The following is a 278488-nucleotide window of genomic DNA, read 5'->3' as shown; positions in this document are numbered from 1 at the left end:
AGTCTGTCTTGGCCATTTCAGTTGTATTGTTGAGCAAGACAAATGATTTCCATTTAATTTATTTTCGCTGTGTATTCTTTTGCTGTACTTTACTTTACTTGGCTGGCGCATAAAGGATTTTGTTTGAATAAATTATAGGTTGAATTCTTCTATCTTTCGTGGGGAGAATGTGAAAAATGGTGACGCCTTGGGCGGTGGACAATGAGTGATATTGTTTCAAGCAAACTTGTTAAATATGTTCAAGTAATATTGGGGAATTCGAATCGCAAATGCCAACTCCAGCAGCCCGTCTATATGAATATGGAGAACTGTTACGCTTCTCAATTCTAATTTCTACTTACCTCTTATTTCTTATTTGGTGAATACAGGGCGGATGGAGTATGTATACGCATTTTACTACTTCAACTTTTTAATAGGGCTGTAAGCATTTCATAAAGTTGTCTTTCAATAGGAATGTTTAGTGTCCAGTCTAGGCTTTTCCACAACCTGGAAAGAACTCTAAGCCAATATGCAACCATTTTCTTAAAACGAAACTTTTCGAGAATGGAACCGGGATAAAATGGAGGACAACTATTTAATTAATAATTTTACTAAATCAATATTTTATAGCAGCCCTTGTAAGTCCCTAATACCATATTAAATAGATAAATTTGTGTATTCTGTGGTGACTATGTGTTTTTTTGCCGCCGATTAAAATCGAAGACGCAAACGTTGCACTCAAACCACTCCACTTTGATGCTGCAAATCCCAAAGTAAACAAGCCATGGTGCAAAATATTGCCAACATGAGCTGAGATGCTGATGCTGCGATGCTGCAATGCTTTGTGCGAAAGCCGCACGTGTTGCCCTGTCCATCAGTTTCTTCTGACAGAGCCACGACTGTGCCGCTGCCAATGTGGCACACACGCAACGACTGTAAATGACTAAAGGCGCTAGGCTGGGGGGACTGGGGACTGGTGACTGGGGGACAGAAGGGGGTTACGTGCGCGCGCTGAAATTTCACACTTTGTCGCTTTGCATATGCGCACGTAAGTGCGTCGAGGCGGCATTGCCGCGATTACAAACGCGCCGACTTGTAAATGGAGGCAGCAAGGAACGGAGGCTTTGGCAGCACTCTCCGCTGGCGCGCCGCGCCGTGTCGGCCAATGAGATAATGAAACTGAAACGGAAAGAAGGCTGCATCAGGGAGACGAACCAAAGCAACCGAAGGCCGGAGCCAAAACGCGTTCTCAGCACAGCACTCGAAGTTGGCAATCGCTATTGCTATTGCTTTTGCTTTTGGGTTTGCTTCGGCTTTTACTTTTGGCCAAATCAACTGCGAATCTAGCGTGGCTAGCGATGCGTGTAACTTTTTCAATTAATTTGGCTTACGTTCTCGCCGCTCTCTGTATAGTAGTGGAGCTTAGCTGTACTGAGCTTGTTCGACTGCTGCACCCGCTCCGCGACTCGACGCCCATTTGCCAACCGCTTACGGTTGAGTTATTTCAAAAATGTTTTGCATATCAGATTGAGCGGCCCCCTGCAATGCTTGGGGCGCACTTAAACGCCTTCGTTTTAATTTAATAAAAGCGCCTGCCAACATCTCGCAGTGTGCACTGCATTTCAATGAATGGACTGCCCGTGGAGATAGTTGGCATATCATAATGAACTGGTTCAATGAAAATCGCAGCATATTGACACCAACTACAAATTATTTTCTACAATAATGAGCAATCTTTGAACAACCTGTTGAAATGGATTTCTTTCTAATTCCAAATTGAGTCAAAATATGACAAATGGAATTTGGTTAATTAGATGCGAAGTTTGGTTCAATTACAGTGAACGATTGAATTTCAAAAGTAGAATTTCAATGAATGGACTGCCCGTAGAGATAGTTGGCATATCATAATGAACTGGTTCAATGAAAATCGCAGCATATTGACACCAACTACAAATTATTTTCTATAATAATGAGCAATCTTTGAACAACCTGTTGAAATGGATTTGTTTCTACATCCAAATTGAATCAAAATATGACAAATGGAATTTGGTCAATTAGATGCGAAGTTTGGTTCAATTACAGTGAACGATTGAATTTCCAAAGTAGAAATCCCCTTCTAGTGGCAACTGGTTCCAACAGAAAACTTTTGAGTTTCAGTATTGGTGTCAATACCCCACTTACCCCTTTGTATTCTATAATATTAAATCAATTTCGGAAACGAAAACATGCCTAAATACTGAAAACTATTATATCAGCCAGGTTAAGCTGTCAAAAATAATCTAAAGTATGTAAAAGAACTGATTTGTATAAAATAGAAATACATTTAATATTTTCAATTTCATTTCATGACTGATATTTAGTTTTTAACAGACAGTTTATAAGAAATCAATAGAAATAGAAAGGATTGGTTCACCAGACCCATGAGCAATGTGTGGCCAGCAAACAATAAAAAAAGTGTATAGAAAGTCTTTAGTTGCGAATATATTCTATTTGTTTCTTAGAAACTGGGCTAGCTCCAGCAATTGAGAATTCAAAGACTTGAGCAGTGTGAAAATAAACTATTTCGAACGGTTTCAGACACATTCGCATCTAATATTGTGATGCCAATGTTGATATTAGAACTAGATCATGAACGCGCAACTCTACCTCGCATTAATATCAGCAGTAGCTAAAAAGCGAAACTGGCTGCTGGAGTAGTCGAGACTGCGACTGTAACTATAGTAGTATGTCTGTGACTCCTACTCTGCGTCTGACTCCGACTGCTCCGGCCGCCGGGTCGTCGCATGGCATGTCAAATTTGAATTTAGCTGCATTTTTACAACCGTTGCTATGAGTGCCTTGCTGTGTGTGTGTGTGCAGCGAGCTGCATCTGAGAAGACAGTTGGCAATTTGCATAAATTTAGATTAGTGACATCTGACGTGAGTCTGTGATATGAGTATGGCAGAGGCAGCAGCATCAGAAGGAGCGGAAATATTAAGTAGGCGGTTATACGGGGCTCGTATTGCCACCTCCTAATTCTCAGCCAAGATTAGGAACTGGCAATGACAATGCATATGATTTATGAACTAACTCCATGCAGCAGCGACGCTAGTTGGTTGTTTGCCGTCTTACTCGTAAGTACTTGTATGTGGGGGCTGCGGCGTTGCATGAATTCCAGCAGCTCATGTGGAAAATTAATCGCATGCTATCTCATTATGCGCCCCACTGAGAAGTTTTGGCTAATTGCCAAACAAGTGATAGCTTGTTGTGCTCCATACCTGGGCGCCTTTTATTCATTTTTGGCACAGAGTCAAAGTCGAACCATTATTGAGAAAACTTTCGCCTTTCAGGTCGAGCCCACAATTGTGCAACTCATTTCAAATCCAGTTTTGTGTCCATATTTTTGAAAATTAATAAGCATCCTTTCATCATTGATAGGTTGCAAAAAGGGAAAAAGGGGTCAAATAGTCAGAATTCTCTACAGAAATGAATGTGAAAGATGAGTTCCCTCTGGGGCGCTTTTGAGCTATTTATTGATTCGCCCTCACTGTGTATAATTGGTTTTCCACATTAGATTACATTATCTATCACGATTATGCTTTTAAGCTCAAGTGGCAATTTAACTAACTTGTATTACATTTTTCGCATAAGCTAATTTTACTCAAGGACATATTGATATTATTCTCGGAATGTAACCTAAAGTGTATTTGAATTTCTTATAACATGTCCACTGAAGCTCATTAATGAACGAAATCCAATTTAAATATGCAATTGCAATTAGAAATGTGATTTAATAATTAAGTTTACCTTGGCTTCTGAAGCTGTCGTTTGGAAACATTAAAAGTATTTAATTGAAAGCAAATACTGACCTATTACCAAATAGTTTTCCCCCATCCGCCTACATCAAATGTTAATGTTAATGTTAATGTTGGGGCCTAGGTTGGTTGGTGGGCTGGTTGGTGGGAGGAGCGCTCCTTAAACAGCATCAGTGAAATCAAGCATTCAAGTGTCATTAATTAGTCAACGAACATGGCAAACACACTGTAGCCACCGCCACAGCCACCATTACCGCTGCAGCCAACCGTTGGGTGGCGCAGGCGGTTGTCCTCGTCTGTGGACCCCATTGCGCTTTGGTGGTCAGTAAAAACAACGCACGACGCCAACAAAAACAACAGCGGCGGCACTAACAACAACGAAAACAAAGTACGCCAATGTGCAGGAGCGCGTGGATGGCCGCGACCACGACCACGCCCTCGCTTTTACGCTTAATTTGTAAGCCAAAAAAGTAACGGAAGAAACAAAGCACAGTGCTTCCAAATTAGCATCGATTTTAATTCGAATCCAATATACTCGTATAAGTGAAAAACTGTTACAATAAATATAAACTCTTTATTGTTCTAAACTTATGTGAAATTCATACTGTAGGTAGTTCATTTTAAGGACTTTAGTTATTACGTTAAAAGTTTAAGCATAGCTTCAAATTTTTGGTCGCCAATTCTGCCGTCTGTGCTATTCATCTACCGTCGGCGTTTCACTCCACTCAAATGTAGTTCCTGTCCTCGACCTACCGATGTCTTAAGGTTCAGTTGAGCTGAATAGAGAGCAGGCTGACTGACCCATTCCCACATACACATAAGTACGATATTACGTTCCAAAGAACCAATTAACTACAAGTTTAGGAAATACTATATTATTTTGTTTATATATATAATATATATATAGGTACAAACTAATCAAATTAGACAGCAGGTGAAAATTTGTATTGCAATTTAAGGATAAAACTCGAAAAGGATTGTGCAATGCATACTAAGTTGTACACCTATCAAGCAAAAGAAGAAAATTTCTTGTAGTTCTGCAAAGAACTGAGAAATGAGGATGACCTAAAAGGGATGGTGAATTGAAACTACCAACAATGAATTTGTGGAGGACGGTCAGCAGGATTAGCCAGTAAAGGACAATTTATGAACAGACGTCAATCATTAAAATCCTTGGCCCAACGAATGAATGAATCCAAGAACGTCCTGAGCCTTGTTTACTTCATTTACTTCAAGATCTGTGAATAGCCGAGTAATAATTATTTCAGTTTTGGGAGCGACCCTAATTTCTCAGGTAACTGCATAGAAATATTCTTTTTATACCCTGTACTCGTAGGGTAAAAAGGGTATATTAGGTTTGTGCAAAGTATGTAACATGCAGAAGGAAGCATCTCCGACCCCATAAAGTATATATATTCTGAATCAGCATGACGAGAGAAATCGATCTAGACATGTCCGTCCGTCCGTCTGTCCGTCCGTCCGTCTGGATGAACGCAAGGATCTCAGAAACTATAAAAGCTAGAATAACCAAAGTTGGCACCCAGATTCTCCTAGGTCCGATGCTGATGCTATGGGCGCATATAACTCAGTGACGGAAGCTTACCTGAGTACAGGGTATTACACTGTCGGGTTTGCTCGACTCTAGCGTTCTCTCTTGTTTGATACTTATAAGAAAGTTCTTAATTAATTGGCTGTCGAATATAGAAAATAATTGTATGTATGTGCAAAATAACAAAATACCTACAAATATGTACACAAATAGTACGCCCCACAGATCCTCTATAGGATTATAATTCTTCTACAGGGGTATTTGTTAGTATTTCTTGTTTGTGAAATTAGAGAAAGTAATCAAATATAATATACATACGAGTGCAATGAAAAGTAAATTAGAAATTTGTCAAATAAAACTGTGATTATGTGTGTGATTAATTATAATTTGTAGCAGCGGTCCTTTAATTCAGATATCTGCATTGCACTCTATTCACAAATAACCTAAGTTAATAATTACTTTTAAATTATCATCTCCAATACCAATAATAATTGAAACATTGCATGAACATTTGACGTAATTGCTGATTACTCACAATTTAGCAGCAACATTAAAGTAATCAAGATGCCTCCAAGGTGTTAAGTGAATTTGTTTCGACAATTATATTTCCACTGTGCTTCGGAGTCGAGTTGGTTAATGGACGTGGGTAGTTCGTTGCATTTGCGTTTAATTACGAAATAATCTGCTGCACAGTTCTAGCCGAAAATCGATTGGTGGCTCTGCACGTCATCGCCAATGATCCGCTCCTGCATGGTCGCAGCGGCCATTGACGTTGCTAACCCAATTAAGCCATCGTTCCACTGCTCCGTTACATGCTTGCCTAGTGCCCTGTTGCTCGGAGTCGGTTGCCCGGTTGCCTGGGCTCTGTCTGTCTGATAGTCTGTCTGTCGATGCGCAACAATGCAGGGTAGCCGGCTAGTGGGCCGGCCTCTGCAACTTTGTGGAAAGGAACCTGAATGGCAATTTTTGGAAATTCCTTCAACTTCACAGTCTGCGCTCCGATGCGGCTTTAAATTGCTCGAAAATTAAATTGAATGTTATTGTTAGTTTTTGGAGGTGGGCTTTTCGGTGTAAGGCATTTTCAATGCCATAAACACGCAAATTTAATTACGCCCCAACCATTGTAGGTTTTAGACATAATTAAAATTGCATGAATTTGGAATTTGGAAGGCGCCTGTGGCTCATAGATATGTGCTATATAGACAACACAAATTTCGTTGGCTGTCTGGCGCAAAACAGATTTCATCTGTTGCCGGTGACGAGGCGTATATTTTGAGCTGTTTAGCGACAGCTTGACAAGGATGGTGTAGACGGCTGGGCGGTATGGCGGTCGGGCTGTCAGAATCTCATGTCAGAGGCAGCTCGAAAAAGTATCTTTAGCGCTTTATGTTAATTGTTTTTGTTGGCCTTAAGACGTGGGCGCCATTTCGGCTGCTTTTGGCAGCGGAAACGGAAATGCTGTCGTTCAAACACACACGCCCATACGTACACACACACGCAAACTCACAAGCTCACATATACAAGTATGTATATATACACAGAGAGGGAAACAATGTCTTATACACACACATGAAAAGTTAGGCTGCCGCTTTTCTAGGGCAACTTTGTAACTGCTCATGAAAATTGCTTGACAGCTTCCCACCCCCTCCCTCTTACGATCTTTAATTGCCAACGTCCCGCCTACTTGGGCACATAATCCTTGTGCTTTATGTGCAAACACGTCACGCGACTTTGTAGCGCCTGTAAATATACGAATTTAAACCCGAAAAAACGGATTCTTTTGTGTCCTAATATATACAAGTATTTTTTTTCATTTGATTCCCATGTTGACGTTTGTTTTGTTTGATGGCTGATCTTTTCTTGTAATTACTCGCCATTCAATACATTAAGGTTCTTTTCAATGCAATAGACGCTTTTTGAAAACACAATTGTTATTGTTATCCATTTATATACGAAGTCCGCAACGTTTTAATATTTTGCTTATTTGTTTGTTTAGTTGCAGTATTGTGTTTGTGTTTGCTTATTTTTTTGTTTTCCGTTTGTTAGGTTTGTTTTTAATTAATTTCTCGGTAACTTTTTTTCATAAATCAATGGTAAATAATTGTGAAATGTGTATCAATATTTTGATTTCATTATTACACGGCTCATTTGCACTGAAAAAAGGGCTTTAATGTAATGAACTGGCATCGGAATGCGACAATTGTATGATCTTAAATAGTTGGAGTATGTTATGTCTGACAAAATGGAATTCAAATCCTTATTTTTAAAATAAAAACCATTTATCATACTGGCTGAATGTTTCATAAATTCATGTTGCTAATAAATAAGTTCATTATGAATAAATTTTTTTTTTTTTTGCGATTCGATATATATGTGTATTAAAAAGATTATATATATAGTCGGAAAATGAAAATGTGGAATATTGAACGTTTCCGAAGCTTTGTAAGCAAATTAATGATAAAATAACTTAATTAAGAAGTATTTAACTAAGTGGTTAAGCAAAGGAAAACAGTGACTAATTTACTAAAATAAAAATAACAAAAAACCGTATGCTAATTTTGTCATCTAAATATATAAATACATACATAATTGCCAATAATACATAAATGAGAAATAAAACTTGACCCATACTCGAAAGGCATACTGGTATTTCGAACTAATTCTCATTTTATTTGAAATTCAGAATAAGAATCAACCTTAAGTATGAAAACATAAGGGATATTTTAGTAAGATTTAAGTAAAATATATATCCAACAGTAATCCAATAAATTTGTTGCAGACTCCATACAAGTATTATCCAAAATACCGATTCTATTAGCTGAGTCGATTTATTCGTCATTGGAATTCGCAAATGGCTGTCATTTTTAGTTGTCATAAGGCGATTAATTTGAAATGCATATTAAAATAAAGAGCTGAATTAGTTAGGCGTAAAATTAAATATAAATCGAATTCCACTTGTTTTCTGTTGGTTTTTTGTGGCGCTTGTAATGTGGCAAGCAATAAAAACATAAGGGAAAACTATTTCCGTAGTCATTAAGACTCGGGGCCCGAAAACGCTGCAGGCGGCAACATCAGAACATGAGCATTAATTTGAACACCGCTAAGCGCTGTTGAGGCCGCAAACATACAAGTACATATGTATATAGTAGTACATAAGTACATACATACATGCTCGCATATGGCAGCTAGAGGCAAATACAAATTCTAAACTTTAAGACCGACAACGTGTTGTTGTAGCGACCGAAGCCTTGTTGGCTGAGCGGGGTGGGGGGGTGGAGGCAATGTGGCAATGGCAGCCATGATGCCACACAGCATCCTTTGTTTGTAATTAATTTCAATATAGCGCAGCATTACATGCGGAGCTCAGTAAATTTCAAAGTATGCTGCGAAGCCAATAAACTCAAAGGCGAGCGGTTTGTCTCGACAGGAATCGGAGATTGGGGCGCGGTGTAGTTATTGGGGGAGGCTGACTCGTAGCACACAAAATACATTCTGGCATTGTACACACGAGACGCGTGAGATGAAAGGAAATGTTCGAATTTAAACCTGCACACATATGTATGTAGTAGAGCTCGGAATAAGAGTCGAGAAGTGCGACTCGGCACTGCAGTGGCTTTCGAAATGGGTGGCTTGGACCGATTCGTGGGCCATACCGGGTATTACTTTACCCATAAAAGTGTGTACTAGCAAAATTATGTTGCCTAGAAGAGCAGCGCAATAGCGACGCTTGCCAACAGCTACGCCCACTCGCGAAGCTGGCAAATGCCATGGATTGGGGCTGGAAGAGCGACTGAGAGATGAGAGGATATGGCGAATGGGCCAAGGGAGCGCGTTCCCTCGCAAATACTCGTTCTTATTTGCAGCAGATAAAAGTAACTTGCTTGCGTTTTAGTTAAAATATTTGCACACTCGTATGGCTTTATCTCTACATACTATACATGTGTAGCTTGCAGATGCAGATACTTGCTCGAGCTGCTGTTCTTTTCATTGAATTATACACTCGTGAGGGAAATTTTCTTTTTTGGCATTTCGTGCTTTTGTTGGCATGAATGCAAACAATTGTATAAAATGCATGTAAATATCGTAATTTCAATTTGTTCTTCAAGACCCAAAAACGAGTCAGCATATACCATGGGCCGTATGAGTGATATTATACGCGTTTTTGTTCAATGTGATGAGTGTATTATTCAAACAGTGTCGCTTCCATTACAAGTCCAACTCATAGATCAAGTTTGGCAACGGGGTTGCAGGCTAAACAGCACGAAATGTGAATATTTCTGAATATTTCTATCGAAAATACAAAAGGCAAAAATAAATAAAACTGTATTGTGTTATTTTAAGGCATTCATTTTTATAACAAATTAGATTAAATTGCAACACATCAAATCGGAGAGGGAGATTCTCCAACACCTTTCTCAGACTGTGCAAGAAACAAGAATCAAATCACCATTTATATATAGTACTCGTATATGTATTCTGTAAATTTCTAAACTACCCGAGGCTGAAATTTATTCATATTTATTTGTTTATTTATTTTCTTTTGCTTTGGAAAAAATTTATAACTGGAGCTGATACATAAATACAAGGGAAGATTCCAAATATCATTTACCAGTAATACTTATTTATTTTATTTGGCTACTTATTATTTTTTTTTAAATTAAAAAACCTTTGTGATTTGGCAATCGGATGATTGAGACAAATCGAAAACGTGCTAGACATCTCATGCAAATCCATCTCGAAGCTAACAAATATTCACAAACAAATTTAATTCGCCCTCTTTCCAACATACTAAGTCCATCTTGATTACCCTCAAGCTTTGGGTATTCATTCGTTTGGGAATCACTCAGAAATGAATTTAGGAAGAGCGTACCAGATTTGAGGGCTAAGACAAAATGGTCGAAAAAAGGTCAAGCAATCTTTAGCATAATTAAAAATTAATAAGCGGATGGCAGGATAAAATAAAAACGTATATACTTATAGGAAGGGAGCAGCTGCGGGATGCGCCGAACCGTGCCACAATTCGTAATTACAGAGAAGCGGAACCGTTGCGAGGACGGGGATGCGAGCTGAAGGGGATGTGAGTCACACCACATGGCGGTAGATGCCTTTTTGGATAACAATGTTGCTAGCAACTGGCTGGCATACTCTGGCATTGCCGGTCCGCTATTTACTTGCAGCAGCTAAAAGCGCAAATGAGCATTAAAAATCGTTCCGACTAAATATTTAAACATTTTATTATGCTGGCAGTTAGTTACCTTCATGTGTGTGCGGGGAGAGATTTTGACGCTGACACTAAAAGCCGCATATGATTATCGGGAATTGCATCTGTGCCGCCGCTGCCAGCACCTGGTACCCAACGCTCTTTCTTCCCCATCCGGCATGAAAACCACAGCAAAACGTACATCTCCAACAGACCGCCCGCTGCCCGTCTGTCTGTCTGTCTGTCTGTCTGGGTGCTGTGTAAAATGGCGCGTGTTGCGCGCCAAAGAAAATTTAAATTTGAATTAATTATGATGGTGGCCCCTGTGCCCCCTTCAGTCACTCGTTGCAGCATGTGCCTCCAAACAAGACCGGCACGAATGCAAACGCGGCTTCAACAGAGCGACGCAATTTGCTGTATGTGCAACATTCATAAGTTTAGTTCAACCATCGCCATGACTACGAGTATGAGCTTGTGTGTGTTCGCAGAGTTGGGTGTTAAATTTACCAAATGTGCAACAGACAATACCATACACGTATGCTGCTTTCAAGTGTGAAAGTTTTAATATTTGTTTGAAGAGCGGCATGCCTGAAAGTTAGCTCCTGCTTTTGTCATTGGACGACTAACCAATGAGTGGGCAGGAATTTTAGAATTAGGTTTGGTAAAGGTATGAAAAGCGGGAATTTTAGAATTATGTTTGATAAAGGAATGAAGAGCGGGAGTTTTAGAATTAGGTTAGGTAAAGGTACGAAAAGCACTGATCCATATTGCGCATGGCAAAGAGTTTCGGTTTCAGATCATTTTACAAGATTCGTATACTGTTTAATTTAATAGATAAACCTGCTCACCAGCTTTCACCCGCGCTTTATTCTCACCTACCATGTAGCGGTCTCCATGATTTAGGGATGAAGTTCATGACTGTCTGGGCTGGCTCTGTTCCTTTCCTTTTCCCTCAATGCCCCGGTGGATGGAAATGCATTGAATAAGCACTATTTTATCGGCGCTTAGCATATCTTCGGTCTTTTTGCTCGGATGGATTCTGCATGAATTTTATAGCTAGTTGACTGTCAACGAATATTTTAATGAGCACTTCTGTGTTTTGTCCATTCCTTTGCAACAATCGTCTAGCCCTGGGATTGTTGTGCGTTTCAAGTTCAATTGTGGAGGAGTGTATGGTACTATTTAGCTCCCTGTCCGCTTATAAAAAAATCCAAAACCAAACGAATCATCACAAAAACAAAGCTAAATGAAAATCTATAAATTTAATTAAAAATCCCATTCTTAAATGAAATGTTAGTCGTATCAATTCAATGGGGATATATTTTGAATAAATTCATACTTTTTATTTTTGAAATGAAAGTGGCACAGACAGACAGATAGGCCAGGCACCTTAATCTCGCTTAGCACTTGATGTTCACTTTCCAATTGCTGAAGCAGAAAAACAGACAATATTTAAGAGATTCGCAGCTAAGTGTGAAATGCATGCAATGATATACATACGAGTACACTGGCTTTTTTGCAATTTTGAAAATTGTCAGCAGCTGGATGGGTTACTAAAGGCGGAAGAAGGACTCAAGCAGTGCGTGAGCATATATACTCGTATTAAGTCTGGTTACATTTGCTGATTGCGTGTATAACGAAGTACTCCCCACATTCTGAGCATCAGTAACAACCGCTGCCGCCCCGTACTCCTGAGGAGGTGCCTAAACTCGCACGCATTGCATGAGCTGTCAAAGAGTGACATACATACACGTCTACACCACAGCACATTACACTTCATTACAGTGCAACGTGTTTGTCGTTTATGATTGTTTAATACGTACGGGTAATTGTGGAAAAATGTGATGGCTGCGAAAAGTTTTTCGTAGCCCTTCGGCAAATAATCCAATAGATGAAAAGAGTGTGGCAAATAAAGCTGAAACTGCCACGAGCAATCAAAACTAATTACTTTATTTTAAAATAAAATAGAAAAAGGCAAAGCGCGCTTGCACTATTTCGCACACTATTGCTCCACATAACGACCACATGGCGTATGAGTGATTCAAAAAGCTATGCACAGCACACACTGCCAAGGGCCATTTTGCTTAGGTGTGAAAATTCATGGTTCGAGGGTTGCGAGTTGAAATATGTACGTATGTATGTATGTAGTTATTGCTTTGCGCAAACATTCTAAAGTGGTTGTTGGCTATGCTGGTAAAGTTTGTGCAAACAACCGCCAATCAGTCAGAGCCATCAGTCGGACAGCCGGCAACGGCAAAAGCCGCAACTTCTCGCTTCCACTGTCTGCTCGTCTGTTAAATGCATTTCAGTCGAGCTGCATCCATCCTGGCCATCCTTATTTAACTGTGTCAGCGGGCTGGCCTCGCTCGCCTCCTTGCCCGTTTACAGAAAGAAGAGTAAAAATATTTTCGGTTTCACAAATGACGCGTGTGTGGCAGTCATTGTTCGTTGTTGCCGTTGGCAGGCCTTGCGAAGCCAAAAACTGCAATTTCAGTTTGAACAAAACTGACAGCTAGCACCCTAATTGAAATGCCGTTGCAGGATCTGCTTGTTGCCCCAAAACTATATCTACCTGAGCGATGATTTTGTTCAATGTAATTCATTGCTAGCATTTATAGAATTCTGCTGGAAAGTAATATTTTGTCGTTTTACATTTGCTTTAATTAGTCAAATTTAAAATTAGTAATAATGCATTAATCTTGAAACTATAAAAACGAACTAAATATCCAATTTAAAATGCAAGAGAATTTTTAAAATAATTATACTTTAGCAGATTTACGATGTACAGATGGATTCCATGAAATTGTCTAAGCTACTCTCCTTGGTGATGTCTTCATAGATGGACCAATTGACTTCCCCATTATGGTGTTTCCTTTGTTTCTTGCATTTAATAACGAACCGATTAGAAGGCAATAATGTTAAGGCTCCTGGATATTCTATGAAAACAGTCAGACGCAAAGCTACGCACAAATCGATGATACGTGGAAAATATTTCTGGCAGACCCATTGCTACGATAAAAACAAGCAAATATAATAGGCAACTAAATCCGAACACAAAAGGACCTTACCGAAGAATTCGTTCTTTCATGATTCATAAAGAAGGCAGTCAAATAATTCATGGTTATAAACTGGCTCAACTATTGGGACATCAAAGTAACAAGCAGCACTTAAGGACAATTAATTTCACACTTACACCATCCAAATTGCTGAGGAAAGTCACCGACTGTTTGGCACAACATGAGAGACCCAATTGGAATGCTATTAACAGAATATCTTTAATGCTGTGGTTAGCATTGTTCCAAAAAAAGCAACATGAACTATGCACCGATTTAATGGTGGTGCACACAGAACTGAGGTCGAAGTCCTCCAAAGTCTGTGGGTAGAAGATTGGACATTAAGTCTGGCATGATTGCCTGGCACGGTCATGACGCACTTACCACATTCTCCATTGAATCGAATCGCATGAGTCGTGGCACGTAGAACCACACAGTATACTCATTAATGGTGACATACTCGAACATGCGGCGTACATCATTAAAAAGGTTCATAACAAAACGCCGCTCGGCTAAATCAGAGAGCTTGTTGGATATCAGGCACTTGGTCGTCAGTTTGCCCAAAAAGCCAGTCGGAGGGACAACGGTGCGAGCAAAAAGCTTACTGAATGTTTCAAAAGGATTGTCATCGCCCCTGCTGGTAACATAGAAAGGTTATTATCTGTTTGTTTACGGAAATCGTTTTACTTACAAGATGCTACTGCAGTCTCCCGCATTGCTCTGAAAAAGGCGCAACCAGTTTCCTGCACAGCTCTGGTGCAGATTTCGTAGAAAAGCATTGGAGTGCAACTCCGCAACGAAAAACAAGTTGTGGAACTCGGCAATAGTTACTTGTTGTATCAGACCATTATCGATTTGAAATGTGACCTGGTTAAGCTCATTCACGTTCTCAAAACTGCGTGTCACGGTCACCGTAAAAATCTTCTGGCAGCGCATAGTTTTTCTTCTTTGTCGACGCTCTTCGCGCTCCCGTGCCTGCTGCGAGGTACATGGATCCATATCCAGCTCATCCTCCCCCACATCGCAGACGGCACCCTCCGGAACCGAGCGTCCATCCTTGTCAGTACCCCGCATGGCGTTAAATGTTAATCTTACGCTTCCTCTGCCAAACTGGAGCATCGGCACGGAATTCAAACTGGCCTCATCGGGGTAGGCGTTTGTACACAGCAGCTGAAGAGCTTGCAAAATGGGTGTCCTAACACTGTTGGTCGGCTTTGCTTCTTTGGTTGGTGAGAGAAATGGATCAGCATAAGAGTACAGAATCAAATGAACGCTTTGCGACGGAGGAAATCGAAGCTTGACGTCTTTGCAGCCAAGACAGTCCTTGATATCAAGCTGAAGACAGCGCGCGAGAACATGCACGTAAACGCATACAACTCCAGTACAATTAATATGTTTAAATTAGCTATAACTTTTAAATACATACCTTTAAAAATTGCAAATTATATTGTTGGTCCATTTTGTGTACGGGGTTTACTTGATTTCCAGTGTACTGCCGAATTGTGCTGGAAAATAGTCAAACGGACACCCATTCAACCATATTGCGAGCGCGGAACCAACAAATTAGAGATGGACTATTCTCCCGCTTCAGCCCTGTATGTCGATTCAGTATATTTGATGATAAAATAAAAAATCAATTCGTATTTTAGCTATAAAGATTAATTTTTGAATAGTATCAAAAGTTCTGCATGTTCTTATCGATAAGCAGTGTGCACAAATTCAACATTGTATGGAAAACAGAAAGCTTCAACAATCGATCTTTCCCGACAATTTTGCTTTTCTCATACAAATTCAATCAGTTTACCGTTTAATGAAAAACGTTAAATTTTAATTATATTTTTCGATGGTAATGATTTGCTATTTCAAGCATGCATTTGACTTTATGCAATTAGTCGATTTTCCAAAAACAAATCGATTCTTATCAAAAATGTCTTATATCGATTAAGTCGATTTTATTTGCAGCTCCAGTGCTAATCAGTTTATAAAATACCAATGAGGACCAATTTATTCTTACTTAAAAAATCGTATATCAAAATTTAATCCCACCAAACAAACCTTTTCGCATTTGTTACAAAGCACTGGTAGTCCTGCAATAAATTTGCTTTGGATAAGTAGCTCTCTAGATATGTTCCTTAAAAATTATACAACAGTTACTTCTGTAATAATCAGAGATGCTGTCAGTATAATATGAGATTATTGGGTCTGCTTTTGAATAATACATATGTTATATTATATTCTCTGACGAGCTCAGCCGCTGGAGATTACTTAATTTGTCGTATACTGTTTCATAATTTTATTCACCTTATTACTGATGTTCCTTCAGTTCAGCCCCAATCCTGCGGTCTAACACAAATTTATGAATCTACAAGGAATCAACATTATGATGGTTGGCCCTTTCATCGTTGACGGAAGCACACAAAGAAGTGAGCCGTAAAATTGGTGCAACCCACGGAGTACATAAAATTAGGATTAACGGCTTTCTAAGTGCCATCAAATCTCAATGCACAAAGCAACAATTAGTCCAACGTGGCGTATTAAAATCGCTATAAAACGACAGCAACAGCCAGATGTCATAAAGAAAGAGACGGAGCTAGACAGTGCACCGGCCGCCTTGGCCATACGACCGCAAGATTCTAACTTTTTAATTCACCGCCCGGCGCTGCCACCGCGTCGTAAAATGCGAACAAAGTAATATTTATTTTAAACAAATAAAAGCAAAATTGTGATTTTCTTTTAATTTTTACGGCACAGCGCACAACCAAAAGAATTTCCTGCCGTTTTTTATGGCCTGCCGCTGCCATCGTTGTCGTTGTTTTCTTCATTTTAGCATTTGCTTTGATGCCCGAAGAAGTGGAAAACGCTGCCAACAACAGTCCAAAATCATTTATACAAACATACATACATACGAATACATACAGATGTAGACAAGTATGTATGTACATATGTACGAATATGTACATACATAAATGTATGTATGATTATTTCTGTTTCTTTGCAATTTTTATGCGCTTTTGAAATTTTAATGATGATTGCGATTTTGATGATGCCTGCGTCTGCGCGCCGCAGTGCGTGGCGGTGTTATAAGAGATTGTTGTTGTTATGCGTCTGGAGGCTGGACAACTGAGTGCAGCGCATCGCTTGATTTACGATCTCGGCGTGCTGCATGGGCTGAGGCTGGTCTGGACATAACGTCCAGCCAAGTGTGGCAGCAGCTGATGCGCTACGGTCTGTGTGTTCATTTTACTTAGCGGTAATTTGTTGATGGTTTGGCTTTAGTCTCTCAGTTCTGGCCATTTCAACGTCATCTGTTTATTTAGTTGTTGTTGTTTTACATGTTTTTGCTGTTGCAGACCACACGCGCAACTTTTTTAATTAATGTTCGTCACTCATTCTTTATTTTAAGCGCAATTGATGGCCGAAGATGTCAAAGGTGGCATAACTGCAAGCATGCTATAAGCTCTGGTCTCTTACAACTAAATCAGTATTACAAATTAAAGATAATGCATATATTCTTTGATTTTATCTTAATATCAAAATTTGTCATGTTTTTGGTACATTTTTAAAGAAATAATTTATCGACTAACAATAGAGCAGCATACTTTCAGGGTGCACTTCGAATCTAGATGTAACAAGGCACAGCATATTCCCCTTTTTATTATTACGCTAAACTACTATATTTTATTGTCTACTAATTTGCTATTTGGATCCCACCATTTAAACACACCATTGCTACTGTTTGGCTCTTCAGTGCTTTCTCTTCAATCGTCTCAATTTGTACCGCACAGCACGCAAATTAATAGCTTGTAGCGTTGAAGCGCTCACATTAATTCAATAAATACACAAACTGCACACAACTTATCCTATAAAATATTTGCCGTCATTTTTGCATGCCAAAACACTTAAGCTCACCTGCGGCCCAATTGAACGATAATGGCCTAAAATATTGAAAGCATAAACAGTCCAGACAGTCGCAATAGAGCTGTGGCCACCTAATAAGCCGACCGTCCGACCAATCGAACCGAGTGGAGAGAGCACCTCAACGACGGACCCGGCAACAGCTCGTAAACCAAAAGAAATTATGGCAATTTGACGGGGATTGCGATCGGCCAGCCGCCTTCTACAGAGCGGACCGCAAGTTGCTCGCAATTAGACGTTGCCTGGGGCAATGAAATCCACAAGTTGTTGTAAATGTTGTTGTTATTGTTACTGCTATTGACCAACATGACGGGGCGCTTCAGTCGGTAGTCGTTCAGATTTTATCGCTTACATAAATTTAGTTCGATAAAAGCGCGAAAATGCTGGTTATGTGGCTCCATGTCCACAAACAGACACAGAAATCCACACTCCCATACTCAGCTACATTGGCGAACCAATGGCCCTCTGAGAGGCACATATTCGCTACATAGTTTTCGATCATTGGTAAAGAAATTATAGTAATTTGCTTGTCAAATTGTTACAGGCTTTGGCCATAAATCGAACGCTTTACGAGCCTCCCTCCCGACCAATCGCGATAGAGTTGTTTTAGAAATAAATTATCATGGCGCAGATTCCATTGAATGTCAGCGAATGCTCCAGCATTGGAGTGGTAATGGCTCGTCTAGTCATGGGCTCGCAGCGGGCGTCCGCAGTTTAGTGCCCGTAAAATGTGTAATTTGGTCGTAGCCTTTTACTTAAGCCGACCAATCTTTCCACTCCTTCCACTCAATGGTGCCTTACCATCATCGGTATGTAGACTTCGGATACCAGAACGGTCAGCAAGCGGCTGGATTGAAATATTGGTAGCTTGATTTATTGAATGTTCGAGAGATATCAGACTCTGAATGGATTCAAATGAAGTACCAAATTGAGGGTTCCACAAGATATAGCTTCAGGGAAGATGCATGAAAATAGCACATAGCACAAAAAAGGCAACATGTTCTTAATCAATATTTCAAATCAATAATTAGATATTAAAAAAATATATATATTCTTGTTGGGTGTTGCTTTTTGCCGTACCATTCCTGCCATTCCGGTCAAATCTGCTTACTCGTCTAAGCAGCTATTAGCAGATTAGGCTGCGTGCACATCCATTTTTATGCTCCAACTTTATGTGTGATAGTGTTTATTGTAAAAAACATAAAAACACTGCCACAACAAAGCCATATTCCTCCATGTTCTTATAATCATCAGATATTGCGAAAGCTTTCTGAATATTTACTTTGGTTTCCACATCCTTAGAAATGAGATAGTTTTTATATGTAGTAAATGCAATTTTTAAATCATATTGCAGGGAGTGCTCTGACATGAATAAAGATATCTATACCATATGTTTTTCCAGACTGTTGCAAACTAAAACATAAAAAACAATTGAGCCCTAAATTTGTTTGTTGTGGCAATACAAAAAGGGGAAAACAATACCACAACCAATCAATTTAAATTTGTTTCAAATTTTACTTTACAACTTTCGCTTGACTTAAGAGATTAAAATCAAATTTGTGCCCATGTCGACCTATGAGAGCTGCTTCTAGTTCACTTGCCCAGTTTCCAAAATCCAATCCTAGTCAGCCTTTTGCCATTTGGAGTCAGAGTTAATTCCCTGCACTTGGTGTAGACTAGCCTGGACCTAGCCAGTTACGGCAATTTTTATTGTGTCTGTTGTGGATGTTGCACCTGTTTCAACATCGGGCACATGCGCATGCCATCGCCGCAATTTGAAATGTTTACGGTACATTTAATTTCATTTGGATTATTACAATATGTATGTATGTAGTATGTATGCATACTTTAGGAGGCGGAAGCTAGCTCGAATATTCGGCAACAATGCCACAAGCAGTTCAAAATTGCTACTGCTCTGCGTTAAAGGAGGAGGAGGAGGAGGTGGAGGCTGTCTCTGGCATGCTCCATTTGCTGTGCCAAACAATGAGCCATGAAGTAGGAAGTAGGGGTAGCGGCGTGAAGAGGTGGTCCTAGAACCATGGCAGGTGGAACATGTTGGCATATTTCATTGTTGTTGCCAAAGTGTAATTGCGAATTCCAGACAAATGTGAAATTTGAATTTACAAGTTTAACTTTTCTTGTAAAATCATTTGTTTTGGTTACACAACGACAAACACGCAGACATTCACAAACACACAGAGCGATGTTCGTGTGTGTGTGCAGTTGGCAATTCTCAAGTTAGTTCATTTGTTCCATTTCAACGCTCGCAAGTGCACAGTGGGCTCAAATAAATACAAGAAAATAGTGATCGTTTAATTTCAACCATTTCTCCACACGTAAAGTAATTCCCGGCAATTTATTTTGATTACGGAAAGAGACTTTTGCAGGCACAATTCCAGTTTCAGAATTGTGTCTTGCCAACAGCGTTCAATTATTCAAGCGATTATACATGATTAAATTATTAGTTCCATCATATTTGGAATTTTGGCAAGGAAGTAAAAAGAAAGTGGCAATTTTTTAAGAATATGCAAAATCCAAAGATAATCATACATACAAAGTTTGTTTCTGGTCAAAAGCCTTAATATCAGGAAGGGTGTATTCTTTTAGAATTATTATTATTTAGAATTATTATTCTTCAACTTCTTGGTAGGAGGCTTATATAAATACGTGCTGGAATTTTCAGTGAGTTTATTTAATGACCAACTGTCGTTGCAGACGAAAGTAATATAGAATTTTTCCACACTAGTTAATCGACTGTGCTTGAAGTGCGAGATCTTTTTCAGTGTACGTGAAGGCGTATGTTGGTGAATTGTTCAAATATGTGTATCTCGTACATACATATGTACTTGTACATCTTGCCACTCGCATAAACAAATGTAGTTGCCATCGTCGTCAGCGACCGCAGCTCCGTCGATCTCTTGTGCGCTGCGTTTTTCAATCTCAACACTTACGCAACCGTGGTTGAAGACCATCATAGACCAACAATGGCAACCGTTGCCATATTTCCGGCTTTTTGTATTGTAGGTTTTGCGCTTTGTGCCCAAGCAAGAGCTCTTGTTGGTTTTGTACATTTCCTCGGTGCCGTTGCCGCTGTCGCTGCCCGTGCTCCTGCCGCTCATGTTGCTCAAGAACAAGTCAGTGAGGGCCATGGGGGAGCTTTTGTATTGGAGCGTCATACCGAAAAAGTTGCATTTCACGTATTGTTGCCTGACGTTGCCTGATGACTGCTCTTGCTGTTGGTCCTTCTGCTTCTACCGTTGCTGCTGCTGCTGCTGCTTCGGGTGGTGCTACTGCTACTGCTACTGCTACTGCTACTGCTGCTATTGCTGCTACTGCTGCTATTGCTCCATTGTCGTCTCGTCGCTTCTGTTTGCTTCTTCATATTTTCTTATTGTAATACTCGTACTTCAGCTGCAGCTTTTTGCTTGCTAAAGTGGTGCGTTCCGGTCTGCCGCATAAAACACAGCCGTAACACCCCCCCCCCCCCACCCCCTTCTCCTCACCCCCACACACACACACACATACGCAGGAGTGCTCGCACATGTATGTGCAGAAGCAAACTGACTTACATGCATAAATACAATTAGAGACTTGGTTGTTGGTTCAACTTGTTTGCTTCCACATTTCAACTTGCTTCACTTTTGGTTGTTGCCCCCTAAGCCCCAACCCAAAATCCGAAACCCAAAATCCGAAACCCGAAACCCCAAACCTTTGCCTATTTGCCAACTTGAGTTAAGTTTTGCCAACTTCATTCGTCAGATTGCAGTGCCTTTACTTAATTTTGTGGATTTCTATGAACTTCACTGTGCTCTCTGTTTGTTTAAATGTTCTATAATTCACAGATTTCCTGTGGCTTTTGTTGCTTTTGTGGCAGCGCAGTGATTAACTTTGGCACAAAGCACACACTGCGTATGAGGAATTTGTTTGCATTTCTATGTCTGGGTGATTGTGAAAAACTCAGTATTGTAGAATCCTTAATGAACATAGTTGAGACTGCACAAAGACGCCAGCAAGCACTAACACTTTATTTCAAATATATCGCTTCGTTATACTTGAATGCGGCAAAAATTCGAAATTCCTTCTATAGATTCAAACACAATTACATTTGTTGTTAAAGCAAACAATTTCTATTTAATTGAATGAAATTTAGACACGGAAGTTGCCCATCTCCTTGTGAGCAAATGAAAAGAGTTTCTATGATTTCGGTGAATGTGAATAGCTTACAAGTAGTTTCCGGTTTTCCGGCCAGAAAATTTAAGAATTTCATTTTGTAAAATATACCTTAAAAGTTATTTCTAATTGCTTTTTTGAAAACTTTTTGAGCTACTTCTTATTATTCTTAATGAGTTGGGAAAGATATTCTAAAACTCCTGCCTTATTCGTTAATTTCCTTAAGACTTTCCAACATAAACTAATCACAATCATATATATACCAAATGCTATTTGGTTAGCTAGTATATAGTATAACAAGTTTTTCAGAAATCTCTATCTTTAAAAGACAAAGAACTTACTTCAAATTGCATTAATTGGCTCAAATCCAATAGAAAATAAAACATTTAATAAGCCAAGTTATAGTCATAGCAACTTCAATTAAAATTTAGCAAATTCTTCCAACTTAAATTCTTCACTGTAGCACAGCTTGAATATGTGCTACTACATAGGTTTATTTTTGATTCCATTGACGTGCTTGCCACACCAACTTGCGGGTATTTTCAACCAAAGTCGGGCTATCGCATTTACTGGCTGCTTTAAAGCTTATGCTTTTACATTCAAATATACTATACTATATATGTATATGTTTACGATTTTTTCTGACTAGCTCTGCCTGCTTTGCCAGAGTTGGGAATGCAACGAGAATTGCAGCTGCATGCTGGCAACCTTGTCATAGCCACTGTGTGTGCCTGTCTGACTGTCGCCTGGTGGCTTGGTTGTCCTGTCGCTGTTATTGACACATGTAGCACATGTTCAACACACACTTACCCACAAACACAACGGCAAGGCTTCGGTGTACATTGTAAACTTTGCTTCTTGTTTAGAATTTGCAGTCTGCTTTTTTGATTGCCACCCGCTCCTGCCTCAATCCATGCCCTGTCCACTGCTGTGTCAACTTTTTGAAACTGTGCCAACTTTCGGTTGTTTTTGCTGATAACTTCATCATCGAGGCATGCATATTTGTTCGAAAGCAAAAAGAAAAATACGAAACGAAAATTCGTTGGCCAAATGTTTTGTCATGATTTTTGTGTGAAGTTTTGCATTGGTTTTTTTTTTCGTCCTTTTTGTCAGTTCCCTTTATGGACCTACTCTTGTTCCGTTGCCAGTCAATGAAAAACGCAAAGACACACTGGATCTCTGTGTGTGTGTGTGTGTGTACATCACTTGGCCCGATTATAGAGCATTTGCCATGGAAATTACTCTGAGAAAGCGAATGAATTGACCGACTGGACAGCTGCTCGCAAATACCTCTGCTGACCTCCGCCCACAAATCTTTATGCAGTTCACAATTTGAGCTTTGCGTAATTAAATTTATGGCATGGACATAGGCGCACATTTGGCCACAAATGCTCGTACAGAAAATGGCAACCTGTTCGCTTCGATTTGTCGGCTTTCAATATTTGCCCGCCACAGATGCTTGTCGCTCTGTGCAAATGTTTTACTTTTGGTCAGGCCAGTACGGGCCCGGATAGGAGGACAGGCTAGGCCAGGCCAGGCCAGGCCAGTTCAGGCGAGACGAGGCGAGGCAGGTTCATAAATGTCCCGGGCCAACATTTGTTTGTTGGCTATTAATTTCGAGTGGACAGTCAGCAGGGCGGGGGCTACGCGGAGGCTACGCGGGGTCCGGGCTCAAATACATATGTACACATGTTTGGGCTTGTAAAAATGTCATGTTAATTTGTGGAGTGTGCGCCCGAATCGAGTCTGGAGAGCGGTCGGTCGGGTTGCGGATACAGTCGTACATGCACATAAATGTCTTACCAATTTTAAGCGCACACCCACACATACATACAACATCTGCATACCCGTACATACCAAGCTGGCGATTGTTATTGACCCGAGCATGGCTTTAAACGGTTTTCTGCAGATTTATGAGTAAATCTGATAAGTGCTGCCAATAAATTTGGTCAACCATTTACATCATGTGTTGTACACGAAGTGCCTCCTACCCTACAAGGTACATCGATTAGTAAACCGTATCCATAGCTACCCGAAGGGGAATGAATCAATACCAAAGTTGAAAGAACATATCAAATTCTTAATCTGTCTGTAAATGCAAACTATTGCTGGGGCTTTTACTATTTAAGAAGAGCAAATCGTCTTTATGGTTATAAATAATCTGTTCAAAGAACCAACGAAAATATTTAAAGATATTGATTCGTGGCAGAGTAGAATTATTCTTATTTAAGTTTTTAAATTTGTCGAGTTTTATTTAAAAACAAAGGACAGCCATTTGTAGACATTAAGGTCGATGACTAAACGCTGAATGATTTTTAAGGCTCAAGTCAACCGTTCTTTCAATTCGTTACATCTTTTTTTGTTGAGTCTAAGCCTTCATTTGAATTCCTGGAAATACTAATGTTAAGTAGTGTATTGACTTTTCGTATAAGACCTGACTTTTTCTACACCTTTACATAGGTCCATGGACTACTACGTACATATATGTATACACACACTACATTGCATATAAATAATAATGTCTTCATTTGTTTCTGCCATGCCAGGTCAATACATGTTCATTGTATTTTGAAGACTTTATAGCAAATAAGATTCAAGAATATATGAAGCATTGAATTATTAATTAAGAAGGAAATAATAGATGTTGACTCCTTTTTATATCTGAATAATTTTATCAATTCGTTTTATTCAAATATTCATTTGGATAGTATTTATGGCATTCTTAAGAATTTTTACCTATAAATAATTTATCTTTAACTTGTTCACCCAACCTAACTTACCCTGAATATATAAATTATATTTGCATTACGATATGGTGTCCAAACATCGTACTTATGCCTCCATCTATTCAATTGGAATGGCGGGTATAAAATGAATCGCTATGAAGGTTCCTGGTATCCTTCTCTGGGTTGTACTTATATGTACATTGACACGAAATAGTATACCTATCCAGCCTGCTCGACTATAACATTCGTCATGGGATGCAGCTGTTTTCTAATATATCCGTTTAAACCTTCGAATGCAGACCATACCATATTTAAATATGTGCAGCTTCCTATTCGGTACCGTCCCTATTCTTTATTTTGTATTTGTGGTAGTAAGGCAAAGATGTTATTCTAGACTATCGACAAATGCTAGCAAAATATTAAAATACCCTCAATTCAATAGCTAATAAGATAGTCGATAGGGTTTTCCTGAGAAGGTAGAACAGCAACTACTAAAAGATTACTATTTTTTCTATTTAAGTATATAAGTACATAGTTTCGTGTGCTTTCGAGCCCACAAAAATATGACGTATGTTGATGCTAACATGAGGTTGCCACAAAACAATAAAATGGCTCTAATAAATGTTGCTAGAAAATATTCCAAGGTTGTGCCTTCTGTTAGTCCTGCTGCTGCTGCTGCTGCTCCCTGCTGCCTGAGGCCTGCTTTCAAGCGGAAATTGCACATTTTGCAGAAAAGTGGAAGGAGATGTGGAGAATAAAAGGAATTAGGAATGCAATTTGAGGTTATGTTGGCATTGTGCGCTCTGTGGGAAAAGGAGCTGCTCGCTCCTAGCCATACAATACCCGCACATACACACACAACCACTCAAATAGCAGACAAGCGCATTTGTTTGCATATTGTTTGTATGTATTCATAAGTGTATGTGTGTGTGTGTGTGTTTGTTTGTGTCAGTTAGGAGGAGAGACAGTTAGACAGACAGTTGGACAGCGATGCAGATGGAAGCTCTGACAGTTGGAGCCAAGTTGCCACCATCAACATTGCTCTTGGCTGTTGTTGCCCGTTCTGTTTGACCCACACACACACACACACCCAACCCCCCACCCACCAACACAGCTGCACAAATATTAATAGACAAAATTTTGAGTATTGCTTCCATCATGAATATAATTTTGTGCAGCTACGCATAACGAACTGACGACGGACATATACTCCTACACAAATATACAGACAGCTAACTTTTGCTCCCGCAACTACGCCCCAACCCACCACATGACCACACCACCCTTAGCGAGGGAAGAGGGTGGAGCTCTTACCGCTGAGATATACGTCAGTTTCCTTCGTGGCTGGTTCTACTTCAAAGTTTTCCAAATGTCCATTCGCCTACGATTCAACGTCCATTTAGCTGTCTGTTTTTGTGGGTTTTTAATTTTAATGATTCTACCCCCACCCTCCCCTCCCCGGCCACCCTGCTGCCAGAGGGTCAAAATTGTAAAATTCAAATAAAAACAGCAGCATCTCCAAAATCCTCAAGCAGAACAGTTCTAGGGCGTGTGCATTTTATGTGCGCATTGGGAGCTCCATGCATGGTAGTCGTGATTGCGACTAAGCTGCGGAAGAGGAGAGGATGCGGGCTCGGTTGGTTTAAATGAGATTATTTTAGTTTAGCAAACATTGTTGAAATTTTGGGAAATGTACATATCTATACACACATATCTATATGTACTTGTATTTGAAATGCTTTTGCTAACCTGTGGCTGAATGAAGGCGAATCTGTTTCGCACGCTCTTGTAAGAGCGTTGAGAGCCTCCCTAAAATAATCCTCTGTCTTTTTCGGCTATATTATATTATATGTCCTATATGCCAAAACCGCCTGCAAAATATATTTCAAGAAAGACTAACTGTGACCAAGTTTTGATAGAAATTAGGAACAAGAAGAGTACAGCACCACTAAATTGTATTTGTTTGTATTTGATCCGAGTTGAAATTGGATTGAAATATTATTAAAAGTCAGCTGTGGAACACTTGACTCAATCATTCTTATCTTAGAGAATTCCTTTGAAGATCGTTTACTCTATTAATACCTACATATAGTATGTATGTATTTATTAGTGTACTAGGAGATTTGGGTGTGTTTCGCCGCACAGTATTTTAGCGGGCACTAAGTACTTTTCGCCTTGTGGACGAATCATCCTATTTGCTATTCAATAGTGCTGCCAGTTCGTCGTAACTCTACTCTCTATAAATAACATTCAACTTTCGAACGAAACTTCGCACATATCCAAAGCAATTGGGGAAAAAACACGAACAAATTTCTGAAAAATACTAAATTCGCGATTAAAATATCCAAACTTCAAATAATGAAGATAAAAACTATCCTATGTCCTAAGTTAGACCCAATTATAGACAATGTGACACGAGATTTTTATATGTAGTACTCGTATGAGGATAAATGCTGTTAGGTGTAAGCCTTGCTTTCTTGGTTTAAGCCAACCTGGCGCCAGAGCTTTAACAGACGCCAATTTGTAAAAATGAAATCTAACCAACAAATGGAATAGCAAAAACAAAAAGGAAGAATAATCGACCGTAAGATTTATGGCAACCAAATAGTGCCCCATAAAATATTCACACCTTCGTTCGCCAGCCAGAATCTGACAAACACACACAGTTCCAGAGCACCTACACGGTACTGTGAGTGTGTGTGTGTGTGCACAAGCTGATGCCGTTAGTCCGATAACGCCATTGTTTATATTCTCTCAGTCAGTCGAATTGCATTTTGGCCATAAGTTGGCAACATTTTTTATGCGTTCATCATGTGGTCAGCATAAATTTTTCATTGTTGGCCGTTCGCTTTGGTCGATATTGTTGGTCAGCTCGTTTTTTAAGCAAATGTCTTGATATCGCCCCTTCTCTAGCTGCAACACGTTGCCAATTTTGATGTCTGAATGCCATAAATCAAAGCGCTTAAAGAGCGAACCAACTGCGGACTCAGAGTCGCAGTCGCAGTCGCAGTCGACGTTTTGGCCGAAGAGTGAAATTCGCCGCCAAATGCATTTTTGCCCGCCAGCGAGGAGTGTGAAAAGTTTTGCATTAACTTTTCATTGCTGCTGTTGTTGTTATTGTTGTTGTTGTTCTGATGTGTCTGTTGGTTGTGATGGCTAGCGGTGTTGTTGTTGCTGTGGTGTTTGCGGCTGCGGCTGAATATGCAAAACCTATATACATACATATGTACATATACTATGTATGTACATAGCTTTACCAATGGCTCATCAAATTGAGGTGCACGTGCACAGCACACGCCTTAAAGGTTTCCATCTTTCATTTTATTCTCTTTTATTGCACAAACTTTAAGCTGCAAATGGATTTGTTGCCATAAAAAGCGGATAATAAATTGCATTCGAGGCAATTAAATGAGAAATTTTGCTAACACAGAAAACATTAGGATGCACACTCTTAGTTGGTCCAATCATAGCCACAATTTAGTCGTCTACCGCCAATGGGGAATCTTGTTGCCTGTAAAAATGATGGTAAGATGATTATTAGAAAGGCAAAATGAATCCTATGTTTATTTTAAATTTAAATTTAAACAAAAACTAACTTGGAATTCCTAAACTTCTCGTTGTGTTGCTTGCTTATCATATACTTGTATTTCATTTATGCCTACAACTAACTTATGTTATTCGTTTTAATAGGTATTCAATATTGTAGAATTTGGGGAAGTCCGGGAGTTTATTTTAACAAAGGTTTGCTTAACACTGAATAGTAATAAGGGAAAGAACACTTCTAGAAACCCGCTGACATTTTTAAAAACTGTTCGTAGCTATACCCTATTCCTATTTCCGCAAAACGTAAACCATATTTTAACCAAACATACCTCGAGAAAACTTGTTCTGATCCGAACTAGATGGAGAGCTGGAAATATTGTCATTAGAAAAAATATTCAACATAATAGTCGTCAGCTGCTTACTTCAAACCATTTCTAGCCTCTTTACAACCATTGCTCATCTCGTAATGGGAACGCATGCGGTGTTGCTTTTGCTCCTGTTGTTGCTGCTGCTGTTGTTGTTGCTGCTGTTGTTGCTGTTGTTGTTGTTGTATATACTGAGGCGTTATATTGGCTAGACCGCCTTGATTGTTATAGGCCCACATGTTATAGCCGCCATTTGAATAATTTTGGCCCATTTCAGTGCCATTGTTGTACGCCTTGGGCGACATTTCATTGCCACCAGTGTAAGTTTTGGAAGCCATGCCACCAGTCTGAGCACCATTTTGTCCGTTACCGTAGCCATTGCCATTGCTTCCGTAGCTGTTTCCCATCCAGTTAGGTGAGGACATCTGGTACATTTGTTGCTGACCACCGCCTCCGGACATCCTTGATGCTTGCACAGTGCTCGAGGTTCCATTGGCGTAGTAACCGTTGTTGCCGTTATTTCCGTGATTGCCGTGAGTCCCGCTATTGCCGTGATTGCGATTATTACCATCGCCATTGCCACCATAGTTGCCCATCCAATTGTACGGCGATGCTTGGTACGTTGACTGCTGGCCGCCCCCAACACCACCACCGGATAACCTGCCTCCCTGCTGTCCTTGCATTTGGGGCATTTGACCCATGGCCGACATGGGCTGCAGATCCGGAACTACCGCATTCATGCCGCTCGCATCGATCGAACCCATGGGGCCACCCATCATCATGGGAATTTGTGTCACGCTATTGAGCGGCGTTACCGCCCCAGGTGGCAGTTGAGTCATCGTGGGCTGCGACATTATCGGCAACTGGGAGAAAGAACCTTGCGGCAGCTGCTGCATGCCACCCATTGGCAGCTGCTGCATGGTGTTTCCAGCTACCGGCGAATATGGAAACTGTCCAGCAGTAGGCAGCTGTGGCATGTTCCCCATTGGCATCTGCATCTGGCCCATCGAAGTGCCGCCCATTGGCGACATACCCATGGACATAGGTGCGTTCTGCAGCTGGCCAGGCGGCATGAAGCTCATTTGGTTGACCGGTACGATCTGAGCAGAGACAAGTCTGGAGCATAACAATCTTTAATAGGTACATAACACAATATACATACCTTGCTGCCGTTTTGATCTGCGGTTAAAGCGAAATCGGCCTCATAGGGAATCGAATAGTTCATGTTCATGGTGCAATCTTCTTCAGATTTTTTAAAATGTACAAAATATTCCAACTAAAATTTTGTCGAACTAATTTCAGAATTTTTTTGTTTATTTTTTGTGGGAATAGATCTGAACCCTACTAAAAATTGAAATAAAATGAATATCCATGTTCGTGAAGTTTGTATTTTACTTTGACGGCTGTCGTTCAGGCCTACTGCAATGCAGTTTTATTTATTAGCGACACATTGATCTGGCTATCACATCCCGTACTGTCAGATATACAAGTATATACACACATATGTACCTGAGCGTTTCTTAAATCTGTCTTGTTTTTACTCTTGAAACTTTTTTTGGCACCTTGTTAGATCGTGAAGAATTGGACCCAGGAAGTAGTACTGGGTACTCTAACTCGCATAATTTTTAACCCTTCGATACCAAGAACTTTGATTACTAGTACATATTTTTATGCCATATTTTATTGAATAATTGTGCTGGAAGATAACTTTCTGCCTGTTCGACATTTTCTATAGATTATAATGATCTCGAGGTATTTCTTCGTTAGTACCTAGAATGATCTTATCTTATAGAGCAAGCCCTCTATTACAAACTATGTATATACAAGCATAGTGTCAATATTTTATATCGATCGGTGTAAAAATCACTCTTAATCGGTTAACGTTTTTCGTTCTAGAGTAAATCTGGTATTAACCATACAACATATAGATGTTTCATTTCCTACAACGAAAACGACCCTATAAGTCATTTCTAAGTATATCATTAAAAAATCGTTTTATTTTCGTTGAATGGTAGTAGCGGGAAAAAAATTAAGTTTTTTCGTTTTTTTAGGTGAAGTTGCTTAACTAATTAATAGCAGTTATGTGGTATACTATGCTTAAACGATGGGATATCGGATAGTTCAACAGCAAGAGCCACAAAGTTAGTTGGGTTCTGGAAAGATTATATTTGGAATTAGGGTAGTGCCAAATATGTATGAATATTTATTTAATTACTTAGCTAAGTTCGTTTCGTGTGCTTCTTTCTCACTATGTACTTGAATTCCATTAAATTTGACCAATTAACCGTTAAGCAATCAATACTTGTACCCGCTCGTGTGCTCTCTACGGGAAAACGTGATCAGCTGAAACGCTCCCCTCACCGCGTAATCGCTATGCTGTTACTGCCTCCCCCTCAGTACCTGTCGTCCCTTGGTGTACAATTAATTTTACCTTTTGCCTGTCACTTCATTGTTTATCTACATAAATACGAACACTACCACGGTACGCTCCTGCAGTGTCATTTATTCAGCTCAATTGTGGCAGAAAGCAAGTCAGGAGCGTCAACGTCAACGTAACCATTGGCAATGAGCTGAGCAAAAGCAATAGCAAGAGTCCTGCTAGCGGATATCCTTGCTGGCGTAGTTGCCACACCATTTATGCCATTAAGTCATTAGCTTTGTTTAACAAATAACAAACTGTCAATGAGTTGATTAACGATGTTTTTCGCATGAACTGCAATTAGCCGCCGCCGTCGCGTCCGCCACTGATAAATGGGAGTGATTTTGTGCCCTTGTTGCCGCGGTGCGGACCTCAGAGAATTGCCAACAAGCGATGGCTGTGGGCTTCTCCTTTGTCACAACACTTGGCCAAGTAAGCGCCGCGTTATTGATGCGCTCTAGCTATCACCAACAGGCTATGGCCTTTGGCAGCCCGCGGCAATTAATGCGTGCGTGAGTGTTTGTGTGTATGGTTCCAAGTCATCAACATGGCCGCAGTCGTCGTCGTCGTCATCATCACTAGCGCCGTCACCATCAATGCCAGCAACGGCGACAACGTCAACGCAATTACCCGTTGACAAGTGTACTGTCAACCCACTCTTGTCCTCGCCAACCTTCGGCGTCGTCAATACTGCCATCCTGTTGCTGATGTTGTGTTGGTGTCGACCTGATGCGCTTCACCTCTTACCAGCATCCCGACGACATATCTGCACTTTATTCTACAAGTACAAGGAGAAGCTTATGTATTATACGAGGTATTAAGTTGAAAACCTTGTGCATAAACTCAATAAAACTTTCAATCGTTTGTGTGCATGGATTTGACTTGCACCTATAAATAAAAAATTTGCATTTGTTAAATCAGATAGCTAATAACTAAATCCGATAGCTATAAGTTTATTTTAAATCAGTATTCTACATTATCCGGCACAACAAAACTAACCTGGTATACCATGTATATCAACTGAAATATTAAAAGAGATTTCTTGGAATTCTTAACACTTCCAATATAGTTTAACTTATAACTGTTTCTAAATCCGTATCAAAGGATATCCGTCAGTCCGCTATTCTTTCAATTATTTCCCGCAGTCTTAAAGCTATCGATATTATTATTATTAGTTTTTAAAAAATAACTATATTATAATAACTTTCATTTTAATTATTATTCAATTATTAATATTAGTCATATTATTTTCCATAAATAAATTCGTAATTGCGAGTATTATGCACAGAATACTTTGTTTTTGGAATTTGAGAACAAAATGGAGCCCTGGACAGCAACAGAAGCAGTTACGAAGCAGAGGGTGGGAGGGGACGTGAAATGAAAGCACATCAAATAAATTAGTTTTGTGCGCCGCTAATTGCCTTCGCCAAAGTTAATTACAGCCAAATTTGAAATTTCAGACTTGTTGTTGTCAAAACCATTTCTATATTTGCCACTAGGAAATTAGTTTTACACACTTGTTAGCGTTCTATTAATACCCGACCTCCCTTATTTCTGGCCAGGCGTATACTGCGCTGCCACTTAGCAGGCTCGTTATTACAAATTATTATCCATTATGACTAACTGTCAAAAATTGAAACCATATCAATTGAAAAATATAACTGCATACAACCAAGCAGGCAGTATTATTTGAAAAGTAATAATTCATTTCATTTTGTTTGGCAATCGTTCGTACATGACATAAATTGAATCGAGGCTCATGTTTAAACAAATTCAAACGGTTTTAATTAAAAGCGGTGTCAACAACGCTCAAAATCAATCTGATTACATTACATTAAAATGTCAATTTTGGTGTTGCTTAAATAAAATGCCAACGATTGTCCCTCTTAGTGGGTTAGTATTTGTATTGGATTTTGGCACAAATACACTCGGTTTGATCTAAATATGCAAATAGAAATTGTTGAGTGAGCGATTTTATACATTTAGCTGAAATCGATACATTATTAAAAATAGTTTTTGTTGTTTGAGTATGGCTGTGATTGTGCTAAGCTAAACTTTGGGCTGAGCATACAGATTACCTAATATCTAATAATTCTTTACCTGAAATGCAATCTGCAAACATTTAGAAATAAAATTAATTTAAAGATTCAAATAAAATTTGAATCTTGTGGTATGAGTTTACATCATATATGATATTTTTATAGAATCTACGATCTGACTATGTGTTTCCCATCGCTTTGTATCGATTTCTTGATTCTTTCTCTGGAAGTTGTTGCAGAGAAAGTACTTTGTATTTAATTAAATAATTAATAATGTTAGCAACTCTGAATCGAAAATTAGAGTAATTTTATTATGCAAAAGCTTAAACAACTGAAATAATGTTGAGAGAAAAAGCCATAATCTTATTCAGACAAAACTGACTTGATCGTTAAAGTCACAATCAAAAATCGAGCATCTCCTCTAGCTCGGTATTACAAAATATTACTTAACTACGAACTATTCACATACTCGTATAGTACTTACATACTATATAGTATGTAGCATGTTCGTGCGTAGCTGTATCCTTCACTTTCCATTGTCTGCATGCTAATTAGGCATGCATGCAGGAAAGTCGAGTCAGTCAGTCAGTCTTTGATTTAGCACCTAAACTGTGTTGAACAAAGGCGTCATTAATTAGAAATGTAAAGATGATGAAAACTAATCTGCTAAAAGCTTCTTAGCGAACACTGCGCTCATTTGTCTGCTAGGATCAGCTTTATTAACCCGAACGCCGTGCGGGTGCCAACAAAGTGGCGTAGAGGACGCTGTTTGCAGAGAGTGTAGTGGGAATTCGCACACTCCATACCACACCTACACCCAAGGGCTTAGGCAGCTTTTACCAAAGGGGGGGAAAAAAAATTAAAATTTTGATTAAATAATGCACGATGCATTTAAAAAATAACTTATGCATATGATCAATGAAAAAGCTTCAACAAATCCAACTCAGATCCATTTTAAGGCGAAATAATGCGTCATAATAATGAACGTGTGGTCGACATTATATGGCAAAATTTTTTTCCCCCCTGCCTACGCCCTTGCCTACACCCACATCTACACCCACATCTACACCCACATCTACACCCACACATACACCCACACATACACCCACTCACACACCCCCAACTGCTTTTAATACAGCTGGCAATACTTTTTGTGCTCTCAGACAATGTTGCCCGATATGCGCCGAGCTAAAATGCACCGACTTCGAAGGCAAAGAAGAAAGACTACAATAAAACGAAGAACAAGAAAAGAGTGCAGGCAAGGCAAGGCAACAAAATAAGCGAACAACTAGCGAGATTCAGCCTTGCTGGGGCGCCATGTAGCACAAGGAAAAAATCTGTGCAAATCACAAAATTGCACAGAATAATGTTGGTGTGGGGCAGCAGTAGCGCAGTAGTTGAGTGGTTGGGGAGAGGTGAGTGGTGAGTGGCGAGTGGCAAGTGGCATGGCAGTGTTGGTGCAACGAGAAACTCTGTGTGTTTAGTGAAGTAGAAGCTCAAATCGAATCGCTGCTGGGCAACGCTTACAACTGCCAGCTAGACCATCGAAGTTTGAGCCATAAACTAAGTTGTAGCGGCCACCAGTAACTGTGCATCTGTATGTGAGTGTCTCTAGATACATACATACATATGTACACGTACGTATGTAGCCGTATTGTATCTTCGTGCAGCTCATGACGCCGCTGCATGACGCTTGGCCGAGTGCAAATTCAATTAACTTGTTACAACACAATCTCAGGATCAGCCCAGAAAAAGCAACAGCAACAGCAGCAGCCATCAGCCAGCCTGATGGCAACGACGTCGATTGCTGCCAATACCGTCGGTACTGGGATTTGCTAGAGCAGCACTAAAACTAAAACACTACTCGAATGTTTCGCCATTTGTTGGCCATAAGCAGCAGCAGCCAGGCAGCTAAGATTGCATGTCCTGCCGTTCGATTTAAACTAGTTCAATAACAACTTATTGTACAACGTTACACAATCGAAATGAATGATGGAAGATTTTTGTTATCAATCGTTTGTTATCATATATTTGCCATATCAGACTAGTAATAAGTTTGGCAGTAGCTGGGTTATATTGGGCTAATCAAAGAATGTCGGGAGCTCTAAAGGAGAACCTTATGCGTTGCAGTGGACGGTTTCCCCTCCAATGTAACGGAAAAACAAAAGTTCCTATTCCTCGGATGTGGGGGAACGTATGTAATTGTTTATTTTTTTTTTTAGTCCACCGCTTGTACTGGGTTCGCCACTCATTCTTAAGCTATTAAATATCTAATCACTTTAGCAATGATTATATAAACAAAATAGTAAATGATGTTATAGTAATAGTTGATTAGTCATTAAAATGAAGACACTGTTGATGAGGATGCTGGGCAATATTACCCAAAGTTACAATAGAAACCATCCATCGCACTTTATTATCATCAAAGTTTTCGAATCTTTTCACTGAACTTATGCACCTCCACTAAGAACTAGTTGCCTTTTCGAAACCAACGGCTCAACTTGCATTCCCATACCCTCTCATTTAAAGATACATATAGTATATAGAGAGAGTGTGTGTATGAATGTTTGTGTGTGTGGGAGCAATTCGTTCGTTGATTTCCCCATCATTGTTTATTTTATTTAGAATTTTAATTCCAACTAAATTGGTTTACGGTGCTGGCATGGCCACGGGCACGTGTCGGACGTCGCCTGACCATGTTTGACTATTTGCTTTAAGTTCTTCCGAATCAATTTTTTCCTATTCAATTAATAAAAGATTATATGGTTAGGCAACGCTTGGATGTCGCCTTCTTCCAGATTCGTGCCCTTACAGCTTACTAAACAACTTGCAGTAAAATGAATTAAATATTGAATGCATTTCATAGTCCAGTGACATTAAATTATTCAACATCTTAAATTGACCAATTAGCAAGAGGGAATTGGTTGTCAACGGTAAGAGCACTCTAATCAATAAACATTTAGTCAAGCTATCAATAATGATGGACGTGCAACATACTTCACAAATATCTATGTATGAGCTAGTGCAGTTGAGGAATAACATAGCCATAGGTGAAGGCAAATTTAAGCTTTGTTTGTTAAATACAAATCTATCTAAGATCTTCATTTAAAATAATTAATGACCCTTAAGTGTAAAGAGGCTATCAGTAGTACGTCAAAGTGTGGCTGTAGGGGAACTTTTCCGATAAAACTCCTTTAAGTAAAGATGCAAGAACCCAATATTTTATTAGAATGTGACCGCTACCTTGATTGAGTTTGGTTTAAAGACATAACAGCTCAAAAAAAGCTTGATTCCTTGGAGTACTCCTGTGTACCAAATTATTAAATATAATTAGTTAAATAATTTTAAATATAATCTAATAAAAATTGCATCTAAAGGTATTTTTTGAAAATAATGCATTAAATACAATATTTCTAACTAAAAGACGCTTTAAATTTTCTTAATTAAATTATCTACATGTTCTTAATGACCAAGGCATATCCATTTTTGTGTTGAAAACAATTTTTCCTAGGTATTTTTGATAGCAAAGCTTAAGATTGCGAAATATGCTGCAAATATGTATAGCCAACCACCAAAGTCAATAATTCTCATATTAAAGCTAAAATTAAAAAACTCTCTGCCATGGTCGTGTTGCCCTTTGCTTTTCTATTGCCTCGATAGCTTTCTTTGCGCTTTTCATGCTGATTGCCAGGGCACAAGCTGTGATGCCAAAGGCGCGCATTTAAATTAGTCTGCAGTTGGAAATTGTGATGTGGGTCGAAGAGGTGAGCGCTATAAAAAGGACAGTGAACTTCACAGTTTGCTTTTCTTTTCACCTACTTCCAACTTGGCAATTCAAAGAGCCTTTGGCTCTTTAAATGCTTGAATTTGTCGAGGTCTCTATGCCCATCGTACTGTGCCTATTCAGTTTGCAAGTCTTTTTACGCGCATTGGAGAAAAATAGACGCGCATGTTACGAGTATTTTTATCCAGCAACCTGGCACTTTTAATAGTCCGTCTTGGACGTTTGGTGTACCTGAGACACTGCACAAACGATGCGATGATGGAGGCAACGTGCGGCTTGTTAAACGGTAGCCGAACAAATCGATGGGGCACTCGTACTCTCGATCTCAATGCACCGCACGTTTGTCTGCAGTCTCAACTGGGTGCATTCGCAATTAGGTCGGGGACTGCAATGCAGAGTGCAGTCAGTGGCCTGATCTAAAGGATTTGTGGCGCATGAAGAGATTTGGCGTCACTTAAGAGCTAACCGGCATGGGCATGGCCATGGGTGGGAAGATGGTAGCGCGTGCTCACAGCAGGAAAACAAATGTGAGTTGAACATGGAAAATATGCGGACAAGTCGGATGTTGTAGTCAAATGCCCGCTGACAGAGAATCCTGCGGCATTTTATGAAGTCTGTTGCTCTGCTCCCCTCCTTGTTATCGCTGCAGTGTTATAAGTAGCTACGTCTCAGTTCTACTGTGTTGTACGTGTTTGTGTTTATAGTATAGTACTTGTATAGTATAGTATGTGGTGGTGTCACCTTGAAGGCCAAGTCAACATCACGTAGCTAATACGACGACCATAAACGGTTTGCATGACTTGGCATATACTTGCTGACTACCACAAAATTGATCCGTGTGGCTTAAGTATGCCTTTGACTTAGCACGTGCCCAGTCCAAGTTCATGTCTTCTATAAGGATGGAACCTTATACAAGGTCATGAGGTCGGTAGCCGACCAACTATTTGGGGTCAAAGCTATTGAATAAGACCCCAGCTGATGCATCTGAAATGTATTCAATATATTGTAGAATTTACAATAACATAGACATCAATCCTATGTATATTTGGATGTCCTTTATATATTGTTTTATTCTCGTTTAGTGTATGTAGGAATTCACTTTTTCCATTACCTTTTAGTACTCTTATTATTCACATTTTTTGAATAATTTTCTAGTCAACTTCGATTTGTAATAAATTATCTATTACATACAAAATCAGTTACAGGAACATCAAAAATGTTAGTTTTAAGAAATTAATCGAATTTATTGATTTATTTGTTTTTTGTTTTTTTTAATTAACTTTGAACTAAAAACCGAATTTGTACAGTCAACAACTCGCAACCTAAAAGGCTTCTCATGAACATATAAACATTCTAAATTGTTTTCAGACAAATATCTAAAACATTCTACAACAACTATAAGGCAAATTATAGTTCGCGCAGTGCACCTACATATGTACTATATTGTTGAGTATAGCCATTTTTGTATCTCAAACATTCATTCGACTTTTACAGTTGTATTGATGTCGCCTGAGGACTGAACTTTAAATGTGAGAGCTGAAATAGTTGGCAACACTTTTGATGTTGGCTTTCGACAAATTTCAGTGCAACAGTCAATAAGCCAAAGTTCAGCATTTGTCATGATGACTGTTACTAATGCTATTTCACTTTTAAGACTCTGTACACCCAATCGACTTTTCTCGGTCTGTGTGCATGGAATCGAGCCTGCCGTTTGGGGCAGCTATCGGAGCATCTCCATTTTGTTGTTTTGTGCACTTTCCGTCTAAACCTCTGCCCATGCCCCTCTACCTATAGTCATAGCCATGACCGCCTGTCGGCTTGTTTCACTTCAATCAGTTGTCGGTCGACTGCTTTCGTTAAGTGCCAGCTTTGCATGTGTCGTCTGCCTCTCCGTCTGTATGTCTGTCTGTCTGTCTGTCACTCTTCCTCAGCCCCAGTGCCGCAAGCTGGCAAGCAACGAGCACGCAATGCGCACCTACAGCCCCACACCAGCCACCTCCAACCCACTTCCCGCAGTGCTAACACATTGGCAATCATTTGGGTCTGTCACAGCCGTGATTTGGACTTTTGATTACTTGATTACGATTGCAAGCGTTTCCTCTCTAGCTGGTGCATGGCTCGAGTTGCTTCCTGCCATCGCTTTGGCTTGTCAATGATTTAAATGGAGGTCAAGTGATGCTCCCTGACTGACGTACTACATCAAAGCGCCCTTTCGTCTGTTGGCCAAATGTAATTTGCGCATTGATTACATGAGAAAATGAGCTGCGCTGCAATTTAATGTGTAAATGAAGTGAAACGGATCTGTTGTCATTTGCTGCTACATTTCATAGTTCTGTTGCCCTTTCTTTTATTCCGTTTGTTTGGTAATTACGTGTCTCCCCCTGCGGTTTACATCATGCATTTTTTGTCCTTTTAATAAAATATGTTAACGAAACGTAATGTCGTTTTTGTTCTATTATTAAATGATATTAGCTTTATAGTTATAACTACGAAATTAAACAAGAAATTGAATCTATTTCATTTTAAAAATAGCTGGGTATGCTGCAATGCAGAAATTTCGAGCCCAATTGTATTAATAATATAACATATAGGTATTATACTAAATAGTATCTTGATTGTTTGGTCTAATTTGAGCGTCTTTTTTTTCAAACAAGTTATCCTCCACAAAATTTTATAGATAATGGTTTTCTCACCATGTATTGTCGAAAGCACCAGCGTACTACCTTAGTACGAGAATACCAGAGTGTGAGTTTGAAATTAATTTGATGGTATTCCAACATATCTTCGAATATACCGAATAGTTTATTTTAAATGTATTTTCCTAAATAGTTTTTGAAATGCAAACCAGTAATTGCAAGCTTAATAACCAAATAAAAATAAGGGATACTATTCGTAAGTTTACTTTTTAACTTTTACGACTTTTCTGTTTCAGAATGGAGTTATAAACATTTTTTTAAACAATCTAAACTGCAACAATTGCTGAGAAGGTTTTTTATAAAATCAAGCCCAAGGACATTAAATAACCAACTGGTTCAATGTACTTGTATTTCATTTTATTGCATATAAATCATCGATCTCTTTGGTGAGTGAAACAGCGATCTGGTAAAATTATATTCTCTCATGATAAAATGTCGGTGAACTACAGCTGTGATTTATTTTATACACTTTTGTACAGCACTTTTTATTTCAAAATTAATAATTATAAGTACCCTGTCGTGTTGTTTATTCTTGGTATTATGAAGAAAATAATTCTTGAATTAATTTGAACATGTTTCACATACAATATACATGTACTTGTATGTATATGAAAATGGTCCCACAACGTTTATGAAAAATCACCTCATAAATTTGTACAACAACGCGAACAACAACAATGTAGAAATACATACATACATACATACATACTTACGACAATTATTTTCGCTGCCCTTTTTGTTAGCCACAAGCGTAAAAAAAATAATTGCATATGGGAGCTGGGCGATCATGATGACGTTGGGTTGCTCACCTTTTGTTGTTTACCCTTTATATAACCTGAACATGAAACCGAAAAACTAAGTAAGTTGCAAATCCAGGGAAGCCTGGTAGAGTACGATGCATAGTGAAGGTTGAAGTTCTCCTAAAATTGACGGAGAGCAAAAGAGAGTGGACATCAAACCTATGATAAGTATTTAAGAATAGGGAATATAGAACAGCAGTTTAGTTGCATAAGGATCAGTTCGGACTTATCTTTAATGAATAAAGTGAGTTATACTTGTAAAGGGCCAAGATGACTAAACCAGCTGTTCAATAAACGGGCTTAGAAATATTCACCTTCAGCAAAATCCTACAATCAAAAAAGAGAAACCCAATAAAACTTAAAGTGCAGTAGTTCAGGGTTCTGAACTGAACAGGATAAAGAGTATATAAGAGTCGAGCACGCGCCGATATATCATTCGATCCGTTGCCCATGTTGTTTACACAAAGTTACGTGACTGCCCATGCAACCAACATCGACTTTTATTTATTTAACAATTTGCCAAATTAATATTTCAGCAGGAAAAACATCGGCAGCAGCTCCTTTTTGTTAACGACTTATCAAAATTATGACAACCCTGCCCTTCATTAGCTCCTCATGCCATGCCATGAAAGGTAAGGCTGCCTAAGTATGTACGGCTTGTTGAGGCACCTCTTGCCAAACGCCGCGGCTGATTGGCATTCAAGCACTTCATTATTTCAATTGCGGCAGCCCAGGCGCAACCCTTTGGCCCTTTTCTGCTCATGAATTGAAATTTCACGCAAGTCAACCACAGCGCCGAGTACGGTGCAAGTGCAACAGTGCAGGTGACCCGGTTGTGGGCAAGGATGGTCGAGGGGCGCGGCAGAAAAATGCAATACACACACACTCTTGAGCTCAATTTAAATGTCGACCGTCCCAGTCATCATCGTCTTCATCGTTCAGCCCTGCTCCCGTTTGCATTGTTGTTCGCCGACTGGTAACACGCCTTCCTGGTTGACGTCGCGCCCGCATACACACATACATACATACATGCATGGATATTTGTATGCATGTACATTGTACATGTGAATTCACCACTCGTTGGCTCCGTCGCGTTTTCGCGCCGTGCAAGCCGATAATTTATTAAAGGCGATTATTATGGCCTGGTTCGAAGCCAAACCCCTGTCTGGACTTGCGTGTTGTGGTAATTTACTGCCGCGCACCTTTGAGGGAAACGAGTTCGCATGGGCTGACCACAGGGCCAGTGCTTCAGAGTGTGGCCTGGGCGTGCTTATGCGTGCTTGTACTTGTGGTATTTACATATGAAATGTGTTAAATTGAGCTCTTTTTTAGCGCAAGTTTGTTTTAGTTTACAAATTGCCAGGTAATCCCCACCAAGCTCCCCTCCAATTCCTATTATGCGCGAATTATAGTTTCACTTATACTAGAAACTCTGCTCAGCCCACAATCTGGCGCCGATTTTGTTTAAAAATCGCCAGTCATCGCTAAGAGAACACAAGCAAGGGGTTCATTTTGCAGTAAGGGGCACCGCGAAATCAACTAAAGAAAAATTTGCATATGTATATACAGTATTAGTATAGTATGGAGTGAGCGTGGCACTAAAGAGCATTCAACTATGTATATATGTATGTACATATGTATATTCCACATAACATTTATGTAAATATTATTTAAATTATTTTTAACCATTGCAATGCATTGCAATAATGTTATCGATATCGAGTATATTCATTTATTCTACTCTTTAGAGCTGCAAAATAATCGATGTTGGCAGCATCGATCTTTTACGATTAATCGCGATTTTTTCAAAAATAAAATCGATTAATCGTTAAGGAAGAAAAATTAAATTTTATTTTTAATAAGATCAATTTTATTCATTTAGCCATTGGTTTTTGTTTGTAAACAGCAACTGGTCTACAATAAACGGTTTTAAAGCGGCGCGTCTGTCAGAGAGGATGCATCCCGCCTTACTGAACATGCGTTCAGACGCAGTGGAGCATGCTGGAATGCACAAATACTTAAAGATGCAATTTTGAAAGTGTTGCATTTCATGCACATGTGTCTGAAATTTGCAAAAATATAATTAGCAGTTAAGTTTTTTAGATGCCACAAGTATTACCTTCCAGTATTCCAATGGTGGTGTGCCCTGCAACTCGTGAGGTTTTTCTAAGTATTGTCTCACTAATATTATACCATCTGCTTGCGGGGTTCTTGATTGTTTTTGTGCTATTTTGTCCTGCACAAATGCATAAATTTGCGATGTTTTAGTGCTTGGATAATCAGGATGTGTTGGTGGCTCTTCGATGTCGGGAGTCGGATTTCCGTATGAACTACAAGCTGCAATTTCATTTTGCAACAAAAAACCTGCTGCGTCGGCGGTGGAAGAACAACCGAACCCTTCTTTTTTAAATCTTGGTTCAAAAATCGTTGCAAGTTGAGCTACGCTTCGATTTTCAAAAGGTGCAAGGCGACGATTAACTCCATCTATCAAAGAGTTGTAGGTTTTTATTCCTTCCGCTGTCTTAAGTGCCAGTTTTGCATTGTGTAAGCGATGGTATAGATCAACTGTAGTCGGAATTATTTCGGAAATTGTAACTGTGCTGCTCGAAGAGATCCGGGTGGTTGCACTGTCAAACGGCATAAACAAGCAAACTAAGTCCTTCATTATATTTATGTCATCCGCAGTCAATGGATGAGGTGCTTTTAAAGTACTAAGAAGCACAGAAGAAATGTTACTGTTTAATTTTATAATTCTTTCCATCATCTTGAATGAGCTGTTCCATCTCGTGGGTACTTCCTGTATTAGGCTAAGGGGGTTTTCATCATTTTGAGCGGCTTTTAATTTTGCATATGCAATAGAACTGCTTTTAAAAAAGGTGACAATCCGCTTGCCAATACATCCTGAATTACAAGGTTTGGGTTAAGCATGGCAAATGCCTTTTCTTCAGAATTTCACAAGCTTTTATCATATTTGCTGCATTGTCCGTAACAATAGTAGAAGTTTTATATAAAATATTCCAATCCAACAGTACTGCACGCAAAGAGTCAGCTATGTTATTACTTGTGTGATCGGTATCAATATCAAGTTTGTTCGTTGATAAAACAGCTTCTCTTAATACAAAGTTCTTGTCTATGAAATGGCAAGTAACTGTGACATAAAATTCATTCGCCCGCGATGTCCAACTATCCGTTGTCACGGCACAGTATTCTACGTTATTGAGAATCAGAACAAGTTTTTCTTTCATTTCGTTGTACATATTTTGTAGATGCACGTTTCTCAAAGTTGTCCTACTGGGCAATATATACCTTGGATTAAGGTAATAAACGAAATCACGAAATCCACGATCTTCAACAATGCGAAATGGTTGCATATCGATGGCAATCATGCGGGTTAATGCTTTGTCAAGCTCCTTTTTATGCGCGGAATTGTTTTCATAATAATTGTTTGAACTGAAGAAAGTTTTTATGGTCACCACAGGCTTCGACTCATGGGACAAAGTCGTATGAGCCCGCAATAGATGATTAAACAAGATTGTTGTGTTTCCACCTGTTCTATAATCCAAACCACAAGTTTTGCATTTTGCAGAGTTTCCCCCTGGCAGCCTTGTAAAAAAATTCCAAATGTCGGACTTTTGCCTTCCCTTACGCTTGCCACTGTGCTCCACGGACTCGTCAACTTCCTTGATATTACCTAAAAACCAAAATTAAATAAAAAATGTAAATAGTTGTGCCGCTAAAGGGTTTACATACAAAAATATATCAATGTAAATAGTACACATACAATAATGCAATAATTAATTAAAACTAAGCTGCGTTTATGTGCACAGAAAACAAAAATCATGCATACATACATACATATGTCACATGTCGGAGTGCCCCTCACTGCTTAACTAAATGAGGCATAAATTCTTACCTGATTTCAAAAATTTATCCATTTATCCGTTTCCCTCCTCTTCTCCAAGCCACCAACACACCAATATAATCAAAAATATAAAAGAAAATGTAATGTTTTGATTTATTTGGCAATTATTAATTTTACTTACTTTTACCGCTTAGCCACTCAGCGTCACCTTGAAACAAATGTGTTCATTTAAATTTACACGATTAATCGATTCTCAACAAATAAAATCGATGCTTAACAAAAATGCTAAACATCGATTAAATCGATTCTGCATCGATTCATTTTGCAGCTCTACTACTCTTTTCGGGCGCCACTTACGACATCAACGTAGCCCTGGACGCGCGTCCGCATTGGTTCGAGCTGAATTTGGGAAATAAATCGTGCTATATCTGATAAATCACATCAGTTTGCTATTGGCAAATTTATCAATACATTTGCTGCTTAACATACGGAGTAGTTCGTAATTGTATTACCATTATTGAAAAGGAATTGTTGGCGTAAGTAATAAAAATGCAACAAAATAGAAATCAGTGGCGCCACTAAAAATTTTAATAAATGCAAAAATTACCTTTTAGGACATTTTTTTTTAAATTATGAATACTAATTATTTATAATTAAAGCAATTTAACAAATATTGCAATGAAAATGTACTTATTGTGACATGGCGTCATCGTACAAATCTTATTAGTGTGTATTTATGTACATATGTATGCACATACATATGTATGTATATGTGTGTATCTTGAAAGATAGTAGTCAAACGCTAATTTATACTTTTGAAATTTCTTTAACTTACAGCGTAATATCAGTATGCCTAAGGAAGGAAAATGTAGGGCAAAAAACAAGCCGTATAAAAAAGGCGTCAATGTAAGTAATAGCAATGAGAAGAAGGAGGAAATCATTTTGGATAGGGCATCGGAAAGCACAGAGGACAGAAATGAAGAACATTCGGATGAATTTTTCGCTAACAATATCATTGCACTTAATTCTTTAACTATATATAATCAGACGCAAGAAAAATATCAAATTAATAGCGAAAAAAATGATTCGTTAAGCAATGATGACAAGGAAGAAGCAAAAAAATATGAATTACATTCGGATGAGTTATTCGACAACACAAGCTTTGTACTTAATTCCGACAAAATATATAATAGGACGCAAGTCGAAAAAATAATGAAAATAAATATCGAAATAACCGATCCGTTAAACAATATTGACAAGGAAGGAGCGGAAAAAGAGGTATTTCCTTCGGATGAGTTGATCAACAACGCAAACTTTGCACTTAGTCCTCACAAGATATATACTAAGACGCAAGCCGATAAAAAAGGTAAAATAATTACCGAAATTACCGATCCATTAAAAAATAATAACAAGGAAGTAGCAGAAAAAGATGAATTTCATTCGGATGCGTCATTCTACGACACAAGCTTTGCACTTAATTATCACAAGATATATAATACGATGCAATCCGAAGAAACAGAGAAAACTGACAGAGCAAAAACCGATCCGTTAAACAATGATAAGGCAGTAGAAGGAAATGATGAATTTCATTCGGTCGAGTTATTCGACAATACAAGCTTTGCACTTAATTCTTACATGATATATACTAAGTCGCAAGCCATAGAAATAAAGAAAACCAATAACGAACTTACCGAGCAGTTAAACAAATTTGACGCGGAAGTAGCAGAAAAAGATGAGGAAATTACGAGCCTGCAAAAAGAGTAAACTCAATTTTATTTTATTTTTTTCTCTAGAATTAGCATTTCCATTTTGTTTTTAGATTGAAGGACTATACTAGGCAATGGATTGAAGGTGCATATAAATGCCGACATGGGCTTTTGGAGAAAAAAAAACAGGCCCGAAAACAAAAAGTAGTAATGGACCATTTTGCCATCTTAGAGATTAAATACGACTATACTGTGGCCAAACACGACTCCATCAAGTGTCAGCAAAACGAATATCTTGCTTTCGAACAGAAACGTATCGAAGATTTTACGGAGATGGTAAAGCTAATTCTTATCATTTGTTTGTTTTTAGATTTTAAATAATTAATTCATTAATACTTTTCATAGATTGCAAACCAGCGGAAGTTGCAGGAAGATGCAATTGCTTCAAATACATATCTAGTGCAAAACCATAGTGAAAGGGTGGCAGCTCTTAAAAAACAATCGGAGAATTTACAAGTGGACGGTAAGAATCTTGTGGCAACGGTTCAGTCTAAAAAGCAAGCATATGACCAAAAATTAACAGAGTGCGCAAAGCTTAATAAGGTAAGGCAATCTATAGGCCGATTATGTGCGATATGGTTAAACTTTTACATGGTGGTAGGAAAGTGAAGTGCAACTGCAAAATGAGCTAAAGAATATTGATATGACTTTTGCGGAATATCGCGAGAGGAGCAAGCTGAAAATCATCGAAGGAGCTGGACTAATTAGCAAGTTAAATGACAATTTAAAGGAAAAGACGTTAAATTATCAGAGTCTAAAAGATAACCACCAATCTTTGGTTGCACAGCTTGATAAATCGAGCCAGAACAATGCTCTGGAGATCGAAAAGTTCGAGAAAAAACTGAACGAATTCAATACTCTCATCGCGACGAATAAAGAAAGCTATGAAAAAGAATTACAGAATATTAGGGATCTTAGCATGCAAATGGCTTTGCAGCGTAAAAATGAAATTGCCGTATGGCAGGAAAAGAAAATGGAAAACACACGTCAGATTCACCAAATTTCTCAGCAATTAGAGAAGCTTGAGGAAAAAAAGGGAAAGCTCGTAGATTTACCTACCAAAGAGAACGAATATATTCGTCAGCTAAAGGCCCGTAAGGAGTTGCAAATGGTACGTTAAAATAAAACGAAATGAAGCATCCTGAAGCATTAAGTAGTAATTCTATAAATTATTATTGCAGCTGCGTATCTGCGATATTCAAGAGCAGCTTCAAAAGATGGATGAAATCATTGATGACTTGAGCCAAAACCAACACCATATGAAGATAAACGTAGTCGTAAGTAGCGCGATTTAATCACTCAGCTAAGTCGATTTAGTTTAATCGACAGTTCGATTGGTCGATTGGTACTGTACTTAAGTACTTAATGTGTTTTATCTCATTCTGATCATATTTTTAGAAACCCATTTCTTATTTGCGTGAAACTACTGCTATATTAGGTCAATTAAATGGGCAGCAAGTAGAGTCGGTTAGTACTAGAACGGACACTATTCAAGCACTACCTGAAGCTGTGATCACCGATCACCCTCGCAACTCAGAAGTCATTGCTGTCGATAAGGATTCCGTGGACTTAGAGACCGATTCGGAAGGAGAAACGCCGTCACCTAAACTACCACCGGTATGTAGTATTGTTTAAGAGTCATACAAATAAATTGCATACAAGATAGGCAATTCATCATGTAAGATTAAATTAAATAAATAAAATTTTGGTTGAGATTGCTAAATAAAATAATTTTTGAAACCGGCCGACAACAAACTTCTGAAAATCCATTTGAGTTCAATATCTTTACAAAAAACAAGGAGCTGAGAAGTTGTCTCTAGTTTCGTCGTTGTTGTTAAGGCCCCGTAATTGCCAAAACGAGAACAAAGGTAACTTCTTAGCTCGTTCTAATAGCATTTTAGTATCTCTCACAGTTCCGCTGTGTATATGTATGCCGGGTATTCAATTTTAAGCGCTATTTAATATTTATATTATGATCCGAATTTTAGATAGACATGCCATCGCAGGAAGAGGACGTTAAGCCATTTAACAAGCCCGCCGAACGTGCCATAGTAACGGATGTTAAAATAATATGCAGGGGCTCTTCGCTGCGTGAAAGTGCACCTATAATAAGTCCTCCAAGCAAGCAGCAATTAGAATCGGCTAGTGTTAGTGCGGATACTGCCAACGTAAAATTTAATGTTGTCTATAAGGATTTCATTGATTTAGACAGCGAATCAGATGTAGGGACGTCGTCACCTAAACTATCACAGGTATGTAGTGTTGTTTAAAATACACTTTATATAAGCCAGAAATTTGATCAGTTCTAATATATTTTTGTTAATTTACCATTTTAATTCTGATTCGAATTCACGATCCGATAACAGCAGCAAAAGGACGTCAATCAATTTGACAATCCCACTGAACATGCAGTAGTAACTACTGTCGATAAAATATGCGAAAGCTCTTTGGGTAAAACTGAAGCTACAATTAGCGCTTTAATCGAGCAACAAGTACAGTCGGCTAGTGCAGACACTATTGAAGATGTGCCCTATGTTGCTTGCCCCAATCATCCTCAGAAGACAAAACGCGGAGGTACCTTCGATGATTACTCGGAATTCGAAAGCGAATCGGATTTTGACATTCCACCACCTCAATTTCGCCCGGTATGTAGTGTTTTTTAAAAGTCAAATAAACAGGCATAATTGGCTCGTCGTATCTCAAGCCAAGCATTCCTATTTCAGTTTCAAAATCGTCCTTGTAAAATAAACAGCGTGCATGGACTAAATTATTCAAAATTATTTTATTTAATTTTTTATATACTTGTTAAAACAAATAGCTGTACAATAATCACATTGTCTATTCATTTCGTTTAGCTTAAGCGCAGACGTCGTCATGCTATACAGAATTTGTCTTTATATTCGTAATGCTTTACCGAATATATTTAATCAGATGCTGCAGTCCAAGTAATTGACATTAATTGAATAGTGTAAAAATATTCATACAAATAATATTTCAATCATATATTTTTATATTGTAATTTAAAATTAAGTCTAATGTTAATAGCCTGCTCAAATAAGGCCTTCAAATAGTTACGACTGTAGGCGTAACCATTTGTAAGCTGCAAGCCTTAAAACTGAAAAGGTATTTAAAAATTTGAAGAAATTACTTCATTCCAAGCTTTCACTTAAGTGTAATTCAAAATCGTTGCTATTCATTAACATATTTGTGCTTAAAAAATTTGAAAAAGTTTGGTCGTAAGAACGTGTTTTCAACATAATTTACATTTGGATAGGTTTGAATATTTATAGTCATGAAAATAAATATTTGTGAACTCAACAAAAATCCATTTGCCGAAGAATAGATATTTATGCTTTTTATTCTTATTTTAAATTACTTATAAAATGCAGGTTTTGTACTTTTTAGGAATAAGAATTTTTGTTAAATTTTTTTTCAAATATACATATATAATTCCAATACTTTATGTCTAAGGCTTTGAAAACCATTTCAAGATCACACCACTTTCACAGTCGAAGTAATTGACATTAATTAAATATTCGAAGAAAGAAATCAAAAACAAAAACATTTCAATCCTTTTTAAGCCATTGTTCTAAATAGTTAAGTTATGTAAATTAATTTGCACAAAAGTTAAAAGGCGTTGATCATTTAAAATATGATTACGATAATAACAATAATGTTTAAAAAGTACGTTTAAAAATTTTGTAAAAAAAAAAGTGGCAAACATTTCCAAAAAAATTGTTCAAAATTTTAAAACATTCATTCAAGTCACAATACAAATGTTATTTAATTTAAACTTTTGAAAAATTCTACCAATAAAATTTATTTGTATATATCTATATGTATGTGTATGTATTTTATTAGCATAATTAATTAGTAAAGGGAACTAAGAAAAACCAATCGATATGGGATACGCCAATTCGACTTGCCCGATGCTCGCTGCTAGTGGAGGTGAAAGGTGGTATTATATTTAAGACCAATCCTCATAAATACACCAATCAGTATGTCTCTTCTCGGACTATTTGAATGGCATATCTATAACTCTATCACCACTGTGTTCCAAGCTCGAAAATGGTTTGATCAAACCGTTGAAAAATTCAACATCCATCAACTTTATTATCATTATGTGTACTTTACACAAAAATGCTCAACTGCTGCCACTTTTAGTTAATTCAGTTCTGCCGCCAGCAAAGTTCGTTCTGCCTTTATTTTATGATTCCCACAGCGGAAAGCGGCCCAGACCCAAACGCCACAACTTGGCCGGCAGCCCAATTTGGAAGAGGCTGAAAAAAGAGGCGGACACAAATTGAAGACATGTGCTGAATTTTATGGCTTTTAAATAACAAGCCATAAAAATAGACAATGGCGGTGGAGAGCAAAGCCATTTGCTGCCTGTCGGCTGTCGGCAAACAAAGGAAAGAGTCAACAAACCGGAAATTGTCAAAGGAATCAAACTATGTAAACGGAAAGCGAAAGAATTTCTCTGTGCGTTTCATTTTATTTAAAATACAATGATAAATTTTACGCGCATTTCTCTGGTCGCGACCGTCTGATGGTTGCTCGCAGGACTTTTTACGCACGTTTTATGGGCACTGGATACCCACTACCCGTACCCGTACCCTTCCCCAAAACGAACCGGACAGAGGCAAGACGGGAGGCTACTGTGTGTATCAGAAATATCCGCTGCGGACTAGAGTTGGGGCGGTAATGAATGCGCTTCGCTTCCACTTTGTTCATGGCTCGCTGGTGCTGCGTACCCGTCGGTCGTCGCCTCGCCTTGTTGGTTAAAATTACAAGTGCCCAGGGAATTCCTTCGTTAACTTGGCCACAGGGTCAGCGTGGCAGTGGACCAGTAGACCAGTGCCGAAAGAACAAAAAAGGGAGCAGAACAAAGTAAAAAAATGAAAACAAACGAAACGAAACGTAAAATGTTTTTATCTGTTTAAGTTAAGGAAGAGCGTCCAATTGCACTGTCGCTTCGATGGACTTGTCGGTCCAAAAGGAGGGTAACCGTCCAGCAAATGCTATTTACACTTCACAAAAAATGCGAAACATAGAGGGTGTGTAAAGGCAAAACAAAAAGAAATACAAACACAAGAAAAAAGTAAAAAGTGAAAACAGCATGAAAGAAAGGCGACAAGGCAGCAAATCAAACGAGTTCCAATGCCGGGCCACAGTTAAACGCTTGCAGTGATAATGACTACGTGCAATGGTAAGGGGTATGAGGGGGGGAGATAGAGAAAGAAATGGTTGCAAAAGCATTTATATTTCACTTAAAAGAAACTAAAAATGCAAACGAACTCGGTCACATCGGGAACCAGAGAGAACAGAGCAAAGGATAAGGTGCAACTACAATAACAAGCAGCTAGAGCTTGTTGTTTCCATTGGCCAAAGGACTATGCCGGGCTAGTTGCAGAAAAACGCCAGCGGTTGAACCAACGGATAAGTGTTCGGTTGTGTGTTCGTGGTCACTGAGGTTCGCTCGTTTGCCCAATGACGTTGCAAGTGGTTGCGTCCCATCACTGGTCGCAAAAAGCATGCAGCACAATTAGTAGAGCTGAAAAGTGAACTAAAAGCTTTGCAATCCATTTTAATTGTTGATGGGGGAGGCGTGTTGGTCAAAAAGTTGCACCTCAATTAAGTCGAAACATTTTCATTGCTTTCACATTTCAAGATAAAGTCAAATAGTAAACACCAATTTTTTTAATTGCAAACGCAATCGCATTTTGAGATAAATCTTAACCGCAAAATTTATTATAAATATCCTTTAATGGTGGAAGGTATTTGAGGTGAGTTAACATTAAATACATTCGTAACATTTGTTTGTTCTTAGTGTAGCTTTGGATCAAACCATTGTTTGAGTTAATCAACTTTCTTTATAAGCATTTTCATATGACTTGTTACGTCATTGTACGCATTGATCACACATAGCAAAATTTACAGTAAATATCCTTTAATGGTGGAAGGTATTTGAGGTGAGTTAACATTAAATACATTCGTAACATTTGTTTGTTCTTAGTGTAGCTTTGGATCAAACCATTGTTTGAGTTAATCAACTTTCTTTATAAGCATTTTCATATGACTTGTTACGTCATTGTACGCATTGATCACACATAGCAAAATTTACAGTAAATATCCTTTAATGGTGGAAGGTATTTGAGGTGAGTTAACATTAAATACATTCGTAACATTTGTTTGTTCTTAGTGTAGCTTTGGATCAAACCATTGTTTGAGTTAATCAACTTTCTTTATAAGCATTTTCATATGACTTGTTACGTCACTGTACGCATTGATCACACATAGCAAATTTTATAGTAAATATCCTTTAATGGTGGAAGATATTTCAGGTGAGTTAACATTAAATACATTCGTAACATATGTTTGTTCTTAGTGTAGCTTTGGATCAAACCATTGTTTGAGTTAATCAACTCTCTTTATAAGCATTTTCATATGACTTGTTACGTCACTGTACGCATTGATCACACATAGCAAAATTTATAGTAAATATCCTTTAATGTTAGAAGGTATTTCAGGTGAGTTAACATTAAATACATTCGTAACATTTGTTTGTTCTTAGTTCTTCTTTATAAGCATTTTCATATGACTTGTTACGTCATTGTACGCATTGATCACACATAGCTTACCTTTTTGTGTATTTAGTCTCGGCCACCCTTACTGAAGCTATTCTGCTAATAGCTCATGCTTGTATATGTATTTATCGCAAGTCTGGTTAGTAAGTAAATGAATGTGTACATTTAACCGATAATAGTCAACTCTAATACTCTCACAAATCACTTGCAACGGCACCATCCAGTAGCACTACTATCTGTTCTCTGTTCTAAAGCAGAAAATAGTATTCCCTTGGATTCTATAGTATGCTGTTGTTGTTGTTGCTGCCGTTCATAGTTTTAAACTGCGTTGTCGAGTGTGGCAAATCACTTGAGCCGGCTTAACGAGCCTTGTAATTGAATTATGCGATTTTATTGTGATTATTCAGGGCTCAAAGCTTCGATGCGTCCCTCTCACGTAATACTACTATATAGACATGTTTCTGTGGACCCACTAGTTGTCGCCTTCGGTGTCTGCTGCGCCTTGAGTAATGAGATACGTAAAAGTTATTTAAACTTTTAAATCCGCGTCGCTGCCTTTTACTTTCGCATTCGCTCATTTCCACTTCTGCCCGATTCAGTTACTCGTACCAGGCGTTGCGCCTTCTGGTATGCTACACTCTTGCAGAGCCGGGAATGTCGGCTAGTTAAACGTTTGAAAAGTTTGCTGAGAAAATCGCTGAAATGATTTGGAAAATTACAGCAACAATAACGTCAATGGCAACGCCAACAACAGAGACAAGGAAATACAAATGAGTCGACGTTTTACTGCTCGCTATGTACATATAGTAGAATACCAAGGCAGGAAGGAATGGCGTCGAACACATTGCTGTTGACAGAGCCCACCGCCGCATTTCAATTCCGTTCCCGCTCGCCCCTTCCCTTTTTCCATCGTCTCGCATTCATTCGTGCATATTTCACATACCAAGGCAAAGAAAGGGTTGATTGGCATTTCTCGCAAAGTAAGCAAAAGGCTTTTTTTGCTTTGCTGTGTTTTTTGCTCGACGCCAACATCCTCCCCCAAACACCCAAACGGCCGAGAGGCCACACACACACACACACTCACAGAATCCACGATCCAGTCTGCCCCCATTTGTCCTTAGCCAGCGAGGCAAATGTTTCTTGTTTTTTTTTTTTTTTTTGGCTGATTGTGAGCACTACGTACGAGTTGTACTCGTTTTACTCTTGCTCGTATAAGGGGCCCGCTTGCGCCTCTGCAAGAGGCTATTTGCGTAGACCTCGCTCGCTGCCGAAAATTCATTTGTATTTCAAAATCCCTTTTTGATGAACACAACGTTTTCGTGTTTGTCTGCAGCTTTCGGCCCGCCAATTCCGCCATTGCCATCGCCACCATAACCCCCTGTAATGCGAATTGCTGAAAATTATTTTACTATTCCTGTAATCGGCACAATTTGAGACTTCCCTTGATTAGATCAAGGCGACAAGAAATTACAAATGTACAGGCAATAGTCCCTTATAATTATTTGTGGAAAGTTTCAAACACACATAGAGGGCGGACAGAGACACATTTTTTTCAGTTTATTATCAATAAAAAAAATATATTTTAATTAAATATATTTAATGCGAACTTGGTTTGTAAGCTCCCAAATTTCATCCTTATCTCTAGCTACCACGATTTTATTTTATTTTCTGATTCACTTTTCCTACGCTACAGAATTTCGAACGTCCAAAGCTGAAAGAGCTCACTCGCTATTAATATATAAATGGTGGCACTTCTAGGGCCACCCGTTCGAGTCCACTTTATTTTCAAGCATGTGCGTTATTTAAAGAAATTTCCACATATTCGTACATGCATTGGCCATCGAATACCAGTGGTTGCAATTGGACTATCATAGCATAATAATTATTTGTAGTTCGATGCATTGTTGGTATGCTTTTCACAGCCATAAGGCTTAACAGGCTCGTATTTAATGCCACTATACAGCTTCGATTGGGTATGGTTTGTTTCAGCTACGCCCAGTAGTCATAATTGGAAGGAGCCCTTGAAAAACTTTAATTGCTCTTTGAGGGCCGCCCTTAAACCGATTTGTTTGATTTATGGCCTCTCTCTTATAGGAGCCTCCCAATTGCGGCAGCAGCCCCCGCCCTATTGCCATAGTCGTCAACTATGCAGCTTATTTACGAGCATAGTGGTGCTACGAAGTGCCTCTACCCAAAATTGAATCAATAAAACATGCATAAAAAGTTGGCGAAAATAAATTATTGTATTTCCTTCGCTTGCTTCATGTGCAATTAATGTCAGACACACAGACGACGCGTCGTCGACTACGACGGCACTGTGGACGATGAATACTTGTAAAAAACAATAAAAGCGAATTACATTAAAATTACACAATCAGCAAAAAGCAGAATAGTCAGTAATGGAAACCTTGTTACTCCACAGTCGGAAAAAAAGGGAAATCTGCAGAAATGCGAGTGGAAGTGAGCGAAACAAAAAGCGAAATGATTACTCGGTAACAGAATAGGGCTGGGAGTGCGAAACAGGCAACAGGTTTTTGAGCTTGGGGCATGGAGCATAGCGCAGTACAATTGAAAACGTTACTAAACGAGTTTTAATTAGAAGGGGAAGTTGGCCAAATGAAACAATGGCGCAAGGTAATTTCAAATGATGAGCGAGCAGCAGGAAAACCATGGCACAAATGGCATACTAATTAGCCGTTTGGAAGGACTCGGAACGGATGATGTTCGAAAAGTGTGAATGATGCATTACTCCGTGCTCTCCAAAGCATGGCCAACTACAGTTACGTTTCTTCCTTCCATCTTGGTCCTGCGACAACGACGCTTCCTATCTATTTTCCTATCCATCGTAGTTAAATGCTTTAGATTTCAGTTTCTTTTATGCTGCACATCAAATCGGAAACGCAGCTAAAGAAGTTCGCTTAATTACTGGATTCTATTCTTGGGAATGAACAGCTCGGAAATAAAACTGCTGCATTCTACATAAGTTGGTCATTTTCGATTTGCAAATGAAACGGAAGTGTTGATTGAGGTGAAAATTAATTATGAAATAATTAGTATTATAGTTGTATGTATTCAAACAAGTTTTCACTTATATTGAACCGAGCATAAAGCATCACAATACATAATGTACTGCTATAAATCTTTAGCAATTTAACAATATCTAATCAGAGACCTGTGTGAAGACTTTTGCCTGCAGGAGTCATAAGGATGTGATATTCTATCATGTCTTTCGAAAAGGCAATATACAAGTATTATGACAAGTCCTAACAGAATGAAGATATAACTATTCAGCCTGATATTCCGTTTTAAGCTTATTTCAAAACAAGGCTCATTTTATCTAGCATTTATATAGAGCCCGCTATACACCTAATTCTGTTTTTACATGGTCTTTTTCTACACGGTTTTGATTTAACACGGTTTGAAATGATCAATTTTATATATGATAACACAACTTTATTCCATTAAGCACGATTCAAAATAAAAAAATAAACAAAAACACACAGCTGACAAACAGCTAGAAACCATTCATGGGTCGTTATGGACGTTATATATGTGACTTAACAATATAAACATAAATCCTTGTTAATCCACCGATTTTAATAAGTTTTAGAGATAAGGTGTATAAATAAGTTCCAAAAAATGTATGGACTTGAACTTAGTGTAATAAAAAAGAATACAAAGTGCAAAGATAGCGGTAAAAATACATCATCTTCTCAGAATAATAGATTTGAACTGCCAAGGTCTAAATGAGTTATAGGCTTCCAAGTCAGATACTTCCGTCGCCGCAGAAAGTTGCAGCTGCCGGTCACTTAGCACTTATCCAGTTCATTCCGTCACTTCTCTTATAGCTGTGCCAAGCGCCTTCTTAATTTAAGCGTATATACTTGTATGCGAATAAATAAATATCAAGTATATAAACTACATATATTCAGGGATTGCTTAGCGAAATGTTTGAGGCAAGACAAAATTAGCAACAAAGCTAGTCAGAAGACGTAAATAGACCGTACCTACTTAGCGGCCATTCAGCAGAACGACGCGTCGTTTAATTAAAGCAAAAAAGTAATTTTCATATATAAATCAGTCTCTAAATGAAATAAATGAAGCCATAAGCGCTGTGGGACACGTGCACGGGAGTCCCTCTGTTGTCGCCAGATGTCCAAATGTCCAGATGTTCACGGCATGTCCAGAGACACTCGTCGCACTCATCGGTCGCAGGCTACGAGGGCAGACCATCGCGTCGATCCAACGAGATTGATTGAGCGTAACCTCGACGCGTTTCTCATTTCTGAAATTTCTTGGTGTTTCTGTGTGTTAAATTGCTGGCATTGCCTGGCTGCTGTGGCCTCACCTGTGTCACCATTTGTGTCCGCACGCACCGATGCATGCCACAACTCTTGTCTGGCCAGGTCTGGTCTGGCCAGGTCTGGCCTGGTCTGGGCAGTCAGCGAGCTATCCTCCATCCGTTCCCGCCTCTGCTAGCGGTGACTTTTAAGCATTTTGGTGGCAAGCGCGCAACGTTCAACTGTCCACTGTCAGCGAGCTGACAACGGAATTGATTTAATGCTTTTTTGTCTCCGGCAACTTGAATTGCTTTTTGCTACGTCCACAGGTGGAGTCATCGTCGCAGTCGTGGAGTTGCCTCCTCAGATATGCCAACCTGCTCTCTTAATTGGGTTCACTTTGGCGGTGTTTATTCATGCGTTCGGTGCTGGCGTTTTTGTTCCGCTTGCGTAGAAACATTTTAATTATTGCAACTTGCAAGCTGCTACTCACCGTGATAGCCACAATGGAGAGCAATAAAAAATATAATGATACGCACATAATTATCTTCAATTAAATTGCGAGTCAACAAAAACTGAACCGAATGCTGGATTGATCTGCAGGCTTGCTGCTATGCCGTTCACCTGGATTATACTTTCATTAGCTTATTCCAAAGCAATAGTTGGTATGCCGCCGGGTCTTCTTTTTTGTTTGACATCTTTTCAAATTTTATATGTTTTATATGAATACTAGTATAGCCTTTCATCCAAAGGTACATGCAAAATTTGATATTGATCGATGAAAAAATGTAGATTTTTGAAAAAATCGTTGGAGCTAGTTTTCCCCCTTTGGAGCTTGAATTTTCCAAAATCCCTTCTTCTGAGAGTATACAAACTTAATCAGATGAAAATTTTAAGTTTTTTATACAAACGTTGGAGCCTGTTTTCCCCCCTTTGGAGCTGGAATTTTCAAAAATCCCTTCTTAGTGGGCACCTTTACTATGATAGGATCCTTGAGTCCAGATTTCGGCTTCCTAGCTCTTACCGTTTGGGCTGTGCGTTGATCTCCAATCAGTCAGTCAGGACAAACTGTTTTATATCTATAGAGATGAGTTTTTTCATTGATCATATGCATAAGTTATTTTTTAAATGCATCGTGCAGGAGGAGGAGGGCTAATTGGGATATTTACTCGTAAAAAATAATGGATATATCTAACATGATTGAATCAGCTATTTGGGCTTAAAGTTCTTCATTTCTCAATAAACTAATACTTATATTGATATGAATTGGCAAATAAAAGCGATGGCTAAGCTCTATGGACTTCTTCTTTAAATCATGTAAATATCTGAAATATGATTGCCTTATTTCGCTTGTAATAACAAACAAGAGGACGAAAATATAAATAATAATTGCGATTGTGTCGAATAGAAAATAAATGCAATTGTCCAATCGGTGTCAATTATCTCAATCACTTTTTTATTGAAATGGAACACTTAAAGCCAACGCCCGAAAGCCATTTTGAGGAAAAATGGACTTTGCTTCGTGATTGAAATCCAAATGCCAAATGTCGATGGATTGCCACACGCTGCTGACCTCGGAAAGGGTGAAAATGGGAAATTGCAGCGGTCTTTTGTCTTTCATTTTCGTTAACATTTTAATTCGCATGTAGGCGAATTTCGCATGTTGAAATGGAATTTTCGCGAGCTCGTTTTTTTTCGCGTGTGTGTTGAATTGAAACATTTATTTATAAACAAGCGGCGAGAAAAAGTCGCAGAGATAAAAACAGAAAACAGAAACAAGTGAAACATCAAAAATGAAACAGCATTTCAATCAGCACATAAGGCGCAGCCTGAGTGGGTGTGGGAGGGTTTTCCGATTGCAATGGAGAGGACGAGTCTGCCATGGCCTCGGTGCCCAAAAGTATGCTATGGAAATTGGGCTCGACTGTTTGCCAACCGATGTTGGAATGGATTGGCTACACAGAGAGAGGCTGGCAAGTGGAAATGCTGCCAACAGTTTTTGTCCATATGTTTTCGCACCCATCCGAGCTTGCCGACTTTTTCTGGCATTTAGCTCTTTGTGATTTATTTCATGGCGCACATTTGTAACAAAAACGACAAACAAAAATAAAATAAAATAAAAAGCCGCCTCAACAACCACGACAGTGAGAGGAGCAACACTTGAAGGTTTTTCAGTTTTTGTTTTAATTAAAACCAAACTTTAATCAATCGGTTTGTCGGAAATTGACAAACACTACAACGATGATGGCAACGCAATGGCCCGGTTTCAGTTTAATGGCCAACTCAACATTTAAATCGACTTTTTAGCACTGGATAGAAATGCTCAAAAATAACAGAAATGTGTAGTTCCTGCCAGAAAGTACAATGTACATATACATACTATAAATTAAGTGGTCTTGTAATATAGTAAACTTTTAAGCACTTGATAGAAGTGCTCAGAAAATAACAGATACAAGTATATGTATAATCGGTTTTATAAGAGCTACATAGTCTTAGATTTACATATTAGGGTTATAAACGGATTCTAATAAACTATATATACTCGTATATATTTACATATGCATGTGTAAAGAAAAAAACTGAAAATATCTGACAATAGCTTACAGCGACTACAACCGTTTTGGTCAGAGATTCTTAACATTAAATTTAATTTCTAGCAATAAATATTCATCTCCATTAATATTAAACGGATCCAATTACTATCCATTGATATAGGCATGTACTTAAAACCAGTTTTATAAACACATCGTCTCTAGCCATCACATATGTATCTAAGACACATTCGTTCGTAGTTAGCACAAGAGCTACAAATTTATTTAAATGCATTCTACAACTGGTTTTCCATCAATTGAATTGATACACTCAGTGCTGCTTCTCAATGGGCAGCACTTTATTTGAAAAGGTTTTCATTGCTTGATGTCCCCAATGTCCTAGCCACCACCCAACTATGCCAACGGCGGTTTATGCAGCTTGCCCCAAGCTGCGCGCCATAAAGTATGCAACTTCATTGATAACATTTATTTCAAATGCACTCAAAAACCACTCAATAGTATGAAATTTGCTGCATTTTACCTGCACACATACACATATACATAAGCACTCACACACACACACGACCACCATCCATACTCATAGACCGGTAGTAATATTTGCCACACCGCCCCGAATAAAGTCTCTAGAGGTCGCTGAAGCGTGCTCATATCGCATATCGTCAGCCAGCAAATGAGCAAGTATCTAAGGGTGTGTGTGTGTATTAAAAAAGCTTCTTTATTATATTTCCCACATGCTTTGCATGTCTGGATGCCTGGTGCCCGCTTTGCACGTATACATATACAAAAATATATGTATGTCCTTTAAATGCGGCTATATACGAGTATGTATCCTGGTTTTGTAATACATAAATTTTATTGGAGAGCGCACATTCATATTTCCGTTCAATGCGTGCATGAAAGTTTATAAATATTTCACTACGGAGCACGCACACCAACTACACACATACATGTTGCACCCATACAAATTAAAATGTTCATCGACAGCTGCTTGTCTAATGGCTTTCGAGTGGACTGACAAAATTGGTTAGCGCTGCTTGTGGGTATACTAAGTACTACATGCTTACTGCCTCAGACTAAATGTCCAGGAGCACTTTTGAAGATAAAACGGCAAAGTTGTTGGTCATACCGAAACGGAGAGACCCTTCCGAAATGAAACTTTGTTGAATAGGTTTTAATAAACATTAACTGGATTCCATGTTCATGTGAAATTATAGATATTTTATTATAATGCAGGTGGCCCCTTATTCAAGCTAGTTCCTAAAATAGTTACAAAGCAATTCATTGATTTATCGATTAATTTGTTCGAATTGGAGAGTCATTTGAAAATAATCAAGAAGTGATTGAAACAAGAAATGTTTAAGACGAGCGCACATTATTTTCAATATTCACAAGTATTTCAATGAAAAATATTAAAATCGATTTTTATAAGTTAAACGAGCGTTGTCTTACACAAGATTTTCGCAGATTAGTTATAATGCTCGCTCGTAAGGGTACACCAATTGAACAATTTAATAATTTTCAAATCTAACCAGCATACTGCGTGCTGTCTTTCACAAAACTGGCTTGGTCCAGTATAGTTTTCATAGCAAACTTTGGTGATGAAGAATTTTATACACACACCTACATACATACCTAGGTACTCATCCACAGATTTAATTTTACTGATTTTGAAATTGTGCAATTGCATTGAAGAACTTTTAACGCTCTGAAAGTTTTATATTCAAATTGTTCATACGAGTACGGAGTTTAATTCGAATTTTGCAATCAGAGCTCAAGTCAATGAATTGATTTTAAAATATAAGAAGTACTTCAGCCACAACTCAATGATGTAACTTTTGATGCGGTTGCCATGTGAATACGTAAAGTTAAGCTCACGTATTCTCGGCCACAAATAAGGACTTTTGATTGCTCATGCATGCGCATTTTATAGCATTGTCCTGCATTTGTCGCCATCATTCATTATGTAACGAAATTAATTGCAATTTAAGAAACACAATTGCAATGATTATAATTAAATTTTTGTAAAGTTCATACACAAATACGTACATGCATATTCATATATACATATGTACATATATATTTACATATGTGTGTTTGTGTGCGCTTCTCCATTCATTGTGAATCAGAACAATGCTCCAAAAGTTTTTGCAATTAAAATTCCAATTTATTATATTCACGCCTTTAAATTTATGCTAAATATATGCACGCAACTGTTGAACACAATGCCGATCAACCAAATCATGAATGTAAAGAAATTCAAGAGCTAAATGTCTAGATAAAAGAACTATTTTTGTTGCTGTTGAATTCTTGTCTTGGTCCCATAAATAATCACCGCGTCAGCTCCCTTTTGATAATACGCGGATGGTACTATACATATATACATATATATATAAAAAAAAAAGAAAATACTGTTTATTTCAATTCGGTTTAGAAGCATGTTCCGACAAATTTGAAGGCTTTCTGCTAAAGATGGTTCAACTAATCAGCAACTAATCAACATATTGTATTACATACGAAGCGTTTTCTAATAAATATGTATATATAAAAAATAGTTATTGCAGGCCACACAGCATTTTTACTTCATTTTTATTTAATTCAGATGTTATGTTCTTCTATGGCGAAAGTTCTGTTCTTTTGTTTGATTTTAAGGTCTTTGCTGCTAATGTTCTTCTAAATAGTTACCTTTCCTCATATAAACAGCGTATTTTTGTGCCTGTAAAGTAAATAAATCAAATATAATTTCCATGCCAATTGTATTTAATGGAGGGTAGATTAAATGGCAACTAAGAAAAGCTCCATGATTGAACATTCTTAATTGGCCTGAAAGGATCTTAAGTGACATTAATAAAATGGCCTCTATTGTAAGTGGCATAATGCTAGACTCGTGTGTTGTCTATAAGTATGTTCACATAGAACACGGCAGATGCACTCACTACTACTATTACATACCCGTATGCATATATGTAGCTGTGGACGAGGATGTGTGCATTTGGTTATCCATGTTCGGCACATCAACGTGAATTTGAAAATTTAAATTTATGCATTTGTGAGTTGTGTGCTAGTGTGTGTATGTGCTTTGTATGTTGAATAGCTAAAATATGGCCATTTGCCTTGTCAGGGTCGATTTTTGCATAAATTAAGGCAGTGATGGACGAGGTGTCCTGAGGCGGGATTTTTGGGAGTTTGCTTACAAATTAGGTTACGTCGTCAATGTTGTGGAAAATAAAATAAATAAGCCGAAACACAAAATGCTGCTTCTGTACATATACGTTATTGTATGGCTGTGTACGTGTGTACGTGTGTATGTGTGTGTTTAGCAATCACAATGGCTTATTATGGGACTGACCTAAATTTGGAAAACACACAGCAACAAACACACACACGCCGATGCAAATACGTGTATGTCTGTATGCGTGCACAAAAGTGCAATTTCATTTTGAAACAAACGAATTAATAGCAATACAAAACAATGAGAGCAGAGATAACAAATTACTCGGCATGAATAATAATAAAGTGCAGCGCAGGGCAGTGCAGTGCAGTGAAGGCAACGGCAACGGCAACGACAACTCCTTCCAAGGATCGAGCGTCTTGTTCGCTGACGTCGACATAATGAATTTCAGATGATGGCAATGACTGGCACTGGCAACCAACGACCATGTTGACAACCCGATGAACATAAAAGATTCACTCACACTCACACACATACAAGACATTTACAATTGCCAGGACCAAACTGAAACAATGAGCAAAATTTCATTACCGGACAATTCATTGCGCCGCACTCTGGCAGGGTATGGGGTTGGGCCAAGGATTTTGATATGGCCATGGGCACTGCAGGCTGCAGGCTGCAGTCTTGACGGGAATTGAAATTGAAAAGAATATGAATAAATGCGACGTTGTGTCGAGTCGGCGCTGCAGAGTTTGCCGCTTGGTTACCAACTGGCTGCTTGGTTGGTTCCTTGCTTGGCTCCGCTATTTTATCGTGCCACCCGCTATGGTTCAACTCCTGCTACCATTTGAGCGGTCGTCCTGCTGTCAGCATCGTTTTACCTCCCTGCCAGTCCCGCCCGAGTTATTTGCATTAAAAATATTATTCATTGCAATCACAAGAAGATTTGCAAAAATGTCTGCAATGAGCCGCGACGAGAACAGAGACGAAAGGGCTTCGGCTTTGTTTCAAGCGGAATAAGAAGATGACGAAATTGCACCGACAGTTATGACAATGCGACAATCCCGCAATTCGGCATTGTTCAAATTGATGTAGATTTGGAAAAGACCTCGATATGATAGCAGACACAGAGAGAGAACTGGCATACTTGTAAGAGTTCGGCTTAAATCTGCGCTGTTGTTTTACGAAAAAATTAAAATTTTCAGCATTTGATGACACATTTCCTGTTCTGTAACCTTACAAGATATGCCTCTTTACTGAGAGAGCGAAACTTAATGCATATTATTTTAAAAAATTTTTTTTATTTATTGAAGAGTATTTATTGAAGGCGTTGCGTTTAGTAACCTATGTACATAATTTACAACCATTAATTAATAATAATTCTCTTTAATTATTTTAGAGTAATTTAGCGGATTTTATTGGTCGTAGCGAGAATTATTATTAATTTATTTGATTCTCTTTAGTACTGTATAAATCTTATATTAAAGTAAATATTTTAAATTGGTTAGAATCAAAACAAAAGGTCCATTTCGGAGGTTCAGTCTTAAATAAAAAATTTTCCGACTATAAAAGTATACTTTTAAGTGAGAAATGCAAATGTTCAAAATTCGTCCTTCAGTTATTATAGTTGGGTGCCTGGCATAGCTCAACGCGCTAACTTGAGTCCTACAATGTGAGTTCGTTTCCTGAGTATGACTCCCATCATCGCAAAAAGCGTGACTTACAAAATTAATAACAAACTTAAAATTCTGTAGGAGTGATCTCATATTTGCAAAAATCATGTAAAGCTGCCGTGTTGTTGCCAAATCTGCTAATTCGCAGCATAATAATAATTAAACAAGAAAGGAAAGTCGAACGGGCTTAACTACTTGTATTAAATACCCTGTACTACCATAAAAAAATGGAATTCATTAATTAAATTAAATATAAAATATTCCATACATAATCAACCTATCATAAAAATAACTTGAGATACGGATATATAATCACTAACTGGATGTGACTACCAAATTTCAGTTTAAAATTCCACAATCGCGAATAGCGAGGAAGTGGGGGGTTCATCGGGAAAAATGAACAAACTTTCTCGAGCGTAAAAGAATCTGGATACCAAGTTTGGTTATTCTAGCTCTTATACTTTCTGAGATCCTTGCGTTCGGTTTGTCATCCTGATCACGCCACGTTTTGCCACGCCTCCTTCTGTGTGTTACATGTACACTCGCACAAATCTAATGTACATACCCGTTTACCCTTTGGGTACAGGGTATAAAAAGAAATTAAAGTTACGCGAATATATGTACATATGTATGTATACATTTTGTTCAGCAACATGAATAGTGTTTCAAGGACACTGATTTGAAAACCAACTAAAATATAACATTAACAGCTGTGTTAAACATTCCTTTACGCCCAGCTCTCTACTTAATAGCTATATACAAATGTATCTATACATACATACTTGTATTTTAGTGCATGAGAAGAGATAATGGATTCACATTTGCATAAAATAATAATGAGCAAGGACGACGGCATATTAATTGCGGCTATTATTTTTCACCAAATTAGTTGGTTCAACACAAAAAAGTCCTTAAACACACACATACACGTACAGTTGTATACTCGTAATGACTTACACACAAACATGCAGAGCTAATATGCATAAAAAGTGGTGCGATAGCGAACACTATAATTTAAATTAATTTGCAAAACAGCTACAACAACAATAAACAGTGCACACCTTTGTGGCAGTTGCTGCTGCTATTATTATTGTTGTCGTTGTTTTTGTTTTTGTTTTTGTTGTTTCCATTCCACTTTTGTCAACGAGCGAAAATTCAATGAAATTTCACACATTGCAGTTAAAAGCGCACGCTGTTGGCACAAAAGTGCTGGATGCCGAGATCTGGTAGGCGAAGGTGACGGAGGGGAAGGCGGTGGAGGAGGAGGACGCTAAGGTAGGGATGTAAAAAAACATCGATGTATCGAGCATCGACGATGTTTTTACCACGATGCATCGATGTTTTCCGATGTTTTGTTTATAACGATGCATTGTGGATCCATCGATGTTTGTCCAAGCATCGAACATTATTCATGTTTATTTGGCGGTCACATTTCTTTGTGTGGCTTACCGAAGAAAGTATATTTATAATATAAATTATTTGATGTTTTCGTTAAAATGTGTATTTTATAATATAAATTTTAGATTGTTAAGTATTTGATCTTCTTCTTTTCGTTTGTAATGTCACACTTAATATGCCTAAGAGGTGTAGCTGCAACGCGTCGTTGTTTTAAAAACTGTATATAATCAGTTTTTTAAATAAGCCATACAAGTTCATCAAAAGTCAATATTACGAGTACTATTTTGATTAACAACATTAAGTAAAATGCTATGACAGTCTCTCTTGATATACAAACATTTTTTATTTCAAGCATCTATGCTGATTAGCTCCCTAATAATACCTTTTTTTCTATGGAAAGTTAATTTTTTAAAACATCGATGCATCGATGTTTTTTTGCGATGCATCGACTATGCATCGATTTTTTATAAAGAGACATCGATGTTTTCCCTTTGACTTACATCCCTACGCTAAGGCTGAGGCTGAGGCTGAAGCTAAAGCTATACGTGTATGAGGATGAAAACATGCAAATGCAGCGTGTAATAGGAGGGCGAGAGAGCGGAAGAGATGGCAGTAGTGAAGCAAGCGTGACTGTGACTGCAGTCTAGTGGCATCTTCATTTGGTGCTGGGTGGGTATGTGTATGTGTTTGTGCGTGTGCGTGTGTGCATGTGTGCGTGAAAGCCGACGTTGTTGCTCGTGTTGCTGATGATGTTGCTGTCATAGCGCGCATGCAGCACGCTTGACTTGGCTGCTCCGCTTGTTGCAACAGCAGACACCGACACCGAAGACGGCGACGACGACGACAACAACACGGACGCTGTTCAACGGCAATGCCTTGTTTGGCATTTTCATTAGCAGAGACGCGAAGACGCAGAAGATGAAGAAGCTGCGACGTGCAACATGCAAATGCGCCATGACGCAAACACACATGCCGCACAGAGTCGGCACTCTAACAATAGCAACAACAACAGCAGCGGCAGTAACATTAGCAACTGCAGCAACCATTACAAATAACAACAAAATCAACAACAACAACAACTATACACACAGGCAACATCTTATGCAGCAAACTTCAACAGCAGATGCACTTTCAATTTATCAGTCCCGACACATCGTGCCCCTCTTTTCCACACACGGCCAAATGTGCAACGTGTGGCAACTTCAAAGCGCACTTGTACATGTTCACATTGTTGTTGTTGCTGTTGTTGTTGTTAATGCTGCTACTGCTATCATTTATTGTCCTTTTCAAGGCAGCAACTGCGCGCACATTAGTCCGCGTATCTGTTCAAAATTCCCAGCAATTAGGGAAAAGTTGTTGTTGGCTAGATACCGTGTAGTCGTAAAATGTCTATTATGTAAATTGTAATGCCAGCCATTATTAAAATCGGTTGCCAGGCAATAATTTGTTAAGCCAAATGTTTAACCAGAACGAAAGCTGTTGCCTATAAAAGAGCAGCCTATCAAGCAGCAAGTACTGCTTAAAGGGAATATTAATGACAAGTAATTCTAATTTGTAAATGATTAACCCACCACAGTCCGTTGACGGACAAATACAACATAGTATATACAAAAAATATTATTGATTTCAATATACTTGATTTCAATATACTTGGGTTGCTACATGGAATTTGCAGGAAAAACGGGTTTTCTATGTTGAATCGTGTTATTATTCAATCAACCTCCTCTTATCTTTAAAAATCAGGAAAAATGAATACATTCGAGTAGATATAGTATTTTTATTGTTCATTTAATAACACACTGAACAAATGTATTTTTTCAACATATCGAAAGTACCGTCAATCGGTTTTAAAAAGCACTCGTCTCACTACTTTGGAGCACTTATACAGAAGCTGTTAAAAACATATTTATCGTTTGCCTGCCATAGCAACGATAAGAAGTGGGACAAAAGAATACAGGCATTTCACTTAAATTATACACTCAAAAGAACGGCTTAGTAAAAATTACTATTCTCATATTCAATTCATATTCTACTTATATTCAATTCAATGTTCTAATATTTTGTAATTAAGTAAAATATAAACAGAGTAAGTTTACTTGCAAACATATTTAATTACTGTTTTTAATATGAATAATATTCAAAAAAAAATGTAATTTAATTTAAATGTTAATTTAATTAAATCAAATTAATTTAATCAATTTAATTAAACCATATTTAATTTTAAATTGCATTTAAGTAACAAATAGTTAAGTTTATTACATTTCATTTGAATTTGATTATTTTTCTTAACTTTAATTTAAAGTTTTTTTAAGTTGATTTAACTATACTAGAAATACATTTTATTATTTTTTATAGTAAATTCGAATATTTTCAAAGGTTAAGTAGAGGCAAACATTTACTGGAATTCCTAAGAGTAGACTAAAGAATGAGGGAAAAATTCAATGCATTTAAAATTTAATATTTTAATATTAAGCTAGAAATTGAAATATACACACTTTGGTAAATAATGGATTGGAAAAATTTTTAAAACTAAATATTAGAATTTACCTCTTTTTTTTAAGTGTACTGAATATTCGTTTTCTGCAATTAAAACATATGGGCAGGAATTTATTTATCATACAAATAAAGCAATGCTCAATTAAGCTTCCAAAAGGTTTTTTTTCCTGAAAATGCTTATAGCCCTTTATTTGAAAAATGTACATATGTATATACATAGTTATACTTTACATGAATCGCTTTACATGGATTGTTAAAGCTACTTAATGCTTTTCAACTCAACACATTGGAAAAAGGCGGCACAAATATTTACATGCTCGTAGTACATGTGCTCTAAAACAATGCGTCGGAGTAAAACAATTTAAACATTTGGACAGAAGCAATAACAGCAACAACAAACAACAAGAACAACAGGACAATTTGTATGAATGTGTGGTGTCCTTTGGAGATGTACGAGCAACTTGCGCTCGCTAACGAACTTTTTCTATAAATCAAAATAATAACTTCTAAGCCCGGAACGACTTCCCAAATGGCGTCCATGAAATGCAGCATTTGTGTCTTTAGTTGTCATCAACAAATGTTGCACCAGGACCCGTCGACAACCGCAGCCAGCCGGTGGCGGTACTGGCGGCTCCTTCTTTCTGCTAAGGAGCGTTGAGAATGCGATAAATTTAATAAATTACAAACCAAATCCGCAAATTTGTTGAATTCCAAAAAAGAAAAGCAAATACTAAAAATGGCAAATGGGCGTGGGCGTGGGTTATAAAAATCTAGAAAGAGGAAGAGAGCGGCGCACGGCAGGCAGTTCGGGGACTTGCCTGCCACACACATGTGCAATCTAAAGGAGACTGACTGCACGTGGATGTCCTGAATGTGTGGGTGTAAGTGATTATGGAGGGGGAGCGCAGGAAGACATTTTGGGGAGCATTTTGAGGGCAAAAGTTTTACTGTAAATTGCTTTTAATCTAATGAACGTCTCTGCTGCTGTTGCGAGTACGCCCTCGCCTGCGCCTGCGCCTGCGCCCTCATCTCGCCCGCCGCCGTTGATGACGTAGACCACGCATGGCATAGGAAACACTATGGCTGCTGCCAACATCGACCCATGACGCAACGCCACTTCTCCTCTTCGGTGTCATTAGAAAATTACTTAAGCAAAGAAGTTGCATAGAATAGAGTATAGGAAACAAAACACTCTCGCCACCGAGATAACAGGCGGAGGTAAGCGAGTGTGAGTTTTTCGGGTCAAGCGGTCCAGAAATATTCACATTAAGCTCCGCCTTAAATGACATGGTATGTACGATCTAATACAAACATTTCAAGACTTATATACAGACTTATATATATTCATACAAGATTTTTAAGGAGAGTTTAATACTTATACGTGGACTATTTTAATTGACTGCCATTAGAATCGGAATATCATTTTAGGATAATCATTCATTGCTGCTTTTTTTGCCAATCCACAGAAGAGTCTAATATTTATCTTGGACTTTGTGAAAAACTCAAAATTGCTCTCATCTAACAATAGATCATTATCATCATCATTACCCTTCTACCAGAAATACTGCTATTTGTTGGTGAACACAATTAAACCATAAAAAATGATATAGGAAAGATTAATATAAGAAATAAGATATGTGTATCTATGCTTGAAAGATAAACAACGGGTTGAGCTAGGGATCTGAATAAATTTGTATAGTTTCGGAAAGCTCCATTTCAGAAAAACAAGAGAAATGTTTCTGAAGGTTTTATTTTCTTAAGCTATATACACTTACGCGATTAGCTGTCTTACATTTTCGTTGCTGAACAATTTTATCTTCCCATCAATGACAAAATGGCTTGAGATCAATCAATGGACGGTCAAAGGTGTGTCTTCTTGAGAAATGTTCATAAACTAAGTAAGTAATGATTTTTGTAATTGAAATAAAGAAACATCATTTATTAGTTTCCCACACATGCACACCCATCTACAAACAATAAAACACAACCACACGCTCACACACACTGCATATTAACATTAACAAATCATGTTCCAGCCAGAGTACGAAAAGCGTTTACTGGGCCAGTGCCTCAGTGGACCATCATTTCCCGATGAGCGACTAATACCGCAACGTGCCGGCAACACTTGGAGCCGCAACTTTGCCTTGAATGAGAAAGTGGATCCGAAGAGAGGCAACTGTCGGCGCGCTGCGGCGCAAGAGGATAAGAGGAACACGCTATATGCCTGCTTGCTGCGCAATGAATTTCTGGGCTCGGAAATTGCATCCCTGGATGCGTGTAAGACAAATGACAAGTATCGCTGCGATGTGGGGGACTACAAGGAGCGCGAGAATACGCGTCTTTATACGTATCGACAGCCAAGGGAGCCCAGCCATCAGCCTTTTGCGGCCGTTAATTTGGCCAGCCAACGACTCCTGAGCATGCCCATTCGGCCGACGCGAAAGCTATCGCGACTGCCCTACAAAATACTGGATGCGCCGGAGCTGCAAGATGATTTCTATTTGAACCTGATCGATTGGTCGTCAACGAACATGCTAGGCGTGGGTCTGGGCTGTTCCGTCTATCTGTGGAGCGCTAACAACGGTCAGGTGACGCGCCTGTGCGATCTCAGCAACGAGGACAATCCTGTGACTGGTGTGTCCTGGCACGAGAGTGGCCGCAAACTTGCATTGGGCACATTTAGTGGTTATGTGAGCATTTGGGATGCCAGCCGGCAGAAGCTGATAACAAAGTTTGAGGGGCATTCGGCACGCGTAGGTTGTCTGGCCTGGAATTGTAATTGCCTCGCCAGCGGCTCAAGAGATGGCACCATCCTAGTGCGCGATACACGCGCTTCACCATCCACACAAGCAGTGCGCTCCATGAAAGGACATACACAGGAGGTGTGTGGCTTGGGATGGTCACTGGGCGGTCAATATTTGGCCAGTGGTGGCAACGATCGGCGCGTGCTCATCTGGAGCAATCAGAGTAACGATCCACTGCACAGGTTCGAGAAGCACAAGGCAGCTGTGAAGGCGTTGTCTTGGTCGCCGCATAAGCGTGGCTTGCTGGCTACCGGGGGCGGCACTTCTGATCGCTGTCTACGCTTCTGGAATGCGCACACCGGCCAGTTGGTGCAGTGCATCGACAGCGGCTCACAGATCAGTAACTTGGCCTGGGCACCCGAATCTCAGGAACTAGTGACCACACATGGTGTTGGGCAGCCGCAGCTCATAGTGTGGCGTTATCCCTCATTGAAGCAGGTGGTGCGGCTTTCGGGGCATTCACATCGTGTGGTCTACTTGGCCGTTAGTCCGGATGGCGAATCGATTGTGACGGGTGCTGGCGATGAGACACTGCGCTTCTGGAGCGTCTTCACCAAGCGACAGCCGCAAAAGGCCGGCGATTCGGTGCTGGCTCTAAATTACGACATGCGCTAAGGCCAGGCAGGTCTTCTACAACCCATTCTGAAAGCCACTGACAATTTAATTGGGTTGCCAGTCGTGTCAACACCTGCCACCCAGCACTCTCCAGTCTGTTTCGTTCGTACCCTGGCCAGTGCGACCAGATTAGTTGCTAATTAAACGCCAATTGTAAATGTTTGCCTGCGTGTTCTGTTTCTCTTCCCTCGCCCACTTCCACATCCGCTTCCCGCCACCTTCAAATTGAGCTGACACTCTGCGGAATTGGCAGGGCACCCACTCCCACTACAATTGGAATTCGAATTGGGAAGAGATGGAGATGCATTGCAGCACTTTGGGCGTACTCGCACACTAAGCTGACGTCTACAAAATATTTCGACTGCTCCACTCACATAGCCTGCGTCAGTTGTCACTAATCCAAATTTATGCAAATTGCCAGCTGCAACGCCTGCCTTCCAGCTGCTAGGCAAAAAAGATAGGAAGCTAACGAAAAAGTCAGTGATGCCAGCCGACATATGTAGCTATTTTTCCGACAAATCCATCCCAGTGTTCTGTGCAACAATTAAGTCATGTGTTATTTTGGGTATATTTATATATGTATGTATGAACGCAAAATTGTCAAGATTATATTGAGGATACTCGTATACCCAGTGTAATGTAATAAAATTTCAGTCCTTTGTATTTATGTGAGCCAGACATTATTTTCAGAAGTAAAGAAAGTGGATAATCCAACCGTAGCCTTAATACTTTTCAGCTTGATTCGGGAACCTTTTATTATTTTTATAAAAGCGTGTTCACTGAGTATACCCAAAGCTGTTGGGAAAAAGTCCCTGCATCAAATTCTCGGATCTGTGAGCGTATTTCGAGTCATTAATTAATTAACATCCAATTATTTGAAACATTTTTTTCGAAATTCTCAATATTAACTCCATTATTAGTTTATGGCTTAAGATATATATTGTTTTAAAAAAGTTCTACCTCTGTATAACAGATATACTAGTATACTATAACACAGATTCCATAAATTTGTTTTGTGTTTTCTTAGCTTTTGAAATAATAATAATTATGTATCGCCTGTATACATCGACTCCTAATGTGCCGAATCATGAGTATCATTAGTTTCTTAGAATTTGTAAGGCAATTAACAAATTTAAAAGTATTATGTTACTACATGTACCAAATATTTATTCGAGTACACTCATATAATTTGAGTATCTGTCTAGCCTTTTAGTTTTGTCAACATCAGTAAAAGCTACACCTCTGGCAATAAACCAACATCCGGTGCCATTTCTGTGCTGTGCTCTGCACTGGCCACATTTCATTTTTGCACGCGCCTCTGCCTCCAAATTCCAGTTGGTGTGCCCTTTCCGAATGGCTCCGCTGCAAGCCATTCATTTGGAGGCTGCTGCATCGTGTTGCTTCCCCTCACACTTCAATCCTTACGCCTTACTCCCCACGACCAAATCCAAACCCAAGCAGCTGTCAGTTGGCACTCTCTGCCTGTGCTGATTATTAAATCACTAGACTAGCTTGAGCTGCTCCGCTCTGCTCCTGGCTACGGCAATCTGATATGCAAAATCTCTGCTGGCTGAACGGCGAACAGCGACGGTGACGGTGATGGGGACCGCCTGTAGTTGGAGGCGCATTAAATGCAAAGGCAGCTCCTCGAGTTGAAAATTCTTTTGCTGGATGCGTTAATTACAACTCCGGCAAACAGCAACAGCAACTTGTTAAAAATGTTCACTGCCAGTTTATTAGAGGGCAGATACTTGACTGCGAAGCCGGGCGTAGCATAGCCGGTCATTAATTGGAACTTGCATAGTTGAACCTGTTTTAATGAGAGGCCAGAGTGGGGCTTCAAATTGGAAGCGCGTTTATTCGCCTCTTTTAGAAATAAACGGTGTGCTTTATTTTATGAAACAGTTGAAATCTGTTGTAGTTCAATGTTCAGATAAGCTAATACTATAAAGAAGTAGTTTAAGACGAGGTGCCCGATTTCTGGAAAATGCATCATCATCTGTGAAATTAACGTAACACACACACGGAGTTATGCACAAAAAATGTCCTCAACTACCTATGGCTAAAATAGGAGTACAAATAAAGCAGCTTGTATCGGCCATAAAAACACCCCCAGCGTGACGAGGTCGCTATTTCTCTTATATACAACTAGACTTTAAGCTGTAAGATTTCATAACATTTGATTAACTATATTATTTGATTAATCTGCACTTGTTTCCAATATGTTTTCCACAAAGTAATGGACGAATATTGGTTCCACCGCTATACTCTCAATGTCAAATAATCTTCCTGGATTACCCTGAAAATGGAAAAACAATTAGTGGCGATTAATTTAATAAATGCAAATGCTTTATTGGACCGTTTAAATGTTGAAATCAAGGACAAACATGCTTATTTAGCGATGAAAAAGTCTATCAGTCTAAAAGTCAACATGTATTGGGCCCCATCCACCAAACTCTTTAAATCTGGCCCCTAGTGACATTTGACAATTTTAAAACGTACAGAAATGGGTATACTAATCTAGTCGAAAGGCCTTAAAATATTGGAAGATACAATTATTATCATCAAAAAAGAAAATTGTGTTGAAGTAAAAATGATAAATTTGGCAAGTCTCGGGAGTCATCGATTGACTTAGTATCTATGCTTTAGCTAGTTAGTTAGTTAGCTTTAAAACTTTTAATTGCTTTTGTGTTAGCATGCATTATTAACACGTGTTATCGGCTTATTATTAAAATAAATATATATATATTAAAAGCCCTATTAAATCGCTTACCACAATTGCATTTAAACGATAATTAAAATTTTAATTACATCTGTTTATTATAATGAAAAAAATTAACGCAGATTTCCTTCACTAAAACAGAAAACTATTAATTCTGCGCGAAATAATAATTTCAACTATTTTTTAATCCCTACGCATTATTAGCCTACTTCCGAACATTTTAATTCAGCTTGTTAACATTCCAACACCAACACGAAAGCTTTGTTCATTTTTTTCATGCAGCTTCGTACTACAAGTAAGTATAACGCTGAAATACTCAACTTTTCTAAAACTCAAACAAAAACAACAAAAATAACATCAACACACAAGGAAAGAGCACAAATTTCAACAAAACATAAACAAAATTAATGCGAGAAGAACAAGAAAGCGGAGCAACCGACGCACAAAATATTTTATTTCAGTCTTTTTATTTACTCCTGGCTTAGCATTATTGTTTTAAAATCCTTTGTTTTACTTCTTATTGTCAGCTAAACTTTGTAAGCAACTTTTAAGCTTTTAAAGGCAGCTCCGACCGTGGGAGAACGAAGTGATGGCGATGAGATGATGAAGGAGTACCAAGCAGACCTTGGATTTAAATGTACACATCTATCTATTAGAGCTCTGCATAAACGATGGCAGTATCTGGAACAGAACACTTGCTTGCAAGATTTGCATTCATTCTGAGGTATGATGTCTATTAGAATTCAAAATTCTGATTGCTTTAAAATTATATATTTTCAGATCAAAACCGCTTTTAGATTTTCTAACAATTAATCAATCAATTAATTGAATAATTCCACTTGCGCTCCTGAAGCATTTGTAATTGGCTGTTTCCTCGCTTGGTCACACATATTAGACAGAGTCACATGACTTCGATAGTTCCAACTAAAAATGTATATTATGTAAATGAAAATTATTCGTTTTTTTTAAATGGTCTATTTTTAACAATATAATATTATGTATACTTTGTTCAAAGAATATTTGCAGACCATTCAACTAGAGAATTGGTATTTGACCTTCACGTTGGTTTTGTCGAACAAATTCTGCACATCATAAGAACATTATGCCGGTTACATGCATAACTCTTATAGAACGCAATATGTTACATAAATCTGAAGGTTGTTGTTCTTAACCTTAAATTTCAGAATATAATTTATTATGCTCAGCTTTATAAAGAGACGAACTATTATACATATACAAGTAGAATATCTGAAGAACTCACTATTATCAATTAAATATTTGTGCATACATGCATATCTCTAATACACACTTACGTAATACAATTTGTTTGGGAAATCTGGTGGCTGTTGTTCTTGCCATTTGCTTTTTGTTTGACGGGCCAAGCTTGTCCATCGTTGTCAGTATAAATAGCTGAGCAATCTTTATAATCTAGACAGCGATTGCTGGCAAAACTTTTGCCATGGACGCGCGCAAAAATGAAAAGTTGCCATAGGACATCGTCCTACTCCAACACCCCCCTTTAGGCACAACAACTGCCAGCAACTGTCTGCGCAGACACAACCAATTTTGTTGCGCGTCAGCCGAGAGGTTGATGCGCCATCCGACTCCGACTCCGACTCTGACTCCGACCCGACTGTCAGGCACTCCTCAAAGTGGACGCCGAATTTGACAGTCGCTTTAATTGAGCCAAAACAATTTTGACATTTGCGGCCGCCATGGGCCGCATTTAATTCATTTCCATTGAAACGAGCAAGTGCGCGAGACGGATTAGTCGGTCGTTTAATCTCGTTGCCAGCGCCGGAGTTCAAAGTTTCAAATTATTATTCACTTTAGCTTCACCGTTGGTTCAAAAGTTGCTGCCAAGTTGACTATTGGGTCAGTGGCACGCTCATCTTTGGTGGTCGCTGTCATGGTAACTTTGTCTGACAGATTTCAATGCAAGCCGAATACCGAACTATTTGGTTCGGAGGCTTCAGAGCGGTCGCCATTAAAAGCCCGAAAACGGAAAACGCAACACACACACACACACACAAACACACACACACGCACACACACATGCACACAATGTATGAACATTTTACGATGATACATTAAATTAAAAAGTTTTTGCAACTGCCAAACCCTCTTTCCCTTCTAGTTCCTTCTTTTTTTTTTGCAGGCACAGCGAAAAACTTTCATCGCTTTTAACGACTTTGCATTGGTTTTCATTACCGAAAAAGCAACTCTGGGCAGGGGCAGTAAAAAGCGCAAAAACATGGAGGCATTTTATGGCAACAACGACACTGACGAGTTCGAGGGGTGGCCGGAAGAGGGGGGGACTGAGGGGGGTGCAACATATTGCCCAACAGACCATCCGCCCCGCTAATTGTTGCGCTACGCGGCTCCATTTTACGGCACTTAGAAAGCCGTTAATCCGTATTTTATGTACTTTAATTAGTTTCTTAGACTTTATGACGCACTTCGTCGGCTCGTTGGCACTCTCGTAAATTCTGATGATCGATTTGCATGAGCACTGCATTGATGCGCTCAAGTGACAGCCATGGGGGGATAAATGCTAAATGCTCAGTCGATTTTATGGCAAAGTTTCGCCCAAACTTTTGGCACTAATGTGGCATCGGAGCGACTCTTGCCAGACCATTTGCCAAATGAATATTGAATGCGATGGAAGTGTCGAGTGATAAGGATGCTCGCAGCTTATAAACAAACGACCGTGTAAATAGTAATATGAAAAGAAAAGTTTTAAGCCCAACAATAAATATTGAAATTATTCTATTATTACTTAGAATTTTTGTATTTAATGTTTAATGAAATTTGTATACGTGATTTAAATGGGATATTAACTTGTTAGTCGTTAGTACTAGTTATGCTTGATTTTAAAACTTCATTTTTTATTTATTTATTTATTTTTTTTTTGTACTAAATTTGTACAACTTGTATTATTTTTGCTGCTCGTCGTAAAAACCATTCATCCATAGACATTCATAGCCAATTTTCGTAAAACTTGATCACCATTTGCGGTACTTTATTAACGATAGCCGCAAACTTCATCTCGCTTGTCAAATTTCATAACATTGATGATTATTTCAGCCTCCAGACCCAAGTCAAAGCCATTGGTACTCCTTAGTATTAGGTTTACAAACGCCTTACTGGGCATTTTCTCACTAAAATTGATAACAGATATATGAAATTAATAAAGTTTACCGTTTTAAAAAAGATTTTTAAATTGTTCACAACTCAGCAATCTTTCAAAGTATCTCCCTTAGTTTGTATTGTAATGTCCCATGTGGTTATGGTTCGAGACACGCTATAGGCAAAGAAAAATAAAAACAAACTTCACAAATATACTCAAAAGGGTATTTAAGCATTACATTTAAAAAAAGAAAACTTAATTTGTTTAAAGCTTTCAATACGTTTCAAATCTTTTGTTGGGTTTTTTGTTTTGTTGCTTAATATAGCGATTATTTATGCAATGCATTTCACTTAATATTTTTTGTTTGAGATGTGCGAGTCGCTAGCACCTCAACCTTTATGCAAATGTGAATATTGAAAGTAAGTTTCCGAGTTTAAACCAACCATTTACAATAGCAAGTCATGGCGTTTTTAACGCTGGAGAAAGGCAGCGTGAAATTCGTGGGCCCGTCAAAGATAGAAATGAGCTGCTAATGTGTTTGGGAACGTGAAGCCAGACACGTTACCCGTGATTGTCGTTTGCGGTGTGTGCGGCCGACATTTCCATTTGCCGTCAAGAACTTTTTTCTGCCGGCCATGAAAGCATGTCAGCAGACTCCTTCTTTTGAGAGATTTGTTTACTCTGGAACAATTACTGCTAAATTTTGTAGCCACAAAACGCGGGTCACGCACAAAGTGCGGAATTGGACGTGGACAAGGAGCAGTCCAAGGATAACACGTTTGACATGTCGAAATGTGAAACCAAATGGACTGACAATGTAGTAGTCAACCTTTATCTAAGTGCATACCAATGCACATTGTCAAGCGTCTTCGCCCTCTTGCCATAACACCATGGCCACGTCAAGTTCCCAGCTCCACTTTAGCGGCCGCCGCTGCTGGTGTTGCTTCAGCCATTGTCACCTGCCACTTAGATGGGCAAAATGTTCAATGTAGAAATTAATGTTACGATTCAATGAGACAACAAAATTGCAACTACGGCAATTTTCAGTGAAAGCGAACGAACGAGGAGTGCGATTGTCGAGGATGGTTGCGGACAACTGTGAAATGTTGTTAAAGGAAGCTAATAGCGTTTGGATTCCAGTAGCAAGCACCGTCATTGAAATGGACGCGTTTGTTTTCCTATTACAGTCAATCAAACCGATTGTTGCACCCGATCGAACCACTTATTTAACTCAATGGGTCGTGAGTTTATTACATTTTGTTACTATACTTACCGTTTATTAGAATGAAGCGCTTCGTTTTACCTTTAGGAATTCTTTGAAAGCGAGAACGCGATGGGTTGTTGCACTTTCCTGCTAAATGGCTGAACTTAGGCAAGGGAATGAATTTGATTTCTTGAGGAGTATCGAAGCAGAAAGAACGAGAAATGAAACAGCATCGCTATAGCACCTACAACGTTTGCGCAGGTTATCGCCACATAATTTAAATTGAATTCATGAACGAAAATTGCATAACATATACTTGAGCCCAAATTTCAGTTTCCTAGCTTCTACGGTATGGGCTGTGGGCTGTTGACGTGGTTTCATTTTGTGCCTAATTGCCGCCCCCATAATACAGCCTCCAAGACAAGTTTCAAAATTCGAGTATGCAGTTTTATTTATACTCTTTTATGGATTTTGGAAACCTAATATTAGGTCAATTATTCAATCGAAATGTGGATTTTTCCAACAAATTTTGCAGCTCCTTTTCCACCTAATTGACGCCCCATAATTCAGTCTCCACGTCAAGTTTCAAAATTATGTACATATGTATCTGCAATACATACCATACACAAGGTTGTTGTTGTACGTATGTTCATATGTTCCAAAATAAATTAAAAAAAAAAAAAAAAAATGTTTATAAACAGCCATATTAGCTGCCTTTTACTTTATTGCAATAATTCATATCTATATATTGGAGAACCCAATCATACATAATTTTCACCAACTTAAATATATATTTTTAAAGTCGACTGCAAAAAAAACTAAGTGAAAGGCATCTTTTTCACTGTAGCGCAACAATTTCGTAAATAGATATTGGGGATCTACATATTGCTTATAATTTTCCAATCAACTGCACTTAAAGTATAAAAATGCAAGGGCGTAGCCAGCTTTTACCAAAGGGGGGGGCCAAAAAATTAAAATTTTGTTTAAATAATGCCCGATGCATTTAAAAAATAATTTATGCATATGATCGATGAAAAAACTTCAACAAATCCAACGCAGATACATCTTAAGGCGAAATAGTGCGTCATAATAATGAACGTGTGGTCGACTTTATATGGAAACATTTTTTCTAGGGGGGAGCAACGGCCCCCCCCCATTCCCCCCCTGCGTACGCCCTTGTAAAAATGTATTCGTTTTATTCTTCTGCGGAATCAACGCAATTCGACAAGCTGCTTTTATTTTCCAGTGGATACTCAACATTAAGAATAAATAATATCAATATTTTACGAAATCTTACTTATATCACCAAAATGTAATAATCGAAGCCGAATCAGCTGTACGACAAGGGCATTCAACAGGTTTTGTTTGTTACAAATCGGTTCTAAGAAGTAACAGCATTTACTCTATTATAAAGGGTATTACATTTTCGATGTGGTAACAAAAATGTATCTGTTTTTTATGCTGCATTTGTCTCATTTGGGTGGAGCCTCAGCTGAGACCAATTAAAAAAAAAAATGCCTACATGAAAGTTGTTAATTAATTGCATTGTTTGCGCGCATTTATGTAGAGCAGCGAAATTGTTCATGTCTAGGTAGCAAGTAAATATTTCAACGGCCTTAATTAACCAAAAAATGTTACAATTAATTGACTTTGCTCAATTTAATTAAATTTTTCTGAAAACAACGTTTAGTTGCAGCATCGATTGGGATCACCCACAGCTGGTACTTCATCAACTTAAGCGATAAATAGGTGGAATTTTTTTATTCATTTGGTTGGTTGGCACTCAAGAAAAAATGATTGCTGAAACCCAATTTAAATTAAGTTATTGCTTGTGTGTGATGTTTTGTTTATTCATGTTTATATTGCATTCCTTATACCAATAGAACCAAGGCCTGATACTAATAGAACCTTTCTCTTTTTAAATAACTAACATAGCTATTAAGCAGTTTCTCTAAATATCATGCAGTCCAAATGTGATTTATTACCGAATTCTTCTATCTATTCTTTACAATGGAAACTTGTGTAAAAATACTATCCCACCTTTAAAATCTAGTTGGAGTGTAGAATAATTATGTTCTTCCTATATTTCGTACTAAGCTCTGTATTACCTTTCAAGCACCCTGTCAGTGGTCGGGCCGGAGCCAGCCAACTCTACGTACATAGCTGGCTTGTTCAGAGAAGGCAATAATAGTAAGGAAGTTATGGAGCTGGCACTTATTTGGGGGGTAGTTTTTCAGAGTCCGAATTTTTTTATTCATTGCGCTTGAGTGTATCGCAAAAGCAAAATGCCTTTTAATAATGCAACTTTTGCACATTTTTAATTGTGTGCACAGTTGCCGTCGGCCACCCCACGCAACTATTCACTTGACCCAGTCACTGGCCTCGTACTGGGCGCTGGACGGTGGGCGGTGGGCGGTGGGTTCGAGGTGAATAAATGCGTTGCGGCTAAGACTCAGCCATGCGACAGAGCCGTCTGTTTTCTTGCACCTTTTTCCGCTGGAATTGTGGCACTTAAAGTGCAGTTGCGTGGTGAACGAAGAGGGAGAGAGAGCGAGTGGGCGAGAGGGCGAGAGGGTAGAAAAACAAACTACATATTTTACACCTTTGGCGCATAAAGGGACGCAGGGACATTAAATGTAAACAGCTTAATTAAAAAATAAAACTTCGTTACCACACGCCGTGCGACTATAAAACACTGCACGATTGTATACACACTTATGCATACATACTATACCTGCGAGTATACATATGTATGTACATATGTGTATGTATGTACAAGTATGTGCCTGGAAGCCACACACGCATGCACTTTCTACTTCTTATCCTCGATGCACAGCAGCGTGCGTTGCTGCGGCACCACGGCAGGACACCCTCACGAATGCGGGCTTTATTTGGTTAAATGCACGAAAGTGTTTTTAATTTAATTTTTCGTCCTTTCTAGCGAGCTCCCTGTTCTCTTTCCTACTCGGCTTCTCTTTGGCGCAGTTCCTAATTAAAATGAAAGTAATTTTTCATCAGAAAAAATTAAAATATGGCTGGCTCAGGCGCGGACGCAAAAACGGGCGGTGCTACTCTCCGTGAAGTGCTCATTAAATATTTTCTGAAGGTGGGGCAAAACGTTTTACGTCAAGTTTCTGCACGCTTGGAATAAAATGAAATTGTTGCCGTTTTGTTTTGAACACACAAGTCGCATACAAGTTAAAGGCTTTGTAATCTGAAAAGTGTACGAGTATTTGTGGGCAATATTGCCATCATTTTAACTTCTAATATGTTCCACAGACAGACAGGCCAGACAACCGGCCGGCTGCGGTTTCATCTACCCACAAGCCCACCATCTCATATGTGTGGCATGCGTTAGTTGCCAAAGTGTTTTCACAAGTCGAAACTTTTCTTTTAAATAATTTTCATGCCCATACCAGGCGTGCCGAAAACTTTTTGCATACGAACTTGTTATGTACACAAGTGTTCGGGTATTTTTCCCACATCGCGTAAGAAAATACAATACTCTTGCTTCAGGAATCATCGATAGCAGCATAATTAAAAAGTTTCATCTTTTTATAAAGGTCTGGCATCAAATTACAGTTAATTCATTTTCGAGGCTTTAAGCTTTAAGGATTTTCTGCTCAAGGCAGCCACAATATAAAACAAATAATTTGCACGCCCTCATTAATATAGTACATATGAAAACATCACGGTCATGGAATATTGGACATTACGACGACAATCCAAATCCAATAAAAGTCATGTGAACAAAAGCGTATTTCTAGTCTTAATAAGGGCATATGCAATAAAGAAATGTTTATTTTTGAGCATCGTCAGAGCCAAGAGCGCACGATAAAAGTTCTCATGCTTCAACTATTTTTCGTACCGAACTATTGTTAGCTTTTGGGTGGCAGGATATGCCTGCCACTTGGGCACTGGGGCAACTCAGAATATGCAGCACGCTCCTATTTGCATGCCAAAATTGTTTACCTCTAACATTAAAATTCACTTTATCAATTCAAATTGAGTTGAGTTTCATGCTTTGCATGTTTGCCTTTCAACTCTTGAGAAATTAATTTTCGAAAATTTCAACGAAAACAAAGAAATTGCATTGTGTACATGGCCGACATGGCAGCTTTTGCATTTATGTATGTTAGCGCATGAATGCATATACACATACACATACACACACACACTCACACACACACACACACACACAAACGTACCTGGACCTAGGAACTGGGCAATGCCAGTCTACGCTAGTGACGAAGTATTACACATTGACATGTTGTCCAAAAATAGAACATGTTCTGCTGCTGTTTCATTGAATTAATTATTTTTCGCAAAGTTCCATCAAGTTTGAAAAAGCCAATGTACATAGACTACATAGTTGACTTGCTAAAGCAAACAATTGTGCCTAAAATGTGGGGCGTGCTCCTGAAGCTCAACATTTTTCTGCACAACTTAATTATGGAAAAGCGATTTGTTTACAAGCTCCTTAATCGATTGTTGGGTTGAAAAATGTAGCACTTTTTCACTCTAAAGAGATTAAACAATTCAACTCTCAAGTTGGTGTAAATTGCAATAACAATTAGTACTTTAGAAACTGCAGCTTCTTTTAATCTGCCGACAACTAACTATTCACTTTCCTGTATCCACTTTCCACCCATCGAAGGCTTTCTCACGCTAGCGAGTATTCGTCACTAGATTTTTATACCGCAGAAAAGTAATTAGGAAACGTATCAAATACACACAGAAATTCGGCTTAATTTAAAAGTAAATATTGTAAATTCATTTTGGATTAGAATTTGATTGGAATAACAAACAGGATAGTTTGTTTTTGCAATTAAAATTATTACAATTTCAAATCATATAATAACGACAGCTTAAAATGTAATTCTGAAATTGAAAGTACAGCGTCCTTGTGGACAGCATGGGGAACAATAAACTACAAACAAAAGTATTCTCTACTTTAAAATGAAGTACGATGTGTAGCTTTAAGGCCTTCCATTAGGGCAAGCGACGGACAACACTTTGGTCGCCACCCATAAATTTAAAAACTTGGCAGACGGCCGCTACCCACGCATCTTGTAGCTGCCAAGCTTTTAGCGGTAATATGACGCTATGAAAACGCGACACCAAATTGAGGAACGTCACTTTAATTGCGCCTGCAACGTGCACCCACCACTCTGTGGGGCCGTGCAGCTGACGACAAGTGCATCATCATCATCATCATCATCAGCCTCATCGGCAGCATCAAATGCACTTTGCCGCCCGGACAGGCAACATTAACTTGCTGGGCGCGATGCGGAGGAAGGAGCCGCCGGCTGTAGTTGATGCGTCTGCGGTGTGGCCACACCTGCAATTTGAAAGTGCGACAAGAGAACCGCAGCAACATGGCCGGATGACGGGAGCAGGGATGTGGGTGCTGACGAAATGAAGTCATAAAGTCTGATTCCGCTTCATGTTCATTATCACGTAGCATCGTAATGCTGATGACAACGATAATGACGCTGAACGATGCTGCTGCTACATGCTACTAACTATTGACAGCTTTGCAAGCACCTTCCCCTCCACCTTTCCCTCCACCTTCCGTCGCGTCATTGCACGTTAAAATTCCATTGCCTGGACTTGCCGCTGCTTCTTGCTCCACTTCATCCCCCGCCGTATGTGGAAATGCAACCAGCCATGGTGTGTCCTGGAGAAAGGCCAAGCCGTGTACTTAGCAGACGTACTGGACTGGCTCATTTATCTCGCGTTCGTGCCAAACTTTTTGACCAAAGCTGACACTCCAGTGAAACAATTTAAAAAGCCATTGTCATCAGCATCCGTTCGGGCGCGTCGCGCCTGAAACTGTTCTGTCAGGAGCGTCATTTATTCTGCTGGCCATTACAGCGAAACAAACGCAGTGCAAAATAAAATTGTCATCACTGGAAATGACCAAATGTCACTTTGTCTGCTCACTACTAACGCAGTTGGAAACTACTGCTCCGAAAACTAAACGTATGTGCCGATGAAATTGTTTGCTCGCCCGTTCGTCTGTTTGTTTACGAAACGTATAGAATATGGAGCACGGACTTTACGGAGTTTCGGTGCCAAGTTTCTGGCACAAAACTTTGACGTTGACTTGGTGGGGTTGGCGTCGAGATCGCGGGGCCGGCGCCCACTGCCGCGTGACATTGCAATTTCACAAACAATTTCAAGTTTTCCAATGTGTCCAAGTTCCTGCCACTTCAGTTTCCTTTGAAACGGGTTACTATTCAGAAGTGTGCGAAACGATGCGTGTTGTAGAAATGTTGTCAGATAAAAACAATAAAATAAACAAAATTTGTAAACTAGCTACTAACATTTAAAAAAAAACAAATTTGAATTATTAAGATCAACGACGCGGACAAGTAATTGATTGCCGGGCATTCAAATTAACATACAAGCCACAAAGTGTATTTATAACACAATATTTAGATCCACTATTATATCTTAGCCAACTGATTAGGAGTATCATAAACCAAATAATTAACCAATCAAAAAAATCAAAAAAATTTGGTCTCGCAAATGCAGAAAAGTCCGTTTTACACTGAGAAGAGGCAGCAAGTCAAGCATACGGGTTTTGTACTTTGTTAAGCTTGGCATTATTGGCGTAACAATTTAGTAGCTTTGTTAACTTATAGTTTTCTTACTTAAAAGAATATACAAGCACTTTTAAAAGAAATAAAACCGAAAACCCGAACAACTAACTAAACAAGGCGCATATTCCATAAATGGTCTTCAAGAATTATTTTTCCATGAGGTTGGCTTTAAAATATACTGAAATATAATAGCTTATTACTTACATATTTCCAACACGAGCCAAGAAGTTATCTTTGTCTGCGCCGAATCAACAAAAACTTTATTCCTGCAAGGTCAACGGTTGCGTATAATATATAACCCGTACTATATTCGAATTTCAAGTATCTACTCGTAATTTTATTTCAAAGCATTCTCACCCTCTTTTGCATGTGGCATTAACTCCGGCATTAACTCACACGAAACACAAATGATGTAACAGCATCAGCTAGGTCAGCAAGATTCTCTGCATTAATCCCATCCCCTACAATATCTTTTAGTTTTCATCCCAGAATAAATTGCATGCTTGGATTCATTATAATTATTATTATTACTTTGAAATCAAGTGGGTCGCTGACATCAAATAAATACCACAGAACTTGCAAAGATTGCTTCGCCTGCTTAACGAGCCCACAAAAATTATTGAGCGTAAAATGAAAAGCGTAAAATTACATGCTTTAAATGCCACAGCCCTAGCCACAGCCAGAGCAACACTAGCAACCACAGAGTGTTCATGCACTTTAAACAAAATCAAAGTTGGGGCAATGGCGCAACCATTTTTGCACTCAATGCATTCAATAGAATAGGAGGTAGCACCCACACCCCTCGTAAAGGGGAGTGTAGACCGTTTGCCCATTCGCATACTAAATTTTACTTATTGGCAGGCTGCAGACGAACGTGTGCCGATAAGCGCCTGCAATGGCCATATCTCGACATTGCGTATACGCCCCAAGGTGTCTGCAACGTCCACTTTGGAAAATATGTCTGCCCACGTTGAGATATGGCAATTGGCAGCCAAAGAGAAAAATTACCTTCAACACCGGATGTTCGGGCTGATTACAAGTTGAATTTGGAAGTGAGAACAAAAATGCACTCCCAACTTATTTTTTGGCCTATAATACTAATAATACTCGAATAATAATGCTAATAATAATTTTACAGGCATGGTTGGTTCGCTGACTACAGTAAAGATTAAACATTGCGAGTAATTAATTAATTATAGAGGTATATTTTATCTACCAATCAATCAATCGAAAAATCATTGTATTCTTTTATTTGAAATTAAATTGTTTTCACTACTTTCCACTTCTATTTCGAAGATTGGCGCACAAATTAGGCACAATCAGAGCCTGAAGATCTAACAAACTCGAGCACTATATTCATTAATTAAAGGTATGTTTCCATTTATGCCTTGTTCGTTCAATCAAGGATTCTTTCATTTGTAAAGGTAAATATATCTGCGTTGTTTTTAGCTATTCTCTTAGGTTAGGTTAGGTCCTACAACTGTTCAGATCATCTGTGACAGCTTGGGTTTATTAAGCAATATATATTTTAATGAATTTATCACAGTATATTTCAAAGTCGGGCAGATCCCTGTGTTGTTCGTAGTGTGCAGATGACTTATTTGCAACCATCCCATATAATGTAGTTGCTTCAACGATATTTCAATAAAATATAAAAAATACTCTTAAAATATCTAACATTTTTAGAGGTGATTAGATTAACTCTCCTTGACTTTACAGAAGATAGCTTGTTTATGACCAACTGTTTGTACACTTTTAAATTTTAAATTTGTATTGCTTTTAGTGATTATGTTGTCTCTGTTCTTATTAGCTATTATTATTAGCCACAACAGCTCCTACAGCTTCTCCCAGGTGCAGTTTAAAATTCAGAAGCTGCAGCCTTTGTTTATAAGGACACGAAGCGCACAGCTTGAATTTAACTATTTTTACTTTTTCATTCAACAAATATCAAGCATGGTTTATTTTGACCCGAGAACGTGCCACCTCGTGCCAGCGCAGACGTGTAGCCTATTTGGTAGACTCGAGAAGCAGCTGAGCGCGTTGCACTCCCACCCAGTATACTATACGTGTGGTTGAGTGATGGAGCCGGACTGCGGATGCGGCATCATCAGGCGCCCGCATAGCACTTGCTTCATTATCGTGAGATTATGCTATACCCCTGCGAATTGTCGCTCTGCATGTTTGCCTTTCTCATGAAAATATTTTCTTATATTTTTCTCAAACTCGCAGCAGTATATAAAAATGCAGAAATGTGCAAATTCAACAGGCAATACTGAAGCTAATGAATAATACTAATAGAAGAAATAGAGCAGAATAGAGCTATGGGCAGACTTGCAAATAATTTGCAGACAAATAAAAAAATTCATTTCAAAATACAAAGATTTTAGCACAAAACAAAGATATCGATTTTGCTTGTTTGGAAGTTTGGAATATTTCTAGCAATAAGCCATGTGCGATTGTGAGTATTTTAACATTTGAAAGAAAAACACTAAGTTTCTTCTTAAAACGAACAGATATTTTATTTTTACGTTGCACGCCAAAGCCACAGTGAAAGGTTGCATTTTTAATTTCTAGTTACTTCCTACTTTCAGACATCGTAGACTTTGGCGTTAGAACTCTGGTATTCCGGATCGAAGTTGAGCACGTTAAAATTTAGTATCTTATAGTTTGAGACAAGCCACTGGCCGGGACATCCGATGTCCTGCGCTCTCTCCACACCCTTTGGCTTCACCGAGTAGTCGCGTCGAAATCTAACGAAGATCTCGGCGAACACAACGGGATGCGGAACTGGGAGCTCGCCAGCTGCTTCTGTTTGCTGAAAATTCAACTCTTGTATCTGACGCTCCACTTCTTGGTCCTCCTTTGATTCGAAATCGATCGTGCGTCGCAGCCCTACAAAAACCATGTCGATGAAGGCGAACTTGTGATCATAGTGACGCATCAGCCGGACTGTGACCGGAATGGCGCGTTTTATGTGCTGCCGCTGGAAGCGCATAAGTTGCAGGGGCGTGTTCTCCGTCTCATCTGCTAGGTCGTGCTTTATTTGCTTGAAGCCCAGTGGCGTGGTGCAACGGGCTATGTGATTGGGATCCTTTTGACGTATGATTTCTGTGATGACGACGGCCGCCTTCTTCGAGTTCTCCACGAATCTCGCTTCGGCAAATGTCCAGTCCCACAACAGCTTCAGCTTCAACATGTTGGCCTTGTTGGCCATATACTTCCATGGACTGTACATGTAGATGAGCAGTGGCAGTGACAGTTTCTTCGAGTCCCTAGCGCGCAAAACTTCCAACTGAAAGATCCATTTGATATCATCCTCGACCCCTAGCTGGCGGTGCTGCAAACGGCGATGCTCGTGAAGCTTCTTCAGGATCGGACTAGGGCAGTGCCTCAGCTGAAATGTACGAATGCTCTGCAGGCTTCTTCGCACATTATTACGGCCGAGCAGAAATCGAATACAGCCGACGTTATGACTCGGTTTTATGGGCATATTCCCATACTTTATAATTTTGATAATAAGCTTAGACTTTTCTCTGTGGCCGAAAATATTTAATTCACATAGTTGTGTGTTGCTGTTGATTGTAAATACTATGCTGGCTTTCAGTGAATATAACAACAATTTTTCCAGCCTCTTAAAGCTTAATATTGTGGCTGACACTGTGAGTTTGTCCAGGTGGGTGATCGCAGATGCATGATCAAGAGTTTTCATAAAATTTAATAACTGTCCAACCCAGGACAGATCTTAGAATTGTACCACTGCTCCCAAGGAACTTACTTAATATACCATTTTAGTGTTGGTTGAAACACACTTGTTGTCACCTATTCACATATCCAGCTAACATTGCACATGTGTAAATGCTCATTCAACAGTCTTTACAAATATGGCCGTGTTCATGGACTTCCGATGCTCTCTGGAGCATTGTAGACATTGGCTCATGTCCATCGGAATCATCCAATTACCGTATGTATTAGCAAATGCAAAACACTTGTCTCGCACACATACACGTGCCTATACACATACTTGTATGTATACGTGTAGTATGTAGACATACATATGTCTACTTGTATGCGAATGGGAATGCATTTGCTGATGCTCGTTAGTTTACTTAGTTCTGAGCTTCACACAATTTGCGTAGTTTTAAGCTTCGCTCAATGTTACCCCCCCCCCCCCCCCCCCCTGCTCCTGCCACTGCCCCATCCCTGTCACGCCTCGCAAAATGTATGTATGTTTGTCTAATTGTACCACCACTTGCACTTGAGTTGTGCAGCCCCAAGCCAAACAATTTCAAATGAGAGATGGAGGCGCCCAGCTAGAGGCCCAGGTGGTTGATTCATCGCAAATTGATTTCAATTGTGTTAATTGGTGAGGATTTGAGCGAAAATGGCCACTAGAAAGCGGTTCTTAATAATATGCCAAATGCAATTTTCTCATATAAATGTACACAATCGTAATAAGTTTAATTTTCGTATACCTACATTATTAAACTGTGGCGCCAAACTCTTTACAACACAATCTTGCTCTTGCAATATTTATAGAATAGTCCAGATTTCAAGGAATTATTCGTCGGATAGCAGTAAAGAAATTTGAAACTTATTTAATGCTTGGTGTGTACTTTGTTATAAGTATGTTAAGAAGAACCCATCACGAACCCATTACCTACTTTGTATTTTTATACCCTGTACCCGTAGGATAAAAAGGATATATTAAGTTTGTGCAAAGTATGTAACATGCAGAAGGAAGCATCTCCGACCCCATAAAGTATATATATTCTGAATCAGCATGACGAGAGAAATCGATCTAGACATGTCCGTCCGTCCGCCCGTCTGTCCGTCTGTCCGTCCGTCTGGATGAACGCGAGGATCTCAGAAACTATAAAAGCTAGAATAACCAAAGTTGGCATCCAGATTCTCCTAGGTCCGAGAAAGGACGGGTTTATTTTATTTTTTGGAATTTTCCCCCCCTTCCCCCGCTACAGAATTTCGTCAATAGCTACATCGTCAATCTACATTTTTTTTATTTTAATTAACATCACACATCAAAATACTTGCCTTGATATACTCAGATCAGAAAATCCCCAACGTTTTTAAGACACATGAATTGTCATTGATTCTTTAGCTCAGTCCAAGTTTTACAAGACGATATGTGGAACTTTTCGGAAATGTATTTCAAATGTAGATGTCTGATTAACTGAGGAACCTATCAATTTTTTATCTTCATACGTGTACTTACAATTAAAATAGTACTTTAGAGTCCAATCTCCGCTTCACACTTTATGGATAGAAGATTGAGGCTTAAGCAAAGCAGATATAATAAATTGAGTCTCGATTTGATCGACCAGATTGTAAGGGCTCCTTATTAAATATTCAAATGCAAAGCTCGGCTACTTGTACACTTATAGTAGGCACTGTAATAAATGATCCCCATATGTTCACGTGCATGTTAACTCTCCACTCTACTCACAATTTATCACAAGCAGTCGACAATGAAATGTGTAGGTACGAGTGTCTGCCAACAAAAAAAAAAAATAAATAAATAAATAAATGGCTAAAATTGGCCTGCACAATGGCAACAACGGTCGAAATGGAGGCACAGAAACAGTAAAAATGAAAACACATTCATAACATACTATACATACATACCAGGACATGTACGAGTATATATACAGGAGAACATATTCTAAAGCACTCATACAAATCCCACAGTAATCTGGCCGGAGGAAAGCGATGTATCATACTCGTATATGTGTATACCCGTACGTACCAGTATGTAGGCAGTGCCAACAAAGTATTGCAATAAAATATGTTAAGTAAATACGGAAAAAGAGGGCGAGCGGCACACAGAACTAAACAATAAGCCAAAAAGTACGCTTGATTAAGTTTAACTTCCGGTTTGTTATAAATTGAGCATTTATGTGGGATTTGTTTGCAAAACAGTTTCTACTTTGTTGAGCAAAATAAATGTTTGCTAGTCGGGCCGCCTGCCTACACATCGATGCCTGTCAAACGAGATACGAGCACGAGTATATTGTATGAGCAAGTGCCTTTGGGTGTACCAGCTTGTGTGTGTGTGTGTGCGCGTGTGTATGTGTGCACGCCCGTATGTCTATTTCCGGCGGAAGTGGTGAATAAAACATGAAACAAAATAAAATGACAAGCAACGAACGGGGCCAGCAACATCAACATCCACAGCCACATCAACGATGCGGAGCAGCTCAAGCTTAGTTTTAGTCTACCTTGATGCTCGTACCAAGTGAATTTACCGAAAACTTTTAGTGGCCAAAAGTCAACTTCCGCTCCATCATCTTCCCCAAACAGATTTTTGTACTCGAGCCTCCTTTGGGCGCAGCAAGTTACTAAATTATTCCAAAGACAAAATGTGCATTTAAAAGGTCAGAGTACGGCTGAAGGACGTGCTTATGCAACTGCATACCAATATTCAATACAAACTTGTGCATATCGATGTGTCTGGCCGAGGCCCATTCATAAAATGTATCCTTTTCGCCAGGTACTCGCAGCCTAAGCCTACGTTGTTTGCCACAGTATCAAAGCCATGATGTTAGGCATTTAATATCCGTAAATAAAATATCTAATTTCCCGCAACGCACCAAAATGACAAACCCACATCGCCGGTGTTGGGAAACAGACAAGACGGCAAAATGTCCGTTGTTGTAGGCAGTCCATCGACGCCTGCTACTAACAGCAATATTCGAATATAAAAATAAGTACAAAATAGTGAATACCAACAGCTTTACTCTTCAGGTTTCCTGAAATATATACAAGTATATTGTAATACTTACGCGGCAATACCTAAAACATCCATCTGCCTTTGCAGGAATTATAAATATTATAACATATTTTGATAATCAAAGTCTGTAAAAAAACAAGTAAAAAAGCTAAAGTCGGGTGTCCCGACTTTGAAATAGTCTGTACATATGTTTACAATAATTATAGAAAATAAAAAAAATTAAGAATATAAAAAAAAATTTGATCGTTTTTACCTCTCTCGGTATTCGAACTCACGTATAATTGCACATTTACATAGCAATTGCGTCTGTGTGAGTGTATGTATGCCTATGCGCAGCTATTCGTGTATGTGTAAGCATTTTCGCAGTCAACCAAACAGCAACATCAACAACAGCGGGCAGCGCTTGAGCAGCGCTTGAGCAGCGCTGCAGCAGCAAATATATTTATGGCTATAACTTCTTGTTAAATCGGTCTATCATAATGAAATTTGGCATACGGACACATAATAACCAACTGGGGGTATTTCCAAAATTTTAGTTCGAAATTCCAAGAATTACGGGAGTTACGGAAATTCCAAAATATACATTTTCTGCGTATTCACATAAGGCATCTGGGACTAAAATTTGGTGTTCCTAGGTCTTATAGTCTCCGAGATATAGGCGATTATACGAATGGAAAATCGGGAAAACCCCCATAGGGGGGAAGTGGGGGGGAAAATCAAAAAAATAAAACAAACTCGTATAGAATACACACATAAGGCATCTTTGTGCAAAATTTGGTGTCTCTATCTCTTATAGTCTCTGAGATCCAGGTGTTCATACAGACGGACAGACGGACAGACTGACAGACAGACAGACAGACAGGGCTAGATCGACTCGTCTCGTCATGCTGATCAAGAATATATATACTTTGTGGGGTCTGCCACGCCTCCTTCTGCCTGTTACATTTTTCAGCTCCCGCAAACCTAATATACTCTTGTACATTTCATGTACAGAGTATAAATACACTTAATTTTAAGCATTTACCAAAATCTTGTGCTTAATGATTACAAAGTCTATATTAAAACTGCACGTTATTTGTTGGGCCTTTTATTTTTGGATTACAATGGTTCTGTAGTTGGGCATAGTGGAGCTATGGGAGCTAGTAACGTAGCCGTGGGCGATTATGGCAGCAAAACCGAGGGCGGTTACACCACCAAACTGCTGGCCGCCAGAGTCCGCATCCACCAGCATAGGGGTAACTGCTCTTGGACCCCGATGCACCAGTGCAGTGATATCTACACCTTCGGGTACACGGACACGGGCACGGACACGCTATGGGCTGAACGTAAAAGAAGAACTTGCGACATGGAATTTTCTCATCGTAAACACATAGTGTTGTTGTTGTATTTTGTGTTGGGGCACCTCCACCGCTTGAAGGGACTATGGGCTTCGGCTGTACTTCTTCGGGTTGTTTCTCTTCTTCAGCTGGTTCTGGATCTTGTTGTTGTACTTGATCCTCCGATTGCCTCAATGAAGTTTTGGATTGAATGGCCCTATGACTAACATTTCCAAATGAGATGACGGTTGAGGTATCATCATCGTGGACAATATCATGGTGTTGAAAAGATCCTTTAAGTGGTAGTACCTGCAAAAATTGGTTCCTTGGCTTTTTCAATTCATATTTTTGACCTCCAGCACAGCGTACGGTATTACGATGTCTTAATTTTGTTCGATCTGGTGGTCTTTCCTCAATATCCCTGCCGTATCCACACACCGGTAGAATGCCTGAAATTGAATGATGTATGTGTATATAAAATATATTGGGTAGAAGAAGCTCAAATGCTCTAAAATCTACAATCGCACTCTAATCTCAACTAAAAATCAGGTACCTAAAAAAAAACAATTAATTAGGTAATTTCATTTAGAACGAAAGCAATGAGGAAAAGCCACAAATCCGCACTATTGAGCTGGAAGAAAACAATTTATGCAAGCACATAAAATGTGGTCTGTTTGGCATGCACAACCATCGGCACTTCCATTTAGACTCATTCTCGTTATTTTTAATTCGGAAAATGCAGTACATTGGCAGTTGACTAAGCTTCGAGAATTTAGAGTTTTCCACAATCTGTGCCATGTGTTAGTGCTGTAAAATGTGTTGCCCACGAATAAAAGCCAGGATTGGTTGTTGGGCCTTTATTGTTCTGTTTTCGGGTCGCATTATTGCAATATATGTATCATAACTGCTTTAGCTGGAGCGGTTCGGTATAAAATTATCGCCGAGAACCTCGCCTAGGGGTATAGTAACGAAGTCGATTGCTGTTATATCTACAGAGTGGTACACGATTCACGCCACAGCGCACAGTATATGGACAGGTGTATACAAATATTGGCGAACAAGTGCAGGGACAGGCACAGCCGCAACCACACGGGCATGTATAAGAACAGGCCAGGGGCCGGAAATAAAAGTAACACTTTGCCTTTTTGCATATGCCTCTTTTGCACTTTTTCTTACAGTCGTCGTTGCAGGGCTCCTTGGGTGGCTCTTCCATTTCAGTGCAGTCTTGGGTTAAGCAACATTCCCGTTGTGGTTGTTCCAACTCTCTCGCTTGTTTCGGTGGGTCTGAAGATGGAAATTCCCCCGATTGTGATGACTTAGGCCAATCTATAAGCTTATCATTTAAATTTCCGTAGGAAATCATTATTGAAGCGCTGTCGTCATGGACAATATTTTCCTTTTTTTTGGGTCCATCAGGTGTTCTTTGTGTATAATATGTACTTTTCTCATGCTCTTCCACCTGCTCTTCCTCACCTCCAGCACAATATGTTGTTTGTGTTTTTTCATTTCGCTTTGATTGCCTTCGTTCTTTAAGTGTCTCCTCATTTTTAACTCCGCTACGCGATGACTGTTTTGGCCTTGTCCGCTTCTCTCTGCATTCTGGATCTCCACCACAAGAAGAAGACATGTTTCTTTTCTCATTTGCCTTCGATCCTCTTCGGGAGGGCATTGAAGGGCGAGCTGGAGGGCAATTTTGCAGTTTTTCTGTTACACTCTTTCTCGAGCCCCTACACGATGAATCTTTCTTTTCACCACTGGAAGAAGAATGGCCTGATTTTTCAATCAACCTCGATTCTCTTCGAGATGGAAGGGCTGAGGGGCAACTTTGTCGTTTTTCTTGTGCGCTACTCCTTGATCCCCTGCTCTGCGTCAACTTTTTTGCACCACAAGGAGACCCAGTTGTTTTTCCATTCAATCTTGATTCTCTACGCGACATATTGTGCAAGGAATGCAGTGAAGGGTGTGTTGAGAGTCGGTTTATTTGGTTTCCTTTATCGCCACAAGGCCTTGATGGTCTTCGATTATCTTTATTGAAACACTCCATCGATGGGCGACAAGACGCAGTGCGACTTGATTTTCTTCGTTGGTCCTTCTTGAAGCAGTCCATAGAAGGGCGGCAGGACGATTGAGTCTGATCACAATCTTTACCTTTACTACAAGATGGTGGTGATACTAATTCCCTTTGCTGATCATTATTAAAGCAGGCCATGGAAGGGCGACAGGACGATTGAAGATTATGGCAATCTTCGCCTTCACCACAAGAAGCTACTCTTGATTCTCTTTGTTGGATTTTATTAAAGCAAGCCATGGAAGGACGACATGATGGTTGCACGTCATGGCATTCTTCACCTTCACCACAAGGAGGAACTTCTCTTGATTGTCTTCGCTCATCTTTATTGAAGCAGGCCATCGATGGACGATATGATGGTTGCCGGTCATGGCATTCTTCACCTTCACCACAAGGAGAAATCTTTCTTGATTGTCTTCGCTCATCTATATTGAAGCAGGCCATCGATGGACGACATGATGGTTGCACGTCAAGGCATTCTTCACCTTCACCACAAGGAGAAATCTTTCTTGATTGTCTTCGCTCATCTTTATTGAAGCAGGCCATCGATGGACGACATGATGGTTGCACGTCATGGCACTCTTCACCTTCACCACAAGGAGAAATCTTTCTTGATTGTCTTCGCTCATCTTTATTGAAGCAGGCCATCGATGGACGACATGATGGTTGCACGTCATGGCATTCTTCACCTTCACCACAAGGAGGAACTTCTCTTGATTGTCTTGGCTCATCTTTATTGAAGCAGGCCATCGATGGACGACATGATGGTTGCACGTCAAGGCATTCTTCACCTTCACCACAAGGAGAAATCTTTCTTGATTGTCTTCGCTCATCATTATTGAAGCAGGCCATCGATGGACGACATGATGGTTGCACGTCAAGGCATTCTTCACCTTCACCACAAGGAGAAATCTTTCTTGATTGTCTTCGCTCATCATTATTGAAGCAGGCCATCGATGGACGACATGATGGTTGCACGTCAAGGCATTCTTCACCTTCACCACAAGGAGAAATCTTTCTTGATTGTCTTCGCTCATCTTTATTGAAGCAGGCCATCGATGGACGACATGATGGTTGCACGTCAAGGCATTCTTCACCTTCACCACAAGGAGAAATCTTTCTTGATTGTCTTCGCTCATCATTATTGAAGCAGGCCATCGATGGACGACATGATGGTTGCACGTCAAGGCATTCTTCACCTTCACCACAAGGAGAAATCTTTCTTGATTGTCTTCGCTCATCATTATTGAAGCAGGCCATCGATGGACGACATGATGGTTGCACGTCAAGGCATTCCTCACCTTCACCACAAGGAGAAATCTTTCTTGATTGTCTTCGCTCATCTTTATTGAAGCAGGCCATCGATGGACGACATGATGGTTGCACATCACGGCACTCTTCACCTTCACCACAAGAAGAAATCTTTCTTGATTGTCTTCGCTCATCTTTATTGAAGCAGGACATCGATGGACGACATGAGGGTTGCATATCATGGCATTCTTCACCTTCACCACAAGGAGGCAATTCTATTGATTGTCTTTCCTGATCTTTATTAAAACAGGCCATAGAAGGGCGACACGATGGCTGAATATCTTGGCATACTTCACCTTCGGCACATAATGGAGGTTCCGTTCTGTTCATGTACTTGGAATCTCTGCGAAGAATGCCAGTATAACAGGCCATTGAAGGTCGACACGATATTTGAGTATCTTGGCATTCTTCGCCTTCACCACAAACAGATTCCCTTGATTGTTTTGTCATGGAAGGTCGACGTGAAGGCTGGATGTAGCATTCTTCACCCTCTCCACAAATTGGTGGTTGTCTTGATTGTCTTTTTTGGACATTTCTAAAACAATCCATTGAAGGGCGGCAAGATGATTCCATTTGCTGTATGTTGTTAAAACATTCCATTGAAGGTCTACAAGATGTTATTTTTTGTTGCATATTGTTGAAATATTCCCTTGAAGGTCGGAGAGATCCTGGTTCATACCGCTCCATATTTTTAAAACACTCCATTGAAGGACGACACGTCGATTCCCTTCGTTCTATATCCTGGAAACAATCCATTGAAGGGCGACAATTTAATTCTCTTTGCTCCCTATTTTTAAAACAATCCATTGAAGGACGACACGTCGATTCTCTTCGTTCCACATCTTTAAAACAAGCCATTGAAGGGCGACATGTTGATTCTCTTCGTTCCATATCTTTGAAACAATCCATTGAAGGGCGACATGATTCTCTTCGTTCCATTTCTTTGAAACAAGCCATTGAAGGACGACAGGTCGATTCTCTTCGTTCCATTTCTTTGAAACAAGCCATTGAAGGGCGACATGTTGATTCTCTTCGTTCCATATCTTTGAAACAAGCCATTGAAGGCCGACACGTTGATTCTCTTCGCTCCATATCTTTTAAGCAACCCATTGAAGGTCGACAATTTGATTCTCTTCGCTCCCTATTTTTAAAGCAATCCATCGAAGGACGACAGTTTGATTCCCTTCGCTCCATATCATTGAAGCAATCCATTGAAGGGCGGCACGAAGATTCTTTTTTGAAATATTTCATTGATGGACGACCTGAAGATTTTCTTTGCTCCCTATTTTTGAAACACTCCATTGAAGGGCGACATGTTGATTCTCTTCGTTCCATATCTTTAAAACATTCCATTGAAGGGCGGCACGATGATTCCTCAATTTCATATTCCATCATATTTTTGAAACACTCCATTGAAGGGCGGCACGAGGATTCCACAATATCATATTCCTCCATATTTTTGAAACACTCCATTGAAGGCCGACAGGTTGATTCTGTTTCCCCCATGTTATTGAAGCATTCCATTGACGGGCGACACGACACAGGAATCTCTCCACATTCCTCTCCTTCAGCACAAGGTTGACGGTATCTTTCGTTGTATTTTGATTCTCTCCGCTCAACATCTTTATAGCAGTCCATTGAAGAATGACAACTTAATTCTCGTACCTTATCTTCATAGAAAGAGTTCACTGAAGGCCTATTAGAGGGGGGAACTTCTCCGTATTCCTTTCTCATTCCTCGAGGGGGAGGAACTTGATTTCGCTTACCATATTGCGACCCTCTTCGCTTCACATTAGTAAAAGATTCTTCGCGATCACTATATATTAAATGTCCTGTTCTGTCATCATAAGTTGTGTTTCTGTTCCTCACGCCACAACGGGAACCCGTTTTACCCGTTCGATTTTGTTGGAATCCGTTCCTACTTTTATTTACGTTGCAGACTCTTGAAGGAGTCTTTTGACTCACTTTTCTATTTTGATTTATTTGTCTATATGGCATAGAACATGTTTCTGATTTTTTACACTTGCAGGGTCCGATTTGGCTTCTTTGTTGGGTACTGTAAATATTATTTTGTTTGTAGTTCTGTGTCGGGATAAAATAACCGTCATTAACAGCGTAATTTGAAGGAGCAACAACCTGATCTTTCCAACACTGGTTGGGGGCCTGCGTTCTATTATATTGAGGCGATTGCCTGCAAGGCATATTGCATCGGTCATTTAGATTTCTCCTAAAATTTTGTCCGCACCCCTGGGAATTTTGATATCTTCCATTTGGCCCACAAGCACCTTGATTTTTATCGTATTGTGCTTCGTATTGAGGAACATTTTGTCCTTTGGTACAAGTATTTGATTCGGGTTTCTGTAAGCAGAAGGTACAGTGTTTTGAATTGCATCGCTTGCTTATTGGATTATTCTTCATTCGAGAGAGATTATTAGAACGTTCTTCATTTTGTGCCACGGCATAAGGACAGTAGTTCGGAGGATTTTGTTCTTTCTGTTCCAGGCTTTTTGGACAGATTGATTCTATATAGACAAAAGGTGACAAAGTGTTTTCACAGTCTCGTTGCGCGATGCTGTTATGCTGTGCTTTCGGTTTGCTTCTCTTAAATCTAAATGGGTTTGTTAAGGCAGCCTTACGACTTTTTACGGTGCTATTTTTCTTAGTTAAAACCCGTCGCTTTTTTAAAACCTGAGGCTCATCACTGGCGACCATATTTCTACCATACCCGCCATAATCAACTACTTCAGGGACTATAGCGTAAGACTTTAGAATGACCGTTGATATAGGCTGTGTAGGTGGAATCCAATCCATAATCGGATTGCTCTTTCTTAGTCCAGTATACGAATTATGTTCGTCTGTCTCGGTATTGAGTTCTCCATTTGCAGTGTGATATATATTGATACGTAATATAGCTTCCTCATCGGACCATGAATGTGATGATGACGACGTGTTAACATCTATTGCAGTTTGTGAATAATCAGAATCATTTTTATACTTGGATAATTGGGCTAAATTGTCTTCATCGATTGATTCAATTTCCAATGCCAAATGATCTTCGGCTCCTCCGTCTGGATTATATGTAAGGTCTGTTTGAGCACATGCTTCGATCAAAACGGAATTGCTTGATATACTCTTGGTGGGCTCACTCTCATTCACAACTTGACAACATGGGGACGTGCATGTTTGAGTATCGGAATGGAATCGATTCGACTTCGAGGGGAAAAACGGACACTGACATATTACTGAGGGCGATGTGCCTCTTGCTAATGCCGATGACACCCATTGTGCTACTTGATTTATCGGCCATGTATAGGCCACAGAACGTGTATAAGAGCCCAGTCGATTGCAGGACGGTCGACGGAACCAAGACAACTGCGAACAGCGACGCGAACACGCTCTCTTGGAGCAAAGTCTATGGGGTTTCGTACACTCACTTTTGCCATGCATTCTGGCGGTTCCAATTATTGTTCAATGTTCATTCTCTAGTCAGGATCTGAATTTTATGGCCCAACAACCAAAAAATTGATTAATTTTGAGTTATTGAAATGTAAATGAATGACACCTGAGGCGAAGAAAGTGTTGCATCAGAAATAATACACCCGTATTATCTAGTTCTATGTTCTCCGATGCACTCACAAAGCTATTGGCAAGTAGTTTACCCTTTAAATGCATGGTAGAGCTCCCCTTAAAAATTATTTTTGTTGTACATCGCACAATCCTAAAATTATGTACTATAAAGCGACTACGGGCTATAATCTATGGGCCTTATAATAAATTACTTGTAATGCAGTTCTCATCCTCGTATGAAGAAATAAATTTCGTTCAGAAAATTATATTTATTAAAAGCATTGAATAAATAATATGTTCACATTAGTATCTACTATCTGCATATCACGAATTGTAAACAATAGTATTATTAATTTACTGGTACTTGTAATTCGAGATACGTGCCCGCTTCCCGGTAATACCCTTGCTTGCCAAATAGGAGAGAATGGTGCGCTTTGTGTGAGTTTTGAGGGCGCCGACATCAAATTCAAGCTCCTTATTGGTGCATGTGGTGTTCAGTCCCTCTAGTTGATGTATCATGTGAATGACCTTCAATAAAACTTCACCGTCAAGTTGTTGTACCCTTCCATGTAAATCCAAATCTTCAGCGGCCGTCAATGGTTGCTCCTCAAAACAGCGACCCCATTTTTCTGCGAACGATGTCTTTTGTTTTCTTGCAGCCTCAAGTGGTGGATTAGGTTCGTCTGATAGAGCTTTGTTTAAAGAGATCTGAACGTTCTTAGAGGTTTCATTACTGTCACACTCGGAATCTGCGTCAGACACCTTCCGTTTGATACGCATTTGGTCGTCTTCACGCACTTGTAATTTAGAAAAAAGCCCCTCAAAGATGTGTTGGAGTTCCACTGCCATCCCGTAGCACACATGTGTTGGATTTGTATAGAGGTAGGTGTTGAAAAATATAAGGCGCACATCCTTGGCGAAATCAGTTGCCGTCAAATAGTATCCCGAAGACAGTCTATGTTTCACAGTTGATAGATCCATGGGTTCCTTTACAATTTCGAAATAGTCGGTTAGGCCCAGCAGCTGTGGTTCGATTGGCTCATAGAATATCCATGCAATATTTTTGTATCTACTCGAAAATAATTTCTTTATAATCCCTCGGCACGCACTTAACTCAGCCGACATTTTTAACTGTTTGCGGTGCGCATACATGCTGGAAAATTTGAGAATAAGCATGAATCTAAAAAGCCCTGCAGTACCCACCTTTCCATAAATTTTTAAAAAACCCACAAACGGAAAGTCAATGATCCTAATCAAAATTTTTGACAAAGGCACTTATACATACAAACTCAAAAAATGACTGCCAATTAGACAACGGAATTCAAGCCAACTGAAACGCATGCACTGTCGATAACAAATTAGGTCGATAACAAATTAAATGTCTATTTTAAACATCCAATGATTTGGTAACACTGCCAGCATTTGGGGATGAGTCGAATTGGACTGGCATATATGTATATCTTCTATGGTTTCTTGTCATAGCTAAAATATACTTAATTATAAGCCATAAAATAAAAAATAACGTTAATGTATGTCAAAAGGAATATAACTATCTATTAATTGATAATAATACATTAGGGGAAATTCACTACTATAGATTTGTTCTTGTTAAAAAACTATCGAATATATCGAACCAGTCAAAATAAGTTGTTGCTGAAATAAAAATTTTTGATACGTACGCAGATCAAGAAAATTTAGAACGAAATGCTAAAAATGTTGTGATTCCGCGCTCCACAAAATTATTGGTCACTACTTTTTGCTTTTATTAATGTAATCAAATTTATACATCATGTAAGAAATGAAAACAATTTATTCGTGTGCCAAAATTTAAATCGATAAAATTTATTTCAACATCGACCGCATTGAAACAAAAGAATAAGTAAATACGTAATCACGCGTTACTAATTGATGTAACTTCTTGAGGTTCTAAAGTCTTGTGAAAATGGAGGTGAATGTTTTATTTTTGGGTGTAAGATTGGAATTTTTTTTTTTTAGAATACAAGTAATGTAGGTAACGTTTATGTAAAAAATATGTTTGAACGGAAAATATCTTATGTTTCCATAGTAGGCGGCATAGTGAAGATGTTAAATCTACATATTTTGTACACCGAGACCAACCAGGGGCTTGTTGCCTTTTCCGGTTGCCCGCCAATAGGCTGATTCACATTTGAGTAGTTGCGTCGAAAGCGCATAAAAAGCTCAATAAAAACATAGGGTAGCTGCATAGTAGGTCCAGTGATCTGGTCCTTTAGCTCGGGATCCATTTCGATCAGAGCCTGCTTCATCTTGTCCAAATCTCCGCCACCCTCGCAATCGCCCACATGCCGTAACCCCACCATTATCACGTCTATCACCGCATATTTTAGGCCTAGAACATTATGCAATTGCACTTTGATGGGCACCGCTTGACGGATGTGGTCCTTGCGAAAATGCAGCAACTCTGCGCAGGACTCATGAGGAAAGTTGATCAATTCGTTGGCCATCTGGTAGTAGGCATTCGAGGTGGAGAACTCGGCAATTTTCTCTGTGTCGCGCAACCGCACAATATCCGTCAAAGTGGCAGCTGCCTGTTTGGATTGATCCACAAATTGACTCTCACTGAAGGAGCGATCCCAAGTCCACTTCAGTTTCCACATTTTCATTTTACTCAGATAGTACTTTAGCGGATTGTATTTAAATACTAACTCTGGCACGAAGGTATCGCTCAACACCTCGACATTCGGCTCGGCTTTTGGTGGCGTTAGTAGGCGCCTCTTTGATTCCTTTGTGCTAGAACTCCACAGTAGCAGTTGCTGTGGGGGATCGCAGCAAACGGAATTCGCTAGTTTGGCGACATTGCCGAAATTACGTAACAATTTTGTTGACATGGTACTATTTTTGGATTGCCGGAAAACATAAGCGATTCAATTTTCTCAAGGATTCGTAGCCAAACAGCTTGACAGCAATGTCGTAGTTTGGTTTTCAACACGACATAAGAGTGCTCGTATATTTAATGCAAAGCTCGCCGACCGCGGGGCTATAAACGCACAACTAGAATTGTGTGGACTAATCACATAAGCAACAAACACGTGACCAGAGGACATATTTTCATCTAGTTAATTATTCAAATAGGCATGCGAAAAATTACCATAATGAGCAGCATAGGGTCGTCGAGCAAGCATAAAGCACACTAATTGTTAGCCATAATTTGGAGCATGTAAGAAACGTTAATTGGCAGCAGCCGAAACGAGATGTGAATAAGCTGCGAGCTCTGATTGTGCTGATAGAAATATAAATCCATTCTTAACGGCCAACGGAAGCGGAAATGGATCCAAGTGTTGCAATATGTTTAAAAGGAAACCGCCGTTGAGCCAAGTTTGGCAAAAACTTGACCACGAAGCACTTGCCACAGATTGAATTAGTTAATCCACTAATATTATCATACTGTTTCGCGTCCCTTCCGCTTCTACCTCACGTTATTCTTACTTATGCATGTACATATAAATATTAATACATGCGTATGTACGAGTATGTATATCCTGTATGTATATTTTCGGCCGAAACAAGACAACACAAATGTCAAGATATTACGCAAACATTTGCGGTAAACAAGGGCCAACGGGGACCGCAACTTCTGGCGACCACTGACGTCAGCTGGCCATGGCACAACTTGGGGCGTGAGGTTTCCATCCATCTCAACGGTTTGCATAAATTTTGTAGCGCAAATATTTCATTTGCATATTTTCGTAATGTTTGTGTTACTTTTCTTGCAAGCCCCGAAGGTGGCGCAATTTTCCAAATTTCTCATGACAACTGAATAAAAATGTCATATGCGAAGCATTCAATTTAATATAATATAATTTTTTGTTTTTTATAAACAAAACATAAAGTGTGATGTCTATATTCAATATTCAATTTTATCTGCTCCATATTAATGTCAATGTTGATGGAAAATTCGGTCAAGCGAGAGGCATCATCTAAAGAAAGGATTTAGTTGAAGGAGGCACGCATTTTGTAAGAAGGTTGTAGGAAATTTATAGTTGTGCTTAAAAACTTTAATAATAAAGCAATTAATATGCTACTTTTTGAAATATATTTGGTATGATTGATTTTTTTTTTGTGTTGCTTGAATTGAATTATAGTGGCTATGAACAAAAATGTATATTTAACCTAAAACATTTTCTGGCCAACCTTACATACAAGTAACAACGACATTGTTCATATTTTTTGGGTCAACTAACTGGGCTAATATGTAGACTTATTTTATCCAAACGCATTTCAAGTTTGCAAAATATATAGGAATGATGCATAAGTCCCCCATAGCACCAACAGCTTTATTTTATTTTATTTTTTAGTCAAGGATATATGCCTCACTACATTCAGAAATTCGATCAATCTCGGCTCACTACATCAGCTACCAGATAGCCCTATAAATACAGAGTTCAGCTAAAATTATTTAACTTTTTGTTTTTATTAAAAAGAACAAATTTGGTTATTTTCAAATGGTGGAAACTTTTTAATAAACGTAATTGTTTCAACATACTTGGCACTTAAAAATATTTCTAAATAATATAAATATAAAAACTAAATTAACTCTTTCTTGCTTGATATTAATTTCCTGCTTAAACACAGATTCGATTGAAAAATACCTCATTTACTGTTACTTTTAAAATAATAATTGTATCACATTTGTTAAGAGGCGAGGATACAACAGTTTTTACCGTGGAAATGTGGAATGTGAGTCAAAAAGTACAGCTGTTAAGTTTGTACAGAGGGATAGCTATGTAAGCTTGAAGTCCACATAACAGGAGGATGGGGACCAAGAGAGCAATATTCAATAACTCGCTCTCTCTCTCTCTCTATCTCTCTGCTTTGCGCTCTCGCTTTAGATGTTAACTTACCTACCACAAATGACTTGCTGTTATGGCCGCATTTCGGCCAAATGGAACTCAATGTTGGCCTATCTTTGGCTTTTAGTCATGGACAAGCCATTGAAGAAGTTAGAAAGCTGACAAAAAAAAAAAGAAAAGACGGCTTGCGAATGCGATACGAAAGAAGGCCATTCGGAATTTTGCTTTTGGGAGACAAAACTTAAATGGCATGAAAAGTGAGGTAGCTGCCTAGCCCTGCACGCAATTATTGACCCAGTTGAGGCAAACATGACCTTTGACACGCATTTCACTTAAAGACATCATTAATTATAGTCGCAGTGCCGACAAGATATGCAAAGCGAATTAAAGCGCGTGCAGCTCCAATTAAAATCGAGTTACGCTTGCATTCACAGCCTTTGACTTTCGATCAGGCAAGACCAAAGACGGTGCATACATAAATATGTACATATGTATAGTAGATACATATGTATGTACATATGTATGTCTATAGAAAGATGTGCGCCTGCCGTGCTCGACTCTTTGGCTAAAACTTCTACGCGCTCGCACTCGTACATTGCAAAATTATGCATGCACAGGCAACGCAGCAGACAATTAGGAGCACATCAGAGCTCAGAGGTTAAGTGGATTGGAGTGGAGTGGAGTGGAGTGGAATAGAGGGAGTTGAAGTGCACAACTTCAAACATGAACGTAGCCAAAGTTTCTTGGAAGGAAGCGCGGCCAAGAGAGAAACTCATGCATCGCACAGAGTAGAAATATTATTTTAAGCATTCGATTTTGGGTTGGTTTTCTCTTGTACGAATAGTTTGTAAGTTGCAACGCCCCAGCCCCAGCCGCAGCCGCAGGCACAACTGCTGCTGTTGCTTTTGCTTTATCTGCAACTTTTTGCTTGCCATAAACATGATATTCCTTTTAATATTGCCGATTCATTGACAAGTTTTCAGATGCCACGCAACGCAGCAGCTCGCCACTGGAGGCATTTCAGTTTTCAGAAAACCTTTGCTTCCCATATACTTAGCATGAGGCGTTTCGAAGAGCAGAAATAAAAGTTAACCAGAAAAACAGGTTTGCTGATCATTTTGAAAAGGCAAATATTGAAATTTAGAATCAGCTTATACTAGACTCATTATGTACTTAAGTGAAAAGTCTTCATTCTAATTAAATAAAAAGCCAACTTGAACTTTGTGGTGAATGGTCGGCCCCAGAGAGAATGTCTCATATTGAAACCTTGAAAGCCTTGTTCAAGAAAGAGTCGGCATCGCTGACAGATACTTGACAAAAGAAATTACATATAAATAGACCCAAGAACAAAAGACGGCGTGTAGTGGCGGCAAAAGGATGGCAATGCCCTGAAACTTGTCTAAAAGGTAAATAAAAACGTGTGAAGTTTTTATGTACACGAATGTACATACATATGTACAGGTTTGTAAGTATGTACAATATGTATGAACTGTCAGATACACGACTGTGTTTCCCGTAGGAACCAATAATAAAAAAACACTCCGATGTTAAGCAAAAAGCGGCAATATAAAAGTAGGCTTTTTCTGTCCCCAGCCCAAACGCAGCCCAGCAAATGTGCCAGCCAGTTGGGCACATGAAAAATGTTACAGGCGTGAAGGCGACAGCAAGGACAGACAGTCACATGTCAAACATTCTTTTGACACTTTGTCATAGCATCCCAGTGACACTTGTCAACAGTCGGATTTCACATGTCCATGCAATTCGGAACCGAGGAGCTGAGGGCACAGTTGATTTATATCCTCATCCATATCCATTCGCATTTACTTATGAATTTCATTGCAAATACAATTTTGTTTATGCTATTTTCCGGTAAATGGGAGCGAGACTCTGATTATGATTGAGTACATACCTACGGGTATAGTAGGTATGTATATCCAGTTCACAACGTGTAAATGTCAATTTAATGATCGATTTGCAGTTTATTTTCCAGTTGTAAGAAATGCAGTGTTTTATATTGCAAAAAATACTTCATTCTGTTACTTGTACGAGTATTGTTAATAAATGCTATTATTTTTTAATTTATGCTAATATTTTTATTTTATTTTAATTAATCCACAAATTGTTCTGTCGATACAGATTACTATAAAATGTTTTATATTAAAATAAATTCTAGTACAATAAAGATATCGAATTTTATTATGTTATAATTTCCAAAAGATAATTTCATTTCCAGGTTAAAACAGATCACACTGCTTCACAAACTTTTTTCTGGTGATATTGGCTCCCCTTTCCTTCTTAGCCTCGTAGACTTGGCAGTTCCCTTAAGATTTACTCGTGCATTTCGTACCCTTCGATTGCCTATTTGTAGATCTAGCTTTGCTTCACATGAACCCTTTCGTGTGTTGTGTTCTAATTTCAATCATTTTTCACACAAGATATCCTTCGAACACTCCAATAAGACTATTTCATCATTAATATATTTGCAACTTGATTCTGACAGTCTCTAATCCTATCTTGCTCTCCTACTTGTTTCACTTCTTGAATTTTATTTTAAGTTATACTATTTAATATTTTGAATTCTTTTGTATATTTATGAACTTTTTTTCTTATTATTATTTTTTATTTATATTGCTCTTTTTCTTGTAAAGTTAGCAGTTCTTTGTTAACTATAGATAAATATTTAAAAATAAAAAAGCCTATAGTTATTTAACTATAAAATAATGTCTATAAATGCCTCCAACACTTTTGGCCAGCTATGCCCCGATTCACAGGCATATGTGGTCAGAGACATTATAGACCTAACAAACCTTAAAAAAAACAATAGAAGTGAAAACTTATTTCTGTTTAAGAGCTAATTAGATGAAGTAAGGATAATGTGGAAATAATATTACTGCGAGCCCTTGGGGTTGATTTAAGTATCTCCAGTAAGCAGATGTAATTAATAATCGATTTTATTGATATTATTTATGAACCCACTTTATTGGCATACTCGTACATGCAAGCAAATAGATCATGAAGCAAATGCATTTTTGCTTTTAGAGCTGACCTTGTCAGAAATATGCCAAAAAGTGATATTTCAATTAGAAATGTATAATTAGCAGGCAGATTGATAGCTAAAAAAAATATTTGCACTCTAGCACTAAACAAGAAGAACACGTGAAGGCTTTTATTTTTTTGTTAACTAGCGCTCTGACTGCCATTTATCAGGGTATCTAATCTAATCTAATCTTTTTAGTGGTCAAATAAATTAAAATGAAAAGCCTTTTTCGCCTCGCAGCAACCAGCGGCAACCACTAAATTACGCAAAAGATAATTAACCTGTAACAACGCCGTGGCCATGTATCCCGCGGTCGGACAGTCTATTAGGTTTTCGACCCAAAAAGCGGAAGTGCAAATGGGCCGGGGACTGGGGCATGGCGACTAAGAGTACTAAGAGTACTAAGAGGACTAAGAGAACGGAGAGGATGGCTGAGTGGCAAAGTAAGTGAAATTACAAAATGGCGCAAATTATAGCGCAATGCGGCTCGAAAGAGGCAAACCGAGCCCAACATCGACATAAACATCGACTTCGGCATTGGCGGCGTTCCGTTCGTTATATCCGTTGCAGGCATTTTTCTTCAAATGAAGTTTGAAAGTAATCATGAAAAAGGTAATTTAATAAAAGGAAAATCGAGAAACATAAAACTAATTTACGGCTGAAATTGCTTGTGAAAAGCGAGCAAAACGCAACGAAACAAGAAGTCAGGCAACTAGGCTGCCTTGCCTTGCCTTGCCTTTCCCTACCGTGCCGTGTTGAGCAGCTCGACAAACGACCGACCGCCGAAAAACCACGGAGGCAGTCAACAAGATGAAAACAATGAACTTTTTAACTAGAAGATATAGCAATGCCCCAGAAATGCCAACAAGTTGAATTCTCGAACTGCCAGATTGCCAGGCAGCCGGGCCGGGCTTGAAGTTGGCCCCAAGTCTTTGACCAGGTCATGAAATCTCGCCATCCGGTTGCTTTTGAAGTTCAAGGTTGAATATATTTTTGGCCGACCCTTCGACATGGTCATAAGCGAATAATATTTGCCATGTTGGCATCACATTGCTTTCATTTTAAATGTGGAACACGCACACAATCACGCTATCTTGTCGAGCGTAATAATAAAGACCTCACAAATAATTGGCCTGATATATGTTCATGCAGTGTACACACATACTTATGTGCATGTGTATATACTAGTGTGTACAAGTATGTATGTTTGTAGACGACAATTCAGGCTCAGCAGCGTCAAGGTAAATGCCGAAAGCTGAGCAATTCAATAAAGGCTAAGAAAAGAAATGCATAATCTACTCTCATATTTCAGATAAGTAGGTAGAAGCACAAAAAGCCATGTGTGCATGTGTATATGTGTATCTGTGTATCTGTGTGTGTGTCTGAGTGTGCATACCAGCATCAGTTCACGTGAGATTGCGGCAAGTCGAGTGATATTTACCACAAAGGACACGGACAACAGACACGGCGATGACTTCCACATAGAACTCGTACTCGACGAGAAACTTGATGACACACAGATACACACACACACACACACGCACAAGGGCACCACGTTGGGCACACACATGAGCTTAAGCTCGACTACGGTCCTGTATGACAAAACAATTTAGGAACGTATTTATTTTTCCTTATTTTTTGTCCTTTCTTTCCTTTTTGGCTTCTGTCCAACAAATATAACAAAATGTTACAAGGCCAAGAATGGCTGCAAATATTGCAAATTCTAAAGGAAAACATGTTAAAGTTTAAGCAAATACTTGTATGTATATGCATGCTTGTGTCTGTATCGTTGTGTGTGTGTGTGTGTGTGTGTATCTGTGTGTATCTTTGTGTGTGTGTGTGTGCGTTCTCCCCAGTCACAGAGTGACCGACATTGGCTGCAATTTTCTGCCAGCAGATTGCACTGCGCTCTGACTGGGAATGGGAATGGGAATGCTGCGAGGAGTACACAAGTGGGCCCATCATCGTGACATATTTAAGAAAACTTACACATTCTTATGCATACATACACACATACATATGTACTATGCATATGCTTATGTCCCCTCCACCTTAATATTTAAAATTTCTTTAATACCTTTTTATTTGGCATTTAAGAACGTGGCACGGAACTGCATTCATGAGTGGACGCAGGAAGCGACAACCAACATACTATGCACACAAATGGGGTCACAGATCATTCTAAGTACGAGTACATAGCACAAAAGCGGAATAATACGAAGCAGCTTTATTCAAATATTTATCTCATTGCAGATGGAAGCAAGTCGCTGGGGCTTCAACAACAAAATGCATAGGCACTCAATGTCAAGACAATAAGAATACTGTTTTCATTTTCATATTTGCCAGTTTGTCAGTAGGGAGTGAAAAGCAGCAATGAATTTAAAATTACGTTTTTCTGAATTCTATGAGAAATACTATAGTTATCGTGTATCCACGTCCCATCCGTCTCTTTCCTTTCTCAAGGCTTGTTTATTATTTGCCAGAACTTGCAAAATGACAATGCTTACTTACCTGAATCCACTCGAATAAAGAAACAAGTAAGGACACTAGCCTTAACTTTGTACACCCATTTTCCAGTTAAAAATTGTGTTTCTTTGTGAATGCCACAGATTACTGTGTACTCATAAGAGCCAAAAATCGAGCGGGTGCTTTGATAGAAACACTTATTTTTATTTTTAGTTGCTGTCTCTTGGTTTTTACACTCATTCTTCGTGTCCACATCGCCAAAAGCAAGCAGCATATCGCTTCACAACTACGTATTCGCCTGATTCAGCTTTAGTGAGATTCTGGATACTTAACAAATTGAAAGACCATTCCGTGAATTCTGTTGCCATTTCAGAAAAGAATTTTTCGGACTAATTGGAGGATTGCAAAAAACGTTGGTATATGTGCATTTGATTATGTACCCTTTGCATTAGAAATATGTACATACTTAGCTTTTACGTTTTGTTGGGTCCCAAAATATTGCTCATGCGCCCCGTTTCCTACATCGCTACCATGTTGATCTTAGTTTGCTATTACAAGTTTTTAAATAACTTCACTAATATAAAGAAATAAAAGCAACTTGCTGCATCAAACTTCTCACAACAGACTTTGTGAAGGCAATTAAGAAAAATGCATAAAATCGAGCAAAAAGTTAAATAACGAAAATAAAAGGAAAAGTAAACGTAAACGTAAACTTTGCCTGCACATAAAAAAGAATGCTAAGAAATGTGCGCCTGGACATTCGTGCGGAACTTTTGCAACTTTTTCACATCGTATTGCATTTGACTTTCTTTAATTTATTATGATTTATTCTCCCGTTATTTGATGGCTTTGATTTCTATGCCGTTCTGTGGTTCATTTCTGTGCGTATTCGCACGAATCCATGATTCCAGGCCATAAATCAAAATAAAACTTTGTCACTTGAACCTTGCCCTGGTATGCGTATAAGCATTGGCATTCGTATTGGTATTGGTATTGATGGTTGGAAACGCCTCCCGCACCTGTTCCACTGTCGCTGCCTGGGCTAATCGATTTCAAGTTTATGACGTCGCGCAAACGAAAGAATAACAATAAAAATTGACACCGCGGGAAATGCGGTAGCGCTCTCATAAAATTTTATTACAAAAATTCGACGACGACGCCGCCAACATACGTAAAAATATTTGCGCCCTCTGCGTCCATGGGTTAGTATGGATGGGAGTTGCGGAGTTCAGGCCCTCAGTTGAATTTGAATTCGAAATGCGAAATCAATGTCGCGGCAACAGTGGTGGCAAGCGAGGCAGAGGCAGAGGCAGAGGACGGGGCAACAAAGAAACAAAGGCTGTGGCGGCGTAGACGCTTTGCTGCTGCTTCTGTGATTTGTGCCAGCGTTTTATTCTATTTGCATGCTGCCTGCCGTTTGCATTGTTGTTACTGTTGTTACAGTTGTTATTGTTGCTATTGTTGTCGGCAGCAGAATAAAAACGGCGACAACACGCGCACACATGATTTGGTTTTGTGTGCGAAGGGAGCGCGGGACGATCAGGCGGTAGAACTCAAATCGCGTTTCGTGCGTGCCACCCACAACCATCATCGCCAGCTTTGCCACACATGAGTCGAGTCCATGTCGGGCTTGGGGGGTTTGGGGTGGGGACTTAAGGTCGGCCTGTTCCTGCCCCAACCGAAGCCTGCGGCTGTGAAGCGCATTGCTCCAAAAATGTCAAAGTGCCGCCGCTGACACCGCTGGGCCTTTGTGGGCAACTGGCGTTATGTGGCAGCAGAGGCGGGGAGTTGCGGGTCTGCATTCAGAATGTTTAACATGCTCACATGTCTCTCCATCTGTGCAGCGAGCTTCTGCCAGTCTGTGTGCCACTGACACCCGCGAGAAATGACGCGCATTTTTTTCTCATTTTGACCCACTTTGCCTTGTCGCTGGTGCAGTGTTAGCACGAACAGCAACACCAACAGCAACACCAACAGCAACACCAAGAGCGACAACAACAGCCTTAGCAGTAGCAGTAGCTTTAGCTAGTGCCTTACTTTCTCCAAGCACTACCCTGACCGACTTGTCACTCCGACTGAAAGGCAACGTTTAAATTTGGCCTCCCCTGTGCATACGGGTGTAAGAAGAAAAGTGAAAACACTTCGCTCTTGTGCAGAATTTGCCCAAATAAGCAAGGCTAAATTGAATTGGCAAATACTTTTTTCAAATTTTCAACCCAATATGATTACTCTAAGAGTCTTTCCACGTAAATCGGTAGTTGCACGCGATTAGCCAGTGTATGAAATCGTTTCGAAACAAGTTCAATTGCTGAGTATTTTCGAAACAAAAATATCCACAATTGTCAAGGCTTAATGGCTAATCGCAAGTGATTGAAACTTAACCGTCTTCCAATATAAGACTACGTAGCCAAAGATTCAATATTCTCGAATCAAATTTATAACTGACACAGGCATAGGTATAGGTAATTGGTGAATAAATAATATCAATAATCCCTGTGGGGCCTGGCATAGCTCAACGAGTAAAAAGGAATCCCAGAATGAGAGTCCTTTTCTGAGTATATGACTCGGTTCGAATCACGGCGCTTCCAAATCATTATTACAAAATTAGTTGGGGTGGTCTCATCAGCTTTCAAATTACATTAAAATCCATTGTTTCAATGATTTGATATTAAATTTACACAGTTCTAGTGCTTTCCCGTATTTATGCAACATTTAATGCCGCTTAATGCTTTCTAAATGTTTTGGAAACATTTTAAATTTCAACAATTTCACAGAAATCGTGCAGAAGGCAATCAAAGGAGTTCAGGATGAGCATTCAACAAAAGACAGATCACCGAACAACTATCTCAGTATATCTATCTACTATATACAGCATAGGGGAAATAGGGGGGAATAAAATGAAAGCCGGCTTCCTGCGATCACTGCACTGTATAATAATAGAAATTATATGTCAAAGGTCTTTGCTCTTTGCATTCTAAATGGCTTCTTAAAGAAACTCTCGCCGTAGCATTACTGAGCCCATCTACATACATATATAGTATTTATTTAAATGTAACAAAACACTGAAAAATAGGAGCAATTTTCTCAAGACTCATTTTTCACGCACATACATTTCGTTATAAAGCTGTAACCTTTTCCCATTGTTTATGTTTAGTACACATTTTTGAAGTCCCAAAACATTCTTTCCACCTTTCCTAAATTCTATAATAGGCGCCCTTGCCTCATGATAAAATGTGCGACATATGCAGCGTGTGAACATAATTTAATTTATCGCTGTCTCGTTTTTTGAATGGCGCCCCCAAAGCCCGAAACGCTAATCCACTCATCGAGCAGACATTGCCCCAGAATGCCCAGCCCGAATCCGACGCCCTGTCGTGCAGGTTGTGCAGCTCACACGGCCCAAGCTGAAAGGCTCTTCATCTTCAGAGCCAAGTTAAATGACATTATTATGCATGCATTCGGAACAAGGCTGTCGCAGGTCTAGGACTGCCATCTAGCCCATATGTAGGGATGTCCGTGCTCTTATGTTCGTGTTTGTGGGTAACTAAGGCAGGCACTGGCATATTTAGTCGCTTTTGGCTCCAATACTGGCACAGGCACGGGCACGGGCACGGGCACAGGCACACGACACGGAAGGGCCACTTGAGAAAATTTGCATAATAGAAATTAAAATGGATTTTAAATTTTTACCTTTTCATAGAGTGGCTGGCTCGGCAGGGCAATAACACGTCGTTGTTTATCTTTTAAATTGAGCTTCAAGTTTCAATATAAATTGGCAAAAATTCTTTAAATACAACTCGACCTAAACGCCGTGTGAATGCGAATAGGCAGCAAATTGGGAAATAAATACAATATTTAAAATAAAAATAAAATGCATTAGAATTATAATTAACATATAACAAGAAACGAAGCTGCTAGAGAAATGAAATGAAAAATGTTCAAGCTTCTGCTCATTGTGTGGAATGAATGGAAAACTGGGAAAACACAGCTAATACAGCTAATAGTACACTAATGTAAAAAAAAGAATATAGATAATTTTACTTTAGATTACATTTTAATAAGTAATTGCTTTCATAATGAAGATTTATACCAACTCAGTTGCTACTTTTTGCACCATTATTTATTTACATTAGTTGCTATACATAAGTAGATTGTAACATATAAACTCGAATTTTAAATGATAGATAAGTATTTACAATTTATGGCACATATTACAGTCTTTAAGAAATTTTAAAAGTTTCTTTAGTTTTTGGATTTACTAATAGAATTGTGGAAGTGAGTGCAATTATCTAATAGATGTAGTTGGAAATATTAAATTTGCTTTAATTGTATTTAAACGATAAATGAAATAGAGTTTTCACTTAAATCTAATCAAATAAATAAAAACATTTAATAGCGTTCCTGGAATATGTCAATAATAATAAAAATAAATACCGTTTCCTGGAATATTTCAAGCTGTTCAGTCTTTTCAAGTAAACAAGGAATTTCTATTATTGACTTGATTCGCCTTATAAGCTTCGAAATGACAAACAGTTATCAATCGAACGATCAATTATGCATATAGTATGTGACTATATTCAAATAGAATTGTTATCATTTACCATACTTCAGAAATTCCGAGCAACTGAATGCAATTCGAAGACAAACAATTCAAGAGAACTGAGAGCCATTATTGTTTGATTATTGTTGTTGCCCTACTAGTATATTGGTTTTATGTACGCGCATCAGTCCTTTGCATGGAGCTGAAGTTCATAATATAAATAATTATGTGAATGTGAGAGTGCTTATGTAAATTCACTTCCAATGGGCGTATACGCAACGCCGTCAGCTTCAGCATACAAATTCCACAATACTCTGCTCCTTGGCCATCACTGGCGGAGGACCATTTGCCGGAAGTGAGCACAATTTCCTTATTGTTGGCAACTGTTTCGATGATTTTTTTGGTTGTTTTCTTTTTGTTTTGTGCTATTTTCATGTCCATAACATGCACGAATAACATAATTTTTGGCATTAAAATCAATTTTCATCGTTCCCCAGACGCCGTGAATTCCGTACCGCCAGAGTTGTTGACGACTTCCACATGGCTTGCTCTCTCTTCTGCTTGCCCGCGTCCCGACTTCGATGGCTCTACCCAACCCCGCCCCACCTTGTACGAGTATGTCTTTGTGCTTAGGTAGAGCCATGACAACCGCAGCGCATTCCGTTCTATTTGCCATGAATTGGCCGCATTGTCATGAAAATAATGCAAATAGTAATTTCTGGGATTGGCTTTTACCAGCAATTTTTGTGCGACGCTACGTCTCTGCGTTGTCTCTCTGCCAGAGGTCGAGCCTGCTCCAGTGCCTGCGCCTGGGCTCGCAACGCCCTGCTCCCCTCCCCCACCCTCTTCATTCTTGCTAATGACAATGGCACCATTTCCATTTATTTGTGTGGCGTCTGCGGCTGAAATGTCCCCCATGTACCAAAATTGGCGGCCAGACAATATTTTGCACGACAATCATAATGGACAGTAGTCTCGGTGGCCGCTCCGCTTGTGTGAGTGGGTGTATGAGTGTCATTGTCCTTGTGGACACTTGACTTAATTTCAACTTTAATATTAAAGATGGACAGCACAAGAAGCACCTAAAAACATCAGCTACTGAATGCTCGAAACTTTCTACCAGCTGAGCAGAATCAATTTCCAAAAGGATTACGAAAAGTGTCAAAGTGACTTTACGCTGGTGCCTGGTTGGAGGCAGTTGGAGGGAGGTTGAACGCACTGATGGTAGTGGAATAAACAGTACAAAATAATATAAATGGGAAATATATACGACGCCGCATTGAGCAAGGACACTGTAGCATATTTAAAGAGGGGCGCGCAAGGAGACGCGTGAAAAATGAAAGGAAATGCCGCGACGCTGAAGCGGAAATGAAAAATGCACGAATAAGAAAAACGGAAATGCTACCAACGGCGATAAGAATGCTTAACAGCGGCACCAACAACAACAACAACAGCATGTGGGCGAAGCATAAGTAGAGAAAAGCAAACAAGAAAAGTAAGAGTAATTCATACTTCAGAGAAAGCAGTAAATATTGCTTTTTGCTCGTACTTTAGACTTGGTTTTTCTCATGCCAGTGCAAGGCCCACCACTAGAGTTCTAGAGAATAAACATTTTAAATATTTAACTAATTTTTTTCATTTAATAAATGGAATAAGTAGACAAGAAATTGAATAATAGTTTGACCAATAATAGGTGCTCATATGTAAATATTTTGCAATTTGTAAACTAACGCCTAGAAGAAAATATAGCAAAAAAGTAAGAGTAATTCATATTTCAGAGAAAGCATTAAATATTGATTTTCACTCGTACTTTAGACTCAGTTTTCCTCATGCCAGTGCAAGGCTCACCACTAGAGTTCTACAGAAAAAACATGTTAAATATTTAACTCATTTTTTCATTTAATAAATGGAATAAGTAGACAAGGAATTCAACCAATAATAGGTGTTCATATGTAAATATTTTGCAATTTGTAAACTAACGCCTAAAAAGAGAAATGGCAGGCCACAAGGTACAATTGCATGTCAGCATGACGAGAAGAATCGATATAGCCATGACCATCTCCTTATTTGTTTTCTTTTTAAATAAGTTGTCAAATATTTGGAAAATGTTAACCACTGAGCTACACATTTCAAATGTTGCAAATAAATTGTACGAAAGCGTCTGTGAAATGTTAAACCGCAACATCGACACGTTTAAAAACACATTTTGCAAATCCAGATTTAATACAAGCACGTCACATGGAAGGAAGTGGAAAAGCTTTTTTCCTTTTTCACAGTTAATTGAAATATCATTATTACGAAGCACGTAAGTCAACTTACACAATTGCACCTAAGAGGCGTTACGTATTCACAGCTGAATGCGTCCGACATCAAATAGGGCCCCAAGTAATCAATTAATGCACGTGAGCGATGCATGAAGCGTGCTGAATGCACCAATGCAAATCTGAGGCGATATGCAGACAATGCATGGTAGAGCCACCTTCCTTAAAACCTATCCTATTCACGCGGCCACGTTTCCATTTTGCACAAACATTTGTGGAGAAATTCGTTGTCTTTTCACACCACTTCCGGTGCGAGTACGAATTAATGAAGCCGAAACAAAAGCATGCCGAAAGCACCCCAATTGTTCCAACAGAAATGAGTCATTAAACAATAAACAACACGCTGAGACAACCCTTTTGCATTGCTGATGCCACTTGAGGCGGCATTCGACAGAGCACCCGGAATTGAAGACACAAAAAAAAAACAACAGAGTTTGAACACGCGCTATCAATTTGTTCTAACAATGGGAGCTTGGCGACACGCGCTACTCGACCGACCCCCTTTCACCCACTCTCTACTCCTTTTTCACGCCTGGGCAGGAGCTCGGCGTGGTCGTTAAAGGCAACAACAATGCCAACGATAACGACGGACTGACTGCCTGGACAGACGAGTGTCGGCAATCAAAAATAATAAGCACCCCTAATTTTGAAGCGTCTTGCGTTGCTGAAGACAGACGACGACGACTGTGACTCCGCTCCGAGATGAATGAATACACCAGCAATAATAATACATAATAAGTAAAGGCATAAAGCGCACAGATGAAAAATTAGTTGAGTCGTGCTGAGTCGTCCTCCGAGCATATAATTGAACGCCTTTCCCAGCAAAAGGCTACACGAGATGGCATTCCAGGCGAAGTGCGATTGTCGCCCTCATTAATATTTGGCGCTTAACCAAATACATGGCTCAGAAGCTGAGCGTTCCGTCATTTGACAAAATACAATACCATCACTGCTGCGGGAGATGCATTATATCCTTAGTGGTAGAGAAGCGGCGTTCCCCCCAATCGTCAGATGAGCGCAGATTATAATCTTGGCGCCATTGTTTGCGGCGTCAAATTCAAATAATGCCTGCCATTCATGTCTATGCATTTATACAAACGTGGTCGTGTGTGTTAGTTCCGTTAGCTGTGCGTGCTTTTGTGCGGGTGTGTGTGTGTGAGTGTGTGTGTCAGCAATCGAATTTGATGAAAGGATGTGTCGTTGAGTAAAAGCAGACTGTTTTAATGTACATATAACTCCCACAGCTGGGGAAATAATGAACAAGCCTAAAAGTATGCTACAGACGCTGAGGTGAGAAGTTGATTGTGACCTGTTCTCAAAGGAGTAAACGAGGGGGAGTCGGGAGAATATTGAAACCCCTAGACAAAAATTGGGCACGGGCATGTTCGTATTGCAAATTCCGATTTCGTGGGGTTATTATTAAATATACCATTTTAAAAAGCGATTTAATAAACCAAGCACCTTATAAAACTTTTCTTAATTTTTGGACTCTAATAATTTAAAAAAAATTACACTCGGCAGGTCAAGAATAGAAATATAAATAGATAACTATATAATTATGAGAAGCGCGTGCGTGTTTCTAAAAATTCCTTTCGTGGCCGTATCGTGTCTGGCCTAAAATAGCCCATGCCCATCTCTAATCCAGACAGGCGTACATGGCTATATCGATTCGCATTCGTTCTAACAGCAATTGCTTATAAATCTGAAACGACCATGGATTTCATTTTTGTTTAAAGCAAACAACTTTCTTTCTTGGACTTTAGAGTATACCCCAGTTCCATTTACTTACCTTCAATGTATCTTCTAAATGAAACTTTACCACGTATTGTAAGGCTGCTGCAATTCTTACCATAAGTTGACAAATTTATATATAAATTGGATGATAGTCCTCAGCTGAGCGTTTCCACCTAACTTTGGTATTTGAGTTTGCTTTGAAATGTGGCACCAAATAAACCAAACGGATGCTCTTGCTGCGAATGCGTGGGCTGCCAATTCTTGGTCATGCTCAAATGTAGTGCGTTTGTGTGTATTTTGGTGTGCTGCTGTGGGTGTGGATGTGGGTGTGAGTACTTTTCAAGGTAATCCCAAGTTCTTTGGCAGCCCGTTCGGTCGCGTCTATTGGTTTTCATCCCTCATTTTCTGTTGCATACTAAAAGTATTTGCTTTAGGGTGTAGCAACGTGGCTTCAGTCGTGTTGAGAAACCTGAGTAAACAAGCTCCAACAGCAACAGAACAACATTTACAGCAAAAACAACAACTACAACAACAGCATCCACCAACAGGCACTTAAAAGCTAACGCTTTGAACTTGAAGTCTTCCCCCTTCCTGCGTGTTTTGTTACCGATGTTATTGCTACATTGACAGCACTTTACGTTTACGTCCGGAATGCGTTGGTGCAAAGGATTTGTTTTGGCTTTCCGCACCAGTTTCAAGGTCGTCATCAGAAAAACTTTTCATTCTTCACCCCCCTCCCAAGCTACAATTTTGTAATGCATTGTTTCGAAGCGGTCAAGTGGAACGCTTAATGGCAAACAATTGGAAAATGAATTTGCATTTCAATTGAAGTAAACAAAAGGCTACAAATGAATTTATGAAATATTGCTTTGCAAAATTAATAGCAGTTTGTAAATAATAATAAAATATCCTCATGTATGTAGTAGTGTGTATGCGTTTGCATAAATGTAATTGAAAAATATTTCCCTTGATATTTTATGCTTGTTCTAATCAGCAAACGTGGTGCTGTGAATTTAAGATTTAATTTGAATATTATTTAATGAAGAAATAAATAAAATGTGAAAATCAAAGTTGGAGGCGTTCAGTGTTATTGCATTTAAGGGTCAATATTTTATATCATTTTACAGATGCCACATTTAGCAAGGCTATGCTATTTATAGCAGCCATCCGACCAAATGTTGCAACAATAAAATATTTGCAATTTAATTAAACAAACTTAAGCGTTTTGCCAGCATTTGCGCAAACATGTGTAATCTAAATTTGTAAGTTGCCATCTGACAAAGGACCAGAATCGGTTCAGCCAGGCAAGCAGACGGACGGAGGCAACCGAGCATTAAGTTTTGTTCAGCCTTTGTGGCAATTTCAAGGAACTTTCTTGAATGTCTTTGCGAGTTGCCGGCGCCTGCAGCACCGAGAAATAGTTTTACGTTGTACTCGTATAAAATTGAAACAAAAGTGGAAGGAAGCAATAAATGCAGTAAAGTTCTAGGAAACAAAAAAACATATAAAATGTATATATATTTACATTGGTTAGCTGTAAAACGCTCGCCTTGCATATTTCTCAGTAATGCTGTTTATTTAAATATAAAACCATTTGAGATTATTTGGCACATACAAACAAAGACATTTGCATTTCTTCGCACTATATACTTGTAAGTTTTTAATGGAAGTGTTTGCGCCACAATGAACTAAATGTTTTAATAAGCCACTGCAGGAAACATTAATGGATTTACTTCAAATGTACAAAATCGAACAACACTCCAAACCTAAGAACCCTATGGGTGATAATAACAATGAACGCTACTAATGTGTACCATTAATTAAGTAACATAATCTCTCTTAAATTATGAAATGATAAGACATTTATGAATCAAGTAATTTAATTACAAAATTTTTTGAACTCTATTAATATATTTTTTCAAACATAAAGCAGCAATTGCTTCGCTCGTTAAAAACAGATGTAACTGGTAATGCGCTTAAATAAAATAAATGCGGAATTTCGAAAAATAATACTCAATCAATTTGTAATGAAATTGTGATTTAAATTGATTTTATTTATGAATTGTACACACATTTTTGTAGTTTGATTGTTGATTATTTGGACAAATTAGTTGGCACATTTGCAAAACAAATTGCAAATTGCATTATCTTATACAAATGGATATTAACACAAATGGATTGTGGCAAAAAAAAATTGATTGAATTGAATTCAATTAAGCCGAATTCTATTCCGATATCTCTTCAATGCCGAAAATGGTTAAATGAAACTTTCACAAGTGGACCCCGAAGCATTGCGTTGGCCTAACAAGTGCTGCAATTCTCATTGATCAAATTTTGAACCAGTCGAGCAAACGCATTTCAAGCGAACGATGCAGGTTTCCTTACAGGCTGTGCTGGTCCAATAAGCTTGCAGTTTAACTTCCATGCATCGTTAGCTATTTTCACTGCCTACTTATTGGGGCAAGGCAGAGATATGTATGTGTGTGTATGGATGTATGTATGTGGCCCTGACTTTGAAGTCAGTTGCAGCTGGTAACGACCAGATTGCACTACAATCAAGTTTCGTATGTTAATTATTATGCATTCAGAGCCATGACAGAAATCAAATTATGTAGCAGCGCATTAAAATTCAATTTCTCGATGCCTATGTGGGCGGGCTGTGCAGTCAACTTGTCAGTTACTGCCTGTTTGCCTCATGGGTTGTGGCACAAATAAAGGCGCCTCAGTTTCCGAGCTTGTGGCTCAACTACAAAATCGTCCAATTAATATGAAGTTAATGTGGCTTGGTTGCCTACTACTGCAGATCCAACATGATTTGCTACTCATTACTATAATTGAATTAGGTTTCTTGCCCTCTTATGTGCATGTACTCGTACAATTAATTAGGACAGCTCCCTTTTAATTGCAGTTTATTCATATACATACTTAGGTTGTTAAAATACCTAAATAGAATTGCGTTGTCTGAGGCTCTTCAAAGCTGGATTGTTAACCATCAATGACGGCGTGCTTGCTATCTATTTCATAGCCAGATTTACAAATATGTACTTGTATAGCGGTGTTTCTAGCCATTTTCTGGCGGGTTTTCTATATATATTTAATATATTTTCTAGACATTATCTGACGGATTTTTATAGGATTTTTTAGCCTTTTCTGAAGCTTCTTTATTGATTGCTTTTCTTGCCATTGTCTAGCGGATTTTCTATCTCTGCATTGAGAGTTTTAAAGCAATTTTCTAGCAGTTTTCTAGGTCGATAACCATTCTTTTTACGTTAACCAACAATTTTTGGTTAATAATTATAAAGGCTCCCCTCACCAATCTAAAAAAAACTACTGCTAACTCAAATTAAATTACTCTACTATAACCATTACGTTTCACTTCTATCGCGTGTCGCCCTGACACACACACAAATTTTTTGTATACCCATTTCGTACCCATTTCATACCCACATTATTTATATATATTTATTAATGTTCATATTTTATCTTGACACAAGTAGAATTAAATTTCTCAATACGCATATTTAAATGTTATCAATGCTATGTAAATGAATACAATGTAATATAGTATAAACAGAAACGAGAATAATTTGTATGCATTTTCTCGTTTTATAAACTTGATACCATTGCAAATCGTTATTTTGTAGAAAACTAGAATACTCAATCCTACTCCTTATAGCCCACTGCCCGCTGGCATATTGATATTGAATTTAAACGTAAACAGTTTTAAATGTTACAATATTTGCGTTTTGTATGAAATTCTCTGAACTGAATTCTCACCTTGTTTACGTTGGCTAATTTGACATGCAAATAATATTAAATGTGTCACACTTGCCTGTTGTCACTGAATTAATGTAAGTATAATATTTAAATAAAAGTTACGCAGGCCGCACAAATGGGAAAACTCTGCAAAATGTCGCATAAATATTTCACAATTTATAATATGATAAATGAAATGCGTTTCCTCCACTGCATATATCAGGTTGCATCACATTTAATTAGTTTAATAACAACATTTATAGTGTTAATTTTGGTCCTGAGCAATTATTTGTTGTTGTTTTTTTTTTTTTTTGCATATGCACCAATAAATTTCTTTTCTTAATTGGCTTCTGTGGCTTTTTTCCAATTATGAAATTAAAAATACCTGTCAGCAATGCAGGCTGATAAAATGTAATACGCGATTAACAGTGAACAACAGTGTTTTTAAAATGGAATACAAATAGTGGTTGATAACAGTCCCAAAGGCAGACATAATACACTAAATTAATACACGTAGATTCTCAAACGTCGTCACTTTTTCAACAAAACATTAATTTTCATTAATAAATATTTTGTTTTTCGACGTATAGTCAGTTCTCAACAATTTTGCAACATTTCTTGAATTTGCAAATACGCGTACTCATTAAAAATATTTTAAAACTGCACTTGAACTAGTTACCTGTATATTTTAATGGTTCAGCATTACTAACTAGCCTTAATCTGTTTTGTTATTTAGCCTCTTAGTCAGTCGGTTAATATTAACAAACGCAATGTACTACACTCAGCTACATACATACTTACGTGCTCGTACATATGTACTAGAATAAAACATTTTGTAACAGACCAGTAAATGCTTTCGTTAAAAATTTACTAGACGTCTGGAGTCTAGACAATCGTGATTACGTCTTCGTGCCAATTTCAAATGTGTGTTTTTACCTAACATTTTAAAAATTTACTGCAAGACGTTATCTAAATAAGTATGTGTATTTAATATGTATTCGTGGTTTGCCGACCCTTGTCAAACAGGTTTCTTGCCAAACAAGCACAGGATAAGATTTTCAAAGCCAGACAGCGTGTACCATTTGCAGGCGTTTGGAAATATTGGCAGATATGTTTGACGTGTTTGCTGTTTTCCCTGAATTAATAACATTTGAAAAATGCTGCAATGTTTATTTTCGTAATTAAAAATGTTAAGAAAGAGAATAACCAACTTCCCTTTATGGCTTAATCTTGTTCCACAACTTTCTTTAACTCCGTAAAGAACTCCCCAGAACGATTTTCGATCCATTGTAAATTAATCAAACTGCTTTCCGCAGCGTGTTTTGTTAGCTCATCGAATTTTTTAAAAGCGACAAATTGTTGCGTTAGGCTCTCGTATTCCTTCCGGGATGTAACTCCAGCAGGCAGTGCATAGATAGTTCTCTTTAATTCCTTGGCCACAAATTTTTCACTACATTTAAAGTAAGATTTGAATATTAGATTAAAAGCAGTAGACATTACTCTGAGAGAGATGCACTTACACAACTATTTCGGCGCTGTTCAAAAAGTAAGTTCTGGCCTCTCTTGCAATATGTGGGTTTCTTGAGGCCGCTTCGACAATTGTTGGAAAATGTTCTCTAATTTTCACTTCACTTGAATTTAACACAGAGTCGAGGACTTTTTGTAGATGCTGAAAACTGCGTGTACATCCTAAGGCTTTGCCAAAAGCTATTTTCTGACTTGGAATTGTGGAGTTTTTGAAGTGCGACAATATCAATTGAAAGTCAATTTCGCTTCCGTGTTCAATGGCTGTGCAATAAACAATATCGCGAAGGTCCACCGGCACAGCCAGTGCGTCGATAGGGGCACCAGTATAGTAGCCCAAGATCCATGGTACACAATCGGACACATTGTAGCGACAAGCCAGTCTATACACCAATCTTTCAAATTCAATTTGCTCCGGCTGCCTAGGACTACAGAGCATAGCTGTTGATCTTCTAAGCCGCTGATATAGCGGTGTTAGTAGCTTTTGCATATAGATCTACAGGAAAATATAATTATTGAAGACTATTCGACACTCAGAGGAAACAAAGCAGAACAAACCTTGTAAATGTCTGCTTGTTCAATTGTTAGAAGATCCTGAATTCTACCTAGGCTGCTTGTGGCTGCCTGCCAAGGCAAAAGGTCCCGCTCCAGTGGCAAATAGGCTAACATATTGAAGGCCATTTTATAGCTCTGCGGCCCCTTCCAAGCCAAAGCCATCATGTCGTCCAATAGTTGAGCTCGGTTCAGTACATGAATGCGATCGAAATCGCTGGCACTGTTCAATGTTTCTATGATCAATCGCCAGTTATGTTCGTCATAGTTCACCCTGTATATGGAGTTCACCTGCGGATTCAAGATGATCCACTCATTTGCACCTGCGATATGTGTTAGCTCCGTTTCAGCCACTGTGGGACACTGCAGCCAAAGCGTTGGCTGCGTTCTTTCAAAGTTCATATCTCGTTGACGAGCGTAGGTTATGGGCACCCACCAACAATCTTCCCCCTCTTTATCCAACAATAGAAAACGTTTTTGGCTCAATATTGCAGTAGACGTCGAGTAATTGCGTTCCACACTCACTAAGGGATAGCCCCGCTGCAGCGTCCAAGTGCTCAGGTTGACCCCCAGTAGCGTCACCTCATCAAACGCTCTCCACAAATCAGCTTCGTCCACATTTGAGTAGGCGTGGCGCTGCAAATAGCTGTGTATACCAGCAAAGAACGAATCATCGCCCAATATTTTGTGCAGCATGCGCACCATTAGTGCGCCCTTCTCATACACATATGTGGAAAAATTCTCGAGTATCTCAATCGGCCCCTCCACTGCTCGAGAGATTGCAGTGGTTTCTTCAAATGCGTCATTGTGGAAAAACTGTCCTAGGGTTTGGCGTATTTGGCGGAGGGAAAAGTTCCAATCTGGCTGCTCGTGATCGATGCCCAAGTATGCAAAATATGTGGAGAATCCTTCCTTCAGCCAAAGATTGTCCCACCATTTCATGGTGACCAAATTTCCGAACCACTGATGTGCATACTCATGTGCTATAGTCTTTGCTGTACTCTCCATTGCTGCTGTCGAAGTGTTCCTTTCATCGTAGAGAAATGCTTTATCTTGAAACGTAACTAATCCCCAGTTCTCCATCGCCGAAAATTTGTGATCCTGTGTAATCAGCTGATCAATTTTGTTCAAAGGAAAGCTTAGATTGCACAACTCTTCGATGTACGCGAACACTTTGGGTGCAAATTGTGAGAAATACTTGGTTTGATTTACAGCATCCGGACGAATCCAGCTACGGAATTCAACTCTATTACGTGCATCGCTTATGATAGTGGATGCGTTCGTAAGATTGTGTACAGCATATGCCACCAAATATGTGGAAGTTCTTAGCAATTTCTCATGCTCGCACCAGACGTAGTTCTCAAGAGATGCGCTATAATGACAAGAGGGTTAAATAACACAAGAAACTATATATTTATATGTACTCTCACTTACTGTGGCTCACATTTGTGTAGAGGCGTATTGGTGAATCCCCTGTACTGCTTGTGGTAGCCGAGTGTTATTCGAAATGTGGCCTTGCGATCCGGTTCATCGAAACAGGGAAACGCTAGGCGTGCAAAGGTCGGAGAGAATTGTGTCATTGAGAACCAGCTAAAGAAAAAAAAATGTAGTGACGAAATTGTAAGAACAATTTACCATTTCATACTGCGTTTTGTTTAATTGGACATCCTTGTAGGAGCTCTTATAATAGCCCGTTCGATTTCCATTCAAAACACCCTCAAATGGAATAGTAAGCTCATGTTGAAGGCCCGCTCTCAGCTCTGTGCATAGCTGTATTATATAATACTCGTATTTGGTATTCAACTCGATATGGTCGATGCATTTTGTTGAGTTACTTGCAGCCAACTCTCTTAGCATAATATTCGTTCCATCGATCGTCAAGTTTTTGGCATGCAACGTTATGTTTTTGGTATCCTCCAAGACGTTCAGTTTGATCTTGACTGATCCTTCAAATCGCAGTTTTTCAGGATCATCCAGATGTGTGAGTATGCGCAGATCATAGTGTTGCGGCTCCACAGCGCGAGGTAGGCGGAAATAATCATACGTTGGCTGCGTCGATGCCACGGCAAAAATAAGCAGCAGAATTGGCCAATACATGATAATTAAATGGCGATTCTGAAACAGGAAAGAAAAATAAACTTCTTGCTATGATAGAGTAGAGCAGTCACATTAATGGTGCAGTCACAATGCCTGCCAAAATTTCAAATCACTTGAGCCGAAGTAGTTCCAAGTACCAAAGTCAAGTGTCAAGTCAGTCAAGTGAGTCTACATAGTTTCAATCCTAAAAACCAATGCTTAATTCTAAAGGCACAACAATACAAATTTTGAAAGCACATCTCACCACTGAGTGACCTTTGACTTTTATGTGACAGCGCACAAATTTTATTTGATATTTTCGTCAAAAGTATTTTTAATTCTTCAAAACTTTTATCTAAAATGAATTTTCGATCACTCAAAGGACTCGTGGATATCATTACACATCAAACCAAACAATCAAAATTATTTTGTGCGTCCAAGCAGAGCTCGGTTTTAGGTTTCCTGCCCCACCCAGTCCTACACGACGGGCGTTATTTCTCCTTTTACCAGCGTTATGTCGGGGAAAAACGGGGTAGATTCGGCCCCCTGTTCCTTCAAATATTAAATAAAGTGCGAAACCGTTACTGCATGTGGAAGCTGCGTTATTTCCTGGCCCAAAATTTTGACGAGTTTGAATTTGTGGCTGGCACGAAACAAGCAGCCAAAGCCATGATCGATGCAGTGCGCTCTTTGGATTGGAGTCAAATAAACAAATTCTGTACACCCCAGTCCTCGGGTGATATATACGCTCTGGCCCAAGAATATCGTAAACAACTCTACCCCGCTATTGTACGATTCGATGTCGACCATTTTCGCACAGCCATGCCCACTTCGGTGAGGACACGTTATATTTCCGATCGCTGGTATCTCTGTGTCGACATGGCGTTCCTGGGTCTACGCAATGTGCGCGACTTCGATACGCAGAGCGAGCAGCAGGAAATGTTAAAGCTTACGGATCAGGTCTTGGAGAAATCAAAGCTGCAGTCCCATCTGACGCCCGGACATCAGCGCATTGTGCTTGGCGAACTTCTGCTCACCTTTCACCGTGAACTGATTGGCAGCGAAGCAAATGGGTCGAAACTTGATTATGAGGCTGTAGCTGAGCCTGAGGCTATGTCTGAGCCCACCGATGGCTGGCTCATCGACAACTACAAAATGCACAAAATTAGATTGGTCAACTACAGTCCCGTAACCATGCAATATCGCATTATAGAGTTCAGAAGCTAGCCAGTTTAAATAAACTAGAGCAATGTTCATTTGAGTTTACATATTCACGCGTCTTCGAGCACTTTATAGCCAGATTTCTCAAAACAGATGTCAGTCACGTACTACGAGTAAGAGGTACGTAATTCGTTCAAGATCAACGATCGCGTTCTCATATGCTTACAATTTGGTAAATAATATACAAATACTCGGAAAACACGTCTGCTTCGCTCACCACATCAATGCCAACTGAACGCCAGGTAGTTGAGTCGCAGCCCATTTAAATTTCAGGTATCGACTGCGGTAACCAAAACTGAAACGACTGCATTCTTACAATCTATATAAGTACATACTGAAGTCAGTTATGAGTCAATAAATCAATCGCAGTCTTTCAAAACGGATAATACATGCATTTGTCGTTTTTAAGAATGATTTATCCACATTTTTACATGCGACTCCCGTAAAGATTTTAAATATATATCGCCACTCTTCATAACTCTTTTTTGGTTTCATAATTTGAACCTGAAGTTTGTTTGCGACTAGCCAGAATCTCATTTATCTATGGTTATGAAAGCTGGCTTTTTGCGAGCTCAAAAAATTATTCTAGACCACAGACATGCTGGATGAAGAGTTCTGCCGCGTTAAAAGCTGACTTTTATCATGTAATGTATGACTAAAAATAGCTTAGAGCGAAAATCCTATTCAGAATTTTCGTTCTCAAATCAAGCTTTAAGAAATTTTAAAACAGCTCAGTTGTATATTTATTATGGATACTTTTGTGGGGCCTAAAACGCCTTTTTCGATTATTTTGCAAAAACAGAATACAACTTATAAAAGTTTGGGGATCATAAAATACAAGATGCATAGTTTCTGATCCAGCAAAAGGTATCCATTCTTTGCTAAACAAACAAACTCAGCCTTAATAGTCTAACTATTTAACCACTTAATTTCTAAAAGTATACGATATAGAATGCTTTGGGTCTTAACTTTTAAGCAGATCCTGATTCGAAGTCTTTCATAACAAGATATTACTACAACAAATAAATATATTTCTATATACTGACATTTTTGTAATGAGGTGGCTTTCAGACGTTGATTCCAGCTTTTGCCAGCACAATTTTCCACAATTCTTAACCTAGTACTCCAACACACACTACACTCCAACGAAAAACAACATGAAATGGCGCACTTAACCCCAGGTCGGCCTCAACGTGCATCACAGTCATTTGTCAAGTAGGCGAGCAGGTGCTTGCCCAGTTGCCTTCGCCTTACGCATTTCCTCGCTCTCTCTCTCTCTCTCTCTCTCTCTCTCTCGAAAATAAACTATTCTCACACCGGCACGAAATCACGGTGCAGCGCTTTCGAAAGACACGACTACATGCATAGGAATGCATATAAAAAATGGAAAGCTTAATTAAAAAGTAGAATTGTGCTGCGCTTTTTTAACACAAACTGCAACTTGGCATCCTTGCCCATTGCTGGGAGTGGCGACAGCATCCTCACCATTCCTCAGGGCCAAACAATAAAAAGAGGAAAGGACAACATTTTCAAAAAGAAAATACACTGTTTAGTGGCGACTTTTTTACTTGTTTCTTGGTGTTCAACAACATGCTCATGAGTTTGCGCATTTTTTTTTTTTTGTTTTTTATAAATAAAGATTTTATTCTATTTTTGGCAGAAACACTCAGTACAAGTTGTTGTTAATTAAATATTGCATCGAAAACAAAAAACCATAATGATGTGCCCATTATATTAAAAAGCGCCAGGAGTGGGGCAGAACAATGATGTGAATAATAATACGGGTCTACGTAACAGGATATTAGGGGACTTGTACCACATCTTCTTTCGGTTCCAGTAATCGTAGTGATTAAGGATTGACTGACTATCCTGGCTGACAGTTCTCCCCCAGGCAAGACAAATTGTGACAACATTTCCCCGCAACTGGAGTACGAGCCCAAAGCCTCGTTAACGAAAGTAGGGTGTGCTAAGGACAGGTTAACCGTTGGAAGGGGCGTACTTTCAAATTCGCATCAAATAATGCTATTGACATTTAACTAATTAATTAATAATATGCGATTCAGAAAAATATAATTTTTCTACAATTATGATTTCGAATCACAAACATTCTTTGAAAAAAATTTGATGTGACGACCGATGAAAAAATCCCCAAAAATATCTTAAATAAATGCCTAAAAAAGTTGCCCCTAAACAGAAAAGATATTCTTAATATCTATGTAGGCTGACATATCGGGCTACAACGTGCACATTCTTTCAATAATTTCACAAAAAAATCGCGCACATACTTATGTGATATTAATTTAATTAAACGTTAGCAACCACAATTTTATTTTGATACAACTCAACATGTAATTAGCTGCTCGAAAAAATGGAAACACACAAGTTAAAAAAAAAATCATGTTGAGTAAATTGGCTTTCATGTTGTTGGTTAGTTTAATATTTTCAGCAATTGAAATGTTCATGCCTTTTGCATATGCATACTTGTAATTAAGGAAAATAGAGAAATTTCTATTAATATGGTATATAATTATTTACAAATGTTGTCCATTTTTTAACCAAATCTCTTGTCAAATACGAAAGCGTTTGCTAAACATTTGATATGGGCTACAGTTTGGTTTAATAAGATTCCTGTTAGCGTTTTGCGGTTAGGTTTTTTAATGTGAAACCAACATCCCATTTATAAACACCTCTCACCAAAATGCGGAGTCTGAGATAAAATATATGTGGCATATGTACATACAAGTATATTCGTTTGTAGACTCGTATTTACAGAAGAACTTCATCGTAATTGCTATTCATCAGCATGCGCTAATTTATATGTACATAACGAGTTCATTTCGTTATCGTGTGTTGGCACAACAGCCAGCGAAATTGTTGAATCCATCACAATTTACTATACAGCGCGAACGGCGAGCGTTTGCAATAAAATTTAATTTATATCCCCACAAACTCGGAAACGGATGTTGTATGTTCTCATTTTTTGTTGTTGTTTTTTTTTTTTTTTTTTTTTTTGACTAGCTGCAACGCTCGTGGAGCGTGCACTTGTTGTTGGCGTTGGGCATTGGGCATTGGGGTGGCAGTTGGCAGCTGCAATGAAAGTAGCCGGGACTGCAACTGTAGGGCGAAATGCCAAGTGTTTACAAAACATTTAATTCCATTTTCGAATTACACGCCAAATGAGCGACACATGTTTTCAACCCACCAATGTGGGAGCTGCTTGGCTTGAACGTTGCTAGACTGGCTCCACTAGCTCCACTAGGTTGTTGTCATTACCCAGAGCATTGTATCCTTGTGTAGATGTGTGAGGGGAATTTCAAAAATGTAATTGCAAATGCCCGACAAATTTCAAATTTGAATTTGCAAATGCGTGGCCTGTGAATTGTAGACTGTGGGCTTGTCTAGTAGTCTAGTCATGGGCCAATTTCTATCTCCCGTCCGCCCTGTCCAGCAGCATATGTAATGCCATTGGTCTACCCACCTACTCGGCAGCCAGAAGCCATGTCCATGTACCCTGAATCAGGGCAATTGAAGTGCTTTAGAGTGCGTCATGACCGGCACATAAATAAATGTTTACACATTTACTATACTTTACCTTAGTGCGGGAGTGTTGTGTGTCTGACGCTCTTCGTTACATTTTCTTACACGTCCATAACTCAACTGGGCATGGGGGAATCCAGTGGCTCGTCAGTGCGCGGGCGCCTTACCCGCCTAGCTCTATTTACTTGCAATTTGTAACCTCAATATAAATCCACAGCTCAAAATGCATGTGCGGGCTGCTGCTGCTCCCTTGCAATGCAATTGCAAAACGCGCATTTGTGCCATTAACTGAACAACTCCCCCATGGGGTTTCGCTTACCGTACTGATACTAACATATACAAAATACATAATAGCTGCTTGATATGAGGAGTTCAGTATAAGCCACTATTTCAATGATAGGGGCAACGCAATAGGTGCAGTTAGAGCTAAGAAAACCTCAATTCTCATACATTCAAATCAATTTGAATATGAATAATAAAAGGAAATATTGAGCAAATGTTAAGCAAATTGTGGAACATTCACTTCCATTTGAAAATTCGTTTCATTACTATAGTACAAGTATGTTAAAAATTCGATATGAAGAAATCAACCGTAATTTCTTCTCTCTTCGATTATCGATTGCAATCGAGACATTTAATATACAAGTATACTTATGTATACATGAATAAGGGATTTCAATACTTAAAATACAATACTTAAAATACAGTTTTGCCAACAAACACGAAATCGAAGGGACAACCAAAAGTTTTATACCTATAATCAACTTTCGTGTGGATCAAAAAATAATTATTATAAGTTTGAAATGTTTCCCTGCTTTCGTGTTGGCATAAACGTAATGCATCAGGAATTTCATACTTAAACAGTGAGAAAAGCAAGCTCTGGTCTGAAACTCTTGTACCTTTTTTTATATAACCCTATTTCATGTTGATTTGATATTCCATTTTTTTTTTTTGAGAAGTCATAAGAACTTATTTTCACTCTATGTGTTGCCCGTGTTGGATGGGCTCAACATTTTTGCTTACAAATTTAAGTTTATTTACAATACGCTGCCTCTCTCTTCCCACACTCTCTAAAGTTTCTAAAGGAACTGCCAATAACAAATTACTTTGGTACGTTCCTTAAGCTAGGGCATATAGTTTAACACATACTGTGACCATGCATACATATGTATTGTATATATTGTACAAGTATATACATTTCTGAAGAATAAAAATTATATTATTTTGAAATTAAATTGTGAAATTTCTGATAAATTAAATAAAAATATTGTGGGCGCCCTTCTCCGCGATTCTCATAACAAGTACCTAAGCGCTGGCAAATCAAGAATTAAATTCTGCAATTTCTGAAAAATTAAATAATATAAATAAATAATAAAATTAATAACAGGAAACTTGTGTCAAAGTTTCATTCCCTATAAATTAGGCCCCAGGAGTTCAGATTTCCCAAAACATAAAGCACTTGGGAGTTACAGTCCAAAGTATTTAAAAGTCAATCATTTAAGCAATGTCTAAATAAAGTTTTGAGAGCATTTTAAACATGATATATTGTGTCTTTTTCACAGTTTTGAAAATATAAACCATAATTAGAATTGGTATATTAATCTTTGGGATTAAGTTAAGCATGACTTCTACTAAAAATTCGCTCTTCAATATTTATTGGGCTCCATCAATCTTGATGGGGATGATTGAAGCCCACGCAATACGATTTCGCACTTTAAATTTTCAGTACAATGCGAGACGAAGTTCTATCAATGTAGTAATAAAACCAATGGTAGTAATTCCAACTTGTACAAAGACTTTTACTATAGAGTCCTGACCAAATATCGTCAAGAAAATAGTTTCCGTTTATCCGTGTAAGAGATATTCATAAATTATCAACAAATATAAGAAACCCGTTTTATTTCACAAATTGAATCCGATCTCATTCTTCCGCTAAGGGAATTAGTAGCAGTAGCAAGAGCTGAAGCAATTCTAAAATGGAATTTAAACAACAAGACTGGAAACTGTAATTTCAAAAAATGAGGTATCCATCATGGCGCATTAACATTCCTGACTCTACCTGATAAGAGGCTGAAAATGAATACCCAAGTGCCCAAATGCGCAAATCCTAAACGAGTGCAAGCGCAATTGGCCAAGGCAGTGGCTGTAGTTGAGCTTAGTCGGGTGCTGTCGAGTCCGGCCAAAGGATGTGCCGATTAACGCTAGACAAAAGGCCATCCAAAGCGAGTAAAGCTCACGTTCCCAAAGCTCGCATTAGGACAGGCCATAAACAGACTGAGAATGTGAGTCGATTGCATGCAGTGCCGCTTGCTAGCACCGGCTTGCAATATGGAGGATGCAGTCAGCATCCTTTGCTGCCGCACCAGACACTGTCAACGATGACGACGACGACGGCGACGGCAACAACGTCTGCGATGGTCGAGCGCCTTCTCCACGCTCCTCCGTTACCATCGAGTAGTTAGCAAAATGTCACGTACCAAATGGCGACAGCGTGGTCAACATAATGAATGGGTGGCCGAGTTCCGAAAACGAACAGCGAAAACTGTAAAGGTGTGTGAGTGTGTGTGTGTGTGTGTGTGTGACACTTATACACACACATACACGTACAGCTTGGGAGTGCACGGCAATGCACATTGATTGCTTTGGACGCAGCAATAACCTTTCGTCATGTCAGTTGCCAAATGTCACGACACTTTTGGGCCAAAAGTAACAAAGCCAAGGCAACTGACGCCGCAAACCCAAAAAATTGTTGTAAATGTGTCGATGCACGTGACATTCGGTTGCACTACGAAATTTGAGTTTGCTTCTTGCTCGACTCCAAGCCTTCAGTTGTTGGCTGCATAAGTTCAAGGATCGAATTGATTCCAACGCTGCCAGAGGCAGAGACTCCAAAGCCTCGTTATACGAGCATGTGTGAAGCAGGTGTGCCACACATTGGGTGTGTGTGTGTGTGTGTGTGTGTGTGTGTGTGTGTGTACTCGCGCTCCTTTACATTGTTACACTTGACCAATTTGGATTGCAATTACACACCTGAGTGTTTCGTTCCGCTCGCACATGACTTTTGTCGAGAAATTGCAGTACAACGATTTGTTTACTCTTTGTTTTCACGCTTTTCTTTGCCACTCGCTTTTGCCTGCCAATGAACTAAGAGCGCATGTTGGGGCAGCAGATTTAAGTGGGCAATATAACGGTACAATATAGTATATAGTAAGTCTACTAACTACACTATACTTTCTGCCTCTCACTTGAAGTGAATTGCCGCCTCTAGTGGCAGCATTTGCATACTTATTCATTTATTATCATGTTTGTTCTTAATTCCTGTTTTAATTGTTGTTTTAATTTGAATTTTTTACTTCCCCTATTTTTAAAATTTCAAAATATATTTTTTCATGATTTAATTTAAATAGATTTGTTGGGTTGAAAACTAAGCCCTGTTGGAATATTTTATCAAGTTTTACATGGTTTTCCATTGCAAGATCCTACTTACTATCAATGTAGCCTCTAAAGAACTTCAGTCTAAAGCCACCGATCTTTCAAATGCCTTAAAACGTTTGAAAAATTGTCTGGAAGAATTGGAAAGGCATGAACATGAATTTTAAAATGGATTTGATTTGATGAGCTTTGCGAAGATGAGCGTCTCCAAGATCCGGAAACTTTATTCAAAGTGAAGAAATGTATTTTATCGAGTATTCGACATCACTATAAACAAATGACATCGCGTTTCCTTCCAATGAATGCAATTGTTTCAAATTGCAGTGTTTTGCAGCCTTCCACTTTAAAAGTTTTAAATGACATTGATCTATTAAAAAAAGCTCTAGAATTTGTTGAGATATATAAAAAAGACATATCTGAATCATTTGCAAGAGAAACCCTCAGTTTTCGATCCACTTCGTGATTTATTAATAATAAAAAATCATTTTATGTCCTGCAGCTTTTCTGATGTATGCACTGCATTAATGTTATTTCTTACAATTCCTGTGACTGCAGCTAGCGCTGAACGATCATTTTCAAAACTAAAATTGATAAAAACCTATTTAAGAAACTCTATGAGACAAGACAGGTTATCTAACTTGGCTATTCTGTCTATTCAAAATTCAATGGCCCGATCTTTAAACTTTGATGATGTTGTAGACACTTTTGCGGAACAGAAAGCTCAAAAAAAAGAGTTTTCTTAAAAAATATCTTATTGAAATTAGATTGTTATTTTTATTTCATTGAAAATGTATGCAGGTTTCCTCACGATGTTGTTCCTTCACCGAAAAGCTAGGGAATAGATGATGAATGCAGATGAGATATTATGTTCTATGAATGAGATATTATGTTCTATGGATGAATGTGAAGTCTCCAATACGCATTGGGCTAGCGTAGGGACTACAGAACATTCCCTCTCGCCTAAGAGAGAAGACCCATGGCCATTATACAACGTGTAATTGAGTACGCTGAAAATCTCGAAGTTTATTAAAACTTTACTGATAGGGCCCCATCAAAAGAATTTTCCACGGGCCTCCACTGGTTAAAAGAATAGTTATTGTAATGATCTTTATAGGAAAGTCTTATATGGAGTTATTGTTGAGCAGCCCAACCAGACAATGCGGCCATTTATGTCTCAAAACACGCAAAACAGTTTTTAAAAATTTTTTTTTAAATTCCCCAGAAGAAAATTTGGCGTCTTCAAGAAAATAAAAGACGCAATTGTAACAGAGTGGGCCAAATTTCTCAACAAATTTCTCCTTCAAGTCTTAGTTGAAAGCGATATCGCAAGTAAAAGTAATTGCCTTAAAAATTTTATAATCTGCATTTAAAGAGTCATTTTATAAAACAGAACATAAGCAATTATTTAAAAATAGCCAAGATATAACATACAAACGCAAATATTAATATTAATAAACTAAGTGCAAAACCTCCCACTGAATCGAAAGACACCCATTTACCGCACACCACACATGGTTCTTCGGTTACGAGTACCTACAAGTATGGGAATATATATTGTAGTAGAATACCACGACCATTACACATACGCCATTCTTACTTAACACTTGCCCTTCTTTCTTCAGCTGGTACTTGTGTTGCTGAGCCACGTGTATGTTATCTAAATCGAAATGAAATTCCATGTGCTAAGTGACAGTTGGCCTCGTCGTGTAAGACCCAATCTATTGATTAACCACAGCTACGAAATAGTGATTTTGCAATACTTATCGAATAGCAGTCTACTATATATATCTGCCTATTAATTGTGACTATATTGTTATAAGCAGAACTAACAAAAGCTTCCATTGTACGCGCATAGTCGGAGTTCAATACATACTCGTATATACATACATTGACATGGATTGGCGTCCTTTTCACCCTCATTCACCGCGATTATAAAGATAGGAAAGTGAATGTAGGGAACAGCGTTGGGGCAAAATCGGGCGTTCTACGAATTTCGAAAGGTGAGCAACAAATTCAATTAGCCAAACATTGCGTTGTGGAAATTATAATAGCTTATGTCTGGGTCAGACTCGTTACCTTTTGTCTGTGACGTTGATGGCCGATTGATTGATTTATAAATTGAACACAATTGATGACAAGGGCAAAGGTCGCATTTCGGAAATATGTAGTAATAGAGTAGAGTAGTAATAGAAACTGCAAAGCCCTTTTCAAGTGAATTCCAATCGCAGTCATCTCAACTTTCAGTTTGGCTTATACTATAAACAAAATTGTGTCAAAATGGTTAAATCATTAAGACAGATATAAGAAAACATATTTTTCGTTTGGTCTATCGAGAATACCACATCGAATTAAATAGATACAAAATAAATATTATTGAGATGGCTTCAAAATACTTTGAGAAGCCCAATAAAAAACTCTGTATTTAACTTGTTTTTTTTAAATGTAAAACCCATAAATAAACCAAATTAATCGTTGAAGTACACTTATTTAACTTAATTCTACCTGTTGCTTTTATTTAAGGTTTCCAAAGGATTCGAATCAGTTAAACCCATTGGCTCTAATATTGAAGCATTCTTTGCGAAGGATTTGAATTTCCAATCAAATAACATCTCATTTGGAGAACGTATCAGTTTCATTTTTACTCAAGTTACTTTAGTTTTGTTTTTGTATTTCTCTTCATTTTGCATTACGTTTTCTATATTTCCATCGGGTTTTTACATTAGAATTTGTTTAACCCACACTTTTAGTTTGGATCATGGCCCCTAACTAGTGAGTATGAAAATATATTTGTATATCAATCCGATTGCCATCTGAGTTCGGTTACAGTCTTTCAGAAATCGTAAATCGGGACTTCTCTAGAATAAGCACCCAAAATCGAGTCATCAACTATTTGGTAAAGCCGCTGAGCTTCGAAGTCAAAACCGCTCAGTCCTTGATCATAATGGTGCGACGCCTACGGATGAAGGAGCTGTACGAGAACGAACAAAAGCAGCAGCAGCAGGAATTGAATGCAATGGGAAAGAGTACTTATCCGATGAGCGTTTGCGAACATGATCGTTGGTGCTACGAAGCCTATTAAGATCAGTGGACAACTGTAAAATTCTCTATAGTGCACTCAATGAGCAAGTCAGAAGAGGAAAATATTTGTGCGACTCAACATTTTTATTATTATTACGAAATCGGAGCCGCACAAATGTTTGCTCTTCAAATCCTTGCTCCCGAAATAAAAGTCACTTATAGTATGTGTGTATGAACGTAGTTGTAGTTGGTTTTGTGTGTGTGTTTTTGTCACCTTCCCGCAATCTATTGTTTAATTTGATTTTTTGCATATTTGGATCGCTGCGGTCAACTGTCTGCGGCATAATAAATTGATTTCGTCGGCTTTGTTTGAGACTATTAATCTATTTTTCAAGTCCGCCCCTCCAACGGCCACAAATGAAAGAGGCGGCGTTTGTTGTTTATTGTTTAATGAATAAATGAATTTCTCGAGCCTTGTGCGGAGAAAACCCTTTAGTGTTTTGTGTATTTTTTTTCTATGCACTTTGCCGTATCCTTTTGTTCTCGGCATTTGTTTTGCCTCGGCATGGTGAAAGGCATAGACAAGGCACAAATCTAAACTGATTATCATGATGAAGAGGACGAAGCGCAGTATATATGTTTTATCTTGTGGTTGAATAAAAGCGCCACTTGTAGTATTAATTGAATGCCAAAGATAAACTTTCGCCGCCTGACCAGCACAACGCTTCCTCCTTTTTCGTTTTTGTTTTTTGTTTTTTTAGCCCAACTACTCAATCATCATTTGTCATTGTCTCCATTGTCAGTTACCGAAAATGGGGAATGGGACAACCTTTCCGAACTGACATCAATTTGCATGCCTGTTAAAAACAAAAGAAAAGTTAAAACACTTAGCATTTAAAGCCAGATAGCGTGCCATACTTCCCCAAATTCAGAGTTACAGAATTACAGCTGTACTCGTATATGAGATAGCCTGAGAATTTGAATAATGCGGAAAGCCGTGCCCATTTTGGCAACTCTCTCTTCATCATGTGCCACCCGAAGCACTCAATTGCACTTCCGTTAACTTTTGAATGCATTTTCGCTAGACTTTGGCTTTTGACTCCACGGCTACGCTTTCGTGTGCAGTCAGCGATGTGCTAATCAAATTATAAATTGTCCCCATTGAAAAGCCGTTCAGTGCAGACTTGAGCGCAATGACATTGTCACACTCTGAACGATGGTGTTATAATTTACCCGTTTCTGTCCTTTTAAAAGCCTGGCGATGCCCGCAAAAAAAATGGGAGAAACAGCCTACCGCTTTTTTCCGTCTATGCTAGATAATAACAAAAAAAATAACTCCCTTACCTTTTGCAGTTTTTGTGACGAGCTTTTGCATGTAATTGAGTGAGAAATGGCACGAGAGCATTGAGCTGTTGGTGTGCCGGTGTTCAGGTGGTATAATAATAGCGACGTGGCGCAAAATGTACGTTTGCCATTCGAAAATCGTAGTCGACATTTTCTGGGTCTTCATTTTGGCACAAGATTGTTCATTCCTGACATTAAATTATTCAGGGACCGCAAATAATGATTATTTTGTTTTTTTTATAGTAACTTTTGGATAGCGAGGAATTTATTGTCATACATTCACATTTGTGATTTAAAAAATAATTAATTAATAAATTAATTATTTAGTTCATTAAAAATTAATTAATTAAAAATGTTCCCCTTGACTCACTGATTAAGGATATATATAAATATTGTCCTTAATCCTTATGAAACAGACAAAGTTTCAGCTTGAGTTTTATTTTTGATCAAAAAAATAAAACTCAAAGAATAATCATTATTTTATAAGTTTTATTTTTTTGCTCATCAATATTAATAATAATCATCAAAATTAATTAATCATCAAAATTAATCATTAAACTGTGAGCGAATTAATAAAATTAAAAAATAATCATTATTTTGTAATTTTTTTAATAACACTTATAATGATTACAGTCCCTGAAATTATTACATGGATTTCTAATAGTAATATAATTTAGAATTACAATTAGAAACGAATATTTTAGCAAAAACTCTCATTGTACTTACAGGCATCTTTATCAGACACGGCTTGGGTTACATTAAAAAAAAGTGAAATTAAAATTCGATTGAGTTTTGAGTGACATATAAACAAGTATACAGAAGCGAAAATTTCGACTACAATAAAGTATTTTTATTAAATGCTCAGGTAACGAAAAAGGCCTACACTCCATTTCGCAAACCTTTTATTATTTTATTTCAACTGGCCATTCATGTGCACAAACATGTATAGTTGAGGTAAACAGAGTGGTAAGGGCCAGGGCCTTTAAACAATGCATTGCTTTAATTAACAACTTTCATTTAGTTTTTTGCTGGCACAATTTTCTGTGGCGGCTTTTGTTTCATTTAATTGCAGTTTATACATTTAACCATCACACACAAAAAAAACATTCTGGACAAAAGAATCCATAGCGTACACTTTTTAACATGCCATTTGGAGATGAACAATTTTTTCCCCATTCAAAATTTTCGAATATAATCTTTACAGCGCAGATTTAAGCTAGCTGCAAAGGTTTAAAAATGTCAGCGTATCCAGGTTTTGCGACTCAAATTGTTGTAAGTGCTTCCTGTGTTGATTGTATTTCTAAAGGATTAGGTAAGTCTATTACCCATATGTCCATATGTACCAATGTGAGTTCAATGGTTTCTAAAATTGGATTTTTGTGATTGCAAGACAAAGTCGTTGTATTTATTTATTCACAAAACGATTCATCCAATCTTAAAAATAAATTAAAAATGCTTACGCAATTTTTTATTTGAAATACCATGACGAGCAGCCATAGTGCCAATGAACTTTATACCCCCTATGGATTAATATGCATAATATACAAAATAAATACATATGTACACAAATGGACACTTTTGCATATCCGTTTACACATTTACATACATATGTGCACATATATACTAGAAAAACGTTGTTAAAAAATTACATTTGGCATGCTAATGAATCAAAGTCCACTTCAAATATTATCCTATCGTGCAAAATAGGAAGAACGATATCAAAGGCAAAAGATGAAGGAGGTGAGGTTGTTGTAATTCATTTCTTAAAAAGTGAAATCCATTAACACAAATCTGTTTGCATCATCATCCCAATAGCCTGAGCGTCCGACTTGGCAGCTATTCACAAGTCTGTTTTTGGCTTACCAATGCTATTCAAATTGTCTGGCTTGCGTTCCGGAGTAAAAACTGCAATCAACTTTGTGATTGTGCTTCGCTTTTCAGCTTTATCGCAATGCTATTCAACAATTTTTGCTTTGTGCACTAAAAGTATTAAATTTCTTCAAATATACTGGAATAATCTGAACGCATCCGAACGTCCGTTCAGAACATTTCAACAACTGCAAATGCAACTACAGCCACAAGGAGCTGGCATAACTAGGGGATGCCCATTTCTTGGTCAGTGTCGACACTCCTTACATTCCTCCCGTTCAGCCGCACGCAGCTAAGCCGAAAATAAATGCTTTTAATGCTTTTGCAGCCATTTTTCGTCATTATCAAGGCAAGCGTTTAACTTTAAACGCCTTTTGTGCTTGGAAAATTGTATTCATTGCATAGTTGGATTGTTGTTGGATGGACAATCATTTCAGCAGGCAACCGCAGCATACAACTGTAAGGACTAAGCACCTGCAACACTTCCTTCCATTTACTTCGACGTATTTCTTCTGCATTTCCGGCGTGGGCATTGGCTAGTGGGATTCTTTAATATTCATTCATACTTATTTCAATGCATTTAAAATAATAAAATGTTCTGATAGATAAACTTTAAAAACTTTTCTAACTTGCGGTCAACTTAATATGAGAATGAATAGGTATTTGTAATAAGAATGTACACTTTTAATGTAGTAACAGACAATTATATGATCAAGCAAAGTACATATGTATGTAAATATTTACATGTAATAAAATGAAACACAGCTTACACAGTTTAACATCAGTTAAACATTTTAATGAATACCCAGATCGATTACAAAATATATAAGAAACTGTCATTAATGCCATTTTTTTATTTTTACACATGAAACTACCATTAACTAACTCACTTTTGCAGCAGAATTATTATAAATAATTCAGAACAAAAAGTAAATACCTATATTTAAACAATAAAGAGCTGATAAATCGAGCAGAGAATTAATTTCAATCTACGCCAAAAGCTACTAATGTGGCTTATAAATCAGAATGACGATACGAATCCTAAAAGTGCACATTTTCCGGCCGTTAAGCTGTTTTAATACCGTTCCCACAGGTTTAGAGTTATGTAGATATGTGTAACTTGTCAAGACCGATCACTCCATCATATATGTATGTAAAAACGAGAAGAGTTTTTACAGAAACATGTCGTTTCTTTATACAAATATTGTCATGGGGTTGTCATGGATGTCCAAATTAAAAACGAATTAAAAATGGCTTCCAATTAAAATATAATAAAATATTATAAGATAGTGCGAACACAGTAGAATATAGATATATGAAATATGTACATATGTTCTCATTTTAAGGAACTGTGAAGGGTTATAGATTTAATACAGCCGTTTAACTTTAAACTATTCGCACGTTTTATATTAAGTACGGCAGCACCGGAAACAAAACACTTTCCAACACTACACTGTTTACTACCAAATCAAATTAAAAGATTACTTCAGAAATTACAAATTTTCCTATCTGTGTACATGCACCAGACAATCCCCTCAAATATGACGGCTCCCAACAGCAGACGAAGATTAGGGCTTTTCTTTCTGCAAATATATGTACATGCATATGCATTTCTGAATTTGTATGGGTAACTTCATCTGAACCAGCAACTTAGCTGCCGGTGAACTTCAAAATCGAGACGATGGCGATTTCCGATCGTATTGGAGTTTTCTGAGTGAACGTCCATTTAGTCTCAATGCTCAGTCTCGAATTAGAAGTAACAAAATTTGAGAGAACCATTAGGCTACCCATCACTCTGATATTAACTGGGATTAAGGAGTTCTAGTTATCTACAAAAGATTTTTATTACAAAATAAATAACTTAGTGTTACAGAGTCCTCTCACACAATGCAGAGTAGCCAATAGCACCCCGTTCCCATTAACTGAGTCTTTTTGTTTTCGGGTGTTTAAAATGATTTCTTGCTCCGTGCTGGAAGCAATGTGTCTTTCATATAGTTGAACAATGAAAGCAGTCCCTGCTTTTTGTTACGCGCAAAATAATTTGTAACCACATCTGGACTGCTGCCAAACCGATTGTCATTCACGGTGGGCAGCACGTTATCGTTGGCGCTAAGCGAAACAAACAACGCGAAAGGCACGATCCACATGCAAATGGTGAAATAGGCGAGAACCTAAAAAATAAAAATATATTTACATATACATATTTTAATTATGAATTATGTTCATAGTACATTGTCTTGAAAAACAACTTACCTGAGTAAAAGGGACATAGTAACTCGTAAAATAATAAAACGCCTGCAAATGGTTAACGATTAGCATGCAGACCGAACCAATGAAGGGCACTGATAATAATCGTATAAAAGGGAAACTGTTCATTATGCTGAGGTGGAAAACTTGCGCTCCTAGTCCGCATAGCATCATAGTCCAAGGGAAATCCTCGAACAATATTAACAAGATGTACACGAAAATTGTAAAACTTATCATAAACAATATCACACGTCGTGCTGATGTTGTGTACTCTTCAGCCAGCTCAGCTAAATAGTAAAGACCAGCAACTGTAAACAAATCAAAAGTATTATTTCCATGGGTTTTTTTATATATTTTGTCCATCTGTGCGAGCTCACCAATTGACAATGTGATAAACGCTATCTGTATGGCCAAAGATATCCAACTGAGAATGTATAAAAATCCCATTTTAATTTTGTTATATGCGTCCAAATATCAAAACATCACGTATAGAGATGTGCAAGATGACACAACTTACTTTTAGTGGTGTATCGATAAGTTGCTGGTATTATTTTGGTATTTGCCATGCGAATTGCTCATGGAAGAAGCAGATGATTTTGACAGCTTGCAAAAAAAAGAGAAGCGCGTGGTGGGGAAGCGTTGTTGGAATCGTTTAAGCCGCCACAATTTACACAGTTTTTCGAAATCGTATTAAATTTTAAGTGCAAATTACTATATAAAACACAGTAGCCCTTGCGCGGTTTTCGAAAAGCTGTACATATTCACTAGAATTAATAGGCTAATCGTCGCTGCGGCGACCGACAATTTTTGGCAATGTCGGATGGCAGTGATAGTGACAACGTGCCCGCTGACGGCGCGATGGAAGACGGCGAGCCAGCACAACCACCTCCCGATGGATTTTTAGATATTCCGTTGTACGGAAGCGAAAATAGCGACCAGGGCGACCCTCCTGCAGATGGCGATGGTGATGAAGGTGGTGGTGATGGTGACGGTGAGGGTGAGGGGGACGCTGAGAGCAATGGCGGTGAGAATGATAATGAGGAGCAGGACACCGCTGCCGAAAGACGGTCCGCCACCAAAAGGGAGGTGACGCAGATTATTGATAAATGGGAGCAAGAGCAAACACAGAATGGTTACGACCCTGTTCCCACCTTAAAAAAGTAACTAGCGATGCGCTCATGGACATAAATGTATTTTTATTGACTGTATTTAATTAACTCTTACAGGCTGGCCGAAATTTTTGAGCGCGAGCAGGATGTATATATGCGAAAGGATCCAGATCCTTTGGATATGAGGCATCCTTATCGAACCGACCCCAGCTGCCAGTACGGCCTGCTGCTAAAGTTACTATTTCGCAAGGATATGTTTATGGGCAAAGTAAGTCACTCCTTAACAGATTGGCCTATCCAAATCACCACAACTATTTTATTTATAGCTTGTCAACGATTATCTACGCGAGAACTTCTTTACTAGACAAAATGTTCAACGCAGCTCACTTGAATTAAACATAATTGCCTGTCGCTTAATACTGGTAATTAGGCCAGGCCTAGAGGCGTCGGCTGTATTTCAAACCGACGATGGCGTTATTGCCCGGCTATACGGCTGGGCAGAAGACAGCATTGAGCCATTGCAGAGCTATGCCACCGGCTTATTGGCCTCCGCAATGGAGGTAACTGATATCGCCATCACCTGCCGCGATCAGAACATGCGATTGGTGCCCAAAATGATCAAACGTCTGCACATGCTGCTGGCTATAAGCAAAAGCGGCTCAACAACGGGCAACATAGACCACAACACATCAGCTGACAGTTCATCATCGGCCATGTTAAGTTGGATGCCTTGCGCCGCATCGGCGCCGCAGTCGCCGCAACACAATGGCACTGCTAGTACTGTAGGCAACTCTGTGCATTTGGAAAATGTGGGCAACAACTCCAATATGTCGATCCTATTTGATAACAGTCGCGATGCGTTTCCAAGTTCCTCGCGTTTCTACAAGCGCATGTATATACCATTGCATCCGCCGTCTGCAGACGCCAGTCAAATGCTAATTATGCGCTTCCTCACCAGTCTGGGCGAGTACCAAGAATTTCTGGCTATGTCTTTTGAACACAACGTAATACAATTGATATTCGGTTACCTGGAAAACTTGGATCATCGCGATACCTGTCTTGCCTACGAAGTGCTGAAGTACCTGGCATCATTGCTCTGCCACAAGAAGTTTGCATTGGAGTTTATAGCACACGGCGGTCTGGAGGTGAGTTCATTTTAAATTATATATCAATAGCGAAATACCAATACCAAAATTTATTAAATAATTTGAACGGGGTTTTGTCTCTGACGCAGTTGCTATTGAAGGTGCCACAACACAGTTTAGCCACAACCGGCGTCTCCATTGCCATTTACTACTTGGCCTATTGTGAAGATGCCATGGAGCGCATCTGTAATATGTCAAGTAATGTGATATCTGATCTGGTTCGCTATGCTCTGCGAATACTCGGACGCTGCCATGACTCAGCCAAATGTCATGCCACCATGTTCTTCAGTCTAAGTTTCCAGTTTAAGGTCATACTTGATGAGTTCGACTCACAAGATGGTCTACGCAAGTTGTACAACGTCGTAAGTTTTCCAATTCTAAGCCTTAAAATGTGATAATTCAGTTTGTTATTTAATCCACTTCCAGATATCTGTACTGAAGATTCTCGATCCCAGTCATAACGATAATGACATCGATTTGGATATTAATGATGACATGGAATGTGCGTCACGCCAAATGGTGCGCCATGTTTGTTTGGCCCTGAAGCGCTACATGGAGTCACACTTTTTCTATAAATACACCAACTTTCTGCGCCAGCACTATGCTTCTTCTTCGTCCAACTACTTCAACCAAAAACCGATGGTGGCAGCCAAGGTCACTTTCGATCAGATTCACGAACAGATACGCACTCTACAAGAACACACATCAGTGCGTGCACGTTGGGAGCCAGTGGATCAGCTAATGAAACTTGGTGGTATTACCATGCTATTGCGTATCATTGCCTTTTCTTATGATTGGGTAAATACCGGCCGTTCGGAAACTGTGCGTTCCGCCCTCGATGTGTTATCCGTGTGTTGCGTCATACCGCGCGTATATTTGGCTCTTTGTGAGCGCCTCCAGATGCTCGACAAGACTACTACCTCAGGATTTTGTTCGGTGTTGGGTGCAGCCGCCGGTGAAATCACCGCAGATGCAGAAGTGCAAAAATCTGCACTTGCTGTTCTCTGTCACTGCGTGTGTTCGCCCATAATTCGCGTTAGTACCTCTACAAACATTTTTATATAAGTGGCATTTCTGCTGTAGAGTAGTCTCTACAGTTTAGTCATTGTATCATGTTGCTCTACTTACATACATTTATCCGTTTCATTTGCAGAAGGACCCAAACACTTTAATTAAATTTGGCAATTCATCTCGCAAAAATAAGACCAATCACAAATACTCGGAGGAGCTGGTCGAGAAGGTTTGGGAATCAGTATGTTCCAACAATGGCATTGTGGTGCTACTTTCACTAATGCAGACTAAGGTTCCCATAACCGACGCAGATTGCATACGGGGCATGGCCTGTCGAGCTTTAGCCGGGCTTGCACGATCAGATCGTGTGCGTCAAATTGTGAGCAAGCTACCACTCTTTGCTAGCGGTCAGCTTCAGACTCTCATGCGTGATCCCATATTGCAAGAGAAGCGTGCCGAGCATGTAATCTTTCAAAAATATGCGCTTGAGCTACTTGAACGAATTTCAGGCAAAACAAAACCACTCAATAATCCACTTGATCCCTCACTATCCAACATGCACAAGGCCAATGTAATAGCACAGACACGCATTCAGTACAATGAGCAACAGCTGTATCAACTAATCCTCGAGCATTTGGAGAGCAAGGGTCTGGGGCAGACGGCGCAAATGCTACAACGTGAGGTGGGACTGCCCCTGCAGACGACTACAATACGAAATTTCCATCATTCGCCATTCGATTACAAGGCCTTGCCGATCGGATCATCTATATCGCGCAATCGACTGCGCAGTCGGATGCAGGATGTAAATGCGGCCATTAATAATAGTGCGATGGACACAAATCTGAATAGCAGCCTGGTCGATGAGAGCTCATCACCGCATTGTCAAGCGGTTGCAACTTCTAGCATAAGCCATCTAAATGCGCAAACACCCATTAAGATACGCAAAACTGATCGTTCAAGCGGAAGCAACAGCTCCTCCGCTTCCTTACTTCATGGTTTTCCCAGTCAGCGGTCAATGCAGAAACAAATTTTCTCCACTTCGGGTCTGAACTTTACTGAGCCTGGAAGCAGCATGCCAGATGACTTAGGAAATTCATCTGCTCTGCAAAATCCAAAGCGCATTACGCTCAATACAATTGTGACAGAGTACTTGACCAACCAGCACTCATTATGTAAAAATCCTGTCACCACATGCCCACAGTTCGACCTGTACGAGCCGCACAAGTGCCCGGATCCGAGACCCAGTCGCTTGCATAGCTTCAACTATAATCTAGCGTCACGTCATTTTCGCACTCAGGCAGGCTTTCCCACAGCGAGCTACGATCGTCGACATGTGCATACACACTTTGCACCCTGGCGCACAATTCGATCGGCGGATTTCGAAGATATGGGGTTCACCTGTTGTGATATTGTACCGAATTCAAAGTTTGTGATCGTTGGCACACATCAGGGCGAAGCCAAAGTTTTCAACATCAATGATGGGGTTGAGCAATTTTCTTCAATTTGTCACACATATAGCGTGAATTCCGTAAAGGCAAACTGCAGTGGAGAGCTGGCACTAACTACTACCCTTTGGCGTTCACCCCAAACCATTTTATGGTCCATTCGGAACAACGAATTTCAGTCCAAACTAAGGCTGGCCGAAGTTACACATTGCGAATTCAGCCAGGCATCGCAGGATCGATTGTTGGGAACCCTGAACGAGGTGAGTAAAATGAGAGGATTACATTCGGTGCTTGATGTTAAGATTTCACAATTATTTTATTTTGGCAGTGCGCTGTACTTTATGATATTAACACGGGCTCTAAAGTCTCGACATTTACGCCTACCATACCGAATCTATATACACAAAATCGTGCCACGCTCTGTCGCACCGATGAGCTCTTGCTATCAGGTAAGATTTAAAAATAGGATACTACTGTTGTTAATGTAAAGAATTTGCATACAAAATTCTTTACATATATATTCTTTTTTATCAAAAGAAAGATCTTCCAGTTCCTATAGTGAATCATGCCTTTATTCCGTAACACTACTTATTTCTACTATCAATGTCTTACAGATGGCGTGCTCTGGGACGTCCGCTCCTGCAAGGAGATACACAAGTTTGACAAATTCAATCAGAATATATCTGGTGTTTTTCATCCCAATTGTCTCGAGGTACACTCTAAAACTTACCGGGCCTTTTCCTACGAATTCTTAAACTTTTTGTTGTGTTTTTTCTAGATCATTGCCAATACCGAAGTCTGGGATCTGCGTACTTTTCACTTGTTGCAAACGGTGCCAGTATTGGATCAGCGCAAGGTCACGTTTTCGCCCATGAATGTTATCTATGGCGCTACTTTAGGCTCCGATCAGGATCAAGACACGGACACAACAGCCTACGATACTAGGTCCAGCTTCAACGTGCTAGATGCATATGACTACTCGAGCATTGCGACAATCGATGTGAAGCGCACTATCAACGATCTGAGCGTTAGCGGAAATGGAAGTCTTATTGCGGTGGTGGAGGATCACAGCGTGTACGATTCAAAACAGGAGACCTACGTGAAGATCTACGCAGTGGGCATCAAGAAAAGCGAGCGCTCGGAAGAGGTGCGTGCTGCGGATGAAGCTATCGATCGAAGCGGTGCGCCCCAGGCGCAAGAACCAAACTCAGATAATAGTCGGGCTAGAGATCGCATTATAGCCGCGACCGCTGAACGTATTAGCCACAATATCCCCGAACGCGGCATTTTGATCAGAGTCGAACTTCCAAACGACCGTGCTGCTGGGGCTGAGGAAATTGTGGTTGGCGATGATCTCAATAACGGCACCGGTAACCGTGCCGGTCCTCGTCGTGTGCCCAATCTGGCTCGCCCGCTTGCAGCCAACAACTCAATTGTTGGTGTGCGGAGGCGGGCTCGTACATTACGCGCAGGCCTGGGTGCGGCAGTCTTCGATCTGAGACAGGTCAACTATAGCCAGTTGGAAGATTTTGAATTTAATATTATGTCTATCCTTGCAGGAAGATGATGAGGAGGTGCCCGAATCCGATGAAGAGGGTTCTGATACGGGATCTGAAAATGGTAAAAAGACTACATATTTGCTAAAGGAAAATCAATTTTACCATCAAATACTTCTACAGCATTTGCCCTAGGCCCGAATTTCTTAGGCTTCCCCTTGCGTAGTCGCCGCTTTGTTACAAATGATGGCGATGATAACGATGATGATGACAATGATGATGACAGTGATGATGATGACGACGACGATGATGATTTGGATGACGATGATGACGAGGAGAACGAAGACGAAGATTCATCTATCACAATAGAATTTGAAGCGAGCGATGGTAATGAGCATTCAGTCAGTCTTGATTCTGTTCGTGTAAGACTTGAATTTTCTCCACCTTCAGATGGATTTTAAGTTAAAGTACCTCCACCATTCGTCTGCTCCAAGTTATCCCATTTATCCCATGTGCGTCTCGTTATTCTGTCCACATGTCGTCCCCAAGAGTTAAGGTTACCGTCGAAACATAAAGCGCTAAAAATACATGGATTCTAAAATTGTCCAATTTACAAATTTTTCGATAAATATTTATGTATGTAAAATAATATTTTTAAGCCGTTGCTTTAAACTGTTGCTGCTATTAAAGCGATATAATGTTTTATAAAAGCTCGTAAATTCAAAATGTACAAAGCATAATAAAATAATAAGGACCATCAACGGTCTAAAATTTAAATGTTGCAATGCAAATAATTGTCGTAAAGTCTAGGAACATAACATAACTATCAGTTTATTTTCCTCAGGAATAAATTGATTTTTATGACATCTGTTTAAAAAAGTGAAAACTTGTTGATATTTCAAATCAGTAAAATAAAAAATTATCTATTTGTCTGGAGAGCATCGTCAACAGTCATAGAATAATTGGAAAACAGGCTGGACAAAGGCTCTAAATCAAACACATTCGGACGTTAGGTGTCTAATTGTAGGGGTCTAAAAAGTTTATTGACAGTAATCCGATCGACCGTTTACGTAGTTTTTACGTTTTTTATCTTATCGCGAGTTCGGTTGTGGAAATAACTCGCACGCCGAGCAATATGCTCATCAATTTGTTTAACTTTTGGCTTCAGTTACTGACGCGGTGTCTATTTGTATAGGTGTGTGTGTCTCCACACCGATTTCTTAGGTTAATCCTTGAGCATAGATAAATATGGTGCTTTCGCTACACACTTGTAGATACGTACGTATGTAGATACATATATCGTGTTTTGCGGTCAAGTTGAATACGTTTGTTTCTAAAGACCAAATTCGTTGGCGAATTTTAGTTTCGATTTGACAACGGACGCGTACGTTACAGCGACGGCTGATAGCAAATTCTTGCAGTCAATTATGAGAGTGCTTTTGTCTCCAAATGCGCTTATCGCGGTCCTAGTTATAGGGCTGCTTTGTTTCCGTTCAAATGCATATGTGGAGAATCCAAATTTTTGCATTGTTACTCAGCCCTTGCTGTTGAGTGAGATAGAAAAGCCTCTTATAAAACCACAGTCCCAAGAAGAAGTCTGTCCCATAACGGCTAGACTTTTGACAACGAAGGAGAAGGTGAGTGAGTCTTAGCTGGTTGGCAAATGTATTTATGTATGTATATTCAATTATACATTGACTTTGAACATAAAAACGTAGTCATGATATTAAATTAAATTCTTTAACCGTATATGGCGTAGCAGTCGCCTTCTCTGTCGATTTGGGAAGTCAATGAAATCGGGTTTCCAAGCACATAATCCTTAAATGTCAAATTCAATGTTCCATGTTAACAGTTAATGGAGATTTCAACTATATCGTTTTTAAGCTGTGCTAAAATTAATTGGAACTACTTATTTTAAATGAAGTGCTTCATTGATATTCCTAATATAATAATGACATAGATAGGCTAGTTCCCATGCCAGATAATTTGAATGCGAAAGATAAGTAGTATATACTAAGTAGTATATTTTTATCAATGAACTACAAATTATATACATATGTATGTATGTATTTACAATGGCAGGATAGTTTTATTGATACCATGTGCAAGGATCATAGCGGCACTCTTCGGGACAACTACCATTTCTTCAAGCTACACAATGGGGAGTTGAGTGGGCGTGGCACCTATCATGATATATGCAGAAATAATGCAACTTCTGTGCTCGCTTGGATACCCTACAAGACAATCTTGGAGAATTATGCTGCCGAGCTAAATCCAAAAGAGGTGAGTTGACAAGAAAAGTTAAGAAATACAGAACAGCTAACAGAATTTCGCTCAGCGTCTCAGCTATATAGCGAAAGCAACAAATGTGGAGCGGGAAAGGACGGAACTTTGTCATTTTCGACACACCGATCTTGTAAACAATATCTCCGACAATTTATTCACCTGCATTGTGATGATTTTCGAGGACAATTTTGTAAGTTTTTTGTTACTATGTGCTTTCATAAAAGGAACAAGTTAATACTAATTCTTTCATTGTAGTACGGACTGGAGGACAACATAAATGCGCTGGTTGAGATTCAACCTCTGATGTACCAACTACGCAATATTAACTATATGCCCTGGCGTAATGTCACCAACAGCTATAAGACGCGACTGGGTAATGGAGTACTAAAGAATCACAATGTTGAACGAAAACCAATCTACTCCAGCATTAACTATGAATTCGTCGAGAAGTTGAGAGTGAATACGAGCTCTATTTTAAGCGAGAACTTGTCGAATTTGCCGCTGCTATTTGAGCATCGCGGCTCAGTGGTGGAATTGAATTCCGATGGTGTAGGGGGAATGAATGTGCAGGAGAAGGCTTTCTATGGACGCACCATGGATGGAGAAAGTGAGGTTCAGGTGCAAGTAATTGGCCAGTGGACAGATCAGCAGCGAGAGTTCAGCGCGGATATCTATGAGTACTATGGACATGGCATAAGCCACATAAAGCAGAAATTAAAAAGCGGACAGGTAACATTTGTGCGCATAGATAGCACAGAACCAGTCTTTGAGGCTCCCGAATCAGGAAATGTGGCTAAGGCATCGCTATTCAAAGAGCCTTCAACATCGGCTCGACTGACTCTTAATGGCACAAATAGCACCGAATGGGAGGATGACGATGAAGAGTGGGATAACCAGAGCAGTGGAAATCCATATCCGAGTTTTTATCCATGGTTTGTGATCAGTTGCCTAGTGTTAGCCGCTGTCGTAGTGTTTGCCCTTTACGGTGTGGTGCGTAGTTACAGCAAAAGGGACACAAATAGGCAAAAGTACGAGCTGGCCAACAAGAGCCCTCAAAATAACGTTGAATGTTAACGGTTCTTACTATTCCAGAGCCATTTGTGCGAATTTCAATTAAACAAGTTGACAGCGCCAGCAGAAACAGAAATGACTGTCCTTTATTTTCTTTCCTACTTGCGTCGCGAGCCCCCCGCGACAGTAGAAATCGCTTAGGCCACCGGGGCGCTGTTACGTGGTTGGATGTGAATGGTTGGAATGTATGCGCGCCGCAAAAGATCGTGTGGGAGTGTGTATTAATGCAAAATTTGCCGTGAGATATTTAAATTCTTTTTTTTTCTAAAAAGGAAAGTGAGAATCCAAAGCAGAGTACCAATAACGACATAAAGTCGGCCAAGTGTAAAAAGCAAGTGTCACATTTATTTGCATGTGTATGTGTGTTGGTGCAGTCGCGGCACTGCTATTCTTTCATCGAATTGCATAAAGGTAATGTCGAATTAACCCTGGGACTTGGGGATTATTGTTGTAACTTAAGCTTTCTGCAAAGTAGCTATGCTAATAACTGTTTGTATTCCTTACAAAGAAACCGTTTAGGATATCCTTTTTATAATTCGTAATGTTTTTGAGCCAATTTATTTAGTACTTTTTGATATACGCCAGTTGGCAGTTCATAGCATGTCTCACGTATATGCATATCTCACTCACACCAACAGCGCGTGAAACAAAAAAAGAGAGCACTAGGTGAGCGAGTATGTGTGGCGTAGACGAAGCGACAGCAGCTGCGCTCCGACTGTCGCATTCGTATTCTGTTTTGCCCTCGACAGAAGAAGACAAAAGCAGGTCGCGCGGTGCCACGGCGAGCCGAAACAGCAGCTGCAGCAGAGAAATTCATTCATTGAATTTTTATTAATTTTCCTCGCGAAATCTAGTTATTTCATTTACTTGCAAGAATAACCAACTAGTACTGGATTTGTTTTGGTTTTGATACGATTCAAAACAAAGTCGCGATTAGTGCTAAAAATGTGATTTTTAGACAGCAAATTGTGTGACGCGGCCATATTTGAAAATATTTGTACGCTTAAAGCAAAAAGAGCCAGGAAAATTACATAAATATTGCGGAGGTAAAATGTGCAATATGTGCCGCAATATGGACCAAAATCTTTATAAAAAGTATGAATGGTACGAGGAAAAGAGGCTGCGCTAACTATATTTTGAGAGAATAATAAATAGTTGTATTTTATTTGCTTAAATTGAATTGCAAAAGTGGTTAATATTTCGTTGAAATATTTCGCTTAAACCAATACTATGATAGCAAATTGTGTATACTAGTTGTTCACGTGTGCACACTGTAGCTATCTCGCTTGATGGAGCGAGTTGCCAGACTATCGCAATAAGCAGTAGTCGTTAAACAAACAGCAGCGTTTGAAATGTTTTGATTTACATCAGTTACATTCTCGTGCCTTTTGTAATTTTGAAAGGTTTTGCGTGAAAAATCAGTATGAAGATCCTTATTAATGTCAAAAATTCTTGCAGCAAAAGCCTGCTGACTAAGTTACACAGTATACGGAGTGTGCAATGATGGATCGTAAGAAAGTACTCGAGCTTGATAAGATTTGCCGTGTTTGCATTTCGGAGCGTAAGGAAATGCGACCGCTGTTTAGCGAAAAAGTCCCCGAAATGCTTATGGACTGCACCAGTGTGCGTGTGGAGCCCACAGAGGGTTGGCCGGACAAGATTTGCGTGCAGTGTGTGCACGCGGTGTCTCGTAATCACGCTTTCAAATCGCTGGTGGAGCGCAGCGACAAGGAACTGCGCGAGTATATCAAAAGCTTGACAGTCCGTCTAGACCAGTCACAGGCGCAAAAGCAGCAGGAACGGAAACAACAGAAACTTTTTCAGAAGCAACTCAAGCAACAGCAGATCGAAGAACAGCAGCAACAACAACAACAGCAGGAGCACCAGCAACTTCTAGAACAACAGCAATTGCAACAGCCAATAATGCTAATGCAACAGGAACCACAGCAGCAACAACAACTGCAACACAAAACGAAGATTAAACCTTTGCCTCGTAAGGGTGTACGTCAAGCCAAAAAGCAGCAGACTTCGCAGCAGCTGCAACTTCTTCCCGAACCTGCGCCTCCTCCATTACAGGCAACACATGTTCCTTTGCAAACACAACATCAGCACCAACAGCAATTGCAGCAACTTGCACAATTGCCTACATTGCAGCAAGCGCCGCAACAACTGATGCCCACGACAACGGCCACAGCCCTGCCCCAACAAATACTCTTGCCCAATGGTCAGCTAATTACGACAGCGCAACTTGTAGCCCCGCAACTCGCTCAAATAATAAGCACTGCGCCACATACTGCTCCGAACGGAGCACCGACCACAACCACACTGACAGCATCGCCACAGGCGCAGTTCATGCCGCAACTATTGCAAACGCCCAACGGACAGACGCTGCAGATTGTGCAACAGCCGAATGGTACACAGACGTTGCAATTGGTGCAGCTTCTTCCCCAGCGCAGTCTCGCACCCGCCGTTACAACTTTATCAACGACCACAACGACTAGCACGGACATGTGCACGACCAATTCCAACTCGCTGGCTGACGCTGATGTTCAGCTGCTGGATGATGGCGAAGTGGACGAGGAGGAACTGGATGAAGTGTACGAACAGCTGGACAGCAAGGGACATACTTTTGAAACAATCGTTTTAGATGATGATCAGCAGCAGGACTTTCTAAAAGATGCACATCATCAGGTTCTGATAGATGAGGACTTGACACAAAGCGATACGCAAGACAACGAATATTTTGAGGATTTAGATCAACAGCAAGAGCAAGTTGAAGATATGTCTGAGCAGATGCCGGTCAAGAATGATGACGATGACGATTTCATAATAGAGGAAATTCAGCTGGACGATGATGACATGTTGGATGACGGTGATCCCGAAGATAGTGTCATTCATGTGCTAGATCAGCCAGGTGGAAATGATGATATGGGCCAACCTGAGGACGACTGCGAGTACATAACAGATGAGCAGGAACACGGCATAGGCGGGGATGTGGAGGATGAACTTCAGTACGCTATAATGGAACCACCAGACGGTGAGGCTACTGCGGACATTGAGCAGGCATTCATCGATACTGATGCTGAAATGCAACAGCAGCAACTGCAGCATGAAAGTGTCGCCGAACTGCACGGCATCTCGTTGGAAAACGCTGTTGTTGAATTCAGCCAATCAACTAACGAAACACTTGCGCCCACTCTCAATGTAAGTACGCCAAGTCCCACGCCAAGTGCGGCGAAAAGAGCACGCCGTAGTAACCAACAGCATCAGCAACCAACAATGGTAGAGTGTAATCATCACCAAAGTACTCCCAGTCCCATTAGCAACAAACTGGCCGCTGCCAATTCCCGTCAACTGGTGCAGACCGCCTCAGTTATTGCAGCCGCTGGCGCCGACGACAATTATGAGATAGATGCCAATCTTGTCAGCGAGTTCATACGCCAGCACACGTCGCCACTCGGCTCCGGCCGCTACCTTTGCCATCTGTGCAGCACGGAGTTTCGGCAGTTTAAGGGCCTCCAGAACCATATGCATTTACATACGAATTGGATACGCGCCAATTGCAAAAAGCAGCCGCAGTGCGAGATCTGTTTAAAGAGCTTCAAGGGTCCGGGCATGCTACGCATGCACATGAAGACCCATGATGCTGAATCAAACACGCCCGTCTGCAATATTTGCAATCGTACCTTCAAATCAAAAGCCATTCTCTATCGTCACAGGCAAACGCATCAGCAGCGTGCCTATTGCTGTGGTGTAGCGAATTGCCGCAAAAATTTCTCCAATGCAGTGAATTTACGCAGCCATGTGGAACGTAAGCACCAAGATTGCATTGATCCACTGTACAAGTGTGGCGAGTGCTCCACTCTGTACGACAACATCGATAGTTTACAACAGCACGTGGAAACTACGGATCATGGCGCTGATGCGGCCAATGCAGGTTTCAGCGGTGCCGTCAGCATTGTGAGCAACGGCACAGATATGTCGAATCTGATAGCATCAGCACCCAATACGCTAACAACTGCAGGCAGTGGAGACACTACAGCTGTGGTCGTGGGCTCTGCTGGCGAGGTTTACTTTGTGACGCAAGCGTAGCCAGCAGATTTCGCCACTATCGGCTCTGCAGAGTGTCTGATTGGCATGTAAATTACACACAAGCACACAGACCTATGCATATAAATTCATATAGATACTATATACATATATTTTTGTACTATCTATACATAATTGCAATCTTAGAATTTTAACAAACGTATGTCTGTAGTTTCATCGTAATTTTAAGTACTACTCGAATTTGTGTGAAAGGAAATGTACTATATTTTCGTATGTATATTTAGGAATCCACGAGTTATTGTTTAGGCATCGGAACAGAAGTAGCAGCAACGCTTTGAATAAATCTGTGTGTAAATTTAATTATGCAATGCAGGTGTATTGTTAAGTAATTACATTTATTATTAAATAGTTAGCGCAAACGGGAGCAAAACAAACTAATGTTATCCACAAATTATTTGCTGTAAAGAATTTTGTGTCGACTTAATGGGCCAAAATCAAATCGTTTTTATTGAACTTTTGATCAACCTCAAAGCGATAAAATTTCAATAGCGTTAAATCGGTTATCAGCTTGAAAGTAATGTAGCAATTTTAATGCAACAATTTGATTTTTATTGTTATAAATTTTCAATGTGGTTCTACTGTATTTACATGGACATGTAGATATATTCAAATATGTATGTAATTAATTTCCGTTGTTGGGCTTTAATAAAAATTACACTGTTTTATTGTAAAATTGTATAAATTTATTTGCATTATTGCTGCGCAACAATTTAAATGCACCTTTTCACAGGAAATGGACGCCAATGAACTTTTGTAGCTCAACAGTTATTGACGTGAATCAAAAAGTGATGTGGAATGCCTAACTACTTTCCTCCGTATTTCATTAAGGATGCAATATATTCGTGGCATCTGATTTGCGCTCTTCCCTTGTACCTTTGCGGGCGTCTAATATTTATATTCGCATATTGCACGAATTGAGGTAAAAGAACGATTTTCAAATCTGTTAATGGGACTCAAATATACTATACCATACAAATTAAAATAGGCAAGAAAACAGTTTTGTCTTTAAGCTGATTTTCTTTGTATACATATGAACATATGTGTTTTGTTTCACACAGTCTTTTAAGCCTCAGTTACGTATACCCAGTCGGACACAGGAAAAAACTGAATACCGGAAACGAAAAATTGAGCAGGCAACATAATGTAATTTTTTAAGGTCTTGGCTGACAATCGATCTCCCCACTCACGTGGTCAACAGCGTTTAAGGGTGCCACGGTTATTATGAGGTCATGTTCTTTCATATCTGGTTTACCCTTATGGTATTCGTCGCATTTTTAGCCGATTAGTCTCTCCACCAAAGCATTAAATCTTTCAAATTAGCAACTTTAGATTCGCAACAAATATGCGTAACGATGAGCACACGAACCCAGCTAATGTGGTCCAATTATTGGCCGAGTAATAATGGGAAAGCATGAAAATGAACACGCACTTTGAATTCTGCGCATTTTCACAGTTATAATTGAATAATTTAGGTCCCGCAAATTCATCAAACCAGCTGGTCGTTCCCTGAATATTGTAGCTATGTACTTACATATATCAATTCTCAACTCTAAGGTTATAATTATTTTTTCTAAAACCCAAAGTTCCACAGTTGAAATATTGAACATTTTCTGCCTTTCAAATAGAATAGTTTAGTAATCCAAGCTCATTAAAATTATATACATATGTACATACAAAGGACTTTACTATAATTTTCAGCTCGTTCCAAACTACATAAAATTCCGCTAATTGATTTTGTTGTTTCTATTATTATTATCATTATTTTTTTTAATTTTTTATTATTTTCGATGGCTTTCGCCAATTCATACTACCAAACACTCTTAACACCAATTAGGCGTAGCTAAAGACATAGCGATAAGACACGCGTGCTTCGCCTATCAATTAAAAGCCGTTAATTTCTAGAAAATAACTAAATCATATGATATCATAAAGAACAACAACTACTTATTTACCTAAGTACATATTATACATACATTCATACATACATACCTACTTAGAGTGTGAGTTACGTGCGCGGGCAATAGAATTTGGCATGTGGCTCTAATTTATGTGGAAAAACCAGCGCACATTTTTCCACAACAACAAAATCGTTGTTGCTGATTCTATTTAGGTAATTAAAGCGAAGTAAATTATTTATTTGGCTTTGAGTGAGCTAAGATCGATATCGTACACGTTTCGCTGTTGCGACTGGATTTTGCGTGACTTTTATTGCGCATTCCTTTGATTCGATTTCGGAAAAATGTCAAATAAAGTTAACTGCGGTTAATTTTCATATACGAGTAGCTCTGGCATATAATAAATATTTTGGGTGACAATTTGAGCAATCAAAGCTAAAACTATTGATTTTTAATCAAAATGTTTCACATACACATTTTTTTAAAGGCCCCAGCAAGAACACTCGTATCTGTAAAGACGTTAATTTTATATGCATATGTGTAGTATTTACATACTTGTATGTATATAGAAACTAGAATTTATTGCTAACTCGTCCCCTGCTTATCTTACCTTAAAAACTCCACCAATCGCAATAGTTTCTCGACTGAAAAATGTCTAATCAAATCGGTATACACCAGCCTTTTTTTTAACGATAGTCGTCAAGAATTGTTAATTATTACTTTTCCGAAAAATTTCGACCGGTATTGTCAAATATTTGCAGGTCGAATTTTTGAATTCTCTCTACCTTTGCTTGAATGGATAAGACAAAAAAGGACATATGGATTTTTTAGAGAACCATTAATTATTGAATTATTTTATTAGATAAGTAAATTATATTTTCATAAGCTATGAGCAAACGAGTCAAATATCACAAGTTAAATGTAAAAAAGTATCCAGTTCTGCTTTAAAATATGTGTATATTTTTTTATGACTCGTAAACACCCTGAAGCTCTAAGCATGCTTTTCATGCATGCTATTTCCAAACAACTAGTTCTTGGTATGACATGGTCAAGAAATTGAAGAACAGCACAGAAATAATGCCGTCAGGCGTCTAGCCTTGAACTTTAGAAAGGCGAAGGTGCCTCCCACAAAGGCAAAGGCCACTACCGCAGGCGGGCAGATAATATAATTGAATTGAATTTTAAATGAAACATATTTTATGATTCATATATGCAAATGCATAAACACGCATTCGAGTGTATACAAACTAATAAACGAGTGGCAAATTTCAGTTTTTTGAACACATGGGCCACTTAAATCAAATTTAATTGACTGCCAAATAAAAAGAAAGAATCTGCAAATTCCTTTGGCTTGCCATTTGTATGAATTAACAGAATTTTCCCATACATTAATTCTGTATTACATTTTTTGCTTAGGCAAATACAAAATCTACATAACATATTTCGTATTTCTTGTGCCAAAATCTGAACGCTCCAACTACAAGTATAGCGCTCTTATTAGCAACGTCATTTAAATGGCGTCGTCATTATTGTTGTTATTGTTGTACTGTCGTCTGATATTAGTCACACTTTTGTACGTGTCGTTATTTAAATTTGTATTTAATAAAATGTCTGGCATTTATCAATTATATTATATGTTAACCTTTTGCTTTCAGAAATGTTGTTTCCACTTATGCCACTTAATACTACAATCATTTGAATACTCTCACCAACCCCACAGTTTCCCGAAGGAAACTTCTTCTCCAATATGTTTGACTCCAAAGAGAACTCATTTAAAACAAATGAACTAATTTTGTAAGTTTCTAAATGCAAATTGAATTTAGAATTGGTGGATTGTATACAAACATTTTCCCCTGAAAAATGCGAAATGCATTCTAAAGAATTGCAACTGTGTAGTTCAATTGGCAATTGATTTAATTGTGCTTCGATGATGATTTGGACAAAAAGATTCATATAAATACTACACACTTAAGCTGATAGTTGGATGATCATTGTAAGTCCAAATCAATCCACATACAATTCACTATTTATATACTTACCTTTGAACATTGGAACAGTCCCAATCAACTTTCTGTATTACGAAGCTATATTCAATTTAAAACGCAATTGAAGCAAACGATGCGCAACAAAATTTGTATCGCTTATGCACCCATAATTTTTGTTGGTTTGCAGTTCATTTACGCGAGTATATTCTCAATACTATATGTATTGTTGTTGTTGTTAGAACTATTTTGATGCAAATCAGTATTAAAAGGCGCGCATCGTAAATAGGACATATTATTTGTCAACAAGGAAGCTTTCGTATGTACAATTAAATTACATACAATATTATTTACCATTACTTCACTAAATTTGAAATACAACGGCTCTGCAATTTTGGGTTTCACTTGCAAGCAAGTTTTGTTACAAAATCCCACATAGGACCCAAAGCTGTAAACAATGCTTGATATATGTATGTGAATAAAATAAGCGATCGTCAACATTTGTAGCATTCTTATGACTTGTAGTTTTGATGATGTTGCTATTTCCAAATCGGCGTCAAGTGAAGGAAATGAAAATGTTGTTTATTTTATAAAATTTGAATGATTGAATCTTGAAATGAAATTATAAGTTTGTTTATTTGGTACCACTTTAAAACGTAAAACCTTGCGAAAGTTACAGCATGTCTGATAACAATTCATTTTTATATAATTTAAATAATTCCAAAGATACTAAAAAACATTCCGGTTAACATAGGCCTACTAATAATAGTTCTTTAATGTATTAGTTAGTGCTAAGCATAAACTAATTTCAATGAATGCAACCTCTAGTTTTTAATAAATTCACTTTCGGGAGAAAGTCACGCACGAATTTACAGTTCTCTGTTCAAATTTTGTTAAAGTTTATAATAAATTAGAATAATACGTATTGTACAAATTTGATTTATGTTAAAGAAGAAGAAATGTTCTTCTAGAGAAGAGCAACATACACTACCTTACAGCACATCTTTTCATTATCGTATTCAAATCCTAACATCTTTAGATTCATTGAACCAAGCAATAACAAACAAAATAGTGACGCTTGTGCTGCCGGAAGAAACTGAAAGCGAGCATGATTGTATATGCTATAGTATATTGCTAACATTTCATTGGCGAATAGCTCAGATTGATTTTAGCTGATTGTGCTCAATCATGTCACTCGTATTTGCTCACCTCGCGACCATTGAAAGATTTTCATTGCTATTGTATTGAATGGCAAGCACGGCTAAATAAAATGCCTGCCTCTACTTGTATACGCTTAGCAACCAGACGATGTGGAGGGGAAGGGAGTAGCTGAAAAGTGCATTTGGGAGCACTATCGCGAGTAATTAGATAAACACTTGTTGTTGTGAGTAACAATTATATTCGTACACGCTACTGTTGACTGGGATGCCGAACCGATTGTTGACGAGATCTCGTTGACGTAATTGAAGAGGAAAACAAATTTAGTATTTCACTCAGCACTTGTCAGGCGCAAATAACAAAACACTACAAAATCAGGGCCAACAACAACAAAAACTAAAGGAAGACGCCACAAAAAGTAACAAATTGTATGCAAAAACAATATTTTTCTTACCTGAAACGTCATGAATTTTCAACTCACACGTCGTCTGAACGCAATTCGTTTTCATTTTTGTTTGCTTTTTCGGCACCTTTTCATTTTCCTTATCGCTAGCCTTAATTTAAACTTGATCTACATTTGCTGAATATTCCCACACATACATCGATACATTCAAATATTTATATAAGTCGTACAATTATTTTTAGTTGTCGAGACAATTTTTTTTTTTTTTTGTAGTGTATGTCTGCGAACTTTTTGGCAAATAACAGTTTTTGCGTCGCAGTTTTATATATTTCCGATAGGAAAAGCATTAGACATTTTCTTCAAATACTGTGGGATTATACATAATTACTTTAATACATAAATATATGGGCGTTTTAACACTCGATCTAATGCTTAAATGAAATGTAACAAAATTTGAGTGGCATTTTTCACAAATAACTATAACTTATTATAGGAAACAATTTTTTAAAATTTTTTTCCTCTAGTTTTTCATCAAAACGACTATGACCGATTTTGAATTGTTGCTGCTTACTTCCTAAATATAAATATATAATTTGTCAAATTAAACAACTATTCCATATTTTTCGTGTTACTTCAAACTAAAAAAAAAAAAAAAAAAACACACACACAAATATAGTTTCACGTCTCCAGAATATCACAATTTTATGTGACGTCAATTCAATTTTTGATTATACAAGTACATACTTCTTAAAACTAATATATCAACTTATTTTCTTTCATATTATGTATGCTCTTCTTGTTATTCTATGCTTAAAGAATGAACATTATGCACATATTTCTTTCTTATATATATTAAGAAAACATCTGAGAAGTGTTTCCTCTGACATTAGTTATACTAGCATAGTTACTTCGTACTCTCCAAGGGGTACATTGTTGTGAGCTGTGTAAAACTTCTATTAAATAGGGTATACCATATACCTCTGTTTCACAGCTTAAGTATTTTAAGGTCAGGTTTGTGAGGGATGTTCAATTCAAAGCTACATCTCCTTAATACCAATATCTACTGTTCAATGGTAAAATACTGAATTTTCCGAATTGGTGCAAATTTGTCTTCAATCAAAACAAGAGACGATATTAAAAACATAAGACCCTATGCGTATGAAAGATCTGGTTGAAAAAGAAAGTTGATTAACTTTTATGGGCGAGCATATACAAAATATCAAAACCAAAGTCAAATCTTCTACTACTTTCTTATTGGTGAAGGAAAAAAAAAAGTATAATACGAAGCATTGTCTGTCATTAAATCAAAATATAGATTTTAGAATTCCGCTTATATTATACGTGTATTTATATTAATGTTATTAAATTATTAATATTTATTTTCTTGTGTTCACTCAACCTTTTCTTTTTGAAAGAAATACATATCGTGTACAGAGCATGAATATTTTTTTCGTATAATTTTTATGGCTAATAACACTTGGTGGAATGTGTAGAGCTAAAAAATAAATGGCATTCCTTTTCAAGGCGTGCATCCCTCTTTAAATTAAAATCGTTTTAAAGACGTCCATTAAAGTATTTCGTAGCAATCGAATTTATCCGGTATGTACTTTTAGCCCACATTCAAGTGGCCGGCCTGTTACCCTTGAGGCAGCATCGGAGCTACAACCGCCCACAGCAGCAGTGGGCCAAAATGTGAATTGGCAGTGGACCAAGTTTAGATGCCCACACATACGTGGCAACAGCTGCTAATAAAGTTCATTTTAGCGTGGTCAGTATCCTCGATTGTGCTCTATAATTTCTACAAATCAAAATTTTGCCTCCGATCCGGCCATTATATCGTGCTTATTACGGCCTCGAAATTCGCTGTGCTTGCCAACAATTATTTCATCAGCTGCTGCCGTCGTGCGATGTGGTTTATTTTGAGAGAAGTATTTACCCCCTGAAGAATTTCGTTCTATGATGTCGCGTCGCGGCGCCTCAGGCATTAGTCTTCGGTCGGACCTCATCGCAAGAAAAACCGCAAAGCGGACATTTCCTTTTCACCAGACAACTTCTCAAAAATTTCAAGTAAAATTACCTAAAGTCAAATCAATGCCCAGACTTTATAGATAATATACTCGTATAACAGGTTTATCGCGATATCGGAATGCGTTATCATTGACCGTTCACAGAAACCGTTTTTCTGGGAAATCTCCCGCTGACTATAGCCATGATATGTGCTCTTAAGTTGGCATTAGCTAATAAAATCTCTCAACATCTATCAACGTGTCTTGTCACAGAGGTAAATGCTCTACTATATATAAATATATTTAAACGTGAAATATTCGAAAATGTCGGCATTTTCTTTCTAAACACTTTTGTTGCCACTATCTAGTTCTTCGGCCACCTTTCTTTCCCATCCAATGTCAAGGCCGTCGATTCGCTCAATGAAATTTAAATCTACGTACTCGTATATTGTAGTTCTTCAAAATACCACCTGTATATATTGTTTTACTTAAGTCAAAAATTACCCATATACTTGTACATATTGGCGATGATATGTCAACAGCTTATTGCTAAAAATATTGTGTGGGATTTTGCAAGACTTTTCAATTTCAACATTTCGCGAAAGTATTTTAAATATTTTTCACCCGAAATTCAAAATATTTCAATTTGCTCGATGTATAATTAAAATTTTTGCAGCTTTAGTAATAGTTTTCTGTTTTGGTTACATCGGAGCAACTATACTCTGATTAAAACAAGCGATTTTCTCCTAGATTTCAATATTTATTCAGCCTTATAGAGATGATTTGCTAAGAGAAATCGTTTTCTTTTTCATAACCCATCTTCTCATCCAACTTGCAGGTTTCCAAATTGGATCTTTTATCCCAGTAATCGAAAAGGTAGATTATAAAATCGCTCTTTTCAAAATTCTGTTTTTACCACAGTTATATCTGTCTCGACATCTTATTTTCGTACCACCTTCAAATATTCATACTATCATATCCAATATAGAGTCTTTTCGCTGAAGAGTTCGATAAGAGTTGAAATTAAAATTAATGCAAGTAAATAGATAAAACGGCGATGAATTTATCTTGAACTACCATTTTCTGAATTACCGCCCTAGCCACGACTGGTACACACATTCTCTGCCTTCCCTTCCAAAGCATTATCTAGAACTAGAAATGTGTTATGTGTTATCAAATGAAAACAGCTGATGTTTTCGCTGTTGTCACTATTATGGTCGGACGCACCCTACCTCATCAGTCCAATAAAACTCCAAGTGGCGCGGCACAGTCTGAGTCATTGTCATTAGGTAAAAAGCGGTTTTGTTGTTTGCGATTTTCAATTGGTATGTTTTTGCGCCTGATTCTAATTAAATGAGCGCGTGTTTTCAATAAAGCAGATGGTACCAGGGTCGATTTTAGATGGGACGCCTGCCGCCATAGAAGACAGGTTGGAAAGTTGTAAAGTGGTTTTTCATTTCAACAAATTTCCATTGCAATTCATTTCCTTTTTTTTCACAACTTTTAATAGTTGGCCTGATGAGCCAAATAGGCCGTAAATAGGCCGTAATGCTCGTGTCAGTAATAAAGTCGCAGGAAATATACTAATGCACGCTCAATGCCAGAAGCTGTTCCACAAGGTAAGCATCTGCAACCGGCGCTATGGTTGTCCTTGAATTTCCACTCGAGGCTGGAAAATCGATAAAAAAGATAAAAGCAGCTAAACATTTTTAAATAATGCCAAACTATGTACAAATGAGAGTACCTCAAGTAAAAATGCTGTAAAAACAAATTTTATGAAAACAAGTCACATGCCACGTGCATTGAAAGGATACAGGCGATGTCCTTGCACAGAAAGGCTTAAGTGCTTTGTGTGTGGGGCCTAAAATGCGGAAGCTGTTCTCGTCCATTTCAAGGCCATGCTCCATGCTTCATGAAAAGGAAGCTGAACGGGGTTGGCAAAGTAGTTTTTGGTGAATACATTAATATATTATCATGTCATGGCATTACCCCTAAATCCTATTAATAAAATCGAGTATCCAATAAATGCTTCATCAAACAAATTGGTTTTCAGTGCCCCAATTATTATCCGATTCCCACAGAACCGTTCATAATTGAATTAGAGCCTTCGCCTGCATCTCTACTTTCTGCTGCTTCTACACAATTAGTGTTATTGCTAATTTTTTGGCCAATAAATACTATTTATTATTGAGAATCTTGGGTAAATGAGAAAAAAACTAGCCTTTCCCCTTTTCATTACAAATGACAATTTTATAAAATACCAGCCTTCCCCTTTCCCCTTCTCACATTCCCACATTGAGCTCACTTCTATAGGACCAGAAGCTAGTTTAAAGTCTATAGTCTCATGATACCGATTTTCCAAACAAACTTGGAAACTAATTTTCCCCCCTTTGGAGCTCAAATTTCCCAACTCAGACTCCTTCTCCTCTTAGTTCCTCTCACCTCATGGGCTGTGCTTTTTTTACCAATCGTTTGTCAATGAGAAAACACTGAATATTCGCATGGATGTGCTAAATTTGGCTTGCAAGAAGCAATATGTATAACGAAGATTTCGCTGTTAATGAGGATTAATAAGACATTTAGTTAGGAGACATACACATTTCTTATAACCTACTTTATTGTTAGAGCATCGGCATAGTTTTGTATATTCAAAAAACAAATTATATTGGAGACCTAACGTCATTCAACAGTTGCTTTTAATAAATTAAATTGATTTAGGATAAAAACATTTTACTGCCTCAAGAGTATTCTTTTCAGGATTTTCTACTAATCACAAATATTCAAAATCTCTTCGAACTTCCCAGTAAAACATTAATTTGAACAGTAACAGGAAGTAGCGGCCAACTTAAATATGTTCAGCAGGATTGACAAAGTATGACAACTGCTTTTGCCTTTCATATTTTAAAAATTGTTGCTTGTTGAAAGTGTTCATTAATCATACAAGTTTGCAAAAAAACATTGTACACAAACATTTTTGCATCACTTGTTCTGTTTGTTCTCTTTGATTTAAGTAAGTGGAAAAGAAAAATTGTAGAATCTGAATACATATGTATCTAAGTATATTATCTGCCAACCTTGTAAACATTGAAGCGGACTGATGCGCCCAATTTAACGTCCCATTAGCTGTTAATTCCCATGGTGAGCTGTGTGTTTGTTTGCCCATCTAATTGGTGCGGGGCACTCGCTTTTGCACAATCAAGACATACTATATGTAGCTAGACAATGGGTGATGAGAATGACTAATCAGCGCCATATGTACGAGTATGTACTTGTATATGCTTGCTGGGCGAAGCGGAAACATCAGATAAATACAAATCATTTTAAAATCGCGACAATTTTGATTGACAAACTGCGGCTGGCTGGGAAAATCAAGACATCAAAATAGCAGGAACAGTGCATTTTTGGGAATTTTAATGAAATGAGGCACAACATTCATTACAACATTCAATACAAATTGCAAAAGGGTGCCTCTATCAAAAATCAGAAGAAGATCAATAGATTATGTTTTATACAATAAGTGAAGGCCTCGTAATTATATATGTGTTTTCATTTTCAATCTTTCTCATATTGGCTAGAGTGTTACAATTTATACATTAATATTATATTTACCTATTCACTAGTTTAATTATATCTTTGTTAAGCTACCTATCTAGTTGTACTTACTATTGTACTACATGCGTGAATTTTGTCTCATAATTGAATAAATCGTTTTAATTTGACAGCTTTATGAACTACAGATAATAAACAGTTTATGATTTCTTAAATATTCATTTGGGCTTTAATTGAAATCCAAACCATTGTGTAGAATTCCCATTTTTGATTTTAGCACATCTTGACAAGCAATTCGCAAGATACTTATGTATATTCAACAGAAATGAAACGAGCACTTGCCTCAGCCTTTACTCATGTCAAAGCCAATGTCAATGTCAAGGATATAAATTCACAAACAATGGTTGCGCGCAGCGCTTATATGGAGGCGCCCACTTGGTGGTTGCAAGTGGATCCTACAATGGTTGCTCAAAACCCTCAGCGAGCTGCGCCTTTGAATAAATAATTTATAGCGTACCACAATGGCAACTGCCAGGCCAGACACAATGGCAACAGAGTTGTGACCGTGGCCACCAAATTTCGCCTTGAACGCGCACTAGAGACCCCAAGAGAAGGGGCTCTCCCTTGCTTAAATGCTTAATAATTTGAATAGGGCATGACATGAATTTAATGATATACTCATATTCTAGAACTCAGTTATCTTGGTACGATATGAACTTTCTGGGTTTTTCGTATTTACATACGTTGCTTCGAGTGCCGTTTTTGTTTCTTTTCCCCGCTCAGTACTGCTCAGTACAATGCCTCGAGGACTTCCCCTGGAAACAATTTCCGAAATGCTTCTGCTGCTGTTTATGACATATGCGTCATATTTCTTTATCAATGCGAACCGTCCGTCTGGACTGTTTTTTCTAAAACAAATTCAGAAATGGCCTTTTATGTGCCGCCATCATCTATTTGTGGCCAGTGGCTATAAAAATATCGAACTATTGCGTCACATTTGCTTACTATACGAGAATGGTATTTGCTTGGCCCACGCATCAGGTCGAGATACATAGACCTTTAGATATGATTTTATTTTTGGCACGAGCTAAAAGTAGACCTGGCCATGTCAATTGTGAGCAGCTGAGCTCGGCTCGTTTGCATTTTCGCGGCACGCGATGTTTTTGTTATCCATTGCGATATCACCGGTAGGCCCGACACCGAAGCCAACACTTTTGATAATGCCGTGCAATTGAATTTTTGCCCAGTATCTGGTACGAGTATAGCTTTCTCAGCTTTTTTATTATAGCTACATATAAGGGAGTATTCCCAATTACGCAAGCCCTATGAAGGTTTTTCTAAAAAAAAAAGGTGACACCTTATTGGGTTGTCAAATAGTTTGAAAGGAAAACTGACTGTTGTAGGAAGGACCGTTTTAAGCATATTCATTAATGAGAATATCTTTGCAAGCTCCATTTTTAATGAAATAATATTGTTACACACGCTTTCCATCTCTAAGAAAAAAAATTCTTACACAACTATGTTTAATTACGAGTTAAGAGAATTTCTCCTGCTTATCGTTCAGTGATGGCTGTTCTTTGGCAAGAGGACCGATAAATGAAGTCTGAAACATATACTTGTACTCCTCTTTTTTTTTTATATACATGATTAAAATTGTAAATATAGACTGCGTTGATTACTGATTACTGAAATAATGAGGCATGCGGACATGGCTACATTGCTACGTCTTGTCATCTCTAAATGTGATTGATTGCTACATTTGTATACGCGTATGCAATATATCTCCATTTTGTACATGTGGTCATTAGACTAATAAGCTTCTAGCTTTAAAAACAGCCCTGGCCTTATAATATAGTATTACTTTTTCATTCGAAACACTCATTGAAATCCCCGCTATAAGTACATGCCTGTGTGACAGACTGAAGCTCAACGACTCGCCATCGACAATTGTATAAGCATTATGAAGAATTGCAATCTTTATCATGGTACGGCTATGAACAATGTTTTTGAATATACCGATAAGATTCGAAAGATAAGAGTTGAGACTGTCAACAATAGCTACATTTTCTTGTAAACTGAAACAATCTTGGAATAATTAATTAAATCCTCAGTTACTAGAGCCATTCATAAACTCCGTTCGGAAGAAAAACGAAAAGGGAAAAAGATATACAGGCAAACAGTCGCTTCCGTAAACAAATATTTCTCATTGGATTTTAGCTTGACAAACAATTGAGAGGAAAAAACACTTCATTTTTAAAAAAAATAATGCAATTACGACCTGGGAAAATTCCGTGGAATTTTTTGAAAAGGTGGACAACATTTGGCTTTGAAGCCGTAAAGCTTCTATTTACTGTATTATTTTCCTCCGGATGATTTCATTGTTATGTTAACTGGAATTGTACAGCTTATTCGATAATCTAATGTTATTGATAAGATTTGTAAGATGAGTACGTGCACGTAATCCAAACCCAAATGGCGTTTTAGAATTTATGGATATACGAGTATGATAATTTTTAATTCACATTTTAAGTTATTTCGCATGCAAAAATGTGCTGTTGAATGTGGACTTAAGAATTAATGTAACTTCTATTTTGTGGACACTCAATATATATAACAATATTCAAGTTTTATCTGACTTATAAGTAGATGTTTTTATTATTCTGATCTAGTACAAAGATACATGTACCCGACTCAAAAAAAAAATGGATTCCTTCACTTAACTATGGTGTTACTCTTCATTTCTAAAAGATACAAAATGTAGAGTTCTCAGCAACGAAAAAGATATAAGATATGCGGGCCTGACCTACTTAACGTGTTTTGAAAGATAATCTGCAGAATTGAGGGCGAAACCATTAGTTTTTAAAGCGTAATTTAAACGGAGAACCGCTAAGAGTACACCATGAAATCTAACATGTATTCAGCAGTGTGTTACAAATTGACTTCAAACATGGTAAAGCCTATATCATATTTCTCAGGTAATATTTGCAAATGTCTATGATTCCCAAGATTCCTTCTTTGTCTAACGAATGTTTGTGTAGTTTGAGTACATAGTCTGAACAAAGCAGAAACAAAAGCTAATCAGCCCAAAACAATGGTTAACGCATTCGACCCATGTCGCTGCTAATTACAATTGAATAGATACGAATGGCTTACTAATTTCCCATTCCATTACGGGCAATTGCATTATACTGCGCATTGTCTTGTGGTGAATGTCGTTTCTGCTAGATTTTCGGAACGGTTGAGGACGAGGTGCGGCCCATGCACGGTATGATTGCAGAAGCTTCAGCCGAACATTGACCAGAGGCGCTTCGCTTTTAAGAGAGAGAGAGAGGTGCACAGCTGCTGTGGCCAAAAAGTATCTCAGAGATACTCTCGCATGACTCGCAGTGTAGTCGTTCTCGCATTCATTAATTACGCTGGTGAGCGAACAAGTGTCGCACAGAATATTGACGTCTCGCTTGCACCCATAGTTGTTGCGGGTCGTTGGCACAAGTCGCTTGCTCGGCCACGGGAACTTCGACGCTGGCGAGCAGCAGATATTTTAGTCTAGCCTCTCAACTGGTTCAGTACGGACGTGTTCAGCGCTTAAAATTTTAATAAAGTCGCGCAACATAAAATTTAACGCGCGTGTGAGAAAATCAAATTTAATTGAGAAAAAATTTTTATATATATATGTTGCATACATATATATGTACATACACATAAGCAAACGTGTATCTGTGTTAGTGCGCGCATAAGCTCGCTGGGCTCTGTGTGTATATATTAGTGTGTATGTGTGTGTATTGAGCTTTGTACAATACAAAATTTTCACATACAATTGAATGTGAAAAATTGAAGAAAGAGAATTTGCTGCAAATGAATGAAAATTAATTTGAAATTCAACCACAGCTACTGCAACACATAAAGAAGTCTCTCGAAAAAAGGTAATTGGAAAAGTGAAAATTTCAAATCAGTAGCGTCAATTTTTGGCTGCCTTTTCCCCATTCTCACTATGTGTTTGTGTGTATGCAAGCATGCAGTCAATTTAATTTATTATTTTTTCCTTTTTGTGCTCTGGCCATTAAAAATAGCCTAAAAAAATAGCAATCGTCTCGAGCCGTGTATACGTGTGAAAGAAAAAATGGGCAGCGACGCTCAGTTTGGGAGAGCGTAGATGGCTAGTCAGAGAGACCAGAGAGAGAGAGACAAAGAGAGAGAGAGAGTGCCAGTGCGAGTTCAATTGGCGTTTCTTTTGGTGTTTCAGTTTTTTTTTTACTTTTCTTTGACTTGCCAGTAGTAGCTGTATCTGTGTTTGGTTTTAATCTTTTGTTTTGAATACATTTTGCCATTTGGTCTATGTATCCATTGCTCTTTGTATTTGCAAGATAGTTCTTACGCTGTTGTTGTTTCAAGTTGTTGGTACTTTTCGGACAGCTCGTGACAATACATTCTCCAGAACCACCTACAGCTGCTTTTTGTTTTGATACGAGAAATCTGCCGTCCGTCGCATCTGTCAGTTTGTATATCTTCCATGCGTACGTGCGAATGCTTTGCATACATAATTAATACCTTTGCGTTGGTAAACAATTTAAACAAGTTTTTGGCATTCGCAGAAACCCGAATCATGTAATTTATGCGAAATGAAGATGAATTTAAAAAATTCCCATACGAATGAAATACAAAAACAATAAAAAGTTTACCCATCTTTTTAGCTTGTTAATTGTTTTTAACCTCATGTTTTTTTTTTTGTTATGGCCCGTGACGTGTAATCGTCTGTTTTTAGTCTCAGATACAGCTGGAAAAATTGCATGACTAATTGGCGTATTATTTGTATAGCAATATATTGTTGTATTTTATGTCTGTGCCATTTATCGCCAGACTTGGCTTTCATTTATGTGCCTTTTTAATGATCGTACTACAATTATAGTATAATGATGATTAATTAAAATAACCCTAAAACTTAAACTTTTAAGAGGGATTCTAAAATAGCAGAAGTGTTAGAAGTATTTTTCTTTTCCAAATCCACACCTCCAGATAAACTCTGTGATGATTTATAAAATCATAAAACCAATTTGAAAATTCATTGTATTGTATTAAACTGATTACTTGTTGCGGTTGCCATGGTTAGCAGAGTTTGTTTATTTAGCTAGGTCCGATTTGCGCTTATCAGGTAAAAGGCAGAGTTCACCAGCTTGTCCGATATGTGTATATACTATATGTACATATGTATGTGCTGTATATGTATAAAATGCACATACATGCATACTTACATATGTATGTTTTAGAAAGTGTGTATTTGAAAAAATGGCAAGCCTCCTTTCTCTATCAACACACATCTTATCAAATATCATGAGTTTTTATTTCTACAGTTCACGCCCAAAATAAATTATTTTTTCCATTATTCCATGATATTTCTGTGAGTTTTTATTAGTTTATTTTATTTTAAATCATTCTTGTTATAACATACATACTGTTTTCAAATAGTTTTACAAACTATTTAAAAATGTGCATATTTGTATACATTTTATGAAATATGGACATAAGTATGATTTTTGATTTCCAATGTAAAACCAATAAGTCTAAATTTTCTCTGTGATTCTACGTTTGGCCGACGGCCTAAAATACCCGCATGAAATGCTTCTTGATCTTTCAGAACGTTGTATTGTTTCTAGAGCGACTCGTCTCTACTGATCATATTTTTCACCTTACTGTGAAGCTATCTTTATGGGTATCACATATAACAGAACCTATCTGTGAATGGTTGCTTTAAAAAATATATCAAATATAATATTATATTTCTTTAGCTAATCTGTAATTTAAAATACATTTATATCGCCTAAGGAAAAATTACTTTTTTAACATAGACGTTTAGGTGAACAATATCAAAATTTTCTAAATACATTCAAAAAAATGGTAAGAATATTTGAAATGTTATTGATGTATGTATATAGTACTTGTATATGAGAATGCCAATATTCAAGAGCCAAAATGTTCAACCCCATGTGAAACAGCCATAATTTACAGAACATTTTAGACCTGCATTTGTCGCTTATTGGCCAAAATCGGCAGCACAATGCGAAAAGCGTCACAATTAGCGACTTTGGTCTATTTAAGGTTGCCTATCAAACGCTCCGTCATACTTATGTATGTATGTGTGTAGTATTTTATATATACATAGTATATACACTTTTATATGAGTGTGCTTCTGGCGGCAGGTACTGGGTGTTGCTTTGTTGCCGCTCTGACTACAATACTTTGATATTGTCCGCTTTAATTTTATTGTGTCTGGCGCGTTGCGATTCTCTTCCCTCTCTATTTATCTGTCTGTCTGACTGCCTATCTGCTAGACAGCTGTCAGCTGATTGTTGGCAGAATACAGAATACAACAAAAACGAATTTGTCTATTTAGTTGCTTTCAATTTATTTATGCATTGTTTCGGTGTTTTATTTCGTTCTCTCTTATTAGATTTTGCATTTGTTATCATTCTGTTAATTCGCATTGTATACATCTGTGTCTATATGTGTTTGTGTTTTGTTTTTTTTTTTGTTACTAATAAAGACCGCTGTTATCTTTATATTGTTTATAATTTACTGACAGCTTATTCAATAAATATCAGCAGTTAGTCCAATTACTACTTATTTACTTTAAATATCTTTATTTCTCACGCCTGTAATGCAGTCATTTAAACCAGCCCTGATTAACTGAACTGACCCCACAAATTCTGTTCTGGTCGTTCGTTATAAATAACAATTTTCAATCTAGCTATGTGTAGAATTGAAACTTGTACATGAACATTTTGAAATTACAAAAGAAGCTCGAAATTAAGGTTTCAATAATTTGTATCGAAAGATGTTTTCTTATAAAAAGTTGTAGTATAAGGACACTGCTCGGCTACCACAATGTAACGTAATTAGACCAAAGTTTCCGTAACTAGTGCAATATAATATAAATGTAGGTGGCAAATCTACAAATCTAGATTTTAGACACATTGGATCAATTAAACGTTGCTGAAATATTCAAGATATATACTCAGTACATGAACAAACATTCATACATACAGACATACATAGATATACATATATATTCATATACTGTCGACCCAAATGTCATTCACAAATGCGAAGTAGGCTCGTCGCGATTGCAGCTGTTGGCTTTTGCGCTTTGACCTACTTTAGCTTCGTAGGTACCTTTGTATACGTATATTTGTGCTTGCACATACATTCATACTTCCATATACATATATACAAATGTACCTATATTTACTGAAGATACTTTGTATATGAATACGTGCTAGCTGGAATATTTACACAAGAAGTGAATGCATAGGAAGCATGTACCTTGTTTCGGAAATGCGTCGTAACATTTTCTCAGCGAATGGGCTGGTAGAGTTTGTCATTGCCATCGCAAATGATGTTCCTAAATAGCTGTGTATTCTTCTGGCCTAGTTCATTGCTCCAGTTAATCAACAGTTCTCCATACATATGTACATACTATGCGATTTGTTTGCTCCCACTAAATAGTTTTCATCAGTGTTTTACGAGCACTTTGCGCAATCGATCGGAATCAGCATTAGTATTTGTCTGCGATGACTCAGCGCCTGTTGAACGAAGTACGACGCAATTGCTGTCGCGCGAACCTACCGCTCCAATAGATCATGCGTGCATTTCTTGTGCTGTACTTTTTTGTGGCTATCGAGGCGTTTTGAAATAATTCTATAAATAAACTTGCAAATTATACATCCGCTTTTGTATACATATGTATCTTGGAGCAGCTTTTTCAACTGTGCATTTTTCTCTTTGGATGACAGAAAATGTCAAATACGTTTGGGATTACGATGGGGCAATGGAATTTAAAGAATGCCGACTTCTTTGTAATTGCCAGCGAAAGAAACGAACTCTGTCGCATTTACCATATTATAAAAAAAAAGTCTTGAAAAGGGATGTTTATATGTACATTTAGTATTTGATACTTATATTTTAACTGCCCTTTTCAAGACTTTTCTTTTTTATAATATTGTAAATGCGACAGAGTTCGTTTCTATAATCCATCAATGACAATAGCCTTAAACCTGATGGATAGGCTTAAAGTAAGTTTCCAGTAGCTACGAAAAACTCTGTACGTCTTCAGTTCTGTCAAAAGCAAGCCTGTACTTAAGTATTCAATTCTTAAGTATTCATACACATGAAACAATGTAAATAGGTGTTCTTTTCAAGTAACTCCAATTTCAGTTTTTCTAAGTATTTATGAAGGCGTCATTGTTATTATTATTACGTATTTGCACACAAATATTAGGAGTCTTATATATGTATGTACACATACGTTTGTGCCGGCACACCATCCAAAGTAATTAAATTGTGTGCACAGAGCAAACACAATGCAAAAACACAAATTAAGATAGAACTGTTTGGAGAAGTTGTAGGAGCACGGAAGTCCTAAGCCAGGCAAATATTCACATAGATTTAGTTGTTATTTGAATGGCGCCTACAGTGATACTGTCGATTTGCGTTTTTAGGCAGAGAAAACGAGGAAGTGGGCTATAACTTGATAATTAGGCAATAGTTTTGGAACCAGACTGGGCTGCGCAAATGTGAGGGGAATCGTGCGATTTTCGCCACTTAATCATAATATGCTATCGATTGCTTAATTAGCATTTGAAATTGAGACAACGCGCGCCTAATGGCTTTGTTGTTGCTGCTGTTAGCATCAATTTCTCGACTGATTATGAGTAGTGCGCAATACGAGTCCCAGAATAACACGTGCCGCACGCTTCTCTGGCCGCCAAAGCAATTTAAATGTAATTATATTTCAAATACGCTTCATTAAACATTTGCTCATATACTATAGTAGCAATCAAAGTTCATCATCAGGGAGTCACGTGAACGATGAATAGGCCTTTATGGATTTCGATGTGGAAGTTTAAGGACAAACATGTAAGGACTAATCAAATCACCCTGGTTGGCAGGGGCGAGAACCATACAATAATTTAGTCGAATTCCTATAAAACTTGCAGTTAACCTTTGTATTCTAGAAATTGACACTAGCTAGCAACACTAATTAACTAAATTATCTCGCTAATTTATAGTCATATATTGGAGCCTATAAAATTGGGTTAAATTTAACACGCATGGCTACTAATTCCATAGGTGCAGGAATAAGCAGAAAATGGAGAAATTATTTCTCCACCAAAAAACTATTTTCACTACTCTAGGCCTTTTTTCACCGCGACAAGTTGTGTTTTCAGGTGATTTACTCTGTGTTTGGTTGGAGTTTTATTTAAATTTTCCAATAACTTTGATCCTTAAAATATAAGTGTACGTAAGAGACAGAAGAAATACTTGTTCTTTTCATTTGTAATAGGCCTGTAAATTATTATCTTATACTATGTGGCTACTATCGGAACAATACCAAAACAAAATTTTTGGTTTATAAAGATACATATAATAATAAAGTTAATTGTGTTTGTTATTACTCTTCTAAATGTTGTATAATTCCTTATAATATTTGAAAGAACGAAGCGCAGTGGCCGGATGTTCTACTCGCTGCTATTCGTGTCTACAGAGTGTTAAAATGTCAGCTTTTACTTTGATTATTATTGATGTACTTTTTATTAAAAAATATGTAATCAATAAAGAATTATTATCTAGAATGATGGTCATGTTCGGTCATCATCAATTAACAAGTCTGATTTCAAACACTTACAATGAAAATCACACTACCTGGGTTACCGGAAATAACATTGAACCTCCCGACGCAAACCGCAGCATTTCAGTTGCTATCTGGTCGTAATGCCAATTGGAGTATTATGCGTTCAGCGGGAGTCTGAAACCGGTTCCAGAGGTGGTTCAATATACTTCAGCTGTTGGGAATAATGCATCAATCGGTTTACATCATACATACTATATATGTACATACATACATACATGTGGATGTAATGTGTTGTTTACGTATTATGTGGGGAATAAACTGCAAACAAGCGTAACCCAATTCCAACCAATTATCATAAAATTAATTTCATACTGTCTTCTTTTTCAGATAGCGGACACATCTAGGACATCTACAAACAGAGGAATTGTCCACACCCACAGATTTCCCAATTTTTTCCAGGGAAAAACACGAAGAACCGGATATTTATAAATTGTTTCTCGTGGCAGGGAATGGTATATTTCTTGGGGGACTGGGGCATGGGAGATTCTGACTTGTCGTCATATCAGCAACATGTTCCAAATATACAGCACCAACATATTCATGGACGTGATTTACTCCAACAGCAACAGCAACAACAGCAGCAACAGCAGCAGCAGCAACAACAACAGCAGCAGCAACAACAACAACAGCAGTTGGTTGCCCAGATCTCAACAAGTCTGAATCAATTGCAATCGCAATTGCACTTTAGCAGCCACGCCTCATTTCTCAGCGCTGCCCAGCAACAGCAACAGCAGCAACAACTGCAACATGTGGCTAGCAGCAGTACCAGTAGCAGCAGTTTGGTAACCGCAAATCTGCAACAGTTGTCGGTCAGCAGCAATAGCAATAACAACAGCAGTTGCAACACACCCACCAGACCACAACAGCACGTGGACAGTGGCATCTCTGGCGGCTCTGGAGCTGGGTCTGCATTAAAAGTTCATCAATATCTGCTGAGGCAATGCTCTGAATCGGCGGCTCTAGCTGCCGCATCGTCCGATAATTGCGGCAAGGCAGCACATCCAAAACCACAGCCACAGCTAAGCAAGGATCTCCTGGATAATGAGGATGAAGTCGCACTACATCCACTTTCCAATCAGGTAATAGTTTTGCACAAAATCGAGACAATCATTTTTCCTAGTCAACTTGGCTATAATATTGATTGCACATATTGTTATTATTAAGAGTTCTGTATACTCAATTGGGCAATTGATGATCATAAACAAGATCGTGCCCCTAAGCAGAAGGTTGGCAGATCAGACGGACTAAATGGGCGGTCTGTCTCATCGTTGTTTTTCCATATATACTTACGAGCATATATATATCATACCAAACTTTCATTTTGGGATAAAACATTTTAATATGGCCAACTTGGCCAATTATTCTACCCGTCTAATTACGGCTTTCCCATTGGAACTATGGATCTCTTTCAACTTTTCAACATTCAATTTTATGTGGGTTTAATAGGAGACGTAAAAATAATCGAAAACAATGCATATACAAAGCCCGTCGGTCGCACAAGTTTATTGATATGTCTACTTTGCAATAGGGCTAGACGGTCGTTTTGTCGACTCTTCCAGCAATGTGGCATGCAACGCTTGAAAGAAGTCCTTCAATCCTGCAACGGTGTTTGTCTCAATAAATGACTTAACCACACCCCATACGGACTTCAGGAAGTGGATCTGAGCGAATACCAAAACGTCCGTCTGATGATCCGAGCAACGCACAAGGCAGTAATGCAATAGGATCCGAAAGGCGTCCGCATAAGGTATGCCCGCATTAGCACTAACCACATCAATGGCATACAAATAACCCGTGTGGCTGCACTTGAGCAGAGTTTGCTGCTCGGTCACGCGGCATGTTTTGGGACCCACGCTGGGCTGCAAACGTACTGTCACACTTGTTACCCGCTCACGCTCCCCGGCAGAACTCGTTACCCACTTGCCGAACCTTAAGTCTGTAGAGCCGCGCGCTTCGTGAAACTTGGCGAGGAACGGGGAAGGTGTGGAGAACAGCATGTTATAGAGTACATCGACTTGAAAAAGCAACCTTTCCTGCATTAGCATATGACCCTCGTGACGAGCCGTGCACATAAAAACCTTTCGCATTGAAGTGGCATCAATCGTTAATTTCTCATGTGAGAGTTCCTGTACTGTCACCTCATCGCTTATAGATACCTTAAGTGGCTTTCGGGTATTTCTAAAAACGTTAGATTCGGCCTCTGCAACGGACTGCCAATTCTCCTCCGTTTCTTCCTTAATTTCGCGGGACTGTCGGTCTTTCTTCCTGGCTTTACTTGACTTCCTCGACCCCACTGATATAGTTGACGTTTTGCTTCTCGTTGAGGGCGTAGCTGAGCGAATACTTTTTTTTGAGACTTTACTTACTGTGGATGGTCTGTGAGCTCTATTTTTTCTTGAATCAACAGATTTCCTGGTCGCAATGCGTGACGCACTTCTGTCATTTACTGTGGCAACTGTAATATTTAACGCATTGTCTTTCCCAGGTTTGGATTTTCTGGTTTGGTTTGGCTCTGTCGACGGTTCCTTCACCTCACTGCTTTGCGAACTACTTTTAATATTCAGCACCTTGTTGCTTTCTGTGTGTTTTTCCTTTCCAGCCTTATGCTTCTTGAATTTATTTCTTAACGCTCGCATCATATATGGTTATAGCATGCTTGTGTTGCAAATCTTTTTCTTTTGTTTTTACAATAGGGATAAGTAAATTTTAAAAAACGTTTTCAATATTTAGCTGTCAAGAAATGTTTATGTAATTCAAGGTTGCTATACTTGTAGATTTCTGATGAATAACTTTTTAGTGGCAACTTCTTAATTAAATTTTCTTTTTTTACCTTTTTAATGGTATTTCAATTTGAGAACTATTTGGAGAAGGAGCTCGACTACAGGGTATACAGGGTATACAGGTTTTTATATTTACTCTAAAGATCTCAAATTGCCAGACAGTTTACTAAGAAGCTATTAAGAAGCTTTTATTTCTACATTATTTATAATATCAGTGTATGCTGGTTTTCATGTGCAAAGTTTATTCTATAAGTATATATTTATACATTTTCGCCATCATACTTTAACGTTTCTGACATCAAAAAGCCCCCAAGATTAACAGCTCAAGTCGCATAAAGTCTTATGAAAATGTTTACCCAAACGCCCGGACTTTAAAGCACGTAAACTAAATACCAAAATGAACTTATCTTTATGACAAATGACGTATGCGTTGTTGGATTTTATTGAGTTCTTTAGATAAGGGTTTATTGCAATGGTGGTGGCCACGCGTCAGTTGGACTTACCATCTTATATGGCACTTGGTTGTTGGTATCATAAAAGACCGCTTTAAAGAATGGATTTTGTTTCGTTCATTGCAGGTCGGAGGACACACTCGCTTGCTGTTGCTCAATCAGTCGACGGTTATAAAGCCCCTGAATTTGCGCGAATTGGATTTCTATCAAAACATTCCGCAGGACATACTGAAGTTTGTGCCCAAGTACAAAGGTAAGATACCGACTGTATTCACAAAATCTTAAAAAACAGAATTATCAAAGCGCTTCATTTGATTTATCGTTTCTAATTAACTACTCGAATTTTCATACAACCACAAAGAATAAATAAAAATAAATACATGCTGAACCAACAAAATAAACAAAGAAAATAAATACATCAAGAAATGAGCGCTTAGCATTGTCATGTGTCTTGAGTTTTCAACGCAGATGTAATGAAATTTTGTTTTGTACTAACTCGCATTTGCTCCAACTATGTATTAAGTACATATTCGTACATACATACTACATGCATACATGCGCTCCTGTATCGTCCTTAGAAAAAACCAAAACATTTGAAAATCATTTTTATTTTTAGTACTATATAGTTCTTTTAAAGTATTAAATTTTTTATGTGCCAATAAAATATGTGATACTTTTAGCTTGTAAGTCTTTAAAATGAAACAAATAAAAAGAGAGAACAAAAAGAATAAATGGAAAAAAATGAAATACAAAAAAAAAACAGAAAACCCCGACTGAAGTACCATATACATATATACTAATATACTTAGGAACATTTTAGCTTTAATAATTGTAATGCAAAAAAAAAGAACAGAATAAAAGAATTATATATTTAGTCGTCATTCAAACCTTCCCCGCCTTGACTGACGCCTAATTCAAGGCCTCGCTCCTAAAAACAAGTATGTCTAAAACTTTGCACAATTTTTAGTTTGAAACAGAAATTATAATCAAAAGACAACAATGGGTAAGTTGCAAACCAACAATAAAACAAAGATCTCTCTAATTTCTCCAAAGAAAATAAAAAAAAAAAGATGAAATTTTACGTATGTATCAAGTAAACTAAACGTATGAAACTCAATTAAAGAATACCCTTTCTGCTTGCATAAATTGTAACATTTTTAGCAGCCACGGTTCTATTGAAAACAGTTGGCCAAAAATGCTACAATTCGTTATTGTATTAATTAAATATCCATCAATGACCTTTAACTGCACGCCTTTGGCGCCCGCTTGAGCCTTCTTAAGAACCGCAAAGGGGGCGGGCGGGTGCTCCAAAGCGCGTGTGTCCTGTCACTACATATACGCTCTATGCTCGTATTATCCAAAGGTTCGAGGTGTTGTGCTGCTGCGGCAACCAAACGACTGAGACAGACCCGCTCGTGATCTGATCTGCCGCTGAACTAAACCATGAACCAATGCGAATCGAAAACGGAGCCTCCACTCTCTCCCTCCCACTCTATGCGGAGCGAGATAGCGTAATATGTTTCTATTTTGAAATTTTGAAAAACAAATATTGCATTTTTCAATATTGTAAGCAAAACAAATCGAGTTTTATTTTATGTGTTTGTTCAGAACGCACATCGTGCTGCCCCTCCGTTGTTGTTGTCGTAGTCATCGTCGTCGTCATTGTAGACCTCCTTTGATACTGAAACTACCTCATCTGATCTGCTCCGCTCCACTGTCTGTCTCGAGAACCAAATGCCACAAACACACGCTCAAACGTGACCGTGAACGTGACCGCTCCGAGACTCTCAGTACGAAAGCTGATTAGAAACAAGCCATAAAAAAACCAATGGCCAAAAGGGTTTGTATGAAAAACACACATTTTTACACAATTATTACACTTAAAAATACAGAAAATATTTATTACAAAACAGATCTTCATTTTTCAGTTAGTTTTAAGGTACAGAATTTTCTTTAAGTACTCGTACTATATCGCTTAGGATTTACATATACTCGTATGTAGTACATATAGTAATTTGTAAGGCGAACGATTATTAAATGAAGCCACATAAATACGTATAAATAACTGAAGTATGTACATTCTATGTACATACATACATATGTATGCATGTATGTCCAAAAGTATCTAGCCCTAGTCACGAAAACAGCCGAAAATTATATCATTTTATTCGTACAAATTTATTCTGGCAAATGATTGATTTTGCTTAACTGCCGTTCGCAACTTTTTCATACAACTTCTTCAGTGTTTCCCCACAGCCTGCGGAAAGTAGTGCCATACAATTGAAACCGACAAAATCTTAATTCAAATCAAGTATTATTAGGGTAGTCGTTGTCTAGTCAAAAAAATATTTGGACCACATCTTTGAACTGATAACATTTATCGAATGATTTCTTTCGATACTGTATTTATTTTTCCAAATCTTAAAACGGTTAAAATGGCTGGTATTTATTGCAAATCTAATTTATATGCTTGATTGCTACTATTATTTTTGCGGCTAGGGCCCGATATACATATTTATCTATTTTATATTTACAATGTACATACAAACATACATATATAGTTTTGGCTATTTAAGCCTCGTTCGCAATATCAACATTTAAAATAAGCTAGGCTTGTAATATGCCCATCGCATTGTAAACAAAAACGTCTATACATACATATGTATGTGTTTATGTACATACATACATATATACATATGTATGCGTCTTCTTTGTTTCTCATTTTCAAATTCATCGTCATCAATAAATTGATTCAAACCTTCAAAATAATTATGAGAATCCGCTGCTGAAAGCAACTTTTTCTTAACACTACTGATAATCTTTTTAAAATTCGTCTAATAACATCATAAATTTTGCTTCTGATGACGAATGTTCCAACGGTCCTCATTCAATATAATTCTACTTTTCAATATATAAAGCCTAACTTTCATTATCTAAGACCACAATAAACACACATAACACATTATCTAACTTTGTGTTTAAGTCAGCAGTTGCAGCCATTTGTCATACCTATACTTATTACTGTATGCCTAACCAAACTTATTTTGTATCAACTTGAAGCTAAAGTACAATACATACATAAATACATAATTTATAGAGCGTGAGTCTGCACTGAACTAACCGCCGGTTGGGCCCATTCTATTTCCAGGCGTTATGCAGGCAACTACAATGGGTGGCGCCAAGCTCGACAAGCGTTATTCCCCTAGTTTCCGGGAGGAGTCGCCCGCCTCTGTACCCGCACCTATGCGCAAGATGAGCACCTCCAAGCGTAAGAGGGAAGAGGTTCTCAGGTGTGTACTCCACGCATAATAAAAGCCGAACTGCGTATAAGTTATGGCTTTAAAAAATATGGGATCTATATGGAATAGGCTTTTCAAAATTTAAACACAACACAGACGGAATAGGTCCCATATATTATTGATGTCAAATTTATCTGAATCGAACGCACAATATTAGAGGGCTACTATGCCAACATCTTTTCGAAAATTGAACATCTATCTTGTGCTCACTTATAGTCATATGGATCGGTGCAAATTATTATACACAAATCTGACTTGTACTAATCTTGATTGTTTTCAGAATGAAAGTTCATAAGAATGGAAATGCAGCTGATGTTATTAAAAGTATTTCACAACTTGACAACACCAATAAGCAATGTTAGTATATGATACTTAATTAATCCCTGGGAGATGTTGACTAATCCTTGGTTCTTTATGATTTGTTGTAATCCCGTAGACTTCCTCATGCTCGAGAACATCACTTCACAGTTTCGCAATCCGTGCATCTTGGACCTGAAAATGGGCACACGCCAGCATGGCGACGACGCCTCGGCCGAAAAGCGATCCAAGCAGATGGCAAAATGTGCAGCCAGCACCTCTGGCACACTGGGCGTGCGTCTGTGCGGTATGCAGACCTATCAGGCGGACGTCGATCAGTATGCCAAGCGGGACAAGTACTGGGGTCGTGAGTTGAACGAGTCGGGGTTCAAGCAGGCGCTCCATGACTTCTTCTACAACGGCTATCGTTTACGTACGCGTGTTGTTCGGAAGATCGTGCAACGTTTGCTGCAGCTCCGACGGGTTATAGAAAAGCAATCGAGCTACAGATTTTACTCATGGTAGGTCCTAACAGAACGGTTATAAAAGAAGCGCAATACTAATATCAATTTTATTTGAACATAGTTCCCTGCTTATTGTTTACGAGGGCCACGAGGAGAATCCTATGGCCCATCCCATGGATTTGGACGACTGGCCATTTGATACACCTAAATCAGCCACCGCAGTATCGACTGCTGCTTTCGACTACCATCCCGAGAACAGTATAGACGAGGATGATATTGAGGACGATGATGCGGGCAATGATGGTGGTGACGAACTGGAGCTGCACGATACAGACGAAGATTTACATCTGGTTGCAGCCGACAGCGGCAATGCATCGGCTACTAATAGCAGTACTGGTGGCGAAGCGTGCAACTATGATGCGGATGCTTCGAATGACTCCAATTCGAGGCTAAATCTTGCCACACGGCGTCATCTGCACAAGCGAGGTTTCGCAGAAGCGGCTGCTCGGGGTGTTAAGCAAACCGCCGCCAGCTCGACAACAACCGACGAAGAGGAGGATGATGACGATGAGCGTCTGGGGGCCATGCCACCACCGCGCAGTTCCGGTGTGGTTGCCAAAGCGGCTGCTGCCAGCAAAGGCAATGGCAACAGCGTACAACCTGCATTCATTCCAATTTCAGAAGAGACAGTATTCCTTGATCCAGAGCCCACGTTGCCCAGTGTAACGACCTCATCGCCACATTCCGGTGACTCGTGGATGAACTATAGCAGCAATAGCAGTGACGATTTTTCCGGTCTGTCAGAGCAAATCAAAGCCGTCGCCAGCGGCCGCCAGACAGGTAATAACAGCTCCGATGATGCCAGCTCTGACTACGAGAGCAGCATTATTGGTCCAACAGAGGCCATGTTCAAGCGCTACAAATCACAGCAGTCCTTTGATGTGTCGGCGCCGTGCACGGAACCAACATCACCGCCGCACACCGCCGGCAATTCGAGCATCTCCAATGGCACCACAACTGTCAAATCCGTTGTATCCCCCGCCTCATCAAGTGCATCGTCACTAAAATCTGTGAAGGGCGCCGTAAAGCGTTTACGCTGTAAGGATGACGACGAGACTTATGCTCCGCACGATTGTGACCCGCGGGAGGCAAAGAAGTCAACTATTACTTCCACGCCAGTGTCAACAGTTTCGTCGCCCTCAAAGGTTCGCAACGCTTCAGGCACGGAGCGAAGCTGTGAGAATATATCCAATTCGTTGCTCGCTGGCATATTAATGGATTCATTAGAGCGCACACATGCCATCGAAAAAGGCAAAAGTAATGCTGAAGGGGATGGCAAAATTAACCACCTTAACAACAACTCCAGCCACAGCATTGAACCGAAACTGGTCGGTGCATGCTCAGGCAATACCCAGCGTACAGCTTTGCGACATGGGTCCAAATCGCTTGACATGTCAGCACCACCAACAGACGATTCACGTTGCATTGTGGATGTTCGTCTCATTGACTTTGCGCACACAGCTTTTGTTCCACGCAATGGTGGCATGAGCATGCTGCCAACTACTGCCGCTACTCCCGTTCATCATGGCCCTGACGCCGGATTTCTTACTGGACTTGACAGCCTCAATCGCCTGCTTAATGAGATACTGGCCGACGAGCGTTTGTAAGCTGGGATCGAGCCGGTGCCGACGTGGATAAATAAATGATTAGGCCCACGAGCAAGCGGACGAATGGACGGAAATGCGTTCAATAAAAAGTACAATTTGATTTCAAAAAATACCTAAATTGTTGTAGCAACATGTGTTAAAATTTGAAATTAATCTTTAGTAATTCGAAATGTGATTCAACTAAAAACAAATTAACCAATTACCACTAAACAGGATGAAAATTACTTAAGAGAATCAAAAACAAGGAAATTAAAAAAGTGAAATGTTTTTTAAATCCTATGCAGTCAAGCAAGGATAAAACTATGAGAAAGGGTAGTAAAAACTAAGAAAAAATATGAAAGTAGACGGTAACATTTGATTCGAGAATTAAAAAATTGCTTCCAAATTTACGTATAAAATAAAACCGTGGCTGAGAGTTAATTCTTATTGATAGAATATTCATGCTTCTGCATTTTCCAATCATTAAGTAAAGTTAGCTTTATAAAAACAAAAAATCTCGTTAATCTTGATAGAATTGAACTTTGCGTGCAACGTTCGTAAATTTTGATTATGTATTCATTTGGAAATATGGCAACCACTAAATTTTAAAAATAACATGCAATACATGCCATTTTATAACTAGTTATTAAAGTACCATGCAAAATGACAAGGCGTAATCCAGTATTTTGTTGTATTTTTGCTTTAAATTGTTTCCTGTTTAATTGTAGTGACAACATAAATCACAGTGAAATAAGGTCTAACAAGCAAAGGTAAATAACTTAATGTTACATTAAATAAAATCACCTATTAAGTTAACAATTAGCGAGCAGCGTATAAATATAAATCATGCAAACGTATATATTATGTATTACTTATTCTATAACTATAATTAGAAAAAAAAACTGATAAAAACAATGTATATTTTCACATTTAGCACGTTTAGAAATTACAAATGTTCTACAAATACATTTTAAAACTCAATAAATAATTACAAAATATTAAAAAAAAAAACGATTTTTACTATTAGTTAAATGTTGTAAGATAAAATCAAGCACTATTTCAGGTCTTAATTAAAACTTGAAGAAATTACGTTAAAATTTTTTATTTCATCATTTGCTTATGTTTCAAAAAATCGTTGAGGCATGCTTTTGGTATTTTGTAGTAACTAACTACTACTTGTCAATTTCGCTCAGTTGGCATCACTAGCACTGGTATTCCGTAGGACAACACTGAACAACTGTGCGTATTTTTCACCCAAAACAATTAAGATAGATATATTATTTTAAGAAGTAAGTTCCAAATCAAAGCGAATTTTGTTCATTGGCCAAGCTTACGTTTACAAATAGGTTAGATTTGTAAAAGACTAGATCCATCATTAAATTTCGCTATCTTAAGCTTATGTAATCTTCACCAGAATAGTGCTCCAACCAGGGATGACACAGACGCGGACTTCGATGGTTGAGAGAGTAAAATTACCATCTAAATGCGATGATGTTGCTAGAAATAACATCATGTTTGCAATCAGCTGCAAAACGATTAACTAATTGAGGCAATACTTTAATTTTCAGATCTTGTTTAGTATACGATGGGAGGACATCACGGGGAGCCATACACAGTGCCACATCCATCTATATACAAGGTTGAAAATGTACCGCAGTTGGTGGAAGTTAAGGAGGCGCTTGGACGCCAGGGACTTAGCGATCCATGGTTGAGGTGAGCAGATTAAAATGGTTTAAAATCAAGTATTGTTAACCATCTTACACTTACAGAAATGAGGCCTGGCGTTATGAAAAGAAAGGCTTTGGCACACATAGATCTCGCCTTAATACCTTCATGTTCCGCGGACTCGGCGTAGGGTTCTGTGCATTTCTGGCCACCATCGCGGTAGAGTATGCGCTCGGCATTGGCAAAGGGCAGGGTGACCACGGACATGGACACGGGCACGACGACAAAAAAAGTCATTAGTGCATATTAGGCGATATCTAATTAAATCGATACACGTTGAATAAAACTGTGAATACGCTTTAATTTTTAGTAGTACATAAATGAATTATTTGAAAAACCTAAATTAAAGCTAGCTTCCGATCAGTTGACGCGCGGCTTCAATTCCTCAAAGCAGGAGCGCAGAAATATTTGTGGCTTTTTAGCTGGATTAAAGTATTCGTGACCTTTTGACCAGTCGTAGCCCACAGCGTATGCAAAAATTTGGCCATTGGCATTGAAGCCACATTTTGTGATAGATTGATCCATGGCTTCGCTGGATTTTAGCTTTGTGCGTGCATCCTTATCCCAGAAGCTAAATGTTCCATCAGCACCCACAGTGACTAATGTTCCATGCACAGGATGAAATGCAATGTCATTTACAGCGTATATATCCTGGAAGCCCGAAGTCCCAGTCGACCGATGGCACTTGAATGTAAAATTGTCCTTTGGATTTACCGGATTCACGTACTGAATTGCGACACGACCCTCAATGCTGCCCAAAGCGTAACCAGTCGGTGCCTTTTTCTTGTCTTTAAATATTGAAATGGTGCGGTGCTGATACTTAAGGGGACTTTCTTGTCTTTTAAATTCGGTCGGAGTATTTTCCAGAGAGTATATGATTAGACCACGACCAGCAGTGCCGACTACAGCCATTGGATAGTCCACGTCCGCGCAGTAACATCTTTCCGGCAAATTTATAGTTAATTGCGGATTAGATGTACGTGTATCCCAAAACTATAACAGAATAATCCATTGCAAAACCAAGCTATATATTTAAACGGTTGTATTTACCTTTAGTGTCTTATCCCAGGATCCCGTCATTAAGCACTGGTAGTTTGGCCCCTTTACCATGTGGCATGTCTTAATAGGTCCATCGTGCGCAGCCACTTGCATCACCTGATCCGAAGCCAAATCCCACAACTTTACCTGCTTATCACATGACGCGATGAAAACTTTAGTGCCATCATCAGACCAACACACATCTAAAACGGGTCCTCCCATTGTTTTCATTGACTTTGGCACTGTGGCTCCGTTCTGTTCGACCTCCCAGCAGCGCACACTGTTGTCCCAGCTGCCGGCAATCAGAAAATTTTTTTGCAAAGTGCTTGGGCTAAATTCGAGAGCAGAAACGGAATCGTCTGGTGGCGACGCCACCTCAAAATCGTTCATACGATTTGTCGAAGTTGTGGCCCCAAACATGATTTTATTTTTTAAATGTCGCAAAATGTTTGCGTTTAGATTTAGCGCGATTTTCAGATATGTATTTACTAAGTCTCGAAAATGTTTCTTCTTTAGCGTGCTTCTTCTTTTCAGGGATGAAATATTCCAGTCAGTGCTCTAAAACGTAGCAACGTAATCTTCGCCTCCATCAGCTGTTTAGTGTTGGCGCCAATTAAATTTCGATGACTACATCACTTTTTTCAGTTTATAAATTTCGTTTTCGAAAGTTTTAGATATATGTATTAGTTCAAATGATTGCTTTCCATTCCACAAATGCGCTAAATTAGCAACGTTTAAAATAAATCAAATTTGTACGTAAAAACGTAATAACTGCTTAATATATAGGCGTTAGGTATAAAGCTTTTTATTCGTACATTGTTTAATTAAATTTAATTTGATATCATTATCAAGCTCAAACCAGACATGATTGAAATTGCGGTACTACGTGCGAAAATTTTCCATAACCATTGAGAAATAAAAACGTTATTTACTACACGCGAACATCAATTTATTTACTTGCATCTTTTCATCTTTATGGAAGAATATATGAAAGAATAGTTTTGTCCTTAAAATATATGTATATAAAAGATAAACTTAAATCTGCCATATGGAGCCTTAGGTACCGCGTAACAGGCAATCGAAATTTTAACTAAACTTCATAATTTGGGAGGCACTGTGAAAAAAACCTTTAAAATAATACAGTATCCTATAACGATCCGTTTTATAATACTGTTGTAAATGCTACATGCATTTGGACTTTTTAATGTAACCTCTTACCCTTTTTGTATTATATAATGGCTTTTTTAAATAGTATATTCAAAAGTATAGTATAAAATTGCAGGCATATAAAATGTTGTATAGGCGTAATTAGTTTTTAAACATTCAAATATCAATTTTTTTATTGACCTTTAGTATCATCTAGATTGAAACGAGCTGAAAAAAAGTCATTAACTTATACAAAACAATTAGTTTTTAGTAACAACTGTTTAAGCTTTATTTTTTCTAATAATGTTATGTCATTTTCTATGTGTTTGTATGTAAATATGTATTATAATTACATGCCACTTAAGAATGGCATGACTAATAGTTGACGGTATACGGAGTTCACAAGTACAAAAGTAAGTACAAAAAAACATACGAACGTATCATGCGAATAAAGTCTATATTCTAATACTTCGAAAAGGTAAGGTAAGTAAGCACATACATACGTGTACATATGTATGTCCATATATGTACCTTATTTTCAATTGTACAATGACCCACATACGAGTACAAGTACATACATATGTATGTGTGTTTTTTTTATTAACTAATTACTAATGACTATATTTGGCGCTGCATTTACGATTTGCTTAGCTTTTAGACTTTGTCAGTATGTATGTATGAAGGAACCATAGTATATGTACGTTAATCTATCAGGCAAGACAATTACAATATGCATTGGCCAAAAGTCTCTCTTTGGACAAACTTAATTAATTAGTATTACCATTGTGGGATTCACATGTTCACATTAATGGCATTTTTTATGACTATGTTACCACCGATATTATTTACAATAGTTAAGTTGTTGCTTATCTCCACGCCGGGAGTACCACTCGCTTTAAGATTTGAGTTGCATCTGGCCGTTGGTGGAGAGCCAGCTGGTATACCGACACCTTGGGTCCCATTTTTTTGCTGCTTTTTCGTCTTACACTGGCTGCCCTGCCAGTCCATTGACTTCACCACCTTCAGTATGCCATTGCACCCAATATAATCGACGGCTACATTTTTTGACTCACTGCCCAAATAGATGCGTCCATCATTGCCCGTATATTTAATGGGGGCACTGTTATCCTGCACTTTCAGTCTTGTATTGTTGCCAATGATCTGCAAGCTTCCTGTATTACTGAGTATTCTCACTCGATTCCCATTGCCAATGATGCGCAAATTTCTACTATTATTCTCAATGCGGAATTCCTTGCAGTTGCCCACGAGATCCTTGCTTGCATTTGCATACGTAAATGAGCTTTTGGCGCCCGCAGTACTTGTGTGCTTAGGATACGACGTTTTGGCCTTAGCCTGGCAGGTAGAGCATGAATCGTCATCATCAAATGAGTCGCTGGACGAATCAGCTTCAACTACACGCACACCCATTGTTATCTGTAGTAAATCCGCTATCAATTGTCTAATAAGTATATGAGTCTGTTTGTTTGTATGTGTGCGTGCGTGTGATTTACCGATGATTTCCTCTTCTGTTGTTATTCATACGAAAAAACCACCGCGTTCCATGTAGTCAAGTTTGCGTTGGCAACATTGACCTAACTATGTATGTAATGCTCTCTCGCCTTCACAGTATTTAATGGGACAGAGAGAGAGCTCAACTCTCAAGTTCCCGTTTGATTAACTTTCTCAGTTGTTTTGTGAATTACTTCACCGCCGTTGATTGAATCAACATGAGTGCTTATTACTGTTGTTGTTGGTTCCACAGGTGTTCAGACTCTTGAGGGCAAAAAACGCAATGCCAAAGATATATGAATGTACGTTCGTTGTCTGCTGTTGTTAAGGGGGGAGTCACGCGAGTTTCGGTGCTTTTTTTGGAGATGCGGCGGAACAACTTGATTTTCAATTTTGCTTTCCGTTCGCGTTTATTGTGGTGATGGTGTTGCCTTGACGTTTGCTAAATGTGTTTTGAACGATACCACAGTACTAGCTGGCTTTATATCAGCTTCAAGTGGCCCGCCAACAGTGGGGTTTTTATTTTGCTAATGGTATGAACTTTTCTATACTTGTGTTTGCACAGCCAGCAAAGTGAAATGGCAGCTAAAATAATAATGCGCTGTTCACTCGCACATTCTAGCAGCCCCGAAGTTTTAGCTTTTTGACTTTCTGCGTTCATTGCCTTTGTGGAACAATTGTATTGATAAGATTCGAACTTTTGTTTGGTTAATAAACCGGCTTACCCATAATATATTTATTGTTTTAATGGTTACGTAGCACGCAACGGTGCTGCTCTGTATAATAAAACATTTTATAGATAAATTATCTGAAATTGAAGCATTTCCTTTTAAAAGTACCAAGATCTTAAGTTATCCTGCCAAAGCATTTCAAACATTTAATAAATTTAGCTGTGTTCATTTAACAAAAATTGTCAACGTTAAATGTTGCAGGGTATCTAATAGTCGAGTGCGCTTTTGCCCTATTTGGTTTTTTTTCTCCTTATCAAGAGAATTATGTAGGATTTTTTCAAGGTACATCAACATTTTTTACTACTTCTTTATCAATGCAATACATTGACAACAGCTGAAGTAAGAATCATAAATTTCCACTTGCGATTTTATTGTCATTATTAAAATGTGGTCGGTCGCTCTATTAGGTAGTGAATACAATTCAAGGTAGATTTTTGTGCCATGACTATAATTAGTAATATAATATAATTTAATGAAAATATACATATTCTTTATATCAGATAAAGGAAATATGCAGACATATTTATTTACTATGTATACATATGTATGTTAGTAAAATATCTCGGAAAGTGGTCTTTGTGTTAATAAAATGTACATATGTCCCAGGTACCTATGTAAGTATACATATGTATATGTACATAACATACATATGTACATACATACATACGTTTGAAAGTATGATCATCTTGCTAAACATTTCCTATAGCGAAAATCGAGTTTGTTTATAAACAAAATTATGGCACTTAATATTGACATATTTCACACAAGCATACATACATATACATATGTATGTATGTACATATGCATAACATTCAAATAATAAATATGGTAATAAAAGCTTTCTACACTTGGCAAAGTGTTCACATGTTCTGACTTTAATATGCAGCTTTCAATCGGAGAATGCTTTAAATGCTTCAACAGGTTCTCAGTCTCGAAACGAACATGATTGAGAGCAGAGCCAGCAGAACAAGACAACAATTTAATCGTAAACATTTTAAGAATCAACATTTTTAGGGGAAATACAATACAATTGTAGAGGTACAATAAATACAAGCTAATCAAATAGCCCCAACCCTCTTTGTTTGTTTAGTTTTGAATCACACTTGCCCTCATGTTGCCGAAATGTGGAAATAAATATTTTTTTATATATATATATATATTGTATCCAATACAAATAGCGTGCATATTAACGTGTGAGCAAAGTAAAAATGTACATATGTATGTACAGCCCTTAGCCATGGATTAACTTTTCACGTGCACAGCTTAAAAATTGCACCTGTTGACAAACTGTAATCGCCATAATATTACACATTTTAGCTCTGTATAGGATGCGTGTGAGTGTAAGTGTATTAATTGATTTATTTGCTTGCTCATCCAATTACCGTCCGGTGCTTTTTCTCACTGTCTCCCAGCCGAGTTGAATGTTATCAACAAAAACTGAACTTAACTTCGATTGTTATACAATTGTGCACATATGTATATGTAAGTACATACATGTATACTTAGTATACATATACATGCATATGTAGTATGTAGTTCATATATAGATATCGTGTCAATTTCGAGTTAGACAAGCTGATAAATCACAAATTGGCACCACAGAATTCACTCAGAAAATGTGAATTTTTCACACAAGGTTCTAACGGTGAAAACATTTCAAAGTAATCAGTACTCGAAGTAAAACCCCTATTAATTGGCATACTTACATAAGTTCGAATGTACATAACTTCGGCACATATATAGGAAAAAGTACATAAGTATATAAATCAACGTTTATTTGCAATACAAAAAAAATCTATGTCGATATGTATGTGTGTATCACAAAAGATATGGACACATTATTATTAAACTGATATGAAAGATTAATGCATTATTAGTCAGGCATATTTAAATAATTACCATTTATGTTATTTATTTTATTCATCAAAACAGAAAATAAATTTTTTGTAGAAAAATAAATGTTTCTTTATTTAAACAACATGCACAGGTACATAGTGAGTGCAATAAGTGATTTTATATTCATATGTATATAGAATGTCTTTTTTCATATGCAACAATTTCTCTAACTTTTAAGAGTATTCGTCTTCACTGAGTTTCTTTCTATTAATCTTATTATATTCTGCTAAGGTACATATTGCTTTTCCATTGTTATTTTGGACCGGATTGTTGAGATTCCGTTTACTGTTTGCTATACTAGCTTAAGAGAGATTCATTAAATTGACTTGGTTTTCATAATTGTAGGCACAAAATGTTCAGCAATTGCTTTGGCACCAAAAACAAAAATAATCAAGTACAAATGTATGTGAGTTGATGCAAAGATTTTTGCACATCCTTCAAATGCGTATTTACATGTTCAAGTTATAGACAAGGGAATTCATCAAGAAATATTGCATCACGTTCTACTACCAGTGGAACTCTTCTAGGTCGGCATTAAACAACTACAAAGATGCGAAGAAAATGAATTTAAATTTCGAGTAGACGATAGACAACGTAAATAAAAGCTAGTGAAAGGGCACTAACGTTTGGCACTGTGCTTGCCGAGCCATGGGTCAGTTCATATACTTCTTCGTCGGTTATGTTACTAGCCTCGATCTTGTACATGAATACGGCGGAGACCGGCTTATGATCTGAGAGAGTGTAATCCATGTTTGAACTGTAGGACAACTGATTGACACTCAAAGTAATGGCCGGATAACGGTCATGTTGAACGCGATGCAAAATGCGATCACACCATGCCGGGCGTCGTTTTAAGTCGTAGTCGTTGGTGCCCTCGATGAACTTAAACGTGGGAGCAAAATTGGGCAACTGTTCCTCCAGCAAACTAAACGCATTACCAGATTCGCGCAGCAACACAAGTTGGTCAAGTTTAAGTAGTTCAGCGAATTTACCCTGCTCCACATCAGCACGCACATCCCAGGCTGACATATCACCCGATAAGCGGAAGTTGAGATCGCCGAACCAGAAGACAAAATCATGATCAAATATTGTTCTATAGCCCTTCGTGGGGTATTTGTGATTATCGACTATTTGGTGATAATCTTCAATTCGCTCGCTCAGCTTATCATCATGTGCTGCCAAATGTGCACAAACAAAACTAACACCCGTACCATATAAACTGAGGCGAATGCTCACAGCGCCTTTGTTGCCCCAGAGTCCACCAAGGCCGGTACGTGTCTCCTCGGTCTCAATGTCCTTAATATGCGGAATATGTTGACGCTGTGCGAACAAGGTAATCAAAATGCCTTGTAGTTGCTTCGAATCCACCTTGACGTATTCATACTCCGTCAGGTAACCAGCAATTTTCAGCACCCACGCGTCGTCCTGGAACAGATTTAACACCTGCTTGCTCGGCTTTGTATTGACCTCTTGCATTCCTATGACATAAAGGTCTGGCATTCGGTTGTCTGGACAATTCGTAGTGCCATTTAAGGCTAACAATGAGCTCAGGGGACGATCCTTAGGCGTGTGAGTGCCTACATTCCACGTGAGAATGAATATGCACAGATCAGCAATGGTTGACGAAATCATTTTACGTTTTAGTTATGTGTAATCAACGTTATAAATATGACGTCACAGAAATATCACAGATGCAAACTCGGATTAGCAAAGTTCGCGGTAAAATATAAATTTTTACTAAAACAGCTCACTTGGTAAGTCGAGAACATTAAATTAATTATTAAAAATTAGATATGTGTATATCTTTAACTATTTTTAGCCATCGACGCGCCACCGTCGTTGTATGATTAACTGCAGTGTCTTATTCGGAGCACAGGTACATTTTTACTGTCTGGCAGCACCACAGCGATAACATTTCTTATTACTCGTTTTCACTAAAAACACCACCGGCAATAATAAAGCTGGGTATACACTTTTTCGAAGATATTTTATAAACAATTCATATTTTTTGGACGCAATCTGAGCGCATGGCTAATAGTTATGATATACCTAGTTGGTCAGTTAAAGTTGTGTTTTTTCCACTTCAGAAAATATATTTTGAATGCATTTGCAGGGCCGGCAAACCACCCACTGGTCTACATCTGGATGTTCTGAAAGATGACAAGCTGGTGCAAAAACTAATGGTTGATGAAAAGCGTTGCTATTTATTTGGGCGAAACAGTCAGATGAACGATTTCTGCATTGATCATGCTTCCTGCTCACGGGTTCACGCCGCCTTTGTGTACCACAAACACCTCAACATCGCCTATCTTGTTGACCTGGGTTCCAGTAAGTTGTTTTAATACCCACCACCGGGAAATCATTAATGGCGAATTCTAGCACATGGTACATTTATTGGCACGCTGCGGCTCGAGGCAAACAAACCAACTCAACTCCAAATTAACAGCACTTTTCATTTCGGTGCCTCAACCCGCAATTACATACTACGGGAGCGGCCATCCGCCGGACAGCACAACATTATGGAGGACTTGCCGTTGAACGAGATTAGTGATGGGACGCTGCTAGGTTTGCCGGAAAGCCAAACTGAGTTAGATGTTGGTTTTTTATACAACTCGCCAATTCGCAAACTAGCAAAACTTTTTTTCATACATTACAGAACCTAACTGAGTACAATACCGCCCATAACCGCCGGATCTCCATGTTAGGCATTGCAGATGACCCAAATTTACGCAAGCAAAAGCAGGGTCGCAAAAGGCGCAATGTCACATTTAACGATGAGGAAATTATTATCAATCCCGAAGACGTTGATCCTAATGTGGGGCGCTTTCGTAATCTTGTGCAGACAACTGTGGTGCCAGCAAAACGTGCGCGCTTCGAACCCAATCATATGGGATTGCACTCCGGCAGCAGCAACAGCATAGTTGTTGCGAGCCACGCAGTGAGCGCTCTCTCAGCCAGCCACCAAATGTTCCAGCAAAGCATTGTGGAAATGAAGCAACAGCAGCAGTCACATGCCAGCGCCCACTCCCCTACAAACTCCTTATACCAAGGGCTCCCGGCGACTGCCTATGATGCACATGGTTTTAAGACTAGCGGAGGAGACTTTGAGCCCGTTTCACCACTAAGTATCGGCACAAAATTAGGATTGCTATTGCCGAATCCAGCCCCAGATGTTACACCTATAGTAGATGAGCCAGTCGAAATACCTAGTTCATCAATAGCCCAAAAACTGGCCATAGCCAACGCTAATGGTAATAAACTAGAATATATTGTGTTTAATAGTATTATATTGGTTATCTGTTTGCAGTGCAACGCTTTGTGGAAGACGCACACAATACAAGCGGCGAAAATGATGCACTGGGACCGCAGAAAAAGAAATACGCCAAGGAGGCATGGCCAGGTCGCAAGCCGATGTTGGGTCAGCTATAAGAAATGTAATTCTGATTTTCAAACTGATGTGTAATCTAATCTTGGGATACAAAATGAAACTACCCCACAGCTTGTGATGTGATGGATAATGGTGTCACCTAATGGACAAATTTCCCACATCAAACTCTGTTGAATGCATGCTTGTATTTACATCCTCATTAATCTGTAATTTGCAATAGATTGTGTTGGACTGTGCCCTTGCTCAATACAATTATAGCCCTCGTAATTTCTGGCATAATTAAACAATAAAAACAGTAGTCTACATTTTACAGCTATGCGGATATCTCGGAAAGGGTATCACATCACGAATGTTTTTAACTCCCGTTAGTAGCTGCAGATAGCGCTCAAAGCCTATGCCAAAACCTCCGGTTGGTACGCCACCATACTTTCGCAACTCTACATACCAGGCCAAATGCTTTGGTATCTGAGAATGCTGACTCAGAAGCTGGGCATCACTTTCACGTAAACTACCGCCACACAATTCGCCAACTGTTGGCATAAGTAGATCTAGGGCATGCACTTGTGTCGGATTTTCACGTGAGATCTTCATGTAGAAGGGCTTCTGTTTAGCGGGCCAGTCCACCACAAAAACGGGCGCACCGCAGTGGGCGACCAGAAAGAGTTCCTGTTCCTTGCTGAAACCCTCATCAGCATTCACGGCAGTCTTAAAATGTTCGCGGTTAGCCAATATTATCGTCAGAGCCTCGTCATAGGTCAGTGTTTGCCACGGTACTTTAAGCCAAGTCAATTCTAGATTAGCTTCATTGCCTTGAGCTTTACGCTGACAAAATTCCAAATCGGCGGCGCTGTTGCTAAGCAGTTGTTTTGTTATTTCTTTTAGCATGCGCTCTATGAACGCTGAAAGCGAATCCAGTCTCTCCATGTGAACCAACTCGGCTTCGAACATGTAAAACTCAGCCAAGTGGAGTGGAGATTTGGAATTTTCGGCACGAAAAGCAGGCGCCAGGGTATATGTGTTTCCCAGTCCATAAGACATGGCCTCCAAATGCAATTGACCTGAAACGGTCAGAAACACCTTGCTATCAAAGTAGCTTTGATCTTGTGGCACATTCGGGCGGGCCATCTGCTTAAGAAGGTTATCGGAATCGGGCTGAGCACGAAACACCTAAAACGAATTCATAGTAAAGCCCAGTAAATAAGTTTTGTTATCACCTACATACCTCACCAGCCCCTTCGCAGTCGTTCGTGGTCAAAATTGGAGTGTTTATCTGTACAAATCCATGCTCGTCCATATAATCGTGGAAGGCCTTTTGTGCTCTGTGCCTTAGGCGCATTTGCGCCGCAATATAATCAATGCGAGAACGCAAGTGCAAATATTCTCGCACATATTCCGGCGGATGTGTTTGTTTGGGTGAGAAAGGGAAACCGTCCTGAAGATGCCCCGCAGCTGAAGTGGAACCATACTTTTAGAGTAATATGATTATTTCGAACATTAAACACAGACCCACTGACTTAACTTCTTTGGCATGCAGCTCATAGTGGCCATTAGGCGCGACCTGCACCTGGCCCATGGCACTGACCACATCGCCAGAAGTTAATTTCTGAGTTTGGGCGTTCCTAGGGACTACCAACTGAAACCTATTGCAAGTGGAGCCATCGTTGATGTCCAGGAATATATTGTTCTTTAACCGCCGAATGTTTTTAATCCAGCCCTGAATGTAAGACATTAAAAATGCACTTTCAAAGATTTCAAAATTCTGCCACCTTCTCACCTGTACACTAAGCTCATCACCAGGCTTGTTTGCTCTGACAATGTGGGCAATGCGTTGAATTGAGCTATGAAATCTTTTGATGAATAGCATTATAAACCCTTTTAATTCAACAGTTTCGAAAAATATGCAATCTATTCGCTGTAAGCGGTAAGAGTTACTGCCCGCGCCAAACAGCTGATGTGAGTTTTTGTCCCCTATAATTGTTGAATGAGCTTATCAGTGCATTCATTCACTCACTGGGCTTATCAGCTAGCAGCTCAACTTATTTGAAATATCCAACGGATATGATCTAAATGTTAATTACTATATGAAACCCTTGGTAATAAGCTCATGGTTTATCAACAAATAACACGGTTTAAAATGCAACAAATAACGGTTTCGGTTTTTAATTTTTCAAAATATAAGTAGTCCGAATTGTTGAAGCACGTACCCGTACGAGCTGCCAGCCTGTGTTTAGCAATCAAATCGTTTTCCCCAGCCCTAGCTTTTACAAGCATATCGGTATCGAGTAATGAATAGTTAAAGACGAGTGTTTTTTTTGCAATCGCTTGCCATTGCAGAATTTGGCGCTTGGTAATACCAATTTGGTATGGCATTGTGTAAAACTTTAACAGTAAGCGTTCGTAATATATATTTTACATACCGTTTGCCATATATCAACAGCGCGGTACGACCGTGAAGAATCATAAAAATGGAACATTTTATACATAATACACGTAAGTTAACGTACAATTGCGTATCGTTACTGCATTTTTATGTACCACTTATATACATACATACATACATATTGCATGTACATACACAAAATTGCAGGCAATCAAAATTACTACTTTATGAAGGGCCTTGCATACACCGAGGACCACATTCCGGTGCAGCAGCTTTATCTCTACAAAATTTCTCCAGAGGTAACAACACCAGGCGGCGTCGAACGCTTTTGTTTTGAACTCCTCCTTTTTATTGCAGCTGGCACAGCCCCAGATATTCAACTATTTCAGACGCTACGGGCGCGTTATTCGTGTTCAAATTTTCAGTAAGCATCAGTCATTTTCACAACCTGGCCGTAAGCCAGGTCCAAAAACACAAACAGGGTTTGTTCTTTTCGCCCTAGCACGCGATGCAGCGAAGTAAGTTGAAATTTGCATTTCCTCGATCAGCTTATAATGCAGTGTTCGTCTTTACAGAGCATTGCGGCGTAGGCACAATATAAACGGACTGAATTTGTTTGCCCGTGCCAGTGATAGCTGGCATCAGCCGCAAGCATATCATCCCAACATGCAGCGTCGACCAATAGCAGTGTTGCCTAATTCAAATGGTGAGGAACCAACGCAGATTTTCAGGCTCAACGACTATTGCATGGAATATGTGCTCAGATACTTGTCGCTGGTCGACCAGGTTCGATTTGCGCGCACTTGCGTGCGTTTCAATGCTGTCTATAATGCCATGTCTTGTGTAGTGCACAAATCTGTGGATTTTTCAAACTTTGATGGTATGACAGCGTGGGACATGCGCGACTTCTTTTCTCAGTCGGGAAGTCACGTGCAGAAGCTTGAGGGCGTCATGCCCGAACAAAATCGCGAACGTATGTTGGACTTAATTAGCCAGCACTGCCGCAACTTAAAAGTACTGAACATGTACTCCACCGAGCTAACCACAGAGAATTTGTATAAGATGTTTAGAAAACTTACCCATTTGGAGAGCTTAAAGATGTGCGGCTGCGACATTAAAAATGTACTACCGTTAAAGAATCTAAAATGTTTAAAAGTCCTAGATCTTTCCGATAACGAGGAACTGAAAGGATCGAATCTAAATTGCTTGCCAGCTTCTATTGAGTCTGTGAAGCTCTCGGGCTGTGAGAGGATTGAACCCATGCATCTAGCCAGGCTATGCAATGCGCTGCCGCATCTTAAAAGTCTAGATGTTAGGCAGATAGAATTGAACACAAATGCGTTTAAATCAATGGTGACTGGTTGCAAAGCGTTGGAGGACTTCACAATGAGCCACTGCTCGGGCAAATATGATCTTATTGCCAAGTTTCCTAGCCTAAAGAAGCTTATTATTCACTTCTGGCCAACGGTAACAGAGTTCCGAAGCCTGTTATTTTCACAGCTAATTGAGCACAAAGCGGACCAGCTCGAGCATTTAGAAATGCGTGGCTGTCGCAGCTTAAACACAAATGATATGGCGGCCAACATCGCAAAATTAACAGCATTGCGGACCCTCATCTTACCGTTTAACTCAATAATTGCCGACGAATTACAGAAATTTAGCCAACTAAAAAAACTGCAGCACCTCAACATAATGAACAGTTCCAATGCAAGTGACAGCGTTATTATGCGTCTGATAATTGCCTGTCCTGAGTTGCGCGTTTTAAATGTGGAGGGTTGCAAGAAAATAACCAAAAAGCTCGTCGACGAGGTAATCGAGAAAGTAGGCCTGCAAATCAAGAACAAGGATAGCCAACGCCAGCTGCCTATCAAACTGTATGCATATCAGACCGAAATTAGCGAATTCTTGCTTCAAGTGAGTAATTGCAATCAAATGTCCACACACTTATATGTTATTTTGTTTACTCCATATCTATGAATTCACAGGAACCTAAGTACTCGGATGCAAAGAAAATTTTAGACATATGTTTTAAACCTTCTGAGCCCGATTACACAGTCGAAGACTGTCTTAGCAGTATGTTTCATATACATGCTGAAGGGTTTCATCGCGCAGGTTTCGTCCTCGACTCCGATGACGATTTAGAATTTGTTCATGATCCTTATTTATTCGACATTGGCTTTGATCCCGACGATGATGATGATGATTATAACAACAGATTTAACAGGCTACTCATGAGGGAAATTTATGAAGAATTGTTCAATGATGATAATGAATTCGATGACCTTTCAACAGACGAAGGAGAGGATTGGTTCCTTTAAGGAAATGTCATTTATGTTATAGCGTTAAATGAGTTAACCAGATGAAATAATTGGATACACACTATACTTGTTTTTGTTGTTTGCTTTGTTAAAAATAATGAAAGATGCGAGAAAGTATTTGAATGCAAGATGAAGGATATCAATATATTTTATTACCAACATAAATACATGTTTATTCAATAGAAATAAGATAAAATATTCAAATAAATCTGCGTGTTATAACATTTGTCGTTGGTATTTATTTTTGCTTTCGTGTTATAGTGGATAATGTACTTTACAGATCTTACAGTCTAGGTCTTCGTACTATGTTCCGACTTAAATTGTTTCCCCCTTTAGTTATTTCAATTGTAGAAATAATTTCTTTTTTTTAATTTTGAAGATATAGATAAAATTTTAAAAAAGGTTAGCAGGGTGGCATTGTACAACGACGATGCTTGACTGTGCGCTTTGGGCAGGGCTGGCCACCATTTTGTGGCTCGCTGATAACATACCGATGTCCCTCAGAGTACCCAACACCACAGCTTACACTGCACGCTGACCAGTTGGACCACTCGGACATAACGCAGTCTTTAGGCAACGAAGATGAATTGTCAGTCGGTCCCGTCGATGTGGCTGTTGGTTCTGTTAAATATAGCATTTCGTTAACTTTTTCCTTTGTATAACGACAAATGTATATACATACATATATATGCATACATACTTATGTACATATGTGGCAATACTTACCAAAACCTATCCTAGTCATACTGCATGTGCGCATGCAATCGTTTTCAGTTAAAAAGTTATTGCGGTTGCCACGACAGCCACCATAGCTAAAGGAATCACAGCGTCCCGAAGCTGAATTGTAGGCATAGCGCATGTAGCTTCCTCGACATGGTCCCGCATCGTAGCGTTGCGCGCAAATATCCTTGGCCATTTCCATATTGATGTGACAGTCCTGTGGATTTTTACACTCCTTCTGCTGGTGCAGCTCCATGCGCTTAGTGCAGTTCTCCTTCTCTGGTCCATCCTCCAGTAGTAACAAGCGCGTGCGTATTGTTACCCCGCGACCACAGGTCGATGTGCAAGGACTCCAGTCACTCCACTGAGTAGTGGGGCAGATGGGATCTGGCAATTCCACCTGTTCGTAGGTACATTCCGGTCGCATGCACTTATTCTTCTCCACAATCGTAATGTGAGGACAGCGTTTCCGTCCCAGATGATTCACAAAGGTTCGCGTGCGCATTGTAATGCCAATACCACAGCTGGCGGAGCACTCGGACCACACGCTCCATGGTGATGTTTTACAAATACCAGCACCTTCACCATCAGCGGTGACCAACGATTGCGCGTTAGCCAGATTTTCACCCTCATCATCATCTTTTTCCTGAGCGGTGTCGCTACATTCCGGAACAGGGGCCACGCACATTTCCTTGGACACGAGCTGACGATTGCAGTTGGCTACCTCTGCTGACTGGGGATTGTGATAATAACGAGTACGCATGCGTATTCCCTTGCCACAAGTAACGGAGCAAGGACTCCATGCGGTGTAATCACTAACGCGGCACTCGGCTAGTACCAGGATTGCAGTAAGCAAAATAAATTAATAACCGATTCAGTGTTTTTAAGTTTTTCACCTTACTATATCATGCCTGATATACATACATATACATACATATGTATGTATACATATACATACATATACCTGTTAACACACTTACCACGTGTGTCCTGTTCATCAGTGTCGTCAGAAACCTCTAATTGCAGGGCCTGTAGAAAATCGTCATCACAGCTGCGAGATACAATCTTCTCGCGTCGTATGTGAAGCTTAGCCAATGGGGTCATCTCGCGGTTCTGTGGATCGTAGAAAGGCGCACGTGGATCCTCTGGATACATGGTAGTAATGCGGTACATACGCTCACGTGGCTGTGTCTCAGCATTGGGAGACTAAAGAAAAGTATTTTGAAAATACATACATATGTATATGTATGTGCACAAAACAAACAACGCTGTTTACCATGTATGTAATTCCACTATCGGTACCGGCATCCCAGGGATACAAATCGAAATCTAACGAGTCCTTCCAGCTGCAGTCTGCCGTGCATAAATCTACTCCACTGATTCCTACCACCCAGTCAGGTGAAGGGCCAAACATGGAGACTAATGATACCTTAGGATGCTTGCGGTCCACTCGAAACTTTGATGAAGTGTTTTGATTAACATTGGGATACCAAAGGCCCGCGGCTTTGATTAGTGTGCGTAACTTGGGACCATACGCACGTAGCTCAGTTTCAAGAGCTGCAGGCGATCCCCATTCTGCCAACGAACGGAAGCCATCAGTAGCTATATGATGCTCTCCCCAAAACGAAAAGTTCGATTCATGTGAAGCGCCAATCACATCAGAGAAATGCGTTAGCCAAATTGCAAAAGGATAGTCTTTTGGATGCGTCTCATTTGACCAGATACCTTCAAAAACAAACTGTGAGTGTGATTAGATAGATTCGATTTTATATAAATTTAAGCAACCCACGCTGTACTTTGCTTCATCACAGGCACAGCATTCCTTCTGTGCCGCAACCGCATCAGGCTTACGTTCACATATCACTTGGGTAAGTTGGCCATCGTCAGAAAACCATGCTCGTGGGCCCTCGTATATCATAGCTGAGAGCGCTACGCAGCCGGATCCGGTCTCAGGCGCCACCCACATAACTTGCACCTCAGTTTTGGGCAAATCATCTGCTTCCGAAACTGTATTCACGCAACGATCGTTGAACTTGGTGAGGGAGTCGCTAAAGAGCTGGAACCGACCTACGCGCCGTGGACTAGCTGCCTGTGGGCGTCGAGAACCAGAATGCGCCTCTGCTGCGATGCTGAAGTGGGTAAAGTGCTGGATTTTGGTGTGTGTGCGTGAACCAAGTAACAGTACTGCCAATATTAAAGAATATTTTGGAATAAATGACTGATACAAACAGCAGTAAAAAAACCGCCTATTAAAAATTACTTAGTAGGAAGATTCAAATATATAACGACTCTTTAAGTTGATTGGTAACTACTCAATCGATACTCGTTAATTGTGCTCGATACTTATCGATTGATGGCTCTACACAAAAGTGTATGTATGTCAATGAACAATTTACAATTTACCAGCACTACAGGGTGGACGCCGCGATTATTGCGCTTTGTTTTAAAATATTTCGGCTTGAAATTGCACAAAGATTTTCTTAAAAGTAAAATGCCTACTTTTCTGGACATGCTAACCGGGGAAGACAGCGTACATTTGGAAAAGTGCGGCGACGTAGTAGTTTCACCCAAGGACAATGTTTTCGCATTGTTTTGTCATTTTTGCAGAGACATGTTTGCTACAAATCTGCCGGAATTTTTGCGTCACTTACAGTCGGTTCACTGCGATGTGCTACATTTTACAAAGGAACACAATGTCTACAGCGTAGAGGAACTCCTGGCAGGAACTCCCACTCAGGACACGGATGCACAGTCCCAAGCCGACAGTAGCTGCAGTGGAGATTCCGGCATGCCTGCTGAAAACGACGATACACTCACAGCTGATCGTGAAAACAAACGAGATATTTTAGCCGAAGTAGAAGCCATGTTATTTGAAGACACCAATAACTTTGAGGAACAGCTACAGAATGAAATTTCAAATAATACGGTTGAACTAAATATAGCATCGAATATTGAGTCCAAGGCAACCGAACCAGCTGTCCGGGAAACTTTAGAGCTGCTGCCACTTAACGCCAAACAAATTGAACCTAATCTAAATCAAGCTTTATACGTAAAGGAACAGAAATCTCGCGTAAAAACCAAATGTGTTATTAGTGAAAAAACTATGTCTAAAGAATTACATTTACCATTTCAAACCGATTTAAATAATAAATTATCGCATGAATCAAAATTTTTAAATAACATGCAATATTCTCCCACTGTAGAGAAACTGAAGTCACAGATAAATAACTCGCAAAGCAATGGGGTAGTTGAAAAATATACCCAACATCTCATATCATCCATTGATAAAACAAGTGGTGCAAAGATTGATTCGTGGCGAAATGTGAAAAGCCATACAATTCAACGGTCGTCGGGCAAACGAGAAATGCAACAGCGTATGAATCAAATAAAGAATCGCATACTTAAAACACTGCATACGGAAGATGTAAAAAAAAATCGCAACAAAGTGCACATAAGCCATGTTGAAATTTTACCACCAATTGATAAGTCGTTGCATAAAAATATTTTAGAAAAAGCAATTAAGAGTTTGTCAGATGCTAATCAGCTTGGACGTGAAGTCAAGACTAAGAACATTTCCCAAGAAAGTATTCAGAATGTAAAATCTAGGCCAATATTACAGACGTCTGCCATCGCTCTCCAAAAGCACATCATACCCAAGTCAGAAATCAGAAAAAATGTTGCAACATACGATAAGAGAAATAAAGAAAATGAATGTGCACAGATTTCAGAAAAACCAAAAACGGCCACGAAGACACCGAGGCAGAAACGAAAACAAAGTACAAGTAATGCCGAGACTTTGACAAAGAGAATAAAGGTTGAAAGTAATATTGACTCAAGCTTATTGGATACTGCATTATCAGAAACAGTTATTGATTTACCACAGGTAAGACAACTTTTCTTACGCATTAAATTATTATCTCTGTTGTTCAAATGCAATCTTCCAACATTTAATTTTAGCAGGTTTTAAAGTCCGAGGAAATAAAATCAGAGGGTCTGTGTAAGTCAACTGACGCTAACGAGGATCAAAAAAGCGAGGTCTCCGCATATGAAGATCTGTTAAGCCAAGTTGTAAGTAATATTCACGTATAACATCCATTGTCTCGCAAAACTAATTCACATTACAGAAACAGGAGCAGCCTAAAACGCCTAAGTCGTCAAGGACAGTAACTGTTAGACGCTCTTCAGGGAGAATAGCTAAAATTTCTAAGAGTGTCGAAAAGTGTGTAAACTCAACGACCCCAACACGACCTACAGATGATAAAGTAAATTGCTCTCTAAGAATAATTACCATAAGAGCTTATTAAGAACCTTTCATTTTTTAGGATCCCATTGCAAGCCTACCCGATGATATGGATCTATTAAAAGCTGTGGGGGTAAGTAGCACTGAAGTAATTAATGTAAATAAACCTTATGATTGGCAACTTTCAGCTGGCTACAATCGCAATGCCAAACTATGAGGACAATATGGAATTGGATGAGCAGGATAAACTGCGTGACATTTCTAAAAAATTTGCCAAAGTTATGGCTAAATATGAAATCATTTGGAATTTCAAAGGTGCGATCGCTGCCATAAATTCCTTGGTAGAGGAAAAGGCAACTCTCCTTACGAAAGAAATCAACGATGCTCTTGGAACAACATTTGGCGTTGCTGAAACTAAACGCATATGCAATCTTATCAACATGTGGTTTTCGCAAAGCGCAGAAGAGAAATTATGTAACAAAACCAAATTATCAGCTTCCTTTGAGTATTACTTTAAGTTATTTGTTTTTTTGCCTATTGTACGTCATCGCTTCTATTGCGAATTCTGTCCAAAACACTTTGTTACTGTCGATAAATATGCCGATCATCGTGAAACACATATTGGGGCAATACAATGCTCCAACTGTGCCAAAACATTTAAAAAATGCGGTAATTATATGAACCACACTAAAAAGTGTACTACACCACGCAGCAATAAGTAATTGGTGCCACTCTATTTTTGTTAAAGTAATTAAATATTGATGTCCGCCTGTGTACATGATCACCAAGATCTTTAAAATCTGTTTGGAATTCTAATCCAAAATTACTTTAAAGTTGTTGGCTAAAGTTGGTTATACTCCGTACATGAAATGTATAATTGGGGGTGATGGAGGTGAAAAATGTAACAGACAGACCCCATAAAGTATATATGTATTTATTCTTGATCAGCAAGACAAGACGAATCGATCTATGTCTGTCCGTCCGTATGAACACCTGGATCTCAGAGACTATAAGAGCTAGAGACACCAAATTTTGCACAAAGATGCTTTACGTATGTACGCTATACGGGTTCGTTTCATTTTTTTGATTTCCCTTCCTCCTTACTATGTTTTTCCGTAAGGTCGTTCGTTTAATCGCCTATATCTCGGAGACCATAAGTCCTAGGGACATCAAATTTGAAGTCGGCACTCCCGACTTTATCTTCTCTACTTGTTTTTTAATAAAAATGCGATACTATATGATAAGTATCAGCTCGGTTCGCAGAGCGTCAAAGTGTTAGAGAGTGCCAACTAAATAAAATAGTTGATTTGGGTGTCAATATATTTGTTAAGCATATTGGCGTATGTTACGCTCTAAATCTATGTGTGCATACATATATATGTATGCATGACCCATAGATATCTACATACATATATGTATGTTTCTTTGCAAAAAAATATCTTCAAATGATGAGTTTTGTTCCAAAAACTTTTTCGTTTTTAAAGGTATCCTCTTTTAAGTTATAGAAATAAACAAGAAGAATTTTTATAGTTATTTAGTTTCTTAAACCATTTCTGTACTGTATTACAATTTCCTAACGTGTTATCAACTTATTATATTAAAACAGAGTTAAGTTCAGCATCAGTTTTGACAACTGAAGAAAATGCAGTTCATGCAAAAAAAAAAAAATAAATTCAACTATGTGTGCACTGCGTTGATAATATTGAAAGTTAATAAACAAAAGCTGTACACCCCATATGTACATACGTTTTGCCCTTTCTCTTATAAAGTCAATGAAGATTGAAGTGTCCAAGAGCAGCAGCAACTTGACTTACAATTATATGTCTTTCCGGGCACATAACCGTTGGGCCCCTCAGCTACAATTAATTTGTATCCATTATCGCCGCGCGTGCGACGTCCATGGGGCAGATGTGTTGGGGCCCGGGGACAGGCCGAGGCGGTATTAATTGTAAACGCGCTGGCAACAACGATGGCGATGCAGGCAAACAATGGAAATGTATGCCTCATCTTGTTCTTTATTGTTTTATTACGCTTTTGTAATATTATGCAGATCAGCTATGCTCGCGCGTTATCACTTGACAGTTATCGATGCCCCTGGGCATAGGACAGAGCCACCACAAAAGACAAACGATTCAAACAACGCTCGGAATCAGACTGAGTCTGGGTCTGCAACGGAATCGTTGCTCAAGCTCCTCACATGTACTGTTTTTGTAGTACATACATATGTACTTTGACAGTATAAGTACATACGGTCTCTGTACATACATATGTTTATGCGTACGCTGATCAAAATTATACTTTGTGCACAGAGTAAATGCATCTAATACTTCGAATTATACATTCCCATACATACTTAGAAGAAGAGGAATCCTTGCTGGACAGGATTTACATTTCTAATCAAACTCAGCAGCTGTTGCTTCTGGAAGTACTTATACACATGTGAATGTATAGGTATATACATAGATATGCTTATTTTTCTGCCTGTGCTGCTGACCTACGAGTTCAAATAAATCACTGATAAGTTAGTTGTGAGATTCGAATGGGACTGTCGTTTTAAATATATTTTGTTATTTTGTGTAGAAAACGATTTCATATTCTATTTTCAACAGTCGCAATGAGGTAAAACATTTATTGTTTGTCGCAAGCATTTATTATTTTGCTTTTCTCACTGTCTGTTAGATAAGATCCTTTGCTATTAAATACATCCAGTATAAATTTCGCATATAATTTACAAATTATAAATATTATTACATACATACATTGTCATATGATTATAACAGTTTATTAAGTTTACCTATAACTCCATATGTTTCAAAATTCATATACAAATTATAGTATTTAGGGTTCTATAGTACATCATACAAATTTGTTAGTTGGCTCAGATCTTTAATATACTCATAATCTATTTAGTTTGTGTAGGAAATTGTTAGCATACTCGCGAGGATCGAGCTTTACATATAACAGTGAAAATAAACACAAATGTATGTATACATCGTTCATAGATACAATTGCTTAAAATATAATACAGTTTAGAGATTTATTTATATTTGAATATATTAAAAAATGTGTGTAACAAAAAACTGAATTCACAACAGGCGTAATATAATAGTTACGACCATTTACAAATAAAAATTAAATTACACTGACAAGAGCTATACATGAGATACTTTTGGAACTGATCACACGGTTAGCATTTGATTAATATTTAAATAATAATACACCAATACAAAAAAGCATCAAAGCAAATCACAATCATAAAAGGAATACAAATAAATGATTAAATCATAAAGTTTGCACATGGGATTCAGTACTAAAATGTCAAAATTGGCGTTTCCCGATGGTCCAAGAGGTCTGCAATAAAAATAGTTACACCGTTTATCTATGTTGTTATTTTATATTTAGCAAACCTTTCGCAATACTCCACCAGGGCAGTGTGACATAGGTCAGGAATGCGTTGAGCGGTGTGGATTGTTGGCGACGATTCTCCTTCCAGAAATGAAAAGATTGTGTAAAACCACGACTTGTCCAGAGTGGATTATAGGCGCCATCATCGAGTTCTGAAAGCAAAAAGTAAGCAAATTACTAAATAAGTGTTCGTAGAAATTAATATATGAAGATATAGAGGGAAATATGTGGATGATAGATAATAAATGCTTAGGACTGGGCTAATGCAACAACCTTTGAGCGCTTTCTTGGGAAGATCACACCAATAATATATGTTTGTGCCATCTGGCGTACGTCGCTTAGGCACCAGATGCATTGCCTTGTTCAAAAACGACTGCTGGGAGGCGGCATTGTTGCGTTTGGAGGTGGTACGTGGCAATGTTGAACTGCCATCATCTGCCTGATGATGATTATGATTGCCATTAGCATCGTTCTGCTCATCATTTAGCAACATGGGCGTTAGCTCTGATGGCGCCGCAGCAGCCTCCTCATCGGGTTCATTATCGTTCGCTGCGTTGTCAGCTGGCAACGATGACGGTGACTGAGACGGTGTCGGGTCTCCAATTTCTAACTGTAATGGATGGCTTTCTGATTTCACAGGTACAAGTAAACACTTTTCAAAACGTAGGGCCGACGGCGGCGTTGGCGTAACTGTATGTTGCTCCACGACGGGCAACTCTTCGCGTCCACGTACGCTGATCATTAGCTTACACTCACTCTCACTGAGTATAGCAATTTTGGCATTAATGCCATCTCCAACGCCACCGTCCGCTTCACTGCCATTTAGTGAGGTCGCATCGTCGGCAATTTCATATTCTTCTTGTTTGGCTACGGGTGCTAACCCCTTAGCGGCACTCCTTGCCTTTTCGTTGTTGTTGTTTTTTGTGGTGGTGGTGCTACCCGAGTTGCCCTTTAGTTTGACTGCCGCCTTTGAATTATCTCTATCCTTTTCTTTGTCTGTGGAGACATGTTTACCGCCTCGCAGACGCTTTGGCGACACCCTTGCCAACAGACTACTGGTTGTTGTAGACTTCTGATTCGAACTTCTTTTATCATTCTCCTTATCCTTATCTCTGTCCAACACTTTTTCCTTCTCTTTGCGCATTTTTTCATTGACCGGCCCTGGGCGCGTTCGGTAGATCGGCGCTTTTTTTGCCGCTGCTGCAGCTGCCGCTCCATTAGCTCTCCGATCTGCGGCACTCAACGAGGCGCTTCTCGTAATGTTCCCGCTCTTCTTTTTGCTGTCACTAAAACGCAAGCTTCCGCGCTTACTGACCACCAACTCACTCTCTACACTGAGTATGGTCTTGGCCTTCGTCTTAGCTTGCTTATCGGGCATTTTGTTAAGGCAGGCCGGTGTCTCGTTGGCAGCATCCTCACAACTTGGGCAATATACCTCGGACATTTCGGGAGTGTCAGCGCTGACCGCTGAAACCCAACGTTTACATTTCTTGCCCCCGAAACAATTGCCACAGCCTGTGCTGCCTTCGCTGACGTTCTTGCCAGTGGCCACTTCATTGGCCGAAACTTCGGCGGTTGCGCTTAAAGGTGCAGTCGATTCTGTGCCGGCACAGCCGCCTTGAGCCTGATCTTGTGCGCCTTGTTTGAGCGATTCACAATTTGGATTTGGGTGCAGTTTTGCCGTGGAGGCCGAGAAAGCAGGACGTTGTTGATCTACAAGTAAATATAGATCGGTTTGCGTTTAAAAGCATATACCACACAACACATACTCGAACCAAATGGCCAAGCAACTTAATATAATTGGCAAATAATAATAATAATAATAATAATAATACATATGAAGTGAAACGAATGTCAAAAATATACATATATGAGAGGAAGGGGAATTGTGTGCACCTACAATCATCAATAAGCATACAAGTCTGCTATTACTACACACAAATATCATTTATAATATGGAGAGACGCAATCTATGGTAAACATAACTCTTAAATTTCTTCGTAAGATTGACTTAAACTTACACTTAATTTTCAAGTGTAATGATCCAAAGTTTTATAATACATATCATACTTATTGAAGATTTTACATCTTGTCAAGATGACACATATGCTGAAGATTGTTATGATATGATCGGAAATGTAATGTACGAAACAGGTTCAACAAGAAATACATAGATAAATAGGCTGATCTGTTCGGACTTGTAAGTGAAATCAGTTTCTGTGGAATTTTTCTTTATATAAGCTGCAATAAGGCCTATTTTACTTGGGAACTGGAAATGCATTAATGAATTTATTTATCCTTTGTTGAAGAATGATTTCGGGACTTAATTACAATAAATAACTAAAAAGCAAAGTAAGAACGAAATTTAGTTTGGTGTATTGTCCTGCTTTCTCGGCAAAGTTATATATTTATATATATTTGTTTAGTATTTAAAATATATATAAATGTGTAAATTTGAATTCAAGGTCTTTATGAAAAAAGAAAATGGAAGGAATCACAACAATTACTCAATCATAAATCAATATAAAATATGTAAGGTTAGCACAACAGGCAAATAGAAAGCACAAATTAGAAAACTACAAATTATTAACTATTATAAATAAAACGTATTTATATTTGAAATATGAATGCATGCAAACAAAATAGCTGAGTTATTCAATAGATACGATAACTCAGCAATGCGTACAAAAGCAGAAAATTTAAATATATGTGCATAGATGTTAAAACTACTTTGCTTACCATCCCTGAGATCACCCGCCTCTATTTCGGAAACTTCGCTGGCTAGCGAATCAAGGCCCTCGTTCTCCGAACGAGCCTTAGCGCCTGCGCTGCTTCCGCCGCCAACAACGTCCTGTGCATTTTTTGTACGCCAGCCATACCGAGAAAAATTGTTGAGATTGGCACTAGGATCGCTGAGTCGGCGCTGATGGCGGTAAGTACAATAATCATCGTTTTCCTCCTCCCATTCATCCCACATGTCGGTCGCACAAAAGCCAGGCTCACTAGTAGGTGTCTCCACACCGGAGCCTTTAGGTTTTGTCACGGCCATTTCAGCATGGCCCTTACCCTGAGGTCCCTTCATGCGGACAAATTCGCAACGGGTTTGGACGCCAGCGCCGCTGCTGAACAGACCAAATGACATGCGCTGCGCCACTTTTGAGCTGAGACTAGATTGCTACAATGTCAGGAATTGCATTAATTACAAATAATACAATTTAATTGTTTATTAAACTTACTCTAGCATCGTAAACTTTCTTCAAAGCATCGTAACGTATTGAGCCTAGAAAGATCACACCCTGGACAGCGCCGTCCTTGTCATTTGCCACGAGTTCAACACACACCATCTCGCCATCACGAACCAAAATGTCGCTGAATACCTAATCAAAAATTACAAATTTAGTGACTAATTTAATTTGTTTCCTTACAACCATCGCACCTCATCGAAGTTATCGACCATGAAACATATGTGCGGGTATGTTATCTCTTCACCCTCGCCCTTGGAGTCCATTTTTCGACGACTTGGGCTGGCGTAGACGCGCTGCGAATGCCGGCGCAGCACCTGCAACTCCTTGGGCGAAGTTCGTGTGCAAATGGCCAGCGTCAGAGTGTAATCAAACTGATGTATGACCATATTTAGGTAGACTGTCTCCTCCCAATCAACATCGGGATCGCCAATAGGTAGTTTGCGTGAATCTTTGCGAAATACTTCAACTTCAGTCTGAAAATGGAGTGCAAACAGATTGAGGGACGGTGCCAGCGCGTACAATAATGTGGCTTACTCACCTCATATTTTGGCATATGTCGAGAAGAGCTTTTCACATGTTTCTTGCGAACGAAAAACAGCAAGTCATCAGAGTCTATGCTGTGTACCGGCTCTGTTTGAAATAGGAAGTGACGCACAAAGAGATCTGTCCAATAGGTAGTACCCTGTAGAACTACAAAGCCGCCATCTGTAATAGCAAGTATTGTTTAAGTTAACATATTATTCTGGTGGCCATGACTAATTCGAAAATATAAGTCCCTTCAAAAAAACCACCTTCTAGTTATTAATAGTAAAACAAGTATGTACAAGTATATAGTATACGTACGTATCTTGAAGCTTCAATTTAAGTTGAAGTTATTGAACAAAATATTTGTAATTTGTAATTCACAAAACAATGAGGATTTTATTTTCTTTTTAATTTGATTATTCTTTAGCTTTAGAATTACAAAAGCTGTTGGGAAATCCCTTAGCCATAATTTTGTCTGGACAGCAAGTCTAGACGGAATTACACTTATACACGAAGCCCCATTCATTCATACATATAAAAGGCAAGAAATATGTATGTATGTATGTATGTATGTACATATGTATGTATGTATGTTTGTATATAAGTAAGCGGTGACGTAGAGGACAACGTCATTATTCACAGTCATAGGGTAAATGAATGTGGAGCGATACAGACACGGATACACATACAAAGACGCTCGTTTACAAGGGTGGTGGCAATGGGAACCGCCTGGTCCTCGACAAATCGATAATGTGCAAATATAGACAATTTTTAAAGACAAAATATTTTTCGAGTCACGAAATATAAATACGTGAAATTAAATATATATAACATCGGGATACATACCATCTTTTAAAAGCTGGCGCATTTCTTTAGTGCGCTGAAAATTGATGTCCTCCAGCAATTGCTGGAGCGGCGTTTGTGGCTTAAGGAGCACTCCTGCTGCACTTGCCAAAGCCATGCTAGAAAATTTAATTCAGATGCTTGCTGTGGGAATGCAACGAAATTCTATGTGCGTTCTTAAATAATAACACAAATGTAGATCCAGATATGCGTAAAATTAACAGGCTTGGCGTTGTAACGTCATGGCCATAGGTTGCAAGGGGGAATCGTTGTAAGAGACGATCTCATCACTTAAGCTGCATTCTGTGCCACACGATTTGTTTTATTCGGAGTGACTGACAAAGCTAACAATTACACGTTTATTAAGAAGTCGGTTGCAAGCGACAGCAATTGAAAGCACTGAGAGCGCGACTGAACAATTTGGCTTTTGCAGTTAACGTTGTTGCTCTTGGTGTTTTGGGGGTTGGTAATAGCTGTGGTAGCTGTGATTCAGTTGGCGTTGTCCACTCTTGAATTGTTTAAAAGCGACAGCTGATTAAGAAACTCGTAAACAAATAACTGCGCTTTAGCGTGTGCCGGTAAATGTTTTGCAATCGAAGCAACTACATCGGTCTAGGCTCTAATGGCTTAATTCGATCCAAAGATTATCCGGCGAATTTTTTGTTTCCGCTTTTAAAACGTATATGTATGCAAATGCTCTGGCAAAATATAGCAATCAGTGCGACGGTCGCGCTGAGAAAATACGGATGGCATTATTAGTGAGTGCTATCGACAGTTTTTAGTGTACTATCGATACTTTCCCATAAGTAGTTTAACGGCTGGTATCGAAAATAAACCGGAAGTGCCTTTTAAATTACAAGAAAGAAAATATTTGCGATTTTAAAACGAAAAAAAAATATTGCATTTAATTTAAACCTTGTTTTAACATGAATTTAATATTATTTTTATCCACAATTTTTACTGCTCAAATTTTAGTTTTTCTTTTCCTGTTTTTTATATACATATAAATATGTTTTTAAAGCCGTCCGTATTTCATTAAATCCGATTCTATGCGCTCAAGCTCCATGCCAATGCGCTCCACTAGATAGCCTTCTGCTGAATTTTCCGGCTCAAGACGCAATAAATCCAATGCCTCTTTACCAATAGCTCGTAAGCGAGTTAGTTGCGCCTGTCACAGCAAAGAAGTGTATTAATATTTAATGCATTTGTATAATATAGTCCCACTTACTACATATTCCTGCTTGGTCACATCGCTTTCGGCGAATTGCATCTCACTTAGATCTACAGAGGCCAGTAGAAACTCAAACAAGGCGATGGCATACAATTTAGAAATGCCTGGCACCACGGCGCGGGTGACTGGCAGTAAGTCGCCACACAACTGAACACGTCGCTCCAGCAGCTTCTTGCAAGGTTCTGCCAGGGAATTCATCAGTATGGCTGCACGCAAAATACTTGCTATGTTTTGTTTGATGTCCAGCAAGAGGAAGTGATTCGGATGCAGTAGAGGTTTGTATTGTGCCAGCAAAGCCTCAAAGACAGGCAATTCTCCTTGTACTTCTACCAAGGCGGCACCTACTTCAGCCAGTAGCTCGTGAACCTCGGCGGCGGGCAGAACTGCCCCACAGCCCTCACAAACCCAATCGCCACTGCCGCTCAAATCACAGATTGCATAGCCACCAGGACATTGCCTGCACTTCATGCTGCTCATGTGGGTGCCCAGCTCGGTGGGATCCAGACAACGGGAGCAGCTGCACTCCTGATGCCGACTCAGCCGTAGCTGATGTTGCCGCTGAGTGGTGCCCATCAATGGATTTGTGTACGAGTTGTAAATAATGTCGCCGGCTTTGAGCGGTACGGCGGCGTAGAGCTTCATGTTGAATTGCTCGTCCAGGGCCAACACCGTATTGGGCACGCAGTGATGAGGCAAACTGGCACCGCATATATAAACACCCTTTAACGTATCCCCATCGCGTGCGGTCACCTCAAAGGCGTGGCTATCGATACGTATACAATAGGCATGTATCAGATCCGATGTGACTTCTTGGAACTTTATTGCCTCTGGCAAGCCGCTGGACATTATTGGCTTAACCAGTTGCTCTTCGTGCTCCTGCCACATGCCGCCGTCGTTGTGGCGATAGTCCTCCAATTTGATGGGCTTCTCTATGAGCGTTTGGCAGTTGGCACGAGTCTCCGGATTCTCCAGAAGCAGCAGCAGCTTAAGCAGTGCACAAACCCCATAGTTTTTGACCAGTAGATCCTTGTTAATAGCACAACCTGCGCCAGTGCTAAAGAACTTACATTCAAAATCGTCGTGTTCGTCGCAATCCATGCACAAGGGATAAACTTGACACCTCCTAGAAAATGCAAGGATGAAAAACTTTTAAAGTTTTGTATATTTAATTTATAAAAACGTTGAAAATGGTGTAAAATGCAAATACATTATAGGCAGCCCTACGTGATATTAAGAGAAGATGGAAGAAACAAGAAGATTTACTAAATTTAAATAAATTTCAAAACTCAGATGCATCCTTTGGTTCTACATAATAACTGAGCTTTAATAGAGATTTTAAAATTCAACTCTATGATATTCTCATTTTTGGTTTCAAAAGAGATCATGAATATGTTAATTTAATGTAGGTCGGAGGCAGCTTTGCTTAATTTCATGAAAATTTATGGGACAAGTGTCATAACGAAACATAGGTTAGGTAAATCCCTTACTTGCATATGATGTACGATTCCTGAAGACATTGGGCACATTTAAGTTGGCCACATTCCCAGTGGGGTGCCACCAGCAGCGGTGCCTCCTCCAGTAACGTCTCGCCGGCTTCAATATTTATACTAGCCACCAAATGTCTGCTTATAATGCGGAATACACACTAAGTAATTATTTTTGGACTTTTCTTATTGTAATGTGTATACTTATGAATGTGTATATTTACATGGTATGTACTCGTATGTATTACGTACGCACCTGCCCAGCTTCTCCTCATAGGCACTTTGCACTTTCTCACTAAATTCTTGCATTTTCACGGCTACTTATGCCAGCGGATAGTTACGTGTCCGATTCGTCTTTGTCAGGGCGGCCAAACAAAGCAGACCGAGGAACGAGGCGCGAGAGTTGTACTCACAGCCAAATGCCGGCGATGACTACTGGCAGAGTAGTTGGAGCCGCAATTATAAATAAGCATCGCCATCTCGTTGCCGACTGGCTGTGAAGCGGCCACATCAGTATTTATCTCTTTAGAACAGTCCTAATTGCATGCGTAAATTGGACGCGTGCCTTATGGGTCTGCTTATGTTTATACATATCTATCTATCTATGTACATTTGTATATACTCTTAGTTATGTGCTATACAGTGTAGCATCGCTTTAAGGCTTTCGAAACTTTTTCAAAAATGAATTTCCCCATTTGTAGTTTTCCAGGGCGATTAATATTTGTATGAATCGTTCGTTAAAGTAAATTTATGTTTGATCAGCGTTGAATCTATCAAAATATGTACATACGTACATACGTCCATGGGATATTGGAATCAATATGATAGATATAATCCAGCCAGTTGGAATCAAATTCTGCTGGATTTTGCTCAAAATTGTTTCTCAACTCAAGTATTATTGTATTATTTCTTAAGTTATACAAAAAATTTAATATAATTTAAAACACAATTTTTTTAAAGATTTGATAGCGAACTAAGTATACTAATAATATATTTTGAAAATCCGCTATTCATTGTGCATGTTAGCAATTTTTTCCCCATTATCTGTTATTTAAATAATGATTTATGAAACAGCAGCGATTTGAATTTCTAAATAAAGAATCTCCGATTGCCTTTGGAATCCGTTATAGGAGATCTCAACTTTAGCTATTTTTAGTCCCTTGTCAGGCAGTCAGTAAACAAATGGGCTGCCAAATGTTCGGGCTCTGGCTTATTGGCTGGTTAAAGGTTAATAAAATAAGTGAGTCGATTTCAATTTTGTAGGCTTTGAAATTTTATTTAAAATATTTCTTGATTAATTCAAGTTTCTAACGCTTGCTATTGCGTTTTTAATGATTCTTGTTTCATTTGAACTTATAAAAATTTTGACAAATTAAATTATTATCTTGTTTCTATACGCATCGCCAATATTTTCTTGTGTATGCGCGTATGTATGTTCATCCTGGCAACCATATCCGTGTGTGTGTGTAATTGTGGCTTGTTTAATGTAACTGCCTTGTGTTTGTGGTGTCTCTGCTGCAAAACTGAGAGAACAAATCACTGTTTGTAATATGACAATACATACATAGGTAATAATAGTAATAATAATAATAATAATGATATTTATAATGCCTAATGCACATAAGATATATTTAATTTGATTTCTCATTTTTAACACTACAATTAAAATCAAAGCTCGAACACACGTCTATATTTGGACGTGTGTGTTTGCCTCGTGTAAATAAGTATTACAAAATATGTAAATTGTATATGTATAATCCTTATTTACTGCGTTTGCCATGCGTATTTACACATCTGTTGGCCTTTTGTACTCTACGTGCTTTCTTCGAATCGTCGTGCTCGGCATTTTGGCCGCCACCGCCACCTATTTGCTCATTACATGCCACCGATTCGACACCATAACCCAGTGCTTGCGTTGGCAACACATTATTCGTCGCCTTTAGCATAGAAACTGGACTGACAATAACGCCGCCGCGCTGATGATTGCCGTAAAATAGTTTTGTTGAGTAACCGCTGTCCGTTGGTTGCGTTACATTTACAGCGGTCGAGGTGGATGCGGAAGCGGCGGCGGCCGCTGCAGCTTTCGAAGTGGATGGCGTCATTGCATTGGACGTTGCAACAGTTTCAGTATCCGTTTGAATTTTGCGCTTCAGGTTCTTGGTGGCCGTGTTAACCGCCAGCAGCTTGGCCGTGGTAGATTCGTCCGGAAACACAAATTCCTTTTCAAGCGCTAATGGCAGCTCGCTGGCGCTTACATCGCTTTCGGCATCAGTGTCATCATTTATGATTATGTGCTCCGGATCGATGCCCTGGTTAATGAGCGCCTGAAAATCCTCTGGGGGCAGCACAGGCGCCACCTTCTGATTGCAGGAAGTGCAAACCGACGGTATGGCGGGACTCTTGGATCGCCAATATTGGAGCTCTGTCTTGCACTTGTTGAGCTCCTGAAACAAATAAGAGTGATCAATTTATATCGAAGTAAAAGTAAGAGTCTTTTATGATTGACATTTATAACAATTATGAATAATTTCCAATATGTTTGGGTTTGGGTTGTAGTTTTTTACAAGGAAGACTGAATCTATTTTAAAATAAGCCGTCAGTTGTTTAAGCTAAAGTAAATAATTTATACAAGATTCAAGGGCCCAGTCTTATGCGTTAGCATTGATTTCAAAAATGCATTGCCATCGTTTTTTTCGGATGAGCAAACATACCTGTAATAATGTAGAAAACTTGCGAGCGATTTCCTCATTCTTTTTGTCGTTCTCGTCCAGACGATTGGCATACTCGAGCGTTTGTTTCTGCTGCTCAGCGAGGAGATTCTGTTGCTCGGCTAATTGCTTGCTTTGTTCGGCTGCCTTGCGTTTGCAAGTTCGCAGCTCGGTGCGGAGCACTGACAGCTGATTATTGTAGATCTTCATGCCCTGTTTGATTTTGCGTATACCCTTGCGCAGGACCATGTGATTCTGAGGTGGTGAATTTTTAGCGCTATCCGCGAGATCTGAACTTATGGCAAGTGTTGCTGTCGAAAGGTGAAATTTGTTGTAATAAATATTTTAGTGACAATATTAGAAATTTGAAACTTACGTCGAATTTTTGTTGTGGGTAATTGATAGAACCCTTTATTGAAATACGCCAGCCCCGGGAGCGTTGGTTCGATGCGATCCTTGAAGTACTCCATGGCCATGGTAGAAAGATCAAATAGCTCATCGGTGACCCGATAGGGACGTTGCAGCCGTGGTGTAATACTAATATAATTTAGAATTGAGTGTACTTCGTCAAGTATCTGCGGACGAAACGGTAAACTAGGATTAGCTTCAATAACTCTTTATTTTAAATGACTACTTACGGCGCCGGGAAAGAAGCAACAATGGCCGCGCTCGATATGTTTGCCCATGGACATTTGCAGTAGCGAGAGGCGCATGTAGCATGTCTCAATTATGTCGCACTCACAGGCCAGCGGATGATTGCGACGCGCCGACTCGCGGCGTGGCATATTCGCTTTGATGGCATGAAAGCGATTATATGTAGTATTGATCAGACGGGAGAAGGACGAGTTCAAAATGTTCATACAAATATCGTTTACGCGATGGGAGACCTGCAGAGAACAGAGGCAAATAAATCAACGTTTGGTTCGAATTTCAGTCGATTTTACTAAAATAAAAGTTGTCTTATTGATATATAAATATATATACATATATAGGGATAATGATAATGAAGGTGGGGAATATGGACCCGTATGCAGCTTCATACAGCTTCATTGCGGCTGCTGTCATGGTTGTTGTTGTGGCTGCCATTAAATTATATCAGGTTACATTAGCTGTCATGCCAAAACATGTTGTATGCGTCGTTGCTGTTGCTGCTACCTACGCCATTGTATACACACACAAACACAATCAGGGAAACGTAAAATCAAATGCATGACAAAAACAAGAAAGAAAACTGTGCTTTGGAACTTAAGCGCAACGGCAAACAAAATAGCTATAGAAGAACATCAAAAATGGGAAATGCATTCAGGTAGTTGGTTGAATAACCAGCCAACAGTCCACTAACACTCTACAAATTTCCCCATACTATAGAATTTGCCTCACAAAATTGGTTTTTATTGATTTAATAACCGAGCGCCCAATGGGCAGACGTGCATCGGTGCTACACGGAGGAGGGGGTTGGTGTTATGATAACTTACCAATCTCATGTTGCTTATTTTCTTATACTCCAAATTTGAAAATATTTTGATGATAATTTCTGGCGGCAAGTCCATGAGCCTAAAAGTAGATTCAGCAGGAGCAGCTTGATTGCAATTGGCTTGTTCTCTATTATACAAATGATGGCGTGTTACCACGCTAGCTGAGAAGGCCAGGCTAACGGGCGTATTTGAGAGTAAAGACTGCTGTTGTTGTTGATTGTAATGCGTAGTACGCCGTACTACGGAAGTGCGCGTGGGCATGGCTAATTCCTCCTGGGATTGCGATGGGGCAGCAATTGCGTTAGAGCTGCCGCCGGCGCTTGAAGAGGAAGCAGCAGCAACAGCATCGTTAGATCCTGCCGCACCTGCACTGCCACACATTTGGCGCGTTGAAACCATTGTTGTTGATTGGTCCGTTCTCTCTCACGCACACACACAAGTACAAATATCAATTGCAATGACCTGTGCTCGTCCAAACAATATAACCTTTTGTCTTATCCTTAGTCGTTCTGCGAATTAGAATAATAACAAGACTTTTTAGAATTGTATTAGCAATACACAAGAATACTACCATAAAAAAGTATTTTAGAAACTGCTTTAGAACTTGCATTTGCGTTTATATCAGCGCAGCAACAAACATAGAACGATATGTATGTATGCTTGCAGGTACATATATCGTAGTAGAATATCTAAAGTAACCCTTTGAAAATGTACCTATTTAAATAAACATACATATACTGTGTAAGCTAATAAACACACTTACTTTAAGTTGAAAAGGTGCAAGAATGCCTAACGAAAATACTTGTTAATTGCACGAAAACTACACAGCTACATTGTCTTCTGCTTGCTCGCTGCGGCTGCTGCCTTTCTCGCGACGAGTGTAGTCGAAATGTAATTTGCTACGCACTTAGCAGGGTTTTAGTTGCGTTTTATTCAATGGAATTGTTATACACGCATTGTATTTCCTGTGCTGAGCAGTGCGCCACACTGTTTAGCGTTGAAACAAGCAATTTGTTGAAAAATCTCAGGCGTATTTGTGCACTCTTGGTAAATTTTATTGTAGCACAATTAAATCCGTGGCTGGTTTCGTGAAAAAGCAGAATCACCTAATTTTGCTTGAGTTGCCAGGCCGATGAAATGCCACAAATAATATTCGTTCAAAACTGCTGAAGGCGAGTGTAAGTCGGTTACGGTCATTCGATTACTAAGAAAATGCATTGAATGTTATCGATAGCGATTAGAGTCGCTTAGGAGAATACGACGAACTGGCACCGCCATTTAGTGCTGCCGGAACGCAAATGGACGCACAGAAAGTAAATCAGCTTCGCTCTCAACACGAAATTTGCCAGCTGAGTAGTGAAAAATATTGAATAAAGTCATTCTCAAATGCATTTCGTGCCGTATTTGTAAATAAATTACAACAAAATTCAATGGTACATAAAATACCTAACATGGAATGTGTTTGTGCACAGTGTATAAGCAAAGATGAAATTATTGTCACAGTGAAAGCTAACAAGAACAAAACGCACGTCTTTTGGGATATGTATTATATATACCATATATACTTGAATATATATATCTGTCTGTGTGTGTATGTTGACAAAAATACAACAAATCGCAGCAAGCAGGAAGTGGTGTGTGTCTGTGTATGCAACATGATAAACTGAAGAGCAATACACTATACAATAAATAATAAAACAAACATCGCATTGCAGTGCCACGAAAACGTCACAGATGTGGATGTGTCACAAATTGAACGATTAGCAACAAAAATAATAGCTCGGCCACGGTCGTGGACAAAAAAGTGGGGGCGTTTTTGCGTTGTGATGCTGAACTCTGGACGCTACACACTTTAAATATTATTGATATCACGTCATTTCGGCGACGCTTGTGTCTGGCCCGTTATTTGTTGTTGCTGCATATTTAGCAAGAAGCACACAGTACACACACAAACAAATAAACAAGTGCTTACAAACGAATACAAATTCAAACTAATTGAGCTAAAAATGCTTATTCCTTTCTTATATGACATTTTTTTTATTTAAATAGCTTGACGCACAAATGTTACCATCTTATTGTGCAGTGAAATCTTAAACGTGCATTTTAAGCTTATATAGAAATAGACTTTTGTCTCGCCTTTAACTGGTATGCGAACATATTTATTCATACATATGTATGTATGTATGTACACATATACATATGTATGTATGTGTATGACTGTGTATGGGCTATTGTATTTTGATACATATGTAAATAATGTTGATGTTATTACTGTTATTTTCTTGTTATCAACAGTTTCGCGCTATCGCCGAGCGAGCCAAGCAGCCGCTCCTCCCACTTAACATTCTTGCCAAACAAGCACTTAACGAAAAATTATAATAATAAAAAAACATTCAGCATAGAACATCTGTACAAAAAGCATAATTAAATTTGCAACCCTTTCACAAAACCTGGCGGTCCAACACGCCCACAATGACAGCCGCTGCCCACGATGATGAACAGCAGCATGCACTTGTCAAACGCGCCGACGATGAACGCGAGGACATTTTCAAGCGCTACGAACTGGGCCTGGATCCCAGCAATGTAGTGGACTCGTGGGAAAATCCCACATTCGAAATCTATCACATAACAGACAAGTAAGTGTTACCCAAATAAAGATGTAAATAGAAATATTTTATATATGGATATCATATCTGGGTGCTAAAGCCAAGAATTAAAATCACCGACTTCTGCTGCCACCTAAAAACGGGTATCTTGAATAATTAAAAAATAAATATGACAGCACGAAAGCGTGCCTGTTAAAATTTATTATTGTATCATACATTTATGCATATCCCTGTGCATTCCACAGATATGGCTTCATGCACGACTCCCGCCTACCATCCACGCGCGATTCACAGGAAGTGCAACGCACCAAAATCGAATTGGAGCGCGATAAAAAGTGGATGAAAATGATTGCTCACTGGCCACCGCATCCGGAAAAATTGCATAAGCGCGTATATAAAGGTATACCTGATCGAATACGTTGGCCTGCTTGGAAAAGGTTACTGCATGTCGAAGAATCTATGGCTCAGAATGAGGGTGTTTACAGCCGTATGTTATTACTCGCCAAAAAGTACTCGACGGAGACGCGTCAAATAGATGCAGATGTTAACCGCCAGTTCCGTGATAATCTAGCTTATCGAGAGCGCTATAGTGTCAAGCAGTGCTCGCTCTTCAATGTGCTCAATGCCTACAGCATTTTCAATTCGGAACTGGGATACTGTCAGGGTATGGCTTGTGTGGCGGGTGTGCTGTTACTCTATATGCAGGAGGAGGAGGCCTTTTGGGCGCTTAATACGCTGATCACAGACAAGAAGTACGGAATGCATGGGCTCTTCATCGAGGGTTTTCCTAAACTGACGCGTTTCATTGATCATCACGATCGCATATTGTCGAAGATTATGCGTAAACTGCACAAGCATTTCATCAAACATAATGTGGATGCGCTACTCTATGCCATTAAATGGTTTTTTGTGGTCTTCGTCGAACGCGTATGTAGAACTCAGTCTTATATATAGATATCTATAATCAATCTAACTTAATGCCAATTGTATTATAAACACATACATACTCGCAGGTGCCTTTCAGCTTAAGTTTACGTGTGTGGGACATATTTTTATTGGACGGTGATCGCGTTATTGTGGCCATGGCGGTGACCATTTTGTATTTGCACAAAGATGAATTGCTGCGTCTGAAAGATATGGACGCTATTATTGAATATTTGCAAGTGAAATTGCATAAAAATTTCGGTTACAACGACGATGATGCTATACAAGCACTGGAACGTGTAATGAAGAAGCTGAAAGATTTGAAACTGGATGCACCGCCACCGGCTAAGGTCAACGAATTTCCAACGCGTACGCTGGGACATTTTGTGGAGGCGGATTTGGAGAAGAAAATTGGACGCAGACGCAATGATTATACCGATACGGAAAAGCAAGTCATAACAGATGTGATATCAAGGTGGGTGTTTTCTCACTACAAACATTTATGCATTTCTTGTTCATTTTTTATATTTGAATCCACAGACAAGAACAAAACGCAATTGAAGTACAATCAACTGTGTCCTATGAGACTTCAGAGTGTGCTACGGGTAAGTTTATATAGTTTTCACAACACATATGCTCACCTTTCAGTCGCTTTTGTGTTCTTTTTATTGGCACACACTTTCCAAATATTTATAAAAAACATTCACTTATCACATCTAATGCTTGCTATTGCGTACGGTACTAAAATATTATAACTAATCTAACAAACACTATATAACTTTTTTATTAGCATCCTTACGACATTAATTAATGTATTACATAAATTCTTCCCCCCAATTGTGCGGTGCAAGTTCGAAAATTTCAATATTTACAATGTATTCAGTCAATAGCACAAAGTTATCTAAATTCTAGTGTATTGGTGCGATTTGTTATTGAAATTTATTATTATTTTGTGCAAACAATTTTTTGGAAAAGCTTTAAGTCAAGCTAAAATGTTTATGTACAAAGTTACTTTAATGTATCCTTATATATCAATTGTATATATATATGTATGTATATATGTTTTAATGTATTAAATTTTGTTGTATAAGTTGTGGCCCATGGTTTTTACATACTTAAAGAAAAGCATATGTACGTACGTACACTGTGAATATGTTCTGTATGTACGAGCAAGCCATCCAGCTATTGTTTTTAGTTGAAGAGCAAGTTTGTGATGCTGCTCATGTTCTGCTGCTGTTGTTTTATTGTTCATCGATTGATGTTGATATCAGGCAAGCGATGATGACGACGTCAAGACCAGCCTTCTGTATTCAATACAACACACACACGTACACTTACAAACTACATACATATATGCTCTTGTATGATGTTTTGTTTGACCTTTTGTCCATTTGTCGCTTTGTTTAAACTTTAAAGTGCCCCTTGTTTGTTTTTCCTTGGATTTTTAATTACGGCCTAATTGAACTTTAACCGCTAATTGTTGCATGTGTCTTGATATGCAGTATTTATTTCCTTGGCACTTTTTAAATTTTGTATACATAAAGAGCATAAAATATTGTTATTTGGCTCCCTTGGTCGGCTATATGGTTCAAATAGTTGTAGGCATTTGAATGATGCGGGTGCAGGTAATGAGGTGCAGATATTTAAGGAACTAAAACTCACCTGATCTTACTAAAATAAAGCAGCTTTATAGCAATATCTTTGATATTATGCAGCACCAGTGTAATTAATATATTGCTTTAAATATATATTTCGTGAGGCATAAACTTTAAAGAAAAATGGTAATGTTATTGTAATTGCCCATTTTGCCCATACATCTTTAATATATATTTTTGGTTTTTATTTTGTTATCATATTCTTAAAATGATCATTATTTACAAAAGGTTAAACTGGGTCTCAAATAGTTGCATAGTCTTTTAAATTTTAAAACGGTGCCAGAAAGTTCAAACCCTCTATGGATTAGTAATGACATTTGGTACGAGGCGGCTTAACAAATATTTAGGTAAATAAACTTATGTCATGCTTATTAAAACCAATGTGTATACACCATACTATATACAAATGTGAATATGTGGCGTGCGCCGAATACCATTCAACTCATGAACACCATTTGTAATATGTGCTCCTTTAATTCATATTGTCTAACTGCGACCATATAACATCGTGTGCGCTGTGTTATGTGCCCAGCAAAAACAACTGCTTAAACTTCCTGCAGAGAACGGCATTTGGTTTCTCAATTCTAACTTATATAAGAATGCCACTTACCTTGTCATCTTATTGTTTGTAGGTGATGCATATTCAATGAAAACTTATCAGAGTATCACTAGCTTAGCCACATCGCCGGCCATAAGCAGCTATTCGCTATATAGCAATGGTTTTGTTGTGACAAATTTTGATATAAATAACCAGACAAGCCGCAGCCGCAGCCAAAGCGTCCATAATCTCAACTATCAGCAGCAGCAGTCACAGCTTTCTCAGCAGTCTCAGCCACCCTCATTCGCCATCTACAACGAACACAGCCTGCAGAATGGCCTTATGCGTCATTCCTTTGGAGGCGATAGTGACAGTCGAAATCGACTGGATGTAGCGCTCGAAGCGCTCCAGAGTCAGAAGCTGCAATTGCAGCACGAAAACAATACGCACATCATAAGGATTGTGCAGAACTGCAGTTCCGATGTCACGGGCAAACAACCTAACAACCATGCTAATAACGACGATGATGAAGATGCACTTAGCGAGGAGAATACTCGGCTTTAAAATTTGTTTTTGTATTTGGTATTGTTAGGCAAAATCAATCATTTCGATCCTGATTTTTCATTTATGCCGAAAACATGTATACCTTTTTGTACAGAAAAAGATTCGTTTTTTTCTGATTTTCATTTTGTAGCAAAAGAAAAATAACTAACACACAAATGTACAATTAAAAGGTTTGCACATATAAACTATGCGCTTATGTTAGTAGCTGAATGAAAAAACAATTATTTTTATTTTTGTCAAACATAACCAAACATTGGCTTAAAAGAGGTATAAAAGGATGCAAACTCTGGAGTAGGTTAGCTGAATTAATTGTTACATTAATGTTAACATTATAATGAATTATGTTTCTAAGCAAAATTGTACCTTATTAATATTCAATATGGAAACCGATTTGAATCGCTTTTTTGTTTAGACTAAGTTGGCCAAATTAACTTGAAGTGCTCCAATAGAGCGTGTTCCGAAATGTTTTTCTAGCCAAAATTGCGATTTGTGTAATTTATTTATTTTGTTTTTAACTACCTTGAACTTTATCTCAGTAAATTGATATTATGTATTTACGTGCACTCTCATGTACTTTCCATTTTTATATGCCAAAATATGTATTTCATGTCTAAACTGATAATTCCTAAGCCAATATTCCCCATTATATACTACGTCGATTATAGATAGTACTACAAACCAACTTCAAGCGCTACCCAATTTTTCCATATTTGTAACTGAACAGCTGGGTAAGGCCTTGCTGTTTGCCTGAAATTTATTTATAAACAGATAATGCATAGCTATATATAGTACGTATATATCTTACTACCTACCATACACTCCTCGTACAACTTTGCTAAGTATATGCTACTTTGTATGTATTCTGTTAGTTTAAGTTGCTGTCTCTTTGCATTTATAATTTGCTTTTATTTCGAACTGAAACACTTAGTAATGTTGAAGCCAAATTAAATTTGAAGTAAGGCTAATTAATTAAATTGTATGTACTCGTATGTCTGTGCAAACAATAAACCATTATAATTTGTACTGAACCATTTTTGTATGTTTGTTTTGTAGTTTAAGGCCAAGTTATAGGAAAGCAACAAAAATTGCATGCCAATCGAGTTTAAATCTTAAAACTAAAAATTGATTGAAAATAAATAAAACAATTCTTTCAGAATATAGTAAAATTAATATTATTATACATTATATTTGCACCTCACAAACACACACGCACACAAAAACAATTAAATACTAATACCGCCATACAAAATTACATTTAACAAAAATTCTATAATTTAAACAAAATTCCAAAATAAAATTCTGTTTATTTTTCTGCAAATTAAAAACAAAAATCGATTTTTGCAATATTGGCTACGTTATTATATGGTATCGCATTGGATCGGCGTATTTGTAAATGCCTTTATTGGTGGACATACCAAAAATGAATAAATTAAACAATTTTAAACATAAAATAAAACAAATTAGTTACGCTTACTGTACCCGAGGATTCGCACTCAATACGAAGTTCGCTTGCAGGTACTTCAGTTGCCTCGCACGGATCATCGGAGACGATGTCGCTGGAGGACAATAAGTGAGTCTATATAATATAAAATTGATTCATTTTTGCCAATAATTGTGATTACTTCCAGCATACACCTGAAAACTGCTAACATGCTGCAGAACACGCCACAACGCGAGCTGTTGCTCGGCACTTGACGTCAATTGCCGCCGCCTTTGGCAGCGGCAGCAACCACAGCTACCACAGCACAAGCCACATCTGCAACACCGCCCCCGGTACCCCCGCGCTCCCCGTTGGCGCTTGGATGATTGTCAAAAGCGGCGACAATAGCAACCAAACCCATGCCAATTGTTGCCGTTACCAATGCGGATAATTAATATTTCTGCACATGTACTTAGTTTAAATTTTCACTTTTTCTTGCTTTTCTTGCCTCTACTTTCTGAAGACGAAAACAAAAATGCCACAATTTTTAAGCTTAAACTTGCCATTAATTTCGTCATGCCAAAACAAATTTTAAGTTTATTTCAATACGGAGTCACCAAATTATATTTTGATTAAACATAATATTTGAAACGATTGCTTCAACATTTCCTTCGCTGAAAAACATTGAAAACCTGCGGGACTAAACTTTGAACCTATATATTTAAAAAAATTTTAATCAGTAATTCCCATCAATATTTAGCAGCATTAATTTACTATTATTTGAGAGAAACTAACTACAGATTACTTATATGCCAGTGCTAATTCTAATAAAAAGAGCATAGAGTCCCAACCGAATCATTGACATCGATGTACGCATTCTTTCGATTAGTTGCAATTTGTTACTGGTGCGGCTGATGGATTTTGTCTGCAGTTGAATTTCAGCCCTAATTTTTGCACATGAAAATACATGAATGTGGAACCATTTGAAAAAGCAATCGAACTCTAAATATAGCATACAAATAAACGCAAATAAAGTTACAGATGAACAATATTGAAGCAAGAGCAACATGTATTTAATACAAACAAACCCTATATAGTTATAAACAATTAAACGCATATAAAATTACAAATATTTATATTTATGTATAAAAATTGTTGTAAATTGTTCTTGTATATACGTATGGAGGAAAATACAAAGCAACGTTAAAAAATTACGTCCAAGAATTGTAAACGAGAAGTAAAAACGTTATTAATAAGAAATTAAACATAAAAACTAAATATAAATACGTATACTTACTGACAGACATATGCAACTACACCTACAAAATTAGTTTGTTAGGCTTAAGTGAAATTAATCATTTACTTTGTCTCGTGCGTGAAATGGAAAATTGTTTTTACCAAAGTTGAAATTAGAAGTCGACCCAAGAAATGTCCAATTTTTCAAACACCATTTTTTTTAATGACTTTAATTTTTGTCTCTTTCAAATGAAGATTCTATTTTATAAATAAGTTAAATAAAAACAGAAATTGCAAGTTAAGCTAAAGCCCTCATGTTGATATATGGAATCATGGTTCCTTAATTTTCTGTTTTTACTTTGCCAACACCCTCAATAACCTTTCCCAAATCCTTTAGTGACACTTCGCCGGTCCCACGCTCCAATGGTTGAGGTTGATTTGGTCCCGGCTTCCAGCCCACAAAGTAGATTATTTGAAATGTGGCTGGTACACCCTTTTCATTTGGTTTAGCATATAGTTCCTGATAAATGGCGCTCGCAGCCAGCAAAGTTTCGCGACTTATGTGTGCTGGCCTGTTAAAGGCCGCGTTGTTCTCAGCCATGCCCTTGAGATCCCACAGCAGCTCGAACATGCTCGGATAGCCAATGACCATCTCATCTGTATCAATAGTCAGCATAGTGAACCCAGCGCGGTTTAACAGCGAGCCAATGTCGCGTATTTGTGTGAATGGTGATACATGGGGCGCAATGCCGCCTTTACGTTCCAACTCCGCAAGCTGTAGTGAAGATCGCAGCTCGAACAAAGTATCTCCCCCAAAAAGTGAGGCAATAAAAACACCGTCCGGCTTTAAACTTTGTTTAATCTTGGCAAAGCAACCTGGCAAATCGTTGACCCAGTGTAGGCTTAAGCTTGAGATAACTAGGTCCAGTGAATTGTCTTCAAACTATAAAGGAGTATGCCTTAAGAGTTGGTGATTCCCATAAAACATCTGTTTTGTTTACCCACATCCAGCTCTTCCTCATCCAACACAACTTTCCGCATTTGTAGGCCTGGTGTGCCCTGAGCTTGCTCCAACATGCTTGCGCTCGAATCGGTCAACGTTAGGTGCTGCACGCACTCGGCTAATATGTGCTTGGAGATATAGCCACGATGACAACCAATGTTGGCAGCTGTCTTGAACTCTCTTTTAATGTCAAAAACGCGGTCGGCCAACCGAAAGCCCACCTCGTCCTTTAAATAGTCATACAGTTCAACATCTGGACTGAAACATAGGAACACAAACTATAAATTCACATTTAAGAAAATCACAAGCATTTTACCTAAGAGCAGCGCGTTCCTTTTGTAAACGTTTAGCGTTTCTGTCGAAGATGTTCATGTGCGATGGTCGCGTTACATAGGTGCGGCATTTGTTAATAGCCCATTTACTATAAGTTTTTAACATATTACAAAATGTTTCTATTACATATGCTCTACCCAAATAAGCAGCTGAACAGCTGTTTTACATAAATATTTTGATATTGTTGTGACGTTGTATAGCACTGTTGGACTGCAGCCCATGATTGTCCAGCACTAACCGTATTTTGACGCGAAAGGAAAGAAGCAAAGACCACGGCTGAAAGAGATAATTGTTGAAACTATAGATTGTACTCTCCATAAACGGGAAAATGAGCTTTTTACGTAGCTCGTTGCGGTATGCCCACACCAATGGATACACAAATCTTTTGTACACGCCCAAGGGCGAGTACATCATAACTTGCGGCTCTGACGGCGACATTCGCCGTTGGACTGATGTTTGTGACGATGATCCTAGCTCGAATTGCCTGGGCGAGTTTGTCATGTGCATTGCCTACACGGGCTCTCGGGTGCTGGCATCCACTGATCGCAATACAGTCCAGGCATACACCTTTCCTGACATGGAAAATGATGGTATTTTGATACGTTTTACTGCTCCGGCCACATGTCTACGCGTTTGTGGTGAATACACGGCTGCAGGCAGTGAGGATACGACCATTAAAGTGATACGCGGGGAAAACACGGGCGAGGAAGTTATTCTTCAGGGGCATACTGGACCTGTGCTGGCCCTGGATTTGTATCCCGAGCGCCAAATGTTGGCATCTGTCGGCGGCGACGGCTGCCTTAAGGTATGGAACGTTGAAAGCGGTGTAGAATTGAAGAATATTGAAGGCCTGCCTCACGTCAATAGCTTTGAGAGTGCCATCTTGTATGGAACGCCCAGCTTTGAACCTCTGCGCGGCGAACAGTTGGCTTATGCTTTGGACAAGGAGATTGTGGTGCTGAACACGTCCAGCTGGGAAGTAGCCTACAAGCTGCAAGACGAACGCGTTTCTAGCAACTACAGTTGCTGTCAGTTTTCGCCGAACGGCCAGCGCTTAGCCGCAGGCACTACTGGTGGAGAATTGAGCATATTTGATGTACATCGCCGCAAGGCATTAAAAGTGGAGGCTCCGCCCAGCGACTGCAACGCAATATCGTGCCTCGCGTGGAATGCTGCAAACGAAGATGAGTTGGCCTTTTGCGATGCCACAGGTCAACTAGGCACTTTATTTATGGGCGAGGAACTGACGGAAGACAATGTCGATGATGGGGAAACTGCAGCAGAAGATCTGTTTGGGGATATGGAATTCACAAACGACAATGAAGCAACTGAGGCGGCCGATGACGATGGTGATGGCGTTAGTCTTGAACAGTTAAAACGCAAGGTCATGAACAACGCCACATCCTATTCCATAAAAGATGGGGCTGCCCTCCATGATCCAGACGATGAGCACTCCAAGTGTTCGTTGGCTTCGAGCGTCGCTCAAGTGGGTTTAGCATCCATGCCCAAATTGTTTAAGCAACAAGTAGCCTTTCAGCCCAGTTCGACTCCCAGTGATTTGGAGCACCGCTACTTAGCATGGAACGATGTTGGCATTGTAACTGCCCACACAGATCCATCTGGAGATGGTGCCATAGACGTCGAGTTTCATGACGCCAGTGTCCATCATGCACTTCATATCAGCAACTATAATCAACACAATCTAGCTAGCTTAAGTCGCAGCGCTCTTGCTCTGGCTTCCACAGATTCCAGTAAACTGGTGGTGATAGCTTTAGCTGCTGCCGGCAACAAGGAGTGGTCGCTAAATCTGCCCGACTGTGAGTCTGTAGAGGCACTGCTGGCAACAAACAAATTGATTGCGGTTGCAACAAGCTCCCATTTTCTTCGTCTCTTCAGCGTCATGGGTACTCAACGCGAGGTATTGAGCATTCCCGGGCCAGTGCTGGCGCTGGCCGGACATGAGAATAGCTTGATCGTAATTTACCATAGTGCTTCACCTAGCCAAACACAACAGCATCTGGCAGCTATGCTAATCAATGTGAACGGCTTGAGTTTGCGCGTCCAGCAGTTACCGGTGCCACTCACTCCAGGTCGGCAGGTCACCTGGTTGGGCTATAGTGATTGTGGTTCGCCCGTATTTGGCGATAACATGGGCTTGGTACAACTCTACCGTCAGCAAAGCAACGCCTGGTTCCCCATTTGCGATATGATGAAACAGGCTATGAGCGTGTCTCACAATTATTTCATCATTTCAGTGTCCGAGCGAAGTCAGATTATTCAGGCGGTTCTATGTCGTGGAACGTCCTACCCTATGACCAATCCGCGGCCCATGCTGCAGGAGCTGCGCTTGCAACTGCCATTATGCGACATTGAGGTCGAGAAATCGGAGCAGGAGGATCTCCTCGTACGTGCTAGCATTATGGATATCGAAGGCGCCGAAAAGTTGCAAAAGGAAGCGGCTATCAAACTTTTTGCACTGGCGTGTCGCAGCGAGTGCGAGACCCGCGCTAAAGAGTTGATCGAGTCCATTGCGTGCACCGAGCTGCTGCAGCTGGCCGTCAAATATGCCTCCAAGCTGGGACGCATTCATCTGTCGGATAGACTATGTGAGTTAGTTCCGCAACTAGAAGCGGTTCAGGAGGCACGTAAGCAACAACAACTACTAGGTGTCAATGGTATATCGGCCACCATTGTGATACCAGCCACGCCCACATCTCTAAATGCCACAACTACAAAATTGGCACCCAAAGCAATGGAGCTGAGCGGCTCTAAGCGTAACACTCTAAAACGCTTCTCCAACTCGCCCAATCTCTTCAAGGCGGTGGCTCGGCCTTCAACTCCCGAGCCGCTGCCGCTAGATACGCAGGAGAATATATTTGGTGAATCGGAATTACAGTCGACCAATGAAGTACCAGAGCAACGCACGCCACTTAATTCTGTTAATCCATTTGCCATGAAACGGAAACTGGCCGATAAGGGCGTCATATTTGGCTCGGAGAAACTAAAATTGGCGAAAAAATGAGATTCAATTATGTTAAGGTTTTATGTTTAAAAGATTTTATGTATTTGCTTTTCGAGAATAATTAAACCGTAATTTTAAACAGACGCAATATTCGTTCAGTGTTGGGAAGCATTTGCCCAAACACAAATTATACCAGACCACCTGTTATTTTCATTTATGAACGGCGGAAACCTGTTTGCAGTCAGCAAGACCCACCTACAAATGCATGTACATATGTATGTATGTGCCTTTGAATAAACATAAATCGGTACTTTCCCATTTAAAATGTTCACAGAATTTGTACTCACATACATACATATATGTATATGTACAAATGTTTGTATCTCGTCAGCCTATCTGCTCTCTATATTTCAACCTACAATCTACACATTTGATAATTTTCCTTTGTTGTATATACAATACATACATATGTACATATACCTAAAGATATACATAAACATACATACATATACAGAATACAGTTCATGTATTTAACGGTTACACAAGCTGAACCATTACAAATTTGCAGTGCTACTTGTGAACTAACGATCTTCAAATTTTAACTTTTCGAACGCTGGGCAGGTGAGTGTGTGAGCAAACTGGCAATCAACATTCTCTGCATTAAAAACTTTTCTTAAATACACTCAAAAAATTTCGCACATGCGCTCTTCTTAGAATTTTGCAGAGTCCGTTACTCGCAGGAAAGAGCGCATTGCATATGTACATATAAAGACGCTGGCACTTTCGCCGCGCGCATCAGTGATCGTTGAAAAGTTCGTGTGTGTGGTCTGACTGTGCCGGTCGCGTTTCCAGTAGCAAAAAAAAATTGTATTCGTACGATCTGCCGATAATTGCAGTGCAGGTTCGTAGTGTATTGTGCAGTGTTATTGTTCGTCACCGCGTTAGCTAATAGCGAAAATCACAGTTGATTACAATTTAGAACTTGTATCGTGTACCCTTTGTTTTGTTCCACAAATTGTTTGTGTAGGGTTTTTAGTGGCTGTTTCGCTAAATTGCCAAAGAGAAAAGTTAATTAAATAAAAAGCAAGCAATATGACAAAGAGCAAGAACCAGAAGAAAAAAGCCGCAGCGGCCAAAAACATTGTTGGCAAGCAAGTAACAACACTCTCGCCAGAGCAAACATCATCGTCCTCACCGCCCAAAAACGGAACGCAACAAGGCGCACCAACGCGCAATGCATTGAAACCACCCATACCATGGGGTAAGTCTTTTGTCCTATTCCACCTAATATTATCTCGAGACGATCACCTTTGTGCTGATAAGCTATCGTTCAATCAAAATATCCACCCACAGAGCGTGAAATAATTGGCACATTTCTGCTAGAGATTAGCGATACTCAGGTTATAAATGCGCGATCTGGTTGGTTGGTGGATAAAGGAAAGTTAAATCGTATCTTCGAAAACTATATTAATTCCGCTCCAGATCATGCCGGGTTACGTGTCAAGCTAAATGACAATGGACGAAGAATAAATGTAAGTAACAGATATGCACTTGCAAAATTGTACAAATAAACATATGAACATGCATACATACATATGTACATATGTATGTATGTGTGCATATTATGCTAGCTGTTATCGAGCATTTCTTTCTGTCTACTTCTCATTGAAATTGTTGTGCAGTTCAGTTCGTCGCTGTTATTATCAGTTAGTCCGTCTCACAGTTTTATTTTCATCTACCGTACCCTTTGTCTGCCTCGCCTAAACCAAGTGGATTAGTCATTTGCCGCTTCGGGTTTTGCCAATTGTTAGTTGTTGGCTTTGGCAGAAGCCGTCACACATACTGTATGTGCATATTTGTATGTCAATATGTGATTCCCGCACACACACACACACACACATTCGCGCTTGAACAATGAACAATAGTTAAACTCGTTTATTTTTTAATCTGCGGTTTTAAGTGAATGTGCATGGTTGAGTGTAAAGCACAGCTTTGTAATTATTTCGTACGTGTATAAATATTCATAATAACAACAAATGGTTTTATTTTACCCAAATGTATAAATCAAATGGTTTTAGTAACAATTGAGTCGCCAGAAGCAGAAATATATTAATTTTGCTTACATTTACATGATGTTTATGTTAATGCTTACATTAACGAATATATTATAATTTTTACTTTACCATCGATCAGTTTTTATACCTTTGTACAACATACAGTCATATAACAGAAAGCTATAAATAAAAAATAACTTTTGGTATAAATTTATTAAAACTGAAAAAACTTCCGCGCACATTCCGTTACATTTTGAACACATCCAGTCCCCGTTTGTTGTTTAGTGAAGTGGAACAGATGGTCTATTATAAAATTGTATCTCTTTTACCTAATCGTTCACTTTATTCCACGGTTACTAATCTATTGTCACCATTAGCGTCAGCTAGAAATAAACCTATTTCAATATAATTAATTCGATGTTCTTATATCCATATAGTTTTTTACCCAATCCCATTTTAAATAATATCGTTTTCATAATCACTATATGATACAATCTACTGTATGATCTGCGCGGTAACTGTTTAGTACAGAGTATAAACAGGCTATTGGGGGGGGGGCTTAAATTGGATTTCTGCTGCTGTAAAAATAATGTTTTGGTAGTTACACAAGAAGTCTGTACGTTTACAATGTGAAATCATATGACTATTAAGTCGTTGAAACTCATTCCAATGCACACTGATTATGTGCTTACGGGTTTCCGGGTGCTGAAGATCTTCTTTCAATTTGTAAACAATAAAAATGTATCCGACTAAAATCCAAGAATATAATGTAATAATTCAGCAACAGCCATAGAAAATAAAAACATATAAAACAAAATAATATACATATTATTTTGGTACTTACATACATATGTATGTTTTACTTTAAATATTATATAGTATGAATATACATATCCATACATATACATATATACATATGTACTTATTTTTGCAAGTTGAAAAAACCCTCAGTTCGCAGCTTGGAAAGTTACGCTATTTAACTTAGCTATTTGAATAATCACATTTCGTGGAAAAGATTTCCTTCAAAATATATGTACATACATACGGTATTTAAAAAAATAAAATTATTATAATTGAATTTTGACTTCGTGGAATATATATATATATATATATATATATATATATATTTATTAACACCTCTGGGTAACACTTTGCAGTGCCTACTTCGGGTATTATAATGTATAGCTACAAATGCATTCAATTCAATTTTGTCCATGGTATTTGTGCGTACGCCCTTTTGTCGACCAATTGTGCTCATGTGAATTCCCGTATTAAATAAATAATAGTGCATACATACATACTTGGGCATAAATATAGTGATAGTACTGTAATGAAATACTTTTCGCTGATAACAAAAGAGCCTATGTAGAGCACATGTATATGTATACTATATTTATATGCCTTAGCAGGTGTCAGATAACTGGCAAGCAATTCAATTTATTTGCTTAAAATATAAAAACCGACAACGAAATATTCAGTGAAATGGAAGGAGAAATAAATATTTATCTTTAACTAATTGCGATTGTCTGGTGTCTGTTTTTGTACAAAGATCGGCTCATTATTGCATAAAACCAACTTTTTGATGAACACGCCGCGTGGAGATTCCAATTATCGCATAAAGGACTTCTCCCTAATGGAATTTCGCAAAGAAAAGTGCAATGAGATTGATGAGAAGCACAAGCAAAGAGATGAAGCGATCGTCAGTGGAGTAACTTCGGAGTTATCAGAAACTTCTGAGGACGATGTGGCCAATGGCGTTCCGATCTTGGAAGGTAATTGTGGGCTGTTGCATTGTATAATGATACAATATATTAATAATATCAATTTGTATTTGAAGAAAATGTTGTAGACGAGAATGCGGAGGCAGTGCAGTTGATGTATCAGAAGACAAAACTCCAAGAACGAAAAGAAGATTTCGTGCTTGACTCCATGAGCTGTTATATTTGCCAATGCAATTTTAATACTATTGAGCAATATGAGGCACATATTGAGTATCACGGGGACGAGTCGGAGTTTCAGTCACTGGAGAAAATGGAGAAATTGTAAGAGTTGCAAGTGCAAATGTTTATAGTTGGATAACAATTCTATTTTACTGCCACTTTTTTTGCAGTTCCACGCCAATGCTGCAATTGTCTTATCAAACCTGTGTAGACAGTCACTTCTTTGGTTTTACATTGAGCACAAAGCTGGCCAGTCTGATCGTTGAAAAAATCATTATTGTGCAGTCCCGTCAGTTTTATTACGTCTACAATGGCCGTATGCCGATGCCAGTGCCGGAAAATGGAAAACTGCAGTTCTTTGTGGATTCACACGTTTTCATGATTTTGCGCGAACAGCCCATCGTCATTGGCTTCTCCCAAACTGTGGATGGTGTTGCCAAACAGCATTATGTGGAGCAGCATCACTTTATGGTATGTACATATATGTACATATAGTAGATTTATACATACTATAGTACGGAATTTGCTTCATAACCGCTCTTTTATTGCATTGCAGCGCACAGACGTTTTACCGAAGCCGGCATTTGCAGTAAACCCTTATCGGTTATCAAACAAGAAGACTTTTAAGGCGAAAATTAAACTGGACCGTGCTCGACCACCAACCGAGGTGATCAAGGCCCTTAAAAATGCGGATGCACAGAACGGCTTGGCCGCTTATGATAAGCATTTCCGTAGTTATTATGAGAGTGGGCGCAAGCTTAGCTATGAAAACATGAGTGGCGCGCTGAAAACGCTTTTGCAGGTTGAGGACGTCGAACAAATACAGCACTATGTGTCATTAAAGCAGAGTAACGTAGAGCTGCATCAATTTGGTAGAGATCTCTCGGTAAGGATTAACACTTATGGACGAAACGCTAGTCTCGAAGATGTTCTCTGTCCTTCCGACGATGTGCTGATCATCAATGAGCGTGTCACCAACGGCAGCGGCGGCGCCGGGGGATCAAACATACGCCAAGTTCTCGAAAACAATAATGTTGTTTTGGACATTGCTCTGATGGACTTTAGGGCCATTATAGACTGGGCCCGCAACTTGGATCAACGCTTTGGACCAGTAGATAAGACAAAGCATGAGCCACGCGTCTACTTCGCTCGTGTGGTGGGTGTGTTTGGGCAGCGTGTAAACATCACGTGCGAGAGGAAGCTACCCGAAAATGAACGTTTTACACTCATCTTTCGGCCCCTGCGATCTATTATGCGCTATCAGTATAGGGCACTGCAGGCACTCGAAACCATTAATCATACCCATGCTAAACGTTTACTCTATCCCGAATTGCCAAGAACGGAGACTAAACCGTTGGAAGCTAAACTTCAGTTGGCTAACCCATTGATTGCCTCAAATCCGGAGCAGCTACAGGCTGTACAGCAAATCGCATTGTCTGAAAAGCTGCCAGGACCCTATATTATCTTCGGCCCACCAGGCACCGGTAAAACAGCCACCGTTTGTGAGGCTATATATCAGCTGTTTGTTCGTCGTCCCGAGACGCACATTCTAGTACTGGCCGGCTCCAATACTGCTTGTGATGAAGTAGCTCTACGCCTGTTGCGCATCATTGAGAAGATGCCAGATACAGCGCCACACCCGCTCACTCGCATCTTCTCGGTCACTTGTGATCGACGCATCGACAATATCGACGACTTACTGTTAGAACACTCCAACATGTATGCTTTGCACTTTTACCCGGATGTGCAGACCATCCACGAGTATCGCATTGTGGTCTGCACGCTGAGTTTGGCCGGCAAGCTGTCTACAGGAGGCTTTGCCATTTCAGACAACGGTCAGAGTGTGTTCACGCATGTTTTCGTGGATGAGGCTGCTGCCTCCACGGAATCAGAGGTGCTTATGGGCATTACATGCACCATTTCGTCGAACACAAATATCATACTTTCTGGAGATCACAAGCAACTGGGCCCGGTGCTGCAATCGCACCGTGCAAATGAATGGGGCCTGTCGCTATCGCTAATGGAGCGTCTGCTGCAGCGGGAGTGTTATCAGGTTGCTCCAGATGGAACCTATAATGTGACTCTACAGACGCGTCTTCGACGCAATTTTCGTTCGCATCCGGAGATTGTGGCGCTCTACAATTATCTGTATTACGATAATGAGCTAATGGCGCATGCACCATCCAGTGAGTATTGCTGCAGTCTTATGTGTAGTCAAAATTAAAAAAAAAAAAAAACCAACTATATTTTACTCGCGTGCAGAGAACGTGTGCTTGGTACAGGAGTGGTTTTATAACCCCAACTCAGAGTTTCCCATACTTTTTCATTCAGTGTTCGGCACGGTGTCTAAATGCTCGATGAGGTGAGTTCTCGCACTTATATATAGTATGTCCTTATGCTGAACATGTTTGTGCTTTTCAGTATGTGCAACAACAAGGAAATTGATGCTGTAATGGACTATGTCAAGGACCTCATGTATTTTGGCATTAATGGCGAAAAGATTTCGCAAACAGACATTGGCATCATCTCACCCTACAAGAGCCAGTATCAGCGCATTCAGGAGCAGCTGAACATGCGCAACTGGCAACAGATTGATTGCGGCTCCGTTGAGCTATTCCAGGGTAAAGAAAAGCAGATTATTATTGTGTCGTTTGTGCGGTCATTTACGCCCGGATTGGGATTTCTAGACAATACTCGCGTGAGTTACAAATCACTTACCGATTATGGATAATTATATACACATACATACATATATAAAATTTGTCTTGCAATTACAGCGGCTAAATGTTTTGCTTTCGCGGCCGATGTCCTTGCTTATATTGATTGGCAATCCGCGAACTCTAAGCCAAAACAAAGATTTTCTCTATATCATCGAAAAGTGTCGTAAGAACAGGACCCTAATTGGATCTCCCTACTTTAAGGATGATAACGACAATGAGATTAGCATCGAGGGGCGAATTAAAAACCTACAGATTGGCAAGTGGCCGACACCGAAGCCCGCATCAAACAACAAGTCCAGCAAAGGGACCGAGGACAGCGCTGTTGTGTTGGGACAATCGGTGAAGAAAAGTAATAACACAAATCGTAGAAATAAGAACATTCAGAACAGATGCATGTATGCATGCGTATGGAAGAATATTTAGTATAAGAACTGATGCCGGTTTAACAAGATACAATTTTGGTCAAGTAATCAAGCCCATTTCCACTTAGAACTTGCCTTTGAGCATAGAATTCAAATTTTCCGGATGGGAATGCGATATGGCGTGTTTCGTTTCCTAAATTTTTTTGGATAGCAACTTTCGGACCATAATCTTATAAATCTTGTAACATTTGAGCTCGCAGTTACAGAAGTGTTGTAAAAATTTCAGTTCATTATTTTGTCCTGGTACAATTGTGCAGAATTTATTAATAATAATAATTTTCAATCATGAAGTTTCTCTCCTTATCTCCATGCCTGTCCTAATAGCCAACGCCGTATAGAAATGGTATTCGTATAAATCAGTTGAATTGCCATACCTTCGGAATTTTTAAGGTTTAGATCTTACAAACAATCATAGCTACACTGTACTGCTATTCCGTTAAAAGTTTTGTTGCAGTGTTGCAGTGCAAATGTCGATCTCATGATTATATCGATTTCGAACACTTCACCGTTTTATAGGTTTTGGGGCTGTCCCGCATTTTTAATTAATAAGTTTTCCTTTTAAAACACAGACTTGACAGTAGAAATGGGAATTGTTAAACAAAGAAATGTGTTGGAGATAAGAAATTGAAGCCTTTAGCTCTATTATCAAGAATTTAATATTAAAAATTTAATCTAGATTTCAATGTTAATTTTCAGAAACTTCACGTACGCAATCGTTTAAACCACTAAAGGGTTATTCCTATAATAAGCAGCAGTTGTTACAATGCAACCCAAAGAACAACGAAAACACGAAATCGGAGATTGATCAACTATTTGATGAATTACCCAAAGTACCAAGCGATTTGAAAAGTGATTGCAATAAAAGCAATAAGACCCAAAAATCCACTTCCAGTGGAATGCAAAATGGAAGTATAAGTTATACTCCTGTTAGCTCCATAAACAATGCAATTAATGGACCTGTCTTGATTCCTGGAGCTACCAAGCCTTCTGTTACAGGATTTAAGAAAGCCTCTACTATTGTAAATGGAAATCCCTTGGGCTTCAGCAATGCTAGCACAGCAACTAGTTCTGCATTAAATAATAGCACGTCTGGAACAACAACATACAGTAGTGTGCAAGGATCTGGAATCTATCGGCCTTCAAATGATTCAATTATTTATCGGCCCATTCCACACACAGTATTGTCACCCACACGCCCGGAACTGATCTCCAGCGCCAACACCAGAAGTATTGTAACCGCAGGTGTAGACTCTTCTAGCCGTTACCGTTACGTGCCGACCGACGTTAATCGCTTCGAGAGTACCCGTCCGAACGAAATCCATCATCCCCCCCTCGATAATGGCTGGAGGAGAAGCTCTAACTCATACACCTCTGGATCGAACCCTTCCGGAAGTAACGGAGGTTCTTCCCAGGGCAAAAATAAGAATCGTTGTGTTATGATGTAAGCTGCAAGAGGAGTTTAATTTGCATATGTGAACTAAGAGGGTTTTTAATGGTCTAAACATATTAGCCCATACTAAATCCTCTTTTTGACTTTGCTGTTCAGAGCGCTGCAATTTGAAGAGCATTGCAGTTTTTTCTAAATAGCAAAATTATTTTCTTAACTTCAATTGGGTAAAGAAAAATTAAAGTACTGCACACATAGATTAGTGTGCCTAGTCCTCAGTAGGTATGAGAGGATGCGTAAATAAGATTTAAACGTCATTTCATGATTTTGTAAAAATGAAATGTTCGTTTAATTAAAAAATTCTGGTTGTTTCATAATAGCGTTTGGATTCAAATCATTTTTGTATCATACTGAATAGAGTAGTAGGGATATTTCCCAAATTTGACTCGATGTGTGCATTTTTGGAAATGAATTGGGAAGATAAAATAAACTTATCCCCACATGATACATTTGTGTCTTTGTAAAGATGTACATACACGTATGCCATATAAATGACGAGAAATTAAAAAACATATCACTAAAGTGCTTCATTTTCTTACATCGTAGTAATAATTTTGATATGAGCGTGGTTTTTGTTAACGGAAAACTTTATTCCTAACCATAAAAAACAAGCCATCTTACTTAATAAAGTGTATCAATTGTTATCAATAAAAAGAGTCCTCACAAATACACATACGTTTTTCATTCAATATTTTCTAGGATGCTATGTACATTGCTAATAAAACGAGCTATTATTTTGTTTCAAAAGTTATAAGCCGGATAATAGTTTATTTATAATACTGTCGTTCGGATCATTTTCTGTAAAATGTAAAAACTCCATATGTTATATTTGATTAATCACTCAAATGAAATGAAAATTGATACATATAGTAATAAGATTTTAAGGTTTTAGAGGTCAGTATATGCTAAAAGGTTATACTAGTTCGGTTTAAATGCATAAAAATATGTACGACTGGGAAGCATTAAGTTCACATAATCGAGATCAGCATGCCGATACAAATCGATATAGCCATGTTTGTTTTTCCCTCTGTGTGGATGAACGCCTGGATTTCGGAAACTGCAGACCAAACTTTTATATTTTATGTTTTTTCTTCCCTTCTCACACTATAAAATTTCGTCAATACTGTCTACACTTACGAAGCTAAATAAACCTGTATTTGTATATTTTACCTAGTCCTCTAACTTCCTTGTGGTTATCCTTAAATAGCAGTTACGTTTGATGTACGATTGCTTAAATATTTTTCTTAAATCAATTTTAGTTTTGTTTAGGTTTTTAGTGGGTGTATGTTTTTTTTTTATACCCTGTACCCGTAGGGTAAAAAGGGAGGGTATATTAGGTTCGTGCAAAGTATGTAACATGCAGAAGGAAGCATCTCCGACCCCATAAAGTATATATATTCTGAATCAGCATGATGAGAGAAATCGATCTAGACATTTCCGTCTGTCTGTCCGTCCGTCTGTCTGTCTGTCCGTCCGTCTGGATGAACGCAAGGATCTCAGAAACTATAAAAGCTAGAATAACCAAAGTTGGCATCCAGATTCTCCTAGGTCCGAGAAAGAACGAGTTTATTTTATTTTTTGGAATTTTCCCCCCTTCCCCCGCTACAGAATTTCAAATAGCTCCCATAGCTTTTCGGGTATTTGCCGAATGGGAGCTGTCGCATTCGTGCTCTCTGTGTGCGAATTTCATTTTATATGTTGTATGGTTAGTGGTACAGGGTATTACACTGTCGGGCTTCTTGACTGTAGCGTTCTCTCTTGTTATTCTTTTGTTTTTGTCTATTATCATATTTTCGTAACAATTCCGAAAACGAAGTAAGCAAAGCCAGGCCAAAATGGATAAGTAAATATCTATTCCACAACTTCCTTCGGTGTAGATCAAGAATAAATAAACATATTTACGCATGTATTTATTTAGTATCGTAGAAGGCGGTGTACAAACTATCGAATTGAATTTAAACAAACGTACTGAGGCTTTTGTGTAATCCTAGTGTTGCCCATTTACTTTTATTCGCACCGATTGCATTTTTTTTATACATACATACATATATATTTTAAATTTGAGCTGTACCCCAAAATTTACAGTTTTACCTTTGGAAATAATTAATTAAAATTCGGTGCTTGAATAACTTACACATTCTTATCTCTCACATTATTGATCACTGCTTTAGAATCTGTCGAAAATAAAATTAAGTCTCCTAGAGTTAAAAGCAACAAAATTACTGTATATCGAGCAAAACGAATCGTAGAGACGAACACAAACAGAACCACAAATTTGAACTGTAGATTTCGTGACTTGGAAAATTTGGTAAAAATTGTGCGCCTTTATATTGATATAAAAATTCCCAAAATGAGCGCTGCAAGCAGAGCCAGAACGGGTCGCCTTAGCAGCGGTGGCGGCCAACCAGCTGGTGGTCCTACAACCGCAACTGGGCAGCAGCGACGTCCACAGGGTCCAACGCCGCAACGACGCGCAACGACAGAGGCACGCTTCGCCAAGTTGGCGACGCCGCAATCGTCACACAGTACCGGAGCACGCCGTCGCCTAGGAGGTGCTGCTGCTCATGGTGGTGCGGGTGGTGATGGTGGCACCGTTGACTGGAAATCACGTGGAAATACCAACAACAATGGAAGTGGCGCTGGCGCAGTATCTTCACGCATGCCACGCCTGCAGCAGCCCACCATTTCCTCATCCCTGCGCGCGGCCGGGAACAGGCAATCGGACAAGGAACAGCGTGACAAGGCGTCCGCTACAGTGGCCGCCATCATGATCAAACACGATAAGTCGGGTAACAAAACTAAAGCACTGAAATGGGAGATTCCAGTGGAAGTGGAGCGCAAACGCACACCGCCGGCGGTGAGAACGAGCACGGGCCCTAACATAGGCAGTGAAAAAAAGGAGAAGGTACTGAGCCAGATGGCTAAGCAGGCAGCACGGGCACGGCTATGGCCTCAGCCGCAGGCAAGGGCTGCTGGAGGTGGCGCGCTTTTGAAAAAGGACAAGCCGCCACAAGGGGATAGAGCAAAGTCGCCGGGAGAGCCAATTGGCGATGCACGTGGAGCTGATAAGCAGCAGGAGGAGACGGCAACAGAGGAAACAGACCTCGCTAAGCTGCTTGAGACTGGCGTGCAGACGAACGAGGCTGAGATTCTCAATCATGATTTGCTTGTGGGAAATATTAAGTTGATGGTTCCTTCTCAGAATCTGGTTGATCAGATCGAGAAGGGGCGCCGGGATATAAAGACCAAGCTCGAGAAGCAGTCGTTACGTAAATTTGCACCGCATGAGCAACAGGACGAGATTCGCTTGACCGAACTCAAAGAGTTTATGGAGCGGAATTGTGTGACCAAGCGTCAAGTTAAGAAGCCTGTCCTCACCTATGGCAGTTACGAGGCAAGGTAAGCGACTTGAAAACTGCATGATTTCATATGTCCATATGTATATTTGTATTTTCTCTAATTGTGTAGTCATGCCAGCAATGTCTTCAAGTCCATGGATGATTTCTTTGCAAGCGAGGTGCCCAAGTCAGAGTCGATAACCAACATTAAGGAGCGCATCAAGCGCAAGGAGCGGGAGCTCATGAGTCTTTTCGATGACGTTGACCTTAATGAGAAATAGCCTGGCATGTATTAATTGAGATCATTGCAGGAGCTCTCTAATTTTTTTTTTTCAATGCGTACCAAAGAAAATTAATTAAAATTATTTGTGTAAAAAACGAAATTTGAATCTCAGCTTTGAAATCTTGATACTCCTAAATGCAAATGCATATCATTGTTTAAAAAATGTTTGTAATCTGATTACTAAATAGTTATTTAACAAATTATACTTTGGCCAATTGAGGCATAAATACATACATATTGATCTGCGATCGAATTATAAATAGGTATTTACTTACGATTACGAAAACCTGCACCTCCTTCGGTTTTCTTGACGCTTGCGATGTCTACCAGTATATATTTTTTAATACAGTCTAATACGTTTTAATATTAAAACAAATTTATTTTTTTATGTCAACAAACATTGACTGTCGACATAGAAAATAGTACATAAAATTTTTTAAAAGCATCCTATAAGCTAGAAAAGCCTAAGAAGGAGAAATCTAATCAAATTACAATAATATCTAATTAACGCCTCCGACCCGGTTGGGGGAATATTATTTGCCCTTCGGCTAGCTATGCCCCGTCTCACAGCCATGTGTGGTCAGAGGCGTCAATAACACTAGTTTGTTTTACTTTATCTCATGTTGCATAACTTAGATGTATTAAACAGTTTTCCATACTACTAATCGGACACTTATTTGTTTATTCACGAAAACTTAACTTAAAACTTTTCTTCTACTCTTATAACAGGTTAGATATTTTTGTAGTCTGAAAACATTCAACTTTTTCATATGTACATGAAGGGTAAAAAGGCTACATGTATTAGGTTTGTGCCACAATATTTTGAGCCCACATTGACCAAGTCTGGTATTTAGACCCTCCGAGTCCCTAGGCTGCACGGGTTTATTTTATATTTGGGTTAGATATTATTCACTTAGTGAGGTAAGTTATAGCGATTCAGTCAAATGCCTCCTCAAATAGTGCTTTGCTACATATAGTATATAACAATAGTCGTTAGTTAAACAACACAATATCGCATCAGATACTGTCGAGCCTTCTGCTTGTTTCCATTGGCCCGGTAAATTAGATGCAAATTAAAGGCAATCTCATGTTGGAGTCCCAGTGTTGACTTATGCTCTTCCAGCAGCGGATGCTGCACGGCCAGGGCCCGTTCATAGTAGTCCATTGCGAGATTCAATAGATTCGCCTGATGATAGATGCGGCCAATGTTATAGTAAATTTCTTGCTGCGTACACGATGTAGTATTGCCCCCATTGCGCAGCTCCGCATAGCGATGGGCAAAGGCAATCGACTGCGCTACTGCTGCTGTTTTCCGTAGTACTTTCTTTTGTAGCGCCAGTTGGTTAAAGACAACAGCTATGCAAAGGGCTACAACTGCTTGCGGCTGCTCATGCAACATGGGAACGTAGATGTTTAAAGCGTATTTATAGGAGCTGCAGTTAAGATGATAGTGTCCCAGAAAGATGCGATTCTGTTGCATGGCCAGTGGATTACGCTGGGCAAAGCGGCGCGCGTAACGGAAGTAACGCATATCCTCGCCACGTTGCACAAGCAGTGAAAGCAAATTCCAATGATTTATGTTGCCCACGTGCTTAGATATGAGCTCTCGCAAATAGGAGAAGGCAATGGAACAGTCATTGTTGAAATAGCAAGCTAAGATCATTACGCGCTCGACTTCTTGGTGATAGCTAAGAAAACGCTTTGTCGTCACCATTGCAAACGCAATGCGTTCAACCGCACTATGCATGCCATGCTCATGACCAATGCGAACGAGCTCAAGAAAGAGATCGATCTCCATTTTAATGGTCAAATCCGAGTTCTCATTGGCGGCGGCTGCATTTTGACTCTTTAATGTCTCCTGCAAGTAGTATGTGTGTAAAAATCATGAATAGTTTACTATATTTTCAGCAGACATACCTGAACTTCTCGCTCCACGCCTCCTGTTGCACTTTCTGCCATATTACGCATTTGTATAATGGCTTTTAGGCCTTCCGTGTTGTACGCGTTGCCACTATTTGAGGCAGCTACCAGCTCCTCGCGATTCCTGAGCTTGATCGAGTGCCGACCGAGCAGGACGTAGCCGACCTCAAGGAACTCCTCGATGCGTCCAATTTGCTGCAGCATCACGCAGCGTTCGTAAAGCAGGCGGGCGTGCAACGGCTGACCTTCATTCTCGCCCTCGCCTGGCTGCTCTAGTGCCTTTACAGCCTCCTCGTGCTTTCCCTGCTGCTTAAGCAGCGCGGACAGCGTAAACTTGGCTTCATAGCAAAATGGTGCAAGCTGAACAACACGTTCGTAGCATTGAATAGCCTCGTTAGTTCGATTAAGCTGGCGCAGACACTCGGCCTGTCGCAGCCAAACAAAAGCCGGACACTCAAAGGTATCGTCGTCCGTAATGGGCCGCATTAGTGAAATAGCCTCGGCATATTTATGCTCCTGCATCAATGCCTCTGTAATGTCCATGTACAGCTCCACACGGTCTACCGTCAACGTTATGTGCGTGTGTACGTTTTGAACGATGTATCCGAGCAAATGGTGCGCACGCATGTGTATTAAGCTAACGCACAGCTTAGCGCGTAAATCGGGTAAATAATCATTTGGTATTTTGCAGAAGTGAATGACCTCCAGATTATCTCCTGCCTCCAGGTCTAGATCTGTGTGCTCTCGTAGACATTGCAACACTTTTTTGTATTGCTTGTTGAGAATGAGAAGCTCCAAAAAGATGTTAAGATCACCAAGGGAAAAACGTGAACCGCAAACGCTATACGCTCCATTCATGGCCTCTAGTGCCAAGGCATGCTTTTGCTGAAGATGAAAAAAACTCGCAACATTTCGAGCCGTTGACAGACAAAGGGCCCACTCGCTTGGTGGCATTAATGGCAACATTTTTAGATATGTAAACATCGCGGTGTGTCCCTCGCCCATGCGTTCTAGCAGCTGGGCCTTGCGCAAACGCAGCAAGTAATCCTTATGGAGCACTTTGATGGCCTTGGTGTAATATATGCGGGCACGGGACAGCTGCCCCTGCTGGACCAGCATATCTGAGATACGTATCCACAGGTCGCGATCTTGCGGATTTAGATGTGCCGCTATCGTAGAGAATTGTAAGAATTTTACATCGTCGCGATTCTCGTAGATCTCGGCCAGAGTATAGAATGGTTCACTTGCCAATGGATTCTGACGTATAATCTCCATGCATATTTTCTCTGCTGTATCGTAGCGACCGTAAGCAAAGGATAAGTTGGCCTCTCCCATAAGACCAAGGAGTGTTGGGCTGAGTGCGCTGCGGCGCCCAAAATTTCCGCTGGATTCACCAATTCCAGAGGGCTGTTCGGTATGGTCTTTCTGTGGGGAGGTACTTTGTTGCCTCGCTGCACGCTTTTCAGCTGCAGCAGTGCTTGTGGAAGCCACAGGATGCCGCTGCTCAAAATCATCATCATTGTCATCTCCACAAATTCTATTATCTTCCTCGACCATTGTCGCCGCTTCGCTCTGCACCTCTTCAATATCCTCATCATCTTCATCTCCTGGCTCCAGTTTGGTACAAAACTCTGGAAATTCTCCTTCTCCCTGCACATATCGTCTAATTAGAGCTCCTTCCTCAGCCGCCTGTCGTTTGAGGGCGTCGTTGTCGCCTTCGCTAACAATAAATTCTAAAACCTGTAAGGGCTCTGTTTCCTGAAATTGCTCCAGTTCGTTTTCAGGTACATCATTGCTATCGATTTCCTCGATTTCAATAAGCACGTCTTCGTTGGCGCCGGCTTCCATTTTATCTTCGCATAAACAAAAACACACACGATTTCGATTGAATTAGGTAGTGCTGTAAACGTTGGGGGACAGTGTTGTAAAGCAATTGAATTTTTACAATGCGGTGAACTGGTAGGGCATTTAAATTAAATTTAAAAAAGCCCCAAAAATGGAAACAAAAAAATGTACACAGAAAGTATCAATGAAATACAGAATAAAATATATAAATATACTCTTTTATTAGTAAATAGCATAGAACTGTTGATTGCAAACACTTATAATTATATAGTAAAATTAAAAACATGCCATGCTATTTATGGTCTAAACTAATGTTGTTCCCATTTGCATCGAGGTACAAAAAATCACATTTCGGTTCCATATTAATATTGTTTGACGATCGTACTTTGATTGTAAATATGTACGTTGAATGTGTAGCGATGCATACATTTTTGTATGCTGATCACTAGGGGCTCGTATGGATGGAAGATGAAGGCACATAGTTCACGAGGAGCACTCAAATCAACAGGCATACGCGCCTGTGAGTTCAGGCGAAACGCAATCAAGCCGCTGGCTTTGTCAAGGAACTGAATAGGTGACGTTGAGCAGATTTTTGGTCGTTCCATCGGTGAAACCGCTTTTTCATCATAGCAGAATAGATTACAGTTTAAATACGGTGTCGTTGTAAAACTCTGGCTGCTGATAGGTACGGACTGATTAAAGCGGATTACTGCCTCATGCAAAAGTGCAGGTGATTTTGCAAGGCTTTGAATAGTTTTCCGTACGATTTGGTTTGTGGACGATAAGGGTCCGGCGCCTGTTTGAAAGGACCGCACGTTGCAAAATGTATCGTTATATTTCAATACAATATTAAGAAACTTTGCAGATTCTTCCTGATATACGCCTACAACGTTTTCGCTGGAGATTGAATAGAACACGAATAAACGGCGTGGTGTCATAGATTCCATTATATCATTAACTCCTGGACGTTCCTCATACCGCAATAACATAAACTCATTGTCGATAAGCTGCATTTTTTCCATCACCATGAACTCTATCTGTGGGCCAGAAAGGAGTACATTAATTGACTATATTTTAAGAGTGACCATGCACTACTCACAAAACTAAAATTCTTGTAAAATTTCTGATAATTTACGCACTTTTGCTCCCTCGTCATCATGTCGTCACATTCGAATTGCTTGTAAAGAAAACTGAGGACTCTTTGTTTTATATGCGTTATGGCCAATTTGCTGTTAACATTTATGGGGCCAATGTCTTCATCAATATTGCTCATATGACCACGCGGCCTGGGGCCAATTTGCTCCTGTCTAACCAAGACCCCATTGACAAGCTCGAATATATGGACGCATTGATACAGCCTTGATAGGATCGCAATGGTATTGCCATACACAGAAACCCCATGATTGTGTGACATGGTGATGGCATCGTGTGGTAAGATCACTTGATCAGATATTATTCCGAGCTTCAGGTCCACAACACTGAAGAGATACGTGTAAGGAACAACTCTGTCATAGATATCGGGGTAACGCAAATAGTCGGAGGGTGGCAGCGCGTGGGCTGCATATGGTAACATCGCAGCGATTAAGACGTAACGCCCGTTTTCCAGGAACACGCTGAATTCCCGATGCAGATGATAACGTGCAAAATTGTCTTGACATATGTTCAATACGAATTTAATGTGGAACAGTTGATCAAAGAGTTTCTTACGAAGCATATCATTAGATATCCATTCCTTATTGCCCACGCCACTTTCACTGAGGACTTCTCCAGCCGCCGCGATGCCCTTGTAATTGTACACAAGCAATGAATGTTGATCGTGGGAGAAGCCGATTAGTTTGCTGCCGTCTGGAGTAAATTTGCGCAAGTAAATAGACGGGATATCAACATATTGAACAGTGAGATTTGGAGTGATGCTCCTGTAAAAATGCCACGGTGTACTTTTCTTTTTATGTTTGAAAACCGATTCGCGATTTTGCAGCATATGCACAATATTTAGCGACCGACTTCTATTTTCGGTTGCTTTCAGAAACGTCGGTGAATTCATTGTTATTTGCTTACGACTACATTTGTTTACGGAGGTAAATAAATAAAGAAAAGCGCTAAATTTGCCCACAAAACGTAATTGCACTGCTTGCCGTCGCAGTGCTGCCACTTAACAGTGCTGCCAAGCAGCGCAGCATCACGCGTTTCTAACGGTAGTTTATCTCTTTGTTGCTTTCAATTTCTTATTTGGAAAACACAAATAATTGTGTTTTACAGCGAACTGGTGTCGTCTATTTTGTGTTTGTCTATCTAGTGCATCCCCAAGTTTTGTAAAACTACTAAACGGCGATAGCTTGACCAGCGTGTTAATTTGTATTTGTGTTGAAGACTCTTAGATTCAGTCATTGTTAAGTTTATAGATTCATAAAATCATGGACTTGTCCGATCCCAATAATAAACTAGATGAAGCCACAATGGTGGACGAGGAGGAGGCGCAACAAGAAAAGTAGTTTCCGCATACAATTATCCCGCAGTATATAGTTTATTTTTTTGATGTATGCAAATTTTCCAGATTACTTTCCATAATGTGCAGTCTTCCACAGTACGAGCCCTCCCTAGAAATGAGGAAAGCCCTGTGGAAAAATTTTACCAGCAAAAGCTTGTCTAACAATAATGAGGTTATAGCAAAATATCTACAAGATCAGCAGCTGGACTGCAACAATTTTGCGGCTGTGCAGCGCACATTACTAAACATCGAGGATTTGTCCACCATGTACTTGTATACACAGCTAATGCAAACAGACGTCAAGCTTGTCCGAACCTCGAAGTTTCAGTTTAATTTTCCAGTAAATATGCCCATCTATGCACACATACACATATGTATGTATATGTACATATAGTATGTGCATGCCTATAAAACAGTGATGTTTCAACTTTCTTATATATATTTATGCGTGTTTTTATTAAAAATACATTGCAGTTGCGTAACTCGCATATCAATGCCGAGGATGTGCTGACACCCAATATGGACGAGGTAGTTATTATACCCAAGGCTAGTTTGTTGGCCTCCCCACCACTCTCTGATGTGCTTTTGACGCTGTTTCCACATCCTCATGAACACCTCAAATCCACCGATCCAATGTGTCGTCATGTGGCCATTGTAGAAAAGGTTTCGCGCACACTTATTCAAATTAAATTCAAACGTGGCTCTGGGTTAAGAGACTGTCAGTTGGGTCAATATTTTGATGTGATAATACGCTCCCGTCGCTTGCCCCTGCGTTACATGTATCGAGCTGTGGAGCTGTTGGATGAATGGCCCGAGCTGCGCCTTTACCTCTTTCCCGGTCAAAAGTTGAAACCGTTGCTTTCAGCATCCAACCGTGCTGTTACAATTGATCTATTCAATGGAAGTATTGCCTCAAATTCAGAGCAGCTACAAGCCGTGCAACAAATCGTGACTGGACCAAATGCTATGGCACCTTATATTGTGTTCGGACCACCAGGTGAAGCTGTTGCATCATTTCATTATGATAGTTTATTTATTAACGTACTGGCTTATAGGCACCGGTAAGACGACCACCATTGTCGAGGCCATTCTACAATTGCGCCTTCAACAGCCTCGAAGCCGCATTCTTGTAACTGCCGGTTCGAATTCAGCCTGTGACACAATCGCATTACTGATATGTGAGTTCTTTGCTGTCAATGTAAGGCTTAGGGCGCACATAGCAAAACGTTCGATGGAATCGCGCTTGGTAACGATGGATGTGAAGCCCACACATCAGCTAATACGTCTTTTCTCGCGGTCAAGTTACGGCAAGGGACTGAAGTCCGTAAATCCGTTGCTGCGAAAGCACTCCAACTGCCCGGGTAAAACATTTGAAACCATAGATGTGGACGATTTGCGCCAGTACGGCATTATTGTGGCCACACTGTGTACAGTCGGCCGGCTAATCACCGATAATTTGGGTAAATTTAATTTCTTTACCCACGTGTTCGTCGACGAGGCTGGTGCTTCTACAGAGCCGGAATCGCTGATTGGTATTATGGGGATAAAGCAGCAGGCGGACTGCCATGTTATATTGTCTGGAGACCACAAGCAACTGGGCGCCGTCATTAAGAGTGACCGTGCTGCCTCCTTAGGTCTCGGCAACTCGTTAATGGAACGTCTACTCCGCAGTCCCTGTTATGCTCTAGACGGGAATGGAAACTATGATCACACGATTCAAACGCGGCTACGTCGCAACTATCGGTCCCATCCACAGATCGTACGTCTTTATAATGAGCTTTACTACAACAATGAACTCTTAGCGGATGCCCAGCCGGGTAAGTAAATGGGAATAAACACATTCTTCAAATGTAGCACACACGGTAAATGCATTTCTTTAACATTTTATGAGTTTTCTCTTCTGCATGAAATGCTATTCTTTTGTGGTGTTATGTATATTTCTAACATAAGTATAACAATTTGATTCTATACTCTATCCACAGCCGATGTCAATATGGCAGCTAAATGGTCGTTGCTACAGAATGGAGACTTTCCAATAATATTTCAGGCAACACATGGAGTGACAGAGCGCGAGCAACACTCAACCAGCACGATCAATACGCTGGAGGTGAAGGTGCTTAAGTGGTATGTGCAGCGACTGTTCTTAAATGGCATCAAAGGCGCATGTGTGCAGCAGAAGGATATTGGCATTATCGCACCTTATGCCGCTCAGGTGCGGCTGCTTAAAGAATCGATGATAAAATTGGGCTACCATGACATTGAAGTTGGCTGTGTGGAGGCCTATCAGGGCCGTGAGAAGCCCATCATTCTAGTTTCGTTGGTAAGATCGTTCTTCAATCTGGGATTTTTGCGCAATCCAAGGCGCCTTAATGTGATGTTGTCACGTGCAAAGTCATTGCTTATCATAATTGGAAATCCTGTGACCCTACGTCATCATCGAGACTTTAAATTCATTATTAATGAGTGTAAAAAGCATGGAAACTATCTATACAAAAAAAAGGATGTTGATTTGTGGCAAAAGCGTTTATTAAACTACGAGGAATTGAGCGATGTAGAAGATGAAAGCGAATCGGAATTTGATGACAATGAGGAGGAACCCGAACTAAAAGAACATCCATGGTGCGCAAAAATGCCAGACGATATTCCAGTGACCGTGACAACTATCGAGAAAGGTGCATCATGCGGCTGACAGGTGTTGAATCAAATAAAATACCACATCTAAAACTACTTTCAGGTTCAGGTTCAATGGGCGCAGCGGAGGATGACAGCAGCTCAGAGTGCAGTAGCAGCAGCAGCATCAGTAGCGGCACCGTAAGTAGTACTGATAGTAATATAGAAACTACTACTACGGAAAAGATCATCATTAGCACACCCTTTTTAAAAGCATGTGCTGTAGCACCCAACAGCACCAGGAAAATATTGCAGATTGTGGATTCGAAGTAATCTATAGGTATGTTTCTCAATTGGCTCAACTTGGCGTCTATGTAGGTCATTACAAAACATTATCAAGCGTTACCATTATTGTTATATGTTTATGCATGTTCTTAATAATTTGTAACTGAAAGTTCCTGAATGTTGATTTGTGAATTTTTTATATTATTTGTTAAATTGCTTAAGACCATGCTTTGAAAGATCAGCTAATACCTTACATTTCTTTTCTAATTCGTTTAAATACACACTGAACCATAAAAATAAAATGAGAATAAGAAATAAGAACATTTTTTAAAACATTATACATTTATAGCTTAAGAACACATTACTAAACATAACATGCCTTCTTTCATCTAAGACTAAAGTTATAAAGAAACGTACATAATTTTTAATTATATATATTTTTTTAAAAAATGAGGATTATTATAATGCTGATGTATCTGTTTCGAAAAAAGAAAGAAAAACAAGACATATTTAAGTTAAAACCTGTTAAATCGGATACCTACGAGTATATGGACGCTGTTAATCTTATGCTGAAATTTAATTTATATTTGTTTAAGAAAAAACTTGAATTCAATTTTATTTCTTTTATTGGATTGTTAAAAATGTTTCGATCATGTTAAGAATTTCGGTTAAATTATAAATATAAAAGAAATTACATTAAATCAGTGACTAAAATTAGTAAAAATCTTTAAAAAATAGAATGGACCTTTTTAATGTAAGATATCGTCTGTTAGATTTAAAATTGATGTAATTCATTTGTTTGCAACGTTGTCGTTTAAATTCGTTCAGTCTTTGTTAATCAACAATTTGGTTAATTGTTTATTCTGTTACGTTGCTTACTATTTGAATTTTGTATAAGAAGCAAAGTTGAATTGCTGCTAATAAATTTGTTCGCATGAGTTATCGATATATTGCGTAAGTTTGCCCAACTAGTTTCCATATTTTATATTTACGTTGTTTGTTTGTTTTTTTGTTTAATGCTTGTATTAAAATATATTAACTTTCCTGTAAATTCTATAACAACTACATTTGGTATAACAGTGGTCGTGCTACATGACAGCCGCAGCAACAACCATGCTCCGGTTAGAAGGTGCTCAAATGCGATTCTACGAGAGTATGTGTTTGTGCACCACCAACAATATAACACAGATTATATATACTAGTCTAAAGGATCATACGCCTAACACCACAATCCATGCAGAATTTTGCCTGCTCTAAAATAAATTTGGCGCCACATTCATGACAAAATTTCGACATTTTCATGCTTGAGCTCATCGATGTATTCGATGCACTGCTCAGCAGTGAATGCTGCGATGTTGTTGGTGTTACTACCATATGCATACCGTTATTGTTGTTCATGCTACTCGCATTCATTTCGGTTAACACGTAGTTATTGTTGCTGCTGCTGCCATATACTGCTTGTGGTTGTTGCATCGGCTGCATCAGCAACTGTTGCTGCTGTTGATGTAGTTGCTGTTGCTGCTGATGCATTTGCTGTTGTTGCTGATGCAGTTGTTGTTGAATTTGCTGTTGCTGTTGCATCGGTTGTTGCTGGTTGTAGTTAGTCTGTTGCCCTGCTACGGACAAACAGTTTTCCGATCCGCTGCTCGACGTCTCGCTGTGCCCGTCGACGTTGCCTAGATCGCTACCTCCAAAAAGTCGCTGTCTCATCTTTAGTGTGCCATAACCACTGTGAGCTTGTGTTGAGGCATCCATCATGGTGGCGGCCATGTTGTTGCTGTTGTTAGTGGCATTGTTGCCAACTACACCACTGGCTGTGTGTGGCCGCATACATTGAGAGCCAGCACCGCCACCCGCGCTATTGCTGCCCTGTGAACGGGGGGTTCCGGACAATTCGCTGGAACGCTGTCGGGATAGGCTGTAGGGGGAGTGACTGCTGTTAAAAAGAAACACAATTTAATGAGGGAGAACCTCAAAAATAAAAACGTCATTTGAAATTGTAGGAATGTATCGGCAGTCTGCTTAACACCCAGTAATCACTAACCGCTAATACTTAAGCAATGACCAAAGAGTGATCGAATAGCTTTGTGCTAGAGGTGGAGAAACGTCGATGATACTATTGATGCATCGATGTTTTTAATTTTGTTTAAAACATCGATTGTTTCTGGCGACTATCGATGTTTCTCGCTTACATCTCTATGGAAGTTAAAGTTCGATTTTCTCAAGCAGACGCCATTATCATCTTGAGACAACATCTAGAAAATTTAAATGAACCGGAGAAATGTGATCCTCTCTTATATTGGAAGGTGATTTCGATATTTTAAATAATATAATTATAAATCCTATTTTTAGACAAATGTTCTTAATACTTTTTTATTTTTTTTTTAAATTTTGATCTCAGAAATGGAATAAAATAATTTTAATCAGACGTATACGTTGGTGTCTTATTAATTTTTTATTTTGAACTATCGATGTTATATCGATGTTTTGCTTTAAAAACATCGATGTCCGCGAACATCGATGTTTCTCCACCTCTACTTTGTGCCTAATAAGCAGTGAACAATAATCGATAGTAAGCGATAACAGATAAGAATGTATCAATTGAGATGGACCAGCAATAAGAGACGGACGCTTAGTCAAAATTGAATTTATCGAGAAATTATAAATTATGGTCAATTGTATTTTAACTTAATTCACTCAACGAAAGGCAACATCTCTGTCAAGTTATTTGAAAGATCAAAGAGATTTAAAAATGCATTTCAATTTCGATGAAAACAAAGATTTTCTGATTTTCAGATGCGTTTGATTAATCTTCGGTGCATTAACGGACGAATCAGAAACTTGTATTTCGATAGCTGCATCTCTAGAGGGATTTTCTAGCAATGTGTTTCCTTGGCTTAAACGAGGAGATGCTGATCTATCAACAAACAAGTCCACAGCCTAAGCTGTTATTATTGTTTTTAGCCTTATACTTAGTGTGTACTGACCTGCCATAGGCCGAGTCTGAGCTCAACTTGGAGCTAGCTCCACGTCGCGACGATTGTGATGAAGATATGGGATAGCCATCCAAGCTGCTCAGTTCGTCAGAGTCTCCAGACGGTGTCAGGGGCGATTGAGCCTTTGTCTGCTGCTGGTGCTGCTGGTGGTGGTATTGTTGCTGCTGCTGTTGCTGTGGCAACATTGATTTCGTTGGTGCCTGCTGCTGCTGATGTTGCTGCTGCTGTTCCTGCTGCTCCGGCGCCATATCATACCCTTCTCCGGTGGCTGAGCTGCGTATCATCATAGCCTTGCGCATGGAGGCGCTCGCATCCTCACCTAACTGTCGAAATTCCTTCTGCATTTGGTGTATCAGATTCTTTGCGTTGTTGAACTGCACATTCGGTAGATCGTCATGTGGTGATTCCTGCTGATACGATTCCGTTGCTGGGATCGATGATGGCGCCATCCTGGTCTGGCCGGCGCCCATGTTATCATCGATCTCACCATCGGCATCGTCGGTATCGCTGATTTTGCTGAATTTCGAATGCTCCGGCTCATTGCCGTTATCGATCTCGACCATTTCAATCGGAGTTTGTGCATTGCCCACCATTTGGCGTAGTGAGTCCGGAGAAATGGGCGAGTGGCCTTGGGCGTTCGGTTCAGTCTCAATGCTGATGAATATTTCCTTCTTTTGGTTACCAACATCCGAATTGTTTTTACCATTTCTGTTCTCGTTGGAGTTACAGCTCGACGCGTTGGAACGCTCACGTCGCAGTTTCTCGTCCCCACTACCTTGAGTCGATTTGTAGGACCCAGAGCCACAGCTGCTCGATACTGTTGAATCGGATCTGTAGGACGTAGGGGTGGTGGCTTTAGTAGATGGTATATTGAAGAGCAGATGTGAGGGTGTCATGTCTTTCAGCTTGCGGCCAATGCCGGTTGTCAAAATTCTGGGGGTATTTGTGTTAAATGTGTGTTGTTGGTGTTGTTGATTGTTCGGTGTCGAAGTCGCTTTGGGCAACGAGCGTTGTCTGCTCGTCGTGCGATTCAGAAGAAACTCTCGACAATCTTTGAACAGTGGAAATTGCTCCTCGTCGTCATTTTCAAATGACGAGAGAAATTCCTCAAAGTCGAAATCATCGAATGTAGGCATTATTGGCATCAGGGGCGAGACCCCTCCCGCATTTAGGTTGTTTATTAGCTGCGGTTTTTCTGGCTTAACGGATGTCTGTTTCCAGCATTGCTCGTCATATTCCATGGAAGAACGATTAGCTTCGTCGTCTGCAGAGCAGCAAGAGGAACAGTCGGCCTCATCTTCGGGGGAGGCATCGTAGAGGAACTGATTGCGGCCAAGTCGCATCTTGCGCTTAAGTAGATTGCGACCTTCAGCGGAATTGCGCTTTTCGATGCAGACCTGAGTAATGGTGGATTGGGAGCTACTTTGTGAAAGGGACGTGTTCGTCGCTGGAGGCAGTTTTGTGCGCTGCGGCGTCACAGTAGACTCATTGGATGATTGAGTAGAGCAGTCATCGCTGGCATTCGATTGCATATTCAGATTATCACATGGATTTATCAGCTTCGGATCAATATAGTCACTGCCACTGTTGCTTAGCTTGCGCTCGAGACGACTGGAAGCCCCGAAGATACTGTTTAGCTTGACAGTCGTCAGCTGTTGCTGCTGCTGTTGTGTTGCCGCTGAGAGCAACGGCAACTGATGTTGCTGCTGTGGAGTTGTAGGTTTGCTTAGAGCGGGAGTGCTGGGCTTGCTATTGATGGGCTCCAAACGTAGTGGGGTACTATAATTGTAGGCCTGATTCTCATTATTTTCCTTTGGTGTCGTGGGTGTCAGCACAGGCAATGGCTGCTGACTGGAGGTTGAAGTCGGTGTTGTTAGTGCCTCCAGCTTGATGCTTTTGGCCGAATTCTGTTTACTCAGAATATTGCTCTTATCTTTGAGCTCCTTGCTGTTCAGTTGACTTGCTGCCTCCGCCGCCTCCGCTGCCTTGGCATTTAGTTGTTCCAGCTCATGTTCGTATTTAAGAAATACGGCCAGTGAGTCCGTCTTGGCTACATTTCGCTGTTGCGATTCCGGCTTCTGGTCCTCCCCTTGATGTGTCTTAAGCTGCTGCTTGCGGTTCGAGGCGCTCGTATCGCGACGAACCACACGAGGGCTGTGGAAGTCGTTGCCGCAGGCGGCTCGTACCGGCATCTCATCGTACTCCTCGGGCTTCAAAAAGTTGCTTGAGATGGGGCCCTCATCGGAGAGACCTCGCTGAATGGTGGGGCGATAGTTGGAAAACAGTGGACGAGGTGGGAGGAGAGGAGTGCGACGTGGGCCGCGTAAAGACGAGGTTCTACGAAAATTGGATACGGGCTGTTTAGGTGTGGAAGGCGTAATGGGCTTAACATGGGAACTGCTGGTTGTGTGGGGTGTCGTCAAAGACGTAGACATAGCGAGTGGCGTTGTGGGTGTTGTGCTCAACACATCGTCGTCAAATAGTGTAGGTGAACAGAGCTCCTCAAGCTGGCGCTTAGCAGATATAAAGGGATCGTACTTTTCGTTGCTGTTAAGACCGCTGTGAGGAGCAGATAAAAGCAAAGTCGAGGGGATGGATAGGGCGGCATGTGGAAGATAGAATGAGGGTTAGTCGAAAGCAATGAAGTGGAATGAAAGGATGTGGAAAGGAAAACAAGGAAAAGAGAAGAAAAGAAAGTGTAAAAAATTTCTATTTAGTATAACCTTAGACCATCCCCCCTTTCCTTGTGGATGAGTGTACTCGTCGATTGCCGGTTGTCAATTGTCGTTTGTAGCTGAAAAATCGTAGTCTACAAACCTTTTCAAGTTCAAACTCGTCCGCGAACGCAATTTTGGGGGCGGTTTGATGTACATTACACCGTTCTCATCCTCCTCCAGCACCACTAGACGTCGGCTTATGTTAGTATCGCTGTTCGCATGCTTGCGCAGTTGAGGTATATGTTCTCCATCGCTCTCATCATCGTCTTCTTCGGGACTAGTTAGAGCGCGCTCTAAGAGCTTAGCCTTGCGGCCCAGCACTTCGTCATCATCATAGTATTCAATGTCACACGGTGAATCCAAGTCTTCCTCATTTTCGTAGTACTCCAGCATTTTCATGTTTGCCTGCTTGGCTTGATTTGTTTTACACGAGTCCATGGATGGCATCAGAGATTGTGGTATGGACATATTTATTGCTCGCATTGCTTCGGCACTCGACACGTCAGCTCCCATTATTGAGCGCTTCTTGTTGCGGCATATGGCGGTCGTGCTGGTGGTGGCCTCCATTTTGATTTGGATTTCTTCATCGAAGCCTTGGTACACAGCGCTTTGAACGGCATGAATAAGCGGTAGATTGACGTCCCTGCTCGAAGTCTTTGCGGATTCGCGACGGCTCTCCACACAGCCATTAGAGTCGGCCATGTACGGCGCTAAGGCCGATGTTTGCATTTCTTGCTCCGAAGTCGTCAATACATTGGCCATCTCGATGCTTGGGTTCTCACGAGTACGTATGCGACGTCGTGCCTGGCGCACCAGTGATGTGGATGACTTGGGTATTTTCTCCGACAGCAGAATATTCTTGTACTTTTCGTCCATTCTTATGTTGCAAACCGCTGTTTCGGCTGCGTGCGTTATGTGAGGTAGGGGTTAACAATTAAAAAGGAGTAACAAAGTCATTTTGGAATACTTGAAGGTTAGCTACAACCCTCCCCTTACAAGTGAATAAATCCCCTCTAGATTTGAAAAGTACAACTATGAAGACCCTTTTATTAAGAGCTCATTATCAATAAATCCCCTCTAGTTCTGGATAGTATAACTATGAACACCCTTTGAATAAGAGTTCATTAACATCATTGTATCATTTGAAAATAGCAGCACATTTGAGATGCAGAAATAACTCGCGCATAACCGCAGCACCACTACCAGACCAGAACATTAGTTTCGAGCTAGCCGCCAACTTGCATTAATCGCACATTGAACAGAAAATAATAATTAGTTCATTTGGGTGTTGCGCTGCTGTAGAATTGTAATGCTATACGTACTATATGTATTATTCCCCTCTAGCTTATTTTTAATGCTCAGCTGAACGCACAGGCTACAACTAATAAGGCTTTATGCCTGGCTGAACTCCACCATAGTGCATTAATGCAGGTTCTATTACCCAACGGACAGTCGGAAAACGTTCTAAAAGCTTAGCTACCCAGATCACAAACTACTTTCTACCCCCCTACAATAGATTGCAAATACCTTTTCTCTTGATTAGTTCATTTAGCTGATCGAATCGGACGGCCTGTAGAGGGGGCAAATTTAATTTCTTCTCCGCCGCATCGACTTTCTCGCGATTGGTTTTGGGTTTGTTGCCACGCCTCTTTACCGGCTGAAGATGAGCCGCCTCCGCACAGTCTAAGGTCGCCAGTTGCATGGCTTCTGTTCTGGAAGCGCTACGAGCACGTCTTACGGCTGCATCGACCTGTTCACATGTCTCTCGTTGTTTCTGTAGGACAACGCGACGTGTGAGACGCACTCCTGACGTTTCCGGTAGATCCTTTTGCACATTGACGGGGTTTTGCGATATGGCTTTCTTGGAGCCGTGCGCAGCATCCGAACGTGGTATCTTGGACGTTATGTTGTGCGGCTGGCTGAGTGTTGAAATAGGGATGCGTTGGTATTTTGATTGGGTAATCTGTGGTCAACACTACGGTCTACGTGGGCGCACAAAACGTTCGACTACTCGACGGTGTCAAATATACTACTTTGGTTAATCGACAACGACAGCAACAGTTTGACTCATACACTAGGCACAAGGTTAGGCTGATAATAAGTCGTGTTAGGACCCCCGATTACTCACTTATCGCTGTGCACGGATGACGTCAGCGACGAAAGAGACATCAGACTGTGATCCTTGCTAGCAACCATATCTCCAGCGTCCAGTAGATCGTCTTGAGCGTTTGAGTACTTGTCACGGTTAATAGATCGTTTAGTCCTAGAACCAACAATGAAGGAAAATTGAACGCACAAACAAATAAATCACACAACAGAATAGGAAACGGGAGTGTCTGTCTAGAAGTTGAGTTTTATAGTGTCATTCCAAAATCGAAATTGTTCTACTTGTGTGCCCGATTGGTAATTCAAAGCTTACTTTAGGTTCGGCGGTCGGTACTGTTTTCGTGCTTCCAGACGCTCCTTGGCCTTATTTGTTTCGGTGGTGCCGGTCAGCTTAATGGTGGCCTGTATGGCCTTTTCCTTGCACCACTCCACATGTCTGTCGAAGGCTTTGGCATTGAAGGTGCGTTCGCAATGCGGACATCGTTCGCAAGCGACATCTTTGTGGCGTTTCGATAACGCCACTGAGCGCTCCGACGACCTCATTCGATCACGCACAAAGCTACTTTTTGGAGTGGGGGCCGCTGAGGGAGCAGCGGGCGCAGCGGGTGCAACGGGTGCAGCGGGTGCGGAGGGCTCCCCAGTTGTGGCTGCTTTACGAAGGGAGGCCCGTACTGTGGCGCGTACGAGCTCGGTGTTGCCTGTCGACTTGCGACGGACTGGCATTGGTGAGTCGTTAGACTGGAAGCAAGCAAAAGAATGAACCAGAGTGAAGAAGGATGGATTCAGGACTACAAACGAAAGAAGGTTCCGACTGCACTTACCCGAGTTGGTGAATGGGACGGCTCTGGAGCGCGAGTTATTGCTGTCGGTGAGTGCACACCGGCTGCCTTTTCTGCATTGGGTAGGCCAAAGTTCTTGGGAAGCACATAGGTGGCTAGGGTGGTGCCCTCGCGACGCTGACGTGACGAATCAAAGACGTTGCGCTTCTTCGAGGTCTTCTCGCAGATGGGCACGTGTTTGCGCAACGCATTCAGGTTAAAGGTGCGACTGCAGTTCGGACATGGCGTTAGTTCACTGAAGCTGCTCTGACCATGTTCTGGAACCGGAGGGCCTTTGGTTAGTGGTGGTGGCGGCGCTGCGTTCGCAGCCTCCGCTTCGGGATCGCGTTGTTCAATTGTGTCGGATTCCGTGGTGTTTGGTACTGCGTATATGAAAATATATGAAAATGCGGACCGGATCAGTTAGTTGAAACACTTTTCCAATGTTTGTAGTTTCTACTAAATGTTAGCGTCAGGGAATTTTTTTTGTATTTATCAAACAAAACAAAAAATAAACATATAACTAGATGGTGAGAACTTTACTTAAACTGTAAAGGAAACTGGAACGGCCCTCTAAATAGCAGTCACTGAATAGTCTCAAGGGTTTCGGCACTAGCATTTCCCTGATAATACTCGTATAGCTACGGGTATGCCCTGAACTTGCGTGTGTTGTTTTCGTATCCGAAATGTTTTGACATTTCATTGGAGTTGCTTTGATCAGTTTATGGCGATAGATGACAAATGAGTAAGTTTTTGAAAAGTTTACAAAACTGTGCTACTCAATTAATAAAGCAATCCCAGTTTTTGAAAACTGCCTTCTAAATAGGCCATAATCGGCCGAAAAGGCCCACAATGCTGGGATGTTTTCACAACTTTCGAGTGTCTTATTGGTTGAATTTTCATGACCCCCTTTGCTATCTGCACAAATGTGTGTAACCACATCTGATAATAAACATACAGTAGCCATTAGAAGTTTGCGTCGAATGCTCTGCGAATTTTGTGGATCAGCAATTTCTAATTTCGAAGTGTGTCAAATGTTTGAGCCCTAAGCGTGTTACATGTTTTTAGAAAGGCCCGAATGCGCTGCCAAATAGTATTCAACGTTCAAGTTGTGGCTTAGAAAGTACGAGTGGAGATGTTGAAGGAAGTGCGATTGCAAATGTAGTGCAGAAAAATAAAGCAAAAAGTCTTCACATGGCGCCACGCCAAAATGTTTAAGTACTTAATACATATATGTATGTTTCGAGAAGAGACTCCACATAGTTCCCAGCAAACCGAATGGCGTATTGTCTGACAAGTGGAAAAGTGAAAGAAATCGCATTTCCAGCCCATTTGTCACGTCAACCAAATCCTCATCCGTTACATAAATTCTCAAATTCTATTTGTCACAACCGCTGGCAAACAATAGAGAAGTGGGCCAATAATTTATGGTTATTATTTGAATGCCTGTTTTTGGGGAACGTGTGTACGTGTGCGTGTGTGCATGTGTGATCGGCCTATAAATTGTTATTTATCTGCCAGTTACGATATGGCTTGATCAAATGTTGAATTTTCTAAATTTGGCAGCTAGTCCCCACCATGCTGTTGTTGGTTGTTGGCTTGATTTTGTTTTTTACTTTGTTCATGTTCATGCTGGCCATGCAGCAGGTGGGCGTTTGCGTATCTTAAAGATACAAGTTGTATCTGAGATTGCAGGTGTTTCAAAGGCCAGCCGCTGGTTCGCTACCGGGCACTTGACTTCTTAAGCATTGCTCTGAACGGAGCGAGTTAAGCGGCGACATCATGCATACATAATTACAATAGAATTACAATTAAACTAAGCGGAAATGTTCGGCTTGCGTGGGCGTTCAGAATTTAAATAAATAGAATGTGTGCTCATGTCGAAATGGCAAGAGGCGCGTTCCGTTGCTATATGTATATCTGTCAGAAACAGTCCAATTATAATGCCTCTAGCACACTTCAAGATTACATCAATCAAAGGCACGCAAGATGTTGCAAATCTCCACATCATCATGGGACCGTAGCTCTCAAACCCGTTTCATTTCAATTCAAATCAATGCAGTTCCATGCGTTACATCTGCACAGTTGCCGTGTAATTTGATGAGAAGTGGGTGGCTGACTGAGCAATGAGCAGATATAGTCAGTATTGCCAAATGGCCCCGTCTATAATAATGCTAATGCATTGCCATACTCAAGATAAGACACACGCCCACTACATAGTATATGCGGGGATGGCTTCTTCCACTTCATCTTAAAGAATTACATCAAAAGAGATCTACGGCCTAGCCATGCAATTGAATTAAAAAATCATGCACGCCAGCTCTGACGAGGAAGTACTTATGAAAAGTTCAAAAGGGCAAAAGGTAAACCATGCTCTCTCTATGAATATCTGTGCCTTTTTTTCCATATCTTATTTCCAAACGAGACACAAAGATAAAAGAACTTCAGTGTATTCCAATAAGGGATCGAAACAAAAAGAAGAGTGAAGACAATTCTTCTAATAATATCAATATCTATTTAACTAGTATACACTTGTAAAACAAAATAAATGATGGCCCTTTTCACTTCATAAAAATAAAATAAATTATATTATTATAGTATTTTTAAAATTTGTTATTAAAGTCCAGATAGCTATTCTAGAATTAAATGTTTGTTAGAAGTTTGAACTGATTAATAAACTAAAATTATGCATTTTAAATTTAAATTTATGCATCGTTGAATATATATTTTAAAAATTCAAAACACTTTCCATAAAGAATCCTAATTTATGTGCTTCATTGATTATCGTTACAAAATGAATATTTCCCACCCATATCTTATGATTTCTGTTTTTGGGAGAGTCGTCTCACATTTCGTTTTTAAGACATGGTTTTTTTATGTAATATTGAACTGATTTTCTAAAAACATTTTTTTTCTATAAGGATTTGAAAGCAATGAAGTAAATGGCTAATTTCTAGATGTATATATATTTAGATTCTCTGGTGAGTAGTTTTCAGCCCTAAGCTGTCTGGCTCTTCCCGCAGTGTAGAAGTGCAGAAGTTCATTGAGTTTCTCGATTGTCTCAACTTGTTGTCGGTCGTGGGGCAAGACGATATAAGCCACTTAAGTCGGAAGCACGCACATAAATTTATGTACATATGTAAAATATATGAGGCATACATACTATACATATGCGAGGTGTCTTTTGTGGCTGCCTTGTTATATGAGATAGTTTCCGCTACTTTGTTCTCTGGGCGCTGCTTTACAGACTAACGCTTTTGAACTCTAACGTTTGACACAGACTGGACAGTCTAGTTTGTTTTTTATGAATGGCATGTATATAGTTCTCAAAGGTAGTAGTTAATGAGCGGAATGTGCTAAATTGCGTTAAAAATTCGCCTTTTCTCAATCTACAGTAAAGCTGTTTGTGATTGCTAAAAATGGGACAAATTTTGTTGCCACTGATAAGACTATCAAAGGTCCACAAACAATCAATGCGGAGAGTTTCGAAGAATTTAAGAATCATTTAAAAATAATATATTTAAACTACAGCTCGAAAATAAATGTGGATTTCATCTCTTCTATAGTATTTTCAAATCGATTTAAATTTTATAAATAACATTTTGTCAAAACCTTAACAATTGAAATAAAGTCCACAACCCAGGTGCGCTTTCTCGCTGGCTAAATAAAAGAAAGCACCGTAATTACGAACAAATGGAAATGGACATTTTTTGCAATTAATATGTGAGAAAAAAACAATTGAATATTTAGTTAATAATTTGCTGTTAATTTACTTGATGGGGCATGCAAATGATTAGCATTAGCACATGCTGTGGAGTTGTTAGTGGAGCTATTAGTTGTTATTGTAGCTGTTGTTGCTGCTGGTGTCGTGTCTTCGGCATCGCATACGATTTTATTGACAACAATCAATACTCTTTCCAGCTGAACGCTTGGGGGCGTGGCCGACTCACTTGACTTGGCGGCAACGGCAGCGGCAGCGGCATTGTTTTTGTTGCTGTTGCGTCTCAATGAGAACGTATTTCGCACGCGCGAAAACGTTGACAATGTAGGCTGTTGTTGCTGCTGTTGCTGCTGCTGTTGTTGCAGTTGTTGCTGCTGCAGGGGCAACTGTTGCTGTTGCTGTTGCCGTTGCGCCTCACTAAACGCCATCGAGTTGAAAGAACTTTGCTCGGGCAGCTGCTCGAACACATTAACGTGATGATTGTTTCTTTCACATTGATTTTCATTTTCATTTTCACTGCAAAAACGCGACTGTGCCGCGGTGTGCGGCAATGGCAATGCCGTCGTTGATTTTTCATCATTGAGCAATTCATTTAATTGCTGATATTCCTCATAAAGGCGGCTGCCCCGCTTATTGATTTTCGCCAATTGCTGTTGTTGCTGCTTGCTGGCTTTCGATTTGAAGATTTTATTCCACATTTTTTTGCTCATGTTGCCCAAAATATTTGCTCACTTATGTGTGTTTCGAAACATTGCAATTGCAACCTTCAGGTGCAACATTGATTTGCGCGCGCACTATTTAGACATATACGTGTATAGTATATGCGGCGATTTAAAAATCGTATTTCGTATTATTTTCGTATTTGCTGCCGGCAGCTTTTCAATACTTTACGCGCCGGCGCTTTCTGCTCAACTGAGCGCAAAAGTTGCTCGCTGAAGTAGCAGCAACAGCAGCAGCCGCTGTGAACCGACATGTTGCTGGCAACATGTTGCTGGTCATGGCATATTTTGCATATATTTAAAAATAGTTGCACTCCAGTTTTGTCTGCTTGCTGGGCATTCAGTGTGGGTGTCTGTATAGCAACAACAATGTCGGCTATTCTTTGTGCCTATGCGTTGTCTGCAGTCGCCCCAACTTTGCTGCCATTGCTGATTTATTTAAAGACACACACACACACACACTCATATGAAAACACAGAAATGTTGCTGAACCGTGGCTGCTTAGAGATTTTCTAGTTAGTCAGTCGTCTTTGCAACAACTGCGCCTATTTCTATATTTCCTGTGCCCCAACACTGTCCCTTTTGGCTCAGTTGCTTTTGTTGCTAATGCGGGTTGCAATTTCAGAGTCGTTCGTGGCTTCAATTTGGTTTCTTAATTGAACATTTTGCTTTCTTCTTTATACTTTTCTCTCTGTATTCGGTAAACATCAAATGTTTTGAGATTTTGGCAGCTCATTTGCACCAGATCAAAGCGACAGACTTCCTTCCTGGCTAAGCATGCTTACATATACATATAGTATATACGATGATTTGGTGTGTGTGTGTGTGTGTGTGTGTGAGCAGCATAATTATGCCCAGTTTTGGTGCAAGGCAGCCTAACTTAGCTGGCCATTGCATAAGTGCGCCAAAAAAGGTTGCAGTAAGTGCAACAGCAGCCACGCCAAGCAACAGCCGCAGCACTTGCTGGCATCAGCAACATTTTGTTGCAGGCGGCACACATAAATAAACAGCTGGCAGCGACACATTTGGTTGGCTTTATTTTTCAGTTCGTAAGCATAGTATATACATATATACATACACATATACATGTATAACGAAGTATATGCTCATATTGCCTCTTGGCTTTTGTTTTGTCGCTGTTGCTTCTGTTTTTTAATTGAAATGCGAATGCACTTTTGAGTGCATGCTGTCTGTCTGTCTGTCTGTCGTTCTAGTCTTGGGCGTCTCAAGAGTTTCGAGAGTCTTGCATCTGGGGCCTGTTGGCTGTTGGCTGTTGGCGATCTGTGATCGCTCTCATTTGCTTTGCGATAAAGTCAAGTTGATGCTACATGCAATAAATCGCCACTTGTGTGTGCAACTCAAGACTTTTGGGATTTCAGATATGACGTCATTTCGTTGAAATTTATGTTTCTTTGTTGCCTTGACAAAAAAAACTTGTTTACTTTGAAGGCACGTGAAAAATCCATATTTTGCACTGTAATGCACTGGAAGCACGCCATCATTTCTGTTTTTTTTTTTTTTTTTTTTAATATTTAAGGATAATACATTCATGAGCGGGTACTTCTGTTATTGAACAAACAAATTTTTGCGCAGCTCAGACACAGACCCTCCCACAGTAGGCAGACAACGCCTCTTTTGCGGTCGCCCACGCGACTTCCCTTTTACCTTTGGACCATAAAACTTCTACAACTTCGTACATAATCTCGTTTAATTGTCACGCCATGAAAGACGAAAATACATTTTCCTTAGGCTCTTTCTTCAATTTTCACGGCGGCCTGCAAAAGGGCGCGAGCATGCATCAAAAATAGAGTGACGCGTCGAGTTTTTGGGGGCAAGTGTATATGATGTGTGTGTGTGAGGGGGGGAGGGGAGGGGGTCGGAGTGGTCATGCCATAAAGGTGGGGAACATGAACTTATTTTTATGAATACATCCAAGTATCTACACTCAAAATTGGTGCTGTATATGCCTCAAAGCTACAAGTAATTGCATTAGGAAAATATTACACTGTTTAAGTGAATACTAAACGTATTGCATTTAAGAGATCATTTATTAACTAAACGATTCTTTCACTTTAACTGAAGAAACTTAGTGGTTTCTGTATTAAAATGTAAATTAAAAATGATGCAAGAAATATGAAACCGGCTCTCATTTAAATTGTATCTGGTTATTTAATATACTCCTAGAAAAACCTTATGAGCTCTAAGGTCCTCTCGTCTACACTAAGAAAAATAAAATAATAAAACTTATCCATGGGAGATATACTCCAGCAGCAAAAGTTTAGAGATTTACAAGCAATATAACAGTGTGGTTTACGTTTTTAACAAAAAATAGTCATTTGTAATGCTTCTGCTTTACAAATGTCTGAAACTTCAACTGTGGGAGTATCTGAATAAAGATGAAGATGAAGCTGAAGACGGTGTCAAAGGAGGCTGCATGATCTGGCTACGAGGCTCTCTATTGTGGACCTTTATTTGTTTTGAAAATTTGCAAATCTTGGTGGGGATTTGTATGAACATGTATGTTTTCAAAAAAGAAAACATACATATATGCAAGTTGACAAATATTCAAATAAAAATAATTGCATCTGATCGAAAGGAATGACATGCTATATGAAAGTGAATAAAAATTTAATATATCATACACACATAAGAATTATGATTACTCAATCAAATTCTTTCTGTCAGTGTAGAAATGCTTTCAACCACACCACATTGCATTGCGCACACAATCCATGTTCATAGTATATGGACGATGTCGAGGCCGAAGCATTTCCACTAATTAAGTTCTATTTCACCGAACCCCGTCGCCCTCGCTCAACCACCTCCAGCTTGCCCCGTGCGTTGTAATGAAACCACTTCGGTTCATTGGCGCTTCGCTCTCCAGTAACAAATTTGTTGTGCTTTGCTTTGTTTCTTTTCGTACGCATTTTGCAGATTGCACAATTCTCTTTTGTTAATTTTGTTTTTGTTGTTCATGTTCGCTGCTTTTTTCTTTTTGTTTCTCGCTTACAACTCAATGACTTGGTGTTGTTTTTGCCGTTTTTGTTACAAATTGAGGTTGATTTGTTTGTTTTGGTTCTATATTTGTTGTTTGTGCTGTTGTTGCTTTGTGTTTTAGAAAGTGTGAAGAGAGTCTAAATGAAGTTGTCTTTTTTTTTTCAGTTGATCAGCATTGTATTAAGCAATGGGTGAGAGAATCGGTCTATTAGTTGGGATAGGAAATTTTATTGCTGATTTTTGTTTACGGAATTGAAAACCTTGTACTCGTATGTTCGGCTTTTGTGAATACTATATAATAATAAAACAACTATTTAAATCGGTTTCAAATACGATAAAATTAAGTGCAGCTCAAGCAAGTTTTGAATAAAAAGTTTTGATGGCTTACAAATTGAAAAACTTGTTGGCTCATTGTAAAATTGAAGGAAAATGGGTTTATTAAATAAAGAGCCATTGTTACTCAATCAACGATTGTTTCTGCTTGTTAAAAGGTAGTAAATGCTGCGTAGCACAGCAACACTGGCGCGGGCGTTATAATAAGCTCTGAAAGAGCTTTTCAAAAGCTTTTACTTTTGCTTCGGCACTGCGCGTCTCCAATTGAATAAAAAACACTGCTTGCCGCGAAACACACATTTTTTTTCATTCTGTTTAATTCGATATTATTTGTGTACAATATTGTTTATATACTTCAAAGTTTATATACTTGAACAAATTCACAAAATAGGTGAAGAAGTCAAGTTGATTGAATTTTCGGACCTCTCTGACTGATTGAGTGACTGTTAAAAACGCTATAAAAATTAAAAACAAATTAAAAACTAGTTTTGCCAATAACAACAAATTGGTCAACCACAAAAATATACACACTTGCAAAATAACAAAGTAGTAGACGAAAAAATAATATAATAATAGCGCAACCAACTTTGTTGCTTGTCAACTCAATTGCTTTAAAATAAAATATTGAAAACTGGTATTTGACTTTGGAATTTATTCTATGTGCGAATAACTTGTTCAAAACTTTTTTCACAACAAACAGAATAAAACAAAACTGGAATATTTATACAAATAGCAATAAAGCTGTTAAATGTAGTTCAATGTCAAGGAAATTCATGGAAATTCATAGTTGACATACAGTGATCGTTTTATGTACATAAGTATTTGCATTCGGGTATGTATGGGCGTCAGTTTCTATAAAACCTCAACCAAGGTCATGCTGGGCAAAGAAACTAGGACACGCCCACCCAGTCCACTACATTCATATGTAAATGGCATCGTAAATAGGTCGTCAGCTAGGCCTAAATGTCGCACGTTTGATTGTTAAGGTTTCAGCCCAAATATGAAGAAAGACCATTACAACGCACATGTCTAAGAGGGCAGTCTCTTTAATATTCTTTAATATTCTTTGTAAAATACAATTTGAATTTAAACATAGTTTTCGTAATTAAATCAATATCATTGAAGTCTCAAATGCTTCCACGGCTGACATTTTTCGTTAGCAAGCTTATTCAAACTTAGCGCAAATACCAAAGTAATATTTAAATCATTTTTTACTTGGACAGTTTAGGTTCTTACAGATGTCTTAGTTTAACTGAAAATTATGTTGTTTTTCGATTCACTTTATTTGGGAGCGATATCGCCAGATCTCTGAACTAAACCTTCAAAAATTAAGTAGACAATTAAATCAGTGTGGATTCACCATAGATTAGGGCTAGACTACAATTTGTCTGCATTTTCGCACATTTTAAAAATTATTATTTATATTATGAAAAAGCTCATATTACGGGTACTTAAATATAATTTAAATAAATTAAAGCAAATTTAAATTTAATATACTTTTGAAACAATATTAATATTAGACCTTTATCTAAAAATGATTAAAGAATGAAATAAATGTGTTCCTCAAACCAATTATTTACATAAAATAAATAAATCGTTGCCATGGTGCTTAATCGATTTATATACATAACTATATTCATTTGCAGTAACAATCGTAGTTGATTAATGATGTCAGAAAGCATTTCACAGCTCTGGCCAACAAAATTTGGAGCAAACTTCATAGGCTTTCAAACCTAGAAGACTACTCAACGTTGTCAGCAACTACCCTCGCTTGTGCTTTTAAAAAATAAAAAAACTTGTGACACTGAACATGTGGCAAAAATTTACTAAACCGTTTGGTTTTGTTGTTGTCCATAATATTGTTGCATTATAAGCAATTTGTTAAAAGAAGCACGCAATTTGGAACGTGATTAACATTTTGAGCGTTTGCGCTCAAATCGATTTCTGTCAGGAATGCATTTGAGTACACAACTAAATGTTTGTTTAATTGTATTTTTCCGGCGCGCAGTCAATAAAATCATTACAATTAAATGAAATTAATGTTCAGTGAAATTGATGCCTTCTAGACAGTCTTCCCAATGTTTGTGCGCAACTTGATATCGTTTCTTGGATTGTCTCGACTGTTGCGTCGATTAATTAAATTAAAATGAATTTATGTCAATTTCAGTTGCTTGAAAAGGAAACTGACACAGATATAAAGAAGTTTGTTCGCAGTTTTTTCGACATCCCACCCACGTTTTTCTACTTTGGGTTTTTTTTTTCAGCAATGCCATTTGCATTTATCAATAAATACGAGTGTGTATTTTCCATTGTGCATTGTGTGGTTGATGGAAGACTGATGTCATCTCTAACAGAAAGCTGTAGAAAGTTTTGCACCACATTTAATTGCAATATTTATTGAACAATTTTGTTATTCCTTTATGAGCAGTAAGTGTTGCATGAAAGCCTTTCAATCTACTATGGTTTTCATATAAAATCAGTGAGATTGGTTAACGGACAATGAAGAAAGTACAATTATTTTAATTTGGTGTTGGGTTCAAAACGAAAAATTGTGTGATTATTTATCAGTAGTTATTACAAAGATGATGGATTATGTACATTTATTTTATGTATATATATATAGCCTTATTTTATAAAGCCTCTATAGCGCATCGATATCCTCTAAAGTTTTATCAAAATCATCATACAGCTATAGGAACGATAGGTGAGGAAAGTGAGCTTAGTACAAAAACTGGTTTATTTTTAAAGATATTGTAAATAATGCCCTACCATGACTTGATAGTTGTATGTTGATATACGTGTACATGTAGAATATCATTTCCAAACCGTGGAGGACACGTTTTCTCTCAAAATATTATTACTCGCTATTCTCACACCACTTCCTCTGTGTGCGACAATAAACATTGCTCGATTAGTTCATCTATGTCTGTTGCGCCTGCGCGGAAGCTCTTTGCCTTTGTAATTCTTTTTATCTAGAAAAGTGTCGGCTTTTTTATTTAAATACTTCTTGTTTAATGGACGTTCAATAGCGGAAGTGCACTTGTGCATTCAATAAAATATTGAGGGCTCGCTTAGAGTTAGAGTTAGAAAATGTTTATACTGACTAGATGTCTCAGTATTGCTATTCATGGTGCGGTACTTACCAAAATCGAAATGATACATGGTTGGCAGATCGCGCGGCGTTGTCGTGCGCGTCAGTGAGAGGGGCGTGCTGGGCGGTGTGGCGATAAAAATCGCCTCAAGTTGTCGCGGAGACGCTGCCATCTTCACATAGACCTGGTCGTGTGATGATTGAGTTCCAGGTGGTTGGGCGGCAAAGAGACGAGATGTGGCGAAAAATCACAAAGTTGGCTTAGGCACTTGTGAAAAATTTAATTTATGCAATGAACCCGCTTATAATTTCGGTTTTTCACGTTTCCTCGTATTTCTTTTTGTTTTTTGTTTTTGTTTCAGTCAATTTCGAGTGGAAGTGTTGCGGGCCGAAAGCCGAAAAACAACAAACGGTAAAAAAGATTTTCTTTCACATGCAATGCCGTGGAAAATTTACATTTTGCACAGACATCGCCATCCACAAAAAGGGAAATTGCAAATGGCTTGCGTTTTGTTCAAAATGCAAACTTACACATACACCACTACAGATTATTTATTAATGATTTTGCTTCATAGCTAATTAATCATATTTCGTTTTCACTGCACTTTCAAAAATCGTAGACATCCATACACACTATACTTAGTTTAGTAATATTTTTGCCAAATGCTTCGTTTCGTTTCTTTCCACAATTTTGCACGCAACCTTATTTTTTTTTTGCTCAGTTACTTTTCGATTGGTTCACATTTGGGGCTTTGCAAAACCATTATTAAACAAATTTACTTTGCTATTACTTTAGTGGCTATAGTTGTGGTTGTTGTAGTTGTTGTTGCACATTCTTTCCAAAAGCATATGTTTGCGCAGCCCAGCCTGCCATATAATTTGAAGTCTGTCTGTCTGGTGGGTGGGTGTGGTGTGGTGTTGTGTTGTTGTTTTTGTCTGCCTTTCCACTCTCTATCTGCGCTTCGTTCGTTGGTTTCTGAAAAAGGTCAGAGCGTGAGATTTTTATGAGTACTCGTATGGTTTTGGACGAGTTTATGTTTTTTTTTTTTCAAATTTTCATGTTCATGGCTGGGAGAAACACGTTTGGTGTCAAAAAACTCTGAGCCACAGTCGAATTTTTCGCAGAGTCTTACAAATTATACGCGAATTACATAATTCAATAGAATAAGCCAAAGTTGGAGCCAAACAAACAATGGTTAGGCAAGCTTTTTGTGTATCTCTATCTGGCAGATACGAAACCCAAATGACAACAGCAAACGAACGTGAAACTTGTCTGCCCGACGTTCCCAATGAGGCTAAGCGCATATTAGCTAATTTGCAAAACGCAACACCAACAACAATAACAAAAACAAAAACAACAGCAACTAGCTTGTTGTACATACATATAAACACAAAATAGAATATGACGAAATAGGCTAAAGTTAGTTGCTGTGGTGGCCATTAAACCGTATTTCTATTTCGTTTCTTTTGTCATTTGGGTTTGGCACAAGTTGAGTTCAAATTGATCGGCAGATTTTGCTAATTAATTACCGTACCGTTAGTGTTCGTTTCTAGTTCAAGTTCGTCATATATCACTTTTCTGTTGTTATAGTATATAGCTCTCTACTTATTTGTAGTACGGGTATCTATGTAGCTGCCCGTTAGGCTGAGCTGTTGAAACGAGACTAAAAGCGCTCTGAGAATTTGCAGCAC

The 278488-nt window shown here is 39.1% G+C and overlaps 37 protein-coding genes across 66 annotated transcripts; 17 read left to right on the top strand and 20 right to left on the bottom strand.

Moving 5' to 3' along the window:
- Window positions 1–13185: 13185 nt before the first annotated feature.
- LOC115634184 (protein ORD) lies at window positions 13186–15189 on the bottom strand. 2 transcript variants are annotated; one of them, XM_030531770.1, is made up of 6 exons: window positions 15003–15189; window positions 14268–14911; window positions 13961–14213; window positions 13717–13896; window positions 13592–13660; window positions 13186–13532 (listed from the first exon to the last, which is right to left on the bottom strand). In XM_030531770.1, the coding sequence occupies exons 1-6, from the start codon at window positions 15033–15035 to the stop codon at window positions 13299–13301; spliced, it is 1413 nt and encodes a 470-aa protein (XP_030387630.1). In that variant the 5' UTR covers window positions 15036–15189; the 3' UTR covers window positions 13186–13298. The 2 variants fall into 2 exon arrangements, with proteins under 2 accessions (XP_030387630.1, XP_030387631.1); XM_030531771.1 differs by having other exon boundaries at window positions 13961–14210.
- A 12497-nt stretch (window positions 15190–27686) lies between these two features.
- LOC115633826 (neurogenic protein mastermind) lies at window positions 27687–29630 on the bottom strand. The gene is made up of 4 exons (XM_030531314.1): window positions 29458–29630; window positions 28353–29395; window positions 28260–28297; window positions 27687–27898 (listed from the first exon to the last, which is right to left on the bottom strand). Exons 1-4 carry the CDS (start codon window positions 29524–29526, stop codon window positions 27873–27875), a joined length of 1176 nt encoding a protein of 391 aa, XP_030387174.1. The 5' UTR covers window positions 29527–29630; the 3' UTR covers window positions 27687–27872.
- A 14737-nt stretch (window positions 29631–44367) lies between these two features.
- Window positions 44368–48936, top strand: LOC115629124 (myosin-9-like). Its single transcript, XM_030525464.1, has 10 exons — window positions 44368–44431; window positions 44733–44801; window positions 45715–45937; window positions 46007–46204; window positions 46263–46772; window positions 46843–46938; window positions 47060–47278; window positions 47650–47913; window positions 48028–48306; window positions 48517–48936. The coding sequence occupies exons 3-10, from the start codon at window positions 45812–45814 to the stop codon at window positions 48565–48567; spliced, it is 1743 nt and encodes a 580-aa protein (XP_030381324.1). The 5' UTR covers window positions 44368–44431; window positions 44733–44801; window positions 45715–45811; the 3' UTR covers window positions 48568–48936.
- Window positions 48937–69768: 20832 nt separating this feature from the next.
- On the top strand, window positions 69769–71397 carry LOC115633929 (fizzy-related protein homolog). Its single transcript, XM_030531446.1, has one exon. The coding sequence runs from the start codon at window positions 69844–69846 to the stop codon at window positions 71233–71235; it is 1392 nt and encodes a 463-aa protein (XP_030387306.1). The 5' UTR covers window positions 69769–69843; the 3' UTR covers window positions 71236–71397.
- Window positions 71398–87392: 15995 nt separating this feature from the next.
- LOC115634063 lies at window positions 87393–88446 on the bottom strand. Its single transcript, XM_030531609.1, has one exon. It carries the CDS (start codon window positions 88387–88389, stop codon window positions 87487–87489), a length of 903 nt encoding a protein of 300 aa, XP_030387469.1. The 5' UTR covers window positions 88390–88446; the 3' UTR covers window positions 87393–87486.
- Window positions 88447–92715: 4269 nt separating this feature from the next.
- LOC115634004 lies at window positions 92716–99898 on the bottom strand. The gene is made up of 2 exons (XM_030531528.1): window positions 99774–99898; window positions 92716–93409 (listed from the first exon to the last, which is right to left on the bottom strand). Exons 1-2 carry the CDS (start codon window positions 99784–99786, stop codon window positions 92784–92786), a joined length of 639 nt encoding a protein of 212 aa, XP_030387388.1. The 5' UTR covers window positions 99787–99898; the 3' UTR covers window positions 92716–92783.
- Window positions 99899–100160: 262 nt separating this feature from the next.
- On the bottom strand, window positions 100161–101176 carry LOC115634196 (bromodomain testis-specific protein). The gene is made up of 2 exons (XM_030531784.1): window positions 101110–101176; window positions 100161–101059 (listed from the first exon to the last, which is right to left on the bottom strand). Exons 1-2 carry the CDS (start codon window positions 101115–101117, stop codon window positions 100261–100263), a joined length of 807 nt encoding a protein of 268 aa, XP_030387644.1. The 5' UTR covers window positions 101118–101176; the 3' UTR covers window positions 100161–100260.
- Window positions 101177–101957: 781 nt separating this feature from the next.
- Window positions 101958–102773, bottom strand: LOC115634618. The gene has a single exon (XM_030532466.1). The coding sequence runs from the start codon at window positions 102771–102773 to the stop codon at window positions 101958–101960; it is 816 nt and encodes a 271-aa protein (XP_030388326.1).
- Window positions 102774–123744: 20971 nt separating this feature from the next.
- On the bottom strand, window positions 123745–128206 carry LOC115633680 (aminopeptidase N). Of its 2 annotated transcripts, none has more exons than XM_030531135.1 (6): window positions 128180–128206; window positions 126311–126780; window positions 126100–126255; window positions 124672–126037; window positions 124110–124609; window positions 123745–124039 (listed from the first exon to the last, which is right to left on the bottom strand). In XM_030531135.1, the coding sequence occupies exons 2-6, from the start codon at window positions 126760–126762 to the stop codon at window positions 123814–123816; spliced, it is 2700 nt and encodes an 899-aa protein (XP_030386995.1). In that variant the 5' UTR covers window positions 126763–126780; window positions 128180–128206; the 3' UTR covers window positions 123745–123813. The 2 variants fall into 2 exon arrangements, with proteins under 2 accessions (XP_030386995.1, XP_030386994.1); XM_030531134.1 differs by having other exon boundaries at window positions 128129–128183.
- On the top strand, window positions 127330–127968 carry LOC115634617. The gene has a single exon (XM_030532465.1). It carries the CDS (start codon window positions 127330–127332, stop codon window positions 127966–127968), a length of 639 nt encoding a protein of 212 aa, XP_030388325.1.
- Window positions 128207–137671: 9465 nt separating the features above from the next.
- On the top strand, window positions 137672–138185 carry LOC115634296. The gene is made up of 2 exons (XM_030531949.1): window positions 137672–137700; window positions 137758–138185. Exons 1-2 carry the CDS (start codon window positions 137687–137689, stop codon window positions 138008–138010), a joined length of 267 nt encoding a protein of 88 aa, XP_030387809.1. The 5' UTR covers window positions 137672–137686; the 3' UTR covers window positions 138011–138185.
- Window positions 138186–142973: 4788 nt separating this feature from the next.
- On the bottom strand, window positions 142974–143895 carry LOC115633999 (protein TEX261). The gene is made up of 3 exons (XM_030531523.1): window positions 143787–143895; window positions 143416–143717; window positions 142974–143333 (listed from the first exon to the last, which is right to left on the bottom strand). Exons 1-3 carry the CDS (start codon window positions 143854–143856, stop codon window positions 143109–143111), a joined length of 597 nt encoding a protein of 198 aa, XP_030387383.1. The 5' UTR covers window positions 143857–143895; the 3' UTR covers window positions 142974–143108.
- Window positions 143896–144035: 140 nt separating this feature from the next.
- LOC115624941 (protein mahjong) lies at window positions 144036–150392 on the top strand. 2 transcript variants are annotated; one of them, XM_030519802.1, is made up of 12 exons: window positions 144036–144569; window positions 144636–144786; window positions 144845–145663; window positions 145753–146025; window positions 146090–146698; window positions 146817–148379; window positions 148448–148568; window positions 148734–148831; window positions 148898–149266; window positions 149679–149739; window positions 149799–150002; window positions 150066–150392. In XM_030519802.1, exons 1-12 carry the CDS (start codon window positions 144223–144225, stop codon window positions 150074–150076), a joined length of 4626 nt encoding a protein of 1541 aa, XP_030375662.1. In that variant the 5' UTR covers window positions 144036–144222; the 3' UTR covers window positions 150077–150392. The 2 variants fall into 2 exon arrangements, with proteins under 2 accessions (XP_030375662.1, XP_030375655.1); XM_030519795.1 differs by having other exon boundaries at window positions 148898–149623.
- A 494-nt stretch (window positions 150393–150886) lies between these two features.
- On the top strand, window positions 150887–153048 carry LOC115634351. The gene is made up of 4 exons (XM_030532009.1): window positions 150887–151252; window positions 151698–151898; window positions 151954–152091; window positions 152157–153048. Exons 1-4 carry the CDS (start codon window positions 151043–151045, stop codon window positions 152973–152975), a joined length of 1368 nt encoding a protein of 455 aa, XP_030387869.1. The 5' UTR covers window positions 150887–151042; the 3' UTR covers window positions 152976–153048.
- An 87-nt stretch (window positions 153049–153135) lies between these two features.
- LOC115634349 lies at window positions 153136–187629 on the top strand. 3 transcript variants are annotated; one of them, XM_030532007.1, is made up of 8 exons: window positions 164513–164587; window positions 164649–164801; window positions 178088–178839; window positions 181119–181245; window positions 184141–184282; window positions 184572–184648; window positions 184728–185109; window positions 185174–187629. In XM_030532007.1, the coding sequence occupies exons 3-8, from the start codon at window positions 178210–178212 to the stop codon at window positions 186717–186719; spliced, it is 2904 nt and encodes a 967-aa protein (XP_030387867.1). In that variant the 5' UTR covers window positions 164513–164587; window positions 164649–164801; window positions 178088–178209; the 3' UTR covers window positions 186720–187629. The 3 variants fall into 3 exon arrangements, with proteins under 3 accessions (XP_030387866.1, XP_030387867.1, XP_030387865.1); XM_030532006.1 differs by lacking the exons at window positions 164513–164587; window positions 164649–164801 and adding an exon at window positions 153136–153383; XM_030532005.1 differs by lacking the exons at window positions 164513–164587; window positions 164649–164801 and adding an exon at window positions 171742–171998.
- Window positions 153717–157670, top strand: LOC115634350 (zinc finger protein 853). The gene is made up of 2 exons (XM_030532008.1): window positions 153717–154018; window positions 154431–157670. Exon 2 carries the CDS (start codon window positions 154473–154475, stop codon window positions 157062–157064), a length of 2592 nt encoding a protein of 863 aa, XP_030387868.1. The 5' UTR covers window positions 153717–154018; window positions 154431–154472; the 3' UTR covers window positions 157065–157670.
- Window positions 187630–187883: 254 nt separating the features above from the next.
- On the top strand, window positions 187884–188726 carry LOC115626810 (NADH dehydrogenase [ubiquinone] 1 beta subcomplex subunit 3). 2 transcript variants are annotated; one of them, XM_030522294.1, is made up of 3 exons: window positions 187884–187937; window positions 188267–188411; window positions 188468–188726. In XM_030522294.1, the coding sequence occupies exons 2-3, from the start codon at window positions 188284–188286 to the stop codon at window positions 188661–188663; spliced, it is 324 nt and encodes a 107-aa protein (XP_030378154.1). In that variant the 5' UTR covers window positions 187884–187937; window positions 188267–188283; the 3' UTR covers window positions 188664–188726. The 2 variants fall into 2 exon arrangements, with proteins under 2 accessions (XP_030378154.1, XP_030378146.1); XM_030522286.1 differs by having other exon boundaries at window positions 187901–187987.
- LOC115626800 (mRNA export factor) lies at window positions 188705–190097 on the bottom strand. Its single transcript, XM_030522273.1, has 2 exons — window positions 189474–190097; window positions 188705–189416 (listed from the first exon to the last, which is right to left on the bottom strand). Exons 1-2 carry the CDS (start codon window positions 189879–189881, stop codon window positions 188784–188786), a joined length of 1041 nt encoding a protein of 346 aa, XP_030378133.1. The 5' UTR covers window positions 189882–190097; the 3' UTR covers window positions 188705–188783.
- Window positions 190098–191142: 1045 nt separating this feature from the next.
- Window positions 191143–192547, bottom strand: LOC115633776. 2 transcript variants are annotated; one of them, XM_030531250.1, is made up of 2 exons: window positions 192119–192547; window positions 191143–192066 (listed from the first exon to the last, which is right to left on the bottom strand). In XM_030531250.1, the coding sequence occupies exons 1-2, from the start codon at window positions 192145–192147 to the stop codon at window positions 191400–191402; spliced, it is 696 nt and encodes a 231-aa protein (XP_030387110.1). In that variant the 5' UTR covers window positions 192148–192547; the 3' UTR covers window positions 191143–191399. The 2 variants fall into 2 exon arrangements, with proteins under 2 accessions (XP_030387110.1, XP_030387111.1); XM_030531251.1 differs by having other exon boundaries at window positions 191144–192547.
- Window positions 192548–194834: 2287 nt separating this feature from the next.
- LOC115626954 (phosphatidylinositol 4,5-bisphosphate 5-phosphatase A) lies at window positions 194835–196574 on the bottom strand. Its single transcript, XM_030522472.1, has 2 exons — window positions 195368–196574; window positions 194835–195285 (listed from the first exon to the last, which is right to left on the bottom strand). The coding sequence occupies exons 1-2, from the start codon at window positions 196373–196375 to the stop codon at window positions 195250–195252; spliced, it is 1044 nt and encodes a 347-aa protein (XP_030378332.1). The 5' UTR covers window positions 196376–196574; the 3' UTR covers window positions 194835–195249.
- Window positions 196575–196722: 148 nt separating this feature from the next.
- Window positions 196723–198377, top strand: LOC115626896 (nuclear inhibitor of protein phosphatase 1). Of its 3 annotated transcripts, XM_030522415.1 has the most exons (6): window positions 196723–196799; window positions 196857–197071; window positions 197123–197337; window positions 197400–197994; window positions 198051–198177; window positions 198243–198377. In XM_030522415.1, the coding sequence occupies exons 1-5, from the start codon at window positions 196771–196773 to the stop codon at window positions 198170–198172; spliced, it is 1176 nt and encodes a 391-aa protein (XP_030378275.1). In that variant the 5' UTR covers window positions 196723–196770; the 3' UTR covers window positions 198173–198177; window positions 198243–198377. The 3 variants fall into 3 exon arrangements, with proteins under 3 accessions (XP_030378275.1, XP_030378268.1, XP_030378282.1); XM_030522408.1 differs by having other exon boundaries at window positions 198051–198318; XM_030522422.1 differs by lacking the exons at window positions 196723–196799; window positions 197123–197337 and having other exon boundaries at window positions 196871–197071; window positions 198051–198318.
- On the bottom strand, window positions 198307–200030 carry LOC115626879 (probable asparagine--tRNA ligase, mitochondrial). Of its 2 annotated transcripts, XM_030522391.1 has the most exons (4): window positions 199906–200030; window positions 199638–199845; window positions 199354–199580; window positions 198307–199298 (listed from the first exon to the last, which is right to left on the bottom strand). In XM_030522391.1, the coding sequence occupies exons 1-4, from the start codon at window positions 199993–199995 to the stop codon at window positions 198432–198434; spliced, it is 1392 nt and encodes a 463-aa protein (XP_030378251.1). In that variant the 5' UTR covers window positions 199996–200030; the 3' UTR covers window positions 198307–198431. The 2 variants fall into 2 exon arrangements, with proteins under 2 accessions (XP_030378251.1, XP_030378258.1); XM_030522398.1 differs by lacking the exon at window positions 199906–200030 and having other exon boundaries at window positions 198432–199298; window positions 199646–199733.
- Window positions 200031–200435: 405 nt separating this feature from the next.
- LOC115634709 lies at window positions 200436–203053 on the top strand. 2 transcript variants are annotated; one of them, XM_030532601.1, is made up of 6 exons: window positions 200439–200478; window positions 200569–200621; window positions 200719–200810; window positions 200869–201029; window positions 201087–202425; window positions 202497–203053. In XM_030532601.1, exons 2-6 carry the CDS (start codon window positions 200597–200599, stop codon window positions 202827–202829), a joined length of 1950 nt encoding a protein of 649 aa, XP_030388461.1. In that variant the 5' UTR covers window positions 200439–200478; window positions 200569–200596; the 3' UTR covers window positions 202830–203053. The 2 variants fall into 2 exon arrangements, with proteins under 2 accessions (XP_030388453.1, XP_030388461.1); XM_030532593.1 differs by having other exon boundaries at window positions 200436–200621.
- LOC115634689 (spondin-1) lies at window positions 203040–209932 on the bottom strand. Its single transcript, XM_030532560.1, has 6 exons — window positions 209604–209932; window positions 205339–205733; window positions 204826–205287; window positions 204530–204755; window positions 203556–204380; window positions 203040–203450 (listed from the first exon to the last, which is right to left on the bottom strand). Exons 1-6 carry the CDS (start codon window positions 209794–209796, stop codon window positions 203233–203235), a joined length of 2319 nt encoding a protein of 772 aa, XP_030388420.1. The 5' UTR covers window positions 209797–209932; the 3' UTR covers window positions 203040–203232.
- On the top strand, window positions 206010–208738 carry LOC115634693 (protein teflon). 2 transcript variants are annotated; one of them, XM_030532581.1, is made up of 5 exons: window positions 206010–207432; window positions 207510–207617; window positions 207674–207811; window positions 207872–207922; window positions 207978–208738. In XM_030532581.1, the coding sequence occupies exons 1-5, from the start codon at window positions 206041–206043 to the stop codon at window positions 208509–208511; spliced, it is 2223 nt and encodes a 740-aa protein (XP_030388441.1). In that variant the 5' UTR covers window positions 206010–206040; the 3' UTR covers window positions 208512–208738. The 2 variants fall into 2 exon arrangements, with proteins under 2 accessions (XP_030388441.1, XP_030388433.1); XM_030532573.1 differs by having other exon boundaries at window positions 207507–207617; window positions 207978–208736.
- Window positions 209933–210594: 662 nt separating the features above from the next.
- LOC115625082 (uncharacterized protein KIAA0930 homolog) lies at window positions 210595–216510 on the bottom strand. 2 transcript variants are annotated; one of them, XM_030519977.1, is made up of 8 exons: window positions 215811–216510; window positions 214978–215144; window positions 214631–214912; window positions 214431–214571; window positions 213934–214369; window positions 211468–212907; window positions 211197–211346; window positions 210595–211140 (listed from the first exon to the last, which is right to left on the bottom strand). In XM_030519977.1, the coding sequence occupies exons 1-8, from the start codon at window positions 215923–215925 to the stop codon at window positions 211100–211102; spliced, it is 2772 nt and encodes a 923-aa protein (XP_030375837.1). In that variant the 5' UTR covers window positions 215926–216510; the 3' UTR covers window positions 210595–211099. The 2 variants fall into 2 exon arrangements, with proteins under 2 accessions (XP_030375837.1, XP_030375847.1); XM_030519987.1 differs by lacking the exon at window positions 211468–212907 and having other exon boundaries at window positions 210596–211140.
- A 263-nt stretch (window positions 216511–216773) lies between these two features.
- LOC115634090 (SET domain-containing protein SmydA-8) lies at window positions 216774–218895 on the bottom strand. Of its 2 annotated transcripts, XM_030531645.1 has the most exons (4): window positions 218779–218895; window positions 218526–218660; window positions 217036–218161; window positions 216774–216975 (listed from the first exon to the last, which is right to left on the bottom strand). In XM_030531645.1, exons 1-4 carry the CDS (start codon window positions 218829–218831, stop codon window positions 216823–216825), a joined length of 1467 nt encoding a protein of 488 aa, XP_030387505.1. In that variant the 5' UTR covers window positions 218832–218895; the 3' UTR covers window positions 216774–216822. The 2 variants fall into 2 exon arrangements, with proteins under 2 accessions (XP_030387505.1, XP_030387506.1); XM_030531646.1 differs by lacking the exons at window positions 218526–218660; window positions 218779–218895 and adding an exon at window positions 218263–218321.
- A 1228-nt stretch (window positions 218896–220123) lies between these two features.
- LOC115620067 (F-box only protein 28) lies at window positions 220124–223807 on the bottom strand. Its single transcript, XM_030513218.1, has 6 exons — window positions 223469–223807; window positions 222706–223214; window positions 221869–222117; window positions 221607–221805; window positions 221234–221541; window positions 220124–220966 (listed from the first exon to the last, which is right to left on the bottom strand). The coding sequence occupies exons 2-6, from the start codon at window positions 223102–223104 to the stop codon at window positions 220283–220285; spliced, it is 1839 nt and encodes a 612-aa protein (XP_030369078.1). The 5' UTR covers window positions 223105–223214; window positions 223469–223807; the 3' UTR covers window positions 220124–220282.
- A 24-nt stretch (window positions 223808–223831) lies between these two features.
- LOC115620068 (USP6 N-terminal-like protein) lies at window positions 223832–231950 on the top strand. 6 transcript variants are annotated; one of them, XM_030513225.1, is made up of 7 exons: window positions 224011–224138; window positions 225001–225341; window positions 225557–226238; window positions 226325–226710; window positions 226776–226840; window positions 230508–230562; window positions 230621–231950. In XM_030513225.1, the coding sequence occupies exons 2-7, from the start codon at window positions 225178–225180 to the stop codon at window positions 230685–230687; spliced, it is 1419 nt and encodes a 472-aa protein (XP_030369085.1). In that variant the 5' UTR covers window positions 224011–224138; window positions 225001–225177; the 3' UTR covers window positions 230688–231950. The 6 variants fall into 6 exon arrangements, with proteins under 6 accessions (XP_030369080.1, XP_030369085.1, XP_030369084.1 ...); XM_030513224.1 differs by having other exon boundaries at window positions 230457–230562; XM_030513220.1 differs by lacking the exons at window positions 224011–224138; window positions 230508–230562; window positions 230621–231950 and adding exons at window positions 223832–223883; window positions 228523–230015.
- On the bottom strand, window positions 231844–233101 carry LOC115620070 (arginine-hydroxylase NDUFAF5, mitochondrial). The gene is made up of 3 exons (XM_030513226.1): window positions 232968–233101; window positions 232654–232909; window positions 231844–232591 (listed from the first exon to the last, which is right to left on the bottom strand). Exons 1-3 carry the CDS (start codon window positions 233087–233089, stop codon window positions 231989–231991), a joined length of 981 nt encoding a protein of 326 aa, XP_030369086.1. The 5' UTR covers window positions 233090–233101; the 3' UTR covers window positions 231844–231988.
- Window positions 233102–233240: 139 nt separating this feature from the next.
- Window positions 233241–236089, top strand: LOC115624868 (WD repeat and HMG-box DNA-binding protein 1). Of its 2 annotated transcripts, XM_030519724.1 has the most exons (2): window positions 233728–233789; window positions 233852–236089. In XM_030519724.1, the coding sequence occupies exon 2, from the start codon at window positions 234216–234218 to the stop codon at window positions 236004–236006; it is 1791 nt and encodes a 596-aa protein (XP_030375584.1). In that variant the 5' UTR covers window positions 233728–233789; window positions 233852–234215; the 3' UTR covers window positions 236007–236089. The 2 variants fall into 2 exon arrangements, with proteins under 2 accessions (XP_030375576.1, XP_030375584.1); XM_030519716.1 differs by having other exon boundaries at window positions 233241–236089.
- A 675-nt stretch (window positions 236090–236764) lies between these two features.
- LOC115632864 lies at window positions 236765–245140 on the top strand. Of its 2 annotated transcripts, XM_030530131.1 has the most exons (10): window positions 236765–237207; window positions 237300–237478; window positions 239550–239772; window positions 239838–240042; window positions 240111–240411; window positions 240497–242126; window positions 242203–242302; window positions 242362–242638; window positions 242718–243009; window positions 243779–245140. In XM_030530131.1, exons 1-10 carry the CDS (start codon window positions 237039–237041, stop codon window positions 244525–244527), a joined length of 4125 nt encoding a protein of 1374 aa, XP_030385991.1. In that variant the 5' UTR covers window positions 236765–237038; the 3' UTR covers window positions 244528–245140. The 2 variants fall into 2 exon arrangements, with proteins under 2 accessions (XP_030385991.1, XP_030386001.1); XM_030530141.1 differs by lacking the exons at window positions 236765–237207; window positions 237300–237478 and adding an exon at window positions 237867–237951.
- A 1392-nt stretch (window positions 245141–246532) lies between these two features.
- On the top strand, window positions 246533–248383 carry LOC115633365. Its single transcript, XM_030530813.1, has 2 exons — window positions 246533–247928; window positions 247998–248383. The coding sequence occupies exons 1-2, from the start codon at window positions 246880–246882 to the stop codon at window positions 248146–248148; spliced, it is 1200 nt and encodes a 399-aa protein (XP_030386673.1). The 5' UTR covers window positions 246533–246879; the 3' UTR covers window positions 248149–248383.
- Window positions 248384–248665: 282 nt separating this feature from the next.
- Window positions 248666–251918, bottom strand: LOC115634616 (general transcription factor 3C polypeptide 3). The gene is made up of 2 exons (XM_030532464.1): window positions 250068–251918; window positions 248666–250008 (listed from the first exon to the last, which is right to left on the bottom strand). The coding sequence occupies exons 1-2, from the start codon at window positions 251916–251918 to the stop codon at window positions 249148–249150; spliced, it is 2712 nt and encodes a 903-aa protein (XP_030388324.1). The 3' UTR covers window positions 248666–249147.
- Window positions 251919–252105: 187 nt separating this feature from the next.
- Window positions 252106–253942, bottom strand: LOC115633708 (DET1 homolog). 2 transcript variants are annotated; one of them, XM_030531170.1, is made up of 3 exons: window positions 253623–253942; window positions 253015–253565; window positions 252106–252952 (listed from the first exon to the last, which is right to left on the bottom strand). In XM_030531170.1, exons 1-3 carry the CDS (start codon window positions 253894–253896, stop codon window positions 252278–252280), a joined length of 1500 nt encoding a protein of 499 aa, XP_030387030.1. In that variant the 5' UTR covers window positions 253897–253942; the 3' UTR covers window positions 252106–252277. The 2 variants fall into 2 exon arrangements, with proteins under 2 accessions (XP_030387030.1, XP_030387029.1); XM_030531169.1 differs by having other exon boundaries at window positions 253015–253942.
- Window positions 253943–254195: 253 nt separating this feature from the next.
- Window positions 254196–257635, top strand: LOC115629487 (helicase MOV-10). 5 transcript variants are annotated; one of them, XM_030525961.1, is made up of 7 exons: window positions 254196–254403; window positions 254470–254743; window positions 254878–255400; window positions 255459–256220; window positions 256386–257075; window positions 257138–257214; window positions 257271–257630. In XM_030525961.1, the coding sequence occupies exons 1-7, from the start codon at window positions 254330–254332 to the stop codon at window positions 257463–257465; spliced, it is 2595 nt and encodes an 864-aa protein (XP_030381821.1). In that variant the 5' UTR covers window positions 254196–254329; the 3' UTR covers window positions 257466–257630. The 5 variants fall into 5 exon arrangements, with proteins under 5 accessions (XP_030381821.1, XP_030381838.1, XP_030381830.1 ...); XM_030525978.1 differs by having other exon boundaries at window positions 257288–257333; XM_030525970.1 differs by having other exon boundaries at window positions 257138–257630.
- Window positions 257636–258267: 632 nt separating this feature from the next.
- Window positions 258268–276981, bottom strand: LOC115620481 (formin-J). 4 transcript variants are annotated; one of them, XM_030513746.1, is made up of 8 exons: window positions 276849–276981; window positions 265939–266318; window positions 265431–265855; window positions 265140–265274; window positions 264539–264930; window positions 263112–263913; window positions 260286–261125; window positions 258268–259234 (listed from the first exon to the last, which is right to left on the bottom strand). In XM_030513746.1, exons 1-8 carry the CDS (start codon window positions 276967–276969, stop codon window positions 258502–258504), a joined length of 3828 nt encoding a protein of 1275 aa, XP_030369606.1. In that variant the 5' UTR covers window positions 276970–276981; the 3' UTR covers window positions 258268–258501. The 4 variants fall into 4 exon arrangements, with proteins under 4 accessions (XP_030369606.1, XP_030369577.1, XP_030369585.1 ...); XM_030513717.1 differs by lacking the exons at window positions 263112–263913; window positions 264539–264930 and having other exon boundaries at window positions 260286–262853; XM_030513725.1 differs by lacking the exons at window positions 263112–263913; window positions 264539–264930 and having other exon boundaries at window positions 258268–259231; window positions 260286–262853.
- Between the last annotated feature and the right edge of the window lie 1507 nt (window positions 276982–278488).

The sequence above is a fragment of the Scaptodrosophila lebanonensis genome, unplaced genomic scaffold (assembly GCF_003285725.1).
Source record: "Scaptodrosophila lebanonensis strain 11010-0011.00,11010-0021.00 unplaced genomic scaffold, SlebRS2 tig00000001-arrow-pilon, whole genome shotgun sequence".
NCBI classification, from domain to species: Eukaryota; Metazoa; Arthropoda; class Insecta; order Diptera; family Drosophilidae; genus Scaptodrosophila; species Scaptodrosophila lebanonensis.
This window is presented reverse-complemented; position numbering and strand designations above follow the sequence as displayed.

What these genes read in the sequence shown, in the direction of transcription:
- LOC115634090 (XM_030531645.1), bottom strand. Translation starts at nt 218,831, where the DNA reads ATGCAAGAATTTAGTGAGAAAGTGCAAAGTGCCTATGAGGAGAAGCTG. An exon ending in TATGAGGAGAAGCTGGGCAG is followed by an intron (nt 218,661 to 218,778) that starts GTGCGTACGTAA and finishes CATTATAAGCAG; the next exon opens with ACATTTGGTGGCTAGTATAA. An exon ending in TGACCAAGCAGGAATATGTA is followed by an intron (nt 216,976 to 217,035) that starts GTAAGTGGGACT and finishes TTGCTGTGACAG; the next exon opens with GCGCAACTAACTCGCTTACG.
- LOC115632864 (XM_030530131.1), top strand. Translation starts at nt 237,039, where the DNA reads ATGACAAAGAGCAAGAACCAGAAGAAAAAAGCCGCAGCGGCCAAAAAC. An exon ending in TGGCGTTCCGATCTTGGAAG is followed by an intron (nt 239,773 to 239,837) that starts GTAATTGTGGGC and finishes TTGTATTTGAAG; the next exon opens with AAAATGTTGTAGACGAGAAT. An exon ending in CTGGAGAAAATGGAGAAATT is followed by an intron (nt 240,043 to 240,110) that starts GTAAGAGTTGCA and finishes CTTTTTTTGCAG; the next exon opens with TTCCACGCCAATGCTGCAAT.
- LOC115634063 (XM_030531609.1), bottom strand. Translation starts at nt 88,389, where the DNA reads ATGCCCATAAAACCGAGTCATAACGTCGGCTGTATTCGATTTCTGCTC.
- LOC115634709 (XM_030532593.1), top strand. Translation starts at nt 200,597, where the DNA reads ATGGAACATTTTATACATAATACAC. An exon ending in CTAGCACGCGATGCAGCGAA is followed by an intron (nt 201,030 to 201,086) that starts GTAAGTTGAAAT and finishes TCGTCTTTACAG; the next exon opens with AGCATTGCGGCGTAGGCACA. An exon ending in TTAGCGAATTCTTGCTTCAA is followed by an intron (nt 202,426 to 202,496) that starts GTGAGTAATTGC and finishes ATGAATTCACAG; the next exon opens with GAACCTAAGTACTCGGATGC.
- LOC115633365 (XM_030530813.1), top strand. Translation starts at nt 246,880, where the DNA reads ATGAGCGCTGCAAGCAGAGCCAGAACGGGTCGCCTTAGCAGCGGTGGC. An exon ending in TATGGCAGTTACGAGGCAAG is followed by an intron (nt 247,929 to 247,997) that starts GTAAGCGACTTG and finishes CTAATTGTGTAG; the next exon opens with TCATGCCAGCAATGTCTTCA.
- LOC115620067 (XM_030513218.1), bottom strand. Translation starts at nt 223,104, where the DNA reads ATGGTTTCAACGCGCCAAATGTGTGGCAGTGCAGGTGCGGCAGGATCT. An exon ending in ACCCACAACAAAAATTCGAC is followed by an intron (nt 221,542 to 221,606) that starts GTAAGTTTCAAA and finishes ACCTTTCGACAG; the next exon opens with CAACACTTGCCATAAGTTCA. An exon ending in AGTTTTCTACATTATTACAG is followed by an intron (nt 220,967 to 221,233) that starts GTATGTTTGCTC and finishes TATTTGTTTCAG; the next exon opens with GAGCTCAACAAGTGCAAGAC.
- LOC115624941 (XM_030519795.1), top strand. Translation starts at nt 144,223, where the DNA reads ATGTCGGATGGCAGTGATAGTGACAACGTGCCCGCTGACGGCGCGATG. An exon ending in AGGATATGTTTATGGGCAAA is followed by an intron (nt 144,787 to 144,844) that starts GTAAGTCACTCC and finishes TTTTATTTATAG; the next exon opens with CTTGTCAACGATTATCTACG. An exon ending in TGTGTTCGCCCATAATTCGC is followed by an intron (nt 146,699 to 146,816) that starts GTTAGTACCTCT and finishes TTTCATTTGCAG; the next exon opens with AAGGACCCAAACACTTTAAT.
- LOC115634349 (XM_030532006.1), top strand. Translation starts at nt 178,210, where the DNA reads ATGGTATATTTCTTGGGGGACTGGGGCATGGGAGATTCTGACTTGTCG. An exon ending in TGACAACACCAATAAGCAAT is followed by an intron (nt 184,649 to 184,727) that starts GTTAGTATATGA and finishes GTAATCCCGTAG; the next exon opens with ACTTCCTCATGCTCGAGAAC. An exon ending in AGCTACAGATTTTACTCATG is followed by an intron (nt 185,110 to 185,173) that starts GTAGGTCCTAAC and finishes ATTTGAACATAG; the next exon opens with TTCCCTGCTTATTGTTTACG.
- LOC115634350 (XM_030532008.1), top strand. Translation starts at nt 154,473, where the DNA reads ATGATGGATCGTAAGAAAGTACTCGAGCTTGATAAGATTTGCCGTGTT.
- LOC115633826 (XM_030531314.1), bottom strand. Translation starts at nt 29,526, where the DNA reads ATGAACATGAACTATTCGATTCCCTATGAGGCCGATTTCGCTTTAACC. An exon ending in CAGATCAAAACGGCAGCAAG is followed by an intron (nt 29,396 to 29,457) that starts GTATGTATATTG and finishes GTCTCTGCTCAG; the next exon opens with ATCGTACCGGTCAACCAAAT. An exon ending in TCAGAACAAGTTTTCTCGAG is followed by an intron (nt 27,899 to 28,259) that starts GTATGTTTGGTT and finishes TCATTTTTACAG; the next exon opens with GCAACAAGATTCCCCATTGG.
- LOC115620070 (XM_030513226.1), bottom strand. Translation starts at nt 233,089, where the DNA reads ATGTTAAAAACTTATAGTAAATGGGCTATTAACAAATGCCGCACCTAT. An exon ending in AAGGAACGCGCTGCTCTTAG is followed by an intron (nt 232,910 to 232,967) that starts GTAAAATGCTTG and finishes CCTATGTTTCAG; the next exon opens with TCCAGATGTTGAACTGTATG. An exon ending in TGGATGAGGAAGAGCTGGAT is followed by an intron (nt 232,592 to 232,653) that starts GTGGGTAAACAA and finishes ACTCCTTTATAG; the next exon opens with TTTGAAGACAATTCACTGGA.
- LOC115633708 (XM_030531169.1), bottom strand. Translation starts at nt 253,896, where the DNA reads ATGCTGCAAAATCGCGAATCGGTTTTCAAACATAAAAAGAAAAGTACA. An exon ending in TTTACAAGAATTTTAGTTTT is followed by an intron (nt 252,953 to 253,014) that starts GTGAGTAGTGCA and finishes TCTGGCCCACAG; the next exon opens with ATAGAGTTCATGGTGATGGA.
- LOC115626954 (XM_030522472.1), bottom strand. Translation starts at nt 196,375, where the DNA reads ATGATTTCGTCAACCATTGCTGATCTGTGCATATTCATTCTCACGTGG. An exon ending in CGGCAAGCACAGTGCCAAAC is followed by an intron (nt 195,286 to 195,367) that starts GTTAGTGCCCTT and finishes GCATCTTTGTAG; the next exon opens with TTGTTTAATGCCGACCTAGA.
- LOC115634184 (XM_030531770.1), bottom strand. Translation starts at nt 15,035, where the DNA reads ATGGACCAACAATATAATTTGCAATTTTTAAAG. An exon ending in TCGATTCAATGGAGAATGTG is followed by an intron (nt 13,897 to 13,960) that starts GTAAGTGCGTCA and finishes TTCTACCCACAG; the next exon opens with ACTTTGGAGGACTTCGACCT. An exon ending in TCCTCAGCAATTTGGATGGT is followed by an intron (nt 13,661 to 13,716) that starts GTAAGTGTGAAA and finishes ATGTCCCAATAG; the next exon opens with TTGAGCCAGTTTATAACCAT.
- LOC115629124 (XM_030525464.1), top strand. Translation starts at nt 45,812, where the DNA reads ATGGACCATTTTGCCATCTTAGAGATTAAATACGACTATACTGTGGCC. An exon ending in CCCGTAAGGAGTTGCAAATG is followed by an intron (nt 46,773 to 46,842) that starts GTACGTTAAAAT and finishes TTATTATTGCAG; the next exon opens with CTGCGTATCTGCGATATTCA. An exon ending in CGTCACCTAAACTACCACCG is followed by an intron (nt 47,279 to 47,649) that starts GTATGTAGTATT and finishes TCCGAATTTTAG; the next exon opens with ATAGACATGCCATCGCAGGA.
- LOC115634351 (XM_030532009.1), top strand. Translation starts at nt 151,043, where the DNA reads ATGAGAGTGCTTTTGTCTCCAAATGCGCTTATCGCGGTCCTAGTTATA. An exon ending in TTTTGACAACGAAGGAGAAG is followed by an intron (nt 151,253 to 151,697) that starts GTGAGTGAGTCT and finishes TTACAATGGCAG; the next exon opens with GATAGTTTTATTGATACCAT. An exon ending in CCGAGCTAAATCCAAAAGAG is followed by an intron (nt 151,899 to 151,953) that starts GTGAGTTGACAA and finishes AATTTCGCTCAG; the next exon opens with CGTCTCAGCTATATAGCGAA.
- LOC115626879 (XM_030522391.1), bottom strand. Translation starts at nt 199,995, where the DNA reads ATGCTATTCATCAAAAGATTTCATAGCTCAATTCAACGCATTGCCCAC. An exon ending in GTGATGAGCTTAGTGTACAG is followed by an intron (nt 199,846 to 199,905) that starts GTGAGAAGGTGG and finishes TCTTACATTCAG; the next exon opens with GGCTGGATTAAAAACATTCG. An exon ending in ACTGCGAAGGGGCTGGTGAG is followed by an intron (nt 199,299 to 199,353) that starts GTATGTAGGTGA and finishes AATTCGTTTTAG; the next exon opens with GTGTTTCGTGCTCAGCCCGA.
- LOC115633929 (XM_030531446.1), top strand. Translation starts at nt 69,844, where the DNA reads ATGTTCCAGCCAGAGTACGAAAAGCGTTTACTGGGCCAGTGCCTCAGT.
- LOC115625082 (XM_030519977.1), bottom strand. Translation starts at nt 215,925, where the DNA reads ATGGCTTTGGCAAGTGCAGCAGGAGTGCTCCTTAAGCCACAAACGCCG. An exon ending in AGAAAGTTTACGATGCTAGA is followed by an intron (nt 214,370 to 214,430) that starts GTAAGTTTAATA and finishes CTGACATTGTAG; the next exon opens with CAATCTAGTCTCAGCTCAAA. An exon ending in GGCGGGTGATCTCAGGGATG is followed by an intron (nt 212,908 to 213,933) that starts GTAAGCAAAGTA and finishes ATTTACTTGTAG; the next exon opens with ATCAACAACGTCCTGCTTTC.
- LOC115634689 (XM_030532560.1), bottom strand. Translation starts at nt 209,796, where the DNA reads ATGAGGCATACATTTCCATTGTTTGCCTGCATCGCCATCGTTGTTGCC. An exon ending in GCCCGGAAAGACATATAATT is followed by an intron (nt 205,734 to 209,603) that starts GTAAGTCAAGTT and finishes TAATATTGGCAG; the next exon opens with TACTGTTACTTGGTTCACGC. An exon ending in TGATGAACAGGACACACGTG is followed by an intron (nt 204,381 to 204,529) that starts GTAAGTGTGTTA and finishes TCCTGGTACTAG; the next exon opens with CCGAGTGCCGCGTTAGTGAT.
- LOC115626800 (XM_030522273.1), bottom strand. Translation starts at nt 189,881, where the DNA reads ATGTTTGGGGCCACAACTTCGACAAATCGTATGAACGATTTTGAGGTG. An exon ending in CCTGGGATAAGACACTAAAG is followed by an intron (nt 189,417 to 189,473) that starts GTAAATACAACC and finishes ATTCTGTTATAG; the next exon opens with TTTTGGGATACACGTACATC.
- LOC115634617 (XM_030532465.1), top strand. Translation starts at nt 127,330, where the DNA reads ATGTGGAAGCTGCGTTATTTCCTGGCCCAAAATTTTGACGAGTTTGAA.
- LOC115633776 (XM_030531250.1), bottom strand. Translation starts at nt 192,147, where the DNA reads ATGAATAACAACAGAAGAGGAAATCATCG. An exon ending in AACAGAAGAGGAAATCATCG is followed by an intron (nt 192,067 to 192,118) that starts GTAAATCACACG and finishes TATACTTATTAG; the next exon opens with ACAATTGATAGCGGATTTAC.
- LOC115629487 (XM_030525961.1), top strand. Translation starts at nt 254,330, where the DNA reads ATGGACTTGTCCGATCCCAATAATAAACTAGATGAAGCCACAATGGTG. An exon ending in CTTAGCGGATGCCCAGCCGG is followed by an intron (nt 256,221 to 256,385) that starts GTAAGTAAATGG and finishes CTCTATCCACAG; the next exon opens with CCGATGTCAATATGGCAGCT. An exon ending in CGTGACAACTATCGAGAAAG is followed by an intron (nt 257,076 to 257,137) that starts GTGCATCATGCG and finishes AACTACTTTCAG; the next exon opens with GTTCAGGTTCAATGGGCGCA.
- LOC115620481 (XM_030513717.1), bottom strand. Translation starts at nt 276,969, where the DNA reads ATGGCAGCGTCTCCGCGACAACTTGAGGCGATTTTTATCGCCACACCG. An exon ending in CGTCCCATTCACCAACTCGG is followed by an intron (nt 265,856 to 265,938) that starts GTAAGTGCAGTC and finishes GCTTGCTTCCAG; the next exon opens with TCTAACGACTCACCAATGCC. An exon ending in TACCGACCGCCGAACCTAAA is followed by an intron (nt 265,275 to 265,430) that starts GTAAGCTTTGAA and finishes TGTTGGTTCTAG; the next exon opens with GACTAAACGATCTATTAACC.
- LOC115634616 (XM_030532464.1), bottom strand. Translation starts at nt 251,918, where the DNA reads ATGGAAGCCGGCGCCAACGAAGACGTGCTTATTGAAATCGAGGAAATC. An exon ending in GCGTGGAGCGAGAAGTTCAG is followed by an intron (nt 250,009 to 250,067) that starts GTATGTCTGCTG and finishes TACTACTTGCAG; the next exon opens with GAGACATTAAAGAGTCAAAA.
- LOC115626896 (XM_030522415.1), top strand. Translation starts at nt 196,771, where the DNA reads ATGGCTAATAGTTATGATATACCTAGTTG. An exon ending in AGTTATGATATACCTAGTTG is followed by an intron (nt 196,800 to 196,856) that starts GTCAGTTAAAGT and finishes ATGCATTTGCAG; the next exon opens with GGCCGGCAAACCACCCACTG. An exon ending in AAAGCCAAACTGAGTTAGAT is followed by an intron (nt 197,338 to 197,399) that starts GTTGGTTTTTTA and finishes CATACATTACAG; the next exon opens with AACCTAACTGAGTACAATAC.
- LOC115620068 (XM_030513220.1), top strand. Translation starts at nt 225,178, where the DNA reads ATGACAGCCGCTGCCCACGATGATGAACAGCAGCATGCACTTGTCAAA. An exon ending in TTGTGGTCTTCGTCGAACGC is followed by an intron (nt 226,239 to 226,324) that starts GTATGTAGAACT and finishes ACATACTCGCAG; the next exon opens with GTGCCTTTCAGCTTAAGTTT. An exon ending in ATAACAGATGTGATATCAAG is followed by an intron (nt 226,711 to 226,775) that starts GTGGGTGTTTTC and finishes TTGAATCCACAG; the next exon opens with ACAAGAACAAAACGCAATTG.
- LOC115634618 (XM_030532466.1), bottom strand. Translation starts at nt 102,773, where the DNA reads ATGTCAACAAAATTGTTACGTAATTTCGGCAATGTCGCCAAACTAGCG.
- LOC115634693 (XM_030532573.1), top strand. Translation starts at nt 206,041, where the DNA reads ATGCCTACTTTTCTGGACATGCTAACCGGGGAAGACAGCGTACATTTG. An exon ending in CAGTTATTGATTTACCACAG is followed by an intron (nt 207,433 to 207,506) that starts GTAAGACAACTT and finishes ATTTAATTTTAG; the next exon opens with CAGGTTTTAAAGTCCGAGGA. An exon ending in CACGACCTACAGATGATAAA is followed by an intron (nt 207,812 to 207,871) that starts GTAAATTGCTCT and finishes TTCATTTTTTAG; the next exon opens with GATCCCATTGCAAGCCTACC.
- LOC115624868 (XM_030519716.1), top strand. Translation starts at nt 233,313, where the DNA reads ATGAGCTTTTTACGTAGCTCGTTGCGGTATGCCCACACCAATGGATAC.
- LOC115626810 (XM_030522294.1), top strand. Translation starts at nt 188,284, where the DNA reads ATGGGAGGACATCACGGGGAGCCATACACAGTGCCACATCCATCTATA. An exon ending in CTTAGCGATCCATGGTTGAG is followed by an intron (nt 188,412 to 188,467) that starts GTGAGCAGATTA and finishes TTACACTTACAG; the next exon opens with AAATGAGGCCTGGCGTTATG.
- LOC115633999 (XM_030531523.1), bottom strand. Translation starts at nt 143,856, where the DNA reads ATGGGATTTTTATACATTCTCAGTTGGATATCTTTGGCCATACAGATA. An exon ending in GTTTATCACATTGTCAATTG is followed by an intron (nt 143,718 to 143,786) that starts GTGAGCTCGCAC and finishes ATTTGTTTACAG; the next exon opens with TTGCTGGTCTTTACTATTTA. An exon ending in ACTATGTCCCTTTTACTCAG is followed by an intron (nt 143,334 to 143,415) that starts GTAAGTTGTTTT and finishes TTTATTTTTTAG; the next exon opens with GTTCTCGCCTATTTCACCAT.
- LOC115633680 (XM_030531135.1), bottom strand. Translation starts at nt 126,762, where the DNA reads ATGTATTGGCCAATTCTGCTGCTTATTTTTGCCGTGGCATCGACGCAG. An exon ending in CTACACAAATGTGAGCCACA is followed by an intron (nt 126,038 to 126,099) that starts GTAAGTGAGAGT and finishes TTGTCATTATAG; the next exon opens with CGCATCTCTTGAGAACTACG. An exon ending in AACAGCGCCGAAATAGTTGT is followed by an intron (nt 124,040 to 124,109) that starts GTAAGTGCATCT and finishes CTTTAAATGTAG; the next exon opens with TGAAAAATTTGTGGCCAAGG.